Source organism: Tamandua tetradactyla, chromosome 1 (genome assembly GCF_023851605.1).
Source record: "Tamandua tetradactyla isolate mTamTet1 chromosome 1, mTamTet1.pri, whole genome shotgun sequence".
NCBI classification, from domain to species: domain Eukaryota; kingdom Metazoa; phylum Chordata; class Mammalia; order Pilosa; family Myrmecophagidae; genus Tamandua; species Tamandua tetradactyla.
This window is the reverse complement of record NC_135327.1, coordinates 192,690,210-192,934,002: the sequence shown is the minus strand read 5'-3', so window position 1 is coordinate 192,934,002 and position 243,793 is coordinate 192,690,210. Positions and strand designations below refer to the sequence as shown.

The following is a 243,793-nucleotide window of genomic DNA, read 5'->3' as shown; positions in this document are numbered from 1 at the left end:
ATTAGTTCATTGATTAGGGAGGGGGCTGCGTAATTCTATGTAAAGATTTCATGGGTGTAGCTATATATAATAGTAACTACAAAGTCAAATTGCATTTATAATATCAAAGTAATTTACAAGTATTTTGACCAAGGAGAGGAGTAAATTTCAGAATTGGGCAAACATAGTTTTATTAAACTGACATATTTATGTTGGTTATTTTAATGATGTAGTCACTAAACCTTGGGGCAAAACTTTTCATGGACACGGCATACCAGAGGATTTTCAGAGCAACTCCAGGACCTTCTGCCTTTAAGCAGCTACAGAAGACTTGTACTGGGGCAATTCTGTAAAAACTTCCTCATACTGACCCTCTTTCCATTTTTTAAATAAAATGGAGTTAATTTACCTATAAGGGATACTGGAGCCTAAATATATATGGTTCAGTGGAATTGATTTGTTTTGGCTTCCATTTGGAAGTTCCTGATCCTCTAATGTGGAATAGGAGGTACCAAATTTGATGTTGAATTAACTACCACATTTCCCCTATCCCTCAGTTCAAGCCAAATAAGTAGAGCCACCTCATGTGAACAGACGTCCCAGTAATGGGGCTAGGAGGGAAAGACTTGAGGACCAGGTGGTCACATTGCTTGTTTGCTGTTCTAATTTCCATAGTACCAAAGTACTTAACGAAGAGTATTCTTGATTCTGAAAGAAATAGATAACCAGCAAGATTTCATTAACATATTTGTCCTGGATGAGCTCAAGACACATGTTCTTTTAGTGTCTTCATGGTATTTCAGGCAGCATCCTTGTCCTAGAGGCAAATAAATCAACAGCAAGCTGTAAGATTAATTCTTAGGAAGGAAGAGTGTTATCCTCTGTGTATCCCTGAGAGCATACTTTTAAGGTCTGAGAAGAGGGTCCTGGGCAGCCTAAACCCCTGCTTACTAGTGACAAGTTACTTGTCCTCAATTCTTTCTCAGACTTCCCCATCTATAAAAACGAGCTACTACTTCCCCTATAGAGACAGGGTCAGTTCATTTATTCCTCATAAGTGTTAAAGAGAATCAATACTATTGTCATCGAATCTCTCATATGTTGCATTCGAGTCAGTAGAGGAAGAAAAGTCTTACAAGTAAGTCTGAATGTTAAGAAAGATAACATCGGGGCTTAAAAACCCAAAGAATGCAGCCTTTATAGACTACAGGAAGACACTGGGAATATAAATTTGCATAATCATATCTTTTATTTACATATAGAAATTAGTAAAACTTAAAACCAAATGCGACTTGTACAGAAATCCTTTAATTTTCTTTATTTCCACACATTAAAAAATGAAACACACTATACAAATGGTTTTCATAGCAGATTACACGTAGGTCCATTCAGATTTGCTCTCAAAGTGCTGCCAACATTCTAAGTGCTGCCTAAGACAGCAGCTGTTAATCGTGTAGCCAATGTATTGATTTAAATGCAGTAGCATGCAGCCCTCAGCATGGAAGGTTCAAATCCCCTCGGTTCTTAAATTAGGTTAAATGGCATTGGTGTCCATATTTACAGACTTGAAATGTATCAATCCTGAGCAGTTCCGATGTAAATCTGAGACTAGCTGATGGGAGTCTTGGTCTCAGTTTTAAAAAGGGAGGTCCAAATGGTAGCAGGCTGGCTGCTTTGAACTTGAGTTGATTTCATTCTTTCCATCATGAACTATTTGCCACGGGTCATAGTCAGACCCTTCTAGAAGGGTTAAGCCAAGTAACTGTATGTGTCCTTTTCACCATCGACTCGCTCCAGATATTCCTTCTCAATCAGAATGTCAATGCATTTCTGGGCATTATTTAAAAAAAGAAAAAGAAAGGAAAAGGAGAAGAAAAAAATTTATTACCAGAACAGAGATTACCAGGCTGAGACCACCCTCACCAATGGTTTTTTTTCCCTGCCCTTGAGCTATCAATGGGGAGCAAATTCATCCGTGTAGGTACATCTTGTTTAGTATGTTGTCTTACTTCCCAGGCCAAAACATTGAACAGAGCTCCTTCAGTTCCCTTTTCTTTAAAATGCCTTCTTTTCCAAACCTGCTCACTGTTCTGGGACTCCAAGGAGAAGACAGCTATTAGAAGGCATGGAAAGCAATCAGCGAGGGCTCTAAATAGGAGCAATTTTGATGTCTTCCCAGACATCCATGCGGACTGCGATTGTGAGTCATCTCTGCACCAACGCCGGGAAGCCTCCTCATCTACTCTAGGAACAGACTAGACACTTAAGAGTCCTCCTTTGTGTGGAAGTCTTGCTGCCTCTGGGACAGAACTCTCAGCCTTAGATCAGGGAAGGGGGGTGGGGGTGGGTGGGTGAGGTGGTCATGGAGAACTGCCCAAACTACGTTAACAAACTGGCACCTGTGTGCAATGTAATCCCAGGAGGTATTACTAGTGCCTGCTGTCTTGGGAGTCACCTGTGAATTGCCACCCATGCAGTTGTTCACTAACTGATATCTTACCCAGGTGGCTTCATAAAGGGAAAAACCCATTTAGTATTTTAAACAACTCCAAACTTGAAACAAGCCAAATATCAACCAACAGTAGAATAAGTGAATTGTATTATGTTCATATAATACCTATATGGCAATAACGAATCAACTACTGCTACACACTACAATGAGGATGAACCTCACAAATACAATGTTGAACAAAAGAAACCAGACACAGTAGAGAAAATACTGTCTAATTCATTTATATAAAGTTCAAAAGTAGGCAAAACTACTTTAAGGTATGAGACCACAAGATAGTGGTTATTCTATAGGGAATACAGGTATCGGCTGAGTTGAGGCAGAAGGGGGCTTGGGGGCTTCTGGGATGCTGGCAATGTATTCTTGAAGTGGATGAAATACATATATGATTATATATATAAATCATACAATTATGATTTCTGTACTTTATATACATTTAAACAAAAAGTTAAAAATTGCACCTATTTTATTTTGAAGAAATCTATCACAAATGAATAAAGTAAGTTTCCTTCTTCATGAAACTGCAAACAACATACCCCTTCGTTATGCCTTTTCTAAAACAAACTAAAAGCTACTGCTGTGTAATCCTCGTACCTTAATTACTGGAACCCGAGGTTTGAATCTTGAGGAGAGCTGAGTTAGCACTTCTCCAAGTAACTGCTGGTGTTTTAGAACCTTCCTCATTTTCATAATTCTCACAATAGCCGCCTATATAACCAAGTAAGGAAAAACAAATGTGTTTAACAGAGATCTAATAACTTATTATCTACAATAAGGGACAACCAGCAAAAAAGGCTGTCAAAATTTTATTTCCATGCATAGCATTACTATTTCATAAGAGGCAACAAAGATACTACAAGGTGAGAGAGGGGGCTGGGAGTCAATTCTATCTACCTAATGCTTCAACCATAATGTAACAAACATTAACACTGTTACTTTTGGTCATATAAGCAATTTTAATTATTTAACTCAACTATGAAGTCTTTTAAGAATGAAAAAAAAAAACTTCAAGGCCACAAAAGCTGCTCACATTCTTCCATTAAACAATTCTTTTTTTCTTACATACATTTTAACTTAAATTTCCTTTTCAACATTTAGAGGAAGAGAACTGCACAACTTTGTCTCACAATATAAAGGACTTCACTCCTTCAAACAACCAAGCTCTGAATCTATGGCTTTGTCACCTCTGTCCATCATGAGAACCATTTCACATTCTGGTATCACTCACTGGTAATATACCAGCTTTAAAAAGTCATCTTCTATGTGAAGGAATCAATTAATCAGCCAATCACCTATCTCTTTCTATCAATCATCTAAGCAGTCACCTGAATCAGTAGTTTGCGGTCTTCCTCAATATTTTTGTGTGTGGTTTCTTGTTCCTGTTTTTGTTCAGTTTTCATTGGCACATTGATATTAACCCTTAATTTCTTACTGTTAAAAAAATTGAAAACAATCACAATAAATTACTGCAGAAAAGACGCAACCAATCTTTATATTTTTCAACCTCTGCTTCCCTCAACAGAGGCTAGAGTTTGAAACACATCTTTCATCACTGTTGCACAGTTTATATCAACTATCTGTGAACATACCCTATAATGAAAGACCAGGTAAGTTTTAATATAGGATGACTTCCTACTAGCTGTTAATATTGACACCTGTTTTACTGACAGGAAATTCAGTTCCCTAATCTGCTCCCACAAATTTCATCAAAGTAAATAAAATCAAGACCCTCTGACCTACCCAAACTTTCCAGGAAAGCTACTTAAGGGGACTTATCTGCAAAGAAATCTATTGAAGAACTGCACCACCACCCCTCCCCGCCCTGCCCCCAAACTCAAAACCCAGTCCAGCAGAGTAACACCTAGAAGGCCATCACCGTGAAAGGCCCAAATCAAACTCCCATCATCGAGTCTCCCAGTTTCCCTCAATTTGCAGCTATACCAGTAAACATATTAAGGGTTAAAGATTACAGAAGAGGAACATCTATTTATTAGATTTTTCTTACTTTTTATAGCCAAGAAATAATTTTATTAAGGTATCTGGCTTCAATTCCACCTCATCAACATTTGCATTTTCATCTTCCAAGACCTATTAAAAAACAACCATTACTATTATAAATCTCAGGAGAATATTTTCTTCTAGCTTAACATAAAAAGCACAAAACATACCAGTAACTTTGACTTCAATAAAATCTGTAGGACTTGTGCCAAAATATCCTGCAATTAAAGAGAAAATGGTAAGTGAAAGGGGAAATGCACTTTTCTCTGCAGTAACAATCTCAGGCAACACCAGAGTCCACTTTTCTATAGGGAAGCAACGATCACCCACATAGAAGGAAAAACTGGTGTCTCTCAGAGGTTCCCTAAATCCCCCTGCACCCCGTTCTAAAAGGGAAAGCAACTCCTTTCTGGCCTTAATCACTCAATAATTTAAAAAAAAAAAAAAAAAAAAGATTCTGCTATATGAAAACCGAAATTGTGCACAACTGATTTCTCATATCTAAGGGAGTCTATTCACTTCTTAAATCTGATAGTTCATCTTGTACACTGATCACTGCAGAGGAAATATAATAAAGCTTTCTCATCACTATGTTCTTAAACAGAGATGGGGCCAATCTGCAAGAGACCTCTGTTCTCAACTTCACTTGTATGAACTCTCAGCACATCATGAAGTCTCTCTAAGCCTGTTTCCTTATCTGTAAAATGATGGGGGTAGTGATAGTCTCAGATCTCTAGCTTTACAGCTTTATGATTCCATGAAATCAAAGAGCACGACCACCTAAAGGGGACTTCTATAATCACCTGGGATTCCTAAATGTACTGAAAATGCTATCGTGGACACAAGGTCCTGTCCTCATCTTGACTGATACCCATTCTGGTCATAGAGGACTAAGTTAAAGTTGTAAAAGTAAAATGCCTCTGATCTAGTAATGCAACCAGAATTCCCAAATATGGAAGATCAGAAAACTGCCAGCTAAGTCCAGAGCAGTTTCATTTCATGAGCCAGTCTGAGCAATATCAGATACAGACAGGACACTGAGCAGGGCAAAGAGAGCAGCAGCATCCCCAGAAGGGATATTGCAATTCTCAAAAAGAATTAAGAGATTGGAGTAGAGCTGCTATTATAAAGCTAATCAAAGATTCAAAATGATGTAGCTGTCAGCTCTTTAAAGCAGTTACAACCAGTGTTTGTATCTGGGGGGCAATCTAAGCCTCCAAGGAAACATTAATCTCCTCATTCTGACATAAATAGGAATGTGAAAAGATTCCTATGTACAGAGAAGCAAACTAGTTTTGAAGATGCTTTTGGCACTATCCTAGGGAATGATTAAAAATGACTTTCCTAACTCATCCCAAGGCCAGTATTATTCTGATTAACAAAATCAGAAAAAGATATCACAAGAAAAGAACATTATAGACCAATTTTCCTTATGAATATAGATCCAAAAATTATCATCAAAATACTAGCTAACCAAATTCAGCAGCATATAAACAGGGTTGTACACCATGACCAAGTAGAATTTATCCCAGGAATGCAAGGCTGGTTTAACATGTGAAAATCAATCAATGTATTAAAAAAAATAACCACAATAATCTCAACAGATGCAGAAAAAGCATCTGATAAAATATAATACCCTTCCACTCAATATACTAGGAACTGTGGGAACTTTCTTAGTGATAAAGGAATTGTATAAAGAATCCATAGCTAATACCACACTTCATGGTAAAAGACTGAACATATTCACCCTAAGATCAGGAACAAGTAAAAAACATCCACTCAGCACTTCATTTAACAGTATATTGTATAATCATGATGATTAGAAAACAAAAATAAACAAAAGGTCCTGAGATTATAATGGAAGCAAAACCATCTGTATTTGCAGATGACAATGATTTTTTATATCAAAAACACTAAAGAATCCACAAAAAAACTATTTAAAGCTAACCAATGAGTTCAGCAAGGTTGCAACATACAAATTAATACTAATAAATCAGTTGTATTTCTATATAGTAGCAATGAACAATCTGAAAAGTAAATTAAGAAAACCACTCCATTTAGGATAACATCAAAAAAGAATAAAATACTTAGAAATAAATCTACCAGAGTGCAAGACTTGTATGGTGAAAACTACAGAATATATTGACATAAATTTAAGACCTAAATAAATACACAACCCATGTTGATTAACTGAAGGACTTCATATTGATAAGATGGCAAGATTCCAAATTGATCTACAGATTCAACGCAATCCCTATAAAAATCCCAACTGCCTTTTTTTTTCATAAAGGGATTAACTGATCCTCAAATTCATACAGAAATGCAAGGCACCCAAAATAGAGGGGGGGGAAATCCTGAAAAAAGAACAAAGTTGGAGGACTAATTACAAAGCTACAGGAATTAAGACGGGTGGGGGCGGGGAGTACTAGCATAATAGACATATAGATCAATGGACTAGAATCGAGAATCCAGAAATACATCCAATATCCATGGTCAACTGATTTTGGAGAAGGGTGTCAAGACCATTCAAAAGGGGAAAAAAAAAGTCTTTTCAGCAAATGGTGCTGCCATAACTAGAGAGCCATTTAGTTGGACCCCTACCTCACACCATACAAATGAACTGACTCAAAATAGACTGCCAACTTAGGTGTATGCGCTAAAACTAAAAAGAATTAGAAGGAAACATAAGGACTAGAATATTCATGAACTTGGATTAGGCAATGGAGCCTAAGATGTCATGACAACAAAACCACAAGCAACAGCAGCAAAAACAGATGAACTGGACTTCGTTATAATTAAAAACGTCTGTGCTTCAAAGGGCACAATCAAAAAATGAAATGACAACTCACTGGACTGGGAGAAAATCATTTGCGAACAACATATCTGATAAAGGTCTAGTCTCTACAATAAAGTATCTTTATAACCTAACAATAAAAAGACACATAAAACAATTTAAAATTGGACAAAGTATTTAAAAAGACATTTTTCCAAAGAAGTTACATGAATGGTCAATACACATAAAAAGACTCTACATTACTGATCATCAGAGAAACAGAAATCAAACCACAAATGAGATATCACTTCATACCCACTAGGATGGTTAGAATAAAAAATAAGTACTGATGAAGATGTAGAGAAACTGAAACCTTCATACATTGCAGGTGGGAATGTAAAATGGTGTAGCCACTGTAGAAAAACAGTTTGGTAGTTCCTCAAAAGGTTGAGCAAGTGGGCACAAACCAAATCTCCATTAACTGAATGGCTAAACAAAATGTGGTATATGCATAAATGGAATATTATTCAGCTATTACAATGGAAAATTATTCAAACAAAAAAGGATGAAGTCCTGATACATATATTACATGAATAAGCCTTGAAAACATTATGCTACATGAAAGAACCAGACTCAAAGACCAGATATTATACGATTCCATTTATAAAAAATTCTAGGATAGGCAATTTCAAAAAGATAGAAAGTAAATGAGTAGTTACTAAGGGCCGGGGGGAGGAGAAGGAGAGTGACTGATAACTGGTAGGGTTCCCCCCACCCAGGGACTGGAGATGTTCTGGATAATTGTACGCTTCAAAGTGATACAAATTATTTTATGTGAAGTCTGATGTTATGTGAATTATATCTCAAAAAAATATGAGTAACAGGAAAAATGTTAAAATTAAGTAAAGACTTAAGCTTAGGAAGGAAAACCTGCCCAGAAAAAGGATTAAGAAATGCTTGCATATGAGAAAAGCAATATGGCTTCTACTCAGTTAAAAAATTAAGCTTTCTGTAACATGTACTAAAATCCTGGAATAACAGCATAGTCATATCCACAAGGCAAATATCTATTTCAAATGTAATACACCATATCTTCTTCCCAACCATTCCAATATCCTTAAAAATAAGGGAAGTGCAACTGGATACAATAAAGAGATTGTAGAAAGATAAGAATACCATTTTAATTTGCGTGCTATCAGTCAACTGCTGTACTGTGTAGGCATCTTCTGTGTTGTACTGAAGTAAGATTGCCATCTGGAATGTAGATGCCTTTGAGGTAGGTTCCCCATATAAAAGAAAAGAAACATTTCAATGCCTGGGAAAAACTCCAAAAATATATAACATAAGTTTGAAGAATTTATTTATAAAAGGAATTCTTCAAACAAACAAAGCAGATCTACTTAGAAGGAATACGAAGTGTTGTATACAATGCCACTGAAAATGCAGTATTTTCTGGGAAAATGAGTATTCAATTCCCACTTTTTCAAGCATTAAAATGATTTTGAATTTTCTTCTAACACATATTTGTCTCTGTAAATATACAATATATATGCACCAACACACTTTTATATAGAAAAACATACATTCACACAGCTGGTATATATGGACGTGTTAAGTACCAGTGTTCATATTGGGGTTTTTTGCACAAAAAGGAAAATTCTCTTTTGGAACATTATTGATATAAAACAACATATATATTGACATAATGCACTTCCAAACTGCTTTCAGGTATGTTTCAATAAACTGTGCATAAGGTAGTATGTACTCATTCCTCATTTCTTTGAGTGGAAGCAGGGCATGAACTTCTGCTTCTGAAACTACAAGTAATGTACCATGAATATTGCTGCTTGCCTGGGCAAAATCTTGGTCAATGAAAAGAGAAATAAACAACAAGCTGCATGCCAATTTTAGTACATGGGAGAGACAACAGTGCTTCCGAAGTACTTAAAGCTGCTAATCAGAAAAACAATCCAGTGGGAGGAAGCAAGAGCAAGATTCTAATGCTTTGGGATAACACTATTGTCCTGCGTTGGTGATCAGGATGTCTATAAAAACAGAGGGAACTGTATCTAGCCTTTCTCAAGGCAGTGACAAAACCCAACAACTCCATCTCAAAGATGTTCTGCATCTTGATGGTGGTTACAACTTAAACTGTATACCAAAATGGATGTATTTTATTAGATATAAATTATTTCAATAAAGTTGATATCAAAGTTTTTAAAGAACAAAAGAAAAACACAGGGCAAAGCATACGTTTGTACCTGACATAGGAATATAATAGCATGAAAATAGCACACTCATGATTTTACACTGTACCTGTCTCAGCTACTGTAACATGGCATTCATTTGGTCAAAAAAAAAGGGCACTGAAGTTTTAGGTACTGTAGTATGAATGCACGGTTTCTATAGGTACTGTAGTATGAATGCATAGCTTCTTCCATGGATATTTAGGGACATATAAAACAAAATTCCAGTTAATACACACTGACATTAAGACCTCTGTACCTAGAGAGTGAGCTTATTAAGCATTTTAATTACTTTATAAGAGAACTATTGAAAGTTTAAATTAATGAGCAGCTCGAGTGTGCAGAGCCCAGTGTGAAGTTTCTTATCACCTGAAAAGTCTTAAAATTATTTTATAATCCCTGTAGGTTTCTTAGAAAACCTTCTTGTACATTAAAATAAAGCAGCTATTTGTGAAGCCCATCTGTACAAAAGCTGAAGTAGAAAGAACATAGTCTCTATGAAGAAAAAGACCTTAATTGAAATCTTGGTTCTGCCACATATAAGCTAGGATTCAGAAAGTCACTTGAATTAACTTGAGCCTCAGTTTCCTCATCTGTAAAATGGAAAATTACAAATTGAACACATGACTGTTGAAAGCACTGAGGGTTATAATTAATGTGAAACTGCTCTGTCAACAGAAAAGAACTATTATCTTAATTAAATACATCAAATGCCAGTTTTTTAAGCTACCATTCTGAACAGTTACTATGTGAAAGGCAGGAGCTGTGCCAAACTTTCTGAAGACATTATTTCATTTAATTTTCAAGCCACCTCCAAAATAAAAGCATTAACATCCCATTTTATGAAGGAGAAAACTGAGACTCAGAGTCATTAAGCAACTTGACCTTAGATGCTCAGTATGAAAGGGTAAAAATTCAGAACATCAGGCACTCAAAACCCATGCTGTTAACCTCTATACTATTTTACCAGAAGCTTAATTCTGGTTTCTATTACATGGGTCACCTCATCCTGTTTTCTATAAGTCTTATCATCATTTACACACACACAAAAACCAAAATAAACAACAACAACAACTGTAAATTAAAAAGGTGACCTTACCTGCAAGGTATATCTGTTTTTGAAGCAGTTAGTTACTAATTCTCCTTTAGACAGTTGATATAACCACGTCAATTTTCTGCCACTGTGACGGCTAGCATAAAATGCTGTAAATCGCTGATAACTACGTTCCAACTATATAAACAGAGAGCACTATATAGAATCTGTCTCTTACCATATTCGAAGTCAGCATTTCTAAATAAAATACTGTCCCAAGTTTCCAGTACAAAATGTCAGTGGCTCACATGAAAGTAAAATACAAATAGTGGACATTTCATATTATATGACTCTCTTATAAAGCTAAAATGATTTTAGTTTAAGCACTGGGAGGGTATAATCAATAAAGATTTCTATTTGCAGACAAGTAGATATCATCAGGATGTTCGTAACATCAGTAATTAGGCTCTACTTTATGAGAATAAATAAACTTGCTTTGTTAAATTGAACAGAAACATCTTTTTTTCTTTTTTTAACATGGGCAGGCACCAGAATCAAACCCAGGTCTCTGGTATGGCAGGTGAGAATTCTGCCACTGAGCCACCGTTGCAGAGCCCAGACATCCTTTTCTTTAGGGAGAAATCAAAGCTCCCTTCCACATAATCCTGCCAGGAACATTTGCTGACCACATAAAGCAGGAAGGCATTCTGCAGATATGCATTCATATTAATGGTGAAAGCTACCCCTTTTCAACCTCTAGTGAGCACCTAAGTGAACAGAACACAAACCCCTCCTTACCTCTGATGGCAAGGCAAATGTACAAGATTGCTGAAAAGGCCATGATCCGGAACTCAGAACTTGAATACTGAAATCCACTGGGGGGCAGGGGTGGTGGCACAGGGCAGGGAGGGGGTGAAAATTAGAAAATACATTTAATTCATTTTATAAACTGAAAAATGCTATTACCTCAGATAAATGTGGTTTCTTTTTTTGCATGGGGAAATCAAACCCAGGTCTCTGGCATGGCAGGCGAGAACTCTGCTTGCTGAGCCACCATGGCCCGCCCGTGGTTTATTTTTTATTAAAAGAAAATACACTAAATGAAAAATCCTGAATTTTATTGATATGAAGTTAAGAACTGAATATTCTTCATTCTAATCCATTTTTATCCCAATGGAAGTTAGTAAAAGATGGAAGAGCCAGAAAGCCTTTACTCCAGACTGAGGTTTCATTTCACCTCAAACTCAGAATTCTGTTATATATCCATTTCGTTCCATTCACTTTAGTTTTCTGCTGCAAATAGCGCAATCCATTTAAGCTATTACCTGTTCACTAGGCATAAGATTATAGCCCAGAGTCAAGAAAATTCAATACCCACATGTAAATAACTGACTTTATTATATAACCAGTTTTGTGTGATTGTAAGTTTTTGATCTATAAATTATAATAATAATTTCATCAAAGCAGAAGGCAACAAGTCTACTGGCAAAACTGCCAAGTTTGACAATCAAGCAGCACATTCAATTTGGGAAAAACAAAAGACAAAAAAGACATCTTATAATGGAGTAAGCAATAACTCTGTCATCTCAAGACTACAGGAAGACAGTACGATGTGAACCAGGCTGACTCTTGGGGAAATACATTCTTTGCCTGTGCTAATTCATAATTCAAATCTAAAGCCACAATGCCTTTAGTTTGACTCTGTTGTCTATATAGATCAGGCAAATTTCTATTAATTAAAAAACACCCTGCTAGAATAGATTCACAGTAAAACAACAAACCAACAGCCCCTAGCCTGTGTGTGGAGCACCCGCACCTGGGAGAGTTGCCCAGTGCGTGCAAACAGAAGAGGTTAGGGTTCAGAAGCCTGATGCAAGCCCAGGCTCTCCAACTTTTAACTGGCTTTTTGCTTAGCCCTGATCTTACCAATAGGAAAGACTGTCAGTCCTTTAATAACTGTCATCTGCTATTAGAAGTGAGCTAGGGGTGGGTGTGTAGGACATTTATAAGGAACTTCCTATTTCGCAGTATTGAATTTCTAATGAATCATCTACTCATCCTTACTTAATATTTTTTTATTTTGCTCAGTGCAGTTTGCTGTAAAAAAACAGCACTGACTTCTCTAAGAACACTGCCTGTAAGAGAGCTTGTAAACACATGACATACTTACAATCCAGTGGTTCTGAATTTGTCAGGTGCTTTTTGAACTGCTCATTCAAGTCTTTGCTTACACCAATGTCCTGAAACATCCGCTGAAGTTTAGAGGTATACTCAAAACCACAAGCTTGCTGAAATAAACCCAAATAACTGTTTCATTACTCCGTACAGAAATGTGTATAATGCATACAAAGGAACCTTAGAGAAATCACAGTACATAGGATATATACTGAACTGTAAAGACAATTTAGCATTTATTTTACAGTATAAATATGAACAGATTAGATAATTAGGGCTCATACAAATAACTATTATTTGACTATCACAGAGGAATACTTTCCTCAGAGGAAGGTATTCTGATGCTGTGGTTAGAATACAAATATGAAATTTTTTTTGCCTATGCCTCTTCTTCCATGTAACTATAATTTCAGGTCAACAGTGAAAAATGCTCTAAAGACACATAAATAATATGTTTTGGAAGTTTAAGGGAAGGTGGTTAAAAACAACAGCTTTAGCACCTGACATAATTAGTTTAAAAACATAAGGCTCTGCTACTGAGAGCAGTCTGTGTAAACTTTCTAGGCCCTAGACTCCTCATGTGTAAAATAGGAGTAACAACATGATCTACTTTCATCAGTAGTTGTGAAGATCTGATGAATTAACTGTATGTAAAACTCTTGGCATAGCACCTGGAAAACACTGCTGTATAAACTGTAAAGAATACCAATAAGAGGTATTGGTACTGGTATTGACATTAGGGGTATTTTGTGTGGGGGATCAAAGTAAGGTTTCACGTCATAAGCAGAATTTGAGAAAGGCCTGGAAAGACCTGGAAATGCCAACACATTACAGTACACTGAAATGCACAAAGTATCTAAAGATAGCTAACCTTTGATCAACAATGCAAGAGAACAGGTAAGACTTAAAGATTGTGTGAGGATTAAATCAGATGACCAGGTTTAGCTCAGGATGCTCGAAAGATATTGGGAGATAAGCCTAGAGACACTGGCTAAGGCTTGGTGGTGAAGGAGCTTTAATGTATGGCTATGGAATACAGTAACTTCTTCTGGTAATCAACGAAGAAGCTCCTGATTATGTATTATTAATAACAACAACAAGAAAAGGATATAACTGGAACTTGTCTCTTACAAAAATTTGGAAATTATGCAAAATTAAAAGGAGATTAGGCACTTCAGGATCAATTAGAATGGAATAATGGGAAGAGAATAACTGTCTAGATAAAAAGAAAGGAGGGCCTAAACCAAGGCAGTGGGATCAGATGATGAAGGTATTAAAAAAACACTTTGGAAGCCAAAGGTTTGGAAGAGAAGCAAATACACTTAATTTAGACATAAGGTAAAAGGAGGGTAAATGGAGTCCTCAGATGGACACATCCACAGTAAACTGCAGTGGGCCTCGTAGGAGAAAAACAGACGGGGAACCATCACGTAACAGGATGACTGAAAATGAGCTGATGAGTACTGCCAAGGCAGCATGTGTATTCACAAAAGGAAAGGAGACTGAGGCGAAAGGGGTCGGGCATCAAGAGGAAAAAGAAGGATCCTTGGAAATGTTTTTTTTTTAATTATCCTTGAAATAATTTTCCTTAGAGAAGAAAAAGGAGGGCCCGGGGGAAATGTTTTAACAGCGAAATCAAGGGAAGGCGACTTTCAAGATGCAATGTGTGGTCAGTAGGTTCCAATCCTATTGGAAAGGGCTAAATAAACATTACTTGGCTTGGCTACTTCAATAGGTTTTATGAGCATTTCCTTTGGAACTGCATAAGAAGTGCTTTGTAAGCAATGGCACATTATAAGTTTTCAATATTGAATATTAAGAGTAGTAAAATGCTACAGATAGAATCCAAGAAATGAAAAAGGTCACCAGTTTATGAATTGTTAGAGACTTCTGGACTTCTTTTGGGAAGATAAGGGGAAGGAGAAATCAAAGTAGAAGCTGAAAAGTAGTAGAATCAGGAAATGATGTTGGAGGATTTGGAGATTTATTCAAGATAATTTAAGAAATGCTTATAAAGCACTGGAGGACATCTGCAGATGTTTAAAGGCAAGGGACAGAGGTAAATGAAGGAGGGCTAAAAATTCAATGGTGAAATGAGCCTCATTTGGAGGAATTATAAAATGAGAACAAAGGCACAGGGGAGGGGGTAATTCTGTAAGGAGAAAGGTAAGATGGAAGGAAGACAGAATGGAATGCAATGTTTTGAAAGAAACAGGGGTGATGAGTTGCTTGTGCAGGAAGGTTCTGATCTCAGCAGAACACAGACTATCAACTGAGAACAAGGCTGGTGACACAACAAGGACCCTGGTTAATATGTATTGCATACCAATTATTTAGTGATAATGCTTTCATGGATTATCACATCTGAACTTCACAATCTTATGAGATAGACACTGAGGCACAAAGAAGACTACTGAAGGCAAAACCAAGTGGTAAGACCAGGACTCAAACACAAATAGTATGACTCCTCAATCCACATCCCCAAGCACTATGCTACGGAAAGGAAAGAGCCAAACAACACACAAGCAGCCCAAGCCAGCACTGAAATAAATGCAGTGAATTCAGAAGGGGCAGAGGTCATTTTTGGCTCTAGAAGAAGGTAGGTATTGATGCCACACAACAGACTGAATAAAGGAAAATAATACCGATCCTTTTTCCCTCCTGCAGACAGTTACCTAAACCCAGAGCAAGACAAAACACCCAATCAACTCAAAGCCAACAAAATGTGAATACAAGCCAGAGCTAGGATTTAGAATTTCAATACTTCTTAGGCGTAAAGACAGCTGAGGCCTCCACCCAAGCTAGGGAGAAAAAAGCATGCCAAAAGAGGTGGGAGCCAAGAGAGGAAGCATGGGGTAGAGGGAGCAGACCATAGCTAAGCCTAGCCAGAGCAGAAAGGTTTCAAAGAATGGTAGGAAAAAGGTTGGGAAAGCATTTAAGGCCTGACAATGGAAGATTGCAAGTTGTCAAAATATCAGTTCTTCAGAAGTGAAGTACAAGAGATCATTTGAACAAAAACCTTGTTAATTATTGATGAGCTGCTTGCCCGTCTGATAACCTACAGAAACTAAGAACTTTAATAAAAAAAAATAAAAAAAAAAGCTGGAATTCCTAAGGAAAAATATTAAAGTTACCTTTAATTTAGAGATCATGCTTGCTTCAGCATCATCACTTGCACTGTTCTGGTGTACGAGTCTTTTGGCCAACATTTTTGCATAGAACTTTTGAAAAACATCTTTATCCTCTATATACTTGAAGACAACCATCTAAAATAAAACCATCAAGAGAACACACTTAATGTACACTTACAATCCAACTCTACAAAGTTGACTGTTATTGAGCACATATCAGGAAAGCAACAAGATGTGTGCTTTGTACCACTGGGGGACTTGGGAGAAAAAGAGAAAATATTCAATTTTTGGAGAATTTCCGATATTCTCAAAGCAGTGGGGACAACCAAATCAACAGGATGAGTCTATGATCTTGGGGTTCACCCTCAAGAAACTTATTCCTGCAAAGGAAAGGCTAAGCAAATCAGAACTAAGGTCATCCCCAGATAACCTCTTTTGTTACTCAGATGTGGCCTCTCTCTCAAAGCCAACTCAGTAGGTGAATACACTGCCCCATCCCCTACATGGGACATGACCCCAAGGGGTGTAAATCTCCCTGGCAATGTGGGACAAAATCCTGGGATGAGCTGGTACCTGGCATCAAGGGATTGAGAAAGTCTTCTTGAACAAAAGGGGAAGAGTGAAATGAGACAAAATTAAGTTTCAGTGGCTGAGAGACTCCAGAGTCGAGAGGTTATCCTGGAGGTTATTCTTATGCATTATATAGATATCCCTTTATAGTTTATGGTGTACTGGGGTAGGTGTAGGGAAGTACCTAAAACTGCTGAGTTGTGTTCCAGTAGCCTGCATTCTTGAAGACGGTTGTATAAAAATAACTTTTACAATGTGTGATTGTGAAAACCTAGTGTCTGATGCTCCTTTTGTCCAGGGTACGGATGGATGAATAAAAAAATACGGATAAAAAATAAATAATAGGGGGGACAATGGGTAAAATAAATTGGGTAGATGGAAATACTGGTAGTCAATGAGAGGGAGAGGTAAGGAATATAGTATGTATGAGTTTTCCCTTTTCTCATTTCTTTTTCTGGAGTGATGCAAATATTCTAAAAAACGATGATGGTGATGAATACACAATACATATGATGATATTGTGGGCCACTGATTGTACACCATGTATGTGTAGAATGTATGTATGCAAAGATTTATCAATGAAAGCATTTTAAAAAAAGTATGTTGTTTTGGCTGGCCCTATATAGCAAGGTTTGTAGTGGCGAAATATACTAATACACCATCCGGTGGTCTTTAAAATAAATATTTTAATTAATCCCTTAAATTATGTTAAGTTGCTTTGGATTTTTTAATTATGAGGAAAAGTATTAATGCTAAAATTAATAACTCACTTTAGGGAGTAAAACCAGAAAGTCATGATAAAATAAATATTTCCTTTACTTTTCACATTTTAGATGCTTTATATAAAGAATGTTAAAAACAACTTGTCACATAGCTATTTAAAATGGATGTAATTATTAAGCACCTTACCACTTGATTGAGTGTATCTTCTAGTTCTGCCTCTTCTGGGTTCTTGGAACTGAAATTTTAAAAAAGTCATAGTATTTTAAAACAAATCAGCTAAGATTTAAGAAGCAAGTACTATTTAACCAAATTATCATACCTGAATGTGGTTTTGAGTCTCTAAATTATCATTTTTCTTCAGATTAGTATGCAGGAAAAGGAGGGTTAATTTTTCTTACTTATGCTAATTTGGCAATCTTACACTACAATTCTATCATGGAAGAATAGATTACCAACCGTTTAGAATATTCAAAGTTCCCCAAAACATTTTAAGTGAAATTTTCCTTTAAAATAATCTGTTTAAATATAAATAAATACATTTCCACTTTTCTAATTGCTCAGTAACGTCTGCTTTAACGTTGAAAAAAGGGGGCATATATATGAGTAGCTTTCTCTTACTGCTCTAAAAATGAGATAATGAAAGGGTTTAAACTACTAGAAAAGTATTGCTTTGCATTTGTAGATATGTCTGCAAAAGAGATGACTGTCTTTTAACAACTGACTCATTCATTCTATGTACAAGTATTAATTAAAAGGTGATTCGAGGATAAATTTTTAAGTTTTCACTACAAGAACAATTATAGAAAAATGATTCAGCTACCAAACAAATTTCAGTGAGGTGCTTCTATTTAAGAATAACAGCCGGTTCAGAAATCCAGTCCTTAAAAATCCAGTCCTATTCTTCACACTGATAGTGGTGGAAAGAATGAAGGTCAGGGCTATCTATTTGTTTCTCTGAGCAGTTTTACTTAGTCCCGAAATCCAGGGCCAACTCAGCTCTATCCATGAATACATGCTTATTAAAGCACCACTTTGGAAATGTCTGTCTGCTTCCGTAGCCTTAATTAAGAAATAGTGTAACAAGAAGCTTAGTGAGGGCCATTTTTGAAAAGGCAATTATAAAAAGGACATTAAGTATTCTGACTATTCATGTCCTAATAGTGTTTCCATTTTAAAATGCTTAAATTTACCATATTACCATAGGCTAAAAAACATGAAATTATAAGAGGCATTCCAATTTAGTTTAATTTTCATTCCTGGAAATAACATATTAGGAGATTTGATTAGAACTACTAAATTACATGCTAAACCAGCAATTAACAGAATTAACAGAAACTGAAAAAAATAAATAAAAATCAAACATTCATGTTGTAAACTTTCATAGGCCTTTGACAAATAACTTTCCAGCAAAGTTAAGAGATAGCTATTGACCTTTATCCAAAAGCCATGTGGTTTTGCATTTAGATCTCTGCTAATGTAGTAAACCGCATTAGATCTGCTACTGTTGAGCCATCTAGATTTTTAGAATGTTACACTATGTTCTGATAAATTATTCTTTAATTCATTGCTACCTGTGATTTGCTCATATTTTACTCAAGATTTCTGCAACTATATTTCTCAGACTAATATATTGTCTCTTTCAGTTTTAAAAGGTTCATTCATTACTTATTAAATGCTTGACGCCAATAACAGCTAACATGGTTCTTGCCCTCAATGTTTCCAGTCTAATGAGGGAGATAGGTATTAAACAAATAAATGCACACAAATAATTTAAAACTGTGATAAAAGCTCTGAAAGATAAGAACAGGGTATTATGAGAAAAATGACTAGGGTGATCTAATTTAGATAATGGGATTAAGGCAGGCCTGTTTGAGGAAGTGAAATTTCAGCTGCTATATGGGGTAGGATGAATAATAATTATCCAGGAGACTGTCTGGAGTCTTTTTATTTCTGTTACGTGCACGCATTCATAATTGTTTTTGTCCTTGGGTTATAGTAGCCCAAGGGAGCAATTCAAGATACAACTTTATTAATACAAGAACCCAGTATTATTTGGAGGTATGTAAAAGTATTGTAATAGGAAACCACTAAATCCATTAACATTTGTTGATATATCTGGAATAGTAAAATCATCTTTAAGCATTGTGAACTTAAAGCAAATGTTAAACTTAAAGAGAAAATGAGAAAACTAAAACAAACATGCAGACAAAATCTCAGTAGAGAGAACCATATTAGATTAGGTTGCCTACATACAGTTCTTAATACACATAAATCAATTAGGAAAATGGTTGAAAAAGATTAGTAAAAATAATGAATGTGAAACACAGCAATAACACAAACTCATCAAATGAAATACATTTAAAAGTTTATAGAATAATGGAAGTACTGTAGTACATAGGCAGTCTATTTGTTTCATCACTAAATACGAGTGGGAGCTGTTACAGATTTCAACTGAAAAAGGAAAAGGGAGGCAGGTGGTGGGGGAGAAAGGGAAAAGGAAAAAATAAAAGAAAAAGCTAGGACAGTAGAAAAGAAAAACTACAGAGTTAGAAAAGGTTATTTCATGTTGTAATATCCACCCTTAGGTAGCAACCAGCTTGACTGAATGGATTCTTTTTTTTTTTTTTAACATGGGCAGGCACCAGGGATTGAACCTGGATCTCCAGCATGGCACGCGAGAAGTCTGCCTGCTTAGCCACTGCGGCCTGCCCGACTGAATGGATTCTTATTTAACTTAAAGGGGTCACACTGCCTGCAATTCTTAAAGACATTAGTAATAAAAATAATAATAAAAAAAAAACTGGCCATAAACACAGAACACAAAGTACTTTTTAGGAAGGCAAAGAGGATATTTTATGTTTAAAGCATTTTCTCAAAGGGCTCAATAGTAACAATGTATATAAAATTTAATGTAAATTTTATCTCATACACGAGTTGAGATTTCATTAAGTTTACTGAAAAAAATCATCTACTACCTTTTCTTCAACAAGGAATCACAGTATCGAGCCAACAATTCAGGGGATTTACTGGATGACTGAGCCATTTTGGTAACTGCATTGTTGTTTATGAAGCGACCACAAGCCTGAGAATTATATAAAATACAGTTAGATAAAAATTTCCTATCCATATATAGTATAGGAAAGTTACAATAATAATATACCTACCTTATCAAGTGCAGCCACAAAGCCAGCATCATTGTTGAATGCTGACATTACCAGGGCATTATATTTTTTATGAACATCCAACACCGTCTGTACGTACATTTTGGGGTCCTTAAATAGAAGGAAAAGCAGAAAGAAAAGAGTTAGTGGGGATTAAAATGTTCATCAGCATGCTACTAAAAAATATTCCAAGAAGTTTAGACACTTCTAAAAGTCAACAAACAGAAACAAGAAATATTTTTTATTTCATCACTGAAATATACAGGGCATTCTGTTTATATACACCTATATCTGCAATTAATAAGATAGACTATTCTCTGCACTTGAAATTAAATACTGATTTCAAGCTTGCATTTAAGACCAAAGTTCAAAGAAAATACATAAGCTCACAAGACACAGGTGTAGAGAGTAGATGTAGAGTGCAGAGTATAGGCTATCAAGGCAGGAGGGAAGTAGCAGATGGAGTTGATGTAAAATGGATGTAGGGCTTTTGTTGGGGGAGATGGGAAGGTTTTGGAAATGGAGGGTTGTGAGAGTGCCGAACAGTGAAGGATTAATCTCACCGAATAGTGCGCTTGGGATTGGGTGAAATGGGAGAATTTATGTTGTATATATCTTCCCACAATTTTAAAAAAAAGAGCAACTAAAGAGACAATGATAAAATACATGACTCTGGATGAGATCTAACAAAAGAGGAGAGAGATATGAAAAATAATGGAAATTAAGAGTAGAGAGGCCAGGGGCGGGCCACGGTGGCTCAGCAGGCAAGAACGCTTGCCTGCCACACCAGAGGACCTGGGTTCGATTTCCGGTGCCTGCCCATGTAAAAAAAAAAAAAGAGTAGAGAGGCCAGGGCCTGATCAGTGAGGACCTGGAAGACATGGAGAGGATTCGTAGACCTGACAGGGTAGACAACAGAGGATTACTAGACAAAGAAATAAAATAACAGAAATGAATTTAAAGATCAGCCAAAGGAGACGGTTATATAGCAGAATTCAAAAGGAAGATATCATAGAAAAAAAAAAGTGCGGTTGGGAATTGATGGTGAGACCTCACTGCCTGCCAGACTCTGTGCTAAGCCCTTTAGTGGCCCTTTACAATGGTGCTATAAGGCAGGTACTATTTTTATAGATGTAGAGACTCAGTCATAGTGGAGCACCTGGTCAAGTGTTTAAGTGCCATAGCCAGGCCTGAACCCAGGCAGCCTGACTACTGAATCTCTTGTTCTCCCCCTTTGCTTCTGAAAGGGGTAAAAAGGCCGAGAAAGACATGATACATGCAAAGGACCAATGAAAATTCTGAGCCTGAGCATGGGGCATAACGGCACTGCAGACAAAAATGCGGGAATGGGAGGGGACGGTCATTTAAGAAGAAGCAAGAACAGAAGAAGATGCTTCAACAACCATCTTTCTCAGCCTGACTTCACTTCACAAATAAGAGGCTTGAGGTGCAGGGCACGTAAATCATTTTTCATTGTTTCCAAATTGCTGACAGATATTCATTTTTAGGCTTCAAAAATGAGAAACCAGAATTCCTCAAATACTAATTATTCTACATCTTTCAAAATACTTCATTTACTTGTTTTTAAATAATAAGAGTAGTGATGAACAGATAAATCAACTCTCTGTGATAAGGCTATACTAAAAGTTTCAGCCATTTTCTGTAAAAAAATAAAAGTAACAAATGTACTAAGAAATGATGATCATACATCTATGTGATATTAAGAATTACTGATTGCATATGTAGAATGGAATGATTTCTAAATGTTGTTAGTTAATTTTTTTAATTAATAAAAAATAAAAATAAAAGTAAGTGCAAGACTTATTTATGAAAAAATATATTGTGATATAATATCAATGACATAAAATGTATCTAGTTAATACACATTTGATAAGGAAAACATTAAAAGGAAACAATACAAAATAATCGCCAAATAAAAAACTATTTAAAATATTTAAAAGTTAATACCATTTACATTTCATATTTAAGTTATCAATTAAAATGACATGTTAAAACGCAAAAATCTTCATGATAACTATTTCGGACACAGAAAAATTTATTTCTTCCATTTTGCATTGGCAATCTTATTCTTAAGAGTGCATCCAAAAGCATTCTTAACACATGCTTCATTTCCTTATTAATAACAGAAACAGTGACTGCTTGCTCTAATTTTGGTTTTGCCATTGACAATGATATTGCTTTTGCTGATTCAGATTTTAGATCGCTTTCAGATTTTATGTCAAATGATTCCACAAAAATAGTCACATTTTTTCCTCTTTGTATTTCTTCTGCTGAGGTTATTTACAAAGAACTCTAGCCTGTAGTGAATATCCAAACAGTGAAAAATGGCAGCAAACATTATTGGTATTATCTGAATAAGTAACATTTGGCTCTTCCAACAAGGTTAACAGCACTATGCAATTCATGAGTCAAAACTGCCAATTTAAGGACTCACTTTGCTTCAAAAACTTAAACATCATTTACAATATACTGGGTAAACATATTAATATTTCTTTTATTTGCAAGAATGTTTCACCATAGCAGCAGACAGGGCCACAAACACACACATATATATCACCTACTTAAGGAAAACTGACTGATTAGCTTGTACTGCTTTTCTCCTGCATGTCTTCTCCAAGTTCCCAGAAGTGATGAACTTAGCTTCATGTATCAAGGATTTTCTGCTCATGCTTTTTGGCTTGTCATCAATAGATTCCTTACAATCAATGATGTTTCTCTATTTATTGAGTTTTATTTCTTGCAGAAGAAATTAAAATACTTTTTCTGTTTTGTCAATTTCTTGATCAATTTTTCTTGGGGTTCCAGACTGGAAGAAGTTTTAAGTTTCCTGAGAAATGCCCAGAAGAAATTCCAGTACTGAAACACAAAACTACCCCAAGGGCAAAGCAGTCTTCAGACTCCAAATCCCAAGGTTCTTTCCACTACAGAAATTTGCCTGAGTAAGAAGTGAGGGTTTGAATGGCAGTCACATCAAAGGAATCATATAAGAACACAAGGAGTCTTGGGGAATCCCTAACACTTGAGGCCCAAAGAGAAGCTACTTTAGGAACTTTGCAAGGCACAGCAGAGATAAGAAGCACATTAGGAAAATAAAGAGGAGAAAATTTTAAGGAAAGAGCCCTTAGCAGTACTAAATATAGAACTGATGTTAAAAAAAAAAAAAAGTGAGTGGTTTAATAACTAGCAGGTAACTGATGATCTTTAAAAGGTGTTTCAGAAGGTAAATGATTCCAGGGAGACGCCAGGTTATAAAAGCAACAGAGGAAAGGAAGGAGAGAATATCGTGGGGTCAAATAAATATTTTTACAAAAAAATGAAGACTCGTGAATTTTCAAAGACTGGAAAAATAGAATAGCAATTGTTCTGTTTGATTTATGATCATCTGTTTTTTTTTACTCAAGAAATTATATGAGGGCTCTTTTATATAAGAAATGCCTCTCAGAGCTGTCCCTGAGGATCTCATCCAACTCCCACCATTTCAATCATTGCTAATATGCCAATGATGGTCACATTTATATCTCTAGACTAAACTTTCCCACTTGCCTTTAGATGTTTCATAGAGTTCCTCTGCATGTCAAAAACATTTTTTGACAATCTCATTCTTGGTAAGTGACACAATCACTCTCACCCCAATAGCTCAGGGCAAACACCAGAATTACCTTAACTCCTTCTCTTTTCTAACATATACTCAAGCAACAAAACCTGTCAATTTATTTTTTCTTTGTGCATTTTATTGGAAAATTTCAAATATATTCAAAATTAGAAAGAATAGTACAACCCTCCTTTATCAATTCAGCTTAAAAATGTTTGAAAACATAAAACCTTTCCATTCTGAAGTCTGACTATCTAATTCCTTTTCTCCATCTGCATGCTAGCCATTCCAGTGTCTGCTAGGCCACTGTAAGTTTTCATCTGAACTACTACAGCAAATCCAACTGGTCTTCTCACAATAATTTTTTTTTAATCCATTTTCCATTACTGTAGCAAGTGATTTCTCAAAAATAATAATCTGATCTTGTCAATTCCACGTTCAGATAACCCTTAACTGGTTCTCTCTTGCCCTTAGGTTTAAGCCATTAACATGACTACAAGGTCTTCCATAATCTGGCTAGTTTATGATTAAGCTTTCGATCTTGCCTGGTTCAACTTTCTCTCTGTGCCCTCTTCAAAGAATACCAGGTTTCTTGTTGGCAGAATGGATGATTGTACCCACAAAGGGTTTTTGCTCTGCCTGGGATCCTCTTTGCCTAACTAGCTCCAACACCTCTCAGTTTCATTAAATATATTCTCAGGAATGTTTTCCCTGAACTTCTTAGACAGGCTAGGCCTCCTTGAATGTACTGCCCAAATCCCACTGCAGTATTAATCATCCTTGCCTTTCTAGCTGGGCAAAAGCTCAAGGAAGCCTGTGGGGACCGTGTCTACCTTGCTTGTTACGCTGTACTTAGAAGTGCCTCGTGAAGTGATACCAAATTATTTCTTAAATGGCTAAAAGACATAATGATAACCATAACTGAATTACTACCATTTATTCCAAACATTTCCACTAAAAGGATATTTCTAAAGGCCAATCACAGAGAGAAAATATACCTTAAGAACCTTCCATAACTTTCTCTTACCCTTTCTTAAAATATTAAACCAAATATCATATACAAAGAGGTTTCAGGTATTGTTTTATGGAAAGACACTATATATCTAAATACGATTTCTAAGTATAAGTTACAATCCTAAGTAATTAATGAAACACTCCAATACTTTCTAATGGCCCAGCAACATCTAAGAATATTGCCCAAAGAGGCATACAAGGGATGCTAAGGCTTGGGGGAGTACCCCTCACCATTTCATGTATATAAATTGGTTCTCTCCAAGCAAACAGCAGACCTGAGCAATCTTCAGAAACCCACTCTAATCTAGAGCTAACTCTAAGGTTACACTGAGCATCCAGATCTTTAAAAGAGTTTCTATGAGGGCAGTCAGTCAACATGTTATCAGGGATAACATGTTTTTATCAGGGTGCCTACAGTGGGGACACAAAGAACTCTGTACGGGGAATAGTCCTTACTTCCAGGTAATTTTTCTTTGAGAAAGAGGTAGGAGAAAGTAATGAAGATTCATTAATTAACAAAAATGCGTCAAGCAATTATTTGGAGACAGAATCATTCTTCTTCCCTATAACAATTAACACTTGGTCTGTGGAGTTAATACTATCTCCACGGAAAACAAAAAGAAGCGTAAGTTTCAGAAAATTACATACATTACCACAAACTACAAAGAAAAAAAGGCAACTCAGTTTTTCTGCATGCAGATAATATACTTTGACAATTACCTGTGCAATATTTTAATCCTAGATTGGCTCCCCCACCCTCCTCAGCGTGGTTCTAAGGTGCCTCCCTCCACTGCCAGTTTGTGTGTGCTTGGTGAGTTAATTTTGATATCAACTGACAGACAAAAAGAAATGGGAAAATAAATATGAAGCTTCAAAAATCACTAATATTCACTTATATATAGCATATTGTAATACATTAATAGTAATATAAATATATTTAGATTTTAAATATAATTTTTAAAATAATATGAAGTTTAAGATTTTCTTAATGGGCTTTTTTGAATTCATCATCTAACCTCCTTCATTAAGCAGAAATCACCAGTTCTTCAGTGTGAATGTGGTTTAAAATCTAAAATACTGAGACAAAAAGACTACCAATTAAACAAGTTTTCTCTATTGTCATAATTTTAACCTCTGCCTACCGGCTACTTTTTACTTCAATCAATCTCTTAGATTTAATTTGTGATCATGTTTCTGAATCTCAGAAAGTAAATGGTACAGTTATCATTACCTGTGGATTCTGGTTAAAAAAAAACTATGAATTTCTGATCCCTGTTATATAAATGTCTGTACTTTTTTCTTTGCTTTCATTTTTGACTCGTTTATATATATATATATATATATATATATATATATATATATATTACACCACTGGTTAATCTCCTAGTTTTGACTCACAAATACATGTTTCTCCAACCCAAGTCCTCAGCCTTATATTACAACCCTGTAAATGGTGAGGCTCCAAGTGACTATACTTAGGAGCTAAGTGATCAAAGAAGTGAAAAACATTAAATTTTGGAAGCAGAATTAAGTGAGACTTGCCAGGAAAAACTGCAACTTTTCTGAAGAGAAAGAGTAAGATTTATCAGAGAGAATGATGTTTCAGAAAGTAATAAGTTAGTTCAGAACAGGAATGTATATAGAAGATGAAGAGTGAGCAGCTTATTTTGATTAGGTATAGCCAAGAAAGAGAAATTCTCATGGGTAATATCTATTATTGGGCGTGAAACAACCAGGGACCACTTCATGACTTACAAATGTGTAACAAGGATTAAACTCTAATTTTATTCGATATTGGGTATAAAGTAAAATTTGGGGAGACGGTGCAAATCTCTCTAGCGACACAGGACAGGAACCCTGGGATAGGCTGAGACCCAGCATCATGAGATTGAGAAAGCCTTCTTGACCAAAAGGGGGACGAGAGAAAAGAGACAAAATAAACTTTCAGTGGCTGAGAGTACAGATCAAGAGGTTATTCTTACCTGGAGGTTATTCTTACACATTTTATAGGTATCCTTTTTCAGTTTATGGTCCACTGGAGTGGCTAGAGAGAAGTACCTGAAACTGGTGAACTGTGTTCTAGTAGCCTTTTTTTTTTTTTTTCATTAAAATATTTAAATTGTATTTATTTCTTGGTGGTGAATTATGGATACTTTTTATTCTCGTCTACTGTTCTCAGTTTTTGCCAACTTTACTTTAATGAACAGCTATTACTTTTTTCTTAGGAAAATGAAGTTTAAAACAACTCTATTTACATCTGAAATTGTTTCCTGACCAGAGCCACTTGAAGACAACTTTGTTAAGACTACTTTTGAGGGCACCAGGACTAACTATCATTTCTAATAAGAACCTTTACCACTGATTTGTATTTCAGTAAAAATATGTCACCACACATGTGCTTCTTGGGCTTTTTTTTTTTTTTTTTTTTTTTAAGTGGATGGCTTCATTTTTATTTATTTTTTTGCTAGCTGTTTTATTTTTTGGGGTGTGTGAAAAAGAACATATACACACACACAAAGCAATATATTTCAAAGCACATCACAAAAATTAAGTTGTACAACAGAGTTCAGAGTTTGGTATGGTTACAATTCCATTTTAGGCTTTTACTTCTAGTGCTCTAAGATACTAGAGACTAAAAGAAATATCAATATAATGATTCAGCAATCACATTCATTTGTTAAGCCCTACCTTCTGTATATAAGTGTATCTTCACCTTTGATTTTCCTCCCACTCTACAGGGGTATTTGGGCTATGCCCGTTCTAACTTTTTCATGTTGGAAGGGGCTATAGATAATATAGTACAGGGTATGGAAAGCCTTGATTTTTGAAGAAGATTGTATAACTACATATCTTTTATAACGTGATTGTGTGATTGAGAAAATGTTGTGTCTGATGCTCCTTTTATTGAAGATATGGGCAGATGAGTAAACAATAAGGAAAAGTAAATAAATAATGGGGGGGATAAGGGGTAAAAAGAATTTTGGGTACATTGAAATACTAGCAGTCAATGAGAGGGAGGGGTAAGGAGTATGGGATATATGAATTTTTTTTTCTTCCTTTTTATGATACAAATGCTCTAAAAATTATCACAGTGATGATGAATACACAACTATATAATGATATTGTGAACCACTGATTGTATACTGTGGATGGACTGCATGTGTGTGAAGATTTCTCAATTAAAAAAAAAAGATTTTGGGAGAGAAAGGTTCTCTTAATTGGTTTGCTTATGAAATAAAGTCTTCCTTACAGATGAAAGAAAGGATATACAAAAATGAAACAATGAGTCTTTTTCATAGACTAGCTAACTCTAGACTCAAAAATAACACTCATGTATTTGTTTTCTTTGAGAGAAAATGGTTAGTCTCCTCATCCCAGGGCAAGATAGAAAATAAAATCCAAACAGTCCTAGCTTCCCTCAAGTTATGAATCTATAATTCACAAATTTGGCTATATACACTTTCAGCATCTAACAACTTTTTGTTATTCACTTTCTAAATTTGACTTACTGCACTAAATTGTGCTGCCTTTTATCCTAAAACAACTCCTTGGCTCCTCTCCTTCTTTCTTTCCAACATTCTCTTAATTCACAAAACCTTCACACTTCTGTTTTTTTTTTTTTTTAAATCTGTTTTATTATGGAAAATTTTCAGAAATACTCAAAATTAGAAATGGTAAAACCAAGAACTCATAAACCCATACCCGGTTTAAAGGGATAATCTCAAATAATTTAATAAATCTAGTATTATCTTATCCTACCCTCTATACACCTTTTTAAGGTCTTTTGGGTATATATTATATCTCCTTTGAGTAAACATAGCCAGGCTAGAATCCAAATGTAAGGGTGCCTGGCTAATCTGATCACTTCTTATATTAACTGTTTGAATGATTTTTCTTCTACTATTATCCATAGAATGTCTGAATCAGAACTAAGTTGTTTAAGGATACATTTTGTTCCAAAAAAAGAAAGGGACTCCTGGATATATAAACTAAACCCAAATCTACTAAAAGTGCAGAGGTCTGTGTTACTGTGTTCATTCTGGTGTAAGTCCTTACACAATTTTTTAAAAAAAATATTTTTATTGTAAACCTTAAACAAACATACAAACATTCTACAAGTGGTGTACAATCAATGGCTCACAGTATCATCATATAGCTGTGTATTCATCACCATGATCACTGCATCTCTCCAGCAAAAGAAATAAAAAAGAAAAAAGAAAAACCTCATACATATACCCCTTACTGCTTCCTCCTCACTGGCCACCAGTATTTCAATCTACTCAATTTATTTTAACCTTGTTCCCCTATGTTTGACTGATTGTTTTATAAAATAATAATTACCCCTCTGGAATAAATATGACTGCTATGAAAGCTTATAGTCTAGGTTCCTGTTTTCTTATAAGCATTTTCTAAAGGAGACCATACCATTGTTGTTCTTTTGTTTCTGGCTTATTTATCTTACCAAATGTCCCACACGACTTTGGTTTATTTTTTATCCATCTGTCCATACTGTAGATAAAAGGAGCATCAGAAACAAGGTTTTCACAATCACAGTCACACTGTAAAAGCTATATCATTACACAATCATCTTCAAGAAACATGGCTATTGCAGACAGCTATTGCCCCGACCATAACAACAGTGCAAGTTCCCTCCACCAGATTTTGTACAGAACAGAGAATTTTGGATTTAGTTCATTAATAGCATATGTATGAGGAGATTCAACACTACAGATGGCTGTAGGATTCCATATCCATGGCTTCTTTCCATCACAGAATGGGCAGAAACACATTCACCACTTCGGGGTTCTAATCTGTTTATCTTCTTGTGGTTCTATTTCTGTAAGATACTCTGTAATTTTGATACACGCTGTATTTTCTTTAAACAATTAAGCTTAAAAGACTTGAGTTCTGTCAGCAAGCCACCCATACTGCTGTTGTATCCCTTTCTTCTCAGTATGGAAAAGAAAGTACAGCTGAATTACTATACTTTCACTGCCTACTCAATCAATATGCATACATCTTCACTGTCTGAAAGCTGTTCAACTGTTAATTAAAGTATTTTTGTGAACCTGAAGATGATTTCTTGTGAAGCTAAATGCAGCTGTACTGTCATTCATAGTGTTTATATATATATATATGTATGTATAAAAATACCAGGAATCTTCACTTTTGCTACCTTGATATAGCACTGAGGTATCATCATGTTACAGCACTGAAATACATAATTTATTAAAAAAAAAACATCGTTACTGGAACACAGCTCTTACCATACTACTTACCTCTACCCACTCTAATACACCATTAACTATAAAGGGATATCTATATAACGCATAGGAATAACCTCCAGGATGACCTCTCAACTCTGTGTGAAATCTCTCAGCCACTGACACTTTATTTTGTCTCATTTCTCTCTTCCTTCTCTTGGTCGAGAAGGTTCTCTCAATCCCTCGATGCCAAGTCCTAGCTCATCCCAGAAATTCTGTCCCATGTTGCCAGGGAGGTTTACAGCCCTGGGAGTCATGTCCCACGTAGAGGGCAGGGAGGGTAATGAGTTTGCCTGCCACATTGACTTAGAGAGAGGCCGCATCTGAGCAACAAAAGAGATTCTCTGGGGGTGACTCTTAGGTCTAATTTTAAGTAGGCTTAGCCTATCCTTTGCAGGGGTAAGTTTCATAGAGGCAAAACCCCAAGATCGAGGGCTTGGTCCACTGATTTGGTTGTCCCCACTGCTTGTGAGAATATCAAGAATTCTCCAAATGGGGAAGTTGAATTTTTCCCCCTTTCTCCCCATTCCCCCAAGACTTAGCAAATACTTCTTTATTCAGTGTTCAAATCACTATGGGATTTATTGGGGTATCACACCAACAAAATCTTATGCCCTGTTCAAGGTTCCATGAACTTATAGTGCTCAATTAAACTGACCATACAAGTTAAATTAGGAAATGCACTAGTCAAAATATAAATTTTGCACCAAACAAACATTTCTTCCCACTAACCTCACACAGAAGTTGAAGTTTTAAAATATGAATGACCATCTATATTCAACACCCTGCAATACTGACATTCCTTTGTTCTTCCTCATCAAAAACATCTTTTATTTTGTATACTTAACCATCATCATTGTACAGGCTAGGTGTTTCTAAATTAAACCATCTCAGTCTTTATCTTTCCTTCCGGTTTCGTATGTGCCCCCAGCCCTTTTCCCTCTATCATTCTCACATTCAGCTTCATTCAGTGAACTTACATCATTGTGCTACAATCAGGAAGTATGGTGTTATCCATTTCTACATGGATATACAACAGTCCTGTTACATCCCCGTATCCCTTCAGCACCAATTACTCAATCTCTACCCTATTTTTTTTTCTTTTTTTACAACAGTGTTTTTTAATTTTTATTATTTTTTTTTACCATTCTAGATATGCAATCAGTAATTCTTAACATCATCACATAGATGCATGATCATCGTTTCTTAGTACATTTGCATCGGTTTAGAAGAACTAGCAACACAACAGAAAAAGATATAGAATGTTAATATAGAGAAAAGAAATAAAAGTAATAATAATAATAGTAAAAAAAAAACAAAACCTATAGCTCAGATGCAACTTCATTCAGTGTTTTAACATGATTACTTTACAATTAGGTATTATTGTGCTGTCCATTTTTGAGTTTTTGTATCTAGTCCTGTTGCACAGTCTGTATCCCTTCAGCTCCAATTACCCATTATCTTACCTTGTTTCTAACTCCTGCTGGACTCTGTTACCAATGACATATTCCAAGTTTATTCTCGAACATCCGTTCACATCAGTGGGACCATACAGTATTTGTCCTTTAGTTTTTGGCTAGACTCACTCAGCATAATGTTCTCTAGGTCCATCCATGTTATTACATGCTTCATAAGTTTATCCTGCCTTAAAGCTGCATAATATTCCATCGTATGTATATACCACAGTTTGTTTAGCCACTCGTCTGTTGATGGACATTTTGGCTGTTTCCATCTCTTTGCAATTGTAAATAACGCTGCTATAAACATTGGTGTGCAAATGTCCGTTTGTGTCTTTGCCCTTAAGTCCTTTGAGTAGATACCCAGCAATGGTATTGCTGGGTCGTATAGCAATTCTATATTCAGCTCTTTGAGGAACCGCCAAACTGCCTTCCACAGTGGTTGCACCATTTGACATTCCCACCAACAGTGGATAAGTGTGCCTCTTTCTCCGCATCCTCTCCAGCACTTGTCATTTTCTGTTTTGTTGATAATGGCCATTCTGGTGGGTGTGAGATGATATCTCATTGTGGTTTTGATTTGCATTTCTCTAATCGCAGGTGTCTGTTCAAGTCTTTTTCCCATTTTGTAATTGGGTTGGCTGTCCTTTTGTTGTTGAGTTGAACAATCTCTTTATAAATTCTGGATACTAGACCTTTATCTGGTATGTCATTTCGAAATATTGTCTCCTATTGTGTAGGCTGTCTTTCTACTTTCTTGATGAAGTTCTTTAATGCACAAAAGTGTTTAATTTTGAGGAGCTCCCATTTATTTATTTCCTTCTTCAGTGCTCTTGCTTTAGGTTCAAAGTCCATAAAACCGCCTCCAATTTTAAGTTTCATAAGATATCTCCCTACATTTTCCTCTAACTGTTTTATGGTCTTAGACCTAATGTTTAGATCTTTGATCCATTTTTAGTTAACTTTTGTATAAGGTGTGAGATATGGGTCTTCTTTCATTCTTTTGCATATGGATATCCAGTGCTCTAGGCACCATTTATTGAAGAGACTGCTCTGTCCCAGGTGAGTTGGCTTGACTGCCTTATCAAAGATCAAATGTCCATAGATGAGAGGGTCTATATCTGAGCACTCTATTCGATTCCATTGGTCGATATATCTATCTTTATGCCAATACCATGCTGTTTTGACCACTGTGGCTTCATAATATGCCTTAAAGTCAGGCAGCGTGAGACCTCCAGCTTCGTTTTTTTTCCTCAAGATGTTTTTAGCAATTTGGGGCACCCTGCCCTTCCAGATAAATTTGCTTATTGGTTTTTCTATTTCTGAAAAATAAGTTGTTGGGATTTTGATAGGCATTGCATTGAATCTGTAAATCAATTTAGGTAGGATTGACATCTTAACTATATTTAGTCTTCCAATCCATGAACACGGTATGCCCTTCCATCTATTTAGGTCTTCTGTGATTTCTTTTAACAGTTTTTTGTAGTTTTCTTTATATAGGTTTTTTGTCTCTTTAGTTAAATTTATTGCTAGGTATTTCATTCTTTTAGTTGCAATTGTAAATGGGATTCGTTTCTTGATTTCCCTCTCAGCTTGTTCATTACTAGTGTATAGAAATGCTACAGATTTTTGAATGTTGATCTTGTAACCTGCTACTTTGCTGTACTCATTTATTAGCTCTAGTAGTTTTGTTGTGGATTTTTCCGGGTTTTCGACGTATAGTATCATATCGTCTACAAACAGTGATAGTTTTACTTCTTCCTTTCCTATTTTCATGCCTTGTATTTCTTTTTCTTGTCTAATTGCTCTGGCTAGAACTTCCAACACGATGTTGAATAATACTGGTGATAGTGGACATCCTTGTCTTGTTCCTGATCTTAGGGGGAAAGTTTTCAATTTTTCTCCATTGAGGATGATATTAGCTGTGGGTTTTTCATATATTCCCTCTATCATTTTAAGGAAGTTCCCTTGTATTCCTATCTTTTGAAGTGTTTTCAACAGGAAAGGATGTTGAATCTTGTCAAATGCCTTCTCTGCATCAATTGAGAAGATCATGTGATTTTTCTGCTTTGATTTGTTGATATGGTGTATTACATTAATTGATTTTCTTATACTGAACCATCCTTGCATACCTGGGATGAATCCTACTTGGTCATGATGTATAATTCTTTTAATGTGTTGTTGGATACGATTTGCTAGAATTTTATTGAGGATTTTTGCATCTATATTCATTAGAGAGATTGGTCTGTAGTTTTCTTTTTTTGTAATATCTTTGCCTGGTTTTGGTATGAGGGTGATGTTGGCTTCATAGAATGAATTAGGTAGTTTTCCCTCCACTTCGATTTTTTTGAAGAGTTTGAGGAGAGTTGGTACTAATTCTTTCTGGAATGTTTGATAGAATTCACATGTGAAGCCATCTGGTCCTGGACTTTTCTTTTTAGGAAGCTTTTGAATGACTAATTCAATTTCTTTACTTGTGATTGGTTTGTTGAGGTCATCTATTTCTTCTTGAGTCAAAGCTGGTTGTTCATGTCTTTCCAGGAACCCGTCCATTTCATCTAAATTGTTGTATTTATTAGCGTAAAGTTGTTCATAGTATCCTGTTATTACCTCCTTTATTTTTGTGAGGTCAGTAGTTATGTCTCCTCTTCCATTTCTGATCTTATTTGTTTGCATCCTCTCTCTTCTTCTTTTTGTCAATCTTGTTAAGGGCCCATCAATCTTATTGATTTTCTCATAGAACCAACTTCTGGTCTTATTGATTTTCTCTATTGTTTTCATGTTTTCAATTTCATTTATTTCTGCTCTAATCTTTGTTATTTCTTTCCTTTTGCTTGCTTTGGGATTAGTTTGCTGTTCTTTCTCCAGTTCTTCCAAGTGGACAGTTAATTCCTGCATTTTTGCCTTTTCTTCTTTTCTGATATAGGCATTTAGGGCAATAAATTTCCCTCTTAGCACTGCCTTTGCTGCGTCCCATAGGTTTTGATATGTTGTGTTTTCGTTTTCATTCGTCTCGAGGTATTTACTAATTTCTCTTGCAATTTCTTCTTTGACCCACTCGTTGTTTAAGAGTGTGTTGTTGAGCCTCCACGTATTTGTGAATTTTCTGGCCCTCCGCCTATTATTGATTTCCAACTTCATTCCTTTATGATCCGAGAAAGTGTTGTGTATGATTTCAATCTTTTTAAATTTGTTAAGACTTGCTTTGTGACCCAGCATATGGTCTATCTTTGAGAATGATCCATGAGCACTTGAGAAAAAGGTGTATCCTGCTGTTGTGGGATGTAATGTCCTATAAATGTCTGTTAAGTCTAGCTCATTTATAGTAATATTCAGATTCTCTATTTCTTTATTGATCCTCTGTCTAGATGTTCTGTCCATTGATGAGAGTGGTGAATTGAAGTCTCCAACTATTATGGTATATGTGTCTATTTCCCTTTTCAGTGTTTGCAGTGTATTCCTCACGTATTTTGGGGCATTCTGGTTCGGTGCGTAAATATTTATGATTGCTATGTCTTCTTGTTTAATTGTTCCTTTTATTAGTAGATAGTGTCCTTCTTTGTCTCTTTTAACTGCTTTACATTTGAAGTCTAATTTGTTGGATATTAGTATAGCCACTCCTGCTCTTTTCTGGTTGTTATTTGCATGAAATATCTTTTCCCAACCTTTCACTTTCAACCTATGTTTATCTTTGGGTCTAAGATGTGTTTCCTGTAGACAGCATATAGAAGGATCCTGTTTTTTAATCCATTCTGCCAGTCTATGTCTTTTGATTGGGGAAATCAGTCCATTAACATTTAGTGTTATTTATTCGGATAATATTTTCTTCTACCATTTTGGCTTTTGTATTATATATATCATATCTGACTTTCCTTCTTTCTACACTCTTTTCCATACCTCTCTCTTCTGTCTTTTCGTATCTGACTCTAGTGCTCCCTTTAGTATTTCTTGCAGAGCTGGTCTCTTGATCACAAATTCTCTCAGTGACTTTTTGTCTGAGAATACTTTAATTTCTCCCTCATTTTTGAAGGATAATTTTGCTGGATATAGGAGTCTTGGTTGGCAGTTTTTCTCTTTTAGTAATTTAAATATATCATCCCACTGTCTTCTAGACTCCATGGTTTCTGCTGAGAAATCTACACATAGTCTTATTGGGTTTTCCTTGGATGTGATGGATTGTTTTTCTCTTGCTGCTTTCAAGATCCTCTCTTTCTGTTTGACCTCTGACATTCTAACTAGTAATTGTCTTGGAGAACGCCTATTTGGGTCTAATCCCTTTGGGGTGCGTTGCACTTCTTGGATCTGTAATTTTAGGTCTTTCATAAGAGTTGGGAAATTTTCAGTGATAATTTCTTCCATTAGTTTTTCTCCTCCTTTTCCCTTCTCTTCTCCTTCTGGGACACCCACAACACGTATATTTGTGCGGTTCATATTATCCTTGAGTTTCCTGATACCTTGTTCAAATTTTTCCATTCTTATCCCGATAGTTTCTGTTTCTTTTTGGAATTCAGATTTTCCATCCTCCAAATCACTAATTCTATCTTCTGTCTCTTTAAATCTATCATTGTAGGTATCCATTGTTTTTTCCATCTTTTCTACTTTATCCTTCACTTCCATAAGCTCTGTGATTTGTTTTTTCAGTTTTTCTATTTCTTCTTTTTGTTCAGCCCATGTCTTCTTCATGTCCTCCCTCAATTTATCGATTTCGTTTTTGAAGAGGTTTTCCATTTCTGTTCGTATATTCAGCATTAGTTGTCTCAGCTCCTGTATCTCATTTGAACTATTGGTTTGTTCCTTTGACTGGGCCATATTTTCAATTTTCTAAGCATGATCCGTTATTTTCTGCTGGCGTGTGGGCATTTATTCAGATTTCCCTGGGTGTTGGACCCAACAGGTTGAAAGATTTCTCTCTGAAATCTCTGGGTTCTGTTTTTCTTATACTGCCCAGTAGGTGGCGCTTGTGGCACACGTTTGTCTGCGGGTCCCACCAGTAAAAGGTGCTGTGGGTTCCTTTAACTTTGGAAAACTCTCGCCGTGGGGGAGGTTTGCCAGCCGAAGCGGCTTGGAAGAGTGCCAGCCGGCCTGGGGGTCCGAATGCGGGGAGGGTCGCCGGCCGCCGCAGCCTGGGAGAGCGCCCGTCTGAATTTCCTAGTCAGCCCGGGGCGCCAAGCGTGGCTGGAGGGCGCCAGCCACCGCAGCCCGGGAGTGTGCACCGTTCCCAGCCGGACCAGCGAGTCACGTGTTTGGAAGGGACCCCCCCCCGGTCACCGTTTTCCGCGGTCTGGGGATTTCCGATCCAATTCTCTCAGTTGGTCCGGGGGGCTACGCATGGTGGGGGCGCCAGCCACCGTGGCTTGAGGGGACCGCCTGCCCAATTCTGCCAGCTGGCCCAGGAAGGAGGAAGGGAGGGACTCTGGCCACTTGCCGCCCCGCCCGGGAAAGCCCGCGCCCCTCGGCGATCTCACCGGAGCTGGTTCTCCCAGACAGTCAGCCATTCCAGGATGGGGTACGCTGTCTGTTTGATCTCTGTCGTGGCTCTGGGAGCTGTTCTGTATCGTTTCTATTCCCCTAGTAGCTGTTCTGGAGGAGGAAAGGTGAGGGTGGCAAGGCTGTCGAGGACGGTGGCGGAGGAGCCGGTGAAGGCGGAAGAGGGCACGGTGGTGGTTGGAGATCCGCTGGAGTAGGAGGAGAAAGGGAAGGATAAGATGGCGGATGGAGCGCCGCTGGAGCAGAAGGGGAAAGAGAAGGGGAAGATGGTGGCGGGAGTGCCACCGGCGGAGAAAGAGGAAGAGGAGGGCTAGATGGCGGCGGGAGCGCCGTCGGAGAAAGAGGAAAAGGTGGGTGGATGGTGGCGGGAGCGCCGATGGAGAAAGAGGAAAAGGAGGGTGGATGGCGGCGGGAGCGCCGGCGGAGAAAGAGGAAAAGGCGGGCTGGATGGTGGCGGGAGCGCCGGCGGAGAAAGAGGAAAAGGAGGGTGGATGGCGGCGGGAGCGCCCCCAGCGGAAAAAGAGGAAGAGGCGGGCTGGATGGCGGCGGGAGCGCCGCCGGCAGAGAAAGAGGAAGAGGAGGGCTAGATGGCGGCGGGAGCACCGCCCGAGAAAGAGGAAGAGGAGGGCTAGCTGGCGGCGGGAGCGCCCACAGAGAAAGAGGAAGAGGGCTGGATGGCGGCGGGAGCGCCGCTGGTGGAGAAAGAGGAAGAGGAGGGCTAGATGGCCGCAGGAGCGCCGGCAGAGAAAGAGGAAGAGCTCTACCCTATTTGTATCTCCTGGTAACCTGTGTTCTTAACTAAAATTCTCCAAGTTCACTCATTAATGTTAGTTTATATCAGTGAGACCATACAGTATTTGTTCTCTTGTTTCTGGCTAATCTCACTCAGCATTATGTTTTCAAGATCCATCCAGTTGTTACATGTTTCATGACTTTATTATGTCTTAAAGCTGTGTAATATTCCATCATGCATACATATACTTCAGCTTGTTTAGTCACTCGTCTGTTGATAGACATTTGGACTATTTCCATCTCTTGGCAATTATAAACAATGCTGCTATAAACACTGGTGTGCAAATGTCCATTTGTGTCCTTGTCCTCATGTTCTCTGTACAGATACCTAGCAATGGGATTGCTGGGTCATATGGCAATTCTATACTTAGCTTCCTGAGGATCCGCCAGACTGCTTTCCACAGCGATTGTACCATTTTACATTCCCACCAAAAGTGGATAAGTGTGTGTTCTAGTTCGCTAGCTGCTGGAAGGCAACACACCAGAGACAGACTGGCTTTTAATAAAAGGGGATTTATTTCGTTAGTTCCTCAGAGGAAAGGCAGCTAACTTTCATCTGAAGTTCTTTCTTACATGGGAAGGCTCAGGGTAATCTCTGCTGGCTTTCTCTCCAGGCCTCTGGGTTCCAACAATGTTCCCCAGGGTCATTTCTTTCTTCATCTCCAAGGGCCTAGGCTGAGCTGCGAGTGCTGAGATGAGGTATGCCGAGCTCCTTGGGCTGTGCTATGTCGAGCTCTCTCATTTAAGCACCAGCCAATTAAGTCAAATGTTATTCATTGCAGCAGGCCCGCCTCCTAGCCGACTGCAGATGTAATGAGCAACAGATGAGGTTCACGTACCATTGGCTCATGTCTGCAGCAACAAAACTAGGTGCCTTCACCTGGCCAAGTTGACAACTGAATCCAACGACCACAGTGTGCCTTTCTCCACATCCTCTCCAGCAGTTGTGGTTTTCTGTTTTTTCAATAATGGCCATTCTGGTGGGTGTGAGACGATATGTCATTGTGGTTTTGATCTGCATTTCCCTAATAGCCAGGGAAGTTGAGCATCTTTTCATGTGCCTTTTAGCCATTTGTATTTCCTCTTCTGAGAAGTGTCTGTTCATGTCTTTGAACCACTTTTTAACAGGGTTGTTTGTATTTTTGTTGTTCAGCTGAAGAATCTCTTTATATATTCTGGATATTAAACCTGTATCTGATAAGTGGTTTCCAGATATTGTCTCCCATTGCATAGGCTGTCTTTTTACTTTCTTAACAAAGTTCTTTGATGCACAAAAGTGTTTAATATTGAGGAGTTCCCATTTATCTATTTCTTCAATGCTCGTGTTTTGGGATAAGATTCAGGAAATTGCTTCCTACTACAAGTTTTATAAAATATTTCTCCACATTTTCTTCTAAAAGTTTCATGGTCTTAGGTCTAATGCTTAGGTCTTTGATCCATTTTGAGTTAATTTTTGTATAAGGTGTGAGATTATGGATTTCTCTTTCATTCTTTTGCATATGGATATCCAATTCTCAAAGCACCCTTTGTTGAAGAGGCTGCTCTGTTCCACATGAGTTGCTTGACTGCCTTACCAAAGATCAATAGATGAGAGGTTCTATATCTGAACACTATTCGATTCCACTGGTCAGTATATCTAACTTTTGCCAGTATCATGCTGCTCTGACCACTACAGCTTCATAAAATGCCTTAAAGTCAGGTAGCGTGAGACCTCTCGTTTCATTTTTCTTTCTAAGATATTTTTAGCTACTTGGGGCACCCTGCCCTTCAAAAGAACATAACTGGGTTTTTATAATTACTTCTAATTTAAACTCTCAATCCAAATTACAGAACTTTTTTCATAATTCTGATAAAGGCCCAGATTCATCCTTAAGTCTTATACAAAAAAATATCCTTGTTAGAGTTACCTGATTATTTCTGTCTATAAGATTCTCCATTTTATGTGCTCCCTCTTATATGCATTATCATTCCCAACCCAGAACCAGCAGCTCCAAGCTCCTGAAAATTTCTCCTACAGCTTCAATACAGTTTCTGTCAAAGCTTCACATACACTTCCATAACTTTGTTCCCCAGTGATAATCTGTAGCTCTATATCCATATTATTAGGCCCAACAATCTTGTTGGATTACATTTCAATACCAAGTCAACAGAGGAATCTAAATCAAAATGTGGTTTCCAAGAGGACTTCGTTGATTGTTATTTATCCCTGAAGATAGAGACTAAGTCTTTGTAGGGGAGGACAATAATACTGAGTGGATTAATTAAGAATTCTAAAAGGAACAAACAACACCACTAAGCACTGATTAATAAGTACTAGCTAGTTTGCAGTATGTGGCTCTTCCAACAGAATATTTTACTGAACTTTATTTTAGCACTTTATAAGCTTATGTTAGGGAAACTTTTAAAATCACCCGATGTCTCTATCTACGAGATAATTTACTTGTAAGTATTATAGATAATTCTGTACAGATTACTACAGTGTTCTTTATATAATTAGCCACTGGAGGATGTGTTTGCAATTCTGAATACCAAGAAAAGTTGTTCTTTTTCTAAGTAAGAGGTTTATCTTTTATGATCAATATGAAGCAAATACGTGATTTACACTATAACTATAAACCCCTAGAAGAAAAACAAGAAGAATATTTTTAGGCATGGTCAGCTTTCTACACTATCGGCAAATTTTGACCCACCACTAACAAGAATACTAGATTTCAATGCATGAATATTTATACTTATCTTATACTTAGCTATCTTATACTTAGCTTCACTGTGTGTTTTTGATTCTTATTTTCTACCCTCTGATTTACTTCATTTATCCCATTGCATCTTCTGTATTGTATAAACAGCTCTATATTCTGTTGGGAACAATGAATATAATGACAAAGAAAGAATATACTGACACCCTATTCTGTGCAAGGTATTGTGCTAAGCTCTGAGGACAAAAAGATGGATAAAGTCATCTCTGCCAGAAGACATTCACACAGTTATCTAAAATAAAAAGTAAACAAATGTCACAGAGGTAGTCCAATGTACTGCCACTTAAGGGGGAGATTCTACCACTGCAACTGAGGTCGATTAAGAAGGGATTACTACAATAAATTGATAGTAATTAAGATTTCAAAATTTTAACTTATGTGTGAGACTAAAGTAAAAAATGTTTATTTGGTACAAAATTTATATTTTGACTAGTGCAATTCCTAATATAACTTTGTAGACAGCTTAACTGAACACCATAAGTACATGGAAACTTGAGTAGGGCATGAGATTTTGTTGGTTTGTCCAGAGTGACGCCTGGATAAATCCCAGAGTGATTTGAACAGTGAATAAAAAACTATTTGCAAAGTCCCCTTTGGAGAATGGTGAGAAAGGGGAAAATTCGACTTCCCCAAGTTGAATTCCTGCTATCCTGACAAGCAGTGCAGACAATCAAAGCCATAGGCTGAGCCCCCAATCTTGGGGCTTATTCATATGAAACTTAACCCCACAAAGGATAGGTCAAGACTACTTAAAATTAGGCCTAAGAGTCACCCCCAAGAGAACCTCTTTTGTTGCTCAGATGTGGCCTCTCTCTCCAGTCAACACAACAAGCAAACACATCACCCTCCCCGTCTACGTGGGACATGACTCCCAGGGGTAATGGACCTTCCTGACAATGTGGGACAGAAATCCTAGAATGAGCTGAGACTAAGCATCAAGGGATTGAGAAAATCTTCTCGACCAAAAGGGGGAAGAATAAAATGAAACAAAATAAAGCATTAATGGCTGAGAGATTCCAAACAGAGTCAAGAGGTTTATCCTGGAGGTTATTCTTACACATTAAATAGATATCACCTTGTTACTCAAGATGTAATGGAGAGGCTAGAGGGAATTGCCTGAAAATACAGAGCTGTGTTCCAGTAGTCACGTTTCTTGAAGATGACTGTATAATGACATAGCTTTCACAAGGTGATTGTGTGATTGTGAAAACCTTGTGTCTGATGCTCCTTTTATCTACCTTAGCAACAGATGAGTAAAACATATGGAATAAAAGTAAATAATAGGGGGAACAAATGTTAAAATAAACTTAGATTGAAATGCTGGTGATTGATGAGGGGGAGGGGTGGGGGTATGGTATGTATGAATTTTTTTCTGTTGTCTTTTTATTTTTTTCTGAATTGATGCAAATGTTCTAAGAAATGATCATGATGATGAATATGCAACTATGTGATGATATTATGAATTACTAATTATATATATAGAATGGAATGATAAGAATGTTTGTTTCTTCCTTGTCATATATATTTTTTTAATTTAAAAATTAATAAAAAAAATTTTCTTAATAAAAAATAAAAAGAAGGGCTTCAATGAAGAAATGGTATTTGAGCTGGATTCTGAAAAATGAATAGGTATTTAACAGGTAGAAAAAAGGAGGAACGTATCCAGAGAGAAGAGGAGCTAGAAAGGTCAAGCAAGGCATATCTATGCAGCAATAAATAATGGAGGATAAAACTGGAAAGGAGGTGGTAGCCATATAGCATAGGGTTTTTTTTTTCCCCACCACCACCATCAGTGAACACTTCACTTTTTGGGTAAAATGTTAGGCACTGAAATTATAAGAAGTATGAGCTTTATCCTCAAGTGATTTACAATGTATTGCAGAGTGTCAGGAAATACAGGAAGTTACAAACAAAAATAGGGTAGTATACGAGAAATTTCTGTAAGTGCTATAAGGATTTATGATAGTAGATCACACAGTGCCGGAATAGTTAATGAAAAACCACACTGTGAAAAAAGGACTTGAGCTGGCCTTAAAACCAGCACTAAGGCAAGCAGAAAGTAGGGATGACTACATTATAGGTAGAGATAGTAGTATGAGTATAAATGAAGAGGTATACAATATTGGGGGGGAGGGGCGGGCGGGAGGGCTGGCCCAAAGAGATGGTTCATGAAGATGGTTGCAATTTAGAAGTTTAGAAGGGGATTCTGACTTAATGTTGGAAACTTACTATATTATTGTAAGGAACAGACTATTTCGTTTCAAACAAAGAATAAAGAATGAGAAATCCAACTGTTAATGTGTTCAGTGATATTTTTCAAAGATTAAACTGCCAAGTACTATGAAGGATAAACTGTAATGGGAGAGATGGGAGACCATTTGGGAGATGAAGTGATGGGGCCCAGAGTGAGATGGTAGCATTGAGTCTGGAGAGAAAACACTTGGTGAGTAGGAGTTCAAGGAAGATGTTAAAGACTGAAATGGTATAATCTAGGAATGCCTAGAGTATAAAACAATAGTGAAATGTACAATGTACAAATTTTAAAAATGTTTTTGCATGAGGAAGAATAAAGGAATGTCAATACTGCAGGGTGCTGAAAATAGATGGTAATTAATATTTTAAAATGTCACCTTATGTGAGACTAAAGCAAAAAATGTTACAAAATTTATATTTTGACTAGAGCATTTCCTAATATAACTTATGTAGATAGCTTGATTGAATGTCATAAGTACTTGGAATCTCAGGTAGGACATGAGATTTTGTTGGTTTGTCCAGAGTGATGCCCTGATGAATCCCAGAGTTATTTGATCAGTGAGTGGAAAAGTCTTTGCAAGCCCCCTTCGGGGAATAGTGAGAGCGGGGAGAAATTCAACTTCCCCAAGTCGAATTCTTGATATTCTCACAAGCAGTGTGGACAACCAAAGCTACAGGCTGAGCACCCAGTCTTGGGGTTTGTTCATATGAAACTTAACCCCACAAAGGATAGGTCAAGTCTACTTAAAATTTAGGACTAAGAGTCACCCTAAGAGAGCCCCTTTTGTTGCTCAGATGTGGCCTCTCCCTCCAGCCAACATGACGAGCAGTGTCACCACCCTCCCCCTCTCTGCATGGGACAGGACTCCCAGGGGTGTGGACCTTCCTGGCAACGTGGGACAGAGATCCTGGAATGAGTTGAGACTCAGCATCAAGGGCCTGAGAAAAACCCTAGAATGAGCTGAGAATTAACATCAAGGGATTGAGAGAGCCCTCTCCACCAAAAGGGGGAAGAATGAAATGAGACTAAGTGTCAATGGCTGAGAGATTCCAAACAGAGTCGAGAGGTTATCCTGGAGGTTATTCTTACGCATTAAGTAGATATCACCTTGTTGTTCAAGATGTAGTGGAGAGGCTGAAGGGAACTGCCTGAAAATGTAGAGCTGTGTTACAGTAGCCATGTCTCTTGATGATGACTGAACAATGATATAGCTTTCACAATGTGACTCTGTGAATGTGAAAACCTTGTGTCTGATGCTTTTATCTACCATATCAACAAAAGAGTAGAACATATGGAATAAAAATAAATAATAGGGGGAACAAATATTAAAATAAATTTAGTTTGAAATGCTAGTGGTAAATGAAAGCAAGGGATAAGGGGTATGGTAGTATAACTTTTTTTTTCTCTATTATCGTTTTATTTCTTTTTCTGTTGTCTTTTTATTTCTTTTTCTAAATTGATGCAAATGTTCTAAGAAATGATGAATATGCAACTATGTGATGATATTAAGAATTACTGATTATATATGTAGAATGGAATGATATTTTATTGTTTTGTTTGTTAATTTTTTTTTAATTAATAAAAAAAAGAATCTCTATGCTCTAATGACTTAGCACAGAACAGCAGATAGCTCACTGCTAAGGCTTGGGTGAGAGGCAGGTTTCATCTTCAAGTTACCTTCGTGTCAACAAAGACTAGCTAGAGTATTGGGTTGGGAAGGATTTTGAGGCCATTCAGTAGGAAAGGACAAGTAATATTTTAATTAAACGAGGCAGATGAATTCATGGAGATTTGAGAGAAGATGATGAGGCATTTCAATTCAGAAACTGTAACATCAAATTTATTGCAGGAATGCCATAAATGAAAATAATGGCTTCAATTTTATCTGCAATACTCCTTTGCTGTTGTCCACCATCCCACTGGCCCTCTGAGCTGGGACACTAACCCCAGTTTCACTGAAGTAGCTACTTTGGCAGATACAAAATTTAAGAAAACAGCATGGAGCCAGACACGTAATGGGAATTTAATCAAGCTTTTAAGGCCTGTCTCTCCCCTAAGCATGGTTGCACTCATGACTCAAGCATATACTTTGTTTTTCATAAATAAACTGTCCTCACTTGCTTATAAAAAAAAGGGGGGGGGGGGCATCAAGATGCTCCCCTTAAGACCTAAATGGAGAGAAAATGTCTACTGTATAATACAAATTACTGACATTCGAATTTTGGCCAATCTATGAAACACACAAGATCTTCTACCATTTTTTTTTTTTTACTTCCATAAGGGTTTTTAATTACTATTTAAAATGGGCTAATTTACCAGGGTGTTCCTACTCTCTCTTTTCAATCTCATAACTGATGCATAGGTAAAGTGCCTATTAAAAACTACTGATGCTATCACCTCAAACCAGTTTTTTTTTAAAATTAACAAATCTTAACATACATTCTTTTTTTAAATTTATTAATTAAAAAAATAAGAAACAAAATAAAACATACATAATCAGTAATTCACAATATCATCACCTAGTTGCATATTCATCATTTCTTAGAACACTTGCATTAATTCAGAAAAAGAAACAAAAAGACAATAGAAAAAGAAATAAAACGAACACAGGAAAGAAAAAAAAAAAGATTATACCTATCATACCCCTTACCCCTTGCTTTCATTGATCACTAGCATTTCAAACTAAATTTATTTACAAACATTCTTAACATACTCTTAGCAAGTTCTTAATCTATAAACAAAACTAACACTTCCATTCATAAATTTATTTCTTTGTACACAAGGTTCCCAAAGTCCTACTGGTGCCTCAATCCAATACGGTATATGGTAACCTATTCTTCAGCACCATCAGTTAAGCATGATTCTCAATAATGATGATTTCTGAAGACTGCAGTTAATTCTTCCAGATTGAAACCTTACAAGACAGTTGTAGAATGGACCTAGAGTGATCTACCTCAGCATCATCCAGCCTGGGTGCCACTCTACTCTGTATTCCAAGAGGAGCCTTTCAATCAGCCCCAGACGAAAAGAATTACCGTCAACTTGCCTTCATCATGAGGTACATTCCCAGAGTGTTGATGAGCAAGCATTTCAAAGTGCAGAGTACAAAAATCAGCACATCTAAAAACAGCAAATATTTTAAGAGCTCCTTTTTCAATTACACTTCATTGGAGGAGAATTGCCAGTTTTTCTTTAAATACTGAGAAGGAGATACTATGAGGGAAATTTCCCTTGAGCCCATTATTCAGGAATAGCCTTCAATTTTTTAATGTGTTAACAATTTAAAAAAATGCCTTATCGTAAATTTGAAGTATCTAACATCAAAAATATTTATTTTAATTACAAATTTGAAATGTGAAATATTTAAATCTAGGGCAGACTAATCAGCAAAAAAAAAATTAGTTTTCTAAAATTAGTGGTATAAATGAAATCAGAGAAGGACTACACAGACAACTTAAGAAACTTCTTGACCTTAAAAAAATAATTTAAGCAGTGTCTTTTACAGCATTTAATACGCTATTTACAAACGATTCTCACAAAATTGATCCCCATATGCAAAAAAATGAAAGTGATCCCTACCTCACACCATATACAAAAGCTAACTCAAAATCAAACAAAAACCTAAATCTAAGTACTAAAACTATAAAACTCCTAGAAGAAAACATAGGGGAACAGCTTTAGGACCTCATAATAGGCAATGGATACTTAAACTTTTCACCAAAAGCACACACAGCAAAAGAAAAAATAGATAAATCCATGGTCAGAATACATGTTACCAAGGGCAGAGATGAGTAATGGGAAGTTAGTGCTTAATAGGTACAGAGCATCTATTTAGGATGATGAAAAAACTTTCACAATAGATGGCAGCGATGGTAGCAAACATTATGAATGTAATTAATACCATCAAATTGTATACTTGAAAGTGGCTAAAGTGGGAAATTTTATGTGCTAAAAAATATAAATTTTTTAAAAACAACACAAAGAGTGAATCCTAATGTGGACTTCAGTTAATAAACATAATAATCAGTTAAGCAGCATCTTCCATGGCATATTTCTGCTAGTTATAAATACATTATGGTACAATTCAATTTAGCAAAAATTTTTAAACTTTAGAATTATGTTCTCAAAGTACTTAAATTCCATTTACAAATTATGTATAATTGTAATTTTTATTAACTGAAACAACCTCTTCTGTATCTAGGTATTTTCTAAGTGAATGGGTCCTAGAAAATTATTATGGCACTGGCTGCAATGTATTGTCTACATTTTTTACATATCTGATGAAAATTTATAGATATTTAGAATTAATTGTTTTTAGCAGTTGTATTTATTATTTCATAAAACAAACATTTAAGCACTGTTGTGTAAGACTAACCACTGGTTATACTGAGGTAAAAAAGACACATGAGGTCCCTGCTATTCTTGAGCTTCCTGGAGTTTTGGGGGTTTTCCCATCATTGGTGAAAACTGGCAATAGGTATTAACCAATACCAGAGAAGGCTGGGCAAAAATTCTGTGCCTTAACTGGTAACTCAAGCTTAAGAGTCAACTAAAACTTTAAAAATAATAAAACTGAAATTCAGGAAAAACCTTCATTTGCACAAAATAGGAAAGGCTTATGCTTTCCTAAGGAAACATTTTTCTTCTCCAGAAAAATAATTTTAAATACCACTGCTTCATGAGTTTAATATAACACTCTAAGTCCCAATATTAGGTGGACTTCATATTTAAGCTATGCGTAATTAAAACCCGGAGATCTTTCTTATAAAAACTACTGCTAGGCCAGTTACTTATACCTTGTTAAGTATAAAACTATTTATTTTGTAAACATAAAGGAATGCCTTTATGCTTTTTGCCTCTAACAATTTTCACATTTAAAATTTTCTATTCAATATTAGAGGGCTTTTGAGAACACAAAGAAATTTAATTCTATCATCTTATCCCTCTAAATTTTACAGTATCTGAAAACTGTCTTAATCTAAATTATTGACAAATATTTAGCAATTAATGAGCCAGCAATCACCGTAAATAAAAGTGGAAAAAGTAATTTTTCAAAAGATAGCAGGGAAACAAGAATTTTTTAAAAACTATACTAAATATATTACTATAAAAAAATCAACATTAAATGCAGTAAAATCAGAGATAAAAGTTTTCTGATTCAGATTTAAAAAACAATTGTGATCTAGAAGGCTTTCTTTGACATTAGTTCTCCCAAACACCATTAAAGTTTACAACAGGAACTTTATCTGTCTCTTAGAATTCCATATAAAATTATTAAGTGAATTATAGATAACCTAGAAGAAATTCACAAAGCCCATTTGGGGGGGCTGGGAAGGAGGGCAGGAGTAAAAGAAATATACATTTCAGGGCCTTACAGAGAAAGTAGCCTGTCATCTTCAATTAGAGGGTATTATTCTGATCAAAGATTTTGCAAGGCACAACTGGTGGGTTTTCAGTGACATGGAAAAGTTTCTAAGAGTCCTTATCCTTAGCCTTTTCTTTCTTTGGAAGAAGCCTCTCTCTTTTAGTGCAAGAAATGCAATAGAGAGAAAAAATAAGAAATGATGTTTTTATTGCCTACAAAGTGCCAGAGAATAGTTTAAGAGGCATTTACACTAAGCAAAATTGTTTGTAAACCTATTTTAAAAAGCAAAAAAGTTCCAGGTCCTCTGTGAAAGTTCTAGTAACAATTTTTCCCACTTGAATTCTTAAATGGAGAAGCATAATTTATGTCTTCAGTTCATGAATGAATATAATTAGGCCTGACTGATTTTCAATGAAATATTACTTACATTTAATGCGGCTTCTCCACACTTTTCAATTGCCGCAAGACCCTGATTATGAATGTGCGTCTCCAGAAGTTTTTTCAATTCTCCTAAGCCATCCTGGATTCTAGATACAAGATTATACATTCGACCCAAATCTGAAAGAGGAAGGTCATCATTATGCACTGAAACAAATTCTACACATCTATATCACTACTTATGTATTTATATTGATATGAAAGGGAAGATACTCTGAAACCGTTTCTATACAGTATATGATTTTTTTCTTTGCTAAAAGTAACAATGAAGTCATGCTATTGTAAAACTTTTTTTTCCTTAATACGAGAAACCATTAACAAATGCATAGAGAAAAACATCTCACTAGAAAATATATCTAGTGTTTCTTAAAACTGTTGGGTTCTGTTATGATTTCTCTGACACATAGTAGGCACTCAAATATTTGTTTAAAAACTGAATATATCAAAGATGAATATGAATATCCATCTCAATTATATAAACAAATGCCTGGCAAAAGGAGCCTCAAAATTCTTCAGTTAAAATATGCATGGCTTATGGTTAATTTATGAGGACCAAAGAAGTACAATTAATACTTACGAGGGGGAAAAAATCCCTAATTCAATCATAAATCTTTTACTGAGCTCTTAAGAGGTCTCAGTAAAACTATGAGGGAGGAAGAAAATACAAATCATAGTTTTCTCATTTTGAAGAGTTTTTCAAGGAAAAATACTGAACTGAGGGAAAATGTAGGTGTAGTTATCATGTACTGCTAAATCATGGAACAAGTCACTTTCAAACTGAACTGAAAAGATGCCCTTCTTCCAAATTCATTCCCAATGTTCCAGATGTCTCAAGTCAATATACAACAAGGAATGTACATACACACACACACGCGCACAACAGCTTTTTCATAAACTGATATTGAGCAAATATTCTAGTTTTATTTCTATTCTTTAAATTTGTCCCAATCTTTGCCATCTTCAACTTCTTCCTTTCAACTATATCATTCCTTTTGACCTCTTCATTTCCAAGCACTGAATTTGAAATACTGCACACTGTATTCTTTCTTTTTTTTTTCGGATGCTGTATGGTGGGGTCACATTTCATTCTTTTTCCATGTGACTATCCCGTTTATTGCAGCACCATTTGTTGATATATATATATATATATATATATATATATATATATATATATATATTTTTTTTTTTTTTTAGGAAGTGATAGGCCGGGAATGCATACTACATTCTTAAATCCCTCAGCTGCCACCTCTGAATTTTTAATCCCATTCTATATGAATTCAAGTGCCACGCTAGGTTTCTTTGTTTTTAGTACAGGACAAAGAGAAAATGCTCCGAAAAAAGTCATCTTTAAATCTTTACCATAAGTAAGAAAGCCTTAGTTAAAAGACCTGAAGTTACTGGTTTTGATAGTAGATGGCACCTGATCAGGACTCCAAAGTGGAGGTGTGAGCACCGATGGTTTATATTGGGATGCTGCAAGGGAATTCAACATTACAACCCAAGAGCTATTTAATAATGTTTAGTTCCTAGTTTTGCTTTTAAATTCTAATTGTGTTATTAATTTCTAATTTTATTACATTATGTTCAGAGAACACTGTATGACATCCATCATGACACTTCATTTGCAGTCTAACGCAAGAGCTACTTTGAAAATAAACCACCTGTGATTGAAAAGCATTCTCCACTGTGTGTGCCACCATATGTGTTTATATGTCCAGCAGTTTGAGATAATTAACAGTAATATTCAGATCTTTAATACCTGCTTACTTTTGTCTAGTTTATCAGTTTCTTGAGAGGGGTACATCAGAATTTCTAGCACTCGTTAGTTTTTGCTTTACTTTCAGGCTTTATTGTTAGGAATAAATGGTTAATTTTTCTTTATATAGGGCCATCACTTCCCTCTAGATCCATTATAACATCCTTTGCCTTGAACTCTATTTTATCAGAGAGTAAGACTGCTACCCTTTCTTTTATTTCATATCTGTCTGGTATATTTTTTCCTATCATCTGAGTTTCAACTTTTCTATCTCCCCCCTTTTCAGGCTCTTCCCTGGGGGGTGGGTGGGTAACAGTTTCTCTTTGTATGGGCAGAAAGGTTTGCATTAAATATGCGTAAACTTTCCATAGTGTATGACTTGTAAAAAGGATTTTGGTAGATACTCTTAGCCAGGTTAAGGAACCTCCGTTTTATTCCTGGACTCAGTAATTTTTTATCATTAATGGGTGTGAAATTTTTAAAATGATCTTTCTTCATTCAAGACAACCTTGTGTATTTTTGCTTTTAATATAATAACAAGATGAATATTTAATACATTTTAATGTTCAACCATTTCCTGAGTTGTAGAGAAATATCTAGCTAGGGTAGAATGTATTATTATTTAAGAACATATTGCTAGAAGATGCAGTGTATAGAATTTTATTTCTGTAAACCTACAACTTCTCTAACAACAAAAAACATCAATAAAAAATTAGTAATAAAAAAAGAGAGGCCCTAATGGTTGTATGGGCGGTTTCTACAATGCATTCAAGGAACAGATCATTTTGATGTCATACAAACTGCTGCAGAAAGTAAGAGGAGAACATGCCCTAGCTCATTTTAGGGGGTTAGAAGAACCTTGATACCCAAAACAAACAATAACAAATGAGTACGAAATATCACAGAGAAATCTCACAGAGATATAAAAATTTAAAAAAAAATCTATTTTAAAAATTATACCCACTACAATGAAAATATTTTTGGATTAAAAAAAATTACAACCTGAGTCTTTCTTATCAAATAAAAGAACATTTCTATTTATTGTAATTACTATGATTTGTCACCTTATTTCATAATTTCCATTATCTGTAGTTTTTTCTCTTCCATTTAACAGGTAAGGTTCTTTTCTGATGATTTAACAGTACTACAATCTAATTTTTGTTTTAATTGTTGTCCATAAAGTAAGACTCATCCTAATTCATATAACCTTACTGATTCTTAAACTTAGCAATTTCTCAATCTGCTTCTTACAAGTACTTGTTTCCTTATCATTTGTGCAGATAGTTCATAATCTTATGTAATTCCCAAATCCTATTAATATTTTCTTTCATAAGGCTACTAAAAGCAAGATATATCTAATTTGTGTCCTAACAGGAATGATGAATTGTTCTGATTCGTTTGTTTACTTACTCCACAGGCCAAATGCCTACTGATGTGAACCCGAGGTGCAAGAGACCACCTGAACCTGTCCAAATCTTCTTTTCCTTTCTTCTATACATTTCCATCAAGATGCCTATACACTGCTTGCTCCCCTAATGACCTAAGTATATCCTCCTGCCTTCCTTTGTCCTTCATATTTGTCCAAACCACACCCTTCTTTTCTAAAGATACTAAAGTTCAACTTTTCCCTGTCAATATCCAGAAGAGAGAGTCAACTTATTTAAGTTTTCAAACTTACAGAATGCCCTGGCATATGATAGCTCAATTTTCACTGAAATAAATTTCTGTATACCCAAATTGTCTCCCAATAAATATTTTTAAAATGCTGGCACTGTTTGGCAAATTTGTATACTACTGTGTAATTAATTTGTAATATATCATAAGCAGCTCACATAAAAAAATGTATTTAACCATCTTTTACAAAGGAAAACCAAGAATTCTAATGTTGGAGAAAGGAAGAAGAGGGGGATGCTGCTCAATTACAGGTCATCCCTGCCCTCAATCTGGTCTTCCAGGTTGTAGCATTCTAGAGCCGGTTTGATCTTTAAAAAAAAGCAGTACATCACACTCACCAACCCATTTCATAGGTGGTGTGGAATTGGAAAAAGGGAGATAGAATAGAAGGAAAACTTCTGTTTCCAGGAAAACTCAGGGCCTTAGGATTCAGAGAGACAATAAGAAGGAAAAAAAACAAGGATATAACTTATTTCTGATTATTCCCTTCAGCATAGAAAGAAACTAAACTAAATTCTCTTTTCAGAAAACATCATGACCTAACCAAATACAAAACTAGTAAGCTTCAGGAATGTTTTGCAGCAGAATCAACTCCTTTCTCCTTCTCCATATACTGAGAAGAAGTGCTGAAGTTCTGCAAATGCTCTTTACCCTCTATATACAAACCAGCAAAAGAAACAAATTAAAATAACCAAAGGAATTTACTCCACACCACATAGCTAGGTGAAATAGGTAATGCACTTTCCTTTGGTTAGCAAAGGCTAAAGACAAAATCGGAGGTAGAACAGATTGAACTTGTGGATCAGTTTGGAAAGACAAAGGTAACATGAAATCAGGGGCTTCCCTTCTGTTCTCAGAGTCCTACTTAAGCTCTCCATTAACTTTTTTCAGTCCTGCTCCCTCCTGGACCCTGGACCCCCTTCCTTTACTTCCAGGGTGATAAAGAATTAGAAAGCAGTATGTAAACACACATAATCTAAATGATATTTTTTAGGGCTTACATATATCCGTAGGAAAGAATTGAGCACAGGTTAGTTTTGGTAATCTGCACTGTAAGGTACTTGAGGGGAACTATATTCTTAGTCATTTATTTGTATTTGTAAAAAAGGCCTTATTCAAAATGTGTATTGAAGGAATAGAGCTTTATGTGGATTGTACATAACCTTAATTTTGAAGATGAAGGTAAACAGTTTTAACAGTTTGATTAAATCCTATCTTTTCACTGCAATACATTTTTGTGAAAATGTTTTACTTCTATCCTAATAAATTCCAGGAATAATGAAATTCTTTATTTGTTCCTTATTACGCAGTATTACAAAGAATTTCCATCAAAAGTTTAAAAATGTACCTTCAAAAAATGCCATGCAGTACTTTCTGAAGTACATACATTTTTTCAAGAAAATTTTAAATAAAGCAAAATAAAACAAAAAAAACCTGGTTGGTAAACTTAATTATAGGTATTGTGTGGCTATAAAAGGTGATGGGTTGCACCAGCCCAACAGAAACTTCTTTCCCTATTAAGCACAACTTCTCCATTCCCTACACACCCCACCCCACCCCTTTCCTATTAACTTCCAATCCACTCTCTGTCTTAATCAATCTGGCTATTCTAGATATTTCACATAAGTGAAATCATACAATATTTGTCCTTTTGTGTCTGGCTTATTTCACTTAGCATATTTTCAAGGTTCATCTATGTTGTAGTATTATAGGAACTTCATTCCTTTTTACAACTGAATTATATTCCATGGTAAATATATACCACATTTTGTTTATCCATTCATCTCTTAACAGACACTTGGGTTGTTTCCACTTGGGCTATTGTGAATAACGCTACTATGAACACTGCCATACATGTATCTATTTGAGACTCTGTTTTTATCTTCTTTGAGTATATACCTAAGAGTAGAACTCATGATAATTCTATGTTTAACTTTTTGCAGAACTGTCAAACTGTCTTCCATGTGGCTGCACAGTTTACATTCCCACCAACAATGCACGAGGGTTCCAACTTCTCTGCATTCTTGCCAACACCTTGTTGTTTTCTCTTAATAACAGCCACCCCCTGAGTGGGTGAGAAGTGGTATAGTATCGTGGGGTTTTTTTTTTTTATTATTTTCTCTTTAAATTTCTCTGTATATTCCAAATTTTCAACGATGGGAAGGTACACTTTCATAAACAAGAATTAAACCCAAATATTGAAAAAAAAAAAAGAAGAAGCCTTTAGGCATACAGAACTTTTTGTAATTTCCAACAGTTTCAATTAGTTCTGCTCACACACTGCCTTGACTTAGTCCAATGACAGCAACAACATCCATCTATTTCTAGTATAGCTCATATCAGAACGTTAAGAACGCACATACCTGTATCACATTCACTGCATTCATTTCCCATTTCCTCTCAATTCTATGTGCCACAGAAAATAAGAAGTATCAACTGTTTGGCACTCATGACAGTTTTTATGTTACTAACTTTTGGCCCTATATCCCCAACAACATTATACGTTTCTTAAAGAGAAGGATTTTTCTCCAATTCGTATGCTCTTATAATGACTCATTCATTTCAAAACTGCATATCATAATAAATATAAATATTTTATGAGTCTTAGTGGCTCACCTTCATTTTTGTCAGCATCCAATAAATTCTGAAATTCTGTGTGGAAAATTTCCAAATGTTTTTCAATGAGTACTTGCTCACATTTTCTTGCTAATTCATCTTGTGTGCTTTCATGAAGATAAACTTGAACTCTTCGTTGTTCCTCAAGCAGACGAGCTTCTGCCTGCAGAGAATCATTTCAAATGAATGCTTTTTTCTTAGTTTTTAAAGAATTGTTACATGAATAATTAAATTCACAAATCTGTTCTAATAAAGTATGATTGATAAAAAAAGGGAAGTCTTACAACAGTGGCACGTCTTTGATTTTAGAAAAAATGCCAGCCATATTTAAATAGTCACTAATGTGTTCCTTTTTCTCAGCAACATATCTTTTCATTTCAAATTTCTTTTTAAAGGTCTTACTAATGTTACCATTAGTAATAGTTCAAATGTCTTTATATTAAAAATTTCTTTTCAGGTATAAGTATTTTACCTTTGGGAGTATATGCTTATTTGACACTCTTGAGAAACTGATGGATCCTCTCCTACACACGGCCACCAAGTTAAGAGCAAATACCTTTGACTGAAAGTTACTCTCAAAGACAAACTCACATAAATATAATCCTTAAAATACCATGTGGTATTTCTATGAGTAATTAGACATTTTTAAAAAATTAAAGATAAACACATGGCTTTCTTCATCAATCACTATGTGCCTCTACACTCTGGGTTATTTACACATTTCAATGATTGAATTTCCCTTGAAAGAAGAGAGGAAAACAGAGGCTTTTTAGCAGAGCAGCAAAATTAACAAAAGTCAGTATATTTTACATATGCCACCAGAAAGTGCCACTGAGGAAACGCCAAATTATTCAAGCAGGGGTTGAAAATTTAATGATAACCTCAAACTATTTAGGTAATCTGAATAAACAGAGACAAAACTATATTTCATACTGTGAAGATTCCAATTCTCTCCAAAATGATTTTCTACTTGGTATAAATCTGGAGAAGTCTGGAAAAATTTAACTGGAAATATAAATATTCCAAAACAAGAAAACTTGTTAAATGAAAAATGACTGCGCAGGACTTGCACTGTCAAGAATTGATAACAATGGGACAACTGTAAACTACAGACAAGTTAGAACTTATTACACATACTAAATAAAGAATTAAATGCAAAAAATAAAATTAATGTGGAAAACATCTGCAGTATATATCCAAAGGTCAATATCTTTACTATATAATTACCTCCAACAAATCAGTAAGTAAAACCAAAATAAAAAAGGGAAAGGAAAGGAACAATTAATTTCCAAATGAAGAAATACAGACAAGTCAATTCACTCACATCAAAACAGATGAAACTCATGTTCAATAATTAAAATTATCAATTGAATGCCCTTTTTACCCATTAAATTGGCAAACAGTTTTAAAAACTCTTATTTCCACTAACAGTGATGAAAATATGGGAAAAAAGGCACTCAGTGCTGGTAGGAGTACAAGTTTTCTAGAGAACAATTTGGAAATATATGTCAAAAGTCTTAATAAATGTTTCTAGACTCTGAATAAGCAATTCCATTTCTAGGAACTTATCCTAAGTAAATAATCAGAGTGTACATATTAAAACCATATAGTGTTACCTATATTGTGATAAATTAGAAGTTATTACATTTCCAATAAGTAGTAGTTAAATTTTAGCATAATTAGTTAAAAGAATGCATTTACCCACTAGGACAAATAAATATAAAATGTTAATACAGCAAATCATCAGTGAAAAGAGGAGTTGCCAAAAAATAAACTGATAGCATTATTCCAATTCAGTTTTTTTTTGTTCTTACAAATCCAGATTTATTGTATTTTTTTGTAATGCTGTGAAAAGTCTTCCTTTCCTTTTTCCCAAGGAAGAAGCCAACTCTTTTGAATCTCACAGATTAATCTTCATCTCTTCAATGTTTGTATGTTGATTTAGTTTCACATGTAAATATTTATATTAACTCTCCTCAGAGATTTATACACGCATACACATACATACTTACCCACACTGATATATCTAATCTATTTATTCATCCATCCCCACATAGATATAAACAAGCTTTTTATCCTCATCTGACCATTTGACAACACAACTTTAAATATGTATTACGCAGCTGTTTCTTGGTAAAGGTCATTTGCAAGAGCAAGTTTCTGAAGTAAACTTGTTTGGTGAGTGAAGATCCACTGAGGGATTCTCTTTAGTTTTATCCCTGTATTCTGATCCATTGGACCTAAATTTTTTTTAAAGAGCTTGCAGAAGAAGCTGCCAACCCCCCTTTCTGGTCTTGTCTGCAGTTCTGATCACTGGAAGATGTTTGCTCACTTTCTCTTTTTTCCTAGGATAGCACCTGGTGGTACCTTCTATATGCATCTCTGGCAAATAGATTTGTTATTCACCTTAGGAAATCTGTTGGGGAAAGAAGGCCATGGGGGGACATGGAATGCTTGGCCTTGAGCAGCATGCAGCCATTGCTGCAGATGTGCGTGCTCAATTTCCGTTTTTTTCTAAAAATATTTATTTTTATTTTTTAATTTTTAAGAAACAAATACACTTAGAACCACTAATAACGGATATCTTAGCTAGCTTAACCATAGGCATATTTACATAAAGTATCCATATAATCATTGTAAAGCTGGTGTTTGCGCAGTAAACCAATTTAAAATTAAGGCAACAAGGAAAAAATCTACATATTCGGACAGCAAAGTTCTTAAATTCTAAGTATTAAACACCAACTTAGATACACATTTGATCAGTTGTCAAAACTGTGAATGTTCTCAAAATATGGAACTCTTAACCACCTAAAATGGTTATCTTAGCTTATCCATAGGCATATTTAAAAAAAAATCTAAGTAATCATCGTAAAGCCTGTTCGTACAATATGTTTCATAAACCAATTTAAAATTAAAGCAAGGAAGGAAAAAAATCTATAAATAGAGATATCAGTTACTTGAATGCTAAATATTAAACTGTATCTTAAATACGTTTTGATTAACTATCAAAACTGTGTGCGTTCTCAAAATATCAGTAAAAAGAAACTATAAATATCAACTTTGCTATAGTAGTGAGCTATGTTACTAAATAGTTTCAAATTTTTGATTTCAGGAATTTATTTTATCTAATATTACTATGACTGCCTATATATTTTTTAAAACCCTTTTTTGCTTGTAAAATTTAACATATATATACAAAGAAAAGAAAGAAAAAAGCAATAATTTTCAAAGCACACTTCAACGAGCTGCTACCGAAAAGTTCCCAGAGTCTGTCATAGGCTAGCATGCCCTCAAAACTCAGATTTTTTTCCTTGCAGCTGCTTCAAAACACTGGCAGCTTTATCAGAGTCATAATAATGGAATCATACACTATCTGTCCTTTTGTGTCTGACTTATTTCACTCAGTATTATGCCCTCAAGGTTCATCCACGTTGTTGTGTGTTTTAGAACATCATTTAGTCTAAATGTTGCATAACATTTCATCATATGTATATACCACATTTTGTTTAGTCAAGCCACTCATCTGTTGATGGGCATCTGGACTGTTTCCATCTCTTGGCAATTGTGAATAGCATTGCTATGAGCATCGGTGTAAATGTCTGTTCGTGTCACTGCTCTCAACTCTTTTGAGTATATACTGAGCACTGGTATTGCTGGGTCATAAGACAACTCAATATTTAGTTTTCTCAGGAATCGCCAAACGGATTTCCACAGCAGCTGTGAGCAGTGCTGAGAGGGAAATTTACTGCACTAAATACTTATATTAAAAAACAAGAACGAGCAAAACTTGAGGATTTAAGTGCTCACCTGGAGAATTTTTAGAGAAAGAACAGCAAACTAGCCCCAAAGCAAATAAAAGAAGAGAAATAAGAAAGAGTAAAGCAGAAATAAACAAACTGGAGAACAATAAAACAACGGAATCAATAAAACTAAAAGTTGGTTCTTTGAGAAAATTAATAAAATTGATGGTCTCCTAGCTAGACTAACAAAGAAGAAAAGAAAAGATGACACAAACAAATAAAATCAGAAATGAGGGGGGCTGTTACCACAGATCATGAAGAAATTTAAAAAATGACAGACAAGAATATTATGAACAACTATATGCCAACAAACTAGATAACTTAGACGAAACTGACAAATTCCTAGAAATGCAGGAATTACCTATACTGATTCGATAAGAAACAGAAAATTGCAACAAACCAATCAGAAGCCAAGACATCCAATCAGTGACAAAAATCTTCCCCAAAAGTTACTTAAGCTAATAAACAAATCCACCAAGATGGCGGGATATAAAATTAATGTGCAAAAATCATTAACATTTCTATATACAAACAATGACCTAAAACTACTACCGAGTTAGTTAAGGAAAAAATTCCATTCAAAACAGCAACTAAAAGAATCAAGTACTTTAGAAATGAATTTAACTAGGGACGTAAAGGACTTGTACACAGAAAACTATGTAACATTGCTAAGAGAAATCAAAGAAGATCTAAATAGGTAGAAGGACATTCCCTGCTCACGGATAGGAAGGTTAATATAGTTAAGATGTCAATTCTACCCAAATTGAGCTACAAATTCAATGCATCACCAATCAAAAGTCCAGCAACCTATTCTGAAGACTTGGAAAAGCTAGCTATTGAATTCATCTGGAAAAGAATGACACTGTGAATACCAAAAAGCATACTAAAACAGAAGAATGAAGAGGAAGGATTAACACTTTTTGACTTTAAAACTTATTACACAGCCACAGCTGTCAAAACAGCATAGTATTGACATAAAGATAGACATACTGACAAATGGAATCAAATCAAGAGTCCAGAAACAGACCACCATATGAATGGTCAACTGATTTCTAACAAAGCCCCCAAATCAACCGAACTGGGACAAAATAGTCTTTTCGATAAATGGGCACAGGAGAGCTGGATATCAATAGCCAAGAGAATGAAAGAGGGCCCCTATCTTACACCTTACACAAAAATTAACTCAAAGTGGATCAAACACCTAAATGTAAGAACTAGCACCACAAAACTTCTAGAAGAAAATGTAGGGAAACATGTTCAAGACCTAATAGGAGGCAGCTTCTGAAACTTTATCCCTAAAGCACAAGCAGAACAAAAGAAAAAATAGATAGATGGGAACTCCTCAAAATCAAATGCTTCCGTATCTCAAAAGACTTTGTCAAAAAGGTGAAGAGGCAGCCAACCCAATGGAAGAAAATATTTGGAAATCACACACTGGACAAAGGTTTGATATCCTGTATACATAAAGATACCAAACAACTCAACAACAAAAGAAAAAATCCAATTATAAAATGGGCTAAAGATATGAATAGGCATTCTTTGAAGAGCAAATACAGATGGCTCAAAAGCACATGAAGAGATGTTCATTTTATTAGCTATACGAGAAATGCAGATCAAGATACAATGAGATGGACTTCCGGGTCAAGATAGCCGCTTAACAATGTATTTTAGTTCATCCTCCAGAACAACTACTAAATAACCAGAAACAGTACAGAACAGCTCCTGGGGCCACGTCAGTGACCGGACACACAGCGTACCCCAGTCTGGACCAGCTGCACGGCCCCACAGAACCGTGAGTTCCCAAAGCTGCGGCAGCCAGCGCCCCTCCCACACAGGCTGCTTCCCAGAGGGGAAAGGAAAGGAAATTTACCAGCAGCAGGGACTGAGCACAAAAGCCAACTGTAGAATTTATTAACAAATTCTGACTACTAAAAATAGGTCCCCAGCTTAGGTGAACCTCGTCAAAGTGGAGGTTGCTCATTTTTGCCCCAGTGCCAAGGGGGCAGGGCTGATGGAAAAAGGGGGAAAAAAAGAAGGAAACAGAGTTTTTGTGGCTGTGTTTCTACAAAGGCTTGACTGCCTTTGGATATAGCAGCAGGACTTCTCAGGCTGCAACTGCCCCAGGCATAGGCAGAAGTGAGCTCTTTTGGGAGCTTGTCTGGAGCCTGTGCCTTCCCCAGGGGAGGGGTGAAGCCCAACTCAGGTGGACTCCCTCTCTCAAGGAATTCAGACACCAGGGCTTGGTAATTTGAAGCCATTAAAACCAGCCTACAACCTCTCCTCTGTCTCCACCACGCCCCCAGCAAGGAGAGTCCGCCAAAGTTAAAGATACCACATCATCTTATGCTGGTGGGATCTGCAGGCAGACAAGCACCACATACTGGGCAGGATAAGAAAAACAGAGCCCAGAGACTTCACACGAATGTCATTCAACCTGCTGGGTCTCACTCTCAGGGAAAACCAAAGCAGGTGACTCTTTCCTCCAGACAGGAGGCCATTTTGGTCTGGGAAAATCCGGCTGGGGTCTATAATATCTAAGTAGACCCTCCTAAGGGTGGGGGGAGGGAGGCACCATACAAGCAGGACAAGAAACAAGAACTGAAAAATTCTCCTCTGTTAAACAAAACTTAAGCTAGAGGTCCAGATGAAGCTGAACTGAATGTCAAAGAACAGATAGACAACAAATTCATCCAGCAAGAAAACCCTAGATAAAAGAAGTGAAAGCAATCTCCAGAATAAACTAATTAAGGTAATTAAATGTCTAGACACCAGCAAAAATAACAAATCACATTAGGAAAATTGAAGATACGGCCCAAAGGAACAAACCAACAATTCAAATGACATACAGGAGCTGAAACAATTAATTCAGAATGTACGAACAGACATGAAAAACCTCATCAAGAACCAAATCAATGAATTGAGGGAGGATATAAAGAAGGCAAGCAATGAACAAAAAGAACTCAAAAATCTGAAAAGACAAATCACAGAACTTATGGGAATGAAAGACACAGTAGAAGAGATGAAAAAAACTATGGAAACCTACAATGGTAGATTTCGAGAGACAGAACATAGGATTTCTGAACTGGAGGACGGAACATCTGAAATCCGACAAGAAACAGAAACTATAGGGAAAAAACTGGAAAAATATGAGCAGGGACTCAGGGAATTGAAAGACAATATGAAGCACATGAATATACGCGTTGTGGGGGTCCCAGAAGGAGAAGAGAAGGGAAAAGAAGGAGAAAAACTAATGGAGGAAATTATCACTGAAAATTTCCCAACTCTTATGAAAGACTTAAAATTACAGATCCAAGAAGTACAGCGTACCCCAAAGAGAATAGATTCAAATAGACATACTCCAAGACATTTAATAATAAATGTCAGAGGTCAAAGAGAAAGAGAGGATCTTGAAAGCAGCAAGAGAAAAGCAATCCATCACATACAAGGGAAGCCCAGTAAGACTATATGCAGATCTCTCAGCAGAAACTATGGAGGCGAGAAGACAGTGGGATAATATATTTAAATTATTAAAAGAGAAAAACTGCCAACCAAGAATTCTATATCCAGCAAAACTGTCCTTCAAAAATGAGGGAGAAATTAAAACATTTTCAGACAAAAAATCACTAATCAAGTTTCCAACCTGCAGTACTGAATAGGGATTAGAAGAAACTGTTGTTCCCACAAGCCTGATTAGGATTAAAACATGGCTTTTCTAGGGTACATAAATCTTTTCAAACCAGCACAGCAGCCCAGGACAAACTCTGGGATCCGTCCTATAACTACTTGTTGAGGAGTGCTTTGAAAACTATTGCTTTTTTCTTTCTTTGCTTTGTATATGTTATATTATACAATAAAAAAAGTTAAAAACAAACAAACAAACACTAGTGTGGCTTAGTGTCATTCAGTTATTAAAGTTATCTCTAATAAGGGAAGCCAAAGCTTCAAATGTTTCTCCTAAAATATTCTTTAAAAATAGAGAAAAGAAAAGTAAGGCCTCCAAAGAAGTGGCACATCCAGTCCAAACTGGCTGCAGAAAGCAAAATATTTCTTAAGGCTCATGCTTTATCTCAACAGTGATCATGGGTTTGGAATTCTATTTCTTGATAGAAGATCATTTTCCTTCTAAATTACGGAACATAGTCAGCTACCTTTCTATCCTGTGCTTTTGCATACTATTTGGCAGGTACTGGAGATTTTGAAGGATGTATGTGTTTAATACCAAACACTTGTATCATGCTTACTCTTTGCCAGGCATTAGTCTAAGCAGTTAATAAATATTTATGCTCATTTAGTAATCATTATGATATATTATTACTACTCTAATTCTACAGACAAGGAAACTGACCAACAGAATGGTTAAAATCATCCAACTAATAAATGGCGGAATAGGGATTTAAAGCTAGACTCATAGCCCATTCACATGATTCAATTCTAATTTTATGTTTACAGATTCTCTTCATTGCAGACTTCCAGAATGTGTTACCAGTCATATCTGGTACGATCCAACTGTTTTTTATTTTTAAACAGACACATCTGCACACACATACATTCCTACATGGTGTACAATCAATGGCTCACAATATCATCATATAGTTGTGTATTTATCACCATCATAAATTTTTAGAACACTTGCATCATTCCAGAAGAATTAAAAAAGAGAAAACTCATACATAACATATACTTTACCCCTCCCTCTGATTGACCACTCATACTTCTAGCTACACAATTTATTTCATTCCTTATTCCCCTATTACTTATTTTTTATCTGTATTTTTTTTTACTCATCTATCCATACCCTGGATAAAAGAAGCACCAGACACAAGGTATCTAACTGGGTTTGAACCAACCTTTAATTCTTCTAGAATGGAATCCCCACCAAAAGAACCAGGATGCACAAAGTATGCTGCTCTATTAAAGGCAGGGCTCATGCTGGACTAAAAATGACCAAGTCACTGGAAATCTGTTCCTCAAAAGTTTCCTTTGGTTTCATGCCTGATTTTAAAAACAGATTTCCTTTCTTTAGGAGTGGTATGTAGCATTACCCTATAAAGCAGTTTTCCTTGCACCAGAGTACTATTTCCTTCATCCATGTGGATTATTGAGAGGATTCCAAATCATTAAGAAAGAACAAGCTCTCGTTACTATTATGGACATGTACTCTGACAAAAGGCCCGAGTTTTAAAACATATATGGTGTTAAAACAATCACCACACAAAATATGGTTTTTGTATGTTTGATAAAAGATGCATTTGTGAAAACAGTACTGCCAAAGTAAAAATGAAATACCATGCAATGCTAAGATTCAAAACAGATTACTTTCAAAAGTTCATTTGTCAGGCAGTTGTTTGAAACTCTGAATAAACTAGTTAGATCACAGATAGGGCTACAAAAGCCAATTTGAACCACAATTATCCAAAAGAACTATTAATATTCTAAGTATAATACTTTGGAATGGTTCTGTTTTTGTTATTTTCAAAGATCAGAAATTTGGTTAGTACTTTCATATTTCAAATTCTAAGTTTTACTTATTGCCATATCTAGTATGGGAAAATGCATTCAGAACATCAGTAACACTTTACAGGTAAAACCTTTTCTATATGTGATTACAGAATAGAGCTGTTGCTCATTGACTTTCTATCTCTGCATGTGGGAAAAATAATTCTGCAGTCCATTCACTCTCCACGTGAAGAGGGAATAATGGGCAAAGCAGGTATCACATGCCATCAGATCCAAATATCCTGGAGGTCTCCTTGCTATCTAAGGTCAGAGATCAGCAAACCACAGCCCGTGAGCCAAATCCTACCTATCACCTTGTTTGGGTAAAAAGTTTTGCTGGAACATAGCCACACATCCATTTACATACTCCCATGGATACTTTTCTGCAACACAGCAGAGTTGAGCAGTTACAACAGAGACCACGTGGCCTAAAATATTTTCCATTTGGTCCTTTACTGAAAAAAATCTGTCTGAGGTCATTCCTCAAAGCATAATGTCAGGGATATCTATATTTCTAAGAAAAAGAACTAGTAATAAATATACTAGAACTTCATTATAACACTTACTATACAAAAGTATCTATCATAACTTAGATCAATCTTGGATTTCCTCCCATACCAAAGACATTTAGGTCCTGTTGTTTCAGAAGGCTGTCTTAAAGATAGATTCTTAGTGGCTATCTTAGAAGAGAGAAAACAAAAGCTTAAAGTTTGCAAATTTCAAATTTCAGAATAAAATAACTCATTTTCAACAGCAACAACTTTTAATTTAAATCTGCTTTAAGTATTACATTTAAGCTTACCTTTTTCATATATTCAGTAACTGGATTCTGCTGTAAGAATTCAGTACTCTCTCTTGTATAAAATCTCTCTGTGTCAGCCAAAAATTGAGATTCAAAGGATTCTTTATACACTGTTAATGTAGGGCCCTTTGCAAATGCATCATCTTCATTCAGCCCCAATTCCACTAGAAATAAATATGGACTATATTTCAATTATCCTATTCTATGGTACATTTAACAGAATATACTTAGGTGTAACATTCAGTTCGTTATGTTTACAAAGTAAATGTGAAGTCATAAGGCATTAAGTCAATCTGATATTCACTAATATTTAATCAGTTTCAATAAAATAGCACTGAAAAAGAAATTCAAGATGTAATGAGCAAGTAATTCTAACTCATTATCAGGTATGCTTCAAAATCATCATGAAGTTCAATTAGAGAGTTTTTATATTTTCAAGAACTTAAAAACAATACAAATGAGTAATTAAAAACTTTTAAAGAAATGTAATGGTAACTAATTTATCATTCAGCTCCATTAGTGATACTCTATTACAGATATACTAGTCTGTCACTATGAGCCTAGAAAAGAAAATCATGGAACTATCTATTTCATTCAAATTTATTCAAAGTTCAGGGATCAAACAACATTTCTGGTGGATAAAATCAAATAGACTCACACTGACTCAAAAGAAAATATTTTAATATAAATCTGTTGGCGCTCTGCTAAAACTGCCATTTGATATGAAAACTGAGTAAATTAAAGGGAAACTGTTTACCGTAAGACTGTACAACTCCACTAATCAGTCTTGTATTGATGGTTTCACCATTTCTTTCCTTTTCAATCAATTTTAAAACAGCATTTGTTACCTTCAGAAAAGATAAAGGAAAAATTAAGATATATAGATTATAACCTAGAGTATACAATCTTTAAACATTCAAATCCACTAACCAGTATAAGAAGAGTTCTTTTGAAACAGTCCAAAAGAAATAGAAAAGATAAAGACTAAGAAATGAACCATATAAGCATTTAAGATACGCACACACACGTACCTGTTTATTCAATGGTCTGAATAGACAATCTCTCCAAGTCACCAATGCAAGCTGGGTGAAAAAGAAAAAAGGAAAAGTATAAATGTCTACCCTCTTATGTTTTCCCAAGAATGAAGTAATAAATAATCTGAATTCCAGATTATATTTAACAATATTTCTAGCTTATAAATTGGCAAAAATCTATCATTATGATGAAACCAGAGAGCCACTCTCTTGAGTTAACAAATTCGAGAGGTATCAAAGTACAGTCATTTATTAGACCACATTTTAAGATAAAATGAAAATTTGGATTTAAGGAAAATATTCATATCACCTTGAAGGGTAACGGTGGATGTAGTCTAAAAATTTGTTCCCTGAACCAGACAAATTTAATTTTAGTCCTAACAACTCTTAATAAAGACAATTTCAGCTTCTTAATATTCCGCAAACAATCTATAAGAACCAAGTTAAGTCTGTATTTTGATTGTGGTGATGGTTTCATGGTTGCATACTTCTGTGAAAGCATCAAACTGTACACTTTCAATGGACACAGATGTAGCCTTCCATAAATAAATTATTCCTCAAGAAAGTTGATTGATTTAAAATTTAAAAACATAAGGATACAGTTTTTTAAAGCTGAAAAAGCTGACTGCATGTAATCTCTACATCCTAAAAAAATAGAATACAAGTTTATTTGATAAGTCTTTTTTGTATATTTCAGAAATTTTTCCCTAAGATTGACATATTTTTTATAATGTATCTCAGTTACAATTTACTTGACCTAAAAAAACAAAATGAAGGGTTGTTATTATTTTTAAAAAGCCAACATACTGCTATGAACAAGAGAGCTTAAATTTTACTCAAGGGTATCTAAACATTATGCCCTAATGCCAAGAATTTAAATTCTTCAATGTTTCCAATGTCTCCAGGATTTGGGTTTCTTGTACTAGAAGACAGATGTCTACTATTAAATGGTCCCCTATTACATGAGTAAACATAAATATTTACTTCTCTGATAAAATCAACAAAACAGGGTGGTGTAACAGTGGGTCAGTGGCAGAATTCTCGCCTGCCATGCCAGAGACCCGGGTTTGATTCCCGGAGCCTGCCCACACCAAAAAAAACGAAACATGACATACTCATAGTTAACATTTACACAATGCTTACAAGTTACAAGCCCTGTGCCAAGGACCTTACATGGATCTTTCCTTTAATCCTCCCAGAGATATAAGGAAGTAGTATAACCTTTAATATAAGGAGGTAACTAATGTTTAAGGTATGCTTTAGCTTTTTGAAAGATATTACTACCATGTGGTAAAATGTGATGTTAGTTAGTAGCCTCTGAAAATCAAAGGGTAAATCAGTTTAACCGAACCATAGCATGAATGAATTAAAATCATTAGGATATAAGCATTCAGACTTATGTGAAACCTCCATGGAAAATTAGAATTTTACATTACTTTTCAAGCTCTTTCACATTTTACACAGGATTAATGGCTATATTTAGGCTTTTGGAAGCCCTCTGAGATAAAACATCTTCCAAAGCAAATTCATCCCATTTATAATAAAGATTAAATCTGCTTTCCTATATTTTGTTTAAACTCATTTCTACTTATATTTTCACTGAGGTTCTTTCTATTCACTTTTTTCTATAAAATTCTGATCTTCATCTAGAAAAAGTACATTGTAATTAAATGGCTCATGTTGCCAAATGATATTTTTAGGCATACAAAGATTGCAAATTACTTCTATTTTCTATGTCCTTTCTGGCTTCTGTTTGTCTGGTAATCACTGAAAACTTTGTATACATATTAATTTGATATTACTTCCAATTTCTTTTGTGTGTACCTTAATATACAGTCTAGTGCCCCAAGAATTTTTGCTGCGTAGCCTGTACCTGAAGAGTTACAGAAAAGTTGTTGGAAAATACATATGAAATAATATCATCTAAAACTAAAGATTAATCTTTAGAATATTTTAAAAATATATTAGAGCACATCTTTGAAAATCACTAGCATGGGCGGGCAATGGTGGTTCAGTGGCAGAATCTCGCCTGCCATGCCAGAGACCCAGGTTTGATTCCTGGAGCCTGCCCCTACAGAAAAACAACAACAACAACAACAAAAAACCACTAGTAGGCAATATATTCAGAGACAGGAAATCTTAACATCTTTAAAGTACTGAAATAATTTCAATCACACTGGTTCTGTTTAGCCAAGTAAATTGCCTTATACTCAGAGACGGTAGTTTCTAGATACTGGTAGAATTTAGAGCTGCATGGCTTTATATGTAAAATAAATCTCTCTCAAGAGTCTAAAATTTGTCAAACAACCCAGTACTCCTAGTCAAGAGATGAAAACCTGCCCACACAAAGACTTGGAGGTAAATGTTGCTAGTGGTATTATCACAACACTCCAAAAAATGGAAATAACCCAAATATCTAGCAACTGGTAAATGAATAAGCAAAACGTAGAATACCCATACAATGGAATACTTGGCAGGAAGAGAGAATGAAGTACAGATATGTGTTTTCAAACAAATCTTGAAAATATGCTAAGACACAAAGATTACATATTATGTTATTCCATTTATTTGAAACGTCCAGAAAAGGTAAACCTATATGGGTAGAAAATGAATTCATGATTGCCTAGAGCTAGTGGTAGGAATAAGGGTTAACTATAAATCCTCATTTTATTGGAGTGATGAAAGTCTAACTATTTTATGTGATGGTTACAGAACTTGGCATATTATTAAATATTGGTCTATATATTAAAAATCATTGACTTGTATACTTAAAATGGGTACATTTTTATGGTATGCAAATTAAACCCCATAAAACTGTTTTTTAAAAAATGTAAATTATAGTATGCAAATTATTTTTCAATAGTGCTGTTTAAAAGATTACAAAATGTATCAGTAAGCAAACTTATTACAAAATTTTCATTATCAAATATCTCTGAAACAGTTAAAATTTTAAAAGAGGTAATTATGAGTAAATGTTGAAACAATGGCAAATAATTTCAGATATTCAGAAATCAACGGACAAATCATAGGTTATAAAAATGAAATCTCCCTAGCTAACAGAATGTGGTTTGCAGCTAGGATATCAAACCCATACTATACTAACTAAAACAAGCATTCCAAAGACCTGCTTGGACTGCAGACCTGACAGGACTGCACTTGAAAACCATTTCTCTTCTCTTACATTACTGGTAAGACAAAGTATACAGCACAGCTGCCCTAACATTTGCACCCTGCACAGTCTTCCACTTGAGCAGCTGGCACCTGAGAGAGCAGCTAATTTTCAAACAGCATGAATATTAAGAACATCAACAGAAAACAGGAGTTGTGTAAACACACAAAATTCAGAACATCCCATCCTGCAGAATTTTAGTTCACAACCACCACCGCCCCCCCAACTGAAACCCAATTAAATTCTCTACAATGGGGTTTTCTCAACAGTGGCACTATTGGTCTTGAGAATGGAATATTCTTTGTTGGGATATGTCCTATACATCACAGGATGTTTAGCAGCATCTCTGATAGCTACCCAACTAAAAATGTCTCCAGACATTACCAATTTTGTCCCTGGGAGGTGGGGATAGGGGGCAAAATCACTCCCACTGAGAACCAGTGGCTCACAACTTGCTTTAATATTGGTCAACCAAATTGTATACCTCAACATCTGGCACTTTGTATAAAGGGACCCTTGTAGAGCACCAGACAAAATATGCATGTTTACAAGGCATCTAAATAATTTTATCCAGTGAAGCACTAGGCAAACTGGGGTGGTTGGATTTTTAAAGTTAATTCTAGGGCATCACCTTCCGGTAAAAGTTAATGCCCTGAGTAAAATTTAGGGAAGATTTGCTCCACATAATCCTTAACCAGGGGTATGCATCAAATCATCTGTGGTGCTTTTAAAAGGCACATAATTCTATTGTTGTCATGGTTCCCAAATACTGCACTGATACTAAAGAAAAGGTGAATAAAGGGAGAAACAGGGAAAAAAAGGAAAAGGAGGGAGAGCCAACTGTGTGTGTGTGTGTGTGTGTGTGTGTGTGTGTGTGTGTGAGTGTGAGTGTGAGAAAGATACATTTTTAAAGTGAAGGTGTAAGGTCATAATGCTTATTTTTTCATTTTTCTTAAGTTCCCAAAGGGATTAATGTCGGAAAAGTAATTAACACAAAATGTTCCCCTGAAAGACAAGTCAGAATTCATACATGATTTTTAAACTGCTTTTTTTGAGAATTAAAATATAATTCAAATACATAATGTAACACAAAAATACTAACTGGAGAGAAATTAATTTAAACATACAATGCTAACACTTATTTTCCCCATATTTAATTACAGATAAAACTTGATTTATGTAAAATATGTACTCTGAAAAGATTATATGTAAATTTATATAAACCGTTTTTATTTCAGCAGTATTTCCACTTAAAAAATATCACAAGACAGAATGAAAACATTATTAAGAGGGAAAATATCAACAGGGAAATGATTAAAAAACATGAACAATATATTAAATCTAGTGGTTGAATGAGTATCAGATATCAGTATTAGGAATTATGATATCAAAAAAGATGCTGGAAGGCAAGAACCTTATTTTCCAGAAGAAATGCATCCTTAGGGGTACTATTTGAAAATAACTTTTCCCTGTGAAAATTCTTTCTTGCTTTCCTTCCCCAACTCTTCAGATATCTTTAACAGGTGTGAGGCAGTAATCAAAATGCAGTGCTGTGGCCATGAACAAAGATGTATTATACCTTAAAAATAACATTTTTCCAAGCTATTTTTCTAAATTAAGAGAGCCCTAGACAGATCTAGTTTTACTGAACTTCAGATAATCTGTCACTTTGAAGAAAAAAGTAAGAAGAGTCATGCAGGATAAGAAAGCAGCAAAGAAAGTTCAGAAAAACAAATTCAAGAAAATATCTTGTAAGTCACTTTAATATCAATAATGAAATTAATTTATGTTCTCTGGTTGAACTTTTCAACTGTCTATAATTAAAAAGGAAGAAAGAATTATTAAGAAAAGAGTGAAACGATGTTTCATGACAAGCATTTCCATTTTTGGGAACTCTGGAAAATAAAATTAGAGATCACTGTGTGAGAACTGCTCCACTTGTGTAAATTGCTTTCTGAGATCAAAATGAATTAAACAGGCTCACTGGAATATTATATAGAGGGACTTATTTCTAGGTAGATGTATTAATTGGCCTTTGCTAAATTTAGGACAGTATACTGTTATCTCTAAGCAGTAATTAGTATATTTAAAGACACCAAAACTTTGTTTCAAGAGTAGATTAGGGGCAGGCCACGGTGGCTCAGCAGGCAGAGTTCTCTTCAATTATCGGTGCCTGCCTGTGTTCAAAAAAAAAAAGTGGATTAAAAAAGAAGAAAGCAAATTCTGAAAAAATACTTTATAAAGTATACTTGAAATTCTTTATGTACACTTTCCTTATCTGTTTTTTAATATAGTACAAAAAAATTTTTTTTTAGTGATATTTCAAATCTGTGATGCTGCTGTCAGGTCTACCTTGCTTTTAGGTAAAGCAGGCTTCCCAGAGAAAATCAACCAAAATCATGTTTATTCCTATACCTGAAAATTTCCAGTCTCAAGAAAGCATTTGTAAGTGAAAAACAAAAGGGGAGGAACAAAACCTCAAATTAAAAATCTAAATGTACATAGTTCTAAAGCTACATAACTACAGAATAAAGCACCACTTTGAAATAACAAAAGTTTTGAAAGAGACAAGGTATTCCTATTCTATTATAACATATTACAATGCTATGATAGCAATATTCTTGGATATGAAGATAACCTCATTTTGTGGAATATGACATTTTAACACTGGTTCAAAAAGGGTACGTGTCTACTATTATGACAGCCTAGCACATTATGAACAGACTGTTCAGTTTTCTTCACTGAGTCTTCCTCTTGACTGCTCTAGAAGAGTGGTTCTCAAACCGAGTGTGCTACAGAATTCTTTCGGAGGGCTTGTTAAAACACCGATTGCTCGGCCCTATCTCTAGGGTTTCTGATTAAGTAGGTAGGGGTGAAGCCAAAGAATGTTCATTTCTAACAAGTTCCCAGGTGACAGAGATACTACTAGCTTGGGGATGTACCAAGCACTACACTTTGAAAACCAGTGGGCCAAGAAAAAGCATTATCGAGTGAAGAAGGTTCATGAGTGTGATTGAACTACTCAAATTTTGTCCTTCTAAAATCAGTCTGTCATAGTATTATTCACAACTGCCAGAAGATGGAAGCAACCCAAGTATCTATCAGTCAATAAATGATCAATAAAATGTGGTTTTGCATATAAGAGGATATTATTCAGTCATAAAAAAGAATGAAGTTCTGATCCATGCTACAATATAGAAGAACCTTGAAGATATCATGTGAGTAAAATAAGCTAGACACAAAAGTGTAAATATTGTATGACCTTTCTGATGTGAAAAAATTAGAAGAAGCAAACACATGACTTAGTATCTATAATATAGGTTATCTGGGGCTGGAGCGGGGTAAGGAATGTACAATTAAATGCTTAAATTGTACAGAATTTGCATTTGAGTTGAGTTTTGGTAATGGATGGCGGTGATGGTAGCATAACATCACGAACATAATTATCAGCACTGAATTATTATGTAAATGTGGTTAAAGGGGGGAAAGTTTAGGTTGTACATTTACCAGAATAAAAATTTTAAAAGCAAATAAACAAACAAACAAAAAGCAAATAAACAAAGGACTGTATAACACAAACAGTGATCCCCAACTGGAAACAATGGACTATAGCTGATAGTGCACTTATAAAAATGTCCTAAAAAAATGTTTTCAATCAGCCCCCCAAAACTCAAATTTAAACTATCAACGTCATTATCTATATCAGCTTATTTTGCAAAGGAATTTATTCTGCTATTCTGAAAACAGCTTAATATTTGTCTAAATTCCTCTATGAAAAGATGATACATCCTTAAGAAAATACACATTTGAAAGGTATTTTAAAAACATTCTTACTGAATAGATTTCATATATTCCTTTTCGTCCTTCATCACATTCACGGCGAACCCAATGTCGATTGAGGTAGGCACAAATTCCATTCAACACTTTGCTTGAAAATCGATAATCTTCCCATTGCTGAGTGTAGAATTTCAGAACACTCTCATCCATCAAATCTTCTCCATCCTAAAAAAAAGTTAAAGCAGCAAGATGACTAATTTGTCTAAAAAAATTAAAGACAAAAGAAAACACAAACAACCCTACACAAAAATTAACTCAAAGTGGATCAAACACCTAAATATAAGAACTAGCGCCATAAAGCTTCCAGAAGAAAATGTAGGGAAACATCTTCAAGACCTAGTAATAGGAGGTAGCTTCCTAAACTTTATACCCAAAGCACAAGCAGAAAAAGGAAAAAATAGATAAATTGGGAATGCCTCAAAATCAAATGCTTCTGCACCTCAAAAGACTTTGTCAAAAAGGTGAAGCAGCGGCTAACTCAATGGGAGAAAATATTTGGAAATCAAATATCAGACAAAGGTTTGATTTCCTCTATATACAAAGAAATAATACAACTCAAAAGCAAAAGAACAAACAACCCAGTTAGAAAACGGGTTAAAGACATGAATATGTATTTTTCTGAAGAGCAAATACAGATGGTTCAAAAGCACATGAACAGATGCTCATTTTCAGTGGCTATAAGGGAAATGCAGATCAAGACTACAATGAGATACCACCTCACACCTATAAGAATGGATGATATTAAACAGGAAGCTATAAATGTTGGAGAGGATGTGGAGAAAATGGGACACTTATGCACTGCTGGTAGGAATGTATAATGGTACAGCCACTATGGAAGACTTTCGGTGATTCCTTAGGTAACTAAATATCAAGTTGCCCTATGACCCAGCAATAGAACTACTTGGTATATACCCAGAAGAGCTGAAAGCAATGATGCAAACAGACACTTGCACACCGATGCTGATAGCAGCTTTATTGACAATTGCCAAAAGATGGAAACAAACCAAATGCCCATCATCAGACAAGTGGATCAACAAAATGTGGTATATACATACGATGGAATATTATGTAGCAGTAAGACAAAATGATGTCCTGAAGCACATGACAAGATGGATGAGCGTTGAGGACATAATGCTGAGTGAAATCAGCTGACACAAAAGAATAGATACTGTATGATTTCACTTTTATGACCAGCATAAAGGTATAATCAGAAGCTTATAATACAGAAGTTAGGGGACTTAGAGATACATAGAAGATAGAGACGTAGCTAATGGGGTTAAACTCCAATGTAAGGGAATAGATAGGAACGAAGGTGATTCTCTGGTGGGTCTAGAAGTAATACTAGCATATTGAAGATGAACAAGATGAAAGGGGTTGTATAGACCTACATGTCCCACTGACTCACACTAGAAATATGAATGAGTTCTTGTAAGAATGACTTCAAACATATGATTTTTATATAAAGAGTGTTTAAGTCCAGGGTATAGGGGGAAAACTGCTGTTGCATGCTATAAGCTATGTTCAAAAGGAAACCATCAGCACTACCACAGCAACAGCAGAGGTAAATAATGGGGTGAGGGACAAATTAAAGAGGAGGTTTAGATTTCCTATTTGTTGAGGGTGTGTTTATTGGTTTTCTATCTCTTGGGAACAATGAATTATCTAAAATTGAGAACGCTGATGGACTGTGGACTTTGGGCACTATACATGATGCCCAATGAATGCAGACAGCTGAAGGTTACACTGACGGAGAAGTAGATTGGCGAATGATGGTTGTGTACTTATGAACAAAAGTAGTGTTGCTACAAAAAGGAGCAATGCCGTGAGGCATGCAATGATGTGAATGAACATGTGGGACATTTGGTGGGACAAAATAAGCCAGAAACAAAAAAAATAACAATGGTGTGGTCACCTTTAGAAAATGCTTATAAGAGAACAGGGGTCTAGATTGTAAGCTTTTAGAACAGACACATCAAGTCTGGAGTGGTGATTATTATTTCTGGATTTTGAAAGGCTGTTTTATATGTATAACCTGATATTTAGAGATAAGAATGAAGCCGAACAGGTTGGGGTTTAAGTAATTGAGAACATAGGGGTAAGGAAGACAGTGTCTATGCTTTAGAACCACACATACTCTTTGAGACCAATGGAAGAAAGGTTTATTTGATCTGGAACCAAAATTTTCTGTACTGCATAATCTAATTCAACCTATCTGTATAGCTCATTTGAACAACTGAAACACAGAAAGCACAGAAGAAGAAAGAGGTCCTTTAATACTGTATAGATTATTGCAATGCCTGGATACATCCTAGAGTATATCAAGGAGATAATCCAAAAGTATTGGCAAAGTCCTCTGAGGGAGGGGAGAAAGAACATGGAACTATTAAACCTTGTCTATCAGGAAATCCCCCAATAGTGTCAAACTTTAGGGACACCCAAATCAACAGGCCATGCCCTAGATCATGAAGTTTACTCTTGTGAAGCTTATATAGGTAGAAGAGAAGCTTAGTCTACCTATAGGCATCCCTAAGAGTTACTTCTGAAGGACCTCTTTTGTTGCTCAGATGTGGCCTCAGTCTCTCTAAGCGCAACTCTGCAAGTGAAATCACTGCCCTCTTCCCTATGTGGGACATGACAACCGGGAGTGAAAGTCTCCCTGGCGACATGGGTGATGACTCCCAGGGATGAATCCAGACCTGGCACTGTGGGAGCAACAATTCTATCATGACCAAACGGGGGAAAAGAAGTGCAACTAATAAAGCATCGGTGGCAGAGAGAGCTCAAATAGAGTCTAGAGGTTACTCTGGAGGCTGCTCTTATGCAAGCTTCAGGTAGAACTTGCTACCTATCATAACCTGACAATCCCCAACCAGGACAATTCCAGCCAATCCTAAAGTACACCTAGGGTAATATATAAGATTCCACAAGGGTTCCAGGTACTAGAGTAACTTTCCAGAAACCTACAAGCTCCAGATGGGTTCCTGGTCCAGACTGGTCCAGATAAGTCCTGAAACCTAGCCCAGCCTCTCCACAACATCAGATAGTTCCATCTCCCTACCCCAAATTAGTGACAGACCTTTTCAATATCAGACATTTAGAATTGCCATAGCCCAAACAACCCCAAGGAGAGGTATGAAAAGATCAAAGGTGAGGGTGGAATTATACATAGCAGACAGGACTTAACAAAGAATATGAATGCTGAATCATTAAACTATTATCTCTCATTTTAGAGCAGCTAGAAGTAAAAACCTAAAAATGTGAAATTGTAACCCATGTCAAAGCTTGAAATATGTTCTACAAATAATTGTGGTGTTGTGCTTGAAATTCATAGCTTTTTGTATTTTTGTTATTGTTCACAAAAAAAAGAAGGAAAAAAAGTTGATTGTGATGATAAAAAAGTATTTAAACCCTCTAGCCTCCTATATTCTGGAGCAGTTAGAAGGAAAAATATGAGAAGATCATATGGTGGCCCATGACAAACTCTAGGATCTATCCTATAATCACTTTTTGAAGAATGCTTTGAAAACTATTGCTTTTTACTTCTTTGCTTTGTATATATGTTATACTACACAATTTAAAAGTTGGAAAAAAAAAAAGCAAACAACAATTGAAAGAAACCTTACTATATTTGAAACCGATGTATTTGGTTTTAGATAGGTTCTTTAAATTATTCTGCACACAAAATAAGCTAATCTATATTATCACAAGAATATAGCTAGTGAGGACTGGACTAAAATAATTTTAATAAAAATCTTTCATTTCAAAATAAACTGTTTTCATGGTATTACATATGCATACACATTCATAAAAAGTCCTTCAAACTTTCAGAATGAGGGTAGTTTCTTGCTTTATTAAGGATTAGGGAGCATACCTTAATATCATCTCTATTTTTGATATTTTCCCTCTGTTAAAAAAATTAGCTAACATGCCTTACAACAATTTAAAACCATGGGGACAATACTAATTCAATTTTTTAATCTATCATCTTTCTTCTCTATATTTAAAGTTATAAGATTTATGGCTTTTTGTTGTAATTTGTTGCATTTTCATACAATTAAAATGCATATGATGGGACAATATTTTGTTTTTCACAAACCTAATAAAGAAAATACGCATTTACCAAAATTAGTTTACTGATATCGCCATAATTCAGACTACATTTTTATTTGAAGGAAACTAATTTAAAATTTTCTCCTTAGGTATTAATGGCATCACAAAATAATATCTTACCCTTTAAAAACTGAAAATTAAAACGAATATTTTATTATTATATTACTGTAGCTGGAATGGCACTAAATGTGAAGCTAAGAGTGGAGGTGGCTCCTCCATGAAAAAAGAACCTGAGACAAGGCATTTAAAAACCCCGAGGCTTAGTTTTAACTGAAAATAAAAGGTTGTCAGATTTCAAGTTCCTTATAAATAGAAAGATAAAGACATATCTATATTTCCAATAATCCATGCAAAAACATGATATTTTGATAAACCAAGTTTTAGTTCATTTAAATTTAAATACTATGAAATGAACTTGAAAACTGTAAAGCTGTGCATATTCTTCTAGATTATATGATCTTTCATAAAATGCAAAAATATCACTGATGGCTTTCAATGCTTGTACACAACACAATATACTATTCTTCACTTTAGTACATGATAGTGTCTACTTTACCAAGTGTTAATTTATAAATATAAATTAAAAATATAGTTTCAGTGAGGCATTAGAAACACATTGGGAAACATGAAAACGACATTCATTACAATTTGCAGCCAATTAAAATAATGTTTAAGCTTCCAATTACCTTGTAAAATATATTAAGAAAAACAATTTTGGAACATGCTGAAACTTTTGCATATTATCTATCAAAAATCTTTAAAATCTATAACACACATGAATCTTTGCAAATTTCCCAAGGGAAAGAGTACAGATGTCTTCACTCACTCTACGTAATATGTGTAGCACCAGATGAAGGAGCCACTTGCCCATCCCTTGGCTGGATGTAAGGCATCACACTGCCTTTGCTAGAGAGGATGAAGACTGAGGAAGAAAAAGGCAGAAGATGAAGGGGAAAAAGCTCCATCACTGCCCAAGCAAAAGACCCACGCTCAAAGGAAATGGATATTCATAGTGAAATCCATCCTGAACAACGGTACAATTTCACAGTAGTTTTAAGACATATTACATGACCACATGTAAAAAGTCCATTAGGGTTAAGTTGTTAGGTAACTGGCAAATATTTATATATTTTGATGTGGAACAGCATGGCTTCAAAATAAAATACAAATAACCTCCATACATACTTACATATTTTAAATGTTCATCAATTTCTACATACCAAATACAACATGGCTAATAATTAAAGGATAAAGTATTATGATGGGGGTATGGTTATCCACAATTTCCAGTAACAAATTTTTTTAAAAAGTTTTGCACGTGTCAATACCTACAACAATGAATAAATGACCATTATCATTTAAAGAGTAAAAACAGAATCATTTCAATAGATTTTTTTTTTAAAAAACTTTTATTATAAGCTCAACATATATGTAAAACATCTCACCTTAAGAAGATTTGTCAAGTAATTCTTCAAAAATTCTTTAAGTCGTTTGTATAATTCCAAGCCAACAAACTGAGCTCCTCCAGGTGTCTGGCCCTTTTTAGATTTAGAAGGAGGGACTCCAGCTCCTCGTGCTTGGTTTGACTGGTGTACACTTGTACAGTAGTTATAAACATGACTTGGAGAAAGTTAAGGAAATTTAATCTGTACCATATGAAAGCATTATGAACATTTTTTTCTTATAAAGTATTTACATATCAGTAAGTTGTCAATACATCACAAAACCTGTAAAAAGTCTGAGTGGAAGTTAAGGCCACATTCACAATACCAATAAAGCTAAAGTCAATAAGCCCCACTCACACGCTCATAAGCAGGCCTAAAAGCAACCAGCAGAGGAGAAAGGAACACTCCAGGAGGAAGCTTGCCAAGAAAATATTCAGACCTTTAAGATTACCTAATGTAGAAAGATTACCTCTGTAGAAAACTGTCCCGAGAGTCTATCAGAAAGTATGAAAAGAATTAGCAATACGTACAAAGGAAAGGCTGCAAATGAAAACAAACAAAAAACCCACAGTGCAATTATTTACTTGAAGGGGAAAAACGAGTTAATAACCATAGCCTATAACAAAGCTCAGCAATACTTATGTTTCCACAGGCATATACTTAAGAAGAGGCAATCAAGATTAACAAACATCGGAGGAAACTTTCAAAATAGAAATAAAGACCAAATCTTTGAGGAAATAGAAACTATCCAGGGAGAAGAAAACTAAAGAAAACAACCCAACATCAATCAATTTCTTCATAGGAAATAAAAGACTGCATTCATAAGAGAAAACAAGGTCAGGATTCTATAAAACAGATCATTCAGAGAATGAAAAACAAACTTTGAAAATTAAAAACGAGACAGCAGAGAAATAAAACAAAGAACTATCCTGCAAAAGAGCAAAATGACTAAGATGGAAGATAGTGGAGCAAAGGTAAGAAAATTGGAGAAAACATAAAAATCTGAAAGTAAGAAATTCCCAATAAAGTACATCAGGAAATTTCCTACAACTGAAGCATGTAAGTTACCAAGAATCCAACGAAACGTCCTCAACTATGGACTGAACAGAAGTATTATCACTGTGAATTTCAGAACTGTGACAAAAAGAAGATCCCGTAGGTTCCTAGGAAAAACAAATCATCAGGTACAAAGAGAACTGGAAATCAGAATGGTGTTAGACTTCTTGTGAAGAAGCACTAGAAGTAAGGCAACAATGTTGCATAGCCTTTAAAATTCAAAAGAAAAACAAACCTCTAAGTAAAACAGCAATCAACAGGAAGGTGTATTAAAGACGTTTCTGGCCAGCAATGGTCTCAAAAACTTTACTTCAATCAATTATTCACAGGGTGGACGACAAATAATAATCCTTCAATGAGGCAGTAAACCAAAAAAAGGAAGTGAAAAGAAACAGAAAACAGAACAGCCAGATCCTCCAAAAAATTAGGGAATCATCAGAATGATGGTAAAGGGAAATGCATGGGTAACACTATAGAAAGCAAGTATTCCAAAGGGAAGTCAGAAGGCTTAAGAGACAGACTCACCTTGGGTAGCTATCCCAATGCCCTCAGTTATTGTACCATCTGTTTAACCTAACTTCCAAAGGACAAGCTCCACCAAAATAAGGGAATAAAAACGAGGAAGACATGAGATCCAGGAAACAGAGAAGCCAACCCAAAGAAAGACAAAGGGAATTCCAAGGCTGACAGCAAAATTCCACGCTGACAACTATACCACAGGCCTATAGAGCAAACAGCTTAGGGAGAGAAAGGAATGCTTCAGGGGAATTCAGAACTTTTAAATCCCCTAATGTGTTTGACCTTATAGAAAATGTCCTGAGAGTCTACTGGAAGGTAGGAAAACAATTAATACAAATACAAAGGAAAGTTTGCGAATGAAAAACAAAGCAATGATTAACTTCAGGAAAAATAAAAGGCTAATAACTATCATCTATTACGATGTTCAGCTATGAATATTTTCATTAACATAGATATTCATATATATCAATATATATGTCAATATGTGAATATCAAAATAACCAGAACTTTATTTCAAAATTTTTCTGAATGGATTTAAATAAAACTACATTTTGAGGATAAAGGACAAACACAGAAGAAATAACAGCATTAGGGCAAAAGACTTTCAAAAAAACATTCCATTTTCCAAAATACATTACAAATGGATTAAGAATTAAAATACAAAAATTGAAATCAGAAAACAAAGAAAATATAGATGAGCATTTAACTGATTTCAAGTTGGAAGACTGTTTAAAGCAAATATACAAATTGAAAACCCACACAAATAAAACCTAAAAAAGTACATCTAGAACCTTGAAGCCTGTGTTAAGTAAAAACACAAAAGGACAAATATTGCATAATTCTACTTTCATGAAATATTGAGAATATGAAAATTCACAGAGACAAAGAGTAATTACCATGGGTGTGATGAGGAGATGGGGATTGGGAGTTATTTCTTCATATGTACAGATTTCTGTTTGCAGTGATGAAAATGTTTTGGTAATAATGGTAGCACGATATTGTGACAGTAATTATTATCACTGAATTGTACATGTGAAGGTATCGAAATGGGAAATTCTATGTTACCACAATACATTAAAAAAAACAAACAAACACCCAGGGTGGTGCAATGGTAGCTCAGTGGCAGAATTCTTGCCTGCCATGCCAGAGACCTGGGTTCAATTCCTAGAGCCTGCCCATGACATGACAAAACAAAACAAAACAAAAAAATCTAGGCACTTAAGATTAAAATTCTCATACAGTAAAATACACCATAATTTTTAAAATAACCTGTATTTTAAATTTTGATTATATTTAGTAAAAATGTTAACACAAGATTACTACCTTTAATAAATCATAGTAATATAAAGAATGTATCTCCATAAAAACATGTACAAAGTATACTAACAGGAAATTCAAAAGATAATCTTTCAATCATACAGAGAATCGCAGATAATACACAACTCCCTTAAACCAACAACCCCATTCTGAAATCTTACTATTCCCATGCTCTTCTTATTTCACCTACCAATCCAATCCCCATCTCAACTTCTTAGGAAATAAAATATTATAGATTAAAATTGGAACACTGTGTATTCTTCCCTAGTCCCACTCCCCCTCCCTCTTACCTTAGGGGCAAATACTCCCATAAATTTAATGTATCTCAATTCCCAAAAATGTTTTTATATTTCACCACATAAAAATAATTGGAACATACCACTGTTTTCCATGTTAAAAATTTTAAATTATAGAAATTATAACATTGTACTTTTGCTTCTGACATTTGTTTCTGATAATACTGAGGGAGCTACAAATTGTATATAATATCCTATATAGACTGCTAACATACTTTGCAGTTTTTTAAGAAACTGAGTATTCTAGTCTGCTAGCTGCCGGAATGCAACACATCAGAGATGGATTGGCTTCTAATAAAAGGGAATTTATTTTGTTAGTTCTTCAGAGGAAAGGCAGCTAACTTTCATCTGAGGTTCTTTCTTACGTGGGAAGGAACAGGATGGTCTCTGCTGGCCTTCTCTCCAGGCCCCTGGGTTCCAACAACTTTCCCCGGGGGTGACTTCTTTCTGCATTTCCAAAGGCCTGGGCTGAGCTGTGAGTGCTGAGATGAGGGATGCTGAGCTGCTTAGGCTGTGCTACATTGTGCTCTCTCATTTAAGCACCAGCTAATTAAGTCAAACGCCATTCATTGCAACAGGCATCCTCCTAACTGACTGCAGATGTAATGAGCAACAGATGAGGTTCATGTACCATTGGCTCATGTCCACAGTAACAGAACTAGGTGCCTTCACCTGGTCAAGTTGACAACTGAATCTAACTACCACACTGACTTTTCTCGTACACTGATGAGAGTGCAAAATGGTACAATCACTTTGGAAAACAGTTTGGCAGTTTCTTATACAAATTGTTCAACGTTCGTAAAGTAGAATCCTACTCAGCAATTTAAAAAATGAACTACTGATACACAGAATATCTTGAATCAAGATCAAAATCATACTAAATGAAAAAAAAGACAAATAATTCCATTTATACTGAGGTTCTAGAATAGACAAAACTAATCTACAGTGACAAAAATCAGAACGATGATTGTTTCTGTGAGGGCTGAGGACTGACCGAAGGGAACTTGAGGGAACTTTCTGAATCTTGGCTAGTGAGTTGCTTACACTAGTGTATTTATCTGCCAAAAAAATAAAAGAAGAAAAAGAAAAAAGAAATCAAACTATAAACTTAGGAGCTTAACTTTTCAGAATGCAAATCTGACCTCAAAAAAAACTTTTATTGTAACTATATATAAAGATTTCTGCTACACACTGAATATTGGATTGTCTATCTTTCTGACTTGTTTACTGTAAAAATTCTCTGCTGTGGTTACAAATATCTTGTTTATGACTCATCTTTCCTTCATAGATATCATTGGATGAATTTACATAATTTATCAAAATTTTCTTTGTGCTTGTGCCTCTTGTCTTATTTAAGAAATCGTTTCCTTTCCCAATAATTCTACTGTTCTAGTTTGCTAGCTGCTGGAATGTGATATACCAGAAATGGGATGGCTTTTTAAAAGGGGAATTTTTTAAGTTGCAAGTTTACAGTTCTGGGCTTGTGAAAAGGTCCAAGCTGAAGCAAAGCTATAGAAATGTCCAATCAATGGCACCAACAAGAGGTTACCTTCACTCAAGAAAGGCCGATGAAGTTCAGGGTTTCTCTTTCAATTGGAACAGCACGTGGTGAACATGATGACATCTGCTGGCTTTCTCTCCAGGCTTCTTGTTTCATGAAGCTCCCCCAGGGGCATTTTCCTTCTTCATCTCCAAAGGTCTCTGGCTACATGGGCTCTCGTGGATCTCGTTGCTCTCCTGCTCTCTCCAAAATGCTCCCTCTTTTAAAGGATTCCAGTAAACTAATCAAGACCCACCTGGAATGGGCAAGGCCAGGTCTCCATAGAAATAATCTAATCAAACTCCCACCCAGCAATGTTGAATGAGGACTAAAGGACATGGCTTTTCTGGGATACACCACAGATTCAAATTTTTTTTCATTATGGAATAAATCACTCTTATCTGTTTGACACAATTTATCTGAAATCTGTTAAGACTTACAGTTGAGTATGTATTGGCATCTATTCAACACGTGCTTTGAAAAAAGATCTTATTCCCTTATTGTTGGATAAAGGGAACAATTAAATCAAGCTGGTTAATTTTATGTTCACATCTTTTATATCATTACTTATCTGCCTATCAATTACTGGGAAATTATTATTATAATCCCCCAATCTAATTATGGACTTGTCAATTTTTCATAATTCTCCAAAATCTCATATATTTTGATGCCCTGTAATAAGCATATAAATACACTCCTATATTATGAGGTAACCATGTTTACTCCCAATAATATTGCATTAAAAGTCTATGGTATCTGATGCTAATATGGTTATAACCATCTCTTTTATTTACAATTTACCTGAAATAACTTCCATTCCATTTCTTTACTTTAAACGTTTATCTCCTTATCTTTTAGTGAGACAATTGCACACCAGAGTAAAATTCACTTTTTAAAACTGACTCTGAAACTTACAACTTCTGAAATAAACAAAACAAGACATGGAAAAAATAGAGTCTGATAGTCTTTGATTGACAAGTTTGGCTCTAATCTTATACTCTTTCATACTGCTATTTGGATTTATTTCTATAATTTGTTTTTATATAGGAGAACTTCTAATCAAGGTGTTATCAAGACCACGTTTTCTTCCCACATAAGACTGGCATTCTGGGCATAGATACTGGTGATCCTCAGTTGCTGGCTCCTGTGTCCCATGGCAATGTACACGGTAGCCTCTCCTTTCTCTTTCAGTTCCACTGACTTTCAACTTCTGGCTGCTCCCTCTGGGGCTTTACTCTCTCTCTGTCACCCTCCCATAAGACCTTCTTCAGTAATAGAATTAAGACCCATCCTAGGCTACACCTTCTGATGTAAGGTGCAGCCTATCAAAAGGTCCTATGTATAAGGGTTCACACTCACAGAATGGATTAAGTTTAAGGACATGCTTTATTTGGGGACACATAACCCTAAACCACCATAACAATACATCGATTTTCACCTATTAAATTAATAAAGGTTTTAAAAAAATAATTAAATCTGGTAATGCCTTAAGGTGCAGGAAAATAAAAGCTTCTTTACATTGGGAGTCAGAGTACATAGTACTACATTTTCAGGAGTGAAACATGAAATTATTCAAAATTCACAAAGGACATTTCTTTTGATATAGCAATTATACCTGTAAGCATTTATCATAGGAAAATTATTACGGAAGTAACAAATATTTAGCTAGCAAACTGTCATAGCATAATTCATAGTGGGAAAAAAAAAACCCTTCAATTTGTCTGTCAAGCATAAGAGAATTAAATACATTGTTGGAGCCCTTTAATGAAACAATGTTCAGCTTTTACCAGACATAAAATAAACAATGATTTTAAAAACTGCAACATATTTACCAAATTTCATCTATCCTAAGAAATCAAATACAATGTCTCACTACTTCAAATAAAAAAGAAATGCTGCCAATTAAAATGATACAGTACATTCTTACAGATGGAATTTTTACTTATTAAAATATTAGCTCTTTTAGATGGAAGATTATAGTATCAATCATTTAAGCAGATAAGAAAGTTAAATAAACTGGTTAAGTTATTCCTAAAATGTTTTTACATAAAATCTGACTCTCTGTTAAGGATGTTTCTCCAGATAACCTTGAGCCCCATGCCACCAAGTATTTAGCATTTCCTAGGACCAATCTACAACTGATTTCAGTGTTTCCTTCTAATCTTCCATTCATTCTGTTAGTTTTGATTTTGAGCTTTTCTGATACTAAAAGAAAGTATCAACAGTTTCCCCCCCAAATACACACTCCTCTCTGCAAATCGTTCTTAAATGGTTTGGTGACTGAAACAGCAAGTTTGCAATCAAGTTTTCACAGGTACATGTCACAACTATATCATAAATGAAACCTGGATAAAAAAACTTTAGGATGCACTAAAGAATTAAAACGTCACCAAAAAAAGTCCTGAAATCAATGAATTTTGGTACATTCACAAATCAACATGGAAAGAAGTTAAAAGGAAGCCTGCCCATGTTTAAAAAAAAAAAAAAAATCTTACACACTGAATTTCCAGAAGGGTTTTCAAGGCACATTAAAGAGTATTACACAAGAGCAGAATTTAGTGGTCAAATAAACTCTGGAAATACTGGGTTAATCACACAGAAAAGGAGACCAGTAAGTGAATACAGCAACTAAAATTAGTGTTAGTATGATTCCTTTGGATAGGCAGATAAACGTTTACATATGTTCAGAAATGAAATTAACAGTTGTTCCTTCTAGAGAGAATGACAACAAAAATCCTTTCTCAGTAATATATTCTTTGAAGATGAAAACCCAACCCACAAGAACATACTCTCTTCTCTACCACTGACTATTACTCTCAGTCCCACCTCCTCAAAGAGACCTTTACACATTCAAGGAACTCCTAAGCCCAAGGAACAAAGAGGAGCAGACTGAAAGACACCATTTTAATGGAAAGAAAATCTTCTAAACTCTGTTTTAAAGTTTCTACCCAGAGTTTAACTCCACAGTCATTTGTAAATTAGCATTACCCCTCATCATTATCTAATCAGTCATGGAAAGCAATAGATACTAGTAGAGATTTCAGCTTGCTAAATGATATTAGCATCCCCAAATTTGGCTGTTTCTTTTATCAACTTTGGACATCAATTAAAGACATTAAATAGTGCAGAATTTATAACAAAAAAGCAGGAGTGCCATACCCACTGTGGCAACCTACTTTCAACATGTTTTCAGGTGGATATGTACATATCTTTAAATGATATGCAACACCAGGGGCAAATAATGGGGGAAAGGACAAGAGCTAAGGGGAGGTTTGGATTTTCTATTTAGTGAGGGTGTGTTTATCGGTCATTTTTCTCTTGGGAACAATGAAATTATCTAAAATTGAGTGTGTTAATGAACTGTGAACTTTGGGCATTATACATGATACCGAATGAATGGAGGCGGCTGACTAAGAATTAGACTGGCGAAAGATGGTGTACATATATGATCTAATATTGTGCTGCTACAAAAGTTGTGAAGCGTGCAATATTGTGAATGAACCTATGTGACATTTGGTGAGGCAAAATAAGTCAGAAACAAAAGAGCAAATACTGTGGTCTTGTTTAGAAAATACTTATAAGAAAACTGGGACCTAGATTGTCAGTTCTTAGAACAGTTACATTTAGTCCAGAGCCGTAATTGTTACTTCTGGATTTTGAAAGGCTGTTTATATATGTATAACCTGGTATTTAGAGATAAGAACAAAGGTGATCAGGCTGGGATTAAGGTAATTCAGAATACAGTGGTAGGGAAGATATTATCTATATTTTAGAACCTCATACTCTTTGAGATCAAAGGAAGAAAGGTTTATTTTGTCTAGAACCTAAATTTTCTGTAGCACATAATCTAACTCAGCCTGTCTGGAGAGATCATATAAACAATCCAAATACAGGGAGCCCAGAATAAGAATGAGAGCCTTTAATCCTATATAGCTTAATGCAAAGCCTAGATACATCCCAGAGTATATTAAGCAGATAATCAAAAAGTATTGGCAAAGTCCCTGGAGGGATGGGAGAAAAAAACATGGAATTATTAAACTTTACCATCAGGGATTCCCCTCATACTGTGTCAAACATTATGGACACCAAAGCCAATTGGCCAAGTCCTTAATCATGATACTTCTCTTGTAAAGCTTATGTATGTAGTGGAGAAGCTTAGCCTACTTACAGGTATGCCTAAGAGTTACTTCTGGAGGACCTCTCTTGTTGTTCAGATGTGGCTCACTCTCTCTAAGATCAACTCTGTAAGTGAAATCACTGCCATCCCCTACATGGGACATGGCATCCAGGTGTGAAAGTCTCCCTGGCAGCATGGGAGATGACTCCCAGGGATGAGTCCTGCATTGGCACCATGGGATCAACAATTCCATCCTGACCAAAAGGGGGAAAAGAAGTATAACTAATAAAGTATCAGTGGCTCAGAACGTTCAAATAGAGTCAAGAGGCTGCTCTGGGGGTCACTCTTACACAAGCTTCAGGTAGACATTGCTACCTATCAAAACTTGCAAAACCCCAACCAAACCATTCCAGCCAATCTCAAAGAACACCTAGGGCAATATATATAAGATTCTACAAAGGTTCCATGCAATAGGGTAACTTTCCAGAAACCTACAACCTCCAGATGGGTCCCTGGACAGATAAATCCTGAAACCAAAGGTTCCATCTTCTCCAGAACATCAGCTAGCTCCATGCCACTATCTCATATTAATGACAGCCCCTTCCAATATGAAAAAAGTTAGAATGGCCATAACCCAAATACTCCTAAAGAGTGGGACAGAAAGATCAAAGGTGATGGTGGAGTTACACAGAGAGGGAAGGATTTAACAAATGAATATGACGGCTGAAATCACTGAACTGATATTTCTTTTAGTCTCCAGTATCTTAGAGTTGCTAGAAATAAAAACCTAAAATTGTGGAACTGTAACCCATACCAAACTCTGAAATCTGTTGTTCAACTAATTGTTGTGCTATGCTTTGAAACATATTGCTTTTTTGTATATATGCCATTTTTCATAAAAAAATTTTTTTAAAAGTCACCCATGATGATAAAAAAAAAAAAACATTAATTCCTTCTAGCCTCCTATTCTGGAGCAGCAAGAAGGAAAAATCTGAGAGGATGGTATTGTAGCTGATGACAACCTCTAGGATCTGTCCTATAACTACATGTTGAAGAGTGCTCTGAAAATTATTGCTTTTTTCTTTCTTTGCTTTGCATATATGTCATATTATACAATTTTTTAAAAAGTTGTTTTTTTTTTTAATGGATAGGAAAGGTCCTTGAGCAACAGGAGAAAAAATATAGATTAAACCTTATCACCGGGGAAACCCCTGAAACTGTCAAACATTAGGGACACCAAAATCAATAGGTCAAGCCCTTGATTCTGAGGCTTGCTCTTGCGAACCTTATGTATGTAGCAGAAAACTTAGTTATCTATAGGTATGCCAAAGAGTTCCTTCTGGAGGACCTCTTTTGTTGCTCAGATGTGGCCTCTCTCTCCCTCTAAGCCCAACTCAGCAAAAGAAATCATTGTCTTCCCTGCCATGTGGGACATGACACCTAGGGGTGAAAGTTCCTGGTGGCATGAGCGATGACTCCAAGAGATGAGCCTGGCCCTGGCACTGTGGGATCAATAATGCCATCCTGACCAAATGGGGGGAAAGATGTGCAACAAATAAGGTATCAGTGGCTGAGAGAGTTCAAGTAGAGTCAGGTGACTACTCTGGAGGTCACCCTTATGCAAGCTTCAGTTAGACATTGTTACCTACCCAAAACTTGTCAAACCCCAATCAAAACCATTCCTGCCAACCCTAAAGAACATCTATGGTGAAAATAATTTGCTATTCCTTGTCTGACCTGTTTTTCTATGAGATTTTGATTTTCTTTGAAGGAAAGAGAATTTTGCAGGAGGCAGGCAAAGGAGAAAGACTGTCACCTGCAATCACAGCCACTAGAGAAAAGAGATGGCAAGGTGCAAAAGCACATGGACTCCAGAAAAGTGACTGTAGCAGCTGTGACAACATAACATAGTAGGCCAGTGCTGAGCTGCAGCCAGGGACTAGCATGTCCTAGCATGTTATCCTTACAAAGTATCCTCCTGCAGTCTGCCAAGAGCCAAGGAGATTTACTCTGGGTGAAAAAGTACTTCCATCATCAGTGATCATGAATTGTATCCAAGAACATCAGAACAAAGGATTAAATGTGAATTCAGAATATGTTTATAACTTATTGAGAGGTAAGCAGCCAAGACTAGGAATATAAAAGAGATCTTTATTGAACTAGTTGGGTAAAAAAGAATTTGAAAACCATATGCTAAGAAAGCAGAATAAACTAATTCAGTTCATAGCACAATAGAGAGACAATAAACAGAAACTTCAAAGTGTTTACGAGGACATATTCAACATCAATGTAGAAGTTTAAAGTTTTTGATTTCAAAAGAGTGTAAAATTTTGGATCTGAGGTGCACAACGACTGCAGAACAATTTTCACTTGAAAGTGAGGGGCAGGAAGATTTGGGCCCCAAGAAAACAAATGGAAATCTCAACCAGGTGACTTGAAAGATAGGTTCTTCTTTTGCTATAATTTGAGGATCCTCACACTACTACATTTCCCTCGTTTATACCTCTTCTACCAGTAGGAACTGTATTTTCTGAGCCAACCATGGTACTTGAAATGTAACAGGTTCTCAACAAATATTTATAATATGAACAAGAAATTTCACTACCTATTTCAAGTTCAAAAGTAAGGAAACCTATTGTTATTTGCCCACCTATAAAAAATGTACTAATACTTTATGACAGAAAAATTATTTGTGTATTATAGCTATACATATGTCAAACTACAGAAAATGATAAATGAATAGACAGAAGCACTAAGCAGACAAACATATGGGAAGGGGGAGGGAGAAGTAAGGACTTATGACTACACTCAAACTTTAAAACAGAAATGAAGCCTTGAGAAGTGGCAAGAGACAAACTTAACTGAACTAGATAAAGCCTTTTGTTTTGGAGATGCTTTGGAACGTTTCTTTTCTTTCCCCAATTCCCTTCTCTCTCTTATCATTTTGAGCTGAAAAATCAAGAAAAATGTTTGTTCTGTACAACAACTTATCTTGTTATAGCAACCTTTAGTGCTAGAGGATCCTGAAAGCTCTAAGAATATTTGTTTCACATTTAGACACAGGCCACTTCCTTTAGAAAACACATTACAACTGCTTTTCCAGGATAAACAAAAAGGTAAAAAATCTAGGAATCAGAATCTCTCCTTTTTACTCTCAATCAGTTTTCCCTTCCTTTCTTACCCATTTTCCTTCAACTACTGATAAGGCAGCTCTAATTCTAAACAGTGATACTAGAATAGTGAGATAGGATTGCACAACTGTCTGCTCCTTCTTCCCTGGGTCAAAAGGACCTCCTAACCTGAAAAATAACTTTTAGAACGCAAGTGTATGATTTTCCTGTATAGAAGCCTTCAGATTATTTTAAAAGGTAATATTGTAAGTGGTTATACAGCAGATCAAATATACACCTATAAGAGAAAACTTACAAAAAAACTTTTGTTATGTAAACTGAGGCCAAGATAAAGCTGTAGTAACAGCCAACATATAGTTTCAAAAAAATATTATATCTTAACATAAATGGAAGTGAAAATATACTCTAGAAAAATGTCAGATAATTCAAAGTGCTTCTAGTTATCACAATAACATGGTAATAACACAAAATTGAAAATACATGTGTATGATTTTCAATAAAGCAGAAATCTATTATTTTCATCTTTACCTTAAAAGTTAACATATTGAAAGCTGGCCAAAATACTTTTCTTTGTAATTTCATAAGGAAAATTAAGAAAATTAATACTTTGAGAAATGTGATTCATTCAAATACAATGCAAAGGCACAGTTCTAAGATTCAGACTATTTAGAATTTTAGAACTGGCATTACCATTTACCAAACGGTTGCTACAATGACTAGGCAGGTTACTTGTGCTTTTGGAGACCCAGTTTCCTACATTCACAGATTGGGATTACCATCAACTCTGAGGGGAGACATAAATTTTAATATATATGATTCCTAGCACAATGCCTGACACACAGGACTCAATAAGGACTCAGCCAGTAGCTAGTATTTCATAAATATCTAAAGAATTAAAATAAGACATTTTAGAACCATTATGAAAATAAACTTGAGGTGAAGAACAATGTTCCCAAGCATTTGATAGATTAATACAATAGGTGAAGACCTGACAACTCTAATTCTTCAAAAGAATATGGACTGTTGAATCACTATATTAATATTCTATCTAGCCTCCAGTGTGTAGGAGAAGCTAGAAGGAAAAATCTGAGATGGTGGAATAGTGATCTGTTCTGCAACTGCTTGTCGAACTGTGTTTGAAAATTACTGCTGTTTTCTTTCTTTGCTTTGTTTGTACCTTATCTTTTACAATTAAAAAATGTGAAAAAAAGAAACCCTTGCTTGGAAGCCCCAAGAATGGGACACAGTTTGGGTTGCTACCTGAATCTGTGCACTCCAAATTGCAATTCTAAGAGCCCAAATAAACAATTTTTTGCCTTGAAAAAAAAGGGCATATTCAAAGTTCAATATCAAAAGTAACAAATTCATTGATATGGCTTCAGATTCCACACCGCAATCAACCTTTAAGAAACTACCATATGTCAGTATTTGTTGTAACATTAAATTAGACTATCTACAGCTATTCAATAAGGCCTTTCCAATTACATGTCTGTAAGGCTAGATTTTCTTTATATACTTCAACAAAAATAACACATCACAACAGAATGAATGCAAAAAAAGATTTGAGTATCCAATTGTCTTGATTAACCTAGACGTTAGAGTTGCCAACATATAAAGCAATGTCATTATTCTTATGAAAAATTACCTTTTGTTTTTTGAAATTGTATAATTATTTTCCATAAAGTATATCATTTCTGTTAATTCAGTTTGCCATTATTTTTACATGAAATATATTTTAGTTTCTCTGTCTTAATTTCTAATATGGTAAATATCAATAGATATTACCCACAAAAAAAAAAATAAATTTCTTTCCAATCCTGAATAATTCCTCAGAAATTTTAAATGTTCCTAAATCCAAAAAGTTTGAGAGCCACTGTTTTAGAACTTCCTCAAGACAGAATTCTCAATTCAAATGGAATAGTTTAAAAAAAAAAAAAAGAATATGGAAAAAATACAACTGTTAATAAGTGATGAAATATGCTATTCTACTGGGCCTTACGAAAGAAACAGCAAAGTTTACCACAGAAAATTTCAGTATTTTGTTTTATAATATCAATACTGTACACGGAAAATAAATCCTAAGGTGTTTTTTACCCACCAATAAGGGTGAAATTTCTGGCATATGAAAAAGCAGTCTACAAGTTAACACTGAGTTCTTTATCGTGAGAAAGCTGAGTTAATACATGCTTTTTATAAAAGTTTGACAAAAGTTATTGTCATTACTCAATTTGATCACCCACTTTACTCAAAACACGTGCCAAAACTTCTGAAGGAATCCAGAAATCAAATTCATTGGAAGAGAGAATTAAATTTCCCATAGTTACACATCTGTTTTCAAAATAATGTGATGCTAACTTTGAAGACGATTCCAAAAGTTCCCAAAATGCTTTGCACAGTAGCAAAATCACTGAAGAATGTGTATACCAATCTGAACATCTACATAAGGTTTTGGATGTGTGTTACAAAAAAAAAGGGGACTTCATTAATGTATTGCAATGTTGGCTAATATTAACAAGCTAAAACCATCTTCAGCAATTAGTTTAGATTCTCTAATGCTAATAAATGTACAAAATTATTATCTTCTCAGAACAGAAAGGAAAAGAATAATATCCAAGTCAATAGTGGCGGTTTCAAAAAATTAAAATTACAGGTGTCATAACATGACAGAATTCAGTAATTTCTGCAAACAGTCTACTTTCTCATAGTCCTTAATCGCAAAACATTCCATCAGACATGGGACTGGATCCAATTCAGTTCAAACAACATATTAATAAATTCTCCATACAGGCAGATCAGCAATTAAATCTCTTTGGTCTACACAGTAGTGTCCACCTGTTTTGCATACCAGAAATACAACCGAGTACCTTGTCTCACTATTAGAATAGTCATCTTCAACTTATTACTTATAAGAAAAAACAAACGGCCATATTAGTAAGCCACCACCCTCAAGTAGAATAATATCTCATCTAGCAAAGACTCTATCTTCCTTAAAAGTGCTTTATATACCACATGATGTGACAATTCCACTCCTAAATTTATACCCAAAAGAAAAATCACACAAAAACTTCTACACAAATTCTCTAACATTATTCATGATAGGCAAAAAGCAGAAACCACCCAAAGGTTCATCAACGGATGAATGGATAAACAAAATGTGGTATATCCATACAATGGAAGTAAAAGAGGCCAGACACAAAGGGCTACAGATCGCGTGATTCCATTTCTATGAAATGTCCAAAATATGCAAATCCACAGAGGCAGAAAATAAATTAGTGGTTGCCAGGGACCAGGGGGAAGGAGGAATGAGAAGTGATTGCTAATGGTATGGGGTTTCTTTCAGCAGTGGTGAAAATGTTCTAAAACTAGATTGTGGTAATGGCTATACAACTCTGTCAATATACTAGAACCACTGAACTGTACACTTTAAGAGGGTGAATTCTATATTATGTGAATTATATCACAATACAGCTGTTATAAAAAAAGAACATAATCTAGAGTATAAATGTATATACATAAATGTGCATATACATATATAATAAATTGAAACTAATTTAGGGATAAACATATAGTTTCAAATCTATTTACATTAATGTTAATTTTTAAAAGATTCTAAAATAGCAACACAGTTGAAGGCATACTGGAATATCTCTTAAACAACTTTGATAATCACTAATACACATTACAAATTTAACTGTATCCCTCCACTGAACTAGCAATTTTAACTTCTACAATCAGCAAAATAGATCAATATACCCACGAATGTATTAGCTAAACTTTAATTTCAATTTCATATATAAAAATGGAATCAAGAACTTTAAAGTTAAATAGTTTGTCTCAGAATATATAACAGAGGACAGAAATTAAATCTTTTCTATCCTCATAAGCTTCAGAGCACATACAGGTTCCTTATATGCACAATGGACCAAATAACGAATGTACGAAATACTTTCTTAATACCACATTTATAAAACAGGGACATACTGTGTAAAACTTTTGCTCTATATGCTATCCCTAAAAATCACATCAGGAACAGATGGTAAATATTTTAGGCTTTGTGGATCCTACAGTCGCTGACACAATTACTCAATCCTGTTCCTACAGCATAAAAGCAGCCATGGACAATATACAAATGAATGGGCAAGACCAAATTTGGCCTGCACGCTGTAGTATGCCAACCCCTGCTTTAGATAACAGCACTATCCAATATAATTCTCTACAGTGATAGATATGTTCTAATATCTGGTACTGAGCACTGAAAATCTGCCTGATATAATTTTAAAATAGCCACACGTGGCTAGCCACATCACTGCTTTAGACTGCTAACCAGCCAACTGTACCACTGTTCAAAAAAAAAAAAAAGTAAACCAGTTTATATATATATATATTTAACATGGGCAGGCACTGGGAATTGAACCCAGGTCTTCACGTGGCAGGCGAGTACTCTACCTGCTGGCCCACCATGGCCCACCAAAACCAGTTAATTTCTAAAACTAAAAAGGAACACTGTGGTTGTAATGTAGGATGAACTGGAAAGCGAAAACATGGTATAAAATATCTCAAAATTCTAAGCAAATTAATCTCAGCTCAAACAGGATACGTGTAGAGTTCCATATATCTGGATTTTGCCATACTTTGTCTGGTATAAACTTGCTGGATTCCAGCTCTAAGATCATCCCAGATCTGGTCAAGGCCAATCTGCTTCAATCCATGTGGATTCTGACTTCTGTTTGATGACATTGTGAGCAATATTTTGAAATCGTCCAGTGCAGCAATCCTTATTCAAGGTACAGCTAATCCTCCATTAGATGAAAATATACAGTATCATTCCAAATTTATTCACAGCAGCTCTGAAAGGATGTCCTTCAAATGTAGAGAATGAGATTTCATTGCAGGGAAACCTGAGAAGAAATAGAAAAAATTAATTCTTCCTCAACATTCTAAGTGTCATATACTGACAAAATATTCAGTTTCAGTTTATAGGCATTAGCATCTATTACTCTACTCCAGGGATTCTTTATGTTAAAACACACTCATATTATATGTTCTGAGCTTAGAAACATGCTTAAACATTTTGTTTAAAATCATTATGATTATTAGCTCTCACAAAAGAAGTTTCAAACAAGCATAACTCTGTTGTCTTTTTTTTTTTCTTTAACCTTTTACAGTTATCAAACCTAAGATATATCATTTGACCTACATATCATTTAGAAAGAAAAACACAACGGAAAAAAAAGAAAAGCTCAGAAAATTCACAGAAAGAGAAGCACAGCTAACAGAAAAAACCATTGTATATCATTAACACTTCACATAAATAATTTTCACTTAGCCCACTGACAAAAATAGAAAAGTTGGTAAGGGTGAAGATTAAGTAAAATGGTTACAGCCTTTTTAGAAAGAAATGTGGCCAGAATTATCAAAATTTAAAATGTCACCTGAAATCAGAGAACACTGGGTTGATCAGCCACATACCTTTTTAAGTAACTATACTTTTCTAAGCCTCGATTTCCTAAGTCTACAAAATGGGGCAAATCAATTTTCTGGGGTCATAAAGTTTAAATAAGATAATGTATATCAAATTTTTAACACATGGTAAATGCTCAACAAATGATAATGGCTACTATATGTAAGTGCATGAAGCTACAGTAAAATACAATTCATAATGCTTTAAGGATCTTGGATCCATAAATACAGGATCTTAGATATTTAATACTGTAGTAAATGCAATATCACAGGTGTATTTGAAGTACTGTCTATATACATCACATCAATGTGAAGGTTTCTAGTATTTCTAGTGTAAAATTAAGAAACAATTATTTAAATGGATTCATAACCATGGTGATTTATATAGAATAAAGCTTATTAATTTTAAAATAAATGTTGCTGGAAGGTAAATAAGATCTGGAAAAATAAGAATAGGTCATCAAGAGTCGGCAAATTTAAAAGTCCCCTTCTGGGAATGGTGAGAATGGGGAGAAATTCAACTTTCCCAAGTTGAATTCTTGATATTCTCACAAGCAGTGTGGACGACCAAAGTTACAGGCTGAGTCCCCAGTCTTGGGGTTTGTTCATATGAAACTTAAACCCCATAAAGGATAGGTCAAGTCTACTTAAAATTTAGGCCTAAGGGTCACCTCCAAGAGAGCCTCTTTTGTTGCTCAGATGCAGCCTCTCTCTTCAGCCATACAACAAACAAACTTACCACCCTCCCCCTGTCTACGTGGGACATGACTCCCAGGGGTGTGGATTTTCCTGGCAACGTGGGACAGAAATCCCAGAATGAGCTGAGACCCAGCATCAAGGGATTGAGAAAACCTTCTCAACCAAAAGGGGGAAGAGAGAAATGAGACAAAGTGTCAACAGCTGAGAGATTCCAAACAGAGTCAAGAGGTTATCCCTGAGGTTATTCTTACGCATTAAGTAGATATCATCTTGTTATCCAAGATGTAATGGAGAGGCTGGAGGGAACTGCCTGAAAATGTAGAGCTGTGTTCCAGTAGCCATGTTTCTTGATGATGACTGAATAATGATATAGCTTTCACAATGTGACCATGTGATTGTGAAAACCTTGTGTCTGATGCTCCTTTTATCTATCTTGCCAATAGATGAGCAGAACATATGGAATAAAAATAAATAATACGGGGAACAAATGCTAAAAGAAATTTAGTTTGAAATGCTAGTGATCAATGAAAGCAAGGGGTAAGGGGTATGGTACGTATAATCTTTTTTTCTGTTTTTGTTTTATTTCTTTTTCTGTTGTCTTTATTTCTTTTTCTGAATTGATGCATATGTTCTAAGAAATGATGAATATGCAACTATGTGGTGATATTGAGAATTAATGATTATATATGTAGAATGAAATGATCATACGTTAATGTTTCCGTTTGTTAATTTTTTTAATTAATAAATAAATTAATTAAAAAAAAAAGAGTCCGCAAATTCAAGCTTAGGTTTCTTATCAACCAATTCAGTGTGCCCTGAAATCCAGACCTATATCCTGAATGGTACTCTCTGTAATGTAAGGCACATTTAAGGACCTTGTAGATGATGCTTGTGGGTTAAGAGTCTGAACAATGTGACATCACCTTGTTAGTCAAGATATAATGGAGAGGCTGGAGGGAACTGCCTATAAATGTAGAGCTGTGCTCCAGTAGCCATGTTTCTTGAAGATGACTGTATAATGATATAACTTTTACAATGTGACCATATGATTGTGAAAACCTTGTGTCTGATGCTCCTTTTATCTACCTTATCAACAGACAAGTAAAACATACGGAATAAAAATAAATAATGGGGGAACAAATGTTAAAATAAATTTAGTAGATTGAAATGTTTGTGATCAATGAAAGGGAGGGGCAAGGGGTATGGTATAAATGAATTTTTCCTGTTGTCTTTTTATTCCTTTTTCTGAATTGATGCAAATCTTCTAAGAAATGATCATGATGATGAATATGCAAACTATGTGAGAACATTGTGAATTACTGATTATATATGTAGAACAAAATGATCATATGCTAAGAATGCTTGTATCTGTTGTTACATTTTTAAAAAATTAAAAAATTAAGAGAAAAAAGAGTGGGAACTATGAAATAAGTGCTAGCATTTATAATCTGAGCTATGGGACTTAATATTTTATGAAACTACAACATCACATCAATTCCAGACTCTGAAAATACTTTATTTCAAACATTCAAATAGGTATGTTCAAATGTAAAATTGAAGAATATCTAATAGAAACAACTCAGCAACCACTCTGCAGATGTTCCCTATATACAATTTTAACAGGCTTTTCCGTCCATGTACCTTGGGAGACCACACCAACACCCAACTTGATAGTAATCAGTGTGTTTTGGACTGACAGGACCACCTGATATCTTCAACACTCATTTCCCCAACACTTACTGAATTTACCCTAAGGAGAAATTATCACTTAAATCCTTCAAAATTTGCAGATCAATTAATTCTATCTCAGGTATCTACCTCATATCATCCATTTAGATATTCTTTTACTTCTTTTTCTTTCTTCTATTCTAACTTCTACCAGCAACCAAGAAAAATATTTCACTCATCCCATTTTTATCTTTTCCCTGCCTTATTTCAACTGGGCACAATAAAAGTAGCTGATAAGCATAGTATGGTGATATCGCAAACCTTCTCTCTACAACCCTCCATATTCCAATGATTCACAAATGTGTATTTCTAGCCCAGATTTCTTCTCTGAACTCCAAGCCTGTCTAAATATCCAAATGCCCTGTTCATGACTCCTCTGGGATATCTCAAAACCCCAATGGGTCTAGAAACAAATTCAGGATCTGCCCCACTCCATGTCCAACCAGTGTTGCCCTTGGGCAAATGATCTAGCACCTCCTCCCACATCTTTCACATTCAGAATCCCACTGATTTTAACTTCTGAGGTCATTTAAAATCCATTCACTTATCTCCTTTCCTTCTTTTCCATAGTTCAATCATCTTTTGCCTGAATCACTACTGTAGTAATTTGGACTCCCATACCTCCATCCACTTGCACCATCCCCCATCCATTCTACACACAGCAATCAGTCTGAAATTGTAAATCTAATTAGGTTGTCATTCTAAGAGGAACAGGGAGCCAAGGCAGAATTTAAAGCAAGGACATCATTAATCATTAATATGGCATGATCACATCCTTTTCTAGCTCTCCATCTGCCTCTTAGAAAATCTTCCTCTTCATTTCCTTTGGTATAGCTACTCAGGGTTATTTTTCACCTCTTAGATATTGGAGTCTCCACACCTGAGGATCTCTGCATTTGTTGGTCTACACAGAAGGGCAAATACTGTTTGATTCCACTTATATAAATATCTAGAAAAAGCAAATTCAAAGAGACAAAGTAAATTACAGGTTACCAAGGAGCCAAGATCAGGGGGAGCAGCAAAGGCAAAACGGGAAGTTATTGCTTAGCGGGTACAGAGCTTGTGGTACTGAGAAGGTTTTATAATGAACGGTGGTAATGGTAGCATAATATTATGAATGTAATTGACATCACTGAATCGTACATATGAAAATGGTTAAAATAGGAAATTTTGTATTGTATATATTTTCCCACAATAATAATTTTTAACAAAACAAAATGGAATTTATTTTCTTAACACTACTGATATGGAACAGAACAGTCTAAGAAGTTATCCCATAAAAACTTCTGGTACATAACTTACTTGTAAACTGGAAACTTTATGTACCATGAATTTGTACACTAAAAGTTATTTGATCTTAAGAGTAAACTATCGTCACAGACAGTACGGGTTTACCAGAATACTAGTCTGAATTTTAGGTTATTCATTTTAAAGTGCCAAGAAACAGCAAAACTATAAACAGAGTCCTTAGAAAAACCAAATTCACTGATATCTATCTATTAAACTAAGAAACCCAACAGATTCAATTACAAGAGCTGATAATTTTAAAGCGTGGACAAATCAGAATAATTGTATAAATACTGAACTTATCTGGATATTATGAAAACCCAATTTTTTAAAGTCTGTCATTTTTCTTTTAACTAATAAAAGTATTTCAAATATAACAGTATCATGGATGAAGTCAAGATATCATTTATGCCCCATCAAAGTTACAATACACCAGATAAAAATGGTCACTGTAGGTTTTCCTCAAACATTAACATTTTCTCTATAATGCTTCCATTCTCATTTTTCAGCATAAGTACACCAAAAACCCTCTTGTATAGGATATCCTGTTTTACTGCACTTTGCAGAGCCTGTGTTCTTAACAAATTGAAGGTTTGTGGCAACCCTGCATTCAGCAAGTCTATCAGTGCCATTTTTCTAACAGCAGATGCACACTTTACATCTCTGTGTCATGTCTGATTAAGGTATGTACATTGTTTTTTAGACATAATGCTATTGCATACCTAAGAGAGTACAGTACAGTGTAAACATGACTTTTATATACACGGGGAAACCAAAAAAATTCATGACTTACTTTATTGCAATGTTTGTTTAAGTGCAGTGGTCTGGAATCAAACCTGCAATATCTCTGAAGTATGCCTATACATTCTTTCTTCTTTGTATTTAAATTTCTGATTTCAATTAAGAGTCTTAATCATAATTACTGATAACATGTATGAAGTCAAATATGACCTTTTCATGTTAAAATGTCAAGTTTAGTTTGTTAACATATTTTATGTTCGGTTCTATATAGGGTAACTTTGTGCCACAGCATACCTCAGCTTCCTCCTTAGAACTATATTCCAGAATATGTTGAAATATTACTGAAATATTCTACTCCTGCTGTTCTGTGTTTTATCATTTTCTCTAACTATTCATTCCCTTTTTTCCAGTTGTCTCCACGGAGTATACAAAACTCGTACAAAGTTGATGTGAAGTTCTCATATTTGCACATGTCCTTATCTACCTAACTGGGCAAGTTTAAACAGGACAACCTTTATATTTTTTAATGTCCCCTGAAAGGCCCCATATATATACCTATAGTACTAATACAGAGAAAGAATGATTTATGGCATAAATCTTTAGACTTACTCTTAATTTTTCTTTATATAGTTTATTTCATAAGGAAATCAACTTTTTGCTCTCATTTGGAGCACTTTGTCCCTGAAAATTTTATTACATCCAGAAAGGACACTGTATGCTGTTTCATCTTATGCCCACTTTGACAAATTTGTCTGCTTTATATGCACATATAACCCTATTGGCTTATATGGGGGAAAAAAAGTTTAAAAGGCTGGGAAAAGGGAATTCTATTATGTTGAAGTCTTTAAACAGCATGTTGTGTTCTTTTAACAGTGTTTCATTTATAGGTAATTACTGTATACTTTGAGATAACTGCAATTTCAAATTCATTTGGATATATATCAGAAAAAGTTGTTTTCAAAATAAATTGAGGAGTATAAAAACAATTGAAATATTTTTTTAAAAACTAGAGGAAAGGCTACTGGGAGAGGACAAATTAAAATGCTAAAAACAGACCAACAATATCAGAATTTAACAAAGAATTTTTTAAACACTAAATACTAAGTTTTTTTTTTGAGAAATTTTCACATATATACATTCTATACATGGTATATAATCAATGGCTCACAATATCATCACATAGTTGTGTATTCATCACCCTGGTCATCTTTTAGAACATTTGTATTACTCCAGAAAAAGAAATAAAAAGAAAAAAGAAACAAAACTCATACATACCATATATCTTACCCCTCCCCTTCACTGACTACCAGTATTTCCATCTACCCAATTTTACCCTTTGTCCCATTATTTATTTATTTAACCATATTTTTTACTCATCTGTACATACCCTAGTATAAGAAGCACCAGACACAAGGTCTTCATGATCACACTGTCACATTGTAAATGTTATATCTTTATACAGTCGTTTTCAAGAATCAAGGCTACTGGAACACAGCTCAAAAGTTTCACGTACTTCCCTCTAGCATACACCATAACTAAAAAGGGATATCTATATAATGTATCATAACAACCTCCAGGATAACCTCTCAACTCTCTATGAAATCTCTCAGCCACTAAAACTTATAGTCTCATTTCCCTCTTCCCCTTTTCGGTCAAGGCTTTCTCAATTCCCTTGAGGCTCGGTCCCAGCTCATCCTGGGATTTTTGTCCCACATTATCAGGGAAATTTACACCCCTGGGAATCATGTCCCACATAGGAGGGAGGGCAGTGAATTCACCTGCTGAGCTGGCTTAGAGGCCACACTTGACCAACAAGAGAGGTTTCCTGGGAGTGACCCTTAGGTCTAATTTTAAGTAGCCTTAGCCTATCCTTTGCAGGAATAAGTTTCATAGGGGCATCCTCCAAGATTGAGGACTTGGCCTATTGATTTGGAACTCCAAGATCACAGACTCGGCCTATTGATCTGGTTCTCCCCACTGCTTGCAAGAATATCAGAAATTCTCCAAATGAGGAAACTGAGTATTTCCTCCTTTCTCCCTATTCCCCCAAGTGGACTTTGCAAATACTTCTTTATTCACTGCCCAAATCACTCTGGGATTTATAGGGTATCACACTAACCTGGACAAACCAATAAAATCTCACACCCTATTCAAGATTCCATGTACTTATGGTATTCAACTAAACTGACCACACAAGTTAAATTAGGAAATGAACTACCCAAAATATAAATTTTGTACCCAATAAACACCCTTTAGTCTTGAATAGAAGTTGAAATTTTAAAATATGGACATTATCATCCTTTACCCTGTATTCTGATATAAATGCTGGGATTTTAATTTAAGTTTACTGAACATAGAAAGTGGAGTAAACTTTTTTTTTTAAGTACACATGAAAAACAGTTGAGGATTTTAGTAGAACTCAACCTGAATAAATTAAAGATGATACAGTAACTTAAAAAGGGGGGGGGAGCACAGTAATCTCTAATCTCTGGCTACATACAGCATTCAAATCAAAGGAAATAAATATCCCAATTCCATCTTATGTTGGTCAAACAGATCAGTACTTAACTGTGACAGCCTCACAGGAAAATTAAACTAAGTCTCATTCAGCAGACCACATTTTATAAATCATGGCACATGCAAAGAAAGAAAGTTGGGAAATAACAATGGGGTAAATGATGGTTATTTGCAGGGGAATACAACAGCATAGGGGTCCTTTCAATTCTGGAACCCTCCTACCCACATCATTATCAAAATCAAATATCTCGGCCCAATTTTAATTCTTTCACGGCACATTACATGTTGTACTAAGCACTCCAGTTGTGAAATTCTATGGAAAACAACAAAACAGGATGATAAAGAGTCTGGAAACCATCTTCAAAAATGTCTGAAGAAGAAAAGATTAAGCAAAGGCATGGTAACTAACACTGAGATATTTAAGAACTTGTCTCACAGAAAAGGCTGGGTTGCTCCACAGGGCCGTGAAAACCAATGGAATCAATATATAAAAAGGCTTCCATCCACTTAAATTAATCAAACAGCCCATGTGTTAGTTAGATTCAGTTGTCAACTTGGCCAGGTGAGCATACCTAGTTCTGTTGCTGTGGACACAAGCCAATGGTACGTGAACCTCATCTGTTGCTAATTACATCTGCAGTCGGCTAGGAGGCGTGTCTGCTGCAATGAGTGACGTTTGACTTAATTGGCTGGCGCTTCAATGAGAGAACGCAATGTAGCACAGCCTAGCAGCTCGGCATTCGTCATCTCAGCATTCCTCATCTCAGCACTTGCAGCTCAGCCCAGGCCTTTGGAGATGCAGAAAGAAGTCACCCCGGGAAAAGTTGTTGGAACCCAGGGGCCTGGAGAGAAGACCAGCAGAGACCATCCTGTGCCTTCCATGTAAGAAAGAACCTCAGTGGAAAGTTAGCTGCCTTTCCTCTGAAGAACCACAAAATAAATCCCCTTTTATTAAAAGCCAATCCGTCTCTGGTGTGTTGCATTCTGGCAGCTAGCAAACTAGAACAGCCTATTTCTCAAAATTAATGGTCCATAAAATTCCTACTTTGAGTGCAAGTATGGACCAATTAAATGACCTCCAAGAATCCCCAAAATTTGACATCAGAGTCTATTTCAGTTTCATCCATGCATACAGAAAGGGCTTTTTTAAAAGAGTACTAATAACAGTCTTCCACTAAGCACTAACTGGAACATCAAGTGAACATCAAGGGAATTTGGGAAATAACAGCTTTAATAAAGTTAAATTGACTGGTTTGTTACAAGACTCTAGAGGCCTTAATAAGCGAGCATGCGTTATGTATTTACAAGCAGAAAATATAGTATAACGCATCTCCCACCCAAACTTACTTGGCCACAGAATATTTTTATGTGAACATATCTTGGGACTAGTTTTCAAGAAATAACTAGAAATTTTAAAAAAAGGAAAACAAAAAGATACATTTGTGCTGACACCTACTGACTCCTCTCTTGGTATAAATCACACAACTATTCTGCAACGTTTGTCACTTAATGTTCTAGTTTGCTAGCTGCTGGAATGCAATATACCAAGAAGGAATGGCTTTTTAAAAGGGGAATTTAATAAATTGCTAGTTTACAGTTCTAAGGCCGAGAATGTCCCAATTAAAACAAATCTATAGAGATGTCCAATCAAAGGCATCCAGGGAAAGATACCTTGGTTCAAGAAGGCCAATGAAGTTCAGGGTTTCTCTCTGACGTGAGAAGGCACAGGGTGAACACAGTTAAGGTTTCTCTCTAGGCTGGAAGGGCACATGGTGAACACGGCATCATCTACTAGCTTTCTCTCCTGGCTTCCTGTTTCACGAAGCTCCCCGGGAGGCATATTTCTTCTTAATATCCAAAGGTCGCTGGCTGGTGGATTCTGCTTCTTGTGGCTATGCCGTTCTTCTCTGCTCTCTCTGAATCTCTCCTTTCTCCAAAATGTTTCCTCTTTTATAGGATTCCAGTAAACTCATCAAGACCCACATAGAATGGGTACAGACATGTCTCTATCTAATCAAGTTTAATATCCACATTGATTGAGTCACATCTCCATGGAGATAACCCAGATTCTAACCTATAGCAATGAATAGGGATTAAGAGAAACAGTTGCTCCCACATGATTGCTGAGGATTAAATCATGGCTTTTCTAGGGTACATAAATCCTTTCAAACCAGCACACCTAATATTGACATCCCTTGCTTTACTTAATCAAACACGTCATTGTTTTTGTGATTTACATAATAATCCATTATCTGTCAAACTAGTCCTATTTTAGGTGTTTTCTTGTTAACAATTATAATGCCGCAATAAGCAGCCTTACGAGTATGGCATAATTTTGGTTACTTGAGTATATGTACATGATAAATACGTATGTATATATATTATAAATATGATATGAACTATGGTACTATCTACTAAGACAGAATGGGAAGTTAATAGATTTCTGGAAAGACAGTTTATTTCTGGACACGGTGAATTTAAGATACTCATGAAATAACCTAGATAGCTGGCAAAATGGGACTAAAGCACAGATGGGATGATTGGCTTACAAAGGCTAATATCTGACCTACCCTATTTAATTCTGAGAACCACAGAGACTAGAGAAAATACAGCAAAGAGATGGGCCTAAATGGAATTCTGAGAAACATTCAAAATTGGTCACATGAAGAGGAACCCAGAGGGTATAAATGCAAAGTTACAGTCAAAAAGAATCAGAAGCCATATGCTAGAAGCTAAGGGAAGAATGAGGTCAAATAAAAGACTCTGTCATTTACTTCTTATATGGGTAAGTTACTTAATATTTTATTACTTCATGAAGTAAAGATTAAATGAGATAACATATGTAAACCCTATGTGACATGTTCAATAAATACTGGCTGTTATTTTCAACATCATTAGGATGTCCAAAATACCTTCTGGATTATTTTTAGGTAACTTAGCAAGTGTTGTAAGGATAGAGATCCAACTGGAAAGGACTGTGAGGGATAAAAAGTAGACAATCTAAGAATTTTGGCTATGAAGGGATGTGTAGTTCATGAAAGGCACTCATTTCCCTTCTCTCTCTTTAAAGAGCAAGAACTAGAAGGATAGGCGGTTGTGTCTGGGAGGTGGGATGTCTGAACCAGTGACTCTAGAAATAGTACAGAATGGGTGGTAAGGCCAAAGCTGGGCCACAACAGTGAATGAATGAAGTCGAATGGAGTTAAGGAAGTGAGAGATCAGGACACTGTATGGATTCTTCAAGTGCAAATTAAATCACCCAGGTTAATAGGTGCTGAAAGCGGAGAGAAAGACTTTCACCTGGCTGTAAGAGCATCTAATTAATTTTTTTTTAAATAATGGCTGTAAATAATCTATTTCAAAGGTGGATCATTTAAGGATCCACAATCTTCCTATCTTAAGAGAAATAACAATATTTGTTTGAATATTAGTACTGATTCTATTTTTGAATGAGATTTATTTTGGTATTAATTTTTTATTAGAGAAATTATAAGTTTACAGGAAAACCATACAGAAAAATAGAGTTCCTATATATCCCCCGCCATTAACTTACTGCATTAGTGATACCTTTGCTGCAATTGATAAAAAAATATTAAATTATACTATCAACTACAGTCCATTCTTTACATTAGGGTTCACTGTGTTATATAGTCTTACTTTTTCTAATTATTATTTTTATTCTAGTAACACATATACAACCTAAAATTTTCCCTTTTAGTCACATTCACACATAGAATTTAGTGTTATTACATTCACAATGTTGCGATACCATCATCATCGATTACAAAAAGCTTTCCATTTCCCCAATCAGAAATTCTGTACAATTAAAGCATTAACTTCTCATTCTCTACCCTCACCCCGCCTCTGATAACCTGAATTCCAGTTTATGGTTATGAATTTACTTATTCTAATTAGTTCACATTCGAGATCATGCAATAACTGAATTTTTCCGTCTGGCTTACTTCATTCAACATAACGTCTTTAAGACTCATCCATGTTGCCACATGTATCAGAACTTCATAATACTCATCTTGTTCATTCATTCATCCATAGATGAACACCTGAGCTACCTCCATCTTCTGGCTACTGTGAATAATGCCATGATGAACATTGGTATACAGTCCCTGCTTACCAATCTTTTGGTTATATATCTAGAAGTGGGATTGCCAGGTCATGTGATTTCCTTCCTGAGGAACCATCAGTTTCCCCAGTGGCTCAACCATCTTACACTACCACTGACAATGAAAAAGTGTTCCTATTTCTCCACATCCTCCCCAACAGCTATCTTTTGCTTTTTGAATGTAGCCATTATAGTGTGTATGTAACAGAATTTCACTATGATTTTGATTTGTACTTCGCTAATGATGTGGAACATTCATTTTAGTTTCCTGGTTGCCAAAGCTGATCCTCTGCAAAAAGTAATGAAGAAAAGACTACATTTGATAGCTAATTTCCAAAGTCTCTAGTTTCCTAGCTGACAAAACAAATACCATGCAATGCTTTGGCTTAAACAATGGGAATGTATTGGCTAACGGTTTTGTGGCTAAGAGAAGTCCAAAATCAATGTGTCATCAAGGCAATGCTTTCTCCACACATGACTCTGGCATTCTGGGCCTGGGTGCCAGCAATCCTTGGTCCTTGGCTTTTCTGACATATGGCAATGTGTATGGCAGTCTCTCCTGACTTCTCAGTTCCATTGACTTTCAGCTTTTGACTGCTCCCTATGTTTTTTTTCTCTCTTTGTGGTTTTCCCTTTAAGATATTCAGTAATAGGATTAAGACCCATCCTGATTTATCTGGGCCACACCTTAACTAAAGTAACGGCATCAAAAGGTCCTATTTACAAGAGTTTACACCCACAGGAATGGATTAAGATTTAAAACATGGTTTTCTGGGGTACTAATACTAGCTACTAGCCATCACAGCATCTTTTTGTGTGCTTTTTGGCCATTCGTATATCTTCTTTGAAGAAATGTCTATTCAAGTTTTTTTGTTCATTTTAAAATTGGTTTTTTTTTGTTTTGTTATTGAGTTGTAAGAATTCTTTATTTAATTTGGATGTTAAACTTTTATCAGATACGTGGTTTCCAAATATTTTCTCCTATTCCGTAGGCTATCTTTTTATACTTTCATGATAATGTCCCTGATGAAAAAAGTTTTTAGTTCTGATGAAGTTCCATTTATCTAGCTTTTCTTTTGTTTCTTATACTTTTGGTGTCAAGTTTAAGAAACCATTACCTAACATGAAATCCCAAGAGGCTTCCTTATGCTTTCTTCTATATAATTTTGGTTCTTATATATAGGTCTTGGCCCACATTCATTCTTTTACATGTGGATATCCAGTTTTCCCAGCAGCATTTGTTGAAGAAACTATTCTTTACCCATTGAGTGAACTTGGCACCCTAATTAAAATCAAAAGACACAGATGTAAGGGTTTATTTTTTTTTTTAACTCAATTCATTTCTGTGAGGTCAGTAGTAATAACCATCCACCCCCAATTCTGAATTTAGTTATTGCATTCTTTTTTTTTTTATACGTCAGTCTATCAAAAGTCTTACTAATTTCTTACTGGCATTTTCAAAGAATGAACTATTGCTGTCATTAATGCTAGTGTTTTCTTAATTCTCTATTTCATTTGTCACTACTTTAATATTTATTTCCTTTCTTCAGCTCACTCTGGGTTTAGTTTTTTTTTCTTCAAGGATTCCCCTGTGGTGATATTTGATCTTTTTTTTCTTAAGCATTTAGAGCTGCATCCTAAAAGTTTTGGTATGCATGTTCTCATTTTCATTTACCTCCCGATATTTCCTAATTTCCCCTGGAATTTTTTTTGACACATCACTTGTTTAACACTGTATTTTTTCATAGTCACATATTTGTGAATTTTCAATTTCTTTGTTACTGATTTCTAGCTTCATTCCACTGTGATCAGAGAAGATACAGTGTTACGATTTCAATATTTTCAAACTTTATGAAATTTGTTTTGTGATCTACCATATGCTCTATTCTAGAGAATGATCCACCTGCACTACAGATGAATATGTATTCTGCTGTGTTGCACTGAGTGTTCCATATGTATGTTATGTCTAGTTGGTTTACAGTATCGTTTAATTCTTCTCTTTCCCTATTGACCTTCTGTGTAAATGTTCCATCCATTACTGAAAGTGGTATATTAAGGTCTCCTATTATTAATGTGCATTTGCTTCACAGATTTTGGGGCTCTGGATTAGGTCCATATATATTTATGTCCAATGTCTTCCTGCTAAATTGACCCTTTATCAGTACATAGCGATTTTGTTTGTCTTTTGTAACAGTTTTTTACTTAAAGTCTCTTTTATCTGATATTAGTACAGCCACCACAGCTCTTTTGTGGTTACTACTTGCATACTTAGTACTTTCAATCTGCTCAGGTCTTTGAATTTAAGATGAGTCTCTCTTAAACAGCATATAGTACGGTCAGGCTTTTTAAGTCATTTAGTAAGTATCTGTCTTTTGAATGGAGATTTTAATCCATTTACATTTGGGATCACTACTGATAATGCAGGACTTCTGCTATTTTGTGATTTGGTCTTTAAATCATACCTTTTTTGGGGATCCTCAATTCTTCCATTAATGTCTTCTTTCACATTTATTTTTCCATATTGTACTATTTTTAATTCATTCTCATTTCTCTCTGTGCATACTTTTCATATTTTCATTAAAATTATCATGGGACTTAAATTTAACATCCCAAATCTATTAACAATCATGTTTGATTTGATACTAAATAAATTTCAATAGCGTACAAATATTCCATTCCTAGACACTTCCATCCTCCCATCTTTTTACTGCGCTTGTAACAAATAATTTCTTTATATATTGTATGTCTAAAACCATAGATTTATCATTATGTCTTATGCATTTGCATTTTAGAACCTGTAAAAAGTGAAGATACATGCCAAAAATACAATAGCACTGGCATTTATAATTACTCATGTGGTTATGTTTTATGGAGCTCTTAATTTCTTTAAGTTGCTTCAATTCATTATCTATAGTGTCCTAGACTCTAGCACTGCTGATTTGACAGGTCTAGTCTAGCAACAAACTCCCTTGTAACTAGGAGTGACTTACTCTCTTATTTTTCGAAAGACAGTCTTGCCAGATAAAAATTCTTGGCTGGCAATTGTTTTTTTTCTCAGCACTTTATATATTTTCCCCCACCACCTTCTTGCTTCCATGGTCATTTTTTTTTTTCCTTTCAGCATGGGCAGGCTCCAGGAATCAAACCCAGGTCTCTGGCATGGCAGGCAAGAATTCTGTTGCTGAGCCACTGTTGCCCACCTACTTCCACAGTTTCTGATGCAAAATCAGCACTTAATCTTATTGGGACTCCTGTGGTACTTAACATGTTGTTTTTCTCTCACAGCTCTCATCCTGGGCATTTGACAGTATTACTATTATATGCCTGGGTGTGACTCTCTTTAAGTTTAACCCATTTCAGTTTCCTTGGGCTTCTTGAAAGTGCATACTCATATCTTTCATTAAATTTGGAGAGATTTCTGCCATTCTTTCTTTCTTTTCCTTCTGGGACTTCCATGATGTCTATATTGTAAGCCTGATAGTGTCCCAGAGGTCTCATCAGCTGTGCTCACTTTCAAAAATTGTTTTCTTTCTACTCCTAAGCCCGGATCATTTCAATTGCCTTCTATATACTGATTCTTCCTTAGGCCAGTTCCAGTCTGCTACTAAAAACCTCTAAGGAATTCTTCCCTTCAGTTACTGTGGTTTTTTCTCTAGTATTTCTGTTTGGTTCCTTTTTTTCCCTCCAATAGTTTTAACAATTTCTTATTTTATTACAAAACATACCTTCTATTATATTTCTGTCACACGAACACATTACATATTCCATACTTATCTTTTGGACTAGTCCTTGTTTTAACATAGTTACAAGTTCAGCTTGCCCCAAAATACTGATATTTTTACCACATCTTTCAACAGAAACCAAAATGACTGAAACACTTTGTACATCCTTTTTTTTTTTAAAAGTTCCCTGCACATAAGGTTGTCCAACTTGTTGAAAATCTGTTTGCTGCATTTAATCTTCACATCTTCACAAACATCAATTTGTAAAAGTGCTTTTAAAGATTCAAAATAATTTTTCATCAAGCATCACTGATGCATTTTTCCAACTGCTGGAGATTTGGTCTTATTGGCATTTTGACTTCATTTAAAACAGTAGAACAAAACAAACATCTGTCAGTCAGAGGAGACCTCAGTACTGAGTCCCTGGCACTACCACCACTGCTGTCAGATGTCATGTCTCCACGCCTGTTTGGTTCCTTTTTAAAGTTTCTCTTTAATGAAATTATCATATTATGCATTCATTATCTTCCTGATATTCTTTAGTTCTTTCTCTATGTTTTCTTTCCTCTTATGAGTATACTGAAGATCATATACATATTTTTGGGGGGAGTGCATGGTCCAGGAATAGAAGCTGGGTCTCCTGCATGGAAGGCAAGCATTCTACCGCTGAATCACTTATGCACCCTGAAGTTCATATTTTTAAAGTTTTTACCCATTATGTTCACACAGACTGGTCTCCTTCATTGATGGTTCCTGGATTTATATCTTGTTTCTTTGGATGGGCCATCATATCCTGTTTTTTTTTTTTTTTGTCTTATAATCTTTTGGTGTACACTGTATATTTTCATATTTTAAAGTGCTAACTGTGATTTAGTCCCTAAGCTGTCCATTCCTTAAGTGGGTACTCAACTAGTGAAATGATACAGATTTCCTTGAGTGCCAGGAACTAACAAAAATAAACAAACCAAAGCAAACACCTTTCAGTCTTTGGAAATTTCAGTATGTGCTGGCTGGTTCTCTCCTTCACAGAGTTTAGATCTCCTATCAAGAAGATGAGCGCAAGATGAATTCAAAGCACAGGGAACTTTCCATCTTTTCTCTTTCTGAGTACTGTCCTAGGTTCATGACTTGAGGAACTGCCTTGTTTACAGAAATTCAAATGCCTCCCTCTACTCTGTTTGACACAGACTTTCTCCCCTTCCCCAGTGTTCCAGTGTATGACTTAAAGCAGGTAAATCTCTGAGCCAGGCTGCCTCAATATAAGTGTGTCTTATACTGCTTTTGCCTGCAGAGCAAGTTCCGGAAAGCTGAATCACAGAGGAGTTTCCAGGTTCAGTTTTTCAGACTGCCACTCTGAAGACTGCCACTGACATACCGACACCCTAGTATGTGCCACAGGGGTTACTCTGCTACCACTGGAACAGGGCCAAGGACCTATATGGGAATGCAGGCTGGCTCTGCAACACACTGGGAAGGGATTGGAAGAAGGGCTAGCAAGGACAAAGTTTCACCTAATGTTTTCAAAGGTATGCTTTACTGATTTGGCTCTGGATCAGTTACTGTAACCCTTTAACAGTTTCCTGGAATTTTGAGGAAGATAGCTCTGCCACTTTTAGCTAGTTGATCAAAGATTCTGTAAGGGAACGTGGGCACCCTAGATTTTTTATTATGTCACCATCCTGATCAACCAAAACACCACTGAATTTTTTAAATCTGACGGTTTGTAGACAACACTATAAGGAAGAAAAAGGGGACAATAAAGCAGAGATCCTCCAAAAAGTAAGCCTTATGTCTATGGGTGTTAACATAAGAGGAAAAGGAGGATACTGACCTCATGTTCCAGGTTGTGGGTTATGGAATAACACAAATAGCCAGACCCTAAAAGAGCTTTAAGAAGATTTAGTCTTTAAGAGAGGACAAAGAGGTTGAAGGAATGCGATGGCAGGCTACAGAGGAGTGCAACAGGACTCCCAGGGTGCTCAAAAAAGAATCTGAGTGAACAAACAAGTGGGGTAAGGTAGGGTAGTGATCACAGAAGAGGATGTACAAAGCAGCAACGGAGATCTTAGTTCAGAAAGTACAGGACTCAGCTCACTACTTTCCAAGATTCAGCTGTGGCTCTTACACTGGACTACAGTGCCAAGAATTTCTTTAATAGTTATCTAGCCAATTAAACTTTCTGTTTTCTCCTAGTGCATCATTTTCCTGACAATTCCTAAATTAAAAACAGGGAAGAATATAAATTCTTAAAGCTTCAGTGAGCATAACTACATCACTACTCCATTTTAACATTAAAAAAACCCGTATGTCCTCCTTAATTTCACCTCAAATATTCAAAAAATCTAGATAATACTTCTGCGTAGAAATGCAGTCTTATACTTGCTTGCACTTCTATAAATTATGACCAAACACATTTAGCAGGTGCTAAATTGAAGATACTTAAAGCAAGATAATTCAAATCATTTGTAATGGGAATGCAAGAAATTCAGGTTTTATAAGAAAAGACTAAAGCTGCTTAAGTTAAGTTGATTGCTGTTGAAAAATGTTAAAAGATAAAAATAAAGCAGTGATTAAAATGTCAGTATCTTCTAAAAATAAAGACTATATCTGAATTAAAGAAAAGTTTAAAACACTTAAAAATAAAATGATAAAAATTTAGCTTTTCTAGTTTAATATTTTAAAACTCATTAAAATTTAGATGATCCTGGGTATTACTTAGTAGTAATTACTTATTTTCTAGTACTTGGTTAAAAGTATTAGATTTGGATTTTGCTTGCAGTGTGGCAAGTAAGATATGAAATATACAGTAAACTAAATTATTTAGACCTAGAGAAACTTGCATATGTACATCAGAAAATAGGGAAACATATGTACTGTTCATAAAAGCAAAAACCTGGAGACCACATGGATATCCACTAATAGAACCTATAAATAAACAGTATACGCATACAAAATGAATCAACATCAGCTATACATTTAAACATGGATGAATTTTAGAAAGACTGCTAAGTGATAAAAACAGAAATACATATAGTATTCTATTTTTATAAGATTAATTTTTTAAAAAACACTTATAAGAAAGGAGAGGTGGGCAGCAGGCAGAGTTCTTGCCAGCCATGCTGGAGACCCGGGCTTGATTGCCAGTACCTGCTATGTAAAAAATAATAATTAATTAATTAATTAATTAATTAAAAAAGAAAGGAAGAAAGAAAGGAGAGGTTAGCACTCCCCTAACAAGAATGGAAGACATTATTATAAAATGATCCAAATAATGCATATTTTGTAAAGGCACTGAACACCTTACTGGCACGTAATCATGGTTTTACCATATTGAAGTTAAAAAAAAACAAAAACAGTTCCTATTAGTTATAGATACATATTTTTATAGGTGAAGTGATAATTATGTTTGGAATTTTAAAATATTGCATTGAAAAAATAGACGCATGATAGAAAGGTACAAATATACTTTCTCTTTACTTTTTATAATAAAAAATGAATGAAATCCAGCAAACCTATACAACACGAAGTAAAAATACAAAGAAAAGCGAAATCCTTACATTTATGGCCAAATGATCTTTGATCTAGGTGTCTCGTCAACCCAATCCGGAAAGAAGAGTTTCTTCACATACGATGCTGGGAAAAGTGGATGTTCATATGAAAAGAAAGAAAGTGGATCCTTAGCTCACTCTAAACGCAAAAATCAACTCAATGGACCAACGAACTAAACATAAGAACCAGACTATAAAGCTCCTACAGGAAAACATAGGAAAGCATCTCCAAGACCTTGTGTGAGGAATGGCTTCTAGGACTTTACAACCAAAGCACAAGCAAAAAAGAAAAAATAGATAAATGAGATCTCACTGAAATTAAAAACATTGGTACAGAGGACTTAATCATGAAAGGAAAACTACACAATGAGAGAAAATATTTGAAATCATATATTTAATAAGCGTTTAATACCCAGAATATATAAAGAACTCCTACAACTCAACAACAAATTTAACAACCCAATTTAAAAAATGGGTAAAAGACTTGAATAGACATTTATCTGAAGAAGATACACAAATGGCTAAAAGCACATGAAAAGATGCTCAACATAGTCAACAGGGAAATGCAAATGAAAAACACAAAATACTATTTCATACCCACTACAATGGCTACTATAAAAAAGACAGAAAATCACAAATGTTGGAAAGGAGGTAGGGAAATAAGGGACACTCATTGATTGTCGGTGGGAATGTAAAACGGTGCAGCCACTGTGGAAGACAGTTTGTTGGTTCCTCAGAAATTTAAGCATAGAAGTACCTTATCACCCAGCCAACCCACTTCTAACTACATACCCAAAAGAATAGAAAGCAGGGACTCGTATATTAGCATACTGATGTTCATAATGGCATTATTCACAAATACCAAAAGATCAAAGCAAACCCCAAGTGTCCATCAGTCAACAAGTGGAGAAACAAAAGATGCTATATACACTAATGGAATATTATTCAACTCTAAAAAGGAAAAAAGTTGTGATATACATGACAGTATGGAAGAGTCCTGAAGAAATTATATTGAGTGAGACAGGCCAAAGAGAAATGTTAAATTATTGTATGATATCACTGATACAAACTAATCAGAATAAGCAAATTCATAATTGGGAACTGGAATCAACTTACCAGGGAATAATGGTAGGGATAGGGAATGTGGAATTAATGCTTAAATTTGTCCAGTGCTTTTGTCTGGGGAGATGGAAAAGCTTTGGTAATGGATGGTGATACAGCATCACGACACTAAGAAGGTAATTAACAGCACTGAAATACATATTTGAATGTGGTTAAAAGGAGAAAATTTGGGTTGTATGTTACATATATATATGTATTTATATATATATAAATCCACAGGGAATGGTGTAACAGTGGCTCAGAGGCAGATTCTGGCCTGCCATGCCAGAGACTCAGCTTCGATTCCCAGAGCCTGTCCATTCAAAAAAAAAAACAACCACAGAGCTGTACTGCACAGTGAATCCTAATTAATAATACAATTATAAAAATGTTCTATCATCAACTATAACAAATATACCACACTAATGCAAGATGCTAGTAACAGGGTGGTATATGACAACTCTATTTCATGCATGATTTTTCTATAAACGTACAACTTTTCTAATAAAAAACAACTGCAACGAGGAGAAAGCCACCAAAGCAAAGAGGAAGACAGAAGTCAGAAGCTAGAAGCAATAAAACCTGGAAAAAAGGGGAGAGACACCAGCTTTGAGAAAGTGCTGACCTGTGTTGTGTGGCTGGATCACATCTGCTCCCAACCCACAAAGGCATAACACCGACCTGCTGCCACAGCTCTACACATGCGCTCAAAGGACCCGACACCCCAGACCAACGCACAAGGTTACACCCTCCAGACCTGTGCACACACACAGCTGCATCCTCCCTGGCCGCTAAATGCCCCGTTCATAAGCATCAGCATACCATCCCCAACCTGCGCTTATACCTGCCCTGAAACAAATCACTGCAGTTGTGCCCCACCCCGTACCCTGCTCCCTTTTGTACATCCATCCTGCAAACACAAGGCCTTAGACTACTGAAAGAAATCAACTCCCGAAGTAAATTAATCAAGATATTTAAATGTGACGAAACAACAGACGATCCCTAACTATATCACAATGCAGACAATATAGCCCCGCCTAACAATCGAATTAAAACACCAGAGGAGGCAAAAACATTGGAATAACTAAGCAAAGATGCTCATACAACCCTACTTAATAAAATAAGTGGGATGGCAAGTGACATAAGGAGATCAACAAGAGAGTAGAAGAGCATAAAGAGGAATTTGAAAGAATAAATAGAAAAATAGTGGATATCACAGAGATTAAAGATTCTGTTGACCAAATACAAAACACATAAAGGCACACACACCAGATCTGAAGACACAGAAGAAAGAATAAGCAATACAGAGGACAGGACAACTGACTTCAAAGACTCAAAACAGCAAATGGCAAAAAAGAGGAAAAATCTGAACTGGATCTCAGGGAAATAATAGACAAAACAAAGCGCACAACTATGAGAATCACTGGTGTCCCAGGAGAAGACTGGAGTAAAGGGCTAGGAAGAGTAGCTGAGGATAAAATGGGGGATACTTTCCCAACCTTTATAAAGGTCATAATATACAAGTCAAAGAAGACCAACAAACTCCAAACAGAATAAATCCAAATAGGCCTTCCCTGAGACACATACTAATCAGTCTGCCAAATACTGAAAAGAAGTAGAAAATCCTGAAAGCAACAAGAGAAAAACAATCTACAAGGGAAACCAAATAAGACTGAGTTCAGACTACTCAATTAGCACCATGGCGGCGAGAAGGCAGGGGTATGATATATTCAAGATCCTGAAAGAGAAAGACTTCCAGCCAAGAATTCTGTACCCAGTCAAACTGTTCTTCAAAACTGAGGGAGTTGCAGCCGTAAGACAAAATAAAGTTATGAGGTATGCAACAACATGGATGGACCTTAAGGACATCATGCTGAGTGTGACTAGCCAAAAACAAAAGAACAAATACTATATGGTCTCACTGATATGAACTGGCATTAGTGAATAAACTTGGAATATTTCGTTGGTAAGAGACCATCAGGACATAGAAATAGGGTAAGATATTGGGTAACTGGAGCAGAGGGGGGTGCTGACTGTGCAAAAGGACTGAATATAAAAACTCAGAAATGGACAGCACGATGCTACCTAACTGTAATACAATTTTGTTAAAACACTGAATGAAGCTGAATGTGAGAATGATGGAGGAGGGCTGGGGGCATAAATGAAATCACAAAGAAAGACAAAAAAGATTGAGATAGTATAATCTGTATAATGATAATGACTAAATGTGCAAATTTAAAAATGTTTTTGCATGAGGAAGAACAAAAGAATGTCATTGCAGCAGGGTGATGAAAATAGATGGTAATTAATATTTTAAAATTTCAACTTATGTGTGAGACTAAATCAAAAAATGTTTGTTTGGTACAGAGTTTATATTTTGACTAGCGCATCTCCTAATATAACTTATGTAGATAGTTGGTTGAACAACATAAGTACACGGAACCTTGGGTAGGACATTAGATTTTATTGGTTTGTCCAGAGTGATGCCCCGATGAATCCCAGAGTAATTTGATCAGTGAGTGGAAAAGTATTTGCAAAGTCCCCTTCGGGGAATGGTGAGAAAGGGGGAAAATTCAACCTCCCCAAGTTGAATTCTTGATATTCTCACAAGCAGTGCAGACAACCAAAGCTACAGGCTGAGTCCCCAGTCTTGGGGTTTGTTTACATGAGACTTAACCCCACAAAGGATAGGTCAAGCCTACTTCAAATTATACCTAAGAGTCACCCCCAAGAGAACCTCTTTTGTTGCACAGATGTGGCCTCTGTCTCCAGCCAACACAACAAGCAAACTCATCACTCTCCCGCTTTCTACGTGGGACATGACACCCAGGGGTGTGTCATGGGACAGAAATCCTAGAATGAGCTGAGACTCAGCATCAAGGGATTGAGAAAACCTTCTCCACCAACAAGGGGAAGAGTGAAATGAGACAAAGTGTCAATGGCTGTGAGATTCCAAACAGAGAGGTTATTCTGGAGGCTATTCTTACGCACTGAGTAGCTATTACCTTATTATTCAAGATGTAATGGAGAGGCTGGAGGGAACTGCCTGACAATGTAGAGCTGTGTTCCAGTAGCCATGTTTCTTGATGACTGTATAATGATATAGTTTTCACAATGTGACTGTGTGATTGTGAAAACCTTGTGTCTGATGCTCCTTTTATCTACCTTGTCAACAGATAAGTAGAATATACGGAATAAAAATAAATAATAGGGGGAACAAATGTTAAAATAAATTTAGTTTGAAATGTTAATGATCAATGAAAGGGAGGGGTACGGGGTATGATATGTATAATTTTTTTTCTGTTTTCTTTTTATTTTTTTCTGAATTGATACAAATGTTCTAAGAAATGATCATGATGATGAATATGTGATGATACTGTGAATTACTGATTATATATGTAGAACAGAATGAGCATATGTTAAAACGTTTTTTCTTGTAATTTTTTTAAAAAAATAAAAAAACACTACAGAAAATACTAAAAACCACTGAATTGTTCACTTTAAATTGGTGAGTGTTAGGGTGTGTGAATCATATCTTTTTTTTTTTTTTTTTTTTTTTTTTAAAGAGAGAGGGAGGAAGGGAAGGAAAGACAGAGAAGGAAGGAAGGATGGAAGAAAGGGAAACATCTTTAAACATTTTCTTGTTTTATTATATTTTGTTTGTTTGTTTGTTTTTTACATGGGCTGGGGCCGGGAATCGAACCAGGGTCCTCCGGCACGGCAGGCAAGCACTCTTGCCCGCTGAGCCACTGCGGCCCGCCCATCTTTATATGATTTAATAAACACTCTCTAAATAGAGTTGCTTATGTATGTATATAAAGAAAAAAATCTGTGATCAAATTGATTTGTAGAAGCCACGGATTCTTTTCATAACCAACAGCAAAACACAGGCATACACAGACAACTTATCACCACATAAAGTAGGCATCTTTATGAAAGGCTCCACAAACAATCCATAGTCAGCTCATGGACTCCAAAAGACCAACCTGAACCAGCATGCCAATGACATTACCCTCATGCTTAGAATGGGGCCTGGTCACTCCGACACAGCATAAGGAATACTGGCAGAGAATAAACCAAGAACAAAATATCAAATTCTTGCACTGCAAAAAAAAATAAACTCTCCCATTACCTGGAAGATGCAAGTTTTATTCTCAAGGTTTTCATTATCATCGTCATCAGCAACAACACAGAAGAGTGACCAATGGGAAGTAAGTTAACTGCAGATTTTTCCTTGCACCAACAATATATTTCCACAAGTTAGACTCTTCAAGAAGATACGCTTGCCATGTTTATCCTGTAACTGTTCCTATCATGCGGTTTACTGCTACAGAACCCCAGGGGACCAAATATTGCAAAAATGAGGCACTAGGGAAATTCGAAATAACAGTAATAACTAATATTTATATATTGCTTACTAGGTACCAGTAACTATTTTAAGTGCCTCGCACATAATTAATTCATTCTCAGAACTCTAAAAATTAGACAACATTATTATCTCTATCTTACGGATGAAAAACATGAAGTACAGAAAGATGAGGCAATTTGCCCAAGACTGCACAGCCAGCTGGAACCCAAATCCATCACTAGGAAACACAGCCTTGAAATATAGAGCCAGCTGAGGATGTGATCTGAATGAAGCAAGTACCTCACCTTTCTAGGCTTTAACCTTTTCATCTGCAAAAAGGAATAAAAAATTCATTTGAAGATTTCCCTATACTTCAAAATTAAGGTGCCACCGACATACTTATGTACATAACTCAGATATATTCAGTGCTTACTATATGGTTTTCTCTTCACTATACAGCCTTATGAGGTAAGTACTATTTTCTGCATTTTACAAAGAAGGAAATTTAGAAAAATTAGATTAACTTGTCTAAGGCTGCAACAATAGTGGTAGCCGAACTAAGACTCATAACTAGGTCTGCCCAACTCCAAAGCCCATTATCTTAATGACCACCATAAAACATGAAACACTGGCAAGAGATAAAGATCCCCAAAGTGATGATATCTCTTGTCTTAGAAAGCTATTGCATCAAAGATAATATATAAAATAATACAAATTGTTGCATAAGCAGATTAAAAAAATAACTAGAGCTCATTCTCCGCGGGCGGCGCTCCTGCCGCCAGCCAGCCAGCCCTCCTCTCCCTCTTTCTCCATGGGCGGCGCTCCCACCGCCAGCCGGCCAGCCCTCCTCTCCCTCTTTCTCCGCCGGCGGCACTCCATCCGCCATCTTATCCTTCCCTTTCTCCTCCTCCTCCGGCGGCTCTCCAACCACCACCATGCCCTCTGCCGCCTTCACCAGCTCCTCCGCCACCGTCCTCGACAGCCTTGCCACCCTCACCTTTCTTCCTCCAGAACAGCTACTAGGGGAGTGGAGACGATACAGAGCACCTCCCGGAGCCACGACGGAGATCAAAGGGACGGCGTACCCCTTCCTGGAACGGCTGACTGTCTGGGAGAACCAGCTCCGGTGAGATCGCCGAGGGGCGCGGGCTTTCCCGGGCAGGACTGCAAGCCGCCGGAGTCCCTCCCTTCCTCCTTCCCAGGCCAGCTGGCAGAATTGGGCAGGCGGTCCCCTCGGGCCGCGGCGGCTGGCGCCCCCACCACGCGAGGCCTCCCGGACCAACTGAGAGAGTTGGGTCAGAAATCCCCAGACCGCGGAGAACGGTGACCGGAGGGGTCCCTTCCAAACACGTGACTCCCCAGTCCGGCTGGGAACGGTGCACTTTCCCGGTCCGCGGCGGGTGGCGCCCTCCCGTCACGCTTGGCGCCCCGGGCCGACTAGGAAATTCGGTCGGGCGCTCACCCAGGCTGAGGCGGCCGGCGACCCTCCCCGCGTTCGGACCCCCGGGCTGGCTGGCACTCTTCCAAGCTGCTTCGGCTGGCGAACCTCCCCCACTACGAGAGTTTTCCAAGGTTAAAGGTCCCACAGCACCTTTTGCTGGTGGAACCCGCAGACAAACGTGTGCCACGAGCGCAACCTACTGGGAAGGATAGGAAAGACAGAACCCAGAGATTACACAGAAGGATCTTTCAGCCTGTTGGGTCCAACACCCAGGTAAGTCTGACTAAATGCCCAGACGCCAGCAGAGGATAATGGATCACGCTCAGAAAATTGAAAATATGGCCCAGTCAAAGGAACAGACCAATAGTTCAAATGAGATACAGGGCCTGAAACAACTAATGCTGAATATACGAACAGAAATGGAAAACATCTTCAAAAACGAAATCGATAAATTGAAGGAGGACATGAAGAAGACATGGGCTGAACAAAAAGAAGAAATAGAAAAACTGAAAAAACAAATCACAGAGCTTATGGAAGTGAAGGATAAAGTAGAAAAAATGGAAAAAACAATGGATACCTACAATGACAGATTTAAAGAGACAGAAGATAGAATTAGTGATTTGGAGGATGGAACATCTGAATTCCAAAAAGAAACAGAAACTATAGGGAAAAGAATGGAAAAATTTGAACAGGGTATCAGGGAATTCAAGGACAATATGAACTGCACAAATATACGTGTTGTGGGTGTCCCAGAAGGAGAAGAGAAGGGAAAAGGAGGAGAAAAACTAATGGAAGAAATTTTCACTGAAAATTTCCCAACTCTTATAAAAGACCTAAAATTACAGATCCAAGAAGTGCAACGCACCCCAAAGAGATTAGACCCAAATAGGCGTTCTCCAAGACACTTACTAGTTAGAATGTCAGAGGTCAAAGAGAAAGAGAGGATCTTGAAAGCAGCAAGAGAAAAACAATACACCACATACCAGGGAAACCCAGTAAGACTATGTGTAGATTTCTCAGCAGAAACCATGGAAGCTAGAAGACAGTGGGATGGTATATTTAAATTACTAAAAGAGAAAAACTGCCAACCAAGACTCCTATATCCAGCAAAATTGTCCTTCAAAAATGAGGGAGAAATTAAAACATTCTCAGACAAAAAGTCACTGAGAGAATTTGTGACCAAGAGACCAGCTCTGCAAGAAATACTAAAGGGAGCACTAGAGTCAGATACGAAAAGACAGAAAAGAGAGGTATGGAGAAGAGTGCAGAAAGAAGGAAAGTCAGATATGATATAATACAAAAGGCAAAATGGTAGAGGAAAATATTATCCAAACAGTAATAACACTAAATGTTAATGGACTGAATTCCCCAATCAAAAGACATAGATTGGCAGAATGGATTAAAAAACAGGATCCTTCTATATGCTGTCTACAGGAAACACATCTTAGACCCAAAGATAAACATAGGTTGAAAGTGAAAGGTTGGGAAAAGATATTTCATGCAAATAACAACCAGAAAAGAGCAGGAGTGGCTATACTAATATCCAACAAATTAGACTTCAAATGTAAAACAGTTAAAAGAGACAAAGAAGGACACTATATACTAATAAAAGGAACAATTAAACAAGAAGACATAACAATCATAAATATTTACGCACCGAACCAGAATGCCTCAAAATACGTGAGGAATACACTGCAAACACTGAAAAGGGAAATAGACACATATACCGTAATAGTTGGAGACTTCAATTCACCACTCTCATCAAGGGACAGAACATCTAGACAGAGGATCAATAAAGAAATAGAGAATTTGAATATTACTATAAATGAGCTAGACTTAACAGACATTTATAGGACATTACATCCCACAACAGCAGGATACACCTTTTTCTCAAGTGCTCATGGATCATTCTCAAAGATAGACCATATGCTGGGTCACAAAGCAAGTCTTAACAAATTTAAAAAGATTGAAATCATACACAACACTTTCTCGGATCATAAAGGAATGAAGTTGGAAATCAATAATAGGCGGAGGGCCAGAAAATTCACAAATACGTGGAGGCTCAACAACACACTCTTAAACAACGAGTGGGTCAAAGAAGAAATTGCAAGAGAAATTAGTAAATACCTCGAGACGAATGAAAACGAAAACACAACATATCAAAACCTATGGGACGCAGCAAAGGCAGTGCTAAGAGGGAAATTTATTGCCCTAAATGCCTATATCAGAAAAGAAGAAAAGGCAAAAATGCAGGAATTAACTGTCCACTTGGAAGAACTGGAGAAAGAACAGCAAACTAATCCCAAAGCAAGCAAAAGGAAAGAAATAACAAAGATTAGAGCGGAAATAAATGAAATTGAAAACATGAAAACAATAGAGAAAATCAATAAGACCAGAAGTTGGTTCTATGAGAAAATCAATAAGATTGATGGGCCCTTAGCAAGATTGACAAAAAGAAGAAGAGAGAGGATGCAAATAAATAAGATCAGAAATGGAAGAGGAGACATAACTACTGACCTCACAGAAATAAAGGAGGTAATAACAGGATACTATGAACAACTTTACGCTAATAAATACAACAACTTAGATGAAATGGACGGGTTCCTGGAAAGACATGAACAACCAACTTTGACTCAAGAAGAAATAGATGACCTCAACAAACCAATCACAAGTAAAGAAATTGAATTAGTCATTCAAAAGCTCCCTAAAAAGAAAAGTCCAGGACCAGACGGCTTCACATGTGAATTCTATCAAACATTCCAGAAAGAATTAGTACCAACTCTCCTCAATCTCTTCAAAAAAATCGAAGTAGAGGGAAAACTACCTAATTCATTCTATGAAGCCAACATCACCCTCATACCAAAACCAGGCAAAGATATTACAAAAAAAGAAAACTACAGACCAATCTCTCTAATGAATATAGATGCAAAAATCCTCAATAAAATTCTAGCAAATCGTATCCAACAACACATTAAAAGAATTATACATCATGACCAAGTAGGATTCATCCCAGGTATGCAAGGATGGTTCAGTATAAGAAAATCAATTAATGTAATACACCATATCAACAAATCAAAGCAGAAAAATCACATGATCATCTCAATTGATGCAGAGAAGGCATTTGACAAGATTCAATATCCTCTCCTGTTGAAAACACTTCAAAAGATAGGAATACAAGGGAACTTCCTTAAAATGATAGAGGGAATATATGAAAAACCCACAGCTAATATCATCCTCAATGGGGAAAAATTGAAAACTTTCCCCCTAAGATCAGGAACAAGACAAGGATGTCCACTATCACCACTATTATTCAACATTGTGTTGGAGGTTCTAGCCAAAGCAATTAGACAAGAAAAAGAAATACAAGGCATCAAAATTGGAAAGGAAGAAGTAAAACTATCACTGTTTGCAGACGATATGATACTATACGTCGAAAACCTGGAAAAATTCACAACAAAACTACTAGAGCTAATAAATGAGTACAGCAAAGTAGCAGGTTACAAGATCAACATTGAAAAATCTGTAGCATTTCTATACACTAGTAATGAACAAGCTGAGGGGGAAATCAAGAAACGAATTCCATTTACAATTGCAACTAAAAGAATAAAATACCTAGGAATAAATTTAACTAAAGAGACAAAAAACCTATATAAAGAAAACTGTTAAAAGAAATCACAGAAGACCTAAATAGATGGAAGGGCATACCGTGTTCATGGATTGGAAGAGTAAATATAACTAAGATGTCAATCCTACCTAAACTGATCTACAGATTCAATGCAATACCAATCAAAATCCCAACAACTTATTTTTCAGAATTAGAAAAACCAATAAGCAAATTTATCTGGACGGGCAGGTTGCCCCGAATTGCTAAAAACATCTTGAGGAAAAAAAACAAAGCTGGAGGTCTCGCGCTGCCTGACTTTAAGGCATATTATGAAGCCACAGTGGTCAAAACAACATGGTATTGGCATAAAGATAGATATATCGACCAATGGAATCAAATAGAGTGCTCAGAAATAGACCCTCTCCTCTATGGACATTTGATCTTTGATAAGGCAGTCAAGCCAACTCACCTGGGACAGAACAGTCTCTTCAATAAATGGTGCCTAGAGAACTGGATATCCATATGCAAAAGAATGAAAGAAGACTCATATCTCACACCTTATACAAAAGTTAACTCAAAATGGATCAAAGGTCTAAACATTAGGTCTAAGACTATAAAACAGTTAGAGGAAAATGTAGGAAGATATCTTATGAATCTTACAATTGGAGGCGGTTTTATGGACCTTAAACCTAAAGCAAGAGCACTGAAGAAGGAAATAAATAAATGGGAGCTCCTCAAAATTAAACACTTTTGTGCATCAAAGAACTTCATCAAGAAAGTAGAAAGACAGCCTACACAATGGGAGATAATATTTGGAAATGACATATCAGATAAAGATCTAGTATCCAGAATTTATAAAGAGATTGTTCAACTCAACAACAAAAAGACAGCCAATCCAATTACAAAATGGGAAAAAGACTTGAACAGACACCTACCAGAAGAGGAAATACAAATGGCCAAAAGGCACATGAAGAGATGCTCAATGTCCCTGGCCATTAGAGAAATGCAAATCAAAACCACAATGAGATATCATCTCACACCCACCAGAATGGCCATTATCAACAAAACAGAAAATGACAAGTGCTGGAGAGGATGCGGTGAAAGAGGCACACTTATCCACTGTTGGTGGGAATGTCAAATGGTGCAACCACTGTGGGAGGCAGTTTGGCGGTCCCTCAAAAAGCTGAATATAGAATTGCCATACGACCCAGCAATACCATTGCTGGGTATCTACTCAAAGGACTTAAGGGCAAAGACACAAACGGACATTTGCACACCAATGTTTATAGCAGCGTTATTTACAATTGCAAAGAGATGGAAACAGCCAAAATGTCCATCAACAGACGAGTGGCTAAACAAACTGTGGTATATACATACGATGGAATATTATGCAGCTTTAAGACAAGATAAACTTATGAACCATGTAATAACATGGATGGACCTAAAGAACATTATGCTGAGTGAGTCTAGCCAAAAACTAAAGGACAAATACTGTATGGTCCCACTGATGTGAACGGACATTCGAGAATAAACTTGGAATATGTCATTGGTAACAAAGTCCAGCAGGAGTTAGAAACAGGGTAAGATAATGGGTAATTGGAGCTGAAGGGATACAGACTGTGCAACAGGACTAGATACAAAAACTCAAAAATGGACAGCACAATAATACCTAATTGTAAAGTAATCATGTTAAAACACTGAATGAAGCTGCATCTGAGCTATAGGTTTTTTTTTTTTACTATTATTATTACTTTTATTTCTTTTCTCTATATTAACATTCTATATTTTTCTGTTGTGTTGCTAGTTCTTCTAAACCGATGCAAATGTACTAAGAAACAGTGATCATGCATCTGTGTGATGACGTTAAGAATTACTGACTGCATATGTAGAATGGTATGATTCCTAAATGTTGTGTTAATTTTTTTTCCCGTTAATAATAAAAAAAAATAACTAGAACATCAAAAGAGAACGATTAAGTTGAGTAAGATCAACAACCCACAAATGAACAACCAACAAATACACTCACATCAATGTTTTGGAAACAGCATTTATAATATTATAATTATCAGGATTACTTCTGACCCCCTTTATGCTGTTCTCTCACACATAGTAAAAGGACAGATACCTTTATCACTTTTGTAGCCCCAATACCTAGGGTATGCAATAGATATTTAGTGAATATACAAAGAATTCCCTAAGCATTAATATTAACATAAACATTAACATTAGAACATGGAAGGATCAACATCACAGTCTTTACAACAGTAAAATAAAAGGGTATCTCTTAAAATTACTTCTTAAAACTTAAATGTTTATTGTTGAATAATTATGAAGTACAATGTATAATAAAGTTTTAAAACTCAAATGTGATTATTTAAACTCACTGCTGTTGAATTTTCTCTCTTGTTGTGCATCTATTTAGTATGAGTTAATACAAAATAATCCTTGTCCCCAGTAATGTCTGATTCCACTTTGAGATTAAGGAGCACCAATTCAACAGGGGTTGTGCTGGTTTGGAAAGAAGTATGCCCCCTAGAAAATCCATGTTTTAACCAAAATCCCATTTCATAAAGGTAGAATAATCCCTGTTCAATACTGTATGTTTGAAACTGTGATTGGATCATCTCCCTGGATGATGTGATTTAGCCAAGAGTGGTTGTTAAACTGGATTAGGTGACGACATGTCTCCACCCATTTGGGTGGGTCTTGGTTGGTTTACTGGAGTCCTAAAAAAGAGGAAACATTTTGGAGAAAGAGATTCTAAGAGAGCAGAGAAGAACGACATAGCCACAAGAAGCAAAGTTCACCAGCCAGCGACCTCTGGAGATGAAGAAGGAAAATGCCTCCTGGGGAGCTTCATGAAACAGGAAACCAGGAGAAGCAGCTAGGAGATGACTCCGTGTTCGCCATGTGCCCTTCCAGATGACAGAGGAACCCTGACTGTGTTCACCATGTGCCTTTCCAGATGAGAAAGAAACCCTGAACTTCATCAGCCTTTTTGAACTGATGTCCATTGATTGGACATTTCTATAGACTTGTTTTAACTGAGACATTTTCTCGGCCTTAGAACTGTAAATTAGAAACTTATTAAATTCCCCTTTTTAAAAGCCATTTTGTTTCTGGCACATTACATTTCAGCAGCTAGCAAACTAGAACAGGGGTGATCTCCTAAAATCTAAATCTCAACAAAGCATGCCAAATGAAGCTTTCCAAACGAAGAGTAATTAAAAGGCATTGTTCTTTCCTCAAAATGTTTACCACCCTTTACTTCTTCCCCATGGCATTTAGCTAGCCTCTAGAACCACAATTCTATAATGGACACTTTAGAGGACTTGACTTTACAAATGTAATTCAATTATAAAAACCAATTTACAAAACAAGACTCTGAAAATAAATCAACTTCTGAGTACAAATGCAATGAGCTAAGAAAAAAAGAAGTACATCTTAGGGCTCTAATTTTGCTCAGAAAATTACACACACACAGTGTGTTTACACTCCTTTTAGTCTAGACTAGTCTGTCTGTAAAACAAGCAAATCTTCCTTTGCATCTTGAAAGAAAAGTTCCACATATTAACTTAGAATTGCATGTAAACTCCCATTCACTGTTGCCGAAAGAGTCACCAGAATGTGTTTTAAAATCACTTTTCACTACAACTACTGGGAAACTCAACTACTCTAGCACCTACTCACTTATACAGCCACCATAAAAAGCAAATAAGAATATCATTCTTACATAACATCCATGTTTCAAAATGAAACTTTACTGTCCTATGTTTCGTTGGTTATAATCTGTGAATACTTAAATCATGAAAGTCTTTCACAAATCAGTCTTATCAAAAGAATTTCTATGTTAATTTATTACAGGTAAAATCTCAAAGTTAATAGAACTTTTACAAATTAGTTTGCTATACTGAAATTGTGTTAAAGCAGGTTTTTAGAGAAATTACATCTCCAGTTTGAAGAACTAGGGCAGAAGACAAATATCCAGAACAAACATATAACCTCTTAAAAATCAACTGAGAAGTACTGGAGAGCCAGGGATTTTTCTTTTTTTTTTTTTTTAAACACGGTACTGTCGTATACACATCCAGGCTTTATCTTCTTAGCTCAAGAAGATAAAGGTGGGATTGCTCTTAAAACACTAGCAAAGACCAAGGGTAGATAGACCCCATTCTACCAAATCATGATAGCCCTCAAAGAACAGGAATCTGGCCATAATTTGTAGTCAATGAAGCCATTTAAAATTCTGAATACAGGAGCAATACAGGTTTTGTACTGCATTAGTGCATAATGGCAAAATGAGGCTAATCTTGGAAGGTAATAAATAAAAAGCAGTTTCAAAGAACTAATGAGTTAGGAACTCACTGAACACAGCCAAGAGAGAAAAATTAAAGGTTATCACCAATTTTTAAAAACTGGGTCTCAGATATAACGCTAGTTAGGGAGAAAAAAAACAAAGAAAGATCAGCTTGAAGCAAGATGAGATGGAAGGAAGGGTATGTGAACCAAATGGAAAAGTCCCTGAAGGCAGCTAGGAAAAAATGGAATTCAACTGCAAGTCAGAGGCACTAACAAAAACCTTAGGAATTGCTTAACCAAGAAAAAACTGAAAAAGCCCCCTCCCCCCCAAACTAGAGGATCATATCAAAGAGAAAGCTCCTGAATGCCAATTAAGAGTAAGAAAGGAAGAGAGAGAAGACAGGATTGGAATCACTAAGTATTCCCCACAGAAAGCTGATGCAAAGAGAACATCCAAGAAAAACAATGGCAACCTGGGTACAAAAATTTGGAAAACAGTCATATGTTGTTATATCCCCTCCTTGGTTATATATATCATAAAATGATCTAATAAATAGACCTGGTTACACTTCCCAGTCTACTTTAACCTATTAATATATACGAATGGTGTTCACTCTGGAAACCACTAAGCTAGAAATGTAATGTTATCAGGAAACAATGTAAGAGAACTTTAAAGAAGAGAATTTTTAAAAGTAGTGCCTCTGGATGACCTAACCCCACTCCACAGGATGCAGACATGGAAGCACGGTACTAGGGGACCCTCCCTGACCTCACTCCATATATCTCTTCTGATTTGCATCCTTCTCACTACAATAAAACTGTGAAAGTATAGCAATATATATATATATATATATATATATATATATATATAGTGCCTCTAATTTTCAGTTGAGATGTTTTTAAAACTACAGGCAGCTTTATCCAAGGTATGGACAGAGGAGTGAAAATAAATAAATAAATAAACAAACAAACAAATAATGAAGGGCAATAAGGAATTAAGAAAAATGAATAGATTGCAATACTAGTTAGTGGTTAATGAGAAGGAAGGGTGAGAGGCATGGGATGTATGGGTTCTTTCTTTTTATGTCTTTTTCTGGAGTGATGCAAATGTCCTAAGAATGATCATAGTGATGAATACACAACTATGTGATGGTACTGTGAGTCACTGTATACTTTGGATGAACATAAGATGTGTAAAGATATCTAAACAAAAATTTTTTTTAAAAAAACACTACAGGCAGTTTAGACTTTTAAGGAAAAAGAAAAAGAATATGCAACATCTATGTACACACCAGTATTTTCCAGGTCTAAACAGCCTTCTAACACATGATACCACCATGACAAATGCTTTGATTTTGTCATTATTCCCCAATAGTAATGATGGATTAATGCTAATCTCTATGCTTTTTTAAAAATTAGATATTTCCTGTATTGGCACTGAGAGTTACTATTGTAGACAAAGAATAAAGTGAAGCACAAATAATTTCTAGACATTAAAACTTATACTTCTGTATTCATTAAGATCAGGGTCTCCAGCATCAAGGGATTGAGAAAACCCCTAGAATGAGCTGAGATTCAGCATCAGGGGATTGAGAAAACCTTCCCGACCAAAAGGGGGAAGAGTGAAATGAGATAAAATAAACTGTCAGTGGCTGAGAGATTCCAAAGAGTCAAGAGATTATCCTGGAGGTTATTCTTACGCATGAAATAGATATCACCTTGTTAGTCAAGATGTAATGGAGAGGTTTGAGAGAACTGCCTGAAAATGTAGAGCTGTGTTCCAGTAGCCATGTTTCTTGAAGATGATTGTATAATGATATAGCATTCACAATGTGACTGTGTGATTACGAAAACCTTTTGTCTGATGCTCCTTACCTTATCAACAGATGAGTAAAACATATGGAATAAAGATGAATAATGGGGGAACAAATGTTAAAATAAATTAAAATCTAAAATAAATTTAGATTGAAATGCTGGTGATCATGAGGGGGAGGGGTTGGGGTTTGGTATGTATGAATTTTTTTGTTTTCTTTTTATTTACTTTTCTGAATAGATGCAAGTGTTCCAAGAAATGATCATGATGATGAATACGCAACTATGTGATGATATTGTGAATTACTGATTATATATGTAGAGGGGAATGATCAAAAGTTAGGAATGCTTGCGTTTGGTGTTTTTTGGTATTTAAAAATAAAGAAATAAATAAAAAGATCAGGGTCACCAAGGCACTTCCTACACTATGCTGCAAAGAACACTAGCCTTCCACCAAAGACAGAACAAAAATGAACAAAAGGAATTTACCACATACCAAATCCCTACCTTAAGACACACGATTTTTCTCATTCTATGATTTTAAAATCAGCATGCATTCTACAAAGCAAAATATGTACTTCAATGTGATGGTGGGGTTTTCATTTTTTCAAAACTATTATTAAATTAAGGAAGCACCTTATAATCAATGACTTTTTTTTTAATCAATGAGATAAAATAAAGTATCTCCTTAGTAAGCAGAAATGTACATTAACATATTAAGGGTCTTTCAATATGCACCCCATCATTTTCTAAACTTATTTACTTATGGAGCTTTCCTCTCACTTACTTTACATGTCATAGAACACAGATGGACAAGCTTTGGCAAATAAATGAAAAGCCTAAAGATATAGTAACAAATGGATGGCAAAGCAAAGTCCATTTAAACAAATAAAACCTCCATCCATGTGACCCAGCAACCCTACTTCTATGTACACACAGAACTGAAAACAGGGACTCAAATACCTGCACACCAACATGCACAGTGGTATTATTCACAATACCTCAAATGTTCAACAGATAAATGGATAAACAAAATGTGGTACAGACATGCAATGGGTTATTATTCAGCCATAAAAAGGAATGAAGTTCTGATACATGCTACAACATGGATGAATCTTGAAAACATGCTGAGTGAAATAAGCTAGACACAAAAGGACAAATACGTTCTGATTTCACTGATATGAAAGATCCCAAAGAAGCAAATTCATAGAAGTTACCAGGGGCTAAGGGAGGAGAGTAATGGGAGAATATATTGCTTAACAGGTTCAGCGTTTCTATTTGGGACAATGAAGTTTTAGAAATAGATAATGATAATTGGAGCATGACATTGTAAATGTAATTAATGCCACTGAATCATAACTTTTTCAAAAATGGTTAAAATGGAAAATTTTGTTATATTTTACAACAATAAAATTTGTTTTAAATACAACCAACTTTATTATAAAGTAAAAAAAAAAAAAAAAAAAAGATGATATGCATGATACAGATAGTTCACCTGGAATGGCCTAGCTAAACTAGAGGATAAAAAAATACCCTGCACAGCATAAAGTCACCTACACACAGAACATTCACAAAACTAGCAATGCATAGCTAACTCCAGGCAAAATTATTTTTCTTCAGCATCCCTTAAGCCTTGTCTTTTTGTCCCTAGTTATTTTAACTATCTCTTCTCATATCAGGTGCCCCATTATCCTTTCAGCAACATATCAAACAGGAGACACTCTGATTTCAGCATTCACTCTGATGGTTGACTAGTAATACATTCCTGTATTACATTTCAAAGTACACACTCAACCAGGAAAGTAGATTTCTGTCCAAAGTAAGGAACTCCCAAGGAGGAGGAAGCTGAGGGGGAGCAGCTACAAAGTCACAAAATGTGTTCAGCATAGCCTTTGGCAGATACTAAGTGCTGAATAAATAATGGTATTATTACATGTAAGATGAACCTGAAAGTAAATCTTTTTAAATATTTATACTCTGTTAAATGGTAAAAATCAGAAAAAAGCATTCACAGACTCTTTTCTTCTACACTCTCCACCAAACCAAATGCCTCCTAGTTCAGAAAACTAAACTGGGAAGGGGGAAGGAGGAAAGCCACTGGCGAAGACTTCCAATCTATTCCTGGGACTTCATTTGGGACTAGCATCTATGGTCCATGGTTAATCAACTTCATTCAGAAGATTTAAAATCTTCCCTACTGATCTAATCAGCCTGACTCCATTCCACAGTAAGGGAGGTCCAAGCCCTCTCTGCCCATTTTTCCCACATAAGCCTTTGCTTATCAGGCACTTTACTATTTTAGCTCATATTTAATTAATATACATAGCAAATGCATTTTTTCTGGCATTAAGTGACACATTTCTGTGCATCTATTTTCTCTTAATTCCAATAGTATTCCTAAATGTGCCACTTAAATTTCTTAAATAATTGATAATTGCCTATTTTTTAAGCTGTAGCACAAACTATTTCAAAAGAATTTATTTTTTCCTAATTTCTAACAAATTCATATTTCCAAGCATAATTAAATTAGGCTTAAAACAGCAATTTAAAAATGTTTCTACTATCAACTAGGGGTTATGAATTAGCAAGAGACTAAGATCCCTACTTTCAAGTTCACAGTATCACTAAGAAAAACAAATTCCACACTGAAGACAAAAAGCATCAGTAAATAATCCAGTATTATAGTAAAATAAAACAGTAAATCAGTTTTAAGAGATTAAGACAGTTTCAAGGAAGGCATAAAACTAGAGGGAACCTGAAATATTTGAAGGATTAAGATAAAGGGGAAATAATGGGACGATAAAACCAGCAAAGGAGAAACCTGACTGGAAATAAAGTCCACCAAAGTCAGATTTGAAGACCTTAATGTGTCAACATGTACAGAAAGGGGCTTGTTCATGAAGCAAATACCAAACTTATTTAAGCATTACTAAGTGGAAATATCTTTATTAGTAGTTTCACAGCTTCTATTGTCTTTATAAATTAATTCACAGTATTATAAATGCATGAATGATGTTAAGAGAATCACAACTGACATTCTGGTTTTCTATCTTTTCTTTTAAATACATACACACACATATAAAAAATTTACAATATTACATACACTCTTTTGTAGCATGACTGTCATTTGAACTCCTGAATAATCATTAAATATTCCAGAAATGCAAAGATTTAAATAAACAATGATGAAAGAATCATCCATAATAAAAGAAAATCACAGAAAACAAAAGGCATTTATTAAATAATAGCATATCTGTGGAATATTAATCATGTTTTATTAAACTAAATCCTTAGAAATAGATTAGCTATTTCAAACTGCATACAGAAATGTAAGTTTCTGTTACATATTTGCCTCCACAAAAATCATATTAAATTACACTCTTTTTAGCACAATATTATGAGTTGGCCCATTTCTCCATACCTTTGCCAGGAGCAGTTCATTTTTTAAACTGGGCCAAATAATATTTTTAAAATATTTTTAATTGATAAATCTTAACAGACAAACATTCTTAACATACAAACATTCCATACATGATGTATAATCAATGGCTCACAATATCATCACACAGTTGTGTACTCATCACCATAATCATTTTTAGAACATCTGCGTCACTCCAAAAAAAGAAATAAGGAAAAAAGAAAACTCATACATACCATACCTCCTACCCCACCCACTCACTGATCACTAGTATTTTCATCTACCTAATTCATTTTAAACCTTGTCCCCCCCAATACTGCTTATTTTTTATCCATAGTTTTTATACACCTGTCTATACCCTAGATAACAGGAGCAGCAGAATAAGGTTTTCACAATCACACAGTCACACTGTATGTCATATCATTATACAATCATCTTCAAGAAACAAATCTACTGGAACACAGCTGTACAATTTCAGGTACTTCCCTCTAGCCACTCCATTATATCTTGGATAACAAGGTGATATCTACTCAATGCGTAAGAATAACCTCCAGGATAACCTCTCAACTCTGTTTAGAATCTCACAGCCATTGACACTTTGTTTCATTTCACTCTTCTCCTTTTTGGTCCAGAATGTTTTCTCGACCAAAGGATCAAGGGATGCTGAGACTCAGCTCATTCTAGGATTTCTGTCCCATGTTGCCAGGAAGGTCCATGCCCCTGGGACTCATGTCCCATGTAGACAGGGGGCGAGTGGTGAGTTTGCTTGTTGTATTGGCTGGAGACAGAGGCCACATCTGAGCAACAAAAGAGGTTCTCTTGGGGGTGACTCTTAGGCAAAGTAGGCTTGACCTATCCTTTGTGGGGTTGTTATGAACAAACCCCAAGACTAGGGGCTCAGCCTATAGCTTTGGTTGTCCGCACTGCTTGTGAGAATATCAAGAATTCAACTTGGGGAGGTTGAATTTTCCCCCATTCTCACCATTCCCCAAAGGGGACTTTCCAAATATTTTTCCACTCACTGATCGAATCACTCTAGGATTCATCAGGGCATCACTCTGGACAAACCAATAAAATCTAATGTCCCACCCAAGATACACCATAAACTAAAAAGGGATATCTATATTATGCATAAAAATAATCTCCAGGATAACCTCTTGATTCTGAAATCTCTCAGCCCACTGACATTATTCTGTCTCATTTCTCTCTTCCCCATCTTGATGAAGACGATTTTCTCAATCCCCTGATGCTGGGTCCCAGCTCATTCTGGGCATTCTGTCCCATGCTGCCAGGGAAATTTATATCCCTGGGAGTTATGCTCCACATAAGTGGGGAGAGCAGTGAGTTCACTAGCCATGTCGGCTTAGAGAGAGAGAGTCTCGAGACCACATCTAAGCCACAAAAGAGGTTCTCTGGGGATGACTCTTAGGCCTAATTTTAAGTTGGCTTAGCCTATCCCCTTTGCAGGAGTAAGTTTCACAGGAGTGAATCTGAGGATCGAGGACTCGGCCTATTGATTTGGTTGTCCCCACTGCTTGCAGAATATCAGAAATTCTCCAAATAGGGAAGTTGAGTATTTCCTCCTTTCTCCCCAGTGCCCCAAGGGGACCTTGCAAATATTTCTTTATTCACTACCCACATTACTCTGGGATATATCAGGGTATCATACTAACCTGGACAAACCAACAGCATCTCACGCCTTATTCAAGATTCCCTGTACTTATGGTGTTCAACTAAACTAACCATACAAGTGAAATTAGGAAATGCACTACCCAAAATTCAAATTTTGCACCAGATAAACATCTCTCCCCTTGGTCTCACACAGAAGCTGAAGTTTTAAAATATGGACGATACCATCCTTTACCTTGTATTCTAATTTACCTTAGTCCTATCCAGATGAGCTTCATTCATCTCTCTACTTGAAGTAAGATCTCATTTTCAACTTTTTTAACAGTTCCTGTATGGGGTACTGCTGCAGCTTCAGAGCTCTAATTCTGAGTCTCAGGTGTCACATAAATACCCAAAGTTTATAGGAACAACTAGGTTATAGAGAAACGTCCCCAAAATATTTTCTGATTACTATCTTAACTGATTTTAATTTCTGAGAATACTGCTAGTGAGACTGAAAATCTCATATGTTTACTACTCCTTCTCTTATAAATGACCAGTTTGCCTGCTTTTCCATGGGCGTAAGGGTGGGGAGGGACCTCTTTTTCTTATTGGTTTATAAACCTCTTTTTGACAAAGAAATTAAATTTGCTTTTAAGTTACAAAATTTTTCTGTCTGCCATTTGCCTTTTAACTGTTTGTGGAATTCTAACAGATAAAGTAGTGAAACCAATCTTTTCCTTCACAGTTTTTACTTTTGGTGTTATGCTTAGAGAAGCTTTCTCCAACCTGCGATTTGATGTTCATTTGTATTATTTTTTGGTTCTTAAAATTTTTCTTGAAAAACATTTTAAAGCACCTAAGTTCACCACTCTAAAATAACAACCATTTTTACTACTTTAAATATGTCACCAATGCATACACACTTTGTATATATATTTTTTAAATGACAACAACCATTTTATACCATGTTTTCAAGTACTTTCTGACATAAGCCTTTACAAAATTTTTTTTTAATTTATCAGACTTTAAAAGGTGCTACAAATTTTTGCAATGCTGAGTATAATATCACACCCAATTTAACAATAGCCTCAAAGGTCCAGTATCATTCGTTTCTATTTGATCAGTGCCCAATTACTCTCTCTTCAATGTACCACCAGTTATTAAAGCACCAGGAGAAATAAGCTCATCCTTAGTAGCTAACTATACTGCTGCATAATGAACTCTGTAATAATTATCAATTATGTATCAAATATCAATCCTTGAAGCATTTGCATTTTATTCTCTTTTCACTTCTTCCACCTTCATATAAATCAAACACTTAGAGCACACTTGGTTAAAAGCTCAAGCTCAAGTTACTCTGCCTAGTTCTATCTCAGATTTCACCACTTTACAAGCCCTACGACTTAAACCACTGGAAGCCTCAGTTTCTGTATCTATATTCTAGAAGATGGATTAAATAATAGTACCTACACTTCACAGTGCTTTTTTAAGATTTGAAGTGGAAGGATGTACAGGAAGTGCTTAGTTCAGTAGATGGCACAGAGTAAGCGTTAAATGAATGTTAAAGTGAGCAGTGTGCAAGTACTGGGGTTAAATCCATATCACACGGCTCCTGCCCTAAAGGTGAGCCTGTTGGCAGAAACAATCAATTAAAATTAAAATATTAAATGCTATAAATTAATGGAGTCAGAAAGTAAATTAGAGGTTGTTCTAGTTTGCAAGCTGCCAGAATGCGATATCCCAGAAACAGAATGGCTTTTGAAAGGAGGAATTTATTAAGTTGCAAGTTTACAGTTCTAAACTCATGATAATGGCCAAATTAAAGCAAGGCTATAGAAATGGTGTATTCCTTCTTCATCCCCAAAAGTTTCTGGCTGCATGGGCTCTTGTGGCTCTGCTGAGGCTCTCAAGCTCTCTCCAAAATGCTTCCTCTTTTAAAGGATTCCAATAAACTAATCAAGACCCACCTGGAATGTGTGAAGTCACACCTCTGCCTAATCACATCTCTGGAGATAATCTAATCATGTTTCCAACCTACAGTACTGAATAGGGATTAAAAGAAACAGCTGCCTCCGCAAAATGGATCAGATTAAAACATGGGTTTTCTAGGGTACATAATCCTTTCAAACCCACACTGAGGTTACCAGGCTTGGTGGAAGATATGGGGAGTTACTGCTTAATAGGAAGAGTTTCTGCTTGGGTATCAAAAGTCTGTGCTAGTGGATAGTGGTGACAGTAGGACACACTGTAATGTAATTAATATTACTTAAGTGTACCCTGAAAAATGGTTGAAATAGGACAATTTGTGTTATATATGTTAACACGCAAAAGTTAAGGGCTGTTAGTAACATTGGCAGGGCATCATGGGAACCTAAAGAAGGGCTCCTAAATTAGGTAAGGCCAACTCTCCCGACATGGAACTACAAGAACTGGGTCTTTTTTAAAAAAACGGGAGTCTGATAGACTATTTTGGACATTATTCATGATGTCCAATGAAAGGAGGTGGCCAAAGGATACACTGATTGAGAAGTAGAATGGCAAACTATGGTGTATACATATGATGGAATATTGTGCAGCTACAGAAAGGAATGATGTTGTGAGGCATGCAACAGGGTGAATGAATCTTTGGGACTTAAGCAGTGCAAAACAAGCCAGAAACAAAAGAACAAATACTGTATGGTCTCTTTTAGAAAATACATATAAGAAAACGGGAGCTTAGATTGTAAATTCTTATAGCAGTCACATTTAGTCCAGCGCTTTTAATGTTATTCCTAGATTTTGAGATGCTGTGCTGTGTATGTAAAACCTGGTATCTCCCTGGAACTTTAGCTGCCTGTGTGACACCGAAGACTCAGAATTGGAGTTTTGCAGCTCTGAAAGTCAGCATTGCTACATACAACAACCGTTAAAGAAACTGAAAAAGAGATCAGGCTTCAATTAGAGATAAGAATGAAGCTGACTGGGTCAGGACTAAAGTGAATCAGAATACAGGGATAAGGATGACAGTGTCTGTATTTTAGAATTTCACCCAACTGTACGAGACCAAAGGAAGAAAGGCTTATTTTATCTAAGACCTAAAATTTTCCGGAGCATATAATCTAACTTTAATCTGTCTGGATAGCTAGCTCATTTAAACAACTCAAACACAGAGAGCCCAGAACAAGAATGAGGGCTTGTATTTCTGTATAGCGTAAGGTAAAACTCGGATATATCTCAGAGTAAGTTGGGTGGTTATTTAAAAAGTGTTGGCAAAGTCTTTTGAGGGACAGGAGAAAAAATATGGCACTATTAGCTTTATCACCAGGGAAACCCCTGATACTGTCTCAAACATCAGGGACTTCCAAGTTAATAGGCCAAGCCCTTGATCTTGACGCTTGCTTTTATGAAGCTTATTTCCATAGCAGATAACTTAAGCCTACCTATAGTTATGCCTAAGAGTAACTTTCAGGAAACCCCTTTTGTTGCTCAGATATGGCCTCTTTCTAAGCCCAACTTTGCAAATAAAATCATTACACTCCCCACAACTTGGGACATGACATCCAGGAGTGAAAGTCTCCCTGGCAACAGGGGACATGACTCTCAGGGTTAAGCCTGGCCCTGGCACCACGGGATCAACAATGCCTCCCTAACCAAAAAGGGGAAAAGAAACGTAACAAAGTAAGGCACAAGGGGCTAAGAGAGTTCAAACAGAGTAGAAAGACTATTCTGGAGGCTACTATTAGGTTAGCCTCAGCTAGATACTGCTAATTATCAGGGTTCACCAAACCCCAACCAAAACCTTTCCTGTCAATCCTCAAGAACACCTAGGGCTTTATCTGAGTTTTTTCAAAAGTTTCACACACTAAGATTACCTTCCAGAAACTACAACCTCTAGATGGGAACAATAACCCTAATCCATACCAAATCCTGAAATCTGTTCTAGAACTACTTGTTGCAATGTTTCTTTGAAATTTATTGCTTTTTTGTATATATGTTATATTTCATAATCAAAAGTTTTTTTAAAAAAGGATACCATTTATAAATTTCTTGAACTTGATAGCTTTATTTAAGGTGGTTACATAGTGAGTGTCCTTTTCCTCAGGAAATATGTCTGGAAGTGTTAAGTGTTAGAGGAGCATGATATATGCAATGTATTCTCAAATGTTTACATAATAGGTAGACAAATGATAGGTAATAGAAAGAATGAAAAATATAGTAATAAATGTGGCAAAAAAGGTCAAGAACTGTTAAGTCTGGGGTGAAGGGGTGTATTTGAGTTCTATTGTTTGCAACTTTCCTGTAAGTTTGATGTTATTTCAAAATAAAAGGTTAAAAAGGAAAAAAAAAAAAACAGAAGTTTTCCAGGTGAGAGGAAAAGGGAAAAGAAAAAAGAAATAATGTTCTAGGCAGAAGGGAAATCATGAGCAAAAGCAGAGGAAAGGAGAGCAAGGAAAATTCTGGGTCCTGGAAATGCAATAATACTGAAGCATGCAATGGAAACCAGGGAAACAACTGTGCTTTCTTGATCCAAGTTTCTCCACAAGGGAAAAACTTTAAATGACTATGAATCTTAGGCTTCACAACTCTGCTTTTCAAACATGAATAAGATGCATCATGCTTTATAAGGCAGCTTTTCAAAACGCTGTTAAAGTTAGAAGCTATGACACTCTTACGGAATCTACACAGTCTGAGGACCTAATCTTAAACAGTGTCAAGTAAAAACATCTCATTTTACAAACGAGGAAAATAGGCCTAGAGAAGTTAAGTTCAGACTAGACCCCATGTCTTCTTAGGAGCCGAACATTCTATCCCTAAGTAAAAATGAATGAATAAATAACACGTATACAGTTCTTGTAAGAAGCTAAATATTTCCATGTCTCTGTGTGAATAAAATTTGAAAATCATTCAATGTCATAATTCTGTGTATAGTATGTAATGTACATAATGTAAGCAGGGAAATTAAAATCCTCAGTAAAAGAACTTAGGGGTTTTATCCAAACTTTATACTTTTTCAATATTCACTTGTTTTGAAAAGTAAACATAAGAAACACAATTATTAATAAACTACCATATATTAAAAACAACGTCAAAAAAGGTGAACTGAGAATTGTTCCTTAAAATGGTTACTCTTTTTTCCAGACATACCTAAAAGACAAATTCAAATTTAAACCAATAGTACCAAAAATACACATGAATACAGATGAAGCCTTAATTTCAGAGGGTAAAAAACTCCCATAGCTTTGGGACTTATGAAGGAGTAAAGAAGAAAAATACAAGCACATTCATAAGTTTTGAGGCCCTAATTGTTTTAATTTGAGGAATGGCAAGAAACAATAATTTCTCAATATAAAGACTATGGGATATTCATTTTAATCCAAACTAAAAGGCACACTATGCCTGCTGGACATACTGGAAGTGAATTCCTGATAAAAGACCCTCATGAGGTTAGAACGTTCTCTCCCATAAGGCTCTAGTAACCCCACTGGGTTTTCGTCACGTTTCCAACAGAGAAGAGCTCAACTACCAACCACTTAATTTCAAAGGCAAGGCTGAGGTATTTAAGCTGGGGGGGGGAGGGGAGGAGACCTCAATCTTGTTTCAAAAAAACAAACACAAAAATATAAATTCCTCATTTTAAAACCAGTTATGGTAGAAACAAAACTAAATCAAGTTTCACAAATTGTTTTCTTAACACTTCCCCAGATTTCCATAATTTAGGGAAAGCTGGGCATATATCTATTGGGACACTGTACTAGAAACTGGGGGGGGGGGGGGGTCGGAGGGTAGGAAAAGGAGAGTGGAAAATAAAAGAAATGATAAAAGCAACAAATCTTACTCTCAAGAAGCTACTACTAATAATAAAGTTTGCCTTCTTAACCAGTGTAAAGGCAGAGACTTAGTTTTCTACAGCCAAAACCAAGGTCAGTGATCAAACAATGGGTATAAATTAGAATTATTCCCTGCAAAATCATTTATTCAAAGAACTGAGGTACAGGACCAAGTTCTGTGCAAAGGATGCAAAAATAAATACTCCATGCCTTCAAGGAATTCATAGACTGAAAAGTATTGGTGATAATTGACTAAATCAAGACTATGTTAATTATCACTAAGAGATATAGACTAATGAGCTTTAATCTAAGGAAATAGGTGCAGAACTGACTTACTCATTCATCTCAGTCTTCTGATATGCTAAGCATTAGGAATGGGGAGCATGACTACAAGCTGAGAGCATGTGGTTCTGGGAGAGAAAGACTGGGTTTTTAAAATTGGTGAACAAATCCTAGTATAAAGTTTTGGGTTTGCTTGTTTTTTTGTTGTTGTTGTTTGTTTTGGCAAAATAGTTTTTAAAAAGACGATGCTGGTGATGAAAAATAGTTTAACATTTTTAGAAAGTGATTTTTTTTTTTACTCTGAATGTAAACATTTTTAGAAAGTTTGGGCCACCTCTATCAAGTTAATGGGCACTCTTGTGAAACCTCCAAAAATGGGCATAGTAGAGTTAAAGTAAGCCGGTCTTGTGTTTGCATGCTTCGGAATCTGAAATGTGCTGCAACTATTTCTACTTAACATGGAAAGCAACAAACAGACCTTTCAGATAAAAAAAAATCTCCTAATATACAGGAACCTTTTTTTAGTTTCACACCCAAATTTTTAAACAAAAACTGCTGGTTTTGCTTTTTCAGCAAAACCATACATTTTACTACACAATACATAAACTCTCCAGGGTTTCAGAAAATCAGGTAGAGAGTGGTCACAAAACGAAGTGTTAAATTAAAAACTACATTTACATTTTTTTTAATTTAGCGGAGGGTTAAACGTTTAAGTCACAGAAGCGCATGGCTGAAAGTAAAAATGAAATTTAGCTGACACTCCAATAAGTTCATTTCAATAATGTGAACACTTACTCCACTCATAATTGACTATTTGAATGCCACTACAGGAAAAAGCAATTACAAAGAGCAAATAAATACTTAAACAAGTTGACTGCAATTCAATATTTGCACATTTACCACCACTACGAACTAAAAGCAACAGACCGACCCAACCTCAAAAGAATCCAAGTTTTGGCAGAGAACTAGTTACGATGAGAAAACCCTTACTTTGGGGACTAACCTCAAAAAAAATTTGAGAGAGCACTACTCTCTTTAAATTATGCCTGCATTACACAGGTGGCAGCAAGATAGGACTTTCGGGCCTTGGGAATAAATACATACAACTCTCGAGGCTCGGGACCCCAATTCCACACAGCTTCAGCCGAGCGCCCCCCGTTTACCTCCGGGGCCACTCGCCGCGCGCTTCCGCGCGGCGCCGGGGACGCGCCGAGGCTGCAACGCAGGGCCCGGTTGGACTCTTCAGCGTACCGCGAGCGCCGAGAAGCTCCGTCCGGTTCCGCGGCCGCATTCGCATCCCCGTGCGCCCGGCAAGCGCGGTGCCCCCTCCCCCATCCCACTCCCCGCAAGAGAATGGAGCAAATGAGCCATTATTACCCAATAATAGCAACCTCAACCACTCGCAACAATGAAGGCTGGGAACCCTAGAGCCCCGGCGGTGGACAGGGAACCGGAAAGCAAAAGGGCCCTATTTCGCAGCTCTGCTGCTTCCCCGGACAGCCTCTCTGAGCGCAGACGAGTACTTACTTAAGAGCACGAGTAAAGGGTGAAAGTGCAGCATGGGGCAGAAGAGTGATCCAGGAAGGGGACAAGGAAGAAAAGGCAGAAGTCGGAGGGGCTCACGTGGAGACGGGGAGTCACGCAGGGGTTGCCTGCACGAGGGGAGGCGAAGCACCAGACTCCCGAGTAGCCAGGGACCAGTCGCCGCACCTACCTCTCCTACCGCGGCTGGAAAGAGGTCGGCGCGTCAAGGCCGCCTCCTTCAGGCGCGATGAATCGGGCTTTTTCCCAGTGCGTAGGTCCAGGCCTGGCCGCGCAGAGCGCCTCCGGGGCCGCGGCTCGGCCAGGCCCGGGCCAGCCGGAGTGACTCAGGGCTGGAGTCTCTGTTCGCTCCCTCCCCACCCCTCGCGTCCTCAGTCTGCCAGACCCCCAGCCCCGGCTACCATTCCGTCCCGCCGTGGGCTCAGGCCTCGCCCGACGCCTGGGCTCGGCCGCCGCGGCCCCAGTCACTGCGACACCGCGGCTCGAGCCCGGGCCTGCGCCGCCGCCAGTGCTTCCCCTCGGCCCCGCCTGCCGAACCCGCCGCCAACACTCACCCGCATTGCCCCCGGTGTTTTACAGGCTCCGGCAACGTCTTCACCTCCTCGCTGGGCCCGGGGTCCGATTAAATCCCCGTCCCGCCAAGGTCTGGCTGCGTCCCTCAGCCACAGGGGCCGCCCCGCCTGGAGCTGCGTGCGACACCCGCTCCCTCCTCCTTCTCCTCCTCCCCTGCCCGCCGGTCCGTCCCTCCTCCTGCCGCTGCCGCCGTCGCGGCTGCCGCTAGCACCACGCAACCTCCGCCCTCTCGCCTTTACTCCCTCGGCTCCCCGCCCTCCCCGCCTCACCGGCTTAGGCTACCGGGTGGGAGAAGCTGTTGGGGGAGGGCCGAAACGCTCCGCCATCGGCGTCCGGGATGGGGGAGCTGGGAAACCGCCGCCGCCATCTCCCCACAAGCGGGAGGCGCGGGAGGGGCCCGGAAACGTCCAACTCGTCCTGGTCCTTTCCCCTCAGAGCCTCAGATAGAGGGTCACTGCCTCCAAGAGTCAAACCCCCCTCCCCCAATCTGCAGAGGCCCCGCTCGCATTAGTTATTTCTACCTGAAAGCCCATTGCCTTTTCTGCGTGAACACGCGTCGCCATCCCCAGCCGAGCGCACGGGATCCTCCTCCAGGTTTTACGGACTCCCTCTCCTTAGGGCGGCCTCTAAAGAACTGCGTTCCCGCCACTTCATACCTAACGAGGAGGGTTAACCTTTATAAGTTGGTGGCACTAGCCTCTGGAGAAACTGCCCTCAAAGCACCCTGAAGGAGAGGATGTTGCACCTCCTCCTGCCCCCTCTCCTGTGTGCAGTGTACACACAACAGACACACACACACACCCCGTAAGCTAACACGGAACACAACTACACCCAGTTACTAATGCCTCGTCGGACAGGGAGATAAACCAAAAGTAATATCCCCGACTGGCTGATAAGAAAGCCCAGGATGGGAAAGTGGCCCTGAAAATCAGGTGCAGACTTTAGAGTAAAATGTTGTAGATTCTCTACCCTTTACACCTGCAGGCTTTAGGAATAAGTATCTGGAAACCTGAGATTATCACCATCTCTTAAAGTGTTTAAAAAAATAAAATCCAACTAGGCTCCCCTTATCAAATCCTTTAACTAACTCATTTTGGGCAAATTTTGGCAATGATTCATTTATCCTTGTAAAGATGAACCAAGAATAGATAATTTAAGAATTTGGTATGAGATGTGACTAAAATAGTTTTAACTGAAGTCTGAAGTAGTTAGACCCATTAATTTGAAAATTAACCGGACATAATGATCAACTTGAAATATTCAAATTAAATACAAACTTTGGTAGCACAGATAGCCACCACCCTACTTCCTGTGGCGGCAGAGGCTGGAGAAAGTGGGCTCTTGCTGCACACTTGGTTACCTATCAGCTAACCAAAAGAAATGAAGAATGTAACTTTCTTTGCTCAGAACTAAAGCACTACAGAGCTTCTAGTACCACCTTGGGCAGAAATCCTCTGCACAATGCAGAGGGCGTCCCCAAAGAGCTGCACACATTAGAAACTTCCCAAGTAGTTTCCCTCATAAGCAATTTCCCACCAATTTATTTGGTTCTTCCTATTGAAATGCAGTCTTTTCTCAACATCTGTTAAGTATCTTTAGAAGTATTGTGCTTATATATATTTGTCATAAAAATATGTAATTCTCCATTTTGCGCAGGGGGTTAAAAAAACTTGTTGGGTTCATATCCTACCCTTCTAAATAACAAGTTGAAGGAAAACTTTTTTTTTTTTTTTGGCACGGGCAGGCTCCAGGAATCGAACAAGGGTCTCCAGCTGGGCAGGTGAGAACTCTTGCCACTGAGTTGGTCAGCCTTCATTTTAATGTTAGCTTCCTTCACCCTCTATTTTTCCTCAATGGAAGTATTTAGTCCACCTATACTACCTTCTCCACTTCTTATTGCTTCCTGTACTGATCTTAACCTCCTTCTGCCCTTCACTCATTAGAATTCCATCAATTTTTATGTCTGCTTCACAACCAGGTTACATATACAACCACCTTCATTCTGGGCATGTAACCCTTCTTCCCACCTAACTGATCAAGGCCATTTACCCTATTTCCACTTAAAATATCCTTCCTCCATGTTTCTTCCCCCTCTCAGCGAAATTGTTGTCCCTCTTTCAGGTGACCCAAAGTTTGGAGGGATAATTAATTTGATAGATATCAATCAAGATTCGAAAGAGTCTCAAAAAACTAGACTAGAATATTAAACTAAAACCAGTGAAATAAAATATAATTTCACAAATCTAAAACAATATGACATGACTGAAAAAGCCTAAGTTTTAGATCTAGGCAGACGTTGGGTTACATCTAGACTCAGTATCTTTTGCTCTAATTAAGCCATCTGTTAAATGGGGATAGAAATACTACCTCATAAGATTTTTATGAAGATTAATTCCTTTAAAATTCCAGCATAATTCCTGAAACATTCTCTGAGTGTTAGTTTACTTCCTTCACCTCATCTTCCACAAAGTAGAAGTCCACTGATTTCTCTATTTTTGTTGATGATACTAACATTTTTTGTCACATAGGCCTGGAAACTGAAAATACTGACCCATGTAGCTTGCATCTCAGAGCTAGCCATCATCCTAGGTAAATATTTTCTCTGTTTTGGCTCTGTGTATGGAAGTAGGTATTATCATCATTACAACCACTCCCCAATGGAAACACCTGGGGAGTAGAGATATTAGGCAATTTACTTCAAATCACTCAGTTTGATCAGTGGTGTAACCTCAACCAGAGACACCCAAGTCCATGTATATTCACTACTACACTGTGCTATTTCTCACATCTATACTATTTCTTTGAACTTCTAAATGGTTTTCCTAGTTCTTGTCTCTTCCCCATCCTTCTTGCCTGTGTAGTGACTGTAGGTTATTCCTTATAAACTGATACCTTCATCATTGTACTTTTGTCCTTTCAAACTTTTCAGTGACTCCTCATAGTTTATAAGGCTCAGTCTAAACTTTGACTTGGTACTTAAAGTTTACCATAAACTTATCCCAATTTACTTTTCCAAATTTATTTCCAGCCACTTCCAAAAAGGAACTCTCAACTCTATCCAATTCTGTTGGGCCTACTCATTGACCCACAAATGTCAGTCAGCTTTGAATCACCACTTAAAAATGCTTATTTCCATTTGTTTCTTGTACAGAAATAGTTCCCTCCTCCTTCCTATGTTTCCAAGTCATGCTCACTTTTCAAGATCCAGCTGCCCTTTCTTTCCCTCCCAGGAAGACTACCTTGTACCTTCTACCAAGCATCTTGTAATCTCTCCCTATTTCCCAACTTCTCACATGTGCTTTTAAAGCTATCTAGTCTGTGCAAAGAAGATGCAAAATGTTTGTTTGCTAATCAATTGAAAGGGTATTGTGTCATTTGATTAGCTTTATGAACCAGAAATGGGTAAGGAACTAGACATCCAGTACAAAGTAAATTGACTTTTGATGGTTCCCAAACCTGATTTGCTTGAGAATCACATTGGGACTTAAATACTAATTCAGGGTTCCTGTCCAGCAAAATTGGGTGGGGAGGAAGAGGGAGAAAATTTGAAAGTACCAGAGTTTATATTCTGAGGTCACTATGTACTACTTGGGTAAATTTGAGCAAATTACTTAATTTCTCTGTGTCTCAATTTCTTCATCTATCATGACAATAAGTATATCTCATATAGAGTTGTTGTAAGTTAAACACTTAATAAATACCTGTGATGATGACTATTATAATGATTATATATCACCCCAATGCCAATCCGGTGGTCTGAGTTTGGGAATCATTTATTTAATGAACCAGTCTTCTTTCAAATGTTATGACCTTAAAACTTCCAGTATTACACATATGACATATTGCAATAAATCTTATTTGTCTTAGAATACTGTAATTATTTTAAGGAAGAGGAGCCAAGTAAATTAGATTTTTCAATTAAATTTGTTTATTTAATTCAAATCACGAAATATACATTATTCATGATTTCATGAAAAACTAGTTCCTCTTATAAAAATAACTGCAAATATGCTATAAACTAGACAGAGTAATTCAAACCAGGTTAGTTCAAAGGAAGCACAAAAAAGAAGTAATAACATGATTTCTCAACTTAGGACAAAGAGTCATAATTCTTTTTGAAGAAGGTATTTAAATCCTTTAATTCATCAGAAAAAAATTCATAGTTCATTTTTGTCTATCTAATGACAGACAGGATTTTAATCTTATTTAGATGAAGCTAGATGTACAATATGAAGCAGAAATTTACCTACCCAAGACACAAACTATGAATGGGGAACACAGGATGGTTAGAGCCTCCATCTCAACTCTTGACTTATAAATGGCCTTTACACAGAAAGTGTGACTGCACTACACAAAAGGTCTGGTTTTAGTGCCTGGAATTCCATCAAAGGTTCTTAAGTATCCTCTCTTAAAGATTTAAATAGCTCTGGAGAGAGCTTGATAGTCATCCATTCATTAGCATTGACTAGTTTAATCAGGTTGTTTTCTTTCTGACACAGATCAGTAGCATCTAAAGAAAGGGAAGTTTTGGACAAATCAAGCTTGGGTGCAAATTGTGCACATCAGCTGGAGGCCTTGGGACCAGAGATCCTGGGGAGAGGAGTGTTAAGGAATGGAAGGAAATGCAAGACAGGAGATGGGAGGATTTGAAAATCTAATGTTTCCAATTTCAGATTTTGCATATTGTCTGTCCTAGATCTCTTGTTTGTGAATCTAGAAGTTAGAAAATACTGCTATAAGATAATTATTAGTTAAATAGGCTTTTGAGGTCTGACCTGGGACTAAACACCATCATAGCATTTATTAAGTTTGGCCATATGAAATTACCACTAATTTGCAAATGACATTAGAAAATTATACTGAGTTCAGGAAAATTGACATAAAATTAGTTCTTCCTAGAAGCTTTCTATGGCCCTCCATGCTTCGACCCACCCCTACCCCTGGATTAGGTACCTTTCTTGTGTAATTCTTTTGTATGTACTTAATCTTATTAAAGATTTTGTAGTATTGCATTTTAGTTTTTTTTCCCCTTCTATATCTCCCTTTCCCTCCAGATTGTGAATTCCTTGAATTCTGGTACTGTATCTTTTATTACTCTATCTACAGTATGTAGCTTAGTGCCTGGTACATAGTATACTGAAAGAGTGGTTGAAACACAACTCGTGCATAAATTGGAATTGTTTGTACTCTGAATCCTGGTCACTTCACTTTCCTACTCCCACAAGACCTTTAATAATTCCTTGTTTCCTATCCAAAGAATTACAAGCACTTCTTTCTCAGTATTGAAACGTCTTCTGCACTTTGGCTCCAATAGATCAATCCATACTATCACCTGCTGGTTTCCTATACATATCGTGCTAGACCCAAACTGGACTCCTTGTGAAATCAAATAGGCCCCATGCATTTCATCATCCACCAATACCTTCCATATGAAATGTTCTTCTCCAATTGCTGCAACTCCAAATACAATCCATTATTCTAGGCCTACTTTAAAAGCAATCTCTTTAGTGAAACCTTCCCTCTCCTCTACTAGATGTGAATTCCACCCCTCCCTTCACAAGGGGTAAGCTCCTTAAAGATGTTCTTAAACAAGCTTATATCTCTAGAGTATTTAGCAAGATACACTGGACATAGTAAATGGCCCTTTATTTCTCTAAAAAGTTACAGTCATTGCTTCAACTTTCCTACCTCCTAGTGACCCCTCAGTCCATTACAATCTACCTATTAAGTTCAACAGTTTCTCTTCTGCATTTGGTACTACTACTGCCCATCCCTCCATCCTGAAACTAGTTTTCCTTGGGCTCTGAAACTACTGTGCACTTATATCTGTTCTAAGCTCATAGCTTTTTCTTCATCTGGCTCTCTTCCATCCACCCTTAAATGTGGGCTCCTGAAGTTTCCATCCTTGGTAGTCTTTTCTTGACGCATTCTCTTTTTGGGTGATCTTGTCAGTTTCCATGGTTTCAGTTGTCTTCTATATTAAATTAGCACTTCCAGCTCTATCAAGGGTCACACCCAGGTTTCATAGTACTTGAAGTTGACACAATTGGATGGGGCGGGGGGTGGGGGGGTTGCTGTTTAAGAAAATTTCTACAATAGGGTGGCTGGCAATAACTAATCTATACACGGAAAGTATTTGGATATATCCCACTAAACCCAAACTCTCTTGGATTCCTAATTCAGCGTCCCTTAGACAGGTCACCCAAAATGCCTGGAGTACCCCAAAGCCACCTGACCCAAGGGGAAGAGTAAGAGAGAGGAAGTTGGGGTGGAAAGATAGAGCAGTCTTAATTGCAGCTAAAATAAACTACCTTTGAAAAGTTTACAGAAACATGTGACAACATGAAATATTGCTAGAGCCCCTGCCAGAGGCTTGGAAGGGCCCATGTATATGAGGAGACCTGAAGCTAAAGCTTCACTACCTTCAAAAGTATCCACCTTTATTTCTGTCTTCAACCTTGAACTTGCCCACACTCCAGATCTGTTGCTCTAACACACTGCCAGACCTCGTACTTGATATCCTATGTATTTCAAGCCTTCTGGCCTCAGATGAAGCCTTCTACTTCTCCTCCTTTCCCGGACCTGTCCTGTGCCTTTTCCTTTGTTTTTCTGTCGCAGCATTATCACCCACCCAATCATGCAAGTTAGAAGTGTCAGTTTTAAATTCTGCCCTCTTATTCATCTCCATATCCATTGGTCACTAAATCCTATCAAATTCAGAACTGTATTATCTTTCATTTGTATTAATGCAATGACCTCCTAGCTGGTATCCTGGCCTCTAGTCTGTCTTTTAAATCTCCATTCAGCCATGGAGTCATCGTTCTAAACTAGAGTAATGACTTCCTCAAGAAGCAGTAGAGGATGGAGTTAAGAGCTAGACTAGGTTTAAACCTTGATTCTACTGCTTACTAGCTGTTTGACATTGAGAAAGTTACATTATTTGTCTATGCCTCAGTCTCTTTAGGTGTAAAATGAGAATAGTACAAAATTTCACAGGATGGTTTTAAGAAATAAGCTATAGTATTTCAGTGTTGGATATCTGATACATAGAAAAGTATTCAGTATATTGTCATTCTTATATAGCTGGCCTATGAAAAACGTTCAGTGGCTTCACATATCTAAAGAATATTAGGTATGTAATATGTTTGCAACAAGGCATTGAACAAACTTCACAGCAAAACCTTAGCTAATCATCCGTTTCCCTTCCAGCCACTTCTCCTCCCGGTCCTTGTGCTGCGGTTAATTTGACCAGCAGATGTTCCCATGCAGTTTGTGTACTCCAGGCAGTTTCTTTGTTGGGAATATCCTTTCTTTCCTGTTCCCTGAAGAAATCTTAACCATTTGCCCAGACCCTGATCGAACTTCATCTTCTCTATGAAAATTATCTCAGTCTATTTATCCATGTTGTATCCTGATGTTTTTTTCATAAACTGAGCAAAAGTCCTCTGAGAAGCTTCCTATCCCCTGAACTGCCTTTTTCCATTGCCAAAAGTGGAGCTTAAGTAATTGAGCCACATTCTTGGATGCATACACTCATGTTATATGTGTAAAGTAAATCTTGGATTATTTCAAGTTTTTATTCGCATAAATTGAAGAGAACATTCTAGTCATGAATGATGAAGTGTGTTTTCCAGGTCATGCTACATTTGTGCCAGGAAAAATTTTATAGACCATTAACACCACTTGTTTATATGGTATATATTAAAGAACAGCTATAGTATTTACAGAATGTGTATAAAGAATTTGAGAAATTCAATGACTCTAGAATTTGGTTTTCTTGGTCTCTAAGGTCAGTAACTAAATATCCAAAATATATATATATTTTTATTGACAAATTTTCACACATGTACAGTTCATACATGGTGTACCATCAATGGCTCACAATATCATTACATAGTTGTATATTCATCACCATGGGTCAGTTGCTTTTTGGCTCAGTGTTCACTTTGGAGAAGGAAAATGCATGCCTAAGTACCCTGGAGGCTGGAGTCCTCAATTAACAGATAATAACCCCCCACCCCCACCCCCACCCCCCGCCAAACAATGTTATACTCCTGTTTTTACGAGAAAAGACCTCACTTTACTCCCCCCCATCCCATTAATTTTTCTATGGGATGGCAAGTGAAGAGACCTTTTTAGATTTTGCAGAATTTCTCTGACCATTTTTTAAAAAGGTGTGTTTGATTCAGATTTGGATTCTGAATAAGTAAGTACTGCCTTCTCCAACTGACCATGTTCAGAAATAGAATTCTCATTGTGCAATAAGAGCCACATATTTTTGATGATAATAATTTTGTCTCGGAAGCTTTGGTCAATGTCATTAACCTACTGCTCCATCTCAGCAGCAGCAACATCACTGACAGGTTTCTGGCTTCTATAATGAAGCCAGCAGGACTTCAGGTCTACTTCTGTGAGCTTTAAGCAGTTAATCAAGAGAGAAATAAAATGATAAGAAAAAGAATTTAAAATTAAAATTTATTTTTTAAGAGTTAAAATAACTTTTAAAAAGTTATCCTTCCTGAATTGGTGCCTGAGCAAGCTATATAAGATAGGTGGGAAATAAGTAACTAAATATCCAAAATAAACACATAAACTTTCCTTCCAATTGAGAAACCAGCCCATCTTTCTTTTTATCAGTAACAGTTTCTTTTATCTTTCCCTCTCTCCTTCCTTCCAACAACTCAAACCTTTGACTCAAATAGTAGAACTAGGTAAATATCCAGCAATCTGGTTCCCTAGTGGTTAAAAGATTGCTGACTCAATTGCCTCTAAATTAGGAAATGCCACTTGGACAGTGCAAAAGGGTATATGTTCTGAAGTTACCAAAAAGAACACCTAGAAGATACAGACAGTTGAATAAAATTTACTTTGAACCACAGACACTTGAATTTTCCTAATGGAATTAGTTTAGTGGGTGTAAAGAGTGGATATAAAACTCTAATAGTCAAAACAAAGTGACTTTTCTTATTCTAGGGTATCCAAAGATTTGAAAAATAAAGCATTTATTGTGATGTATTTCTTGAGTAAGCATTTCATATACCACTTGCTAACTGACCTACTTTCCCCTCTGCCCTGTAGCTAAAAAGCTACCTATAGTTTAAACTGGGGAAATAGGGGTGACTCCTACCTTGAACAGAACAGGATATAATCCCACTGTGACTGTACTACAGGTGAGCTTTTTCCAGCTCCACCCTCAGTCTGAGAAAGACTGTGGGAAGACTCACGGAAGATACTCCCATGGGAAAAAGACAGGCTTAGGTAGCCCAGTTTGTAGAGCAGTGCGGAGGTGGCACAGCTCTGCCATATGCCAGGATGGCATTTTTCATGATTGCCCCCAGCCAAATAACCCCGTTCTTCTGCATGCCCAGAATTCTCACCTGCCAGGGTTATCTGCACCTCTTTCCATATTTAATGTTTTCCAGCTGTAAACTATTTGAGAGCAGGGCTATATCCCCAATGCACTCAAACAATTTATACCCAGTCCACCTTTCCAAGCTCACTTCCTACTCTGCTCCTTTCATACCTCTTAATCCATATTGGGCTACTCACATATAAACATTCTTTACATGTTCCTTACTTCAAGCTTTTTTTTTTTACATGGGCAGGCATCAGGAATCGAACCCGGGTCCTCGGGCATGGCAGGCAAGCACTCTTACCTGCTGAGCCACTGTGGCCCACCCACTTCAAGCTTTTATTAACTCTGCCTTGGATGCCCTTCTTACTCCTGGGTCAGTCTGTTGAAATCCCATTATCTTTCAAATTCTAATTCAGTTATTACCTCATCAGACTTCCAGATTCCCCTTGCTGAAATTAATCTCATTCTCCTTTATATTCTCACAGTACATTGCCTGGACCTCTATTATAGATATATATTCTTATACATATTTCTGCCTCACTAGACTCTAGGTGTCCTGTCTTTCCTCCTCTAATATAGTCTTCTTGCACAGCAACAGTTTTTTATTATGATGTCCAATTTTACCAGTTTTTGCTCTTATGAATCACATTTTTGGTATCAAATCCAAGAACGCTTTCCCTAGCCTATGTCCTGAAGATATTCTCCTATGTTGTTGTTGTTTTTTTTTTTTTGTAAGAGTTCTATGGTTTTACATTTTACATTTGAGTCTGGATTAACTCCATTTTGAGTTAATTTTTGTATAAAGATGAGAGGTTTAGGTCAAGGTTCTTTTTTTCTTTGCCAATGGATGTCTAGTTGTATCAGCACCATTTGTTGAAACAGCTAACTTTTCTCCATTGAATTGCTTTTGACTTTTCTCGAAAATTAGTTGAATATATTTGTTTCTATTTTTGGGTTCTTTATTCTAATGCATGGATTATGTATCTAGATTCTAGGTGCTTGAGGGTCAGATATATTTCTTTTTATTTTTATAGTGCCTTTAGTATATTTCCTTTCAAATAGCAACATCTAACTGGGGCTGGCACATAGCAGACTTCCTTTAAAAATTTTTTTCAGTACATTTTTAAAGAGAAAACTAGAGAGAATAAAAGTACTTTATAAATGTGAGTTAAATTATTGTTGAATTAATTCTTAACATTTTGAAAATCAGACTTCTGTGACCTTGCTGCCAGCCTAGCAATAACCTAGTCAAAATAGCCCTTTTGACTCAGAAACCAGAGCCCCCATATAGCCTGCCCACACTGAAGGACTCTTGCCAGAGCCTGGATACCTTCTGCAAATCCCATCTCCCTGCTAGCTCGCCACAAGTGGCTACAAGCTCCACCTTCCCCCAGGCAGCTTGCCTTCTTCCCTTCCTGGTGCTGGGGATGTCATAGCATTCACTCGTTGCTGAATGCATCTGCTCCTTGAGTGCATTCTAGAAGGTTCCCTATTACTTGCCCTGTAATTCTGGACCGGCTTAGTCCTGGCCAAGCCACAGTACTCTCCATCAGCCCAGGGTTCTATATAGAGATTCCTTATAACGTACAGTTCCTCTTTTATCATAGTTATTAATTATTTATATACAATTTTACCGTTTAACTTAATGCATGGTTTCTGTCTAGGACCTAGCCTGCTACACATGGGTAGCCACTACCCTTATCTGCCAGAGTCCCTGAGATATGTGTTTCACTTCCTCGCCTATACATCAGGGGTCCAAGGCAATACCCTGAGAGCTATAATTTACATACCTCCATGAATTAAGTCAGCCTGTTACAGTGGAAAGATCCACAATTTTGGAATAGAAAGCTGAGCGTTTAGGCTGGGGCCTTACCATTTACTGTCTTACCATTTCTAGCCATCATGGACAAGTCACTTTGTACATTGAGCCTTAAAAGGAATATGATTGTGATGATAATCACTATTTTGATGTGCTGATCAAATGAGAAAATGCATATAAAATGTTTCATTCAAGTTCCAAATAAATGATAATCCTTTTCATTTAAACTTAAGATAAATTATGAAGGGAAAGACTGTGTCTCTTGCTGAATAAATTCCAAACATTAGGAACAGTGGAGGATTTCTTCTGAAATCATATCACAGAAGTAATTTCTTTGGCATAGAACTGGACCTGGGCACATCTATCTAAAATGGCTGCAGCCCCCCACCCCCATCCCCCCAAAAAGACCTTAAAAGATATACTCTTAATGACAAGTAAAATAATGATGCTCAACTTCATTTTAAAGGCAAGGCAAGGCAAGGGAAATTAAGTATAATGGAAATATTGTAGAACAAAAACTGCTGTTTATATTATTTGGTTAAGATTTCCTGCTGCTTAGGAAGATGAAGTAGTTAAGGACCCCGGCCTGTGAAAGAACAGTGCCAAATTAAATGTGTTTTTAGCTAGAACATTTAATATAGAATAATTATTGAAAGAAAAGCATGATGGCAAATCAGACCTCAGGAAGTAATTTTTAGAATCTGGTGGTTGAAATAAATGAAAATAAGAGGCTACAGAAAAGATTGCTCAAGAATTTCAAGTTTCTAAGGCAATTTTAGCCTGGCTTCAAAGTTCCCAGTATTTATATTTTACATATACATTTAATAGGAAGGGAGTTCAATATGCTAGTGAACAACCTAAAAAGAAGACTCCATATTGCAAATACAATATAATATTCAGTATGTTAGAACGCTTTTTGTAAATCATCGCATAAAGTATGTTCAAAGTATTTTCAATGGGAATTTCTGAAAGTAGTTCTCTGTTCAGAAATGAATTTTCTGAATATGTCAATAATTCATCGTGACTAGTATTCTCAAAGAAAACTGATAAAAATGCAACGAGTTTTGCTTATATACCTAACTTCCAAGTCAGCAATGATATAGGTTCTATTGAAATCAGTTGTAACCATTTAAAAACATCATTTGCATAGACAGACTTGTAGATTTTAACTGTTGTGCGTAACTTCTGTCCACCCAGAGACCTCAACCTCTGAGTTACAGCAGTCCTCAAAGTTCATTAACATTCTTTCTAGTGGCTTTAAAATGTGTCCACCAATTTTTTCATACTCCTTCCTTTAAGCGGGGAAGCCAAATTCCTCTCCCCTGGAGTGTGTTCCATACTTAGTAACATGCTTATAATAAACAAAATAAAGTGGAAGTGATGGTTAGAGACTTGTGAGACTTGGTCTTAAAGAGCACTGTGTCTTCTTCCTCGCTCACCCCTTCTTGGATCGCTTGCTCTAGAGGAAGTTAGTTGGCGTGTTGTAAGGAGATACCCATGTGGGGAGGAACTGAGGCTCCCTGTCAATAGTCATATGAATGATCCCACTTAGAAGTGGATCCTCCAGCCCCCGCCAAGCTTCAGATTACTGTAGTCCCAACTGATTCTGACTGAAACCACATGAGAGACACTGAACTAGAACCCCTCAGCTAAGAAGTTCTTGATTTCCTTACTCACAGAAAATTTGTAATAGTAAAATTTTACTATTTTAAGCCACTAAGTTTTTGAGTACTTTGTTATACAGCAATAGATAACCAATACATTCTTGGAAATAACTGATCTCCTTTCTGTATCAACCAAGAAAAGACCACCTCAGATGTAAATTAACGTATCACTAAATATTACATGAATATCTGATAAAAAGACTGTAGAACTCATCAGAACTTCTAATGCCTCCAGGGGCCTCTGCTTGGGCTGGACTGAACATTTGAGGCCCATCAATCTAAGAATGTCTCTCATCCCTTCCCTATGGTATTAGTTTCCTATTGCTGCTATAACAAATAACCACAAATTTACTGGCTTAAAACCACACAAATTTATTATCTTATGGTTCTGGAGGTCGGAAATCCAAAATGCATCAAATAAGAGTGCGTTCCTTCTGTAGACTTCAGGGGAGAATTCATTTCCTTGCCTTTTTCCACATTCCTTATGGCCCACATCACTGTGACCTCTGCTTCTGGCATCACATATCCTTCTCTGACTCGGACCCTTCTGCCTCCCTCTTATAAGGACCTTTGTGATTATATTGAGCCCACTTAGATAATCCAGGAAAATCTCCCCATCTCAAGATCCTTAATTTAATCATGTCTGCAAAGTCCTTTTTAAGTAACATATTCACAGGTTCCAAAGATTAGGACATACATATCCTACCCTGCCTACACTCACAGTCCAAAATGCAGGGTCTTCCACTTGGAGAACAGTCACCCCCTTTCCCATCCACTTTAGAGAGGACCCTTTATACTTCCTTGCTGTAACTGAGACCTTAATCTTTCCTGGGAACATTTCTTCCCCTATAATCCTCTAAGAACCAAGGTTTTCAATCTCCTAAACCTTACATACTGTTCCTCCTCTGAAAGCTTAAAGGATAATCTCCCATTTTTGCTTCTTGATTTCTATATCATTCCAGCTATGTCATTCCCTAATTCCACAACATCACAGATCACCAACAACAATGAACATAAGAATTAATGTTTATAATAGTTTAAAAAATTATCCCCACATTTCAAGTAAGGAAACCAAAGCTCAGAACAGTGAAATATCTTATTCAAGATCAAGTTAAGGTTAGATGACCTTATGTTGGAACTCAGATTTGAACCCAAGCAGTTTGATTCCAGAGCTCATATCCTTAATTTATATACTATTAAGAATTACCAGGACATCGACCCTTGCTTTTTTTTCCCCCTAGTCTATCACCTTCACTTAAAGGACTGTCTCCTGCCCCTGGGAGTTCCTAAATTCTCATGCACTTCCGGACTAGATGGGTTCCAATTACCTGAGGTCAGCCCTTGGGCTAACAGATTCAGGTGGGAGTGAGAGCATACTGGAGGGCTGCAGACACAAAAATGGTAAAAGAATCTGAGGGGGTCTGGGTGGAGCACTGTCATTGTCTGTTCCGTCTGTATGTTATTGGACTGTCTAGTTTCCAGTCTCCAGAGTGGCCTTTCTAAACTTGCCACTCTTCTACAATCATCAATCCTATTCTGCCACCTATTTTTCAATAGATGTTCTTCTACATCCTTGAGAAAATTGAGGTTACTAGTCGGGCCTAAGAGGAAGACATAGCTCCCTTCCTGTCCGATGATAGCCTCCCCATCTGGGTCTCAGCTCTCACTCCCTTCATCTCCATGTGGCCCACATTCTACACACTTTCCCCTATTGCTATTTTCTATATCAACCTGTTCTAGTTTGCTAGCTGCTGAAATGTGATATATCAGAAAGGAAACGGCTTGTAAAAAGGGGAAATTTATTAAGTTGCAAGTTCACAGCTCTAAGCCCATGGAAATGTCCCAATTAAAGCAAGTCTATAAAAATATCCAAATTAAGGCACAACCAAGAGGTTACCTTCACTCAAAAAGGCCGATGAAGGTCACGATTTCTCTCTCAACTGGATAGGCACATGGTGAACATGGCGACATCTGCTAGCTTTCTCTCCAGGCTTCTTGTTTCATAAATCTCCTCTGGGGGCATTTTCCTGCTTCATCTCCGAAGATCTCTGGCTGCATGGACTCTCCTGGTTCTTGTGGCTTGCCCATGGCTCTGTTGTGGCTTTGTGTCTCTCTCCAAAATGTTTCTTCTTTTAAAGGATTCAGGTAAACTAATCAAGACCCACTTGAAATGGGTGGATTCACATCTCCATCTAATCAAAAACTTAATACTCACAATTGGGTGTGTCACGTCTCCATGGAGATAATCTAATCAAAAGATTCCTGCCTACATTATTGAATAGGGATTAAAAGAAACAGTTGCTCCCACAAGATTGGATCAGGATTAAAACATGGCTTTTCTAGGGCATATAATCCTTTCAAGCCAGACACAACCTTTCTCTATTTGTTATTATGTCTTTCAATACATTTGCATAAGTGTCTCATTTTAAAAACAAACTTGGGCAGGCCACGGTGGCTCAGCAGGCAGAGTTCTCGCCTGCCATGCCAGCAACACGGGTTCAATTCCGGTGCCTGCCCATGCAAAAAAACCCAAAAAACAAAAAAACAAGCTAAACAAAACAAAACAAAAAGAAGCTCATTCCTTAGCTTAGCACTTTCCTCCCTTGGCTATTATCTGTTTCAGAACAACTATACCTATGTCCTTATCTCCATATACTTTTCAGCCCTCTTCAGTTCAGTTCTTACTTCCTTACTTTGAGTCTTCCTAAGGTCTCCCCAAATAATAACATAACAACATAACATAACATAAATATAACATAATACAATATAATATAAAACATAAATGTTACATCTTAATTACTCATGCTACAGGAAACTCTTCAGACCAAATATTGATCTTTCTGCAGCTTTTAACACTGTTACTTTCTGCCTTCTTTAAAGTCTCTCTTCCCTTCATCTCCATGTCACCATTCTTTTCTAAATCTTTACATCCTCCAACTATTCATTAAAACTTAAGTGTTATCCAGGATTGTCTTCTCTGTTTGCCCTAGCAATTTAGGGATTCCCTTTGTGGCACTGACACACTACCTATGTGTGAATGACTCCTACATCTATTTCTCTTCCACTGGGTTCTCATTTCCTAACCTACATTTCTCCTTGGCATCTCCACCTTCTTGCTCCACAAGTACTGCAAGTACTCTTTTTCCTCCCTGACAAAGCAGCTTGCTGGCCACGCCTTTGGCTCTTTTGTAGACTCCTTTGTCTAGATGTTGATTGTTGTCATATTCTTTTAATCCATTCCTGGAGGTGCAGACCTATTGTAGGTGGGGTCTTTTGGTTAGGTTATTTCAATTAAGGTGTGACTCAGCCTATTCAAAGTGAGTCTTAATCCTTTTATTGGAATCCTTTATGCAGGCAGAAGACAGAAAAAGCCCAATGCTCAGAGAGAAAAGACACAGAGACTCTAAGAGAGGACCCATAGAAGCTGAGAGAGGAAACCACTGAAGCCAGAGCTGAATACAACAAAATCCCAGAGAGAAGGACTAGCAGACACTGGCCATCTGCCTTCCCATGTGATGGATATGTCACCTATGCCACCAGCCTTTCTCCAGAGAAGATATCCTCTTGTTGATGCCTTAATTTGGACATTTTCATGGCCTTTGAATAGTAACTTGTAAGCTAATAAATCCTCATTGTTAAAAGACAGTCCATTTTTGGTATATTTCATTTCAGCAACTTTAGCAAGCCGAAACATTGATGTTCTTCAAAATGCTTGAACTGGCTTTTTCCTTTTCTCAGTCATATTCTTTCAGTTACCACCTCAGTGTAGATGCATCTTCAGCCTAAGACTTCTTTAATGCTCTAGATGAATATACTAAGAAAACTACTTGATTACTTCTCTTAAATAGCTCAAAATCACCTAAAATTCAAGAGACCCAAGATGAGCTCATGATATCACCCCACAGCCCTGCTTTCATTCATTATTTCAATCATTGACTGCAATTCAGTGGGTTTCATAACAATTTTTGTTCCATTTACCTCTATCAGTGCAATCCATGGAGTTCACCCACTCCTATAGGGTCATGGTTAAGTGTTCGGTTTCTACTAAGGCCCAGTACCAGGCCAAAACCTGTTTCTCAAAAGGAGAGTAGTTACCTGTAGCAGATGGTAAGGCTTTGCTCCAAAATCCTAAGGGTCTGCATTGCGATTCTCCTATAGGGACCTGCCAAAGGCTCCAGACAACATCTCTATTTGCCACTGACACTTCCAGCACCATTGGATCTTCTGGATCTTATGGTCTAAGTGGCAGAGAAGCTTGTACAGCAGTCTGGACCTGTCGCAGAGCCTCCTCTTATTCAGGTCCCCACTCAAAATTAGCAGCTTTTCTGGTCACTCAATAAATGGATCAGAGTAGCACACCCAAATGAGGTATATGTTGTCGCCAAAATCCAAAGAGATCAATTAGGTGTTGTGTCTCTTTGTTGGTTGTAGGAGGGGCCAGATGCCACAACTTATCCTTCACCTTAGAAGGGATATCTTGACATGCCCCACACCACTGGATACCTAGAAATTTCACTGAGGTGGAAGGTCCCTGTATGTTTGTTAGATTTATCTCCCATCCTCTGACACACAAATGCCTTACCAGTAAGTCTAGAGTAGCTGCTACTTCTTCCTCACTAGGTCCAATCAACATGAGATCATCAATATAATGGACCAGTGTGATGTCTTCTGGGAGGGAGAAATGATCAAGGTCCCTGCAAACAAGATTATGACATAGGGCTGGAGAGTTGATATACCCCTGAGGAAGGACAGTGAAAGTATATTGCTGACCTTGCCAGCTGAAAGCAAACTGTTTCTGGTGGTTCTTACTAATAGCTATTGAGAAAAAAAGCATTTGCCAGATCAATAGGTGCATACCAGGTACCAGGGGATGTATTGATTTGCTTAAGCAATGATACCACATCTGGAACAGCAGTTGCCATTGGAGTTACCACCTGGTTGAGCTTACAATAATCCACTGTCATCCTCCAAGGCCCATCTGTTTTCTGCACAGGCCAAATAGGAGAGTTGAATGGGGATGTGGTGGGAATCACCACCCCTGCATTCTTCAAGTCCTTACGAGTGGCAGTAATCTCTGCAATCCCTCCAGGAATCTGGTATTGCTTCTGATTTACTAGGGGCAGTTCTAGTGGCTTCCACTTGGCCTTTCCCACCATAATAGCCCTCACTGCACGAGTTAGAGAGCCAATGTGGGGATTCTGCCAGTTGGTCAGTATGTCTATACCAATTATACATTCTGGAACTGAGGAAATAACTGAAGACTGGGTCCAGGGGCCCACTGGACCCACTGTGAGACAGACCTGAGCTAAAACTCCGTTGAACATCTGGCCTCCATAAGCCCCCACTCTGACTGGTGGACCAGAGTGATGTGTTGGGTCCCCGGGAATTAATGTCACTTCTGAACCAGTGTCTAATAATCCCCCAAATAGCCGATCATTTCCTTTTCCCCAATGCACAGTTACCCTGGTAAAAGGCCATTGGTCTCCCTGAGGAAAGCTCGGAGGAAGATTAATGGTAAAAATTTGTGGCAGTGTAAAACGGTTCTCCACCAAAGGGACCTGGCCTCCTTCATTCAAGGGGCTCTGGGTCTGTAAACTGTCTCAAGTCTGGAAATTGATTAAGGGGCCATGACTCTGTGTTTTTGTAATTCAGGTTAGACTTCTGTTCACTTGACCTAGAGCTCTTTTGTTTACACAGCTCGAACAAGAATTTAGTAGATTGCCCTTCTATTGTATTTCTAGGTACCCCATGATTTACTAGCCAATGCCACAAATCTCTGTGAGTCATATAATTTTGACTCCTGCTTTGAGTTTGCTGTCTATTATAATAGCCACGTCTACCCTATTTTTGGCTAATAAGTGCTGTCACCTGGCTTCTGCCAACTCAGGATCCAACTATCCCCATTCTGTTTAAGGATTCCAGCTTGGTGGCAGCAATTTCTACAGTAATATCTGACCTAAAGAGAAGTGCAACTACAGAGCTCTTCAGGGATGATGGTGCTAGTCTCACAAATTTATTTCTCACTGTTGTGGTAAAAGGTGCATCTCCAGACATTCCTGGGGTGTAAGAGCAGGCTTTGCATGATAAATCCACTCTAACATTCCAATCTCTCTAAGAGATCCCCTCATCTGTATTATACCAGGGCAGATCCCCTCTCTGGATAATAGTCCTCCCACTATTATCCCACACCCTTAAAATCCATTGACACACATATTCCCCTGATTTCTGTCTATATAAATTGGAAAACTCACACAGTTCTTTTGGAGTATAATGTACCTCCTCATGTGTGATACGTTGTACCTCACCTTTAGGGGCCTGTTGGGACTTTAGTCTTATTATAGGTCGGGAAGAAATGAGGGGTGGTGGGGGTGGGTCATGAAAAGAATTAGAAATATCTTCCAAGCTATTTGCTTCAGGGCTTTCATTTGCAGTTTCATCTGGTGAAACAGGATTAATCACTCTATGTCTAATCCCTTCAGGAGGAGGTTGGGTGGCCTACTCCTCAAGCAGGCTGGAGGTGGGGCAGGTATGCCCTCAGGGCAGACTATTACAGGGTTATCTAGAGAAGACTCAGCATGACCTAGGGTTACAACCTCACTCCTGACATCATTATCAATCCATATGTCACCATCCCATTTTTCAGGGTCCCACTCCTTTCCAATAAATGCCCTCACTTTAATGGCAGACACCATGCAACACTGAGATTTCAGTTTACGTTGTAAAGTTGCTATTATAACAATAAGATTCTGAGTCTGATTTTCAGAGCCCTCAAGTCTACGGCTACAGGAAATAAGATTTTCCTTCAGGATACTCATAGAAACTTCTACATCTGTCAGATGGCACTTAAACTCCTTGTTTGAAGCTTTAAACCCATCCCTTTCATTCCTTAATGTATCCAGTGTATCTAACAACAACCAGACAACATCTCTTTACCTCTTATTTCCACAGAACTCTGTACAAGTATCAAAAACATTATCCCCCAGAGCCTGGCTTCATACAAGTGAAGCATTAGGAGCATCGAATGGTGATATTTTGACTATCTCTTTTGCCAAATTACTCCATGGATTGGGAGTGTCATTCTGAATTTGGGAATCAGAGTCCCTAGTGCCTTTGAGTCCAGTCAAAGTAGAAAACCATTCATAAAAATCCACTTTTAAGATTCTGTTTCTTAAGAACCACTCCTGGTTCCAAGTTGTTTTAGTTAGGGTTCTCTAGAGAAACAGAATCAACAGGAAATACTTGCAAATATAAAATTCATAAAAGTGTCTCATGTGACCATGGAAACGCAGAGTCCAAAATCCACAGGGCAGGTTGTGAAGCCAATGATTCTGATGGAGGGTCTGGATGAACTCCAGAGGAGAGGCTCACCAGCTGAAGCAAGAAGAGAGCCTGTCTCTTCTGAATCCTCCTTAAGAGACTTCCAGTGATTAGATTAAGCATCACTCATTGCAGAAGACACTCCCCTTGCTGATTACAGATAGAATCAGCTGTGGATGCAGCTGACATGATCATGATTTAATTCTATGAAATGTCCTGATTGCAACAGACAGGCCAGCACTTGCCCAACCAGACAAACAGGTACCACCACTTGGCCAAGCTGACACATGATCCTGACCATAACATATGATAAAGACTGAGATGGTATAATCTAAGATTGCCTAGAGTGTATAATGATAGTGACTAAATGTATAAATTTTAAAATGTTTTGCATGAGGAAGAACAAAGGAATGTCAATAAAGCAGGGTGTTGAAAATAGATGGTAATTAATATTTTAAAACTTTAACTTAAGTGTTAGGCTTAAGCAAAAAATATTTATTTGGTACAAAATCCATATTTTGACTAGTGCATTTCCTAATATAACTTGTGTGGAAAGCTTAATTGAACACCATAAGTACACGGAACCTTGAGTAGGGCATGAGATTTTGTAGGTTTGTCCAGAATGATGCCTGGATAAATCCCAGAAGGATTTGAACAGTGAATAAAAAGTATTTGCCAAGTGCCCTTGGGGGAATGGTGAGAATGGGGGAAAATTCAACTTCCCCAAGTGGAGAATTCTTGATATTCTCACAAGCAGTTGCACAACCAAAGCAATAGGCTGAACCCCCAATCTTGGGGTTTGTTCATATGAAACTTAACCCCACAAAAGATAGGTCAAGCCTATTTAAAATTAGGCCTAAGAGTCACCCCCAAGAGAACCTGTTTTGTTGCTCAGATGTGGCCTCTCTCTCTAGCCAACACAACAAGCAAACTCACTACCCTCTGCCTGTCTACGTGGGACATGACTCATGTAGGGGTGTGGACCTTCCTGGCAATGTGGGACAGAAATCCTAGAATGAGCTTGGACTCAGCATCAAAGGATTGAGAAAACCTTCTCGACCGAAAGGGGGAAGAGCAAAATGAGACAAAATAAAGTGTCAATGGCTGAGAGATTCCAAACAGAGTCAAGAGGTTATGCTGGAGGTTATTCTTACTCATTAAATAGATATCACCTTGTTAGTCAAGATGTAACAGAGAGGCTGGAGGGAACTGCCTGAAAATGTAGAGCTGTGTTCCTGTAGCCATTTTTCTTGAAGATGATTGTACAATGATATAGCTTTCACAATGTGACTGTGTGATTGTGAAAACCTTGTGTCTGATGCTCCTTTTATCTATCTTATCAACAGACAAGTAAAACACAGGAATAAAAATAATAATGGGGGAACAGATGTTAAAATAAATTTAGCAGAATGAAATACTAGTGATTAATGAAAGAGATGGGTAATGGTATGTATGAATTTTTTTCTTTTTATTTCTTTTTCTGGATTGATGCAAATATTCTAAGAAATGATCATGATGATGAATATACAACTATGTGATGAAAAAAAGAATGTTCATATTGTATGTTGATTGGTTTTATTAATAAAAATGAAAAAAATAATGAACAGAGAGGGTGTGCAAGAGTAGTTCAGTGGTAGAATTCTCTCCTGCCATGAGGGAGACCTGGGTTAAATTCTCAGCCCATGCACTACTCCCCCCCCAACAAAATCAACAAATGGTGCTGCAATAATGGGATAGTCACATGGAAAAAGAATGAAATGTGACCCGCCACCATACAGCATACACACAAAAAAATGAACAAGTGCTGAGAAAATATGGAGAAAGAGATGTACCTATTCAATGTTGGTAGGGAAACTGAGAGGTACAGCCCCTCTGAAGGGCAGTGTGGTGGTTCCATAGGAGGCTAGGGGTGGGGTTACCATATGATCCTGCAACTCTATTGCTAGTTATGTACCTGGAGGAACTAAGAGTGGGGATTTGAATGAACATTTGCACACTGGTGTTTATGGTGGCAGTGTTTGTGATTTGAAACAAACGGAGGTGGCCTAAGGGTAAAGATGACTGGAGAATGGAAGAGGGAACTGTGATGTATACATACAAAGGACAACTGAGCAACTGCAAGTAGGAATGAAGTTGAGAGGCATGCAACTAGGTGTATGAAACTTGAGGACAGAATGTTGAGTGAAATGTCAGAAACAAAAAGACAAATATTGTCATGCCTCACTCATATGGACTAACTATAAAATATAGACTGGGAGAATTGAAGTCAAGAGCATAGGCTATCAGGTTGGGGCCTATTGCAAAGATTCCTAGATTGCAAGCTCTTACAGCAGTCACATCTATTTCTTAGTTATAACTGTTATTTATAAATTCTGGGATACAGAGTTGTTTGTGTATTACTTGATCATTCCCTAAAATTTTGGGTATTTGTGTCACACCTGAGACTTAGAGTTAGAGCTCTGAAGCTATGAAAGTCAGCATTACCCATACAGCAACTGTTAAAAAAAGTTGGAAAAGGGATCAGACTGGGACTAGAGATATGAATGAGCTGATCTGGATAAGACTAAGGTAAATCAGAATACAGAGTAAAGGATGATATGGTATATATATACCATATATATATATTTTTTGGGGGGATGCATGGTCTAGGAATTGAACTTTGGGTACCCTACATGGAAGGTGAGCATTCTACCACTGAACCACCCATGCACCCTATTGTGGTTTATAGTTTAAAACTTCAACTTCTGTGTGAGATGAATGGAAGAAATGTTTATTTCACACAAAATTTATAGTTTGGGTAATACATTATCTAATTTAACTTGTATGGTTAGTTTAATCAAACACCATAATTGTACGGAATCTTGAATAGGGCATGAGATCTTGTTTGTTTGTACAGGTTAGTTTGATGCTCCAATCTATCCCAGAGTAATTTGGGCAGAGAATAAAAAAGTATTTGCAAAGTCCCCTTATGGGGACTGGGGAGAAAGGAGGAAATATTCAACTTCTCTATCTGGGGAATTCCTTAAATTTTCACAAGCAGTGGAGACACCCATTTCAATAGACTGAGTCCTTGGTCATGGAGCTTGCCCCTGCGAAACATTCTGGCCAAGGTGAAGCAAAAGCCTACTTATAATTATTCCTAAGATTCATCCTCCAGAGAACCTCTTTTGTTGTTCAGGTGTGACCTCTTTCTCTAAGCCAATTCAGCAGGTGAACTCACTGCCCTCCCCACTATGTGGAACATTACTCCCAGGGGTGTAAATCTCCCTGGCAACGTGAGACATAACTCCAGGAGATGAGCTGGGACCTGGCATTATGGGATTGAGAAAGCCTTCTTGACCAAAAAGGGAAACAGAGAAATGAGACAAAATAAAGCTTCAGTGGCTGAGTCAAGAGGTTACCCTAGAGGTTATTATTATGCATTATATAGATATCCTTTTTTAGTTTGTGGTGCATTGGAGTGCTAGAGAGAAATACCTGAAACTGTTAAACTGTATTCCATTGCCCTGACTCAAAACTGTATTCCATTGCCCTGACTCTTGAAGATGATTATATAACTGAAGAACTTTTACAGTGTGACAGTGTGATTGCGAAAACCTAGTGGGGGATGCTCCCCTTATCCAGGCTATGGACAGATGAGTTAAAAAAATAAGGACAAATAAATAAATAATGGTGTGGGGGGATAAGGGGTAAAAAAAAAATTGGGTAGACTACACAATGATGTGATGATATTGTGAGCAATTGCTGGCATACTTTGGATGAATTGTATGGTGTGTGAAGATATCTCAATAAAATATTAAAGCAAAAGATAGGTTTGTGAGTCAAAGAAACAAATCAAGTGAAGGAGACGATTCCCTAAAGGGCTTATTTTCCCCAGGAAAAGGGAATGGAGTGAGAAGTGGGGTCCAGCTCAAGTGGCAGCCCTCAGTCAGAGAATTCAGACCCCAGGGGCTAAGCCCTAAGCCTTCCTTCTACCTCAGCCTCTGTGTCAACCAGGCCCCTGGCAGCTACACAGCCTGCTTAGAATTAAAAGCACTGGACCACTTTACACCAGTGGGGAGCTGCAGGCTAACAGGCACCACCTTCTGAGAAGGATAGGAAAAACACAGAGTCTAGAGGCTTTACAGGAATCCCTAATAGCCTGCTGGTTCTCCTCCCTAGGGAAATTTGATGCTGATTATACCATCCTCCTGAGACCTGGCCCCATCCTGTCTAGGAAAATCTGACAGGGGTTAATGATATCTGGAGACACTATCCTAAGAAAAAAAGGTTCCATTTAGGTGGGGAAAGGAACAGAAAAACACAAGCTAAAAAATTCTGGACAGTTAAATAGGAGTCATGCTAGTAGTATAGAATAAGTTGAACTGAATTTCTAAACATAGATAGAGAACAAAGCCAACTGACAAGAAAACTCCAGGAAAGGAGTGAAAATGAAGCAGATGTCAAGACACCAACAAAATATGAGTCATGCTAGGAAAAATGAAGATTTGGCACAGTCAAAGGAACAAACTAACACTTCAAATAGGGTAAAGGAGATGAAACAACTAATTCATGTTCAATCAAACATGCAAAATAAAGTAAAAAATGAAACCAACAAGTTGAGGGAAGATATGGCAAAAGAGATGAAAGATATAAAGAAGGCATTGACCAACCATGAAGAAGAACTCAAAAGCTTGCAAAAACAAATGGCAGAACTTATGGGAATAAAAGGCACAATAGAAGATATGAAAAACACAGTGGAGACTTACAACAGCATATTTGAAGAGGCAGAAGAAAGGATTAGTAACTAGAGGATAGGATATCTGAAATCATACACTCAAAAGAACAGAGAAGAAAAAAGAATGGGAAAATATGAGCAGGATGTGAGGGAATATAATGACAACATGAAATGCATGAATATACATCTTAAAAGTGTCCCAGAAGGAGAAGAGCAAGGTAAAAGGACAGAAAAAATAATGGAGGAAATAATCAATGAAAATTTCCCATCTCTTGTGAAAGACATAAAATTACAATTAAAAGAGCGCACATCACAAACAAAATAGATGTGCACAGACCTTCTCAAAGACAACTACTAATCATATTGTCAAATGTCAAAGACAAAGAGAGAATTCTGAAAGCAGCAAGAGAAAAGTGATCCATCACATACAATGAAAGTTTGATAAGAAACTATGGAGGTGAGTAGGTATGAGAAGGTATGATATATGATATATTTAAGATTCTGAAAGAGAAAACTGACAATGAAGAATTCTATACACAGAAAACTGACCTTCAAAAATGAGGGAGAGTTTAAAATATTCTCAGATAAACAGACACTGGGAGAGTTTGTGACTAAGAGACCAGCTCTACAAGAAATACTAAAGGGAGCACTATAGGCAGATAGGCAAAGACAGGAGAGAGAGCTCTAGAGAATAATGTAGAAATGAAGACTATCAGTAAGAGTGAGAAGAGAAAAAAAATTAGATATAATGTATAAAATCCAAAAGACAAAATGATAGATGAAATTACTGCCTTTACAGTAATGACATTGAATGTTAATGGATTAAAATTCCCAATCAAAAGACATAGACTGGGTATGCAAGGGTAGCTCAGTGGTAGAACTCTAGCCTGCCCCATGGTTCTAGTGACCTGAGAGGGTCTTCTACACCACAAAGGGAGTCCCTGGTTGCAAAAGCTGAGGAACTGAGATGCAGAGAGCAGGAGACTATCCAGCTAGTGCAAACAGCCTAATGCCCCTTTCCAAATGAAGGCCCAGAGCTCCTAGGAGTGTAGAGACAGGGCATTGGGGACTAAGAAGTAAACTAAGCCACTTTTCCTTGAACACGCTAAACCCACACATGCTGTCCCCACCCCGTGATCTGAAGTTCCTCCCACACGCCATGCACCTGAACCCCATCATCCATCCCTCCACCGGGCTCCAAGCAGTCCTGCCCCAACCCCCTCCCTGCAATGCCCACCTCACACCCCACTCTACACACGCATGCATGCCTGCCCCAGCCCGAACCACCTCTCCCATACAAGTTCACAGTCTCACCCTGCACCTCTAGAAACCCATGTTCAGCCCCTCTACCCCCACCTCTCCCTCCCTACCCCCTGCAGGCAGTCACTTGCACATCTGGGTTGCAAGTGCTCATTTTCATACCTGGGCCACCTCCACCCCCAGCCCATACAGTCATGCATCCCTGCCTTGGCACTCCCCCCAAGCTCTGAGCATGTGCACATCAGCATCTAGCCCCCCAGGCCCACACATGTGCACGTGTGTACTCCTGTCATGTCCCCACTGTCTGGGCAAGCAATTACCTGTTTATTTGGGCCACACTTGCTCCCAACCCACACAGGCACAACCCCACCTTGCTGCCCCTGAACTCTGCCCACATACACACCAGGGCCCTGCTTCCCAGAACTGCACACACCAGGGCCCTGCTCCCCAGACCACTGAAAGCACACAGCCACATCCTCCCCGACAGTCACACTATACATGACCTCTTATGACCTCTTGACCCTCGCACCCTCCCCTTGTTCCAGACATGTGCACACCTACTCCCCAACTCCCAGCACAACTGCCCTTCTCCCACACCTGGCAGGTGCTCACCTGGGCATCTGTACCACATAGCCCCACCCTGCACATGCATAAACCCCTGCTCCACCCTCCCCAGCACTCACACACCTGCACCAGAGCCCCATTCCCTGACATACCCACTCCAGACCCACGTCCTGTGACCCCCATGCCCCATGCCTCTCTCCTGAACTCATGCATTTGCATCCCAGCCCCCTGTACACTTCCCCCTGCACAAGGACACACCCATGCCCTGCACTCCCTGTGCCCCTACCTCTGTGCCCCACACTCCACATCCTGAAACCAATGACCCACATGCTCCACATGCCTACCCACATCCTACCCATGTACCAGCCCCAGCACATCCTCACAGCCCTTCCATCTGCCTCCCATAGTACCTTACCTCTGTGTCTTCCTTGCTGCAACCTATGCCTATGCTCCAAGGCCTATCTGAGCTGCACTTTGCCCCCATGAACCTCACTCCACACCTCCACAATCCTACATCCTGCACCCTATGCTCACAGGCACCAGCATAGAATCTCTGACCCATGCATATGCCTGCACCACAACTACACTGTGGTACACACTGTTGTGCCCTGCCCCATGCTTGCATCCTGCTCCACACCCATCCTACAAATACAAAGCTTTAGACTACTGAAGGAAATCAACTTCCAAAATAGCACTATCAAGATATTTACATACCACAAAGGCACAGAAGGTCTCTAAACATATGAAGATGCAGACAAATATAGCCCAGCCTCATGATCAAATTAAAGCACTGGAAATTTTCACAGATAAACAAATGGTGAGAGATTTTGTCAGCAAGAAACCAGCTGTGCTAGTTTGAAAGGATTTATGTATCCTAGAAAAGCCATGTTTTAATCCTAATCAATCTTGTGGGAGCAATGGTTTCTTCTAATCCTTATTTGGTACTATAGGTTGGAAACTTGATTAGGTTATCTCCACAGAGATGTGACTCAATCAGTTGCAGGTATTAAACTTGATTATATGGAGGTGTGTCTCTGCCCATTCTATGTGGATCTTGATTTGTTTACCGGGATCCTATAAAAGAGGAGACATTTTTGTAGAGAATGTCTTTTGAGAATGACAAGAAAGCTACAGCAGAGCTGAACAGAGACATGAAGCCAAGAGAACCATATAGTCCACCAACCAGTGATCTTTGGAGATTCTGAGAGAGCAGAGAAGAATGACAGAATGATGGGAGCCATGAAACAGAGTCCACCAGCCAGCAACCTTTGGAGATGAAGGAGAATGCCCCTGGGAGAGCTTCATGAAGGAAGAGGCTGGGAGAGGAACCTAGCAGATGATGCTGTGTTCACTATGCACCTTTCCAGGTGAGAGAGAAACCCTGACTGTATTTGCCATGTGCCTTTTCACTTGCAAGAGAAACCCTGAACTTCTTTGGCCTTCTTGAATCAAGGTATCTTTCCCTGGATGCCTTAGATTGGACATTTCTATAGACTTGCTTTAATTGGGACATTTTCATGGTCTTAGAACTGTAAACTTGTAACTTATTAAATCCCCCTTTTTAAAAAGCCATTCCATTTCTGGTATATTGCATTCTGGCAGCTAGCAAACTAGAACACTGGCCCTGAAAGAAATACCAAAGGGAGTTCTGTTGGCTGAAAAAAATAGGCAGGAGAGGGAGGGCTGCAGGAGAGTACAGAATTGAAGAGTACCAATAAGGGTAACTTAAAGGATAAAAAGAGAAAGAGGGAAAAGAATATATTGATTTGACAAATAAAATCTAAAAATAAGGTGGTGGATTCAAGAAATGGCTTTATGGAAATAATTTTGAATGTTAATGGACTAAACTTGCCAATTAAAAATATAGATTGGCACAATGGATTAAGAAATATAATCCAGCTATATGCTGCTTACAAGAGATTCACCTTAGACACAAGGATACAAATAGACTGAAAGTGAAAAGATGGAAAAAGATGTTCCACGCAAGCTGTAAAGAAAAGAAAGCAGGAATAGCTATACTAATATCAAACAAAATAGATTTTAAATGTAAAGTCATCATAAGAGACAAAGAAGGATATTATATATTAATAAAAGGGACAATTCACCAAGAAGAAACACCAGTCATAAATGTTTATGCTCCCAGTCAAGGCGCTCCAAAGTACATGAAACAAATATTGGCAAAACTGAAGGGAGTGGTGGTTGTTTCAACAGTAATCATAGGAGACTACAATGACACTTTCCTCTACAGATAGAACAATCAGATAGAGGAGCAACAAGGAAATAGAGAACCTAAACAATTTGGTAAATGAATTAGACCTAACAGACATATATAGGTCACTACATGTCAAAAGTAGAATATACATTCTTCTCTAGTGTTAATGGAACATTCTCCAGGATAGATCATAGGTTGGGGCACAAAATAGGTCTTTATGAATTTTAAAACATTGAAATTATTCAAAACACTTTCTCTGATCACAATGGAATGAAGCTGGAAATCAATACCCACCAAAGAGTGAAAAATTTCACAAATATATGGTGATTAAATAACATACACTTAAACCACCAGTGAATCAAAGAAGAAGTTGCTAGAGAAGTCGGTATCTATCTGGAGATGAATAAATGAGAATACAAAGGGAAATGAGACTACAACATATCAGAACCAATGGGATGTGGCAAAGGCTATGCTGAAAGGGACATTTATTGCCTTAAACACCTATATTTAAAAAGAAGAAAGACCAAAAATCAAGGACTTAACTGCTCACATTGAGGAACTTGAGAAAAAACAGCAAACTAACCCCAAAGCAAATAGAAGAAGAGAAATAACAAAGATAACAAAGATTAAAGCAGAGTTAAATGAATAGGAGAACAAAAGAACAATAGAAAGAATCAATAAAACCAGAAGTTAGTTATTTGAGAAAATCAATAAAATTGATGGGCCACTAGCAAGGCTGACAAAGAAAAAAAGAGAGATGCAAATAAAATCAGAAATGAGAGAGGGAAGTTACCACCAATACTGAAGAAATAAAAACAGTCATAAGAGGATACTATGAACAATTATATGCCAACAAACTAGACAACTTAGATGAAATGGACAAATTTCTGGAAACACACAAACAAGCTACAATGACTCAAAAAGAAATAGGAGATCTCAACAAACTAATCACAAGAAAAGAGATTCAATCAGTCATCAAAAATCTTCCTACAAAGAAAAGCCCAGGGCCAGATGGCTTCACAGGGGAATTGTATTAAATATTCTAAAAAAAGAACTAAACCAATCCTGCTCAAGCTTTTCCAAAAAATTGAGGAAAGACGAGTACTAGCTAACTCATTTTATGAAGCTAAAATCACTCCTAATACCAAAACCAGATAAAGATGCTATAAGAAAGGAAAACCACAGGCCAATCTCCTTAATGAATAGAGATGCAAAAATCTCAATAAAATACTAGAAAATTGAATCCAACAACACATTAAAAGGATTATACACCATGACCAAGTGGGGCTTATATCAGGAATGCAAGGATGGTTCAGCACAAGAAAATCAGTTATTGTAATACAGCACATTAACAAATCAAAAGGGAAAATCATATGATTATCTTAATTGATGCTGAAAAAGCATTTGACAAAATTCAACAGCATTTTCTGATAAAAACACTTAGAAAGGTAGGAATCAAAGGAAACTTGCTTAATAAGATAAACGGCATATATGAAAACCCATAGCCAGCACTGTACTCAAGGTGACAGACTGAAAGCGTACCCCCTAAGATGGGGAACAAGACAAGGATGCCCTCTGCCACCATTATTTAATATTGTACTAGAAGTTCTAGCTAGAGCAATAAGGCAGGAAAAAGAAATAAAAGGCATCCAAATTGGAAAGGAAGAAGTAAATCTTCCATTATTTGCAGATGACATGATATTATACTTGGAAAATCCTGAGAAATCTACAAAAAAGTTACTTGAGTTAATAAACAAATTCAGCAAGGTGGCAGGATATAAAATTAATGTGCAAAAACCAGTAATGTTTCTATACACAAGACAGGATCTAACTGAGGAGTCAATTAAGGAAACAATTCCATTCAAAGTAGTGACTAAATGAATCACGTATCTAGGAATCAACTTAACTAGGGATGTAAAGGACTTGTACACAAAAAACTGCATAACATTGCTAAAAGAAATTAAAGAAGATCTAAATAGGTGGAAAGGCATTTCTTGCTCATGGATAGAAAGGTTAAATATAGTTCAGATGTCAATTCTACCCAAATTGATCTACAGATTCAACAAAGTACCAATCAAAATTCCAAAAACCTTCTTTGAAGACATGGAAAAGGCAGTTACCAAATTCATCTGGAAGGAAAACAGACTCTGAATAGTTAAAAGCAACCTAAAAAAAAAAAAAAAAAAGAACAAAGTGGGAGGATTAATACTTCCTGATTTTAAAACGTATTATAAAGCCACAGTGGTCAAAATAGCATGCTGTTGGCACAAAGATAGAGTATTGATCAATGGAATGGAATCAAGAGTGCAGAAATAGACCACCATATCTATGGTCAACTGATCTTTGACAAGGACCGCCAATCTACTGAACTGGGACAAAATAGTCTTTTCAATAAATGGGCATGGGAAAACTGGATATCAATAGCCAAAAGAATGAAAGAGTACTCTTACCTTATACACCATACAAAAATTAACTCAAAGTGGATCAAATACCTAAATATAAGAACTAGTCCCAAAAAGCTTCTAGAAGAAAATTCAGGGAAACATCTTCAAGACATAGAAATAAGAGGTAGCTTTCTACACTTTTCACCCAAAGCACACGCACCAAAAGAAAAAAAATAGATAAATAGGAACTCCTTAAAATCAAAGTCTTCTGCACCTCAAAAGACTTTGTCATAAAGGTGAAGAGGCAGCCAACTCAATGGGAGAAAATATTTGGAAATCACACATCAGATAAACGTTGGATATCCTGTATACATAAAGAAATCATACAACTCAACAGTAAAAGAACAACCAACCCAATTATAAAATGGGCTAAAGATATGAATAGGTATTTTTCTGAAGAGCAAATACAGATGGCTAAAAAGCACATGAAGAGATGCTCGTTCTCATTGGCTATAAGGGAAATGCAGATAAAGACTACAATGAGATTCCACCCCACTCCTGTAAGAATGGCTGCTATTAAACAAACAGGAAGCTACAAATATTGGAGAGGATGTGGAGAAATTGGGAAACTTTTGTTCTGTTGGGTGGGAATGTATAATGGTGCAGCTGCTATGGAAGACAGTCTGGTGGTTCCCGAGAAAACTAAATATTGAATTGCCCTATGACCCAGCAATACCATTACTCAGTAAATACCCAGAATTGATGAAAGCAGTGACACAAACAGACATTTTCACATTGATGTTCATAGCAGCACTATTCACAATCACCAAAAGATGGAAGCAATCCAAGTGCCTATCAACAGATGAGTGGATTAACAAAATGTGGTATATGCGTATGATGGGATATTATGCAGCAGTAAGATGAAATGACATCCTGCAGCACATGACAAGATCGTGAGCCTTGAGGACATAATGCTGAGTAAAATAAGCCAGGCACAAAAGGATAGATACTGTATGATTCCACTTTTATGAACATGATAAAGGTAAAACCAGAGGCTTATAATACAGGATATAGGGAACCTAGAGATACACGGAGGCTAGAGATGGGTGAATGATTAGCTAATGATGTTGAATCCAAATGTAAGGGAATAGATAGACGTGAAGATGGTTCAATAGTGGGTCTATAAGTAATATTATCATATCGAAGTGAACATGATTGAAAGGGGTTGTATAGACACATGTGTCCCACTGAATACCACTGCAAATATAAATAAGTTCTTGCATGCATGAACTACTGCAAAACTATGAATCTTATACAAAGAGTATACAAGTTCGGGGCATAGGGGTGAAACTGCTATTGCGTGCTATGGGCTATGTTTAACAGGAAAACATCAAGGGTAAATAATAGGGGGAGGACAAGAATTAAGGGGAGGTTTGGATTTTTCTATTTGGTGAGGGTGTGCTCATTGGTTAGCTTTCTCTTGGGAACAATGAAATTATCTAAAATTGAGAGTGTTGATGGACTTTTGACTTTGAACGTTATACATGAGGCTCAATAGATGGAGATGGCTGAAAGATGCACTGACTGAGAAGTAGACTGGCAAACAATGGTATATACATATGATAGAATATTGTACTGCTACAAAAAAGAACGAAGTTGTGAGGCCTGCAATGATGTGAATGAACGTGTGGGACATTTGATGAGGTAAAATAAGCCAGAAACAAAAGACGAAATACTGTATGGTCTCATTTAGAAAACACTTACAAGAAAATTGGGACCTAGATTGTAAGTTCTTACAGCAGTCGTATTGAGTACAGAGTGGTAATTGTTATGTCTGGATTTAGAGATGTTGTTTTATCTATGTATAACCTGGCATTTAGAGATAAGAATGAAGCAGATCAGGTTGGGATTCAGGTAATTCAGAATACAGGAATAAGGAAGACATTATCTGCATTTTAGAACTTCACCTACTTTTTGAGGCCAAAGGAAGAAAGATTTATTTTGTCCAGAACCAAAATTTTCTGTAGCACATAACCTAACTCAGCATGTCTGAATAGATCATTTAAATAATCCAATTACAGGGAGCCCAGAATAAGAATGAAGGCCTTTAATTCTGTGTAGCTTAATGTAATGCCTGGATACATCCCAGAGTATATTTATAATATATAAACATTTATATATTATATATATATAATTATCTGCTTGTGCTGGTTTGAAAAGATGTATGTCCCATAGAAAAGCCATGTTTTAATCAAAATCCCCTTTCATAAAGGCAGAATAATCCCTATTCAATACTATATTTTTGAAACTGTAATCAGATCATCTCCTGGAGACGTGATTTAATCAAGAGTGGTTGTTAAGCTGGATTAGATGATGACATGTCTCCACCCATACTGTGGGATCAACAATGCCATCCTGACAAAAAAGGGGAAATGAACTATAACAAATAAGGTATCAGTGACTGAGAGAGTTCCGATAGTTGAGAGGCTACTCTGGAGGTCACTCTTTTGCAAACTTCAGTTAGTCATTGCTACCTATCATAGCTTGCCAAACCCCAACCAAAAGCCTTCCTGCCAATCCTAAAGAACACCTAGGGCATTAAATAAGATACTACAAAGTTTCGTGCACTAGGGCAACTTTCCAGAAAACTACATCCTCCAGATGTATTCCTAGACTGGATAAGTACTAAAATGCAGAGGGGCCAGCCTCCCCAGAACATCTACTAGTTCCATGCCCCTATCCCATATTGACAGCCCCTTCCAAATTGAAAAAGTTAGAATGGCCACAGTCCAAATACCCTTAAAGAGTGGGAGAAAGATCAAAGGTGATTGTGGAGGTGTACAGAGAAGATCGGTTTTAAGAAATGAGTGTGATTGCTGAAGCATTATTTTGATATTTCCTTTAATGTCCAGTGTCAGGAGCAGTTAGTAGTAAAAACCTATAAATGTGGAATTGTAACCCATACAAACTCTGAAATCTGTTCTACAACTAGTTGTTGCAATGTGCCTTGAAAGTTTTTGGTTTTTTCTATATATGTTATTTTTCACAAAAAAGAAAAAAAAGTCTATTGTGATGATAAATGCACAGCCATATGATGAAAAATAGACATAGACTGGCAGAATGGATTGAAAAACAGGACCCATCTATATACTGTTTACAAGAGGCCTTTTTAGACCCAAGGACAAAAGCAGATTGAAAGTGAAAATTTGGCAAAAGATATTTCACATACACAAAAAAACAATGAGAAAAGAGCAGTGGTAGCTATACTAATATCCAACAAATTAGACTTCAAATGTAAAACAATTGAAAGAGACAAAGAAAGACACTATATATTAATAAATGGAACAATTATTCAAGAAGTCATAACAATCATAAGTAGTTAGGCACTGAACCAGATTACCACAAAATACACAAGGCACACACTGACAACACTGAAGGGAGAAGTAAATACCACTACAGTAATAGTTGGAGACTTCAATACCCACTCTCATCAATGGATAGAACATCTGTACAGAGGACCCATGAGGAAACAGAGATTTTGAATAATACCATAAAGAGACTAGACTTAACAGATATTTACAGAATGTTACACCCCACAATAGCAGGACACACATTTTTCTCAAGTGCTCATGGATTGTTCTCCAGGACAGACCACATGTTTGGTCACAAAGCAAGTCTCAATAATTTTAAGAAGATTGAAATCATACAAAACCCTTTCTTGGATCATGATGGAATGAAGTTGGAAGTCAATAACAGGTGGAAGCATAGAAAATTCACCAATATATGGGGGCCAAACAGCAAACTCTTAAACAACCAGTGGGCCAAGGAAGAAATTACAAGAGAAATCAGTAAATATCTCAAACAAATGCAAATGAAAATACAATATATAAAAGGGGGGTGCATGGGTAGTTCAGTGGTAGAATGGTCACCTTCCATGTGGGATATTTGGGTTCGATTCCTAGGCCATGCACCCCCCAAAACAACAACAACAACAACAACAAACTGATGGGATCCAGCAAAGGTGGTACTGTGAAGGAAATTTATTGTTATAAATGCCTATGTTAAAAGAAGAAAGATCAAAAATTAAGGAACTACCTATTTACCTGGAGGAACTAAAGAAAGAACAGCAAACTAATAGAAAAACAATAACCAAATTTATTTGAAAGGGTAAGGTGGCCCAAATAGCTAAAAATATCTTAGGAAAGATGAATGAAGTGGGAGGCCTCACACCACCTGACTTTAAAGCATATTACATAGCTATAGTGGTCAAAACAGCATGATACTGGCATAAAGATAGATATACTGACCAATGGAATTGAATTGAGTGTTCAGAAATAAACTCTCTTATCTATGGACAATTGATCTTTGATAAGGCTGCTAAGCCAACTCAACTGGGATAGAGCAGCCTCTTCAATAAATGGTGTTTAGAGAACTGGATATACATATCCAAAACAATGAGGGAGGCACTCTCAGACAAGGCTGCAGTGGTGCGCCAGCAGTCCTGGGGAGCTGTAACCGCCGCTGCTGGGCTGTGTAGGCAATTCTGTCATATGAAGATAAATCCACACACCAGTAAGAAACAGTTCTTGCATCAATTTGTACAAAGAACACATTTCCTGCTACCTGCAACTTTATATAACACAGTGAGATACATGCTCATTCAATCACAAGATACTCCAAATCCCAACAATTTAAAGTTTATTCCAGGAAAACCAGTTCTAGAGACAAGGACCATGGATTTTCCTATAGCAGCTGCAGCATTTTGATCCCCTCTGGCTGGGGTTTCAACAACAGATTGGAGATGGCAGAAGAAAAAAATCAATGAACTTTAAGACAAATGGAAAGATTGAGGCTGAGGAACAGAAAAAAAAAGAATGAAAAATAGCGAACAAGCATAAGAGACCTGTGAGACACCATCAAGTGTACAAATATGTGCATTGTGAGAGTCTCAGAAGGAGAAGAGAGAAAGGCATAGAGAAATAATGGTTGAAAACCTCCCATATTTAACAAAAGACCTGAATACACACATCCAAGATGTTCACTGAACTCCAAACAGCACTAACACAAATAGATCCACACCGTGCCATATTATAATCAAACTGTTGAATGCCAGAGATGAGAGAATTCTGAGAGTCACAAGAGAGAAGCAAATGTCACATACAAGTACCTCCATGAGCTTAAGTGCCAATTTCTCATCAGAAACAATCAAGGCAGGAAGAAAGTGGAAACATACATTTAAACTGCTAAAAGCCAAAAATTGCTAACAAAGAATTCTATATCTGGCAAAATCATCTTTGAAAAATGAGGGAGAGATTAAGACACTCCCAGATAAACAAAAACATAGGGACGTTGTTGTCACCATACCTGCAAGAAATGAAAAGGGAGTTCTGCAGGTTGAAAGCAAAGAACACTAGATAATTGACTGAAGCTACATGAAAAAATGAAAATCTCTAGTAAAGATAATGACATGAGTAAATATAAATACCAGTAGTATTGTGTTTTTTTCATTTGGAACTCTGCTTTTTACTTCCTATGGAATCTAATGACAAATGCAGAAAAAGTAATGATAAATCAATGGTTTTGAATTCATAATGTATAAATATGTAATTTGTGACAAACTACATTAAGATGGGAGGATGGAATGGCATAGGAATATAGAGTGTATATATACTGTTGACGTTACATTGGTATTAAAGCAAACAAGATTATTGTAGATTTAGGATGTTAAATTTAAACCCTGTGATAGCGACAAAGAAGAAACCAGGGAATATGCAAATTTATAGAGGCAGCAATTAGAGTACAGATTACCAGGGGTAGGGAGCAGGGCAACTAGGATTTGGCATAAAATGAGTATAGGGATTCTGTTTGGGGTGAAGGGAAAATTGTCATAATGGATGGGGGTGAGGTCATTACAACATTGTGAACGTGATTAATCCCACTGAGCGTTATGTTGGAAGGGAATGGAATGGGAAGATGCATGTTGTATATGTTTCTACAGTTTTTAAACAAAGATAAATGAGGGCAGGCCACGGTGGCTCAGCAGGTAACAGTGCTTGCCTGCCATGCCCAAGGACCCGGGTTCGATTCCCAGTGCCTGCCCACGTTTAAAAAAAAAAAAAAGATAAATGAAAGAGATGACATTTTAAGTGTAATACATGATACTGGATGGTAACTAAGAATAGAAGAGAAAAGGCTCAAAAGGACATTATTGGAACATAAGAAAAAATTGGAGTATAAATATCTAAGCTTTGTATCAACTTTAAATTTCTTGAACTTGACAATTACATTTAAGGTGATTATGCAAGTGAACATGCTAGTTTGTAGGAAACGTATATGGAAGAATTATGTGTTCAAGGAGCATGATGTATGTATGCTATATGTTCTAAGATCTTCAGAAGTTAGGTTGGAAAGAAGAATGAAGGTTGGGAGGGTGGGAGGGAGTTGCAGCAAAGGTAACCAAATATTAAAATTGTGGATGTTGGTTATCTGAAGAGCTGAGGGTATGTTAGAGTTCTCTATATGGAGTTTGTAATATTTTTGCAGCTGTCTTGTAAGTTTGAAATTATTTCAAAATAAAAAGTTTAGAAAAAAAAAAAAAGAGGGCCCCGCGCCGCCGCCATGGCCGACGTGGAGGACGGTGAGGAGTCCGGCACCGTGTCCGCTCATTCTGGGAGTGCAGGCACCAAGTCGGGGGGCGACAAGATGTTCTCTCTCAAGAAGTGGAACGCGGTGGCCATGTGGAGCTGGGACGTGGAGTGCGATACGTGCGCCATTTGCAGGGTGCAGGTGATGGATGCCTGTCTTAGATGTCAAGCTGAAAACAAACAAGAGGATTGTGTTGTGGTCTGGGGAGAATGTAATCATTCCTTCCACAATTGCTGCATGTCCCTGTGGGTGAAACAGAACAATCGCTGCCCTCTCTGCCAGCAGGACTGGGTGGTCCAGAGGATCGGCAAATGAGAGGGGTGGGGAGGCTCCCTCAGTGCTGGTGCTCGGAGCCCTGATGGGCCTGGTTATCAACAGGACCCCGCAGAGGCGCTTGGACACTCCAGGGGACTCAACTTCTCAGACCGAAGTGGATCCTGACCCTTTGGCATTCTTCAAAGGCATGATTTAGCATTTTGTCAGTTTTATTTTTTGTAAATTCTCTGCAATGAAGAAGATAATTTTTTGAAGATGGACCTTCCTACCTCTGTGGTGTGTCTCACACATTGCTTAGAAGTGCTGTAAAGAGAAGAGAACTACGAGGGGAATGGCCTTTGTGGTTTACCTGTTGACATCCAAGGGGCTGTGGGAGCAGTTCCATTCGGAAGAGAACGTTTTGCGTGCTTGTGGTTGATCAGTTGAAAAAGTGAGAATATTATCGTTACAAATAAAGTACAGTTTCAAACCCACCTCTTAACCTTAATCTGTTTGTGATATTTATTTTTTGAGGAGAGGAGAGATGTGATTCATGAAATGTTTATTTGATGTAATGAGAATTTTAAGTTTGGACATACATCGGTGAACTGAGTACATAATATTTAACCTTCGGGCATATGGGATTTTTATTGTCTCTGGTTCATCAAGAAGACTTAGCTCGGCACTCACCTCACTGTTAAATCATTGAGTGATAAATGACATATAAGTATTTTCAAGTTCTGGTCAGATTGGATTATTTGTGATTTAACTGCAACTGTGTTTTAGGTGGAATGTTATAGAGGGGGAAATATTTACCACTGTACAATTGGGTCAAAAGTTTCTCACATGATGTTTCAATAAATGGTTTATTCAGTTTAAAAAAAAAAAGAATGAAGGAGGACCCATATATCACACCTTATACAAAATTAACTCAGAATGGATTAAAGACTTGAGCATTAGAGCTAAGATCATAAAACTTTTAGAAGAAAACGTAGTGATAGGAGGTAGTTTCCTAGACCTTACACACAAAGCGTGAGCCATGAAAAAAGAATAGATAAATGAGATGTCCTCAAAATTAAAAACTTTTGTGCATCAAAGGGCTTTGTCAAGAAAGTTAAAAAGGCAGCCTGTGCAATGGAAGACAATATTTGGAAACACATATCAGATAATGTTTAATATCCAGAATATTCAAAGAAATTCTATAACTCAACAACAAAAAGAAAAACAATCCAATTTTAAAATGGGCAAAAAGATATGGACAGACATTTTTCAGAAGAGGAAATACAAATGGCTCAAAAACAAATGAAAAGATGCTCAACCTCACTGGCTATCAGGGAAATGTAAATCAAAACCACAATGAGATACCATCTTACACCTACTAGGATAGCCATTAGAAAAAAAAAAAACAACAGAAAATGACAAGTGTTGGAGAGGATGTGGAGAAAGACACACACTTATTCACTGTTTGTGGGAATATAGAATGGTGCAATTGCTCTGGAAGGCAGTTAGACAGTTCCTCAGGAAGCTAAGTATAGAATTGCTGTATGATTCAGCAGTGCCATTATTAGGTATATATTCGGAGGAACTAAAGGCAAGGACACAAACTGACATTTGCACACAAATGTTTATTGTAGCCTTATTCCTTATTGCCAAGAGATGGAAACAGCCCAAATGTCCATCAGTGAAGGAATGGATCTGCAAACTGTGGTATAGAATACTACGCAGGTTTACTACAGAATAAAGTGATGAAGCATGTAGCAATGTGGATGAGTCTTGAGGACATTCTCCTGAGTGCAATTAGCGAGAAACAAGACAAATACTGTATGGTCTTACTAATATGAATTAACATTATGAGTGATCATTAAGAGTTAAAGTTAAGAACACAGGTTTTCAGGAGCTAAAAAGAGGGTAGAGATTGGGCAGTTGATCCTGAAGGAGCACAGAATGTTTCAACAGGACTGATTGTAAAGATCCAGAAATGGAAAGCATAGTACTATCTGATGGTAGAACAATATTGTAATAACACTGAATGAAGCAGAGTGTGAATATGATTGAGGGAGGAGGGCTGGGGCATGTATGACAGCAGAAAACAAGGAAAGGGACAGTATAACTTAGCAATGCCTAGAGTGGACAACGGTGGGGATTAAATGTACAAATACAGGAATGTTTTTGCATAAGAGAGAACAAATGAATATCAACATTGCAAAGTGTTGAAAACGGAATAGTATATGGCCAGGTGGGGGGAATACAATCAATGCAACCTAGGGTCTATAGTTAACAGAAACATTGTAATGTGCTTCCACTGAATGTGACAAAGACAATATACCAAAGTTAAATGCCAATGAGTGGGGGAATATGGGGGAAGGGTATGGGATTCTTTTCAGAAGAAATGGAAATGTCCTCATGTAAACTGTGGTGGTGAAGTCATTGTTAAGTGATTATACTGGAAACCAATGATTTTACACTTAGTTTGGATCGTGTGATGTGTGAATAAAACTGTTTAAAAATGAACGGAGAGATACCAGTGCTGGAGAAAATGTGGAGAGATGTACCTATTCACTGTTGGTAGGGAAGTAGAGTGGTGCAGCCCCTTTGAAGGGCGGTGTGGTGGCTCCATAGGAGGCTAGAGGTGGGGTTGCCATATAATTCTGCATATATACTTGGAGGAACTGAGAGTGGGGACACGTATGGACATTTGCACACTGGTGTTTATGGTGGCAGCATTAGTGATTTGCAATGGATGGAGATAGCCCAAGGGTACACAACAACTGAGGAATGGAAGAGGAAACTGGGGTGTGTACTTACAATGGACTATTGTACAGTTTGCAAGAAGAAATTAAGTTGTGAGGCATGCAACTAGGCAAATTAAACTTGAGGACAGTATCTTGAATGAAATAAGCCAGAAATGAAAATAAATATCATAATCCCTCACTAATATGGACTAACTATGACGTGCAAACTCTGAGAAGTGAATTTGAGAGCACAGGTTATCAGGGGAAGGCCTATTGTAATGCTTCCTAGATTGTAAGCTCTTACAGCAGTCATATCTATTCTGAAGTTATAATTGTTCTTTCTAAACTCTGAGATGCTGAGCTCTTTGTATATAACCTGGTTGTTCCTCGAGCATTTGTGACACCTGAGACTCAGAACTAAAGTTCTGCAGCTAGCAGAGTCAGCATTACCCCATACAGCAACTGTTAAAAACACTGAAAAAGTGATCAGACTTCAATTAGAGATAAAAATGCAGATGATTTGAGTAGGACTAGGGTAAATCAGACTAAAGGGTAAAGGATGATTTTGACTGTATTTTAAAACTTCAACTTCTATGTGAGACCAAAGGAAGAGATGTTTATTTGGTACAAAATTTATATTTTCGACAGCACGCTATCTAATTGAATATATTTGGACAGTTTATTCGAACACCATAATTACATGGAACCTTTAATAGGCAATGAGAGCTTCCTGGATTGTACAGATTTGTGTGATGCCCTACTACATCCTAGAGTAATTTGGGCCAAAGATTAAAAGTTACTTGCAAAATCTCATCAAGGGACTGGGGAAAAAAAGTGGAAATATTAAACTTCTCCACCTGGGGAAGTCCTGATATTCTCACAATCATTGGGGACTGTTAATTTAATGGGCCAGGCCCTCATTCTTGGAGCTTGTCATGAAATTTATTCCTGCAAAGGAGAAGCTAAACCTATGTACGGTTATGCCTAATACTCATCCCTAGAGAACCTCTTTTGTTACTCAGATATAGCCTCTCTCTTTAAGCCAACTCCGAAGGGGAACCCACTGCCCTCCCCTCTACGTGGGATATGACTCCTAGGGTTGTAAATCTCCCTGGCAACATGGGACCTGACTCCTGGTATGATGGAATTGAGAAAGACTTCTTGACCAAAAGGGGGAAGATAAATGAAACAAACCAAAGTTTCAGTAGCTGAGGGATTTCAAATAGATTTGAGAGGTTATTCTAGAGGTTACTCTTAGGAGGCAGTATATAACTATTCCTTTTTCAGGTTTTGGTGTATTGGAGTAGCTAATAACAAGTAGGGAAATACCTGAAACTGTGAACTGTAATCCAATAGCCTTGATTCTTGAAGATGATTGAATAATTATAGAGCTTTTAAGGTGTGACCATCAGATTCTGAGAACCTTATGACTGACGCTCCTTCTATTTAGTGTATGGACAGATGAATAAGAAAAAAAAGACAGAAAGTGAGTAAATAATTGGGCAAATGGGGAGGGGGAGAGTGGGATATTTTGTGTGTTCTTTTCCATTTTTACTTCAATTTTTTTTTGAGTAGTGAAAATGTTAAAAAATCTATTGTGATGATGAATGCATGTGATAATATTGTGAACCATTGATCGTACACTTTGGATGAGTATATGGTATGTGAATATATAATATTTCTCAATAAAAATGCATTTAAAAATAATAATTTTGGTTATCCTAAGCCCTTTTCATGTCCATATAAATTTCACAATCAGCTTATCAATTGCTTGCTATAGGAAAGCCTGCTGGAATTTTTATTGGGATTGCTTCTCTATCTCTTGAATCTGTGTGTTTCTGTTCACCTCTACCACATAAAAGCCAAAATGACTATGACAGTCTACTAACTAACTCATCTGCCTTTACTCTGGACCTGCTCCAGGCTGTTCTTCACCCTGCAATAGGAGTGGTATTTTTCATACATATATCTGATCATCTTACCCCCTCCAAAGATATCTCATTGCCCTTGGAATAAACAATCAATACTTACATGGTCTATCAGCAAGGATCATATTTAAAATAGTAAAAATATTTAAGAAGCAATATTGTACAGGTCCCAACCAATCAGAACAGATGCCAACATCGTGGAACAGTATTTTTAATGCTCTCTCTCTCCTCCCATTATGCCAGATGTGACTCTTTTGGTTGCTAGATCATGAGGAAGTCCAGAAGATGGGCTTGGTAGCTGAATTAGACAGGAAAAGGGACACTCAAGTAACACTGTATAGTAAAGATCAAGTGGTAAGAAGTAGTTAATGTTTTAACAATAGCATGGCCATTTTTGTGCAGACTGGCTGACTATCAGGACTACTTCCAGGGTTTTCCATGGTCTGGCATCTCTCCACTTTTCCGATTTTATCTCCTGCCCTCCTACTCAAGCCACGCTGTACTTTTTTGAGTTCTCTGAAAATGCTACAGAGCCTTTGGACATTCTGTTTCCTTTGTGAACCTCCTTCTTCCTTCTTCCACTTAGTTACCTCCTAGCCATCTGTCTGATCTCTGCTCTAACACTGATTCCTCATGAAGCTCCTCTGATCTCCCGTGAGTAGGTAAAATTCCCCTATTATAAGCCTCATAAGACCACAGCCCTCTCCTTTCTAGCAATCATCACAGTTGAAATTTACATATATTCTTATAATTATTCAATCCTCTCTAGACACATTAGGTCCAATAGGGAAGGGATCACGTCTCTCTTTGCTTCTTATTGTGTCCACAGTGCTAACCCAGTGACTGGCACATAGTAGGCAGCCAAAAAATAGTTATGAATAAATGAATGAAAAGTCAAACTCATTACTTTTTCTCTTAAGCCCATTCTTCCTGAATTTCCCATTTTGGCCTACGGCACCATCTATCTGGTCACCCAGGTCAGAGACTTAGATAGACACCAGTTCCCGTTGGTTCTGCCTCCTAAAAATGTTACTGCCTTAGCACAGGCTGGCATCGTATTTTGTCTGGGCTATAACAAAATCATCCAAATGTCTCTCATTGACTCCCATTTTGTCTCTACTTTGTTCATTCTTCATATTAAAGATTAGGATACTTTAGGATTAGATTTGATTGTTAGAGACAGAAAACCCGAAATAAGAATCTATTTCCCGCATATCCAGAAATCTGGGGAGAATATTTCTTCAGCGTGAGGGATCAGGAAGCTCCCATCCTGTTGCTCTGCTGTGCACAGCCTCTGTTCTCAAGCTCATCCCATGGTTCAAGACGAAGTTGGACACACACTTCCCCTTCCATCTTATCAGCACCCTTAGACCCATGACATAGCTGTAGGGAGGCTGGGAAATGAAGCCTCTATTCCAGGCAGCCATGGACCTAGCTTAAAATTGTGTGTTCTTTTAGAAGGGGGATCTTTTAAATCTGATCACATTACTTCCTTGGTCAAATATTTCAGGGTCAAGTCCAAACCAGCTCATGTACTGATTCCTACTTACCTGTCCAAGGCCACTCACTGTGCATCTCCTGTGCTCTAGCATTTCTTTAGTGAGACTCAGCAACACTCAGTAGGGGGCCCCTGTTTCATTCATCTCTATTCTTAGATCCTAGCATAATGTCTGTCATGGAGAGTGCAAACAAATAAATGTTTGTGGTATTGAATGGAAATGAACAAGACTTATTTTTGTCCCAGTGTGCTATCTGTTATAACAGCACAGTACCATGAACAATATTCATAAGGATGACTGTGAGTCTTTAAGAAATGGATTAAACTGTATTTATAAACTTAATATAATACATCTTGGAAAGATTTCAAATGAGAATGATTATGATGTGAAAGATTTGATTCTTAAAGGCAGAGTTGTTCAATTGTTTTGAAAGTTAGCCATGCAACTCATATTCTGAAGTCTTTGGGATATCAGTGGAATTTGACTATGGTTTAATAATATTGTGTTTCCCTCTAGGGGTGTGTGGTAGTTTTAGCAGCATTTGTGGGTTTGGCATATTCTTTCTTAAATCCCATATTTTTACACATTTTTCTGTTCCTCTGTATTATTGTCAGATCAGATACTTTCAAACTGTTAATACTTTTTTTTTATTTGCTGCTCTGAGAGATTATGGTGGGAATTAAATTTAAATTTAAGAACAATTTAAAGTGTGGCTAGAGCAACTCATAGGCAAAAATGTAAGAGTTAATATGAAATGGGAAAAATGATGCCAGCAGGTACCATAACAGATATAGCCTTTTAAAGGAACCAAATTTCCATCTGCTGAAGACAGCTAGCTTAAGACTCAGAAATAAAAAACAGAAGGAGAAGACTTCTCATATATGTTATAAATCTTCTTTAAACTAGGAGGCACTAAGCAGAAACCAAACGGTGTAATTTTAGGAAGCTATTTTAGTGAGGGGTAAGGGAGTGTCTAGTGAACAGCTGTAGGAGAAAGATTGAATAAGACACTATAATTATAGCATTCTAGGCTCTATAACTTTTTCTAACATGTAGCATGGACAATTAAGATGATTACGTGATAATTGTCTCAATTTTCTTACCTGAGAAACGGCTTTGCCTCCAAAGGTAAGTAAAATAGTTATTAATTCTTTCAGTTCTGATTGTCACGTTTGACTTGAAAATTCCATTTGGAATTAACGGCCAGCCTTAGCCTCTCTCCTCAAAAGCAGGTGATCTGGCTTCCACAATCATCATAAAAGATATTGGCTCATTCAGGTGTCTAATTTGAAGCTACCTTTTCATAATTCTGTGAGTTTATCCAGTTCTACCCACTATCACACTGTGGGTGGCGAGCTAAGGGGATAGTTATGAGAGAATTGTTACAGTGAATTTTTATTTACAATGAAATCTCATGTATTGGAACCTTGTTAATCAAAATTTGACTTAATTTGGACAGGGACTAATTTACATTTTACCACAACACCATCTAAAAAACATTTGAAAACTAAATTATTATTATTTTAATTAATTCACTTTACATATATGATTTCAGGCAAATTTTCAAATGATGGCAACATGTATTATTTAATAAACATTTTGTTATAGCAGACTATTCTCCAATAACAAAATTTCCAACATAGCCACGTTTTAGCAGTGTTTCTAATTTAGAATGTGTATACCTTTTTTTAAGAGTAGTTGTGGGTTTACAGAATGATCATGCAGAAAGTACAGATTCCCATATACCCTCCTATTATTAAAACACACTGGCTTGGTGTGGTACATTCATTACAATTCCTAAAAACACTTTTTTATAATTGTACTATTAATTACAGTCCATAGTTTAACTTAGGGTTCACAATTTTGTTGTGCAGTCCTGTGGATTTTTAAAAAAGTATTCTAGAAATATATATATATAGAACCTAAAATTTCCCCTATTAACTACATTCAAATATATAATTCATTGTGGTTAATTACATTCACAATGTTGTACTACCATCACCCCCAACTATTACCAAGAAATTTTCATCATCCCAAATAGAAACTCTGTACATTTTAAGTCTTAACTCCTATTCCCTACCCCCATTATTATTATTGGTAAGATTTCAAATTGAGCAAATAGTTTCAAGAATTTAGTGTTATTTATGTGTAACTTTCTATCCTGATTACCAAATCACCATGATCTTTTCGTAAAAGAAGCTCTTTTAGTAAGTAGTTATTTGTTACCCTATGTTCAGTTTTCATATCAATACATTTTTTATTGAACAGATTCTATGTCCTTAATACTATACTAGGCATTTTTGGGGGATAAAAGTAAATCTTGAGTCAATAATATGCTTGGCAGGATTAAGCTTTTCCACATGAACATTTTCATAACAAAATGAGAAAGTACATAATCATAGTGTTTGAGTCACAATTAAGCATTACAGCAGTTCAGAGAGGTAGAAATCAATGCATTTTGGGTTAGTGAGGGCAGGCTTTACACAACATGTTTGACATGTGGGTAGAAATGCAACTTCATTTCTTTCAAAGAATTTATAGTCCAGACTTCCACCAAGACACTGCCTTTTCTGAATTTATTTCCAGTTACTAATATTTACTTTTATGGGGGGGGGATAAGTGAGAGCAGTATACTGAGAGTCTCTTTTCCAACCCTCCCCCCATCTTTGCAACTGTTCATGGTCTTAAATTTGACTCCAGGGATTGTGTGGTACCAAACTACCACAACCCTTAGGATGGAGTCTACAGAAGTGTTCAAGGAGTATTATCTCTTGGTATTTGTGAGGAGTACACAAACACAAGATCTTTGTGTCTCTCCTAATTTTCTAAGACTTTCTCTCAAAGTGTGTTTCTGGCAGAATTAAAAAAAATTCTTTTGCATATCCCCAAACTAAAATATAATCAGTATTCACCTTTCACTAAAATCCTTACCTCTTACTTAGGAGACATCTATTGTTTTTGCCTACTCACCTCCATTGCCCCTTATTCTGATAACAGAAACCTTCTCTAACTTTTGGAATATTTGCCAGTGGTGTGCTGGTATTGGCTTATACCAGCTTATGAGAGCCAATTGCCAAAATTTCAGGAATTTGGCAAGCCCATTGTCATACACAATCATAATTTTAAATTAAAATATACAAACTTATAACTACATAAGTTACACTAAGAACAAAGGTAATAAAATATCCAAATCTCATCACCCCTACTTAATTTACTACATATCATTATAATTGATGCTCTTTAAGTTACTACATTTATTGTATCTGTGTGATAGAAATATTATATATAGATGTACTCCTGCACATCTCTTCCCAACTCCATGCTCACGGACATCACATTAGTAGCTTGAAATATGCCATGGTTACATCACAGAAATCTGTAAACAGTACAAATGAGGGCTCCCCACCCCCACCCCCAGGGTTGTTAAACCAGCACACCACCGGGCATTACCCATGTCAATTCATGTGGTTTTTTCCTTTTTCTTTTTTTTTTTTCATGGGCAGGCACCGGGAATCGAACCCGGGTCTGCGGCATGGCACGTGAGAACTCTGCCACAGCGCCCCCATCGTCTGCCCAGTTCATGCAGTTCCAGTGGTCTGACTATATTCTCTAACTGCAGGATTGGAACCATGACTCAAACTTAGTGAATGAAAATAACCCCTCTGTGCTTATCTTATCAATAATACTAACGGAGGTACGAAAGAGAGCTAAATTAATACTATGTAAGTAAGTTTGTAGCTGGTGACAGCCTTTTTGTCATCACAAGAAGACTGCCTGAGACGGATGCCAACACAGAAGAAAGCAAAATGGAGAGATGCAAACAGCATTCTAATGGTATCATTTAACATTTGGATATAGCTTTGCCCGAAACTATCATATCCTAGACTTCAGGTACATAGATTGATCGTTTTCCCTGGGCCAGTTTGAACTGGTTTTCTATTACTTGCAACTAAAATAGTAATTTTCCACAATAAAAACAACTTTAAAAAATCACGTTAGGGGAAGGGGTGTACTGGTAGTTCAGAGGTTAGAATGCCCACCTTGCATGCAGGAGACCGGGGTTCGATTCCGCACCATGCATGCCTACCCCCAAAAAAATCACATTAGGGGAGTTATAGAGTACTCAGTTGCAGCAAGAGAATAACAAAACTATGTTTGATGAGGGGTTGATGTTTGGGTGATTGTAGGCTTACTCCCAGAGATTTGCCTGGCAGAGCACATGATTCCAATTCATGCAGTTAGAAAAATTACTCAATTCACAGACTTTTTTGATTGCCCTTGGATGGCTGAATTTTTTTTTAAATATTTCATTGTAAACCTTAACAAACAAACATACATTCTTGACATACAAATATTCCATACATGGTGTACAACTGATGGCTCACAATATCATCATATAGTTGTGTATTCATCACCGTGACCATTCTTTCAAATATTTGCATCTCTCCAGCAAAAGAAATAAAAAAAAACCTCAAACATACCATACCCCCACCCTTCCCTCTCACTGATCACTAGTATTTCAATCTACTCATTTTAACCTTGTTCCCCCTACTATTTGTTTATTTTTTATCCATATTTTTTACTCATCTGCCCATACTGCAGATAAAAGGAGCATCAGACACAAGGTTTTCACAATCACACAGTAACTGTGAAAGCTATATCATTATACAATCATCTTCAAGAAACATGGCTACTGGAACACAGCTCTACAGTTTCAGGTACTTCCCTTCAGCCACTCCAGTACACCATACACTAAAAAAAAGTTATCCAGGTAAAGCATAATTATAACCTCTAGGATAACCTCTTGCCTCTGTTTGAAATCTCTCAGCCACTTACACTTCATCTCATTTCTCTTTTCCCCCATTTGGTCGAGGTTTTCTCAATCCCTTGATGGAAAGGCTGAATCTTTGAAAGTTAAGGTTGTGATTACAGATTCTATATAACTGATAACCATGCTTTGTCTAATTCTTTCAACATGATCTAAAAGGAAGAGGCCCATGTTCTCTGAGATATTACCCCCGTTGTGATCCACCACATTGCACAGACCTAGTCAAGCTCAGTGTCATATTTCCTTGAAAAGTTATAAAGTCTGAGACTAAAAGAATTTGCCCAATTTGTGGAAAGAACCCTGGATTTGAAGTCAAAGATCTGTTACCTAGTTGATACTCTTCCATGACTTTGGGCACAACACATCTTGTTTTCTTTTCCAGAGAGATGGGAGCTGAGGCTAAATGATTCCAATGGCATCTTCCACTCTCCCAAATTCTATGACTGTATTTTTAAGATTTATATTACTGAATTGTAGTTCCCTAAATGGTTCTCAACATTTTTTCTCATCAAATAAACCCAAAATATTTGGATATTGTTCTAGTTTGCTAGCTGCCAGAATGCAACACACCAGAGACGGATTGACTTTTAATAAAAGGGGATTTATTTGTTAGTTCTTCAGAGGAAAGGCAGCTAACTTCCAACTGAGGTTCTTTCTTACGTGGGAAGGCACAGGTGATCTCCACTGACCTTCTCTCCAGGCCTCTGGGTTCCAACAACTTCCCCCGGGGTGACTTCTTTCTGCATCTCCAAGGACCTGGGCTGAGCTGTGAGTGCTGAGATGAGGGATGCTGAGCTGCTTGGGCTGTGCTACATTGTGCTCTCTCATTTACGCACCAGCCAATTAAGTCAAACATCCTTCATTACAGCAGGCACCCCTCCTAGCCGACTGCAGATGTAATGAGCAACAGATGAGGTTCATGTACCATTGGCTCATGTCCATAGCAACAGAACTAGGTGCCTTCACCTGGCCAAGTTGACACCTGAACCTAACTACCACAGATATATTGCCACGTATCCAGAAAGGTTACTATTTTCACCTTTTTAGTCCAAGAAAGAGTGACAACATGAATAAATGACAAGTGATTCCACCCTGGAAGAAGGAGAATGAGACCCAGAGAAATGTTTACAGTGGGGCAGGAAGGTTTTATAGAGTTCGTGCTTCAGCTTCTAGCTCTTGCATCACCAGCCTGTGATCACAGGTGCTAATTAAATTAACAAAATGGCATTTTGTTAAAACATGTGCCCTGCACCTGCTGTGTCACCAAGCACAGGTGTCTTGCCTGTTGTGATGGAACAGTTTTACCACTTAACAATGAAGGCGAAAATGAAAATAACAGCAAAAGGAAAAGTAGAACTGTGGCCAGCATGTTCCTGAGAGTCTCCCCACAAATGCCTGTTAAGTTGTGATGACACATCAGAAAAGCATAATTTTGAAATTGACATTCTCAATTACTTAGGGCGTGACAACTTTGCTTAATAATTATTATAATTACAAGAAATAACATCCTGTCCTCACCCAATTAAGGATGAAGATGGTAAACTGAGAAAGTACACCTGATATGCATAAAGCTTTAGATGCAAATAAGCACATCCAACTCTCTATAATGTTTTTATTGAATGTCTGGTGTCACTTATTTGGGACTATTTTAAGAAGCTCTGGTAATGTCCATTCTTTGACTTGAATGTAGACAGAGTATGTTTTTGTTTAAGGAAGATAATTTGTTTAAAAATGTGTTTGCTTTTAGGTATATTCTATGTTAAAAATGGATATTCCCCAGTATATGAGAGTTAAATTCAAGGGTGAGAGATAGGAAACCCAAAATAAGAATTTATTTCCCTCGCATCTAGAAACTGGGGAGAACATCCATGTCCAGTATAATGCTCCACTGGCTCGGGGACGGCACTCCTGGGTGTGAGGGATCAGGCAACTCCCACCCTGTCGCTCAGCTGTGCACGGCCTCTGTTCTCAAGCTGATCTCATGGTTCAAGATGAAGTTGGACACACACTTCCCCTTCCATCTTATCAGCATCCTTAGACCCATGACAGCTGCAGAGAGACTGGGAGATGGAGTCTCTATTCCAGGCAACCATGGACCTAACTTAAATTGTGTGTTCTATTATTATAGATTGCCAAACTTTTGTAAAGGGCCAGATAGTAAATATGTTAGGCTTTATAGGCCACGTGGCCTCAGGTTCAACTCCTCAAAACTGTGCCATGCTCGTACGAAAGCAGCCAAGGCAATACGTAAATGAATGGGTGTGGTGGTGTTCCACTAAAGCCTTACTTACAAAGATAAGTGGAGGGCTAGTTTTGGCTCATAGGCTGGACCCTAGCTTTTAAAAAAAGCTGGAAAAATATAATGAATACAAGTAGTAGCTTCTGCTCTATCAGGTAATAGAGATAGGAGTAATATTGACTCTGGTAATTTCCCTCCCTCTCTTTTTTAGTATTGTTAATTGCAAGCAAAATTGCCAAATCATTAAAATCAGCCAAATGATATCGTGTATGTTAAATTTGTCTTAGGCTTTCTTTGAAGAGTAGTTAGCAGATTTCAATTATGCCTTTTGTTTACCATGCTGACTCTTACTGAGAAACGCCATTGATTCTAACTTGGGTAAATGAATGGCTGTTTTCTGAACATAGTGCTTGGGAGATGTAAGGTTTCATGCAATGATTACTCCAAAGAGAATGCATAGGAGACACTGATTTCCCTGAGAAAATAATTATGGTGTTCCCCCCTCTTCTTGGTGGAGTGAGAGAGGGCTGTGATCATTCATGTAATTATATTTCATACTAAGAGCTCCTTTCGTCTTTGTGGACAGGGGACAGGAGACGCAACATTACACCAGATGGTTTTTACTAGAGAAATCCATGCAGGAATTTGATAAAAATTCATTATGAGAATATTATTTGTCATTGATTATATTTGTCTTTTATTATTAAATTTAAACGTAGCACATGATTTTACTATGTCAAATAAAAAAACATACATGTAAAATTGAAAGCCTTCCCTTACTCATCCTCCCAGTTTCCTGCAGGCCTTCTTTTTTTTATTTTTATTTTTTATATATGGGCAGACACCAGGAATCAAACCCAGATCCTCTGGCATTCCAGGCAAGCATTCTTGCCTGCTGAGCCACTGTGGCCTGCCCTGTAGGCCTTCTTTATATGCCTGTCCTACCAATCAGCTCAGTATGCCAGGAAAGAAGTGTTGTTATAGTTATTTCTGTTGCTTCCAGAACTCATTAAGTGAGACAAACTCCTCTGCAAACTGCCCTGCTAGTTCCTCTTTCTCAAGTTAAGACTCCAGTTAGTAGAAGGGATATCAACTTCAAGAGCTTCCCTTTTCATGGTATCATATACTGTTAAATCTGCTTTAATATCTGCCAAATTTTGTATTCAGTAGAAAAGATACTGAGTTTTAATTAAACTGATCAAATATTTTTTTTTTACCACATGGATTAGAGAGTAAACAACAGTGGCCTTATGAATCTTTTCGTTTCTTAATCTGCTTTGAGCAGATACTGTGAAATGGGTTGGCTTTAACAATGAGAAGTTACTAGCACACAAGCTTACAGTTTTGAGGCCGTAAAAATGTCCAAATTAAGGCATCATCAAGAGGATGTTTTCTTCCTGAAGACGCGGCCGCTGGTGATCCTGGACTCCTGTCACGTGGTAAGGCACATGGTGATATCTGTCGGTCTCAATCATCTGTTCTGGGTTTCCTTGATTTCACCTTCTTGCTTCCCTGGCTTTCTCTCTGAATTTCATTATGTTTTAAAGGACTCCGGTAAAAGGATTAAGATTTACCCTGGACCACGCCTTAACTGAAGTAACTCATCAAAGGTCCTACATAAAAGGTTTACACCCACAGGAAGGGATAAGGTGTAAGCACATGATTTTGGGGGGCACATACACTTCTAAACCACCATAGAATCCATGCTTATAAAAGCAGACTTAGAATGGAATAATAGAGCTAAACAGAAACTTAGGAATAATTTAGTCCATGTTGCGTGGTTATCAGATGGGAATTGAGGGTTAGAGAAGGAAAGCTGTGTGCCCTGGATTGCACAGTTAATTAATAATAGAATGTGGTAGCACTACAGGTCTGCCGGTTCACAGAGATGCTTGAAAGTTCCACCTTCCCTCCTGATAAGTCCTTACTGGGAGCAGAGGGAAAATGTTGCCTGCTGACTATCAGGCATCAGAAAGTGGGAGGATAAGATGTCTGGCTTTGCCAATTTGTTCTTGCAACATCTGTAAATAAGGAGAGCCTTGGGCTTCTTCTGAAAAGGTAGTCTGTTCTCTGGGGCAAGTCACTAGACACTGTGACTGCAGGGAGACTGTGCAGGACAAAGACTAAAAGGTGCAAACAAACGGGAAGTGTATAACATAAGGAGCACAGGGAGGCCCTCACCAGGGATTTCTGCTGTTGTCTTTGTATCATTCTGGGGTGTATCAAGAAATTATCCCCAAATTTACAGTGTGCCTAATTGGCTTTGGTGCCTTAAAAATATGACAGCTTTTAGAAGAAAAGAAATATATCCCAAATTTAGCACCCCCTATAAAAAGAGTTCCCACATCTTCTAGAAGGTTGAAAATTACTAAACATTAAAAATTTGAAAAAATATATATGGTGGTGCAGTTTTGTAGAAGATATGCTTAGTATGTTCCAACATGTTTATTAATTAATTTCCAGGGCCACCTTCCTAAATAGGTAAAGTTTCTATACATGTATACAAATATACGGGTATTACACATAGATATACATACCTACATGCATATATACATGCAGAGCCTTTCATCTCTAAGTATGAATATATCAAGAGATCTTTCTTAACACCATGTATAGCTGTTTATATTGTATAATTTTCTTTCTTTCATTCTTCCCTTTTATTTTTCCTAAAGAGGAGTGGGAGAAAAGGGAAAAGAAAGGGGGAGAACACGAGAGAACAGGATTGAGTGATCAAAACATGCCCAAACTTTAATATGAAAGGAATAAATGCCTAATCATAATAATTAGTAACACATGCCCTTTGTAAATCTCATCTGTTTTAGCCTAAGGAAAGAAATTTTAAAAGGATATTTAAAGATGAAGGGAATACTCTTTTTCTTACTTTCAAAACTAACAAAGTCTACTTCATATGGCAAGTCATTACAGCCAAAGCATTAGGAAGGAAGAGCCATTTAAAGTTAAATCTGTCATTCATTTACTAACTACTCACTTGAATCTCATAAATAATTTTAAGTAGAAAGGGTTGTCAAATGTGATTAAGGTCATTATTTCATGTTAAACTGGCCAAAAGTCTTTTCTAATACAAACATCTTTTCCCTAAAAGAAGAACTAGGGTTTCCTCAAGGTTAAGGGTCTCTGGAACCTATTCCACGAAGATATCTCACAATGGAGATGATCAAGTGTGTATAAGTGATGTGAGAAGATAACACAAGGTTTCTCAAGGTTAGAGTCTCTGAACAAAAACAGATCCATATTATCTTAACACGTTTTTCTGGTTGTTCAAGTTCTACAATGAATTGTAATATTTTCTACTCCTTAAAAAATCTGACATCTTTATTGAAAAAATTAACAGTTTAAGAGTCATTTAGTTCATTTGGTAAATATTTATTGAGTACCTCCTATGTGTTAGACACAGTGCTAGGGTCTTGGACTATAGCAGCGATGGTGTCATACACTGATGGGAGGAGTATAAACTGTTACAGTCACTCAGGCAGGTAAGTTACAGGCATCTGTTGTGGCCCAGGTGGGTGAGGGACTGAGGGTGGAGAAGTGTTCCAGGAAGAGGGAACAGCATTGGGAAGAGGTGAGAATGCCTGACGTGTTTTAGGAACCCAGACAGTAATGATCAGTGTGACTGGAGAAAGAATTGAGGAAAGAGGGGTGGAAGCAGGGCGACAATTTATAAAGAGGACCTTGTAGACCACGTTAAGGACTTTGAAGTTTATTTAAAAAACAATGGGAACCACTGTTAAGTTTCTAGCAGGCGAGTGACTGATCACATTTTGTTTAATAGGACCCTTTTGATGGCAGTGTCAACATTGGATTGGAGGGGGCAAAGTCACAAGCAGAAAGGCCATCGGGGGCTGTAAGGGTAAGTCAGGGAAGAGAAGATACAGGCATGCCACTAATAGGTGGCAGTGAGGACTATCATGGGAGGCAGCACCTACCGTGTGCCTATTCAAAGCACTTTACATGTACCATCTCATAAAATCTTCATGGCATCCTTGTGAAAGAGGTTTGTTGTCACACACATTTTATAAATGAAGAAACTATAAACTGGCTAAATTATGTGCATAAACAAGTGGAAGATGTGGGATTTGAACCTATGTCATCTGGCTGTATAAGTTTAATTATTTCCCTACAGTTTTCTCTCCAGAGGTAGGATGATTTGAGTATTATTTAGAAGGTGGATTTGAGAGCATCCAGTGGTTGAATTTAGAGTCATGAAGGAGAAGAAGGAGCTCAGCGTGATGACTGGGTGGATGGTATTGACTTTCACTAGAAGGAGATGGGATTTTTTTTGCGGGGAGGGCAAAAGAAGAGTTCAGTTTTAGCTATGCTGAGGTAGAGAATCTATATGGAGGTGTTTGGTTGACACACTGATCTGGTGCTAGGTAGGTCTGGGCTGGCAGCTAGAGATTTGGAAGACCTCAACACAGATTTTAATTGGAGCCAAGGAAGTAGATGAAATTGCCTAGGGATCGTATTTAGGGTGGCCAGAGAAGATAGCCTAGTACCCCAAAGGACACCGACATTTAAAGAATGGATGCAGGAAGAGTAGCTTGAAAAGAGACCAATAGGATGTGTCTAAGGAAGTCTGAGAAACTAGATGAATGGGGAATCACAGAAATCAGGTAAGAAAATGTTTCAAGAAGAGGACTGTAAACAGATCAAATGCTCTCTTGGAAGGTCAGGACTGAGATACTTCTATCAGACATAACCATGATGCGGTCTCTGGTGAGAACAATTTTAGTTGACCAGCAATAAAAACTAGACTGGGGGCAGTGTGACGGTGGCTCAGTGGCAGAATTCTCACCTGCTATGCCAGAGACGTGGGTTCAATTCCCCGTGCCTGCCCATGGAAAGAAAAAAAAATCTGTCATTAAAAGCTAGACTGTAGTGGGCAAGGGAAATAGTGAGAGCAGATAACTCAAGAGGAGAGAAGTGAGGTGGTTGTGAGAAGGGAACGTGGGGCTGAGGAAGTTTGTTTTAAAGATAGGAGCTGCTTGAGTCCATCTACTCACAAGCTGATGATAAGGATACTACAGAAGAAGTGATAGGTGGAGCAGAGAGAGGGAGTAGGCAAAGAATGAGATCGTTGAGAGAAGCTGGAATTCAGAGCACAGTTGGAAGGACTGACTACAGACTGAAGGGGGAAAGTTCTTTCATTGTAGAGAGAATGAAGGTGGAATTGGAAGCTGAGGATGAAGATCCATTCCATTCTTGTTATTCATGGTAGTTATGTTCTGGAAAGTCACCACAAACACTGACTTAGCAAATACTGAACCATTCCTCCTAGGGGAAATCCAGGGCTAGGTTTTTACAAGCCTCTGGTCACAATATTTTCATCAACTGATCAATATATAACCTTGTTTTATATGTGTTTCTGTTTAAAGACACCTTATTAAATATACATTGTTGATTTTATTAACATTGAACTTACTGCCAACAGCACTATAACTCATGCCTGAATGAAGTTTATGTGACATGTGTTTTCTGAAAGGCACATCACAGTCTTCCTGTGCTCAGGAACACTAGAAAGCACTTCAGCACTGTGCCTGGGGATCATTTTAAACAGAGATTATCAACAAAAAGCACAAAATGTGAAAAATGGGCGCTGAATATACCACCAAAAAAGTTATGTTTTATAGTACAACAGCTGAAACAAGAAGGCAGAGTGTCATCTTATTTGACTTTGGCTGGGACTCACGTTTTTCACCATTCTGCACATGTTTATAAATGACTACGAAAGTATGTATGTATTGATTTTGGGATTACAAATGAACTTTAGTGAGTAAGCAAATTCTTAAATACAGAATCTATGAAAAATGAGGATTAACTATATATATGCAGGTTTGGTGGTGGGAAACCAAGGGCTTTTCTGCCAGAGGACTTCATTTTAGTAGGATTGAGTGAAAAGGTGGGGGAAGGTGGTGTAGTAGTGTCAGAGATTTGAGGAGAGTGGAAGAAGTGTGAAATGGAGACTAGAATGGAGACTGTGCAAGAGAGTGGACAAGGGAAAGATTAGTGATCACTGGCAGCACTAAGGGTCCAGTCAAGCCTGGCATTAATGAATTTATAGTGACACCAATCTGTGAGGTTGTCCAAAATTCTCAATCAGAGCTTGGCAGCCCAGGTGTACACAAAGAACAGAAACTTTGGCTTGCTCCAAGCTGAAGTTTGTCAAGTGGCTTGGGAAGGATGGACAACAGGAAAAATTGGAATTATCTTATCCCATAGGCATGAGATGGGGCAGAATCTTGCTTTGGCTCTCTCACTGACTCTATTACCCTGGGCAAATTACCTAATATTTATAGGCTTCAATTTTTTTCCAATCTGTAAGTGAGGGTGTTGGCTGGAGTGTATGCATTCTCTTTGGAGTGCTCATTTCATGATGATGGTTAACATACCCTCTAGTTCTAAAATTCTGTGGTTCCATTTTGCAAAAATGCAAGCTCTCTCTTATGCTTTGACCATGCGTGAAAGACCTTGCTAACTCCTTCAAAACACTATGGCCAAACAACATTTATTGTGCTGGCAAAAAGCTGATTCTATTGATGCTTCCAGAACATTGATGCAAATGTTTCATTTTATCAAGAAAACATGACAAATGTTCAGGGCCCTTCCAATTAATCAAAAGTAAATGCCTCACTATCGTTGGTAACCCAACCCTGCATTACACTTCCTAATCTGTACTTGATTCAATTCAATTCAACTTAAAGAACATATTTATTTAGTGTTTATTGCATAAGTTACTGTCACAGAAATTTCAGATGATACGAAGATAAGAGAATTACAGTCCTTGCTCTATGATAGTGTAACAGAGAGCATAAGAACAGTATAGAAATATGTAGGTAGGGCATATACCTCTTACTATTCAATTCAGGTAGTAAGAACAATTTTTTCTATATTTTTTTCTTTAACAACTTAATGTCTGTTCTAAGCCTCCTTCTACCAACTTGGAATAAACTCAGTGGGGGACACCCCCTTTTTTGGTAAATGACTAAATTCTAGGGCTTACATAATCAGAAGGCATAAGGAGGGGGTGCATTTGTGGCCCTTAATATCATCTATCAGCACTGTATGCTGAGACATTCACTACCTCCAAGGTTCTGTGGTATCAGTTCATGCAGACAGCCACAGGGACAGACACATTTGTTCTGGCTCTTTCAGGAAACTTTTTTTTTTTTACATGGGCAGGCACTGGGGATCAAACCTGGGTCCTCTGGCATTGCAGGCAAACTTTCTTGCCGGCTGAGCCACTGTGGCCCACCCTCTTTCAGGCCCTTTTGATTCTCTCTTCTACTTTCAAGGCTTTCTGGGTTGCATGGGAATCACTATGCTGAGACACACCTCCTGTTAATTTTCTTCATGGTACCTTGCTGCCTCTCTAAGGTTCTTCCTTAGACACAGGATAATATACCTCTTCCCACTAGGACTAATAGACATTCAGCTCACTTCCTTTGCTCTCCATCTTTCCTTCCTATTTTTAACCTTGAGAATCCTTTAGTAGGACTGAGCTGGTTGGGTGGGGAATCCTACTATTACAGATTATGTTTGCTTCCAAATCTTTTGTCTATGCAATGAACCATTTTTGTTATACTAAGAAACACTTTTTTTCCTGTTTCTGCTCCATTGCATCCTTCTGAGACGATGAGTACAGAATGGACTAGCTGCTTGAATGTGGAGAACAGCAAGGAATAAAAATAAATGTGGGGGAAAACAGTGGAAGCTACTGGGAGAAATATAGTGTGCTATGATATAATGAGCATTGTGCACTGGGGGGGGTCAAAGTATATCATTGGGGATGTTCGATTGCACATGAAAGAAATAAACAATGGCTAACTTAAGAAGAATAATGAGTTTACTGACAGGATTATGGGTAGCTCACAAAATATAAAAAGAACATAACAGATAATTTGAGAACAACAGAAAACAGGGCAGCAGTGGAGATTGCAGCAGCAAGAACTCAAGCACCGTTAAGGGTGCCATGATCAAATGACTCAACTCCAACCACCTTCTGTCCTATGTGTTCTGTCTGGTGTATTCACTCAAGAGCAAATCCCAAAGAGATGGGATCTGATTGGCTGATCCTGGGTTAAATGACCACACTTGTGATAGGCAGTTCTCTACCTGGATGCTTCACCACCTACATGGATTGGGAAAGGAACAGCTCTCCTAAGCCAAGGGGGAGGTAAAGGAATGAAGAGATGTTGTATGGACAAAACAACTGATGCCTCATTCAAGGGGAATGTGAGCACATTAAGAAACCAGGAAAATTTAGAGCTTATGACATTTGTGAAGGACTTTGAAGGATGAGAAGGATTCTGAAAGATTTCAGATAAGAGATGGGATACGAAGAGGAATGAATGGAAGAAGGGACAGCTTGAGCAATGGAACAGAGACAGGAAATATGGGATTCTTTCAGAGATTCTCTGAAAACGGTTTTGCTAGACCTTAGTATGATTAGGGGTAGGCGATAAAGCCAGTAAGATTGAAAATGTTGACCTGGGGTCATACAAGCAATGGGTACCTATTGAATCATTTTAAGAGGGGAATTACATAATTAGATCTATGCTATGTTTAAGGAAAATGGGTCTAACAATGACATATCTGAGGGGTTGAAATGAAATATATATATGTTTTGGGGTACATGGGCCAGAATTAAACCCAGGTCTCCTGTATGGCAGCCTAGCATTCTACCACTGAACCACCCATACATCCAGTTGTGATAGTCTTTAAAAGGTAAATGAGAATATTAGTTTGGATAGCAGCAATGGGAGTGGAAAAGTGACTAGGGATGTGATAACTCTTATGGAGGTGAAATTCACAAGGTTTGATCACAAATTAGATGTTGGGAGAGAGGAGAGGGCATGTGGCTTGTCAGGGTAGTTGACAAGTGTATTAGTCAGGGCTCATATGATGATGAGTGTCAAAAATCCAGTTTGAGCCAGCTTAAGAAAAAGGGACATTTTAGCTGATGTAATTGTGAAATCCAGGGAGCACAGCTGAATTAGACAGCCCTTGTTCCAGGTGCTCAAATGCTGTTATCAGCATCTACCTCTTTTTGTCTCTTGACTTTGCTTCCCTTTGTGTGTCTTTCCTTCCTTCTACCCAACAACAGATGGCATTTTCCATGTGGTTAGGGAAGATGGTTGCATCCTCTTTATAGTTCATGATCCAAGGAGAAGAGAGACCTCATTACTTCTCAATATCCATTTACCAAAATTCATGAAAGGAATCAGGTCAATGTCACTTAAGTCAGGTCCCTATCCTTTGGCCCAGTCATGACAGGAATATGGAGTACATTAATTGGCAAGGCCTGGGTCATGTTACCTTCACTCTGCCTCAGGAATCAGGTAGGAAACTTTGATTGAAAGTCCAAGTAGAAGAAATAGTGATAGTTCTCCAAAGAAAATAGAGATATAAGGCAGGCTTAAACAGTAGATGGACACTCTACTGAATTTGGATTTGAATATATTATTTTTGGACATACCAAAGTTGAGTCAAGGATGGGGCTCAGGGAAGGTATGGTGAGAAATTGAGACATTCAGGAGGTTATTGATAATGTGGATTTGGTGCTTAAGAGAGAGAGAGAGAGATTACCCACATGGAGGTTGTGGTTAAAACCATGGTAGTGGATACATGTTTGGATAGAGAGTGGAGATGGGAAAGGAGGTCTGAGGGTTGACTAAATATTAGGAAATTCCTATGTTTACTGAACGAGAAAGTGAAGAAAATACAGGAGTGATCAGAGAGGAGCAGGCCACCTGAGAATATGAATTTATGGAAGCCAAGCAAGGAGAAGATTTCAAGAAGAAGCGAGTTTAGCAGTTTTCAGAGGTAAAGGAGAGTGAGAACTGAAAAAACAGGGGATTATTAGGCAATTAGAAGATCACTGGTGACCTCCTTAATGCCTTTGGGAGTAAGGAATTGTACCATTGAAGAATGATTACTTTTTTTTTTTTCTTTTTGCATGGGTAGGCACCGGGAATCGAACACGGGTCTCCAGCACAGCAGGCAAGAGCTCTGCCTGCTGAGCCACTGTGGCCCACCTGATGATTATTTTTTAAAAACCTGTATTTTTAGGGGCAATCATCAGCAAAAAAAGTTCATGGGCAAGACAAGGTATTTGGATGTAATTTAGAACTTTAGACTTTATTGGAATTTTAGAAATGAACTATTGTGATCTTTTTGTGTGTACATTCAGTTGGTTTATGAGGGAATTGAGGCCCAGAAAGGGACAGAGACTTGCACAAGTTCCCCATGCGGTTTGATTGAAGAACTAGGATGATCAACCAAAGCCTTCTGTCTGGGTCTATAGACAAGCATAGGTTTCCCACTCTGGCCATCTGCTTGCAGTTTCCTGTATGCCAAGAGCACATGCTCAGGGGCAAGGGAGGTACCATAAATGAGTGAAGCAGGACAATGTGGCCTGGAGAGCCCATGTGCCATCAGAAGCCACCACTGCTACACAGCTCCAGCTGATTACTGCCATGTGGGAATGGGGACCCAGTATTGTCCAGACAGATTTTCTAAGAGCAGCTGGTTATCAGGATTTTTATGTGAAACCTCTTACTTTTATATATGGGCAGCTAATTAAAGAACATATAAACACTGTGTGAGACAGGGTTGTGGGCTAGGCTAGGCTACCAATTTATGACCTCAGCTCTATACCTTACAGATGGAAAAAGAAGAAAAAGAGAGAGACATGATGCAGAGAAGAGATCATATAAATAGGATTCCTATACAGTTCAATGTTCTTAAAGATCTCGGTGGTAAATTGTTCTTACGGCCCTAAAAATCCTGACACCTCTAGTATTCCAGGGCCCAGTGTGTGACTTTTATAGCAGAAATCTGGGTTTTAGTCTCTTATTTTTATGTGAATCTGGAAAATTCTCTAGTGATTGCTATTCTTTCCTTTTTGGAGCAAAAACTATACTTTAATGTGAGTTAAAATAGTGTCAGAGAAGTTGAAAGAAAGATTTTTACTAATTTTGCAGTTATGGCTGATTAATGTATGGCGTGTCACTCATTCAACTCATTATTTTTGCCCACTATGTGCAAGAGTGTGTTATAGCTTGTCAGGGGGTATGAAATTAATAAGAACTACCTATATCCATGCTCTCAAAGATTATAATTGAGGAATCAGAGAAGGACCAACATAAATAGATACAATCATTCATTTATGCATTTATATATTTGCATGTGAATTACAGAATTTATGCAATTCCATTTATGGAATTAGGAACAAAATGATGAAAACAAATTCATGGAGTAGGTACTCGTTTGTATCTGATTTCCTTTGCTCAGCTTAATGTCTGTGAGTTCACTCATATTGGTGTCCCTATTTGTAATATTGCTGAGCAGCTTTCCACTGTGTGAATACATCACACTTGATTCAATCTCCTACTAATGGGAAACTGAGCTGTTTCCAGTTGTTGAATATTGTATATAAATCAGCTAAGTACATTCTTCTACAAATCTTTTTGTGGACATGGTATTATTTCCCTATAGTATGTAATAGGAGTGGAATTCAAAAATGGTATTTTTAATCGTTTATTTTAGCAAAGCTTTACTAGATGGTGGTCTCAGTATAGCTCATAATACCTCATGCCTCCTTTTTCTCTTTCACCATTTTCTTCTTCCTGTTCCCATATGACCTTCTTTTACTCCCTTTTTCCTATAAGCCACTCTGTCTCTTCTTATCTCTCCTGAGAAGGTATGGGTATGCTTTATTGTCATTTCTCACTGTTCTAAAAATCCTTCCAGAGAGAGGCAGCACATTATTGATGAAAAAGCCCTGATTCTTGAATTAATTCATAATGTGTCTTTGCCACTTCTCAGCAGGCCAAGCCCTGCACTTCTCTGAACTTCAGTCTCATCAACTGTATACCCAAGAGGTTGGAAGAGATGACTTCTGGGGACCCTTTTCCAGTTCTAACATTTTGTGAGTCTCTAATTTCTTTTTCTAGATCATAAATCTGGCAAAGAGTTGAGAGAAAGGAATAGGAAAAGAGAATGCATGTTAAGAAAAGGAGACAGGTAAACTTTCCAGCTACTTGGCCAGGAAAGCAGTAGCATGTTCTCTGGGAGCAGGTCAGTCCAGCCAGTGGCAAGGTTTCTATCCTCACCCTGGGTCCTTCATTTACTTACTTGTTCCTGGCTTTTTAGGGCCTCCTGGCCCAATCTTTCCCTGGCTGCTGTGCTCCCACCTCTCCTCTGTTCCCTCATCAACATCTATTAGTTCTATGCTCCAGAGAAGTTCACTGTGTCTTTCAAGACAGTTTTGTAAACCAATTTATGCCCATGAACCAATTAGAAACCAAAAGAGGACCCTTTTTGCCCAGGTAAGTATGTGCAATTTAATAAAGGCTCTGTGAATATAATGCCCTCATTTTTAATGTACAATCCAGAGGAAGGACACTAATTTAGGAAATTTAGTTCAAGCTATGCAGGACGTTACTCTTGAACACACAAGGCTGTGAATTTGAGACCCTGTTTATACTATTCAGGCACTATGACTTCATGACCTAAATTTCATGGGTTAGCCTCAATTCCAAACATTGCATCCTACTGTTCTCAAAAGTATACTCATGCTTATCAGAATACATAGCTCAATTTTTTATCTCAGAGAATGTGGTCCCCTAGGCATGTTGATTGAAAACATTTTCAGCATGTGTGCTTTCTCTCTCTCTCTTTATAGTTTTGGCCATTTGGTGGTCCCTTGACCTTCCATATGAATTTTTTTCCTTTGTAATAGAAGTTGGAGGTTTACTGAACAATCATGCATAAAATACAGGATTCCCATATACCACCCTATCATTAATATGTTGCATTGGTGTGGAACATTTGTCACAACTGAGGATAGTACATTTTTATAATTATATTATTCATTATAGTCCATGGTTTAACTTAAGGTTCATATCTGTGCAGTATAGTTCCATGGATTAAATGTGCTCTCTTGATGTCTTGGGTATGCCCTGCACACCATAACTAGCATATATGTCTCTTTGAAAATGAAAAGGTTCAGTCCTTAATAGTGGACTTAGAGAATGATTAGATGAAGGAAGAAGCAATAGGACATCATAAAGAAAAGGGGTAGTGTAGCATGAGAGGTGGAGAAAAAGATGAAACTAAATAATGAATAGAAGATGAAGAGAAAAAAATGGGAAGTGCGTAAAGAAAGAAAAAGCCCATAAAAGATTTTATGCTAGAGAAAAAAAAAAAAAAATTTGTGCTAACCTCATTTGAAATTGCTTTGTCCAGAATCAGAAGACTTAAGAGTAAATTATAAACCTTGTTCCACAGCGCCCCCTGGCATCCCTAATTGAAACCACGTTATGCATCTTCAGATCGCTAATGTATTTTGATGTGCTCAAAAATGGACTCATCTTTCACAACAAACACAAATTAATTATTGTTGAAAAGGAGCAGAGTTGAGCTTTCAATTCAGGCTCGAAGCAATCATATTAATTATTTTTTGTTTCTAACATGCCAATTAAGATCATTGGATTCCAGCTAATTAAGTTATTTCACTCAATGATAAGGGAATAATAACATATACTAATGATTGAATGAGCTCTAGCATTTAAATAATTATCTCTCTGAGATTAGGGCACTTGACTTTCTTTTATAAAACCAGTAGGTTGAATCTCAAGAGTCATTTGGAGAAAGAGAAAAAGGCAGTCAGACAGTGATAAAACTGTGAGTCCTTATCATCAGAAACTGTATTACGCGTACTGTGACTTTAAGACCAGGGATGTGCACTTGTGGAAACTGGAACACGCACAGGCCCAGCCACAGCTGAAAAGTATGCTATAGCTCTAGTCACTGGCGTCTAAAAGGAAGAGAGGCTTCTAAGTTCCAGGTATAGTTCAGAGCCACTTGAGGTTTAACCCCTGAGAGGAAAGGCTTCTGAAGACAGAGTACGTAACAGAGCCTCACTTTGCAAAATGCAAAAATGATCATATTTAAAAGAAGGAGGAGGAGCAAATAAATGATATCAGGATAAAAACTCTCAGAGACAGAATTTGGATGTGAGGAGAGGAAGAAGGAAGGAGCCAGAGTAACTTGTTTTCAATAACCCAAAGTAGCAAGGCGAGCAGACTGGGGTGGAGGGTATGCGGCTGCACAGGTAGATTGAGAGAACCTTAAAAATTTGGAAGCACCTACCTATGTGGCCTTGGAACCAAGTCCAGGTACAGAGAAAACCACTTCTCCTACTACTCACCATCATTAGTTAGTCTAGTTCCTTGCTAGTCCTGAGAATGTACATAGAGTTCTACTTGAAAAAGTTTCCTTTTATTCATTAAAAGAGAGAAGTTTTCAATTTTTAAAAGACTGAGAGCTGTAAGTCAATCAAATTTTTGACATGGGCTGCTCCCTGGGAAGAGATGGCAACCTTGGACATGGAAGCTTCTGTGGCTGAGGGCAATGCCCAGTGAGGGACTCAGCTATGTGCCTTCAACAGCTGATAGTTCCAGAAGCTGTAGTAAGGATGCATTGGTCCTGAAAAGGGAACCTGGGTGGAGTGCCACAGTATTATAGGCCTTTCCTTGAGCTACTCAACTTCATTTGCTTCTTATAGTAAGTTTGTCTTATCTGGGGATAGCTCTTCTGGGAGTCTGATCAGCCTTGTTTCCTGGGGAACGCATCAGGGAAGAGTTAGTGTAATGACCTGTAGCTTCTGCTTCTATAGTTGATTTCAAGGTTGTAACTGATACTCATCCCTCTCCTCTACTACCCATTATAGATTTCCTTCTCCCTTGATTAGCAGTTCTACTGATCTGTGTGGCTTGCCCAGGTAAGCAATTCTGACACTTGTCCCTGAAAGTTATAGGCCTCTGGTTATCTTACTTTTTTTAAAACTGTGTCTACTGTATGTCCATTTATCTTTAAAACTGGACATTGTGAATACCAATAGCTGTCATATGGAATCACCCAGGAGTCATAGGCATAGCAGTAGACCTAATAACATTGTTCCTACTGATGATCGGGGTAAATTTTCTCTGCCATTATGGTGACTCCCCTTTTTGTCTGCTGGTCTCTTGGCATAAAGGGTACAAAGGGACTGGGGGAAGCCGTGGTTTAAAATTCAGTGTGGGTTTCTGGTCTCTAAGAGGGTGGAATGAACCACTCCAGGGCTCTGTCCCCACACAGAAGCTTTAAACAACAAACAAGAGCTGGAAGAACCATCTTTCTCGGAGCTCCAAAAAATAGTTAAAATGTTCCATCCTTTCAATGGCTTGGTGTGGCACTGGCCTGTGCTTCCAATGTGGGTCGTGGGTTCCACTTCTGAAGGGAAGAGAACAACCCTCAGGCACATACTGGGAGCATTTATGTCTGGGCCAATCTGTTTAGTGGCAGCTTGAAGGACAGAGCAAGGACACTCATCACAGGCTCATTGCCCCAGAACGAATTCTTTAGTGCAATAGAAGGCAGCTCACAGAGCTCTTCCACTGAATGTTTAGGAGAACAGTCAAATCATAGCTGCCTTGGACAGGGTTTGCAGGCTGAGGGACATAAAGTACAGTGTCAGGGATGATGAGAAAACACTGTTTCCTAAGGAAGAGGGGACATTCTTTATGTAAATGGGAGTATTCCTAGGGCCACATGCACATGTCTAGGACAAGATACATGCATGTAAAAGAGGAAGATCCTATGCATTTGCACGGGTCAGTTTGCAAAGACTGAGAAATATAGTTCTTTTCCTTCCTTCCTTCCTTCCTTCCTTCCTTCCTTCCTTCCTTCCTTCCTTCCTTCCTTCCTACCTCTATCCCTCCCTCCCTTCCTCCATCCCTCCCTCTCCCTACTTTATCCTTTCTTCCTTTCTTCCTTCCTCCCTCCCTCCCTTCTTTCTTTCTTTTTCCTACCTTCCTTTCTTTCTCCCTCCCTCCTTTCTTTCTTTCCTTCCTTCCTTTTTGTTAGCTCCTAGCTTTCAAGAAAATCTCTCTCATAACATTAGCTGGATACAGACTTAAGGAACAGATGCTGCAGTGTCTAAATGTCAGAGATAATGCCTTAAAATGTCAAAATACCCAGGTTGAAATAAAAAGTTACAAAACTATGAGGTTCATGCAAAGGAGCAGCATAAAGAATTAGAAATCACCAATAAGGAAGACCAGGACTTGGATATACTAGAAACGACTGTTTAAAAATGGTCCTATATATGCTCAAAGATTCAAGGAAAACATGGACAGAGAACTCAAGAAAATCAAGAAAGTAATAGATGAATAAAAGAAAATTCAATAAATATATAGAAATCATGAAAATAAGCCAAATAGAGCTGAAGATAAGTGTAACAGAAATAAAAAATTCCCTAGAGAGGTTCAACAGCAAATTGGAGCTGGCAGTAGAAAGAATCAATGAACTTGAAGATAAGAAAATTGAAATCATTCAGTCTGAGGAACAGAAAGAAAAAGAATGAAGAAAAGTTAACGGAACCCAAGAGATATGGGGGATACCATCAAGCATACCACTTTTTGCACTGTGGGATTTGCAGAAGGAGAAGAAAGAAATGGCCAGGAAGAATATTCAAATAAATAATCACCGAAAACTTCCTGAATTTAATGAAAGACATGAATCCACTCATTTAAGAATCTCAGTGTACCCCAAACAGGATATACCTAAGTAGACCTACAGCAAGACATATGATAATTCATCCACTGAATGCCTGGGATAAAGAGAAAATTTGAAAGCTGCAAGAGAGAAGCAGTATCTCACATACAGGGAGCTTCAATAAGACTAAGTGCCAAGTTTTCATGGGAAACCATGGAGGCCAGAAAGTAGTGGGATGACATATTTCAAGTGCTAAAATTAAAAAAAAAATCACCAACCAAGAATTCTATATTTGGGAAAATTCTTTAAAAAGGAGGAACATTAAGACATTTCCAGATAAACAAAGCAAGGGAGTTCATCATCAATAGATTGGCCCTATAAGAAATGCTAAAGAGAGCTCTGTAAGTTGAAAGGAGAGAGCACCAGGCAGTAAATTGAAGCCACATGAAGAAATAAGGATCTCTGGTGAGAGTAATTACAGGGGTAAATATAAATGCCAGTACTATTTTATTTTTGGTTTGCAATTCTACTTTTTGCTTCCTACAGGATCTAAAAGGTAAATGCATAAAAAGTAATGATAAATCAGTGGTTTTTAAACTCATAATATACAAACATGTAATTTGTGATAAGAACTACATAAAGTTTGGGGGATAGTATAGGAATGAACATAGAATGTGTATACTATTGAAGCTAACTTGGTATCGAGGCAAACAAGATTGTTATAGATTCAGAATGTTAAATTTAAGCCCCCTGGTAATTACAAAGAAAATATTGGTCAGTATGCAAGCTTAAAGAGACAGAAATTAGAATACAGCTTGCCATGGGAAAAAAGGCTGTGAGAATGGGGTGTAACTACATAATGCTTTTGGATTTCTGTTTGGGGAGATGAGAAACTTTTAGCAATGTGAATTTTGTGAATGTGATTAATCCCACTGAATGGTATACTTGGGAGTGGTTGTGAATGAGAAAGTTTATGTTATATAAATATATATATATTCCCTCAATTAAAAAAGAAGAAGAGGGCGGGTGCTGGTGGTACAGTGGTAGAGTTCTCACCTGCCATGTGGAGACCCAGCTTAGATTCCCGGTGCCTGCTCATGTAGGGGGAAAAAAAAAAAAGAAGTAGAAGAAGAGAGAGTAACTAAAGAGACAAGAACAACTAAATATAATATATGTTCCTGGATGGGACCTAGCAAAGGAGGAGAAAAGTCTTAAAGGGACATTATTGGGATATAGGAAAAATTGGAATATAGACACTAAGCTTTATATTAATGCTAAATTTCTTGAATTTAAAACTGCAATTAAGATGGTTACATAAGTGAATATCTATACTTAGGAAATGTACATGGCAGTATTAAATGTTCAAAGAGCATGGTATATGCAACCTACACTCAAACACTTATAAAATGGATATATATATATACAGAGAGAGATAGATAACTAGACAAAGAATATGCCAAAAGTGATAAAATGTTAAAATGGGTGGATTTGGGTATCTGCCAATTGCACTTCTGGTATATACCTTCAAAAATTGAAAAACTGGGGCTTGAACAGATATTTTTATACCAGTGTTCATAGCAGCTTCATTCACAATACCCAAAGGGTAGAAGCAACCCAAGTGTCCATCAACAGTAAATGGAAAAACAAAACGTGGCACACACATGTAATGGAACAATATTATTCAGCACAAAAAAGAATGAAGTTTTGTTACATGCTCCATCATAGGTGAACCCTGAAGACATCACATTGGGTGAAATAGGACACAAAAAGACAAATATGGTATGATTTCACTGATATGTAGTAACTAGAATATGCAAATTCATTAAGACAGGAAATAGAATACAGATTAGCAGGGGCTGGGGTGGGGTAAGGAATGGGGAATTAATGCTTAATTGGTGCAGAGTTTTTATTAGGAGTGATAAAAAAGCTTTGATAATGGGTGATGGTATGGTAACACAACATCCTGAATGTAATTAATATCACTGAATTGTATACTTGAACATGGTCAAACATGGTTAAAATGAACATTTATTTATTTGTGGCCACAATAAAAAAAATGAAAAAAAAATAAACTTATCAAACAAGTGAATCATCTAAGAATCTAAGCAAATCCTTTTTCAAACTGAATCAGTTTCTGATACTCTTGTCTTTCATGAGGGCCTTGACACCTCTCTGGGAGAGGAAAACATCCTTGGAACTGTTGCTGGTACTCAGGAAAAAACAACCATAAAAATCTGGTTTAGCCCAAGAATCCTCCTATACAAAAACAGACACTGGCCGATGCCGAGAGAGAAGGAGACTTGATGGAAGGCAAATAATTACCACCTGCCCTTTGTGCTGCCTCCTCTGCTCGAGCAGTCCATTTACTTGCTGCCTTCTGTGAATTTGCCTCTCGATGGGCTTCCGCTCTAGTAGAAAATGCAGTAGGAACTTCTGGCTGAGATTACCAAGCTTTCAATTAGACGCCCACTTAGTGTTGCCCAGTCTCTGTGTCCGTGTTCTGACCTGGGTTGTGCAGGCTGTGGTTCCGTCTGCTGATGGCTTACTAGCCTTACTGCTTTACTTATTGCCTTGCCTCATGTGGACTTGCCTTTTGGCTCCTGGGGATTTCCTTGCTCCTGATTTCAACCTGACCTTTGGCATTGCCTCTCTTGTTAAGCCTTTGGATTTCTGACCGCTTCCTTGAACGAATCAGATGTTCCTGACATTACTTAAATCACTGCCCACTATGCTAAATACTTCCACTATGCTAAATACTTCCCTTGGTCTAATATACTCAAAGCACCTTCCTGAATTCTGTGCAGACAGTCTCTCTACAGTCTTTTTGGGGTGGCATTAACAAATTGTCCAGCCATGGGTAGCTCATTTAAGCTATCCTGTATGCTTATAACATGCACTAGGCTTTTTTTTTTTTTTTTTTAACATGGGCAGGCACCAGGAATGGAACCCGGGTCCTCTGGCATGGCAGGCAAGCATTCTTGCCTGCTGAGCCACCATGGTCTGTCCAATGCACTACGCTTTTGAACAGACTCAGCATTCATAGATTGGTTCTGAATTATCCTTCTTGACCTTTATCTTGCACCTGGTTCTGCTTGCACCATTTTGTTTTTAAATATATGTGTTGACAAATCTTTATACACATACAATCCATACATGGTGTACAATCAGTGGCTCACAATATCATCACATAGTTGTATATTCATTATCATAATCATTTTTTAGAACATTTGCATCACTCCAGAAAAAGAAATAAAAAGAAAAAAGAAAAACTCCTACATCCCATACCCTTTATCCCTCCCTCTCATTGACCACTAGTATTTCCGTCTACCCAATTTATTTTACCCTTTATTTCCCCTATTATTTACGTATTTTTTTATCCATAGTTTTTACCCATCTGTTCATACCCTGGATAGAAGGAGCATCAGACACAAGGTTTATCACAATCACACAGTCACATTGTAAAAATTACATCTTTATACAGTTGTCTTCAGGAATCAAGGCTACTGGAACACAGCTCAACAGTTTCAGGTACTTCCCTCCAGCCACTCAAATACACCATAAACTAAAATGGGATATCTATATAATGCATAAAAATAACCTCCAGGATAACCTCTTGACTCTGTTTAAAATCTCTCAGCCTCTGAAACTTTATTTTGTCTCATTTCTCTCTTCCCCCTTTTGGTCAAGAAGGCTTCCTCAATCCCTTGATGCCAGGTCCTGGCTCATCCTGGGAGTTCTGTCTCATGTTGACAGGGAGATTTACACCCCTTGGAGTCATGTCCCATGTAGAGGGGAGGGCAGTGAGTTCACCTGCCCAGTTGGCTTAGAGAGAGAGGCCACATCTGAGCAGCAAAAGAGGTTCTCTGGGGGTAACTCTTATAATTTTAAGTAGGCTCAGCCTATCCCTTGCTAAGGCTCAGCCTATTGATTTGGTTGTCCCCATCTGTTTGCATCTTTTGTAGGTGCTTTACATGCTGCCACGTCTTGTATTCTCATCTGTGCCCTATTTCCAGACTTAAGTTCTCTGCAGTGATTCTAGTTCCCAACTCTGGCTCAACACCCCATCTCAATTTCATCCAATCCGGGATTGTACCTACTGGCAGGTGCATCCATGCTCACTCCTAATCACTCCAAAAGGAATCAAACAAAAATATTTAACCTAAAATGACTAGATTAAATGATAAACATATCAATTATAATGAAAAAAATAGAACAAATCTTCACACTAAAAAGTTAGAAAAATCAAAGACTGAAATGTAAAAAGAAAGAAGGACATGGGGATAGAGAGGGAGAGAGTGAGAGAAAGAAAAAAGAAAGAAGAAACCAGGAAAAGGAAGAAAGAAGAAAAGAAAGAAAGAACTACATAATAGTAGAAGAAAATGTAGGAAAATTCTTTCATAGTTTTGGAATAGAAAAGGCCTTTCTAACTATGACACAAAATCTAGCCATCATAAAATATAAGATTTATAAATTCATCTTCATAAAAATAAAACTTTTAAGCATGAAAAATAAAATATAAGAAAATTCAAAATAAAAACAAGATACTAGGAAAGCCACATTTTCCATTCATATCCCAGACAAAGGGCTAAGCATAGTAATATATACAGAGCTGCTATTAATGATAACCCAATTTTAAACAATGGTAAAGTATCAAAATGGACAGTTGACAAAAAAATACAAATGGCTTTAAAGCATATAAAATATATTCAGCCTCATTCATAAAAGACAAGTAAATGCCAGTTAAAACTACACAGTTGGAAAAGAATTTTATCTTTCTTAGTGGCTGAGAGAGTTCAAATAGAGTCAAGAGGCTACTCTGGAGGCTACTCTAACACAAGCTTCAGCTAGATATTGCTATTTATCATAGTTTGCTAACCCCCAACCACAATCATTCTTGCCAACCCTAAAGAACACCTAGGGCTGTATCCGAGATTCTTCAAAAGTTTCATGCACTATGATTGCTTTCCAGAAACCTAGAACCTCCAGATAGTTCCTAGGTAAGACAAGTCCTGAAACCCAGAGGGACCAGACTCTCTAGAACATCAACTAGTTCCATCTCCTTATCCCATATTATCAACATCCCTTTCCAACATGAAAAATTAGAATGGGCATAGTCCAAATACTCCTAAAGAGTGGGAGAAAGATCAAAGGAGAAGGAAGAGTTATAACAGAGAAGATAGAATTTAACAAATGAGTATGACTGCTGACTCATTATATTGATATTCCTTTTAGTCTCCAGTGCCTTGGAGCAGCTAGAAGGAAAAACCTAAAATTGTGGAACTGTAACCCATAGCAAAACTCTGAAATCTGTTCTATAACTACTTGTTATAATGAACTTCGAAATTTTTTTTTATCACTTTTTTGTATATATATTTTACAATTTAAAAAATGTTAAAAAAAACTACACAGAAATATTACTTTTCACTTATCAGGTTGGCAAAAATCAAAGGATTTGGTAACACATTGTTACTAAGGCCATCAGAATAGAGGCCCTCTCATACTTTATTGGTGGGAGCGTGAATTGGTGTAACCACTTTAGAGGGCAGTTGACTGGTATTTATCAAAATTATAACTGCATATACATTTTGTTCTAGCAGTTCCATTTCTATTAATTTATTTTATGAAAATTGTCACACAAGGGGAGAAGATTAGACATAAGGTTATTCATCCCGACTTTGTTTGCAATAAGATAGTCTGAATATATTCAGTATTTAATAAAAATAAAAACTACATCTAGGGGTGCAGTGGTAGTTCAGTGGTAGAATTCTTGCCTGCCATGCGGGAGACTCGGGTTCGATTCTTGGTCCATACACTTCCCAAAAAACAAATGCAAAAATTCAACAAATGATGCAGCAATAACGGGATACTCACATGGAAAAAGAATAAAACATGAGCTGCGCCATACAAAAACAACAACCCCCCCCAAAAAAAACTATGTCTAGATACTATTTTAAAAATAATAAATGACACAAATCTTTAGAAAGAAGAGAAAGGTTCTGAGAATCTTTGTAATTTTATAATTCTGGCCCTATATCTGGATCTACAAATTTTAAACATTCATTCTACATGACAGCCTAAGAGTCATCTGGGTTGAGAAGTCTACATCTCCAAAACCTGTGTCCCTTGACACACAAGTGCACTTTTTTGCAGAGCAGAACTCTCTAGTTTTCACTATTTGTGTGGAGATGATGCTTGATTGGCAGATAGTGTAGCCCTAAAAATACATCCACATGGGAGAGAAAAAATCAATGAAAAAGAAGACAAAAACACTCTCTCCAAACAGATTTTTAAAAAAATCCTACCAAATGTGGGTCAGGGTTTCCAAATAAAAACTTTATAAAACAAAATATTTACAAAAAGTACTACAAAATTAGAGGTTTTAGGAAAAATGTGGCTTTGGCTAGAAAGAAAAACATTTTACAGGCTTAAAAAAAACAGCAGCCTGGTCATCTCAATTTTTATGACATGGAAGAAAAGTCAACACATGTTTTAACAGCCTTCAATTCCCCTGTATAGTGCTTTTTTTTTTTTTTTTTACCTATATGGTTAATTAGAAAACTTCGTGTAAATGTAAATTGAGTGATCAGGGAAGAAAAGTAAATTGATATACATCAGATTAAAGATAACTAAAAGAACCTGAATGGCCTAAATATATCCAGAACATTTAAGAATGATCGTTTGTCTTTTTTTGCCAAGTGCCAGAGAAAGAAGTGTCTGGAAGTTGGCAAAATAACAAATAGGAAGCTGTAAATCTGCCTGTCTGAAGTCTGCTCTTTTTTGTGGTTATTTGGGCCAGGCTGACTTCTCCTTGCCAGCACCTCTCACATGGAGCACACTGTGCCCCACAAATGGGCACATCTGATAAAATGCTGATGACATCAATTGCCACTCCAGTTTCTAAGGCGTCTTCACATTATTTGAATCTTATGAGTACATCAACTGATTGATTTCATGTGACAGTTTCTATAATTTTTCACCTAGAGAATGAAAAAAAATCTGAAGCTTGAAAAGCACCACTTAAAAAGTTGTAAACAAGCATTAAGAGGCTCTCTTATGTGGTTAGGAAGCAAGCATATATCATTTTGCAAAATTCATTCCCTGGAGGTCTTTTTTTTAAACAACTGTGCTAAATACATTAATAAAAAGCTAGAAATTAGCTTTACTCATTTTAATATGGCCGTTTTTCAATCTTCTAAAGCCAGGGTTGCTGTAGTTAAGAAAAATATTTGTTTTTTTTTTTTTTGAATAAAGTATTTGTTGAAATATAATGGAAAGTATGGAAGGAACATATAGTTAATAGAAGGAAGTTTAATAGTGGTGGGCCCAGCAGTACTAGTTCAACTGGCAAGGTCCAAATATTTTCCAAACTGTAACGTTCTCTTCGCTTTGTACAGGAAACTGGAAAAGAAACTAAAAATAAAACAGGGTTTTACTTTAATCACTGACAGTCTACCAGGCTTTCTCCCCCCTACTTCTGGAATATTCCATTTGATATTGGCAAAACAAATGTTTCATAACATAAGCAGAAACAGAAGAAAAGTATTATGGAAACAATGTCTACAGTAAGTTCAGAAGCACCCTTTTACACCACTATGTGCTTGTGTATACTCTCCCGTGATGTAAGCTTTGTTTCAGGGTAAACCACACTCAACTTCATCTCTCTCCTCAGGGAAGGGCAGGGTTCCTTCACGCGGTTAGTGTCAAGCAGGAGAAACAAAAGCCAAAACCAGGTTGAGCTGAGGTCAGGTAACTGGGGATGCCGAAACCTGGGTACAGAGTAGAAAAGCCGATTTGGGGATGGGTGGAGGTTAGCAGCTGAGTCAATAGCCAGAGACACCAAGTTCAAACCAGGACAAATGAAAAACCGGAGTCCTGGGGGCAAATCTAAGAAAAAATCAGACAGGAATAGACAAACAGGCAAGTCAAAGGGAAATAAGAAGCCCATGAAACTGGTGTGGCTAAATCTACACAGACGTTTTGTTTAGTCCCCAGGCTTTCTCCACTGTAAGTAGGCTTCTAATGGTCTTAAAGGAGCAGTACTCTGAATATATTAAGGAAGGGACTAAAAGCAATTAAAAAAAAGATGGAGACTAGATTATTCACAAACATGCACCACGACCAGTACCGGCAAGAGGGAGATCTAGTAGGAATGCACAAGCCAAAGCACTATTAACAATAGTGCTACCATAATAAAGCATGTATAACTGCAACTTTAGCATACATGAAATACATGGTAAACCTGATGGAACATTTAATCCATCACTTATCCATTCAAAATATTTGTTGAGTCCCTTTCGCCAGGCTCTGTGCTCCCTTGTTTGTGACACATAGCTTCTCCTTTGCAGCTTTCAGAATTCTTATCTTTGGCATTTGATAGTTTGATCACAATAAGTCATGGCACGGGCCTATTTGGGTTTATTCCTGTTTGGAGTTCATTGAGCATCTTGGATGTGTATATTCATATTTTTCTTAAATTTGGGAAGTTTTCAGCTATTATTTCTGTGCATATTCTCCCTGCTCCTTTCTTTCTTTCTTTCTTCCAGGACTCCTACAATGCATATACTGTTAATATTGGTATACTTGGTGGTATCCCACATGTCTCTCAGGTTCTGTCCACTTATCTTGATTATTTTTCCTTTTGTCCCTCAGACTGAAGAATTTCAGTTTGTCTTATTTTCAAGTCACTGATTCGTTCTCTTTTTTTGTCAGCTGTTTCTTCTGCCTGCTGTTGAACCCCTCCAGAGAATTTTTTATTTCTGTTACTGTGGTCTGCAGCCCTGTTTGGTTCCTTTTTATAATTTCCATCTCTCTATTGGTATTCTCTTTGTGTTCATCTATAATTTTCCTGATTTCCTGGAGTTCTTTATCTATGCTTTCCTTTAGTTCTCAGAGCATTTTTTAAGATCATTCTCTAAAAGTCTTCGCTATGTCTCATATTTGGCCCTCTTTATCGATGGTTTCTAATGCTTTAAACTTTTCCTTTGACTGATCCATCAATTCCTCCTGTTTTTGTATGATGTCTAACCTTTTTTTTTTTGATGACTGGACATGTTGAAATTGTAAAGTTGTATCACTGGAGTGTAGACCCTGAGGTAACTGCTCCTTAAGCTTGAATCCAGCTAGAGCTTTCTTTGAGTGACAGATGCTAACAACAACAACAACAACAAAAAGGTGGAGGGGTGGGAAAAGAAAAAGAGAAAACACCTTTCCCAGTCTTTGAAGACTTGCGTGTCTATCTTCAGAACTTATCCATACAGCGAGTTTAGAGAATAGCTCCAGGCCAAAGTATCAGGGCCTCCCAAATTCCTGCAGGTGTCTTATCTGGGCATACACATTTGCCCCTGGAAATTTCCCCATTTATATGGTTCTGAATGTCTGCTCATCCCTAGGAAACAGTTTCCTCACAGTCCTAGGCACTGCACTGGATGTCCTACAGCCATCAGTCCCTTGGCCCAGGCAGCCACTTGACTGCTCTCTCATGGCATTCTGCAGGAGAGCTCTGTGTACTGCCGTCTACATGAAGGACAAGTTCTGGGACAGTGAGTCTGTCAGGAGACCACCAGACAGATTGGGCCAGATGTGCATTCTCCCAGCAGGTACACGAGGGTTGCTCTGCTTTCTCCAGAGCCAGTACCAGGAGCACAGGCTGGCTGTAAGCCAAGCCGGTGAAGCATGATGTCACAGGATCCTACCACTTTTTAGCAGCCTTTATCTTGATCCAGCACTTTCCCTGTTGCTACAATCCTTTAACTGTTTTCTAGAGCTTTGAAAACAGATGGTTCTGCCAGTTCTTGCTGGTTATTCAAAGCTTTCTGGAGACAGGGAACCCTGCCATGTTTCACCTGTTTATTGGGGCAAGGTGTCTACATACTTTTTTTCTTTATTAGAGAAGTCGTGGGTTTACAGAAAAATCATGCATAAGATACAGGATCCCCATATACCACTCTGTCATTAACAACTTGAACTGGTATGGAATGTTTGTTATAATTGACAGTAGCACACTTTCGTAATTGTACTATTAACTATAGACCATGGTTTAACATAGGGTTCACTGTGTAGTGTAATTCCATGGATTTTAAAAAAAATTTATTGTTACCATAGTCTAACATTTCCTTTTTTAATCACAGTCAGATATATAATTCAGTGTTGTTAATTGCATTCACAATGTTGTGCTATCATCACCACCATCCATTACCAAAATATTTCCATTGTTCCAAATAGGAATCTAGCACATTTTAAGCCTTAACTTCTCATTCCCTATCCCCAACCCATCATCTGGTAACTTCTAGTCTAGATTCTGACTCTGTGAATTTTCTTATTTTAATTATTTCACATCAGTGAGCTCATACAATAATTGCCCTTTTGTGTCTGGCTTATTTCGCTGACATGATGCCTTCAAGTTTCATCCATGTTGACGTGAATCAAGACTGCATTTCTTTTTACAGCTGAATAATATTCCACTGTACGTAGATACAATATTTTGTTTATCCATTCATCAGTTCTTGGACACCTGGCTTGCTTTCACCTTTGGGCAATTGTGAATGATGCTGCTATGAACATCAGTGTGCAAATATCTGTTCAAGACCTTTCTGGATGCTTAAACAAATTTTATTGAGAAATATCCATAAACATACAGTCTAACCACATAATACAATCAATGGCTCACAATACCATCACATAACTGTGTATTCTTCACCATGATCATTTTTAGAACATTTGCATTACTCCAGAAAAAGAAATAATAATAATAAAAAAAGAACTCATACATCTGATACTCCTTACCCCTCCCTCCCATTGACCCACAGTATTTCAATCTACTCAATTTTTACCCTTTATCTCCCCCTATTAGTTATTTATTTATTTTTTTACTCATCTGTTCTTTCCCTGGGTAAAAGGTGCATCAGACACAAGGTTTTCTCAATCACACAGTCACATTGTAAAAGCTATATAGTTGTACAGTCTTTAAGAATCAAGACTACTGGAACACTGCTTAATACTTTCAGGTACTTCCCTCTAGCCACTCCAATATACCATAAGCTAAAAGGGGATATCTATATAATGCATAAGAATAACCTCCAGGTTAACCTCTCAACTCTATTTGAAATCTCTCAGCCATGGAGACTTTATTTTGTCTCATTTCTCTCTTCCCCCTTTTGGTCAAGAAGTATTTCTCATTCCCATGATGACTTCTGGATACTTTTAATATCTGAAATACAGTGATGTTCATTGTAGTGTCATCTAATAACAGCAAAAAATTGGAAATGATGTAAGCATCCAACTAATAGGAATTGGCTCAACAAATTATGGTATACACATACAATGGAATGCTATGCAGCCATTAAATAATATGTTGCCAAGGAATGGTAGGGAAATAAATTGACATTAGATTGTCAAGTACAAAACAGGTTATAAAATAGTCTGATTCCATTTTCCTAGCAAATAAGTGATTTGGCCTACTTTGCTAATTTGGGGTTGGAGAGTATGGCAATAATTTCTTAAAAATTTCGAGTTCCTTGTTTGATCACCCACCACTGTAGTATCAGGAAGCCCAATATTTACATATTTCAGTCTCTGGTATCCTCATCTTCTTCCTGCCTTTTCCCTTTGCTCTTCTCCTTCCTTCCTCCACCCTTTCTGAATTAACCAAGAGCCCTGCGCTTGCCTGGGCTTAAATCCTGGCTTTCCTGCATTCTAGCTGTGTGACCTTAAGCTCTTTTCATTGGTTTCTTTATCTGTAAAATAGTTAATCTCTTCTATGACTGCTGTAAGCAATAAGGAACGAATACATGTATGAACTTAGAATAAGGCCTAAACTATAGTGGTCTCAGTGAGTTGTTATATTGTCATTATTATTGCATAATATTATTATATTATTACAGAGGAAGGCAGTGCTTAAAACTTCATTTCAAACTGATAAAGTTTTTTCACCCCCTTTATACTCAATATGATGGTTTCCAAAGGGTTTTGGGGTGATACCGAAGAAACTTCTGTGACACCTAATTTTTCTGGGACCCAGGCCAGGTATAGGTTGGATTTGGGCTCCTTTTTTGAGAAAGGGCCCCTAAACCAAGTCAGCAGAGAGTCACCACAGGTGGCTTGAAAGATGCTGAGTTAGAAAGGAGGACACAAGGCAAGTGATGAAGAGGACCTTGGAAGATGGAGATAGAGGCAGAAGCAAACACCAGGCTCCAGCCCAAGGATGTGAAGCAGAGCAAGGGCCATAGCAGGTCATAGCTCATGCCGAGACATCCTTTTACACATATATTCTCACCTGGCTTACAGTGGGATCTTAATGTGGCAGATACTTGCCAATTCAACTAAACTCAAGTGATTCTCTTTTCAAGCTGGGTGTGTGCCTAGTTCAACAAACAAGAAACTAAATGAGTTTATTGTGCTGAGTCAATGTGCTTCCAAGAACAAAAATGGGTGCTAGGAAAGGGTCTCTTAATTCAATGTTTTCCAAGAAATGCATATTCAAGACCACACTGGAACAAAAATGAAAATAATTCTTAGTGTGATGGGATCATGGGGAAGTTTTATGATCGCTATTTTGAATTTTGATAGAATCTTATGCTCTATTTTCAATCATTTATTTTTAAAGAGTACCCTGGGCTGATAGTGGCAAGCTAGTCTTTTGAGCTCCTCCCCTTTTACCCACTGGCTTTTGGAGTACTGAGCCAGGGTGACTTGTGCCCTTCCCTGCTGCTGCGACCTCTTTGAGCCTCTCCCTTTTATTTACTTGCTTTTTAAATTTTATGAATGCTTATTCACTTTTTTTTTCATTGATGGAGTCATATTGTCATGTTATGAATTCAAAGAAAACAAAAGCAGATACAGGAAAAGTAAGCATCTCTCCCAAGGAGTAATCCCTGGGATTACTTCCTGTGTACCCTTTCATGCATTCTCTATGTTCACACAGATATATATCCACCTTCCCTTTTTTTCTATTAATAAAACCAATCAACATACAATATGAACATTCTTTTTTTCATCACGTAGTTGTATATTCATCATCATGATCATTTCTTAGAACATTTGCATCAATTCAGAAAAAGAAATAAAATGAAAACAGAAAAAATTCATACATACCATACCCTTTACCCCTCCCTTTCATTGATCACTAGCATTTCAATCTACTAAATTTAGTTTAACATTTGTTCCCCCTATTATTTTTTATTTTTATTCCATATTTTTTACTCAACTGTCCATAAGGTAGATAAAAGAAGCATCAGACAAAAGGTTTTCACAATCACACAGTCACATTGTGAAAACTATATCATTATATAATCATCTTCAAGAAACATGGCTACTGGAACACAGCTCTACATTTTCAGGCAGTTCCCTCCAGCCTCTCTGTTATGCCTTAACTAAAAAAGGTAATATCTATATAATGCATAAGAATAACCTCCAGGATAACCTCTTGACTCTGTTTGGAATCTCTCAGCCATTGACACTTTATTTTGTCTCATTTTGCTCTTCCCCCTTTCGGTCGAGAAGGTTTTCTCAATCCCTTGGTGCTGAGTCCCAGCTCATTCTAGGATTTCTGTCCCATGTTGCCAGGAAGGTCCACACCCCTGGGACTTATGTTCCATGTAGAGAGGGAGAGGGCAGTGAGTTTGCTTGTCATATTGGCTGAGAGAGAGAGAGGCCACATCTGAGCAACAAAAGAGGTTCTCTTGGGGGTGACTATTAGGCCTAATATTAAGTAGGCTTAGCCTAGCCTTTGGGGGTTAAGTTTCATATGAACAAACCCCAAGGTTGGGGGCTCAGCCTATTGCTTTGGTTGTCTCCACTGCTTGTGAGAATATCAAGAATTCTCCCCTTGGGGAAGTTGAATTTTCCCCCTTTCTCACCATTCCCCCAAGGGGACTTTGCAAATACTTTTTTATTCACTGTTCAAATCCTTCTGGGATTTATCGAGGCATCACTCTGGCCAAACCTACAAAATCCCATGCCCTACTCAAGGTTCCAAGTGCTTATGATGTTCAATTAAGCTGTGCACATAAGTTATATTAGGAAATGCACTAGTCAAAATACAAATTTTGTACCAAATAAACATTTTTTTTTGCTTTAGTCCCATACGTAAGTTAAAGTTTTAAAATATTAATTGCCATCTATTTTCAACACCCTGTATTATTGACATTCCTTTGTTCTTCCTCATGCAAAACATTTTTAAATTTGTCATTATCATTATACACTCTACCACCTTCCCTTTTTGACATAAATGGGAGCAAAGTTGTTCTCTGTGCTGTCTCCTCTTCTTTTGAATAAGCGCTGGGTTGGGGTACAGCTTCATTCAGGCATGGTGTGCAGCTGGAATGAGTGCTTCCCCAGACAGCGGGGAGGTCATGTTGCTGGCACTCTGCCCTGACCTCTTCTCTCATCCCTCTCTCCATCTGCTTTGTACTCTAGGCCTGGTGAAGACTTGCTGTGCATGTCTGCACAGCCCTGCCCTGCTCTGAACATTATAGCTTTCATGGCTCCATTCTGCCCTCTGGGTGTGTAGCAGCAGGTTCAGGAATGTGTAATTATACTGTGGAATGCCAGCATCTAAGAAGCTCTATGTTCATTTATAAGTCACTGAACACACTGTGTTTGTTTAACCTACTTTATAGTTGAAGAACTACCAAGTAAATTATAGAGGTCATGTACGGTTAGGAAAGCTACCCTTTGCCAAGAATTTCAAGGATTTTTACGAAAACATCTACTGATGGTTGACTCTTTGAGGGCAGGGGCTAGGATTTATTCATACATGTGACCTCTACATATCTAGGGCAATGCCCTGAAACATGACAGGCAGTTAGCACATGTTTGTTGATTGACCACAATGATTTTTTACTTTGTATACAAAAAACCTCAAGGACATATTTAGATTCACGATATACAGGTCAGTAAATGAAGGTCTAAATAATCTATTATTCATGTGCAATAGCAGAACAGCTTAGGTGTAGAAAACTGAGCTGCAAACCTAAAGTTCCTAGGCTAAATATCCAGGATATTTTTATTCCACATGCACAAAAAATGGCAACAGCCATATATTACATTGTACTCTGAATTGGTAGGGGCAAAGCATCTTTTTAATCAACAAGTTCAAAACTGAATTAATTCTACCCTCCTGAAAACCATTCCTCAAACTTTATTTCCCCTCTTCGTTAATCATATCAAAATCCTCACAATGTCAAGGAACCAGGACTCTTGGAGATAACCTAGGTCCTTCTTCTCTGCTGTCCCCACATTCATTTGCTCACCAAGTTGCACCTTAAACTTGTCCACTCTCCCTTCACAGCTGCCCCTGCTCTGTTCATAATACCATGTTTCTTTTCTTTTGAAGAGGAACAAATTTCTAGAGAAATCTCTTTCTGCCTCTTATTTTGATTTACTCTAGCCCAATCCATCATAAATTCTAAATCTGATCGCTTTGCTCCCTGACTTAAAACTATTCAGGATTTGATGGAGATGGACAGGATAGAGTCTGCTGGTCTCTGCCCTGTGTGCTTCTCACTGGTGCAGGGGAAATGAGAACACTGCAGGCCATAAGCAGGGAGACTGTACAGATCAGTATTTCATTCATTCTTCCTCTCAGTGATAAGCCTTGTGTTGCTGGAGTTTCCTGTTTGGGGGATCAGCCTCTCAATAGCTGGGTAGATCCCAAATCTTTTCTCTTTTTTCCAGACAGCCGTTTAAGCCCAGTCAACAGTGGAGAAATACTCTACCCAGACGTGAACCTGTCACTGCCCTCGGGGTCCTCCCTGCACTCTCAGACCTGGCCTGCTCTACTTGGACCCAAGTTGCTGCTGTTCCCTCAACTCTCCTTTGACTCTTCTCCCAGGCTCCCCCACCTTTTTCAGAAATCAAGGTCAGTGCTTACTGCCCAAAGATCTAGAAAGCTCTGCCTCCTCCTGTGGGGGTTGACTAAGCATCCCTGGGACCCAAGATGAAAAGCGTCAGTTCCGTGGCCTCCAAGTGCATCCTCAGACTCCCTGGACAGGGCTAGACGGTGTGCTCTCCAGGGTCAAGCCTGGAAGACCTGCTAGGACCCTGCCTGTTGTCTGCTCTCTGATTTGAGTCCTCCTCTGTTCTTTCACAGCACAGAGTTGCTGCTGGCTCTAAGCTTGTCTGACTCGGATCCTCCCTGACCCTCCCTGCTTCCCACATGGCCCTCCCTTGAGACTTGGTGCTGAGCATGCCAGAGCTGGGCTTCCTTCCAGAATGCATGGTCATCATGGTTCCCCGTACACTTCAAACCACAATGGCTTTCTAATGTCTAAAACCTCACATCTAAATTCCTCCATCTGACTTCAGGGCCACCCTGCTTCTCAACCACATTTCCCTGCTGCTCCTTCTCACTCCTTTTTCCTTCTGGCCCATCAACTGGCCTCCTCGCTGTGCTCCATTAACCTTCAGTGGAGCTTTCATTTGGAATGCCCTTCACTTCTTCAAATCTTCCCCAGCCTTTAAACCTCAGTTCTAGATCCACTTTTTTGTTGAAGTCCCCCCACTTTTTTTTTTTTAACATTTTCAATTTAATTTCAAGAAACTGTAAAGATACACATGTTTTAACAATTAACACACAAAAATCTTATCTCTTGTGAGCACATAACATTTAAAATCTATTTTATCTAGTATTACTACAGCTACTTGTGCTTTCCTTTGGCTATAGCTTACATAGAATATCAATTTCCATCTCTTCACTTTCAATCTGTTTGTATCCTTGGGTCCAAGATAAATCTCTTGTGAGCAGCATATAGTTAAATCATATTATTTAATCCATTCTGTCAATCTTAAATATAATATAATCATTATAAAGTCTGTGTTTGTGCAATAAACTTCGTAAACCAATTTAAAATTAAGGCAAACAAGGACAAAATTTAAAGCTACAGATACCAGCATTTCTTGAATTCTAAATATTAAACCCTAATTTGAATACTATTTGATTAGGTATCAAAACAGTTTATAGTCTCAAAATGTCAAGTAGAAAGTTATTAAGAAACATCAACTTCGCTATAGTAATGACCTGTGTCACTGAAAATTTTCACATTTTTGATTTCAGGAAAATATAAAGATATAATGTTTTTTACAAATAATATATGAAAATCTTCTCTCATGTTTTCATAGCATTTAAAATCCATTTTATTTGATATTACTATACTTGTGCTTTCTTTGGTTACAACTTACGTAAGGTATCTATTTTCATCCTTACTCTTTCAATCTGTTTGTATCCTTGGGCTAAGGTAAGTCTCTCATGAGCAGCATATAGATAGATCACATTGTTTAATCCATTCTGTCAATTTCTTTTAATTAGTGAATTTAGTCCATTAACATTCAAATTTACTACCGTAGAAGAAATTCTTGGGTCTAGCATCTTATCATGTTGCTTTTATTTATCAGATCTATATACTTCTCCTTTCTCACTTTTTATGCTTTAAGTGACCCATCCTAAGATTCTTCAATTCTGTACCTTCCTCCAGACCTTCCTTTTTAGGAAGGTTTCAGTCAACAGAGCCCCCTTTGATGTTTCTTGTAGGGCAGGTCTCTTGTTGGCAAATTCTTGTAGCTGTTGTTTATCTGTGAAGATTTTAATCTCTCCCCCAATTTTGCAGGACAACTTGGCAGGATAAAGAAATCTTGCCAAGATTTCTGCAACCTAGCATCTACAGATGGAGGATATTAGATGTTAAGACAGGCTGGAAGTCTTGCTCGTTCAGAATCTTAAATATATCACGCCGCTGCCTTCTGGCCTCCATGGTGCCTCTTGAGTAGTCTGGGCTCAATCTTTTTTTTTTTTTTTTTTGGTGCATGATCATTTTAATCAAATTAAATAGTCAATGAGGAAACACTGGGTTACAGGCCTCATTAAACTCTTTTCTTCATCCACAGCTCTTTTTTTTTTTAATTTTTTTTATTAATCAAAAAAAAAAATTAACACAACATTTAGAAATCATTCCATTCTACACATGCACTCAGTAATTCTTAGTATCATCACATAGATGTATGATCATCATTTCTTAGTACATTTGCATCGATTTAGGAAAAGAACTAGCAAAACAGCAGAAAAAGATATAGAATGTTAATATAGAGAAGAGAATTAAAATAATAATACTAATAAAAAATATATATATATAAAAAAGGAAAAAGAAAAAAAAACAAAAGATACAAACAAACAAACAAAAAACTATATTTCAGGTGCAGCTTCATTCAGTGTTCCAACATAGTTACATTACACTTAGGTATTATTGTGCTGTCCATTTTTGAGTTTTTGTATCTAGTCCTGTTGCACAGTCTGTATCCCTTTAGCTCCAATTACCCATTATCTTACCCTGTTTCTAACTCCTGCTGGTCTCTGTTACCAATGATATATTCCAAGCTGATTCTCGAATGTCGGTTCACATCAGTGGGACCATACAGTATTTTTCCTTTAGTTTTTGGCTAGACTCACTCAGCATAATGTTCTCTAAGTCCATCCATGTTATTACATGCTTCATAAGTTTATTCTGTCTTAAAGCTGCATAATATTCCATCGTAGGTATATACCACAGTTTGTTTAGCCACTCATCCGTTGATGGACAATTTGGCTGTTTCCATCTCTTTGCAATTGTAGATAATGCTGCTATAAACACTGGTGTGCAAATGTCCGTCTGTGTCTTTGCCCTTAAGTCCTTTGAGTAGATACCTAGCAATGGTATTGCTGGGTCGTAATCCATTCTGCCAGTCTATGTCTTTTGATTGGGAAATTCAGTCCATTAACTTTTAGTGTTATTACTGTTTGGATAATATTTTCCCCTACCATTTTGGCTTTTGTATTATATATATCATATCTGATTTTCCTTCTTCCTACACTTTACTCCATACCTCTCTCTTCTGTCTTTTCATATCTGACTCTAGTGCTCCCTTTAGTATTTCTTGCAGAGCTGGTCTCTTGGTCACAGATTCTCTCAGTGACTTTTTGTCTATAAATGTTTTAATTTGTCCTTCATTTTTGAAGGACAATTTTGCTGGATATAGAAGTCTTGGTTGGCAGTTTTTCTCTTTTAGTAATTTAAATATATCATCCCACTGTCTTCTAGCTTCCATGGTTTCTGCTGAGAAATCTACACATAGTCTTATTGGGTTTCCCTTGTATGTGACAGATTGTTTTTCTCTTGCTGCTTTCAAGATCCTCTCTTTCTCTTTGACCTCTGACATTCTAACTAGTAAGTGTCTTGGAGAACGCCTATTTGGGTCTATTCTCTTTGGGGTGCGCTGCACTTCTTGGATCTGTAAATTTAGGTCTTTCATAAGAGTTGGGAAATTTTCAGTGATAATTTCTTCCATTAGTTTTTCTCCTCCTTTTCCCTTCTCTTCTCCTTCTGGGACACCCACAACACGTATATTTGTGCGCTTCATATTGTCATTCAGTTCCCTGATCCCCTGCTCAAGTTTTTCCATTCTTTTCCCTATAGTTTCTGTTTCTTTTTGGAATTCAGATGTTCCATCCTCCAGTTCACTAATTGTAGCTTCTGTCTCTTTAGATCTACCATTGTACGTATCCATTGTTTTTTCCATTTTTTCTTCTTTGTCCTTCACTCCCATAAGTTCTGTGATTTGTTTTTTCAGATTTTCTATTTCTTCTTTTTGTTCAGCCTATGTCTTCTTCATGTCCTCCCTCAATTTATTGATTTGGTTTTTGAAGAGTTTTTCCATTTCTGTTTGTATATTCAGCATTAGTTGTCTCAGCTCCTGTATCTCATTTGAACTATTGGTTTGTTCCTTTGACTGGGCCATATCTTCAATTTTCCGAGCATCATCCATTATTTTCTGCTTGTGTCTGGGCATTTGATCAGATTTCCCTGGGTGTGGGACCCGGCTGGTTGAAAGGTTTTTCTGTGAAATCTCTGGGCTTTGTTTTTCTTTTCCTGCCCAGTAGGTGGCGCTCGTGGTGCTCGTCTGTCTGTGGGTCCCACCAGTAAAAGATGCTGTGGCTCCTTTAACTTGCCAATCCGAATCTCACAGTTGGCCCGGGAAACCGCCCGTGGAGGGGGGGGGGGTTGCCGGCTGCCATGGCTTGGGGGAGTGCTGGTCCAAATTGCCCAGCTGGCCCGAGACGCCAAGTGTGGCGGGAGGGCCCCGCTATCCAACGTTCCCAGTCAGACCGGGGAGCCACGTGCGTGGAGGGGACCCCAGTCGCCAGCCGCCCCGGCTGGGAAAACGCGCGCCCCTCGGGTATCTCACCGCAGCGGATTCTGCTGCGTTCAGCCGTTCCAGAATGGGGTACGCTGTCTTTTTGGTCTCTGTCATGGCTCTGGGAGCTGTTTCGTATTGTTTCTGTTTCTTTAGTTGCTGTTCTGGAGGAGGAACTAAGACCCGCGCGTCTTACTAAGCCACCATCTTCTCCGGAAGTCCTGGGCTCAATCTTATATAGTTTCCCTTGTATGTAATAAATCTTTTTTCTCTTGCTGCTTTCATGACTTTTTTGCTTCTCTTCACAATTTTGACATTCTGGTAAATATATGTCTTGGAGTAAACCTATTTGGATTTATTCTATTTGGGATTCATTGGGCTTGTTTAGTTTGGATGTTTAAGTCTTTTCCAAGAGTTGGGAAGTTTTCCCTCATTATATCTTCAATTAGCCTTCCTATCCCTTTACTCTTCTTCCTCTGGTACACCATAATTCATATATTTGTGTGCTTCACATTGTCTGTTATTTCCCTGAAATCAAGTTGCATTTTTCCATCATTCTTGCCATTTGTCCTTTCTTCTAATTTGCTTATTCTTTCTTCTTCTCTTGAAATCTACTATTATGAGTCTCTAATATGATTTTAATTTGGTCTAGAGTATCTTTCATCTCTATAATGTCTTACATTTTTCTGTTTATTCTTTCAAATTCTTCTTTATATTCCTCTATTGACATCATGATATCTTTCATATTGTTATGAACAGCCTGAATTAGTTGTTCTGAATTCTGAATTCTTGGTCATTTGGTTGAGTAATATCTGCCTTTTCTTTATGCTTCCCTGGTATTTTCATGATGTTTTTGTGTCTTGCTGAACAAGCTTAAGTAGCTGTTTCAAATTCTGTGTTTCCTCAGGTGATTTAATTTGGTCATTTGGCTGAGCCATGTCTGTCTGGACCTTCACCTGCATTATAGCCTTCTGTTGTGGATGAGTTTTTAAAATGTCTTAATAAGGTTATTTTGCAGATTTATTTCCCTCCTATAGCTAAGACTTGGAATCGGGACTCTAGCCAGGGCTGCTGTCCCCAGCATGTGCTGAAGCCTGCCGACTCTGGGTCTGGGGGCGGAGGACACACACCCCAACAGAGACTCTTCTGTGCAGCCGATGGGTCTAGTGGCCCCCAGACTCTGCTCCTCCAGATGCCCCGGGACCGGGCATTTCAGCTTCACACACTTGAGGTCTTCAGGTCTCTGTGGAGGGAGGGGGAGAGGCACCAAGACCCAAATAGTCTGGTGGATATCAGACCTGCATACTCCATGTCCCCGCCACCCCAACCCCCAACTGATCAAGGGCCCCCCTAGTCCTTGCCAAAAAACCAACCAAACAAAAAAACAAACCAGGTACCCACAGCAGCGCATCACAAAGGTGGAGAGCTGGCACTTTACCCTGACCATGTGGAGTCTATGGACAGGAAAAACTTGTCAGCTTTCTTCCAAGTTCACCATGGACACTCCCAGCTATGAAGCCCAAGGGAAAATCATCCCAAGCCAGCTGTGGGGTAGGTGGAGTCGTCACCAAGCACCTTCACCCTGTTCTCTCCATCCCAATTTCTAAGTACTTTTCCTAGGACCTCCCTATGCAGGGCAGAAGACCCTCCACAGTCACCTGCACCTGGGATCCACCATTCCAGACATTTCCTATTGTGTTGTTCATTTTTGTATGGTGACAGGGTGACCCTGGGCTCCTCTACTCCCCTGTTGGAGCCTTTTTACAACTATTCTAGCCCACCCCATCTCTACCCTTTCCTAACTCTTACTGCAATAAAAATCAGAATCCATACTGTTCTATGATTTAATTTCATATACTCTGTCTTTCTCCCTCTATTAAGTTGCAGCTTGTTGAGGGCAGGGACTATGTTTTATAATTATTGTTTCTCGTACTTAGTATTAGCAGGTGCTCAATAAATATTTATTGATAGACTCAGGATGACTGTTTTCTAATTCTGTTAACTCTGATACTACTTTCTATTCGTATTGTAAAAATGTACACACTGCACTCAGATGTGCCACTCCCTCAACATAGCGCATTTTTCTATAGCTGTTCTCATATTATTCTCAAGCCTCCACGCCTCCTTTAGTGTGCACATTTAACATGCCAAATAAAGATAATAGTCTCTTTCTGTTTAAACAGATTCATATCCTTTCATTTTGGAGTTCCCCCCAATCCATTCTCCTTCTGAAGATGTTGTCTCAGTGGAGAAGGAAGCACACTTTGCCCTGTGAGTATTAGGGATGGTGGTGGGCTATGTGCTGAGATCCATGTGCAATTCCCTGGGTTCAAGCTGGACTTTGCTGCAGGCTGAGGTGGTCCCTGTGTTTCTTGTGCTGGTGCTTTTGGGGTTTTGTCATCAATCTGGCTTTTTAGGCATCCTGCTGGCACTTTCTATTGTAATCCATGTTTCTGACTTATATGGATTGAACTGTAGCTCCCAAAAGAAATGTTAACATCCTAACCCTTTGTACCTAAGAATGTGACCTGATTAGAACTAGGATCATTGCAGATGGAATTAATTAAATTAAGATGATGTGCCAGTTTGAAAGTATTATGTACCCCAGAAAGGCCATGTTTTAATCCTGATCCTATCTTGTGAAGGCAGCCATTTCTTTTAATCCTGCCTCGGTTGGAAGCTGTTAATTAGATTATCTCCATGGAGATGTGGCACGCCCAATTGTGGGTGTGACCTTTTGATTAGATGGAGGTGTGACTACACCGATTCTATGTAGGTCTTGATTAGTTTGCTGGAGTTCTTTAAAAGAGGAAACATTCTGGAGAGGATTGACAGAGCAGAGCCGACACAGCACAGCTGACATGGATGCTGACATTTGGAGATACTTGGAGCCCAACAAACATCACCATGAGAAGTTAAGCAAGCCAGAACCTGGAGAGAGCAAAGGGAAGCTAAGAGATAAAAGCCAGTCTCAGAGAAACAAAGTGAGGAGCCCCCACAGGAACAGAGGCTGAAAGCAACAGAGCCCAGGAGCAAGGGACCAGCAGATGCCAGCCACGTGACTTCCCAGCTGACAGAGGTGTTCCTGACCCACTGGCCTTCTTTGAATTAAGGTATCTTTCCCTCAATGCCTTAGTTTGGGCATTTTCATAGGCTTAGAACTGTAAACTTGCAATTTATTAAATTCCCTTTTTAAAAGCCTTTCTATTTCTGGTATATTGTGTTCCAGCAGCTTACAAACTGTAACAGATGAAGTCATACTGGAATGCTGCAGGCCCCTAATCGAATATGACTTGTGTCCTGATAAGAAGAGGAGAAGAAACAAACAATGCACAAGAGAGTAGATGGCCTTGTGAAGACAGAGGCAGAGACTGGAGTTATGCTGCCACAAGCCAAGGATTCAGAGGCTTGTTGGCAAAGCACCAGAAGCTAAGAAGAGGCAAGGAAGGATTCTCTCTTGTAGACTTCAGACTTCTAGTTTTCTGAACTGTGAGACAACAAATTTCTGTTGTTTTAAAACACCAAGTTTGTGGTACTTTGTTGTAGCAACTCCAGGAAACGAAGATACTGACTATTTACCTCTTGTCAGGAAATCTCCACACAAGGAGCCTTGGGAATTTTTAGAGACCTGCATGTGGTCTGGAGGAGGACCAGCACCTGTCTTAACATCTAATATCCTCCATCTGTAGATGCTAGGTTGCTCCAGCTAAGCTGAAGTCAGGACTTCTCAAAGGGGTTAAAGTTCTCTGGGGCATTGCCATGGAAAGGGAGGAACAAATTCCACTGCTCTTTGAACCCCCTTAAGGTAACTGATCATTTATAGCACCCATTTCCCCTCTGGGATGCTAGAAGGGGGCAACCAAAATGCATTGTCCTGACCTGTCCTTCTTTTCCATTCTTGTTCTCATTGTCAGAACAGAGGGCCTTTCCCCTGGGAGTTCCTGCTGTGTGACTCCTTCTCTTACCAGGTTGCCCTTGATTTTCCCTCACTAACAGTAAAATCCTATGCCCCCACATCTGGGCTTCCTTGATCTATAAAGGAGAGCTTTTGGAATTTGTAAAAACCGATTTCTCTTTCCCCAAATCCTGTATTTCAAGGCTATTTTCTCTTCACAGCTTCAAGAGAGTTATAGCTGAACATGGCCTCTATTTGTTCTAGGTAGCTCTCCTCTCCTTCCCTGGAAAAATGAGCCTTCATGGTGGAACATTATTTATAAGGAAACAACAAAAAAATACATCAAATTTAATATTTTCAAAATATTGTTTTTGTTACAAGTAAGATTTTGACCAACACTGGTTGCAGAAGATGATATTTCTGTCAATATAAGAAATAACAACTCAGCCCAAAGTTGCCATATACTAAATATCTTTAGTTATTAATGGAGGTCAAGAACATTTTGCAAATAATTTCACCATTTTGAGTATCAATGACCACTTTCCGTGGTTGCCACACAACTGACTTCAGATTATTTGCCCAGAATGTCCTTAGAAGTTAAGTCTTGAATTACAGACAGTTTTCAATTACCAGCACTAATTTGGTTTAACAACTGAACATTTTTAGGGAAATAACGATACCCAGGACATTATATTGTATCCTCTGTGGTGGAAAAAATAATCTCATGCCATTTCTAAAATGTTTCTAATATTAAAATTCAACAGATCTAGAAGTCAGACAGATAAAGCTCATCTTCCCATAAAAGGATTTCTTACTCCTCTACTTCATTCCACCTTTTCTATGTATGCATAGAACAAAATCAGTGGAATCCTTGAGTAACTCGAAAACTTTCAGATGGGAACCCTTGATTATGATTCCTTTTTTTGCATGTTTTAATTTATTTTTTTTGTGATTTTCCATGATTTGAAAAATAATTGCTAATATTTGGAGGTACTATGGAACCCAGTGTTGGTTCCAGAATTGGGTTGAGATGAATAGAACTTTACCTTTTGGTCTGGTAGAAAATGTATTAATGTGACACTTAGAAGATGGAACCAATAAGACACTCAGGAACTAAGAAACAAGAAAACTGAAGGTAAAAGAGATTTTAAAAATTGGCACACTTCAGTTGACTATGTAGTCTCAGTGTGAGTCTTGGTCCTGGCAGGAAACAGATTGGATGCCCAAAATTGGTGACTGAAGAGAGTTTAATGAAGAACTTTTGATAAAAATGTGTTGACAATGTTAATGGATGCCAAAAAGGATGACGAAGAGCTGGTAATGCTGGGATGCTACTCTCACACCTTGGTGAGCAGAGAGTGAGCAGTTATCACAAACTGATTATAGTGAGGGGTGCTCAAAAGAAGCTCTGGTTTTTGGTAGAGGAATGTAGCAACTTCCAATCTACAGTGTGGCAAGGAGGAAGCCAGAAGAAGAACAAGCTCTTTCTTTCGTCCCGCTCTCTAATTGCCGGCCTGTTCCTTCCTTTAGCTATACCCAATGAAAGCCAGGAGCAAGGAACCCTCATCAGTACAGTCAACAAATATCAGCCTTTTTGGCCACAGAAAGAGATGGAGAAGAGCGGGAAGTGGGAGTAGATCTGAAGGACAGTATGGAGTGTAGTCACTAGGACAGGAATTTGGAAAATTAATTGCCTTTTGGTTGTGGTGTGGTGGAGGCCAGTTTACACCTTTTTTTTTTTTTAAAGGCTAAGAATTCCCTGATCCTGTTTTTTAATATCCTTCCCCTATTGTCATCTCTTCACCCTGGAAAGCCTATGACCTATATACCTTTTTTTCGCATGGGTAGTCACTGGAAATCGAACCTGGGTCTCCGGCATGGCAGGTGAGAATTCTGCCACTGAGCCACCATTGCACCACCCATATACGTTTTTTTTCTTTAATATTTTATTGAGAAATCTTCACACACATACAATCCATACCTGGTATGCAATCACTAGCTCACAATATCATCACTTTGTTGTGTATTCATCACCATAATCATTTTTAGAACATTTGCATCACTCCAGAAAAAGAAATAAAAAGAAAAGAGTCCTACATCTCATACCTCTTATCCCTTCCTCTCATTGACCACTAGTTTATCAACCTACCCAATTTTTTTGCCTTTTATTCCCCCAATCATTTTTTTATCCTTATTTCTACTCATCTGTCCATACCCTAGATAAAAGGAGCATCAGACACAAGGTTTTCACAATCACACTGACCTATACCTCTTGTTTTAGTTTGCTAAAGCTGATGAAATGCAATATACTGGGAATGGGTTGACTTTTACAGTGGGGATTTATTAACTTACAAGTTTACGATTCAGAGGCTATGAAAATGTGCATTTCAAGACACCATCAGGATGATACCTTCTTCCTGAAGACATGCTGCTGGCTATCCAGGACTCCTCTGTCACATGGGAAGGCACATGGCAACATCTGCTGGTCTCTCCCTTTTCTCCCCAGTTTCATTGTTTCCAGCTTCTGGCTTCAGTTGGCTTCCTGAGCTTCTGCTTGTTTCTCTTTAAGCTTCTGTGTCTTAGCTTCTGTTGGGCTTTTCTTATGTCTTTTTTTCTGTCTTTTATCTCCTTATAAAGTACTCCAGCAAGAAAATTAAGACTCACCTGGGGTATACATCAGTGGAAATACCCTAATCAAAAGGTCCCATCCACAGGAATGGATTAGCTGACCTTTTCTGAATGTGATCTTTTCTGGGGTACATTCAGCTTCACATCATCACACCTTTGCATATAAAATCTGGTCTCTCACAAGGTTCAGCTCAAATGTTACCTTCTTCTTGCTGCTATTCCTCATAATTGGGTCCAAAGTGATCTTCCTCCTCTGAAGTCCTGTTGGAGATGGTCCTTCCCACAGAGGGATTCTAACTTCTATTGTTATTTATAAACACATCATATGAATCTCACTGTATAATAAATTCTTGCAACAGAACCAATTTCATTCACCTCCATAAGCTCTTGCAGGACCAGCCCAGTGCCTTGACATTAACACAGTAACTTAATGTTTAGTGAATGAAGGAATTTAGTATAAGGAGCTATCTAGTTTTCTTCACATCTGTTAGTCAGAAGGGTTGACAATGCATTTCCATTTTTAACTCAGCCATTTCATGCTCCTACTCAACAAAGACTGCCTCTAGGCTGAGGGCACTGTTGGTTGTCTGTCCAGCATTTCCTCTTTCTTCCTTTAACAGAGACTTCACTCTTTCAAGCCTTCACTCTTCTCCATGCAGCCATGTATCACAGGGTAGCTTACCCTGGGCTAGAATAATTTAAGGGTCATTCTTTCCCTTTTACCAGGAATCGGTTTAGGAATGGACATAAAACTAAATTCTGGCTACTAAGCCTTGAGTTTTTTTGTCATTTTCAAGAAAGTCCTTTCCTCTTTGAAGACAAATCCAATTATTAATGATATCCTCTTTACAACCAGGAAAGGAACCAGCTTTAAGGTAATGTCAGTGTGGATTACAGAGCAGCAATATGGAAAGAACCTGGACTCTGGTTAACATCAGTGAGGGCAACCTGAAGCCTGCCTTATCTGTAAAATTTTGCTTTTGTAAATAAATAGATTTCCTTATTTGGAAAGACCTTTGAGTTGGGTTTTCTATTACTCTATGTCTGAAAGCAGGCACAGGCACTCTGCTATTGTTTTGCTCTTTAACACTGCTGATCTATGAGCCAAAATATAATTAAATAGCTCTCTGAAGGTTTAGATTCACTCTATGCCCAGGAATGTGAGAAAGGCTTATATGAGAGAGACCCAGTCAAGGTGGTAACATTATATATCATTACACTGGTATCCTCTAGAGCCTGGAAATTTGTTATTTATTTGTTTCAGGGTTCTGTTAAATGAAAGCTAAAAGTAATAAAAATGTTTATTTGCTGCCACTTGCCCATTATATTGGACCTGGATTTTTTTTAAAAAAATAGCGTCTCCAAAATATTAAAGCTGTCACCCCCAGCCCCCCTCCCACCCCCCAAAAAGCATTTTCCTTTTGAAAGTAAGTTTGGGCCTTAAGTTCTGACCCAGAATAGATCAGCAACAGTATCATCAAAGTAAAGCTTGCCAAAGGAGACCTTCTTCCCTGTACTCTTAGCTGGACTTGATGTTTCGCAATAGGGAGGAAATAGGGCTAGTCATGTGGCTAATTGACAAGTGAATTTCATAGAGGGATTTATTTTGCCCTTCCTTGCAAGTTAGATTGGAAGTCAAAACCAGCTTGTGTTTAAATAAAACTCCATGCAGAGTGATTATTGGAAGCACTTCAATTTCAGTAAGCACAAGGAAGGGGGTAGCTATTGACAGAATTTCTGGTTACTTTATTAATAATTTCCAGGTACTTGTGTTTTTGTGGGTAGAATCATTTTTCTCCATCTAACTCCCTAAGCAAGAATGGACAAAGAATCTTCTCAATGTAGTTTAAGAGGATGGGAGCCAATATATTAAAAGTAAAAGAAGGGTATTTGATTGGGGCATCTGTGACTGAAGAATTGAGGAAAACCATCAGAAATTTTGAAAGAGGAAAAACAAAGGGGACTGGAGCCAATTGAAGAAGGAAGAAAAACAAGAGGTTAAGAATAAGAAAGCATATAGGAAAATGACAAGAGGAGAAGTGTAAAGTCTACCAGGTATAATCAAAGAATAGTAGTCAAACTTGATACAGTTTTTTCATGGTGACAGTTAAAAGATACATTTATTGGTACTTACTAAGTGGGAACATCCTGTAGGACTTTTTTTCCCCCTTGAGCTGGTTCGAATAATAGATGATTCAAAAACTAAAGGGAGAAGAACTCTAGTTACATTTATCTGAAGGCTGTGATATCTTGGTCAGTCAATGTGCATCTATTCCCTAAAATCAAGTAGGAAGGATCTGTTCTTTTTCTGGTGTCCCATGGGTTTCATAAAACTGATTTCTAATCTGTCTTTCCTTTGCCTCTTTTTATGAAAAAAATACACTTTTGTGAAATTAATCATTTAATCTAGATATGGTTTTGTCCATCTGCTCTATGAGTTCCTTTATTTTTATAATGATTAGACCAATGTTTCTCAAAGTGATCTGTGGGCAATCGACTTCAGAATCAACTGAGATACTCGTTAAAAAGTAGCCCAAATGATCTGGTGATGGTTTTTTTTTTTTATTTTACATGGGCAGGCACCAGGAAATGAACCCAGGTCTCCAGCATGGCAGAACTCTGCCACTGAGCCACCATTGCCCTAAATGAAGATTCAATTTTTTTTTTTTTTTTTCCTTTTTGCATGGGCAAGCACCAGGAATCGAACCTGGGTCTCCGGCATGCCTGCTGAGCCACTGTGACCCACGTGATAGGGTATTTTAAACAAGCATTCCAGACAATTTTTACAAATGCTAATGCTGAAAAACATGGTCTAGATCTTAACTTTCTTGAAACGAGACCCATATCATTTATTTTTGTTTCCTTCTAATGCCCAGCACATAGAAGGAGGTTGACACAAATTTTTGGAGGAATGACTCTAAGAGAGGTAAAACTGTCAAAAACTAGGCTTTGAAGTTCCTTATTGCCCAGTCTCTATCTATCTCCAGAGTAGGCCTTATGCATGTGTTATGATTCATTATCTTCTGTATTTTGGAACTTACCAGGCACTCTTGGTAAAAAATATCTTTATACACCTGTTCAACTGTCTGAAACAATGTCTTTATAAATGCATTACTTTGGGTTAAACAAACTACCCTTTGTTTTAGTTAACTATTGCTGTATAACAAATGATCCCCAAATGTAGCAATTTAGGGCAACAGACATTTATTATCTTACAATTCCTGTGGGTCAGCAGTGGGTGTAGCTGCATGGTTCTGGCTCAGGGTTTCTCATGAAGTTGCAGTGAAGCTGCTGGCTGCGGCTGTAGTCAAGTGAAGCCTTGATACGTCCACTGGCATCCCCCAGGGCAAGTGATCGGAGAGAGTGCAAGAGGAAGCAACTTGCCTGCTATGACGTAGTCTCAGAAATGACAAGTTGCCACTTCTGCCATATTCTATTTGCTAGAATGAGACACCAAGTCTAGCCATACTCAGCTGGAGTGGAATGAAGCTTCACCTTTTGGATGGAGGAGTATCAAAGTATTTGTGGCTATATTTTAAGACCACCACATCCTTTAAAATTAGAATGGAGTAGAGAGATAAAAATAATAAATAGCCTCTAACCAATCACATGGATTAATTTAATCAGATCAGATCCTTCTGAAACAGGAAGTTTAATTTTTTGAGGTTGTGCTGGTTAAGTAGAAGAGGAAGGGAAAGAAGTAAGTTTAGAGCATAAGGGCTGAATGGAGGGAGGGCTAGTTTCGTTTGAGGCACTTAGAGGATCACACAAAGGTACTGGGTACATGGAAGTGAGGAGGAAGAGGAAAGAGATATCCTGAGAAAATCAGACCTTGTATTTTTTCTTGGCTTGTCAGTAAGGGCAGCTGCACAATTTGACATTGTTTCAGTTTGGGGAATATGTTATTACTAGGCATAATTTATGTCGGAAATTGTTTATGATACCTTAGATTCAACAGGAATTGTAAGCCCTTTGATCCAGTATAAAGTGTGGGCGTATATAACATTTGTTGCCTTTTTAATGATTACAAAAGTAGTAAGTGTTCATTGTAAAAAATGCAAAAAAAAAAAAAAAGAAATCAAGTTAATCACCTATAATTTCATCACCTTGTGAAATTCATGCCTAGCATTTGGGGGGACATCCTTCCTGTTTGGCAGTTCATTTTTTCCATGTATTTTGAAAACCAGGTGGGATCCCTCCGTCAGAATTCTTGGTCGCAAGCAACAGAGATCTGCTCTGGGTGTATGCAATCATTAAGCCATTATTTCTCAGCTCCAAACCTTTCCTTCTATATTTTGCTTTGTGATGCTGGGGCTGGAATTCTGCAAACCATATTTTGCTTTGCCAGCTGGCTCCATGTAGGTTTTGACAATAGTGGGAACTAAAGAGAAACTGTGAGGCTGGAGGAGGGAGAAAGGACTTGTTCCTTCCTCTCTGCTTAATGTGAGCTTGTCATCTGCTTCCTGTGTGTCACCCTAGCAATACATCTTCACTCAGCAGCATTTATTTCCATAGGAGTAACAGAATGCTGTTGGTAGTTTTTCCAGTGTTTGCAGAATGAACCCCATCACACCCACTTCATACACCAGAAAAACCTTAGCTGTGCCCCCTTCTCAGAGGTCAGAATCTTAGCTCCATTGGGCCTCACACCTATGCTGATAAATTTTCCCCTTTTTTCTTTTTGTTTCTTCAACCCTAGGAGGGGTATCTCCTTCCTCTACGATACCTCAGAGTTTTCTTTTCATGATTTTATTATTAACATGTTTTTACCACGTTAACATTTACAAAAAATATTAAATTCTTTCTATTCACATAACTTCTATGTTTTTCTCTTTCCTCACTGGATCCTGACTACACTGGCTAACTCACGCAGAAGAGGAATTTATTGAAATGATGCTGGGTAGCTCACAGAGTGAACAGAATAGCTAGCGAACCAGGCTGGAAAAGTTAGGAAGCCAAGCCAAGTATAGCTTGCAAGGACACTTTGGCCAAGCCACTGCTGCTAGGGCCTCCAGCAATGCT

General features: G+C 37.3%; 2 protein-coding genes and 1 non-coding gene across 20 annotated transcripts; 2 read left to right on the top strand and 1 right to left on the bottom strand.

The window, feature by feature from the left end:
- Positions 1-1,205: 1,205 nt before the first annotated feature.
- On the bottom strand, positions 1,206-144,898 carry CUL1 (cullin 1). 18 transcript variants are annotated; one of them, XM_077148709.1, is made up of 24 exons: positions 144,635-144,897; positions 114,285-114,360; positions 99,196-99,289; positions 95,051-95,351; positions 78,478-78,652; positions 72,920-73,087; positions 65,914-65,964; positions 65,640-65,730; positions 64,883-65,046; positions 54,785-54,947; positions 48,728-48,858; positions 37,112-37,321; positions 20,302-20,409; positions 20,113-20,219; positions 17,324-17,372; positions 15,848-15,979; positions 12,709-12,826; positions 11,337-11,413; positions 8,436-8,528; positions 4,657-4,704; positions 4,494-4,576; positions 3,814-3,919; positions 3,083-3,196; positions 1,206-1,809 (listed from the first exon to the last, which is right to left on the bottom strand). In XM_077148709.1, the coding sequence occupies exons 4-24, from the start codon at positions 95,188-95,190 to the stop codon at positions 1,729-1,731; spliced, it is 2,409 nt and encodes an 802-aa protein (XP_077004824.1). In that variant the 5' UTR covers positions 95,191-95,351; positions 99,196-99,289; positions 114,285-114,360; positions 144,635-144,897; the 3' UTR covers positions 1,206-1,728. The 18 variants fall into 18 exon arrangements, with proteins under 18 accessions (XP_077004824.1, XP_077004839.1, XP_077004849.1 ...); XM_077148724.1 differs by lacking the exon at positions 144,635-144,897 and adding an exon at positions 144,095-144,282; XM_077148734.1 differs by lacking the exon at positions 99,196-99,289.
- Positions 113,927-114,053, top strand: LOC143653813 (U6atac minor spliceosomal RNA). The gene has a single exon (XR_013161544.1). It is a non-coding gene; the product is annotated as a U6atac minor spliceosomal RNA (small nuclear RNA).
- Positions 144,899-182,012: 37,114 nt separating the features above from the next.
- Positions 182,013-182,833, top strand: LOC143687713 (RING-box protein 2). Its single transcript, XM_077164945.1, has one exon. It carries the CDS (start codon positions 182,024-182,026, stop codon positions 182,363-182,365), a length of 342 nt encoding a protein of 113 aa, XP_077021060.1. The 5' UTR covers positions 182,013-182,023; the 3' UTR covers positions 182,366-182,833.
- Positions 182,834-243,793: the final 60,960 nt, after the last annotated feature.

What these genes read in the sequence shown, in the direction of transcription:
- LOC143687713 (XM_077164945.1), top strand. Translation starts at nt 182,024, where the DNA reads ATGGCCGACGTGGAGGACGGTGAGGAGTCCGGCACCGTGTCCGCTCAT.
- CUL1 (XM_077148709.1), bottom strand. Translation starts at nt 95,190, where the DNA reads ATGTCATCAAACAGAAGTCAGAATCCACATGGATTGAAGCAGATTGGC. An exon ending in TTGTGGCTGCACTTGATAAG is followed by an intron (nt 20,220 to 20,301) that starts GTAGGTATATTA and finishes TATAATTCTCAG; the next exon opens with GCTTGTGGTCGCTTCATAAA. An exon ending in ATAGCACGCAAATTAAAATG is followed by an intron (nt 4,705 to 8,435) that starts GTATTCTTATCT and finishes CTTTAATTGCAG; the next exon opens with GATATTTTGGCACAAGTCCT.